The following is a 245,006-nucleotide window of genomic DNA, read 5'->3' on the forward strand; positions in this document are numbered from 1 at the left end:
CGGGGGAACGTGCATTGCGGGCACTTGGTTTGGACTCTCCACCGAGGTCGCCCCCCACGGAAACACCCAGACATAGCCCCACACACTGGGCAGACCACCCCTTAAGAGCCCTCTCTCGCCACGAAATAGTGGGATCATGAGTAATCAACCAGGGAAGCCCCAGCACCACCGGATATGCAGGAGAGTCGATCAGATATAGCTGAATCGTCTCCTCATGACCCCCCTGCGTCTCCATCCTAAGTGGCGCTGTGACCTCCCTAATCAACCCCGATCCCAACGGACGGCTATCGAGGGCATGTACAGGGAAGGGATTTTTAACAGGAAGGAGAGGAATCCCTAACTCTATACAAAATGTTCGATCTACAAAATTCCCAGCTGCGCCTGAATCTACTAGCGCCTTATGCTGGGAACGAGGTGCAACCTGTGAAAAACGAACAGGTATGGTTAGGTGCACGACAGAGAGCTCTGGGTAAGTGGGGCGCCTACTCACCTGGAAGGACTCCCCAGTGCGTGGCCTGCCATCTCGTCCCCCTGGAGACCCTCCCCAGCACCTAGCCGCAGTGTGTCCTCCACGGCCACAGTTGGTGCAGGGGACGGCCCCCCTCGGACTCCTTCTCCTCCGTTCTCTAGCGCCAACCCCCCCAGGCTCCATAGGACTCGGCTCGGAGGTGCTGGAGGGTGGAATGGGCGACCCGCACCCAGGACGTCCGCGGGTGGCCAGCAGGGTGTCTAGACGAATGGCCATGTCAACCAATTGGTCAAACGTGAGAGTGGTGTCCCTGCAAGCCAACTCTCTACGGACGTCCTCCCGGAGGCTGCAGCGGAAGTGGTCTATGAGGGCCCGCTCATTCCACCCTGCATCTGCCGCTAGAGTCCGGAACTCCAGTGCAAACTCTTGGGCGCTCCTCATCCCCTGCCGGAGGTAGAATAGACGCTCCCCCGCCGCTTTCCCCTCCGGTGGATGGTCGAACACAGCCCGGAAGCGGCGGGAGAACTCCGCATATGTGATCGTTGCGGCGTCTATCCTCCTACATTCGGCGTTGGCCCACTCCAACGCCTTGCCAGTGAGACAGGAGATGAGGGCGGAAACGCTCTCGTGTCCCGAGGGCACCAGGTGTACGGTGGCTAGGTAGAGTTCGACTTGTAAAAGGAAACCCTGACACCCGGCAGCGGTGCCATCATACGCCCTCGGGAGCGAGAGCCGAATCCCACTGGGTTCCGGAGGTTGGACAGGTGGACTGACCAATGGTGGTGGTGTGGTAGGTGGAGGCGTGGGTACCCCGCTGGTCTCCCATCTACGGAGGGTATTCATCACTCCATCGAGAGCGTTCCCGATCCGGTTGATTCTGTCCTCCTGTCCACGAAGGTGCTCCTCGATTACCTCGGCGGCAGAGGCTGCTCCTGCTGATTCCATGGAGATCGGTGTGTAATTCTGTCAGGTTCGAGCGTGGATGTGGTGTGGAATCAAGCGCAGGACAAAAGAGGCTTCGTTCAACAGTCTTTAGTGAAGACACGAAAACAAGACACACGGCTAAATCCAAGCCGGAAGGCAAGCGAACTTTACGCACACTGAGTACAGTTCAAAATACAAAACAAAATGCGCACACTGTGCGGACACTCTCTCCAAACAAACACGAGAGAGAGAAGTACTAGCAGCCCTTGCTGACATAAGAAACAATTACACACAACACATGACAAAACCCAAGAGAACTTATAGGACACATAATTAACACTAACAATGAACAGGTGTACAAACAGACCAAACCAAACAAACATCGAAACATAGAACGGTGGCAGCTAGTACTCCGGAGACGACGACCGCCGAAGCCTGCCCGAACAAGGAGGAGGAGCAGCCTCGGCCGAAACCGTGACAGTAAGGGTAGGTAACAACACATCTGCCACACTGATCCTCAACACGGGGGCCCCTCAGGGGTGCGTGCTCAGTCCCCTCCTGTACTCTCTGTTCACCCATGAATGCATGGCCAGGCACGACTCCAACACCATCATTAAGTTTGCCGACGACACAACAGTGGTAGGCCTGATCACCGACAACGATGAGACAGCCTATAGGGAGGAGGTCAGAGACCTGGCCGTGTGGTGCCAGGACAACAACCTCTCCCTCAACGTGACCAAGACAAAGGGAGATGATTGTGGACTACAGGAAAAAAAAAGAGGACTGAGCACGCCCCCATTCTCATCGACAGGGCTGTAGTGGAACAGGTTGAGAGCTTCAAGTTCCTTGGTGTCCACATCACCAACGAACTATCATGGTCCAAACACACCAAGACAGTCGTGAAGAGGGCACGACAAAGCCTATTCCCCCTCAGGAGACTGAAAAGATTTGGCATGGGTCCTCAGATCCTCAAAAAATGATACAGCTGCACCATCGAGAGCATCCTGACTGGTTGCATCACCGCCTGGTATGGCAACTGCTTGGCCTCCGACCGCAAGGCACTACAGAGGGTAGTGCGTACGGCCCAGTACATCACTGGGGCCAAGCTTCCTGCCATCCAGGACCTCTATACCAGGCGGTGTCAGAGGAAGGCCCTCAAAATTGTCAAAGACTCCAGCCACCCTAGTCATAGACTGTTCTCTCTGCTACCGCACGGCAAGCGGTACCGGAGTGCCAAGTCTAGGTCCAAAAGACTTCTCAACAGCTTCTACCCCCAAGCCATAAGACTCCTGAACAGCTAATCATGGCTACCCGGACTATTTGCACTGCCCCCCACCCCATCCTTTTTACGCTGCTGCTACTCTGTTAATTATTTATGCATAGTCACTTTAACTCTACCCACATGTACATATTACCTCAACTACCTCAACTAGCCGGTGCCCCCGCACATTGACTCTGCAACGGTACCCCCCTGTATATATAGCCTCCCTACTGTTTATTTTACTTCTGCTCTTTTTTTTCTCAACACTTTTTTTGTTGTTTTATTTTTACTTTTTTTGTTTAAAATAAATGCACTGTTGGTTAAGGGCTGTAAGTAAGCATTTCACTGTAAATTCTGCACCTGTTGTATTCGGCGCATGTGACCAATAAAATTTGATTTGATTTGATTTGATATTAGGCAGCCAGGAACCAACCACGACGTGCTGTAAGGCACATTCAACTAAACTGTATCCTCTCCTTTAATAAAACACAGAAATAACAAATATATTGCACATTTAACATAATAGGTATAGGCCTTTTATACCACAGTAACTGCTATTGGAATAACATTACCTTGGGACTACTCACTATTACTAGTATACATGCTGACGCAGTTATGTAGAAAGCTGCCAACAAAAAACGATGTACTTCGCTACATACTTGTTTGTCACATTGTAATTAATGTTAAATGTTACCAAATCATTTTTTAAATCATTTTTTAAAAGAACCGTCTGATTGGTGAGATGGTGGAGAGCTTCCTTAAAACAGATCGCAGTTGATTGGTCTGTGCATTAAGGGGCGGTGGTTCATGTTGTTACATTCATTGCCTTCCCAGCGTTTGACGGGGCTGGAAAGTCCCTTTCAAATGGTCTTCAGTCTGAAAATGAGAAATCGTTTTTAGAACATTAATAACTATTAGGTGTTTAGCACTATTACGTTCAACCTGCACATGTGCGTTGTGAGAGTTGTTGTAGTTCGCGAACAACCGCTAAATCACTTCAGCGTGAGGGTGTACATCGGCTAGCTGGCTAGCCAGGCTCTTTGTGTGGTGATGTTTTGTTTTTGTTGAACATAACAGCTCTCGTGGCTTGTTAGATTATTTGCAATGTGTGGAAGCCAATAAGATTGATAGCATACGGTGCGAATTTGGACTGAAAGGCCTGTAGACGTTGCAAAGCGACAAATATATAAGGAGTTTGAAGTCGAGGAGATGGGCAATTGTCTAAAATCTCCAACCTCGGATGATATTTCCTTGCTTCATGAATCACAATCGGATAGAGTTAGTTATGGTGACGGGGCAGATCCAGATCAGGAACCACCACCACCATACCAGGTAGGTCACCCGAATTAGCTAGCTAGCTACTGGTTAGCTTGCTGGCCAGCTATACAGTATTTAAATAACTTTAGGTGTATTTCAAGGTTCGACATGCGAAAGAAATTTACAATTTGGTGCTGGCATTATGTGGCGCTGGCAGCTGGCTAACCGAAGTAAAAACAAACGGCACTCTAGTTTGCCATCCAGTTATGATTTTCAGATGTTAATGTAAACAAACAGTCATAATCAGCTGACTTTTGGAGATATGGCAGGTATACACACAGCCTTACATTGTATATCAATGCTGCACACAACCATCAACTTGCTGTCCTTTTACATTTTCATCTTGTTCTATTTCTACAAGGATTTAGGGTGTAATGGCATGTTTACTGTTGATGCAGTCTTTAGTTTTATCAGACCATCATGTCTTCCTCCATTACAGATCATCACAGAGCACTGACCCAGGGGACTCATGCAATGCAAAATTATCTAGCGATGCATTTTATGAAAACAGCCTAGTATTCATACACTACAGCAAAAAGACACTGGAGATGCTCATCATACTCCTGGAATTAAGTGTATGGCCTGAAGTGTTGAGGGAGAGACACAAGGCAAAGGCTGGCTGTGTTTTTGTGTGTTTTTTTTAGCTCAAGCGAGGATAATTTTTTTAAACCAGATATTGGCCTAGACCGAAGACTACAGAAGCTCCCACCTTTGCTTTTAGCACAACAAAGAAAGATGACTTCAAAAGTAGAATGATCTTCAGAACCTTTAAGCTCCCTGATACAGGCAATGGCAAAAGCCTACATTGGAGAACACAGATTGAACTCTTATGCTGATGAGAAAACGGCAGTCTTTGTGCTCCCTCATTTTTTTATGACCAGGTTATTGCAGGTCGTTGTCATTACAATAATCCAAATATGGATTCCTTTTCTGTAAGTCGGTCATGTTATGTAAGACTAGCCGGGAAGGAATGAGTGTCACCAGGTTAATGCCCTATCTCAAATGTGAAGATAAGCATGTTATGCACAGATCTTGATAACTGGAATCCCCCTACCTGATCCCTTCCAGTAAAGGTCTCCCATGGCTGACACGGGTGTCAGCTTCCACAACTCAGAGCTTTTGCCACTTATGCATGCCAACTCTTTCACCATAGTCTCTGGGTCTCATGTGACACCAGAATGATCCATTAATTAGGTTGAGCCTACTTACCAGACTAGTACAACTAGTAAGACGCATTCAAGAGAAGATTAAGTCTGATCATACACATAGCTTGCATGAAGACACATACCTAACTCATTTCAAAACGTCATTTTCCTTTTAACTTATCTGTTTAGAGTTTCCACTAATCTACATTTAGAATATGGCTTTGTTCTTAAAAAATTGACATTATAAACAATTTACCAACTGGTAGGACTAAAGTTGACTCCATATGTCAACATTAAGGGAGTACAGAACGGAATAAGTCATTTTTATTATACCAAAATGCGAAGACCTATAATGCCCATGAGGCTATTTAAAAGCCAAGGGAAAACACTCTCTTAACCAGTGGCATCTGTCCAGATTAGACCCCATAATACAAAAGTAAACAAACAAAAACATTTGACTCTCATTTTCACAGAAATGCAGATTCACACACCCCGGATCCTGTGTTTTTCTGCTGAAAACCACTAGTCTCTGATTTTCTCAGAATTTCAGTGTTTACTTGAGTCCCTTGGGTCCAGGATCAGGAATTAATAAGAAGGGCAGGACTTCAACAGTCTGGAGCTGATTTTCCAGTAACAGACTGGATGGCAGGACACGTTGTGCAATATCCTGGTTAAACAACCGAGGCGCTTGTTGGATTTTTCAACGCTAAGAGGCTTGCTTGAACAAAGGAAGGCCAGAGATCTACTTTAAGGCCCACATCATTTCAAATTTAGACGCTTGCCTTGGGCGCTCGCCAAGCATTTTCGATAGTGCTTTTAAACAGAGACCTGCCCATGCTTGGTATGTTTGGAGAGCCTTGGCGTGCACGTCTCTTGCCTATTTTCATTAAACTGCTGCACAGTTGCACTAAGTTTTGATTGCAAATGTCTATAATCATCAAACCTCCAGGGTAGAAAACTGGCAACATTCACAAATTAACCTAGGCTATGGTTAGACAAAAATATAGCATTGAATAATCTAAGGCAAGAAATGTAAGAAATCACTTTATATTAGACTAGGATTTATTTTGTGGGAATAAAAACCATTTGATTCCTTGACAGTTCTCAGCCCAGCAGTGAGGCTGTAAACACCAATAATGTTTATTTTTTATGTGTGTTAAATTATACTTTAATAAACAAGACTGACACATCCTCCTTGAATACCAGCTCAAAGGAGATGTTTATTGGGGGATTGTGTTACTGTAATCACCCCCACTGCGTGGTGATCTGAGGAAGAAGGCTCCCCTGTTATTTGCTATATTACTCTGCGGTCTGTTGTGAGAGGAAGGGGTGTACAGAGCTATTGGTAATTTAGAAAGCAGCTGGCAAGAGTGCTGACTGACTGGGCCATAGGAGATAACTGTCTGTGTGAGTGGAGGGGGCCAGGGTAGGAATAGGTCCCATCACTGTAGCTACTGTCACCATGTTCCCTGACATGACTCATCCGAGGGGCTTTTTACCTCCTCACCCAATGACAGAGCAGAGGTCCTGTTTTATTGATCATATTCAGTCCAGCACAATGGCAATTGTCCTGTTGTCAGTGTGTTTTATGGTCTGACCTCATTGGATCGAACACCTTGCAGACATGAAAAGGCTGCCTGCCTGTCCCTGGCAGTGTATGCCAGGGCTGGAGGGGAGAGAATGATCTAACCAGCAGCGTGTGCTGCCCTGGACAAGCATTTTGCTACACCCGCTATAACATCTGCTAAACATGTGTATGTGACAAATAAAATTTGATTTGATTTGGACTGAGAACTAACACTAAATCTCCCCTCAGAGGTATCATGAGGTCTGGAGGAAAGAAGTGGGGGCAAAATGAGGAGAGAACATATATCACAGACACTGCTCTGGTGAATGGAAGTCTTGTCAGCGTTTTGCTTTGAGCTAGTGTGCTCAGTTTGGACTGTGAAGAGAGAAAGTTTGCTTTGGAGGGGCGGTCTAATGAGCTGTCAGACCTGCTGCTGGAGGGAGAGAAAGGTGAGAGAGTGAGGGAAGAGAGAAAAGAAAATAAGGAAAACAAAGCTTCGATTGGAATAGATGCTGACTTCACAATGTTTAAGGCGCTCGCCTTCACACCGCTGTAGCAATAGTGAAAGGAAAATATGGGGATGATTTAAAATGCATAACCAAGGTCATAATTCCTCACCAGTGAATTCCTCAGATGTGACTGAGCGTTTTTGTGAGGAGCTGTTCTGTTACCTGGCTCACCTGCAGATCCTTGGTCTCCCATTCCCACAGCGAACCAGCTGTCTAGCCTCACTGGCCACATTTTGTGGTATGCTTCAAGAGAAACAACCCTCCTCAAATGATACAGTACAAAGACAAAATATTATTATCATGCCTGTATTGTACATTCTTCAAGTATGAACACAATGTGGGACATGTTCCTTCGAAAAGATGTGAGTCAGTCTAACTGTAATCTGCAAGCATTAGAACATTGTGGCATTCCCAAATTATATATTTAACTGTTACGTCGGAACTAACTGACAAAGGACAAACAAACAGGCCTTTGTCAGCCAGGCCAGCCTTGACCAACATGGGGCCAGTCGGCCAGCCAGTGGAGTGTGTTTACTGTTGCTGTTTGAGAGATCCCTAGGTCTCTGTACTGTACTACTGTATGTAGAACAACTCTGCACTGGTTCAGGCTGTTACTACTCTCTGACTGTCTCAGGCTCTGATTGGCTGTTACATCTACACTTGTTTGTTTAACCTTCCCCATTGAGATAACCAACTGTTTCCCCCTTCATACCCCCAGCTCCCGTAAGTGCTAGTGACTGAGGCGACATGTTGGGGGGGCTTGAGGGGGGCCTATGTAAACAAATGTTTCAGTGGCAACATTTGTTCATATTTGGTTTTTGATGTGACGATTAGCTGTACTGAAGACTAAAGGGTTGTTTCTACCATAAAAAGCACAAGAAAGAGGACCCACGATCTCAATTGTTCTGACATTTTCTGTAGTTAGAAATGGGTTAGATTAGCATTCCTGCAACATTATTTTGTTGAAATATCATTTGAAGTCTGAGAAATTAAGCTAATTGATTGCAAATTGGTCATTTTAAAATGATAGGATTCATATAATATTAAATAAATATAGTACATAACATCCAATTTGGACCCAGAAAAATTTGAACAATGAGTAAGACATGAGGATTCCAAAGAAATGGTCAAATGCCACCCACGGACCCCCCCCCTCCACACTCCAATCCCACCCTAACGACAGTATCAGTACTATCATGTCTGACAAGTAGTATGGAGCTGCGGCTCGGAGTATTGTTTCTTCATCCTATGCAATGCATTCTCAGTGAATTTGTTGATGGGTTTTTTTCCCCTGTTTAGAGAAGTTAGTCATTGAAGGTTTATGTCCCATCTTACATCCTGATATTACCAGGTTCTGACCACTAGATGCTGTTTCTGTTATTAGATGATTTTATTTTGAGTCCCCCCCATGTTAAAGTGATATTGTTCTTCCAAATTACACAATTATATTGGTTTCCTTACTTGTCTATGGACAAGGTAAAACAGCAACCCATGCTTTGGTTTTGTTTACTTGGCCACTGTTTCATATGCAATCTTTTTAGCATTATTATTTGTGGCACAAATCCAATGCAAGTCGGTGGTACCTAATATTAGCATTTTAACACTTCATTTTCAAGAATGCATTGCATAGGATGAAGAAACAATTCTCAGAGCCGCAGCTCCATACTACTTTTCAAACATAGAGAACTGATACTGTATACTAGTTGTTGGGTTGGGATTGGCGTGGTTAATCTTACTCATTAACCACGTTTCCATCCACAGTTTTTATGCGAGTAAAGTCATACCATATTTTTAAAAATCACGACAGCTGTGATGGAAACAGGGAGTTTCGGTAAAAAAAAAAAAAATGCAGACAGATAATTTGTTTGTTCAACATGGTGGGATCTTTTTGTGTCTGTAAAATTAATTATGTGAGAAATGGCAGTGGAAAAGCCTTTATGTGCATATATTGATATAATAAACTTGGAGTCACGCGGTATTGTGTGGGGTCCTCCCACTACTAATGGGGAAACCATGCAGTTTATTAGGCTACAGAGGGTAACCAGTGTTCCCCCTATCAGCATTTAGCAGCGGCGGGCTGCCACTCTTAAAAATATGATTATGAAAAAAATATATATTTATTTAAAAGTATATATTTTCGGGATGGTAAATCGTTTTCTGTGTAAACATAAACAACTAAAACCAGATATAACGAATGCAGAAATGATCATGGAGCTATATAATTATAATCTTTGAGAACTAACAATCACCAAAATATAAATAGATAGTCAGGGATACAAGATATACAAGATACTTTAGCTGTAGATAATCTTCAATTCCAAAAATGTAAAGGCATGGGCCCCCATTCTGTTATGTTTCAGTCACTCAGATAGCATAAGAACAAAATAAAATAACATTTTATTGGTCACATACACATACTGTATTTAGCTTAGCAGATGTTATTGCGGGTGTAGCGAAATGCTTGTGTTCCTAGCTCCAACAGTGCAGTAATATCTAACAATACACACAAATCTAAAAGTAAAAGAATGGAATTAAGAAATATAGAAATATTAGGACCAGCAATGTTGGAGTCTGGAATATAAATAAAGTGTGTGTGTGATGGGATGTGTAGACATTATGGACAGTATGTGGATAGAATATGTACAGTGAGGGGATAAAAGTATTTGATCCCCTGCTGATTTTGTACGTTTGCCCACTGACAAAGACATGATCAGTCTATAATTTTAATGGTAGGTTTATTTGAACAGTGAGAGACAGAATAACAACAAAAAAATCCTGAAAAACGCATGTAAAAAAAATTAAAATAAAATGAGTTGATTTGCATTTTAATGAGGGAAATAAGTATTTAACCCCTCTGCAAAACATGACTTAGTACTTGGTGGCAAAACCCTTGTTGGCAATCAGAGGTCAGACGTTTCTTGTAGTTGGCCACCAGGTTTGCACACATCTCAGGAGGGATTTTGTTCCACTCCTCTTTGCAGATCTTCTCCAAGTCCTTAAGGTTTCGAGGCTGACGTTTGGCAACTCGAACCTTCAGCTCCCTCCACAGATTTTCTATGGGATTAAGGTCTGGAGACTGGCTAGGCCACTCCAGGACCTTAATGTGCTTCTTCTTGAGCCACTCCTTTGTTGCCTTGGCCGTGTGTTTTGGGTCATTGTCATGCTGGAATACCCATCCATGACCCATTGTCAATGCCCTGGCTGAGGGAAGGAGGTTCTCACCCAAGATTTGACGGTACATGGCCCCGTCCATCGTCCCTTTGATGCAGTGAAGTTGTCCTGTCCCCTTAGCAGAAAAACACCCCCAAAGCATAATGTTTCCACCTCCATGTTTGACGGTGGGGATTGTGTTCTTGGGGTCATAGGCAGCATTCCTCCTCCTCCAAACACGGCGAGTTGAGTTGATGCCAAAGAGCTCGATTTTGGTCTCATCTGACCACAACACTTTCACCCAGTTCTCCTCTGAATCATTCAGATGTTCATTGGCAGACTTCAGACGGCCCTGTATATGTGCTTTCTTGAGCAGGGGGACCTTGCGGGCGCTGCAGGATTTCAGTCCTTCACGGCGTAGTGTGTTAACAATTGTTTTCTTGGTGACTATGGTCCCAGCTGCCTTGAGATCATTGACAAGATCCTCCCGTGTAGTTCTGGGCTGATTCCTTACCGTTCTCATGATCATTGCAAGTCCACGAGGTGAGATCTTGCATGGAGCCCCAGGCCGAGGGAGATTGACAGTTATTTTGTGTTTCTTCCATTTGCGAATAATCGCACCAACTGTTGTCACCTTCTCACCAAGCTACTTGGCGATGGTCTTGTAGCCCATTCCAGCCTTGTGTAGGTCTACAATCTTGTCCCTGACATCCTTGGAGAGCTCTTTGGTCTTGGCCATGGTGGAGAGTTTGGAATCTGATTGATTGATTGCTTCTGTGGACAGGTGTCTTTTATACAGGTAACAAGCTGAGATTAGGAGCACTCCCTTTAAGAGTGTGCTCCTAATCTCAGCTCGTTACCTGAAATCTTTCTGATTGAGAGGGGGTCAAATACTTATTTCCCTCATTAAAATGCAAAATCAATTTATAACATTTTTGACATGCGTTTTTCTGGATTTTGTTGTTGTTATTCTGTCTCTCACTGTTCAAATAAACATACCATTACAATTATAGACGGATCATTTCTTTGTCAGTGGGCAAACGTACAAAATCAGCAGGGGATCAAATACTTTTTTCCCTCACTGTAGTATATCTGAAGAATACGTGGATAGAATAGTATCTGTACAGCAATAGTTGAATAGGATGGCCTTGACTAAAATACAGTATATACATATGAAATGTAAAAAAACAGTATGTAAACATTATTAAAGTGACCAGTGTTCCATGTCTGTGTACATAGGGCAGCAGCCTCTAAGGTGCAGGGTTGACTAACCAGGTGGTAGCCCGGTTAGTGACAGTGAATAAGGGCAGGGTACTGGGTGGAGACCGGCTAGTGATGGCTATTTAACAGTCTGATGGCCTTGAGATATAATTTTTCAGTCTCTCGGTCCCAGCTTTGATCCACCTGTACTGACCTCGCCTTCTGGATGATAGAGGGGTGAACAGGCCGTGGCTCGGGTGGCTGAGGTCCTTGATGATCTTCTTGGCCTTCCTGTGACACCGGGTGCTGTAGAAGTCCTGGAGGGCAGGCAGTGTGCCCCCGGTGATGCGTTGGGCAGACCGCACCACCCTCTGGAGAGCCCTGTGGTTGCGGACGGTGCAGTTGCCGTACCGGGAGGTGATACAGCCCGACACAGGGCGGGGTTCAGACCCAGTGCCCCAAGCTTTATGATGAGCTTGGAGGGTAATATGGTGTTGAAGGCTGAGCTGTAGTCAATAAACAGCATTCTTACATAAGTATTCATTTTTCCCATATGTGATAGGGCAGTGTGCAGTGCGATTGCATCATCCGTGGATCTATTGAGGTGGTATGCAAATTGCAGTGGGTCTAGGGTGTTGGGTAAGGTGGAGGTGATATGATGCTTAACTAGCTCTCAAAGCACTTCATGATGACAGAAGTGAGTGCTATGGTGCGATAGTCATTTAGTTCAGATACTTTCGCTTTCTTGGGTACAGGAACAATGGCGGACATCTTGAAGCAAGTGGGGACAGCAGACTGGGATAGGGAGAGATTGAATATGTCCGTAAACAGTCCAGCCAGCTGGTCTGCGCATGCTGTGAGGACGCGGCTAGGGATGCCATCTGAGCTGCCAGCCTTGCGAGGGTTAACATGCTTAAATGTCTTACTCACGTCATCCACGGAGAACGAGAACTCACAGTCCTCGGGAGCAGCCCGCTTCGGTGGCACTGTGTTATCCTCAAAGCGGGCGAAGAAGGTGTTTAGCTTGTCCGGGAGCAAGACGTCAGTGTCCGCGATGTGGCTGGTTTTCCCTGTGTAATCCGTGATTGTCTGGAGACAAACTTCTTGTGTCTGAGCCGTTGAATTGCGACTCCACTTTATCTCTGTACTGACGTGTTGCCTGTTTGATTGCCTTATGGAGGGCATAACTGGACCGTTTGTATTCAACCATATTCCTAGTCACCTTGCCGTGATTAAATGCGGTGGTTCACGCTTTCAGTTTTGCGCGAATGCTGCCATCTATCCACAGTTTTTGGTTTGGATAGGTTTTAATCGTCAGAGTGTGAACAACATACCTTATACACTTCCTGATGAACGTAATTGTATACGTCAATGTTATTCTCAGAGGCAACCTGGAACATATCCCAGTCCGTGATCAAAACAATCTTGAAGCATGGATTCCGATTGGTCAGACCAGCGTTGAATAGACCTTAGCACGGGTACTTCCTGTTTGAGTTTCTGACTACAGGAAGGGAGGTGCAGAATGGAGTCGTGATCTGATTTGCCGAAGGGAGGGCGGGGGAGGGCCTTGTAGCCATCCTGGAAGGGAGAGTAACAAGGGATATACGTTTTTGAAGCACAAGTACTACAGGCAATGTGCTGATAGAACTTCGGTAGTGTTTTCCTCAGATTTGCTTTGTTAAAGTCCCCAGCTATAATAAATGCGGCCTCAGGATATGCGGGTTCTAGTTTGCACAAAGTCCAGAGTAGTTCCTTGAGAGCCGTTGTGATATCGGCTTGAGGGGGAATATACACGACGGTGACGATGACCGAAGAGAATTATCTCGGGAGGTAATGCGGTTGGCATTTGATTGTGAGGTATTCTAGGTCAGGTGAATAAAAGGTCTTGAGTTCCTGTACGTTACCACAATCACACCATGAGTAGTTAATCATGAAACATACACCTCCGCCTTTCTTCTTCCTGGAGAGTTCATTAATTCCTATCTGCACGATGTACTGAGAATTCAGCAGGCTGTATGGACAGGGACAGTATATCTGGAGAGAGCCATGATTCTGTGAAACAGAGTATGTTACAGTCCCTGATGTCTCTCTGGAAGGAGATCCTTGCCCTGAGCTTGTCTACTTTATTGTTCAGGGACTGAACATTAGCGAGTAATATGCATGGAAGCGGTGGATGGTGTGCACGCCTCCTGAGTCGGACTAAAAGTCCACTCCGATTACCTTTTCTCCGCCGGCGGCGTCTTGGAGCAGCCTCTGGGATAAGTTAAAATGCCTTGGGGGGTATGAACAAAGGATCCAATTCAGGAAAGTCATATTTCTGATCGAAATGCTGGTTAGTTATCGCCTCTCTGATATCCCCCCCAAAAAAAAAGAAATACTGCAAAGTTGCTTACGAGCTAGAAACAGAGCGGCCATGTCTATCGGCGCCATCTTGAATTCTACACTGTATAAGCCAAGGCAAAATGTGTAGAATTGCAGGAAATTAGCTTTCAAACTGTAAAATGTTCTCTCCGCCCCATGGAAACATTTGTCGAGTTGCAGGAAATTAGCTTTAAAACAGTGCTGTTACTGGGCACAGGGGAGGGTAATGCGTTTTTTCCCAGGTTTACATTCGCCCTTTTGCTGGTTTTACTATATATTTTCTTCCATCCTAGCCAAATTTCCTCATCTGCTAGCATGCCTCCCGTATATCAATGTGTTTTGGTACTTGCCTTATGCACTACGCTTTTCTGTGTGCTAACTATACCACAGGTCAATATAGTCTACCAGTCTGTCTATCCTGCCCTCTATCCACCATTCATAGTGACAATAGTAGCAAGTAGATCGTTTGTACAGCTCTGCAATATGCTAACAAGCAATCATACCACACACAAAATCGTTCAAAGCTGGACCAATTTTCAAAATAAGTGGAGAGGCCATGGGGTGTCATTGCGCATGAAAGAACAGTGAAGACATGACACGCAGCTCAACAATCTCCCATATTGATCTTATTATTATTATTATTATTATTATTATTATTATATTATTGTTTTCAAGTGAGTACAACATTCTACTCTAGGCTGTAAACTGCTGTGAAAATGTCATTTGAATAATGCCGCAAAAGCCCTGAGATCTGAATATTTCATTCCATTTGATCAGTTGTGGTTGTATTATCGACGGTTTCTAGAAAGACACAGTAGCATGCTAATCTGGCTGTATTTTACATTCTGATACTGAGATGTACTGTCTGGAGCCACATATGCTCCCAGCAGGCCCAGTTATTCAGGAAAGCTTAATGCCCTCTCTGCCTCCTCCGATCCGAGTGGCTATTCCTTGCCCACCTAGAACTCATAACGCTTCAATAGCCTAAATATTTGTCTTAACTTTTAAAATGTATTACCTTTTGTTGCATAAACACAACCAGTCACAATGTTTTAATCTGATTAGGCTACTTCAACCGTCTCTTGTAGGCTACCTGCACGCAGGGCCGGCCCGCTCATTAGGCAGGAGAAGGCGGCCGCCAATGGCGCCAGATTGATGAAGGCGACATTTTCTAAGCTGATGCAACCCTGTGATAAGCAGTGCCCACTTTGTCAAAGGCTGGGAACAAAAAATAGTTATCTTGTCCGTTCCCAGCGTGCCTCTCCAGGGTGCTGTTGGAGAGCCGCATCGCTGCGGCGCTCCACCAACGTTCCGTCCAAAAAATTATCGAACATAAATCATGTAGCAGATATAGCATAATCATAGAAAGAGTATGTGGATGTTTCTTTAGCTTACAGGCTGGAAATAAAATGTATGGCGGAAACTTTTTACATCATGCAGGTTTCTCTTATTTAAGTAGCCTAACTTAAATGGCGCCCAATCAAATAAAAAATGCACTGACATGTTAACAAACAACATATTGTAAAAACAGGACAGGTCAAAGTAAAATGGACGGTATGGAATGGACAATCAGGCTACTCACAACTGCTGTCCAGGAATTTCATTCTGTGGGCTAAATTGTCATGATCGGTGGTTTTCCAGTTTGTATCCGTACATTTCTTTATGAGTAGATCATAGTGAATAAAATAAAATATTTCTGCATTTCCCACTGTGTAAACACATTGCAAATAGGCTCAGGATAACTCCTCCTTACAAAGATGGGTAGCTGAGCTTAAATAGCCAAATTGATTAGTCACAGGAATCAGGACTAACAAAGCCAATGCAATTGCCTGTTTTACAAACGGTGGGCCTGCACCCTGGATGGGCATTCATAGAATTCCATTGCAGGCCGACATGGTAGGCTACACCCCAGTAAGTACGGACTGACGCCAACGTCTTTTTTTGCTCATTTGCACCCCAGTATCTCTATTTGCACATCATCTTCTGCACATCTATCACTCCAGTGTTAATACTAAATTGTAATTATTTTGCAATATGGCCTATTTATTGCCTTACCTCCATAACTTACTACATTTGCACACACTGTATATAGATTTTCTATTGTGTTATTGACTGTACGTTTTGTTTATTCCATATGTAACTCTGTTGTTGTTTTTATCGCACTGCTTTGCTTTATCTTGGCCAGGTTGCAGTTGTAAATGAGAACTTGTTCTCAACTGGCTTACCTGGTTAAATAAAGGTGAAATAAAAATAAATCAATAAAAAATATCTCAATAAGTACGGACCGACCCCGACGCCTTTTGGACATCTGGTTTTTGGTCCGGACCAAATCTAAACCAATCATAGACGTCTATATTTTGTCCGGTCTGGACCAGCCTTGATTTGGCCCAAACATAGACGTCTATAAATGAAGTATTTTCAACTTTCATTTATAACTTAAATTGAACCTAACTTCAATGTCCAGAAAATACATATTTTTATCTTTCATTCAGAACTTAAATTGAACCTAACGTCAATGTCATTTTGCTTACTGGGACTATTCTAGTTTTTCGGGGTGCAGCAATTTTTTGGTCTCGCCTAGGGTGGTAGAACAGCCCGGACGGCAAACCATGATGTTGAATATTTTTTATGACTTCTCGAGTTGGACCAGCCCTCCCCCCAGTACATTTTGAACTATCCTTTAGGTAATCGAAGAGTGTCTGTTCTAGAATGACTTTTTTTGAGTTAAATGGGAGAGCAGGGAGAAGGACAGTGTCATGTTCCTGTCCTCCTCGTCACTCTGTGGGTTTCCAGCTGAGAGGAGAGGCCGAGCTGAGCCGTCATGTCCCAGCTGACGCCCACGGGACAGAGAGACTGCTGACTGCTGCACTATGTCCCCTGGCCCCACCGCCACACAGCTAATCACACAGCTGCCACTGCCTCGCACCAGACCTCGTCTGGAAAAGTGATTCTGACACTTTTATTCTCAGTCTGTCTGTTTTTGACTCACAGAAGTGGACAGCGAGAGTATAATTCAGGGCTGAAAATGATGTCCTGGCCATTTTTGTTAGTTAAATGCCGACTCAAAGCTTTTCAAAAAGCACTGAGTGACTGTATAAGGGCATGAGGGACTGTGACTGAAATCCCACAGGAACCTTAATCACCCATGCTTCACTTTTGCTTACACAATACAGTGCCCAGTGCAAAACGCATAACAGATATGAATTGTTTGGCCTTTAGGCCTATTAAAACTACGTTTCAAGTTGAAACATTGACATTTGCATGCTTGGGAGATGTTATGTTTCTGACATTAGTAAATGTGTGTACAAAGAAAAATCACTTTTTTACACCCAGATACCCTTTCATTATACTGAGTGTGTGTGATCCATGTTGAGGTGAGATTGGATGACTACTTTGAGTGAGGTTTCCATGGGAGCATCTTAATTCCAATTTCCTTGATTCTTTGCATCCTCTCACATCGCCTCCTTGTCAAAACCCATTGGATGAGAAGGTCAGAGGTCCCTTCTCTATGACCTCATCCAATGGGTTTTGAGGAGGTGGTGAGGAGCGAGGACATGAGAAATCAAGGAAATGTTATTGAGCTTCTCCCCATGAGACGGCACTAGTGCCTGGAACCCATTGGTCTGCTGTGATGTCATCTCAGTGTGATGGAGGCAGAGTGGAGATGGCTGGCGGGCTCTGACAATAGATGGAGGACTCTAGAACCCAAAAGTCTGTTTTAGCATGGGCAGCACCATTGAGGACTTTATCAATTTTGAAGTTGTCAACTAGGTGGACTTCCTATGGGTTAAGGAAGGATCACATAATTCCATTCAGGTCATCAGGAGAGATCAGCCAATGAATTATACTCGTGAACAAACATTCCATAACTGCAGGTGGCAGTAAATCACCGATCTTAGCTTTATACCTGTTCAAACAACACACTCCAGTTGGCAGTATGCACCCTTTCAGTTTGTTTACCAACTCTGAACATAGGCGGCACGTGACTTTCAAGTTTGGGGAAGCTAATTTTCACCATAAAAATGCACCTTTATAATAAAGCATTCCATGCATCATTGCGTTTGCAGACTTACGTAAGATAGCCTTCTATTCCTAATGTGATGAGTAGATTCGATAGTCATTATTTAGGCTAATAATATAACTCAATTACTGTTCGCAAAAAAAAACTTCAATGCATGGCTAAGCGCATACTGGTGTAGAGTAGGCCTAAGCTATATCAAATGCGTTTCTTCACCTTTGCACAGGATGTTTTTTCCCTTTTTATAAACACATTTCGTGCAATTCTACTACACTTTCTATGACTGGAGACATTAGAAAGAATCTATTTTAATATAACAAAAATGACATATTAGACTACTCTGCTGACACTGACAAACAGATAAATAAAAACGACATTGTCTGATCCATATAATAGGTCTACGGTAAGGGGGGACACAAATACAATATGACGTCCATCTAACCTGGAGGAGGAAATTATTGTCCAAAAGCAAACTGTCAAGTGGCACTGACCCAACCATGATAAAGAGTGAATATGTGCACTCACCGGGGATATGGCTGATGCTCTCCGCTGGTGCCAATAAGATAGGCTATACTGTTCGCTCAATTAAGTTGATTGTTTTGTTAACTAAAAGACAGATTAGTCTTTTAATTGTCTTCTCTTTACAGCAATAGCCAATTGCTTTCCAAACTTTTTTTCCGCAATGGTATTTTGAAATGTTGCAATATGCCTGGCTGGGCCTTTCTACTTTTCACTGACAGTCGCAACTCAACAATCATCTATTTGATATTTGCTGCACACGATGCCCAAATTGCAGGCCCTTCCGACTGTAGGCACTGCGATTTTTAAAGAAGCTAATGATCCTCTCTGGCCAAATCATGCTTTCTGGTAGCCTATTTTGAATGATTTTATTTATTTCTGTATAATATGCCATTTAGCATTACAGTCATGTGTGCATACATTTTAGAAAGGAGTAGGCTAATTAGGCTATATAATTTTGGTAATTTAATTAAATTTACTTTAGGGGAAGCTTAGCTTAAAAAATTGGCTACTTTAAAATGGAGATGGCCTCAATGGAGCTGCCCATGCCCTCACAGACACCATAATGGGACAGATACAATGTTGCATCCTCTAACTCTCTCTATGGCTCTGACTTATACATATGCAGTGTCTCGGCACTGAGGTCACCTGGTGAAAGGGCTTAAGCAGATTCCAAAAGGGTTTCTTTTTGAGGGCTGAACCTGTTTTGTTGTTTTAAGTACAGCTTTCACCCTGCACTCATTTTTTGGCAAAGAAAAATGCTTATTTATTTTCTGTCATCTAGTTCTTGCTATAATCCCACAAAGAGTTATGACTCCCTCCCATCTTTTAGCTAATTGTGCAAAGGTTACATGCACAGTACTATGCATGCCCTCACTACATAATTGCCTCACTACCATTAAGACTCAGTGTTGGTTTTGAGAGGGAAGTTAATCTGTGACCTGGTTGTAGCTTCCTGTAAATAGGCGTGGCAGGCAGCCGTGTGAGCTAAACATCTGACTGAACTGGGCTCTGAGACTGAGACAGTGAACTGGTCTGAACTCCCGTCTCACAGCCAGACTCTGATAGAAATAACCCCAGAGAGGACAGAACGACAGATTGGGAAGCACAGGACGATACAGTCCATGTGCTCTGTTCATGCAGACACACCACAGACAGACCACATGCTGGCAGAACACATATCACATGATGTTGTACATCAAAGCCAATCCCATTGAAAAGATTTCCAGATCATATACTAACTAGGCCTAGACTATAGTTTAGACGGGTTTTTATGAACTTCTGACAAATAGACGCCATAGAAACCCTGAATCAAGGAGATTTGGCGGTGGTTATTACTATTACATAGTACTTTCCTTAAATGCCCCACTTATGTTCAATTAGCGAAACAAACTATACTGAACAAAAATATAAACTCAACATGCAACAATTTCAATGATTTTACTGATTTACAGTTCCTATAAGGAAATCACTCAATTTAAATAAATAAATTAGGCCCTAATCTATGGATTTCACTTGACTGGGCAGGGTGCAGCCATGGGTGGGCCTGGGAGGGCATAGGCCCACCCACTAGGGGAGACTGGCCAACCCACTGGGGAGCAAGGCCCAGCCAATCAGAATGAGTGTTTCCCCACAAATGGGTTTTATTACAGACACAAATACTCCTCAGTTTCATTGGGTGGCTGGTCTCAGACGATCGTGCAGGTGAAGAAGCCGGATGTGGAGGTCCTGGGCTGGCGTGGTTACACGTGGTCTGCAGTTGTGAGGCCGGCTGGACGTACTGCCAAATTCTCTAAAACAACGTTGGAGGTGGCTTATGGTAGAAAAATGAACATGAAATTCTCTGGCAACAGCTCTGGTGGACATTCTTGCAGTCAGCATGCCTATTGCACACTCCCTCAAAACTTGACACATCTGTGGCATTGTGTTGTGTGACAAAACTGCACATTTTAGAGTGGCCTTTTATTGTCCGCAGCAAGTGCTAGTGCACCTGTGTAATGATCATGCTGTTTAATCAGTTTATTGATATGCCACACCTGTCAGGTGGATTATCTTGGCAAAGGAGAAATGCTCACTAACAGGGATGTGCACAAGATTTGAGAGAAATAAGCTTTTTGTGCGTATGGAACATTTCTGGGATATTTTATTTCCGCTCATGAAATCATGGGGCCAACACTTTACATGTTGCGTTTATATTTTTGTTCAGTATAAATGGAATGGTATTTGGTAATTGATATAATCTCTTCCAAATTTGTCTCCCAGTGTCTGTTGGAAAGCAGCAGTTTTCCTCAAGGATTTTGCTTGTGCTTAGCTCTATTCCGTTTCTTTTTATCCTTAACTCCCTTGTCCTTGCCGATGACAAGCATACCCATAACTTGATGCAGTCATGTGTTGTGTTGGATTTGCCACTAACATAACACTTTGTATTCAAGACAATAAGTTAATTTCTTTGCCACAATTGTTTTAAGTATTACTTTAGTGCCTAAATGCAAACAGGATGCATGTTTTGGAATGTTTTTATTATGTACAGGCTTCCTTCTTTTCAGTCTGTCATTTGTTAGTGTTGTGGAGTAACTACAATGTTGTTGATCCATCCTCAGTTATCTCCTATCACAGCCATTAAACTCTGCAACTGTTTTAAAGTCACCATTGGCCTCATGGTGAAATCCCTGAGCGGTTTCCTTCCTCTCCGGCAACTGAGTTAGGAAGGGCGGCTGTATCTTTGTAGTGACTGGGTGTATTAATACACCATCCAAAGAGTAATTAGTAACTTCACCATGCTCAAAGGGATATTCAATGTCTGCTTTTTTTTTACCCATCTAACGATAGGTGCCCTTCTTTGTGAACCATTGCCCTTCTTTGCGAACCATTGGAAAACATCCCTGGTCTTTGTGGTTGAATCTGTGCTTGATATTCACTGCTCGACTGAGAGACCTTACAGATAATTGTACAGTATGTGTGGGGTACAGAGAGATGGGGTAGTCATTTAAAAATCATGTTAAACACTATTATTGCACAGAGTCCATGCAACTTATTTTGTGACTTGTTAAGCACATTTTTACTCCTGAACTTATTTATGCTTGCCATAACAAAAGGGTTGAATACCTATTGACTCAAGACATTTCAGCTTAATTTTAAATTCAGGCTGTAAGACAACAAAAAGTGGAAAAAGTCAAGGGGTGTAAATACTTTCTGAAGGCACTGTAAATAGGGTCATGAACCTTAAAGGGATAGTGCGACATTTTGGCAATTAAGCCCTTTTTTCTTGCTTACCTAGATTCAGATGAACTCATGGGTTTGAATATTATGTCTCTGCATGCAGTTTGAAAGAAGGTTGAAGGTAGTTTCTGGAGCCGTTGCTAACTAGCGTTAGTGCAATGACTGGAAGTGTACAGCAACACTAGCAAGTCTAGCTGGTAAGTATAACAAAGGGCATAATTGCCCCAAAAATGGCACTATCCCTTTTATAAAATAGTCTGCAATCAAATATATCATTAAATGTACACACTCCTAGCTCAGTGGAGCTGGTTTAGTCATGCATGACATGACAACTTTTTAATATCCAGCACATAATGCTCAAACAGAGAAAAATGTTGGACATTTCTATCCATTGACGTTCTCTGGAGAGGCTTGGTAGCCATTGATGTTCTCTAATGAGGCTTGGTATTGGGTGTTACAGTGGGGAGAACAAGTATTTGATACACTGCCGATTTTGCAGGTTTTCCTACTTACAAAGCATGTAGAGGTCTGTAATTTTTATCATAGGTACACTTCAACTGTGAGAGACGGAATCTAAAACAAAAATCCAGAAAATCACATTGTATGATTTTTAAGGAATTAATTTGCATTTTATTGCATGACATAAGTATTTGATACATCAGAAAAGCAGAACTTAATATCTGGTACAGAAACCTTTGTTTGCAATTACAGAGATCATACGTTTCCTGTAGGTCTTGACCAGGTTTGCACACACTGCAGCAGGGATTTTGGCTCACTCCTCCATACAGACCTTCTCCAGATCCTTCAGGTTTCGTGGCTGTCGCTGGGCAATACGGACTTTCAGCTCCCTCAAGATTTTCTATTGGGTTCAGGTCTGGAGACTGGCTAGGCCACTCCAGGACCTTGAGATGTTTCTTATGGAGCCACTCCTTAGTTGCCCTGGCTGTGTGTTTCGGGTCGTTGTCATGCTGGAAGACCCAGCCACGACCCATCTACAATGCTCTTACTGAGGGAAGGAGGTTGTTGGCCAAGATCTCACGATACATGGCCCCATCCATCCTCCCCTCAATACGGTGCAGTCGTCCTGTCCCCTTTGCAGAAAAGCATCCCCAAAGAATGATGTTTCCATCTCCATGCTTCACGGTTGGGATGGTGTTTTTGGGGTTGTACTCATCCTTCTTCTTCCTCCAAACAAGCTCTATTTTTGTCTCATCAGACCACATGACCTTCTCCCATTCCTCCTCTGGATCATCCAGATGGTCATTGGCAAACTTTAGACGGGCCTGGACATGCGCTGGCTTGAGCAGGGGGACCTTGCGTGCGCTGCAGGATTTTAATCCATGACGGCGTAGTGTGTTACTAATGGTTTTCTTTGAGACTGTGGTCCCAGCTCTCTTCAGGTCATTGACCAGGTTCTGCCGTGTAGTTCTGGGCTGATCCCTCACCTTCCTCATGATCATTGATGCCCCACGAGGTGAAATCTTGCATGGAGCCCCAGACCGAGGGTGATTGACCGTTATCTTGAACTTCTTCCATTTTCTAATAATTGCGGCAACAGTTGTTGCGTTCTCACCAAGCTGCTTGCCTATTGTCCTGTAGCCCATCCCAGCCTTGTGCAGGTCTACAATTTTATCCCTGATGTCCTTACACAGCTCTCTGGTCTTGGCCATTGTGGAGAGGTTGGAGTCTGTTTGATTGAGTGTGTGGACAGGTGTCTTTTATACAGGTAACGAGTTCAAACAGGTGCAGTTAATACAGGTAATGAGTGGAGAGCAGGAGGGCTTCTTAAAGAACACCTAACAGGTCTGTGAGAGCCGGAATTCTTACTTGTTGGTAGGTGATCAAATACTTATGTCATGCAATAAAATGCAAATTAATTACTTAAAAATCATACAATGTGATTTTCTGGATTTTTGTTTTAGATTCCGTCTCTCACAGTTGAAGTGTACCTATGATAAAAATTACAGACCTCTACATGCTTTGTAAGTAGGAAAACCTGCAAAATCGGCAGTGTATCAAATACTTGTTCTCCCCACTGTACCTCTGACATATTTTAGACTCCATGTGTAAAACCTCTGACAAGTACGTCTTCGCTTCTCAACCATCATCCAACCACAGCACAATGGTGTAACAGAACAGAGTGAGAAATGACAATGAGATATGCGGTCTGAATTGCTTCTATTCTGTATAAATCATGAAGGCTTTTTTGGTCTGACACAGTGTAGTATCTGACTAAATTAATTTGGTCATGTGTTAGATATGGGACTATATTTTATATCTCTCTCTTTTTTTTGTACTTTTACCACTTTTTCTCCCCAATTGGTAGTTACAATCTTGTCTCATCGCTGCAACTCCCCTACAAATTCGGGAGAGGCGAAGGTCGAGAGCCATGCGTCCGCCGAAACATGACCCTGCCAAGCCGCACTGCTTCTTGACACACTGCTCGCTTAACCCGGAAGCTAGCCACACCAATGTGTCGGAGGAAACACCGTCCAACTGACGACCAAAGTCAGCCCGCCACGAGTCGCTAGAGCACGATGAGACAAGGAAATCCCGGCCGGCCAAACCCTCCCCTAACCCGGACAACGCTGGGCCAATTGTGTGCCGCCCCATGGGTCTCCCGGTCACGGCCGGCTGTGACACAGCCTGGGATCGAACATGAGGCTGTAGTGGCGCCTCAGCACTGCGCTGCAGTGCCTTAGACCGCTGCGCCACTCGGGAGGCTAGATATGGGACTATATTTGAACGCAGAGGTGTACGTACGATTGATTGACTCTGTTAGAGGTTGTAACCCTCACATGGACTTCAGACGTTGACTGCATGCTCTAAAGCCTTGTTCACATTGCAGGCCTTAATGCTCAAATCTGTTTTGTTTTTCAAATCTGTTTGTCCAAACAGCAAGTTACAAGTGACCAAATCAGATTTGTGTGTGTTCTGACAGCAGTTATTTGCTGACATGGTTACAGTAAGTTGTCATAGTAATGACGGGTGTGTGCGCAGTGGTGTAGGCTGATTTGGTGGTGGTGCTCACTCAGAAGTTATGACAACAATGCCTGCCATGGATCTTTCCCAGTTTCTTTGAATGTTCAAAATCACAGTGTAAGAACACTTTTAAAGCCTCAAAGGATAAGATGATCCAACTTTCAAAACAAGTCATTTTTGGCTAGCCACAGCAGTCCACTAGCTAGCTGTAGCTGTTTAGTTTTCTATAAAATTCACTAATTTGTTTGTAAACAATTAAGAAGCTAGTTAGCTACCACATGTTCTTATCAAACTGTCAACAGAGTAGTTAGCAAGCAACAAGACATGCCAAATAACAGTCTAAAAACCACTTGAGGGCAAATAAATCAGATTTGACTGTTCAGACACAAGTCGCATTGCCAGGAATCAGATTTGTATATGACTTCAAACCACCTACGAAGGTGGTTTGAAATGTGGCTTGAAATATCTGATTCCATGTACTTTTTGGCTGTTTAGACTGCAGGAAAAATAACAAATTGGAATCGGATATGCAAAAATAATAGGATTTGAGTCACTTCAAGCGGCCAATGTGAACACGGCTTAATAGCTTACATGCTGCCCTTGCCAATCACTCCTTTCATTGGTAACAGATTTAATTTAGCATTGAGCATTTTCTCAATTACAGCGATTTGAACTGAAAACACCCATGTTCCCCTTTTTGGAGTGAAAGTTGGGAAAGATTGCCACCTGCTGGATCTACCATTTCAAACCACCTCTGATATACTCGTTCTAGTTGCACTACAGTGATACACTTGACTCCAGTCATAACACTTAACTTGGTTGTTTGAATGTAAAACAGTGTAATGGCATTGTACATTATATTCACAATAAACAAGGGTTTTGCAACGTGGGTGTTTTCACTAATCCCCTCTGTGTTACCTAGGCCTATTCTCAGGCCTCTAAGTGCATGTTCCTGTGTGTCGTTGTGACCGTGCAGGAGCAGCCCAATGTGCCAGTGTACCACCCCACACCCAGTCAGGCCCGCCTGGCCAGCCAGCTAACAGAGGAGGAGCAGGTCCGCATTGCCCAACGCATCGGCCTCATACACCACCTCCCCAAGGGAGTGTACGACGCTAGCAGGGACGGCTCCGAGAAGAAAATCAGAGAGTGAGTACCACCGTCAACAGCACTCAAACACAACACATTAAAACACCTATTTTGTAATCGTGTTGGATGAATGTGCCTCGTACTAAATAGAAATGGGCATCTGCGTTACCTCTGTATGCACATGCATATCAGGCATTTCCATCTAAAAGCCCCCATGAGGACCAACATATAAAGTTAATAGGAACATATCAAATTGGGTGTCAAATGAAAGGTAAGAGTTTATATTTTCAGGAAATGAAGGCATAGATACATTTTTCAACAATTTACACACAGTAGTGTAGAGCACACTACTGTAGAGTACAGTATAATGTACTGAACTATACTGTACTGAACTCTACTCTACCCTACTCTACTTTACTCTGCTGTGTTGTACTGTACTGCAGTGTATTCAACGGGGCTCTGCTGTGCTGCACTGTGTTGTCCAAACTTGTGAAACATGAGGAGAATGACATTCATATCCATAATTATGGGGACCCATGATATAATTACGTTACCGTAATTATGTTACCGGGTGTAAATCCACTTCACTTACTGTAGTTCAAAGCCCAAAATATATTTTTTCTAACTCAAGGTGTCATGTCATAGCTGACACCCCATTCTTTCTGCAGACGTCTTTGAATCTTTAATTGGGGGCAGATATTTAAGAGTTTTTGGAAAAACATTGAATAAAAACCTGAGGGAGATTTTACCGTAATTCTGTTACCAAAGTTGGCATCTGTACAGTTCTTCCACAAAATTAGTTTTTGGAAAAAGTAGTCCTTGTGCATAGAGTTGTATGGTTTGTTAAACTTTGAAATAAATGTTTTTTGTTTGGCATACATTTTAAAGTGAAAAAACGGAGTCTCAGCGTAATTCCGTTACCGTGGAATTGCCCGATCACTTACTGGTGCTGAATGTCAATTTGTAATAAATAAAAATACTGCATAAGATAGGTAGGTAGGAAGGTACAGTGAGGGGAAAAAGTATTTGATCCCCCTGCTGATTTTGTACGTTTGCCCACTGACAAAGAAATTATCAGTCTATAATTTTAATGGTAGGTTTATTTGAACAGTGAGAGACAGAATAACAACAACAAAATGCATGTCAAACGCATGTCAAAAATGTTATAAATTGATTTGCATTTTAATGAGGGAAATAAGTATTTGACCCCCTCTCAATCAGAAAGATTTCTGGCTCCCAGGTGTCTTTTATACAGGTAACGAGCTGAGATTAAGAGCACACTCTTAAAGGGAGTGCTCCTAATCTCAGTTTGTTACCTGTATAAAAGACACCTGTCCACAGAAGCAATCAATCAATCAGATTCCAAACTCCCCACCATGGCCAAGACCAAATAGCTCTCCAAGGATGTCAGGGACAAGATTGTAGACCTACACAAGGCTGGAATGGGCTACAAGACCATCGCCAAGCAGCTTGGTGAGAAGGTGACAACAGTTGGTGCGATTATTCGCAAATGGAAGAAACACAAAATAACTGTCAATCTCTCTCGGCCTGGGGCTCCATGCAAGATCTCACCTCGTGGAGTTGCAATGATCATGAGAACGGTGTGGAATCAGCCTAGAACTACACGGGAGGATCTTGTCAATGATCTCAAGGCAGCTGGGACCATAGTCACCAAGAAAACAATTGGTAACACACTACACCGTGAAGGACTGAAATCCTGCAGCGCCCGCAAGGTCCCCCTGCTCAAGAAAGCACATATACAGGACCGTCTGAAGTTTGCCAATGAACATCTGAATGATTCAGAGGAGAACTTGGTGAAAGTGTTGTGGTCAGATGAGACCAAAATGGAGCTCTTTGGCATCAACTCAACTCGCCGTGTTTGGAGGAGGAGGAATGCTGCCTATGACCCCAAGAACACCCCATCCCCACCGTCAAACATGGAGGTGGAAACATTATGCTTTGGGGGTGTTTTTCTGCTAAGGGGACAGGACAACTTCACCGCATCAAAGAGACTATGGACGGGGCCATGTACCGTCAAATCTTGGGTGAGAAGCTCCTTCCCTCAGCCAGGGCATTGAAAATGGGTCGTGGATGGGTATTCCAGCATGACAATGACCCAAAACACACGGCCAAGGCAACAAAGGAGTGGCTCAAGAAGAGAAGCACATTAAGGTCCTGGAGTGGCCTAGCCAGTCTCCAGACCTTAATCCCATAGAAAACCTGTGGAGGGAGCTGAAGGTTTGAGTTGCCAAACGTCATCCGCGAAACCTTAATGACTTGGAGAAGATCTGCAAAGAGGAGTGGAACAAAATCCCTCCTGAGATGTGTGCAAACCTGGTGGCCAACTACAAGAAACGTCTGACCTCTGTGATTGCCAACAAGGGTTTTGCCACCAAGTACTAAGTCATGTTTTGCAGAGGGGTCAAATACTTATTTCCCTCATTAAAATGCAAATCAATTTATAACATTTTTGACATGCGTTTTTCTGGATTTTTTTGTTGTTATTCTGTCTCTCACTGTTCAAATAAACCTACCATTAAAATTATAGACTGATCATGTCTTTGTCAGTGGGCAAATGTACACAATCAGCAGGGGATCAAATACGTTTTTCCCTCACTGTAGATACTTATTTCTAAATCCCACATGATACAAACAATGTCTCCCCATCTGTGCAGGTGTGTGATTTGCATGATGGACTTTGTGTATGGAGACCCCATCCGGTTCCTGCCCTGCATGCACATCTACCACATGGACTGTATAGATGACTGGCTGATGCGCTCCTTCACCTGCCCCTCCTGCATGGAGCCAGTGGATGCTGCACTGCTTTCCTCCTACGAGACCAACTGAGACACAACAGCGCCACCGCTACCACCCCTGATCACTGTTCTGACTTAGTCCTGCATTGCACCTATGCGGCCCCCTCCAGCATCCCCATGACCCACAGACAGCACCTCCAACACCGGGGAGGGCCACAGTCTCTGGGAGTAGGTGAGGGCTGTGTGGTGGTGTTGAAGGGTGCTGTGGAGGACATGGATGGCTAACACAGAGAGGGGGCCGCTACCTTCTGGCCAGGCCTGCTGGACAGGAAAGCCCAGGCTGGGGGAAGACTGTGGATACTGGTGATCAAGACAAGACTCTCTTACTATCACCTTCTGTCCACAGCCAGAATTCTCCTTTCTCTCACTACCACACTGTTGTAGTAAACGGCCACGCTAGAAGGGAGGGGAGGGGAAGGAAAGAAACGCGTTAAAACTCTCTAGAAATACAGATATATGCGTTAAAACTCTCTAGAAATACAGATATATGCAAAGATCTCTTGCAAGGAGCTGATTCACTCACTTTTCTCTCCTTAACATTGTGTTCAAGTCAGAACCTCTGTTCTACCAGTCATCTTAAGGGCTCAGTGGATTCCTTTTACTAGTACAGAGGAGCAAACTATTAATGCACATGTACACAAATCAGAACTTTCACTTATGTTCTAGTCTCAGTGGAAGAGTTCAGCATATGCTTACAAAATGTTTGAATAGAAACACTTAATTTTTCCATATTCAGTATCCGTAACAGGATTGTTTCAACACAATGGTAAGGTCTGTTTTCCCGAAGTTACATTTACATTTTAGTCATTTAGCAGACGCTCTTATCCAGAGCGACTTACAGTTAGTGAATACATATTTTTTTATACTGGCCACCCGTGGGAATCGAACCCACAACCCTGGCGTTGCAAACGCCATGCTCTATCAACAACTGAGCTACATCCCTGCCGGCCATTCCCTCCTCTACCCTGGACGACGCTGGGCCAATTGTGCGCCGCCCATGAGTCTCCCGGTCGCGGCCGGCTGCGACAGAGCCTGGATTCGAACCAGGATCTCTAGTGGCACAGTTAGCACTGCGATGCAGTGCCTTAGACCACTGCGCCACTGTATCCTTAATTGGTGAGTTTCTTAGACTAATGATCAGTTAGAAAGTGATCATATTGGATGCAGAGGTTTGTTGGTCTGCTAGGGGTTGGTCAAAAGGTGTTTTCAATCAAAGTACTCTTGTTTAGCACAGTCTTTCTAGACTGCACATCACGTTTCATAGCAGAGATATTCAACATTAAATTCACCCAATTCAGTGTCTTAGTCATATTACCAAGACCATATGATTTATCATAATTAGGCCCCTGTGTTTTGGTTAATCATGTCACATGACCTGGATTTTAACCTTTTATTTTAAGTATTTTCCAGAAATGAGAATTAATGAAAAATGAAAGCAATTGTCTGAGGATGGTGCTGGACCATCTGACATAAAAAAGAAGGGGACAGTTTGATGAAAAAGCTTGAAATAAAGGTTAAAATCCAGGTTATGTGACATGATTAACCAAAACACAGGGCCCTGTTTCATAATGCATACACACGAGTCATTGAGTTAATTTAAATTAATTTAGTTACATGCCCTAGAGTTTATTTATTAGTTCAACATATGAACCATCATGTTGTGCAAGGGGTTTGGAAATTAGTGTGCTAACCACCCCAAATCCTTTGATTTTTGTGCTGCAAAGTGTTCGTCTGCATCTGTCTGAGCACGTGCGTTTCCTCATCCTACTTGTAAATAATGTTGTTTTTCCAAGAATTTCCTGATTTTCATACTTAAACATAGAAAAAATACCTAATGTATTATGATAACATGCTGGGACCTTTTAACAACTATTCAATCAGCACAGTTCGCTGTAACCAATAGTTAATAAATAATGGGTATGGTTTTGGTCATGTTATGTTGCTGTATTTTGTCTGGCTCCAATTAAATGTAAATGTTGAAAATGTAAATGTTTATTTACATTTTATTTTAAATGGGGGCAAGGTATCTTTCATGTTAAGTGATCATTTTGGGAGATGATTTAATCAAAGTATTTTAGATGTACTTTGTTAATTGAAAACCTCTTCTCTCATAGTTGGGAAAAATATGCCAATTTTCCATAAATTACTATGAAGGCATAAAATCTTGATCTATTTTCTTAGTCCAAAGTTTTTTTATGTGAAGAGCGGTGTATTATCTATATTACAAAGGAAGTAATGTAGTAGTTTGTCACTCTGTTTTCTCCTCATCCCAGACATTTAATTAATCACATTCAGAGGGCTAGTCACCTTTGTAAGGTATGCCCTTTGCACGTGGTGACATAATGATACAGATCTTAGATTTCCTCAGTGGAGGTTGAAAACATGCCTTGAGTGATCATTAGTCCACTGTTGATACGGTCCCAAAATGTTTTCAAGATATTGGACTTTCAAGAAGCAAAGTGTCACTTGCCACATCATTATTTGATGTGAAACGCATAATCATGATGACTGGCAGGTGACACTTTGCTTCTTGAAAATCCTATGCCTTGAAAACTTGACAGCTGACATGCAAAACATTTTGGGACTGTATCAACAGTGGACTAATGAAAAAAATACCAAAAGATAGTGTTTGTGTGGATTTTTCCTTAAATCTTTTTGTTTTATTTTGATCTCCATTCAGTGTGGAGCTCCATTGCCTTCGGTCTTATGAGATGGATGTTGATTAGCTCCCAGGCTGGCATGGGACTCAGATTATCTGAAAGAGATGAGGGGAGTGAACATGGATCCCAGACATGGTTTAGGATTGGCCTGGTCGCTGCCCATGAGTTTTAAGGAAACTAGAGATGGTGGGAATGCTGAAAGATGAAGCAACAATGAGATTGTGTACTTCAAATTATCCACAGCCCCCAACAGCATAAATTACAGGAATGCACTGCAAGACTAGCAGATATATGTAAGGTGTGTTTGTATGGGTGCCTGTGAGAATTGTCTTTGTAATGTATAAATATGCATATGATATGTACTACAGGCAAATAATAAATAGAAACTATGCTATGGAACATGTTTGTTAGTGATTTTTTTTAATGGTGTCTTAGCTAAAACCAGGCAGTTTCTATTCTAACAAATGTACTCTGTTTTGCAAACCCTCGAGACACAAGCAATGTGTGTTGTTTCTACAAAATGTTCTCCTTACATTTCCGGAATTAACCAACCTACCAACAGTTGCACATTTTGAACTTGTAATTGAAAATATGTCCAGTAGAGGGATTTGATATTAATAATAAACTTGCCTCCATTGTCAAAACAAAACCAATATTTCCAACAAGAGTATAAGAAACAATTTGTACTGATAAAAAAAAAAAAACACGAATAGAAAAACAACATTCACAATTGCTTTACACATAAGACATTGACCTATTCGGTGCAGTCTCCAACTCAGAATTGTAGCACACTTTTGTACGTAGACAGAGCCAGGTAGTAATCCTAAAGTAGTATTCTAGTAGAAAAACGATAATACATCTGTGTACGTGGGGATTTATATTTTCTACACAACCTGCTCACTGATCCTCCCTGCAGCCATGTTCCACACTGAGAAAGCCTGCGGGAGGAAGCTGCCTTTGATGAAGGCCCTCCTGTCACTCTCCCTAACCAGAATACACTGCTGAAAGAAATAGGAAGTATATACAGTGGGGAGAACAAGTATTTGATACACTGCCGATTTTGCAGGGTTTCTTACTTACAAAGCATGTAGAGGTCTGTAATTTTTATCATAGGTACACTTCAACTGTGAGAGATGGAATCTAAAACAAAAATACAGAAAATCACATTGTATGATTTTTAAGTAATTAATTTGCATTTTATTGCATGACATAAGTATTTGATCACCTACCAACCAGTAAGAATTCCGGCTCTCACAGACCTGTTAGTTTTTCTTTAAGAAGCCCTCCTGTTCTCCACTCATTACCTGTATTAACTGCACCTGTTTGAACTCGTTACCTGTATAAAAGACACCTGTCCACACACTCAATCAAACAGACTCCAACCTCTCCACAATGGCCAAGACCAGAGAGCTGTGTAAGGACATCAGGGATAAAATTGTAGACCTGCACAAGGCTGGGATGGGCTACAGGACAATAGGCAAGCAGGTTGGTGAGAAGGCAACAACTGTTGGCGCAATTATTAGAAAATGGAAGAAGTTCAAGATGACGGTCAATCACCCTCGGTCTGGGGCTCCATGCAAGATCTCACCTCGTGGGGCATCAATGATCATGAGGAAGGTGAGGGATCAGCCCAGAACTACACGGCAGGACCTGGTCAATGACCTGAAGAGAGCTGGGACCACAGTCTCAAAGAAAACCATTAGTAACACACTACGCCGTCATGGATTAAAATCCTGCAGCGCACGCAAGGTCCCCCTGCTCAAGCCAGCGCATGTCCAGGCCCGTCTGAAGTTTGCCAATGACCATCTGGATGATCCAGAGGAGGAATGGGAGAAGGTCATGTGGTCTGATGAGACAAAAATTTAGCTTTTTGGTCTAAACTCCACTCGCCGTGTTTGGAGGAAGAAGAAGGATGAGTACAACCCCAAGAACACCATCCCAACCGTGAAGCATGGAGGTGGAAACATCATTCTTTGGGTATGCTTTTCTGCAAAGGGGACAGGACGACTGCACCGTATTGAGGGGAGGATGGATGGGGCCATGTATCGCGAGATCTTGGCCAACAACCTCCTTCCCTCAGTAAGAGCATTGAAGATGGGTCATGGCTGGGTCTTCCAGCATGACAATGACCCGAAACACACAGCCAGGGCAACTAAGGAGTGGCTCCGTAAGAAGCATCTCAAGGTCCTGGAGTGGCCTAGCCAGTCTCCAGACCTGAACCCAATAGAAAATCTTTGGAGGGAGCTGAAAGTCTGTATTGCCCAGCGACAGCCCCGAAACCTGAAGGATCTGGAGAAGGTCTGTATGGAGGAGTGGGCCAAAATCCCTGCTGAAGTGTGTGCAAACCTGGTCAAGACCTACAGGAAACGTATGATCTCTGTAATTGCAAACAAAGGTTTCTGTACCAAATATTAAGTTCTGCTTTTCTGATGTATCAAATACTTATGTCATGCAATAAAATGCAAATTAATTACTTAAAAATCATACAATGTGATTTTATGGATTTTTGTTTTAGATTCCGTCTCTCACAGTTGAAGTGTACCTATGATAAAAATTACAGACCTCTACATGCTTTGTAAGTAGGAAAACCTGCAAAATCGGCAGTGAATCAAATACTTGTTCTCCCCACTGTATATATATACACACACACCCTGTTGTGGTTAGGCGTTCTTTAGCTGCAAGCACCATTTTTCTGAATCGTTTCTCGAGAAAAAAAAGGGAAATATCTCTTTGCCATGTCAATGAGAAAGGTAACACATTCAAATTCCAGTGTAGATAGAGGTCATGTTCCAAAAGTTGGGCATGACACAGAGGTCAAAGGCTCTCTGGATTCTCTTTTCATGTCAAAATAGTTTTTAGTCCCCTACTTCCCTGGGTGTAAAGAGACCAGGAGTTACACCAACAGTGTTAGGGGTGTGTAGATGTTGATCAACTCATAATGCAGTGGGCCACAGGGCAACTTAGTGAGACAATCCTGTTATGAAATCAGACAGTAACAGAGGATGAGTTCGTACATTGTCACTCTTTCTCTCTCGTTCTCTCTTTTTTCCCTCCCCCCGGGTCTAGCCGATTGTGAAAAAGATTCTGTGCCAGTTGAAATGTCTTTTGACTTTCGTCACCTTGAACCCTGGATAATGGCTAGACTGCCCACGTCTTACTGGGACTAAATGTCTCCCTTGTAAAGTGACTATGTGTGTCTTAATGTGCCTTTCCTGGTTAAATAAACGTTGTTGTTTTTTAAAATAAAATAAAATATTCCACTGATTTGTTTTTGGATAGAATCGACTGACTCAGCTGCAGAGGCAATGAAACAGCCATAATGGAATGAGACATAAGGGGTGAAACTGGTATGAGGGTGAGTGAGAGAATGGTCAAAATAAGGTACTGATAAGAACAATTAATCATAGTGAGGATGTCTAAAGATATGGGGAAAACAAACATGGATGTATTTATTATTAATCTGCCCATGTGGCGTCTAAATCAGGGTTATCAATGTATTTTCTATTCAAACCATGTTTAGGGTCATCACTTTTAGATGTAACTTCCTTCCAATTCGCACCAGAAGTTCTCAACAGTAATACTGTATCATATTGCAATATTCATCATGGGCCATAACTCCCCCCTCTCGCACGCTCAAGTTGTGGAAAAATGTTTGACAGTGCAGAATTTCCAGAAATCCAGGAGTATCTGAAAAACAGCCTATATAAAATCCATAAACCATCATACACGTTCTGACATCCTTTAATGGACAGGATTCCTACATTTGTAATTTCAAACCATATCAAATCTAACCTACATCTGAATCGGACAATCATGAAGATGCACTGATAATTACATTCAATCGGATACCTACCTGACTACTTGTGCCTTAGTGATTGTATCCCGATTTATTAAAGTAGTCTCTTCGCTTTTCTTGCATTAATTATCAAACTTGTTTGAGCGACAACACGATGAGATGCACACAACCAGGAAGAAGCCAAACACATATTTATAGTAGCTATTACATAGCCATTCACAGTTTGACTACGCTGATATTTATGCAGTGTGTTTTCTTTCTAATAAATATTCACGTTTTCTCGCTTTTCAAATAAAAATAATATTGCCATTCAAAGCGCCAAAATTCGAAAATATGACGGTGGGATTAAAAGGGACATGTTCCTCCTACTCACCTAACGGTTGTAGCCTATGGTTTTGCTTTGCTTCTCTTCAAGTGGCCAGCACAAGCGTGTGATTGTTTGAAGTTCGTATTTTAATGTTCATTGCACTGTCAATTTGCAAAGGAATAACAATATAACAATATATATAAGAATCGCCTATCCAAGTGGTGAGTGGCCTATAATTTCATGCAGATATTATTTGTCTTGGTTATATCAAATAATGTGATCTAACATGTGCCATAATGGCATCTGAACTATCCTATAAGTATTACTGTAATTGTAAGTGAGGCATGCTGAGATGATGTACTGATTCAAAATCTGTTTGAATGTGAAATTAGGGTGGCCTATAGACAGACATGCAATGGTTTGAATAGCCCCATAAAATAAAGAAACTCTATAGCCACCTCAAAACTAACATTACGTGATTTCATAATCACACTGATATTACTAGACACTCAATTCAGAAGTAACGGGGATGTCATCTAGCCCATGTTTGGATATGAGTAACAATATTTTGCTGCATTTTTCATTTCGAACGCTATGTAGGCTATTTGCGCTCCAGCTCAGATATTTCATTCCAATATATAGGTCCACTTTGAATAGCCTATATTTTCCTCGAATGACTGAGTAAAGGAAAGGCTATAGTGTATTACACAATCATTCAAGTAGGTGCATTGATCACAACTGTAGTGCTGAGTAGCCTAGGCTATGATAAAAGCATGGGGATCTAGAAAAAATGTCAAATGCTAAAAAACAACAACAACACAACAATCTAATAATCAGTGGACAACTGAATTTATTCGTCTCACAAATGACAACAGTGCAAAACATCGATTAGCAATATTCAAATAGAAGACAATATAGTAAAATGACGCCGTCTACATTCAATTTAAAACAAATTGTGACCTAAAACGCCAATCAGAAAATTAAACAAACAGGTTAAACAATGCAGACCTGTAGTCGGTTGCTGTCTTTGGTACAAAATAAAACGTCAATATTAGCAAACGCATGGTTTCACAGTTCATTACAAAATGTACTTGTTTCCCTATTTACAAAGTGCAAATAAAATCGAAAAGAATCGCCACATCAGTCAGGCTACCATTAGATTGGTAATTTATTACCAATGGTCTGCAAGGACAAGGAGAAGAAAGGTATAGGCTACAGCTTTTTACTCGAAATAGCATGAGTTTAATTAACCATGACAAATGGGACAAAATAAGACATTTGCTATGGTGCACAAGAGTACAATGGATGAAGAGGGTCATCTATTTAAATTGTTACAGCCTACGGAAGTTAAACGATACAATGTTGTTCCTCATTTCATTTGAAATGGTCGTTATAGCCTACTAAACCCATCTCAAATTCAGTTATTATAATATTCGGATTGAATTGAATTTGAAAGACAAATTCCTCTTAATTTTCACCAGCCATTAGGCTTATGCCACTATAGGCAACATCCAAAAACTCGACATCATGTTGCAGCTCCAGATGTTGTTGAGTTGTTGGGGAAATGTTGTGGGCCTAAAAGTGTTACATTGATTACAATTATTGTTATAGATCCAGTGGCATATAATCTTGTCACATTTTTTTCCGCAATGGAGCAAACTGAAGTCAAAACCTATATGGAATTTTGTGTTCTTATCAGGTTACAAGGAAACGTAACTCCCCTGAGTTCATGATATCCTTTATGGTTGAGGGTTGAGGCTATCATGTCTGAAAACATCCAAACACATTGTAACCAAGGAGAGGTAGATTACATTTTTGCTAATCTCTCCCTCTCTCTCCACCTCTTTATCCCAGTCAGGATTGTCCCATGTATATTCATAAATTCATGTGCGCCTGAATGTATTGCGCAATGGATACTCTATGGTTCATAGTCGCCAAATCATAAGGTGTATGGCCTCTGGAGTTGCGCCTTGCGGCGTCCGTCGTACAACCAACAAGGAGCTGAACCACATCAAGATAGCCTTCTCTTGCCGCTAGATGCAATGGAAGATTGCCGTCGTTGTCCAGGAAGTTGACGTCTGCGCCATAATCCATCAGGACGCGTAGGGTGTCCACATATCCATCCCTTGCAGCATCATGAGTGATAGTGAGACCCCTGACATGGTCGCGCACGTTTGGATTTGCGTTCGCCCTCAGCAGCGCTTCCGCGATGGCTGGGTTACCAAGTTTCATCACCTGTAAAATATAATGAGAAGAGGAATAGAGCAGGATAATTACACATAAATAATAATATAAAGACAAATGTAGGCTATAGGAAGTAAAGGCTACTGTTTTAATAGAAATAATTTAGGGCTATGTTGCAGAGACACACAGGTCTAGATTTACACCTATGTTTTCAAAAGGAATGATCCAAAACAAATCGAACCCACTAAAATATGTATCAGTCCTGGGATATAATCTATTATCTTAACCTTTTTGATTCTTCTTCCACCTAAATGCTGTAGACCAATTACCTTCTGATAAACAGGCATACACTTAATTCAATCACAGAGCCTTAGCTGATCATCATTATATAATTAAGTTTCATGATAGGCCTATATATTTTTCATTTGGAATAGAGGAGTGATACGAATAGCTTATTACAGTTTTGTGACTGAGTTTTTTGTATGACACAGTTTTGTGTCATAGGCCTACTTAGATTATCGTTTTTTTAATTAACAAAGGTCAAGCTTTGAGCGCTTTGAATTTGAGTATGCCAATTTGTAAATTGTAATTATACATTCAACAGGTTAAAGCAACTTGTCCTACATTTCTCAAAAACGTGTGTTATGGTTCAGTCAATGAACCATACTTGAACCACTTTTAGCATTTTCATCTGTGCCCTATGCCCTATGACATGGTAAGAGATTAGCCTATCTGAACATCTATGCAGCATGGTCGTATGAACAGGCTGTCCAAATCAACCAAGTCTTTCACAATCTGCAATTTGTTAGTTTTTCATATGAGTTTGATTGTGTAATTTGACAAAACAATAAACTGTAGTTACATTCCTATAGCAAACATAGCATTTTGGGACTCCCATGTGGTTCAAGGCAGTTATTCAGAGGTATCGGTCAAGGAGGTAACAATTTAAGCAAAGCAATACCGTATAAGTTATCAACCATCATAATTTTAGCATGAGATGAAATTGTTTAACTATAGGCCTATAATTCGAGAAATATTCTTGTTGAAAACAATTACATTTTTCATAGGCCTATTTGAGTGTGCATGCGGGCCCAAAGTGGTGCATGGGGTCATGCAGTGTCTTGAAGTTTCTATATTATCTTCTTTATCACTATTGATCAATGATCTATGGCACAAATTATTCTTTAAAAATACCAAAACGTAATCACATTATTCAACGAGTTTTCATAGTGAACCCATGTGATTCACCATCTTCATTAAGAAATATAAAGCTGCTAAACTTTTAGCCTACAGAATGTGTTAAAAAAAATAAAAAATAAGAAGATATTCTAAAAACAACAACAACAACATTGCATTGCAATTAGAGTGTTGTATTCTGTATTTCACTTCTCTGTTAAATCATATATAAATCATTAATCTACATTGGGGTTTTTTGTGGTTCAGATAGTGCTACTAAAGTACGGCCTATAAGTCACTTTAAAGCCCTCTAATTCCATAAATCATACAATAAAAATATGACATCCAACATAGTAGTCTATGCTATATAAGGCCTTGAAAATCACTTGGATTTTTTCAATTAAGTCCAAGTTACAGAAATTGTATAGCCTCTTAATACTTGTACCACTTTATTTGTCACCAAAGCACACCGTTTAGTGTATTTTACATTATGTCAATGCACACATATGCTAAGATGTTGTAGTTTAAGTTGAAATCGATCATATAACTTCTGAATAGACTGAATCATGAATTTATAGATTTAGGCTTCATAGAAAATGTATCACCAACCTGTAACGGTGTCCTGCCGAATTCATTGTTTGCATTAACATCTGCTCCGTTCTGTAATAACATCTCAACTTCTGCTAAGTCTCCTCTTGCAGATGCACTGCTCAGTCTGTTTGTCTCTCCAGTCATTCTTGGTGGACGAAAACAATAAAGAGAATAAGGTTAAATTATACAGGTTAAAAACGTTGATAGGCCTCCTCTGTATGTGCTTGATTTTGATGGTAAGTCTTGGTTGTGACGCAAGGCACTGCTAAAGTGTAGTAAATAGTCCGTAGCCCTCTAAAAGAAATTGGTAGGCTACACTGCCAGGGTCCGCCTCCCTTTTTAATGCCATCCCACTGTAACAACTCGCTTCGGCACGGAAAACAACAGGGATGTCACGCCATTTCCAACTCAAGTTTATGGTCATCATCACCTTCCTTAAAAAAAATTATTTTCATCACGTTGGATTGGTGTTTGGGATTTCCAGTAGTGGACCAAGATGCACTAAGTTGAAAAACTAAATACTAATTCCAATCGTCCAGCCTGCAGAGTTGAAGTTTAATCTTTATTCTTGAACCCCGTTCACGTGTAGTCGATAACATTTGAGATTCTGAAATAGAGTTCATGGATATTTACCATATTTATTTATAGGCTAAACCGGTGTTATTCCAGATGATTTTATCCAACTCTGCAGGCAGCATAGCCTACCCTCATTATATTTTAACCTATAGCCTAATAATGTCTTCTAAATACAGGGAGGGGGGATATGTACATGAAATGATATCACCAAACAGTTACAACACATTAGGCTACAACTCACATTCAATGTCCAATTCGACCTTGAGTAAAAACCCATATTACGCTATTCTGTTTCATAGATACCCTACGACGTTCGATAGCCTACTTCACTCCGGGCTTGACGACATAGGTTAGCCTACAGGTGCAACTCCTCTGAAACTCCCCAAAATGCTGGTCTGCTCCTCTCAAAAGCGTCGCCTATGTCCTGCAACTGTATCCATGGCTGCCGTTTCGATAAGCGCTTGCAACTTTGTAGCGTCTGATTGCCGACTTGCTCTCACCAGTCCCGGCTGAGAAAGAGATCTTGGAAAGAAATATTTCTGACAACGTTAGGTTATCCAATGACATTTGGAGAGATGCTTGTTCAGACTTTTATGTAAACTTCCCGCCCATTTTCAAATGATGATACATGGTCTGGATATCGTCCTTCTTTTGGTTCATTAATAGGAAAGTGTTTGTTCAGACAGTGCGCGGGAACAGTTTCGTCATTTGATAAGCAAAGTTATCTTCTTCCACTGAGCACATTACTGTAGCAGTATAGGCGACCATCTGTTATACTTAAAATATTTAGGCTACTAAACTTTTGTAAAGGTGGGTAAATAAATTAAATCAACGACACCACGGAGTTTACGGGACTTAGTAGCGTTTCAAGTTCAGCCTGCAATAGGCATATGCCGAGTAGGGACTTAGTAGCGTTTCGAGTTCAGCCTGCAATAGGCATATGCCGAGTAGGTGTAGCCTAGTCGTGTAGGAATATAAAACAGAAAAGCCTACATGATTTTCGACCTATAGCCTAGCCTTCATATAACAATCCCCTACTAGATAAAACACCTCCTTAGCATCATTTGTTGAATGAGTTCACTCATTCGATTGGTTGGCAGTCAATATTTAGAGGGGGGGGAAACGCTGGTCTTGACATCACTTATTTTTGAAATACAGAACCCTACGCCCACATAACAGTCGATGAGAGCAAGAGAAGGAGGGCGGGACTAAAAAAAAAGGCTTCAGTTGTGACGATAGCCTAGGCTTCTTTCCCGGTTGCAAGATCACATTTTCATAACCGAAAAATGCCACGGAGTGTTGTTCTAGAACAGTTAATATTGCTCTCTGGTTAGGCTCGGCAGCGCTCTCTGGCAAAGACAACAATGATAACCTATATGATAAGCATGATTATTTTGCTATAGGTCTGTATGCCTAGATGAGGTATTAAAAGCCCAGTCTTTATCATTTCAACACCCTTTCTTTGGTAAAATGAGGGATGGAAATTATTAATAGACAGAGCTAGATTGCAAGGACTGATAGTGAGATTGATAGTTTTAACATATTTTAAAGATATAGCTTTTAACCTACATTGTTAAAAGACTCAATTGACAATGAAAAAACAACCTTACATTTTGGGTTATGATGGGGGACAGTTGTAGGGCCTATCCCACTAAGTACGGAGCGACGCAGACGTCTTTTGGATGTCTTTCTTTGGTCCTGTCCAGACCGCCCATCTTTTTTTGGTATTTTATTGGTGCGGTCCGAACCCGCCTTGATTTCAACATTAATAGATGTCTATGTTTGGTTCATATTTGGTCCGGTCCGAACCGGCCTATATTTGGCCCAAATATAGATGTCTATAATTGGTTCAGATTTGGTCTGGGCCTTAATTTGGCCCAAACATAGACATCTATGTTTCACAAGTTTGGACAGCACAGCACAGCACAGTACAGTAGATTACACCAGAGTACAGTACATTACAGTACAGTAAAGAAAAGTTGAGTATATTACAGTACAGTACATTAGGGTACAGTACAAAACAATAGAGCACAATAGAGTACTGTAAAGTAAAGAAAAGTATAGTTCAGTACAGTACAGTACAGTACACTAGAGTATAGTACAGTATAATGTACTGTATTGTACCCTACTCTACTTTAATGTACTATACTCTACTGAACTAAGCTGTACTGTACTGTACTGTACTGTACTGAATTAAACTCTACTGTACTGTACTGTACTGAATTAAACTGTACTGTACCCTACTGTACTCTACTGAATTCAACTGTACTGTACTGTACTGTACTGTACTCTACTCTACTGAATAAACTGTACTGTTCTGTACTGTACGTGAAATTTCCTTTTGTAGGATAGCCGGAGGCAAAGTCATTATTATGTGTCGGGTGATTGGTTGAGGCTTCTTGGGTGCTTAACATCACTCCAAGCCCTTACCAAAACACAAAACAATGGCAGACAATTTCTCTTGCCTTGGATCTAAAACCAGTAGTAGCTAACCACCAACTTCAATGACAGTTATCTTAAAATTAAAAGACATATCTAGTATTCCGACACCCCAATAACATTGTTGCCGAGGTGGGCTTGTTAGCTAGCTAAAGGGTTTGAGTCACCTCAGCCATTTTTTATAAAACAGCTCAGCTAGTGACGCTAGCTAGCTAATGTTAGCTAGACTGCGTTACACTCAGGAGCTCATTGGCACATAGACATAGGTTTCAGGAGCCAGCTGGTTAAATAGGATTCTACCATGGGCAACAATAACTGGTGACAAGTTCGTTTTCAGACAAATATGTTCAACTCATAGTTAGTTTATCCACTGACCACCACATTTAGAAGGATAGCTAAATTACCGTAATGTAGCTAGCTAGCTAGTTAAGTGGCCAGGCACTAGCCACTAACGTTACTAGCCAACTAATGGTGATTTCCTATTCTTTGATACATTTGGGTTAACTTGCTCATATCAAGCAACATACAGTTTGTGGAAAGGTAAAAATAACAATAAGTGGACTTGTTTTATGAATCGGACAGTGAAACTAAAATAGATTTGTAGCTAGCTGGTGAGGCGTTCATTTATTCCCCAGTTAATTAAGCTGATGCTGGGTTTCCCAAGTCATTCGGTGCTTACTGCTCATGCCCGCAGAAAGCTAAACAGATGGCTCTGCAACGCATCGGTGTGATGTCACACGCCCTAGAAGGCTCAACCAATCACCCAACGTAAATCATGAATAATAATATTTTTGCAGGAGTATTTTTCTCCGCTCTGCTGACCAGTATTTTTCTCCGCTCACACAGGAGTAATAAAGGCCTAGTGCAGGGTTCTTCAATTCTGGTCCTGGAGGGCCGAAAAAACCTCTGTTTTTCATCCTCTCCTTCTAATCAGGGGCTAATTCAGACCTGGGACACCAGGTGAGTGCAATTAACTACCAGGTAGAAATAAAAAACAGAAGTGTTTCGGCCCTCCAGGACCGGAATTGAAGAACCCTGGCCTAGTGCATTAATTTGGTGGCCCAAAAATGTTTTAAATATATTTTTTAAATATATATTTTATCATTTCGATTTATCAAGGTGCTGCAGCTCCCTCAGCACCGCCTACTTCCCGCGGCTATGCATTGGAAAGGAGGAAATTGCCTTTATTAGCATCCCTATTTGTCAGACTTTTAAGTAAGATGAATAACCTAGGCTACTTAATTCCAGTGGTGGAAAAGTACACGATTGTCATACTTGAGTTAAAGTAAAGATAGGAAAATGACTCAAGTAAAAGTGAAAGTCACCCAGTAAAATACTATTTGAGTAAAAGTCTAAAAGTATCTGGTTTTAAATGTACCTAAGTACAGTGGTGGAAAAGTACTACATTGTCATACTTGAGTAAAAGTAAAAAGTAAAAGTAAATGCTATCGGGTGAATTCGGAAAGAGTGGGACATCATATAAACTGGGACAGCTTAATCCTGACAAGTTTATTTCTTGCAGAGAACCACATGATCAAAATCACATCACTTCATTGGTGTGACATCATAGAGAGCGGCAGAGCAAGCTACAAACAGGAAGCTCACCCAGTGAAGCACACGGTAAGATCAGTGACATAGCTTTTTTTCTGTTTTGATGTTAAGGTTATAAAACGGTCATAAATAATGCACTGTGCCAAATTGTGATGTAAATGTATATACTATGAACTGGTCAATCAAAACACATAAAAAAGTTGCCAATATTATGTTTCAATTTTGTAATTCAGTAATTTTTTAGTTGTCCTGGTTTACCAACCATAGCTAGCTAAAGTAGAACAGCATGGAATAGCTAAAGTGGGACAGTCTTGTAAGCTTTTCCAATGGAGGAAAGAGATCCAGTTTACATTACATTACACTGTACTTAAGTTAGGCAGAGCTCTGGTTCATGTAGTACTATATCCTGTTAATTTTTTTCTTGTAGTACTGTATTTGAGTGAATTCAGAAAAAGTGGGACACTTTTTGCATTTCCTTCTTCTGTAACTTATTCCGACATCTAGCCAACATATTAGCCCAACACATGATACATTTCTGAAATCGTCAGATGTTTCCTAATCACACACAATTGAATTGAATGGTTTATCTAACCTGCTGTCCCAGTCTACCGAATGCGAACTGAAAATAGGATTTTGACTCAGTGTACACAAATCGGTGTGTCATGCCTCCTGTGAATATGATATCAAAATGTATTTTGTGTGTGATTAGGAAACATCTCAAAGATTTCAGAAATGTATCATGTGTTGGGCTAATATGTTGGATAGATGTCAAAGGAGGTTACAGAAGACAGAAATGCATAAAACGTCCCACTTATTTCGTATTCACCCTACATCAAATACATTATATTAAGCAAACCAGACGGCACCATGTTATTGTTATTTTTTAAAATTTACACATAGCCGGTGGCACACTCCAATACTCAGACATTATTTACAAACGCAGTATTTGTGACTGCCAGATCAGAGGCAGTAGGGATGACAACGCGTTATATTGATACATGTGTGAATTGGACCATATTACTGTCCTGCCTGAGCATTCGGGTGTCAAGAAAATGTATGGGAGTAGAAAATACATATTTTCTTAAAGAATGTAGTGGAGTAAAAGTAAAAGTTGTCAAAAATATAAATAGTAATGTAAAGTACAGATACCCGAAAAAACGACTTAAGTAGTACTTTAAAGTATTTTGACTTAAGTACTTTACACCCCTGCTTCATTCATTATGGTGATGATCATTAGGATTACAGATTGCCCTCTTGTGAGACATAAGATACTAAGGCTACAGTACACACAGTGTGGGCCATTGAAGCTGTCCTTCAAGTTTGTGTTCTCTTTCCTCATAGTAGGCCTATTTACACATTTGATGTGCACGCTCAAAGGTAGGCCTAGGCAAATGTTAAAACTAATGACAATCCTACAATCCGTATTGTGGTCTTCTGGTTTTGTGGTACAATACAATATAATATAAGATAGTATAATATAAAGCAATACAGTACTTGCGTTATTGGTCCATTTGCAATTTGCAAATCCTTTATTTTTTTAGTGTCACTCACAGTAGCCATTCCAACCTTACACAACACACGTATCATGCTGGAAGCAGTAGTAGTAGCATATAGGCCTAGTAGAAAAGCAAAATAGCAAACTATTACACAAACAAAAACATTAACTGTACTACATTTTCTGTCTCTTTTGTTTAGCCGACATACCGGCTATTAAATGTATTTATCAAAGAGAATTGTAACTTTAAGAATATCAGATGAGATTCCTCATGATGCCAAACTTTGGGCATACAGTGAAGGCGCAAAGTTACAATGCTGCAGATAGAGCCCTCTTTGGAGACTCGTTTGTGCTTTACACATTGCAGTTCTATCTGCAATGTTCTGAACATTGTGGCAAAATGAACCATATCCATAGAGAATAATAGAGGCCTCTAGTGGCCGAAAGGCAGTTTTAGCATGGGCAGCGCCATTGGGGGCTTCCACCATGCTTCCGCCATTTTAAAGTGGTCAAAGTAGGCCTAGTCAACTTGGTGGGGATTCCTATGGATTATAGCTTCAATGGCACAGCCAATGCTGTCACAGACACTATAGATGGGTTAGCTGACAACGTCACAAAAACGATGTGCACGCTTCAATGGGGAATTGTTGTGATTCTGGATGGCCAGATAGCTACCGACAATGACAAGAAACTGCCATGTGGGGAATCGTAAGTGACTCGTTTCAGCTAGTTTAATCTTAATCTTGATACCATGTCTTGTTTTGAGGTGTATGAAAAAGTATGCACTCACTAACTGTAAGTCGCTCTGGATATCTTTTTACGCTGCTGCTACTCTGTTAATTATTTATGCATAGTCACTTTAACTCTACCCACATGTACATATTAATTAAACTACCTCAACTAGCCGGTGCCCCCGCACATTGACTCTGCACCGGTACCCCCCTGTATATATAGCCTCCCTACTGTTATTTTATTTGACTTCTGCTCTTTTTTTCTCGACACTTTTTTGTTGTTTTATTCTACTTTTTCATTAAAAATAAATGCACTGTTGGTTAAGGGCTGTAAGTAAGCATTTCACTGTAATGTCTGCACCTGTTGTATTCGGCGCATGTGGGCACTAACATTTGATTTGATTTGATTTGATAAGAGCGTCTGCTAAATGACTAAAATGTAAATGTGAATGTGTTTTGGCTGATTTCATGTCAATGCTAATATGGCTCAAATTCGCTAGCTAGCTAACCAACAACTGTAATTATGTATTTGAGAGATAACAAATGCTCATTGTACACATTTATTTATGTTTTCAATAAACATTGGAGACAAAATATAGTTCACATGTTGTCAACAATCTAAGCCAACCCCGTCTGTTTTACCCCAAAGTTGCTCATGCATCAGTTTTGTTGTAAACAACCAACCCGTTTACAATAGAGAAATAATAATGGCGTCTTTTTGTAGGCACTAACTCCGCTATGGTTCATTGAACAAAGCCTATGGAGAAAATGAATGGCGTTTTTGGAGGGTTTTTGGATAAACGCTGAAAATAAGGTCTTTTTTAAATTTATTTTATTTCACCTTTATTTAACCAGGTAAGCCAGTTGAGAACAAGTTCTCATTTACAACTGCGACCTGGCCAAGATAAAGCAAAGCAGTGCGATAAAAACAACAACACAGAGTTACATATGGGGTAAAACAAAACATAAAGTCAAAAATACAACAGAAAATATATATACAGTGTGTTCAAATGTAGCACGTTATGGAGGTAAGGCAATAAATAGGTCATAGTGCAAAATAATTACAATTAGTATTAACACTGGAATGATAGATGTACAAAAGATGATGTGCAAATAGAGATACTGGGGTGCAAATTAGCAAAATAAATAACAATATGGGGATGAGGTAGTTGGGTGGGCTAATTTCAGATGGGCTGTGTACAGGTGCAGTGATCGGTAAGGTGCTCTGACAACTGATGCTTAAAGTTAGTGAGGGAGATAAGAGTCTCCAGCTTCAGAGATTTTTGCAATTCGTTCCAGTCATTGGCAGCAGAGAACTGGAAGGAATGGCGGCCAAAGGAGGTGTTGGCTTTGGGGATGACCAGTGAGATATACCTGCTGGAGCGCATACTACGGGTGGGTGTTGCTATGGTGACCAATGAGCTAAGATAAGGTAGGGATTTGCCTAGCAGTGATTTATAGATGGCCTGGAGCCAGTGGGTTTGGCGACGAATATGTAGTGAGGACCAGCCAACAAGAGCGTACAGGTCACAGTGGTGGGTAGTATATGGGGCTTTGGTGACAAAACGGATGGCACTGTGATAGACTACATCCAATTTGCTGAGTAGAGTGTTGGAGGCTATTTTTTAAATGACATCGCTGAAGTCAAGGATCGGTAGGATAGTCAGTTTTACGAGGGCATGTTTGGCAGCATGAGTGAAGGAGGCTTTGTTGCGAAATTGGAAGCTGATTCTAGATTTAACTTTGGATTGGAGATGCTTAATGTGAGTCTGGACGGAGAGTTTACAGTCTAACCAGACACCTAGGTATTTGTAGTTGTCCACATACTCTAGGTCAGATCCGTCGAGAGTAGTGATTCTAGTCGGGTGGGCTAGTCGGGTGGGCGGGTGCCAGCAGTGTTCGATTGAAGAGCATGCATTTAGTTTTACTAGTGTTTAAGAGCAGTTGGAGGCTACTGAAGGAGTGTTGTATGGCATTTAAGCTCGTTTGGAGGTTTGTTAACACAGTGTCCAATGAAGGGCCAGATGTATACAAAATGGTGTCGTCTGCGTAGAGGTGGATCTGAGAGTCACCAGCAGCAAGAGCGACATCATTGATATACACAGAGAAAAGAGTCGGCCCAAGAATTGAACCCTGTGGCACCCCCATAGAGACTGCCAGAGGTCCAGACAACAGGCCCTCCGATTTGACACATTGAACTCTATCTGAGAAGTAGTTGGTGAACCAGGCGAGGCAGTCATTTGAGAAACCAAGGCTATTTAGCCAATAAGAATGCGGTGGTGGACAGAGTCGAAAGCCTTGGCCAGGTCGATGAAAACGGCTGCTCAGTACTGTCTATTATCGATCGCGGTTATAATATCGTTTAGGACCTTGAGCGTGGCTTAGGTGCACCCATGACCAGCTCGGAAACCGGATTGCATAGCGGGAAAGGTACGGTGGGATTCGAAATGGTCGGTGATCTGTTTGTTAGCTTGGCTTTCAAAAACTTTCGAAAGGCAGGGCAGGATGGATATAGGTCTGTAACAGTTTGGATCTAGAGTGTCACCCCCTTTGAAGAGGGGGATGACCGCGGCAGCTTTCCAATCTCTGGGGATCTCAGACGTTACGAAAGAGAGGTTGAACAGGCTAGTAATAGGAGTTGCGACAATTTTGGCGGCTAGTTTTAGAAAGAAAGGGTCCAGATTGTCTAGCCCAGATGATTTGTAGGGGTTCAGATTTTGCAGCTCTTTCAGAACATCAGCTGTCTGAATTTGTGTGAAGGAGAAGTGGGTGGGGCATGGGCAAGTTGCAGCGGAGGGTGCAGAGCTGGTGGCCGGGGTAGTGGTAGCCAGGTGGAAAGCATGGCCAGCCGTAACAAAATGCTTGTTGAAATTCTCGATTATTGTAGATTTATCGGTGGTGATAGTGTTTCCTAGCCTCAGTGTAGTGGGCAGTTGGGAGGAGGTGCTCTTATTCTCCATGGACTTTACAGTGTCCCAAAACTTTTTGGAGTTAGTGCTACAGGATACAAATTTCTGTTTGAAAAAGCTAGCCTTTGCTTTCCTAACTGCTTGTGTATATTGGTTCCTAACTTCCCTGAAAAGTTTATTGTCTGTGGTAGCCTAAACACTGGCTTAGGAAATGTTATATGTTTTGTTCTATGAGCTCATGTTAATCAGCTAACAATTACTTTTTGTAAATTTTAACGAATGTATGTTATTCAAAAAAAGCACATAAAGGCTTCATAATTCATAGTCATGTTAACTGACTACTATTATCTCATAGAACAAAACGTATAAGATCTCCTAAGCCTGTGTTAACTTCAGACCTTATTTTCTGCGTTTATTGCAAAACCCTATTCTTTCCCCATTAATTTTCCCCATAGGGATGGCTGAAAGAACCAGAGCTAACTATTTTACGGGTTTTAGGACTACAAGCTGGCGAGCTCTATGGCACAGATATAAAGGAAAGTTCTCTATCTATCTCTATGACAATATCCCACTTTGCGATTGCCGTAAAGAGAAGACACAGCCGTGAATACCGACCAGAAAAAAAGTGACGATAACAGAGAATTAAAATTCATTTAAGCCCTAAAACCCAACCCAAAGTGCGGCATTTGCAATTTACATAGCTGCCGCATATTGATGGATTGAGTTTACTGTGTATTTTGTTTACTTAAGAAGATATTTACATGATATCTTACTCACCCTTTGCTTGAGTGAGTGAGTGAGGCGAGAAAGCAAGCGATAGCTAGAAGAAGAATAGCGTTTAGGCAGTCACTGCGATGGCCTCCGATAGCAACATGGACAGAGAAATGATTCTTGCTGACTTTCAGGTTGGTTCCGACTTTCCTCAGGATACAAAGCTATCTAGATAGCTAGTTTAATTATGTTGAATCTTAACATTAAAATAATAGGCAGTGTTAACGTCAACAGCAATGTCTCGTCAGCTGACATGGCAAACACATTAGCTTGCTAGCTAGCAAGCAAGCTAACACGATAGCTAGCGAACATTAGATACATTACTAACTAACGCGTTAAGTCTAGACGCAGGAGCGAGTTTCCTACTGAATAATTACATTGTAGCATTTCTTAAAGCTCTCTGCCCCAAAAGTATCTAACGTCAACAATATGACAGCAATATAATATACCGGTCTGTCTGGTAGTTAGCTAACAGTACTGTTAGACGTCAATTTAGCGAACTGACGTTAGTTGCTAGCTAACAAGCTAGTTAGTTAAAGATGGGCACATAGCTGGGTAGTTAATTATATACGAATTTAAATACGATATAGCTAGGTTGCTTGGTGTAATTTCTTAGCGAAGATATGTTGTATGAATTGTAAATATTCTCAACTGACAGTTGGTTAGCTAGCTAACTTGTGTTGGCTTAGCTCTCTAGCTTGCTAGCTAGACAATAATTATTTCAATGTAGCACTAATACTAGCATGATCATAGTTGTTTGGTGGAATGTAAATAAAACTAGGCCACTGAAACATGTCATTAGACTGATAATAACCTGTCAGTCAAACCACCCAGTGACGTACTGAGTGGAGGACCCTCGTTCATTGAGTACCAGATCAATTTGGGTAGTTGATACCAGGTAATTACAGTATCATTCAGTGTTATGGTATTGATAATGGCAATTTATGCGAGTGGTGTACTTTCAATGCACTGTACATTAGTATATTGGTGAACATTTGGAATGTGGAGCTTTTTGAAAGTTAGCTATATATCTTAATGTCAATCAATCAAATCAAATGTATTTATAAAACCCTTTTTACATCAGCAGATGTCACAAAGTGCTATATAGAAACCCAGCCTAAAACCCCAAACAGCAAGCAATGCAGATGTAGAAGCACGGTGGCTAGGAAAAACTCTATAGAAAGGCAGGCACCTAGAACCAGGTTCTGTGGGGTGGCCAGTCCTCTTCTGGCTGTGCTGTGCTGGGTGGAGATTATAAGAGTAAATGGCCATTAAGGCCAGATTGTTGTTCAAGATGTTCAAACGTTCATAGATGACCAGCAGGGTAAAATAATCACAGTGGTTGTAGAGGGTGCAAGGAGTGCACCGTGCAACAGGTCAGTACCTCAGGAGTAAATGACAGTTGGCTTTTCATAGTCAAGCATGTAGAGGTAGAGAGGTAGAGAGCGAAACCAAACAAACACACAGCTGGTCCGTGACAAGGTAGGGGTTCCATAGCTGCAGGCAGAACAGTTGAAACTGGAGCATCAGCACGACCAGGTGGACTGGGGACAGCCAGGAGTCATCAGGCCATGTAGTCCTGAGGCATGGTCCTAGGGCTCATGTCCTCTGGGAGGGGAGAGAGAATTAGAGGGAGCATACTTAAATTCACACAGGACACCAGATAAGACCGGAGAATTACACCAGAAATAAGACTGATCCTAGCTCCCCGGCACAGACTATTGCAGCATAGATACTAGAGTCTGGGAGGTCGGGGGACACTGTGGCCCCGTCAGACGATACCCCCGGGCAGGGCCAACCAGGCAGGATATAACCCCACCCACTTTGCCAAAGCACTGCTCCCACACCACTAGAGGGATATCAACAGACAACCAACTTACTACCCTAAGACAAGTCTGAGTATAGCCCACAAAGATCTCCTCCACCACACGAGCACAAGGGACAACAAACAAATCTGCTAAAACTTGTCAGTTTGTAAGAAGATGTCAAAGTAGGCCTTATATAGTATTGGTTTATTTAGCAGATGCTTTTATCCAAAGTGACTTAGGCTACAGAACAGGTCATAGTGACACATTCAGTATATGTTGCGAATGCAGGAATCAAACCCTGGTATTTTCAGTCAGCACCATAACTGCTCAATTACACTTTCTATTGGTCTTTGTGTATTATGTACATTACCTCTGTTTCTGTTTTTCTCACAGGCTTGCACTGGCATTGACAACATTGCAGAGGCAATCACGCTCTTAGAACTCAATAATTGGGATTTAGTGGTAAGTTCACACATCAGTAGGTCATATGAACCTGACAACATTTTCTTCTTTTAAATTGCAAGTATATTATATACAGTGGGGGAAAAAAAGTATTCAGTCAGCCACCAATTGTGCAAGTTCTCCCACTTAAAAAGATGAGAGAGGCCTGTAATTTTCATCATAGGTACACGTCAACTATGACAGACAAAATGAGAAGAAAAAAAATCCAGAAAATACATTGTAGGATTTTTAATGAATTTATTTGCAAATTATGGTGGAAAATAAGTATTTGGTCAATAACAAAAGTTTCTCAATACTTTGTTATATACCCTTTGTTGGCAATGACACAGGTCAAACGTTTTCTGTAAGTCTTCACTAGGTTCTCACACACTGTTGCTGGTATTTTGGCCCATTCCTCCATGCAGATCTCCTCTAGAGCAGTGATGTTTTGGGGCTGTCGCTGGGCAACACAGACTTTCAACTCCCTCCAAAGATTTTCTATGGGGTTGAGATCTGGAGACTGGCTAGGCCACTCCAGGACCTTGAAATGCTTCTTACGAAGCCACTCCTTCGTTGCCCAGGCGGTGTGTTTGGGATCATTGTCATGCTGAAAGACCCAGCCACGTTTCATCTTCAATGCCCTTGCTGATGGAAGGAGGTTTTCACTCAAAATCTCACGATACATGGCCCCATTCATTCTTTCCTTTACACGGATCAGTCGTCCTGGTCCCTTTGCAGAAAAACAGCCCCAAAGCATGATGTTTCCACCCCCATGCTTCACAGTAGGTATGGTGTTCTTTGGATGCAACTCAGCATTCTTTGTCCTCCAAACATGACGAGTTGAGTTTTTTACCAAAAAGTTATATTTTGGTTTCATCTGACCATATGACATTCTCCCGATCCTCTTCTGGATCATCCAAATGCACTCTAGCAAACTTCAGACGGGCCTGGACATGTACTGGCTTAAGCAGGGGGACACGTCTGACACTGCAGGATTTGAGTCCCTGGCGGCGTAGTGTGTTACTGATGGTAGGCTTTGTTACTTTGGTCCCAGCTCTCTGCAGGTCATTCACTAGGTCCCCCGTGTGGTTCTGGGATTTTTGCTCACCGTTCTTGTGATCATTTTGACCCCACGGGGTGAGCTCTTGCGTGTAGCCCCAGATCGAGGGAGATTATCAGTGGTCTTGTATGTCTTCCATTTCCTAATAATTGCTCCCACAGTTGATTTCTTCAAACCAAGCTGCTTACCTATTGCAGATTCAGTCTTCCCAGCCTGGTGCAGGTCTACAATTTTGTTTATGGTGTCCTTTGACAGCTCTTTGGTCTTGGCCATAGTGGAGTTTGGAGTGTGACTGTTTGAGGTTGTGGACAGGTGTCTTTTATACTGATACAAGTTCAAACAGGTGCCATTAATACAGGTAACGAGTGGAGGACAGAGGAGCCTCTTAAAGAAGAAGTTACAGGTCTGTGAGAGCCAGAAATCTTGCTTGTTTGTAGGTGACCAAATACTTATTTTCCACCATAATTTACAAATAAATTCATAAAAAATCCTACAATGTGATTTTCTGGATTTTTTTTCCTCAATTTGTCTGTCATAGTTTACGTGTACCTATGATGAAAATTACAGGCCTCTCTCATCTTTTTAAGTGGGAGAACTTGCACAATTGGTGGCTGACTAAATACTTTTTCCCCCCACTGTATATACTTATTTTGCTATTAAAATGATGTTAAACATAACCTGGCCAGCATAGTGACTATAGCCTTTACAGCACTGGTCCCCAATCACAGCCGTGGGCCTAATTTTCCTTGAGCGGATGGTCGGGGGGCCGGAACAGAAGCTAGTTTTCCATCCAATTGGCGACAGATTTTCATGCGACAATTCTAAAATCTGCATAAAAACAATATGCGCATTTTCATGACAAAGTGCACATAAAAATGACACTTGCAGTTAAATTCCCATGTAAAGAATTTAAAAAAAATACTAGTTCAATGGGTTTTCTTTACATTTTCAACTCTACTGATGGTTTTGTCACAGATTTTTTTGGTTTCATTTTAGGCTGTAGCAAATGTGCCCACTCTGGTCTTGGCACAGCTTGCAGATGCAGTGTGGGTATAGCCTACATGATGAGATTATTATGGACAAACGAGAGAGATTATTTTTATTTGTCAAACGGCAGCCAAGCATCGATCATCATGTCACCAGAATAAGACCCTCGATATTTATTGGAAAGGAGCATCAAGCTTATCACTGTGCACTTTCACCACCCTGTGAAGTTCATCATAATTTATTTAATCTGCAGCCTAATAAACTGCATGCTTTCCGGAGTTGTAGTGGGAGGACCACACAACGTATCATCGCGTGACTCCAAGTTTACTTTGATATGATGGTTATTACAGTGCATTCAGAAAGTATTCAGACCCCTTTACTTTTTCCACATTTTGTTACGTTACAGCCTTATTCTAAAATGGATTAAATAAATAAAACATCCTCATCAATCTACACACAATACCCCATTATGACAAAGTGAAAACAGTTTTTTCTGAATTTTTGCACATTTATTTAAACTCCCCGATATTTACATGAGTATGCTTTGCTATGAGACTCGAAATTGAGCTCAGCTGCATTGTTTCCATTGATCATCCTTGATGTTTCTACAACTTGACATGCTTTGGAAAGGCACACACCTGTCTATATAATGTCCCACAGCACGTCAAAGCAAATTCCAAGCCATGAGATCGAAGGAATTGTCCGTCGAGCTCCGAGACAGGATTGTGTCGAGCCATTGATCTGGAGAAGGGTACCAAAAAATGTCTGCTGCATTGAAGGTCCCCAAGAACAAAGTGGCCTCAATTATTCTTAAATGGAAGAAGTTTGGAACCACCAAGACTCTTCGTAGAGCTGGCCGCCCGGCCAAACTGAGCAATCGGGGGAGAAGGGCCTTGGTCAGGGAGGTGACCAAGAACCCGATGGTCACTCTGACAGAGCTCCAGAGTTCCTCTGTGGAGATTGGAGAACCTTCCAGAAGGACAACCATCTCTGCCGCACTCCACCAATCAGGCCTTTATGGTAGAGTGGCCAGACGGAAGCCACTCCTCAGTAAAAGGCACATGACAGCCCGCTTGGGGTTTGCCAAAAGGCACTTAAAGGACTCGGACCATGAGAAACAAGATTCTCTGGTCTGATGAAACCAAGATTGAACTCTTTGATCTGAATGCCAAGCATCACGTCTGGAGGAAACCTAGCGCCATCCCTTCGGTGAAGCATGGTGGTGGCAGCATCGTGCTGTGGGGATGTTTTTCAGCGGCAGGGACTGGGAGACTAGGCAGGATCGAGGGAAAGATGAACGCAGCAAAGTACAGAGAGATCCTTGATGAAAACCTGCTCCAGAGCGCTCAGGACCTCAGACTGGGGAGAAGGTTCACCTTCCAACAGGACAATGACCCTAAGCACACAGCCAACACAACGCAGGAGTGGCTTCGGGACAAGTCTCTGAATGTCCTTGAGTGGCCCAGCCAGAGCCTGGACTTGAACCCGATCGAACATCTCTGGAGAGACCTGAAAATAGCTGTGCAGTGACGCTCCCCATCCAACCTGGCAGAGCTTGAGAGAAGAATGGGAGAACCTCCACAAATACAGGTGTGCGACGCTTGTACCCAAGAAGACTCAAGGCTGTAATTGCTGCCAAAGGTGCTTCAACAAAGTACTGAGTAAAGCGTCTGAATACTTATGTAAATGTGATATTTCAGCTTTTTATTTGTAATAGATTTGCAAAAAGAATTACAAACCAGATTTTTGCTTTGTCATTATGGGATATTGTGTGTAGATTGATGAAGGGAAAAAACAATTTAATCCGTTTTCGAATAAGGCTGTAAAGTCAAGGTCTGAACTTTCCGAATGTGTTGTATATCAATATTGGCGTATAAAGATGTTTCCACCACCATTTCTTGCATAATTAATTTTACAGACCCAAAAAGATCCCACCTTGTGTAGTGTTTTTTGTTGTTGTATTTTACCCCCTTTTTCTCCCCAATTTTGTGGTATCCAATTGGTAGTTAGTCTTGTTCCATCGCTGCAACTCCCGTACGACACGGGTGAGGCGACGGTCGAGAGTCGTGCGTCCTCCGAAACCCAACCCAACCGAGCAGCACTGCTTCTTGACACAGTGGGACGGCGCCCAGTGCCCGCTTAACCCGGAAGCCAGCCGCACCAATGTACCAGAGGAAACCCAGTGCACCTGGCAACCGAGTCAGCGCGCACTGCGCCTGGCCCGCTACAGGAATCGCTAGTGCGCGATGGGACAAGCACATCCCTGCCGGTCAAACCCTCCCCTGCCCTGGGCCAATTGTGCGCCGCCCCATGGGTCACCCGGTCGCGGCCGGCTGCGACAGAGCCTGGACTCGAACCAGGACCTCTAGTGGCACAGCTAGCACTGTGATGCAGTGCCTTAGACCACTGCGCCACTTGGGAGGCCTAGTGTGTTTTTGTAAAGTTTACAGACAAATTTGCTGTTTCCATCAGGCCTGTCGTGACATTCTTTTTATCCAACATGGTTAGAGTTCTAAATAATTTGTACACTGCAAATTGAACGCAACAATCCCAAACAGATATAATATTTGACAAAAACAGAATCAGACCTTGATTACATTGGGATACGATCACGTATGCCTCCTATTTATGCGTTTTAAATACTTGAACAGATTTCCTAAATTAAATGTCCATTAATTAGCAGATTTCCTGGTGACAGTAGTCTTACTCTACTGGTCAAAACCTTTAGAACACCTACCCATTCAAAGGTTTGTCTTTATTTTTACTATTTTTTACATTGTAGAATAATAGTGAAGACATCAAAACTATGGAATATCACACATGGAATCATGTAGTAACCAAAAAAGTGTTCAACAAATGAAAATATATTTGAGATTCTTCAAAGTAGCCACCCTTTGCCTTGATGACAGCTGAGCACTTGTTGGCTGCTTTTCCTTCACTCTGCGGTCTGACTCATCCCAAACATCTCAATTTGGTTCAGGTCTGGGGATTGTGGTGTCCAGGTAATCTGATTCAGCACTCAATCACTCTCCTTCTTGGTAAAATAGCCCTTACACAGCCTGGAGGTGTGTTGGGTCATTGTCCTATTGAAAAACAAATGATAGTCCCACTAAGCCCAAACCAGATGGGATGGCGTATCGCTGCAGAATACTGTGGTAGCCATGCTGGTTAAGTGTGCCTTGAATTCTAAATAAATCACAGTGTCACCAGCAAAGCATCCCCACACCATAACACCACCTCCATGCTTTACTGTGGGAAATACACATGTGGAGATCATCCGTTCACCCACACTGCGTCTCACAAAGACACGGCGGTTGGAACCAAAAATCTCAAATTTGGACTCGAGACCAAAGGGCAAATTTCCACTGGTCTAATATCCATTGCTCGTGTTTCTTGGCCCAAGCAAGTCTCTTCTTCTTATTGGGGTCCTTTAGTAGTGGTTTCTTTGCAGCAATCAACCATGAAGGCCTGATTCACACAGTCTCCTCTGAACAGTTGATGTTGAGATGTGTCTGTTACTTGAACTCTGTGAAGCATTTAATTGGTAACTAATGAACTCATCCTCTGCAGCAGAGGTAACACTGGGTCTTCCATTCCTGTGGTGGTCCTCATGAGAGCCAGTTTCATCATAGCACTTGATGGTTTTTGCGACTGCACTTGAAGAAACTTTCAAAGTTCTTGAAATGTTCCGTATTGACTGACCTTCATGTCTTAAAGTAATGACGGACTGTCGTTTCTCTTTGCTTATTTGAGCTGTTCTTGCCATAATATGGACTTGGTCTTTTACCAAATAGGGCTATCTTCTGTACACCACCCCTATCTTGTCACAACACAACTGATTGGCTCAAACGCATTAAGAAGGAAAGAAGTTCCACAAATTAACTTTTAGTAAGGCATGGCTGTTAATCGAAATGCATTCCAGGTGACTACCTCATGAAGATGATTGAGAGAATGCCAAGAGTGTGTAAAGCTGTCATCAAGGCAAAGGGTGGCTACTTTGAAGAATCTCAAATATAAAATATTTGGATTTGTTTAACAATTTTGGTTACTACATGATTCCAAATGTGTTATTTCATAGTTTCGATGTCTTCGCTATTATTCTACAATGTAGAAAATAGTAAAAATAAAGAAAAATCAGTGAATGAGTAGGTGTTCTAAAACTTTTGACCGGTACTGTATGTCCAACGTCAAATTATACGAAACAAATGATATATTTTGTATAATTTTCTTTGCTCAGAAATAAAATCACCGGACTGCCTGTTGGAGACCCTGCTTTACAGTGTTGCACGTACCCTTGCACAATGTGAGTTATAGATATATTTCAGTATGTGCTTTACGGTGACAGAACTGTTATGTTGTCGTTTCTAGAATATTTACATTTACATTTTAGTTATTTAGCAGACACTCTTATCCAGAGCGACTTACACTTAGTGAGTACATACATTTTCATACTGGCCCCCCTTGGGAATCAAACCTACAACCCTGGCGTTGCAAGCGCCATGCTCTACCAACTGAGCTACATGGGACCTAATATTATGAATATTATGCCTAACCATTTTTAAAAATATGTCATGTCTAGTGATACTCCAATTCCTGTATGCAGAGATACATTTATCAAATGAAGACCTATTTCAAATCAAATCAAAATTGTATTTGTCACTTGCGCTGAATACAACAGGTGTAGACCTTACAGTGAAATGCTTACTTACAAGCCCTTAACCAACAATGCAGTTTTAAGAAAAAATGTGTTAAGTAAACAATAGATAAGTAAAAAATTAAAGCAGTAAAATAACAGTAAAAATAACAGTAGCGAGGCTATATACAGGGGGTACCGGTTAGTTGAGGTAATATGTACATGTAGGTATAGTTAAAGTGACTATGCAGAGATAATAAACAGAGAATAGCAGCAGCGCAAAAGAGGGGGTGAGGGGACGACTACAATGCAAATAGTCCGGGTAGCCATTTGATTAGCTGTTCAGGAGTCTTATGGCTTGGGGGTAGAAGCTGTTAAGAAGCCTTTTGGACCTAGACTTGGCACTCCAGTACCGCTTGCCGTACGGCTGGAGTCTTTGACAATTTTTAGGGCCTTCCTCTGACACTGCCTGGTATAGAGGTCCTGGATGGCAGGAAGCTTGGCCCCAGTGATGTACTGGGCCGTACGCACTACCCTTTGTAGTGCCTTGCGGTCGGAGGCCGAGCAGTTGCCTTACAAGGCAGTGATGCAACCAGTCAGGATGCTCTCGATGGTGCAACTGTAGAACCTTTTGAGGACCTGAGGACCCATGCCAAATCTTTTCAGTCTCCTGAGGGGGAATAGGCTTTGTCGTGCCCTCTTCACGACTGTCTTGGTGTATTTGGACAATGATAGTTTGTTAGTGATGTGGACACCAAGGAACTTGAAGCTCTCAACCTGCTCCACTACAGCCCCGTCGATGAGAATGGGGGCGTGCTCGGTCCTCCTTTTGCTGTAGTCTACAATCATCTCCTTTTGTCTTGATCACGTTGAGGGAAAGGTTGTTATCCTGGCACCACACGTCCAGGTCTCTGACCTCCTCCCTATTGGCTGTCTCATCGTTGTCGGTGATCAGGCCTACGACTGTTGTGTCGTCGGCAAACGTAATGATGGTGTTGGGAGTCGTGCCTGGCCATGCAGTCATGGGTGAACAGGGAGTACAGGAGGGGACTGAGCACGCACCCCTGAGGGGCACCCGTGTTGAGGATCAGCGTGGCAGATGTGTTGTTACCTACCCTTACCACCTGGGGGCGGCCTGTCAGGAAGTCCAGGATCCAGTTGCAGAGGGAGGTGTTTAGTCCCAGGGTCCTTAGCTTTGTGATGAGCTTGGAGGGCACTATGGTGTTGAACGCTGAGCTGTAGTCAATGAATAGCATTCTCACGTAGGTGTTCCTCTTGTCCAGGTGGGAAAGGACAGTGTAGAGTGCAATAGAGATTGCATCATCTGTGGATCTGTTGGGGCGGTATGCAAATTGGAGTGGGTCTAGGGTTTCCGGGATAATGGTCTTGATGGGAGCCATGACCAACCTTTCAAAGCACTTCATGGCTACAGATGTGATTGCTACGGTTCTGTAGTCATTTAGGCAGGTTACCTTAGTGTTCTTGGGCACAGGGAATATGGTGGTCTGCTTGAAAGATGTTGGTATTACAGACTTAGTCAAGGACCGGTTGAAAATGTCAGTGAAGACACTTGCCAGTTGGTCAGCGCATGCTCGAAGTACACGTCCTGGGAATCCGTCTGGCCCTGCGGCCTTGTGAATGTTGACCTGTTTAAAGGTCTTACTCACATCGGCTACAGAGAGAGCGTGATCACACAGTTTTCCGGAACAGCTGATGCTCTCATGCATGCTTCAGTGTTGCTTGCCTCGAAGCGAGTATAGAGGTGATTTAGCTCGTGTGGTAGGCTTGTGTCACTGGGCAGCTCGCAGCTGTGCTTCCCTTTGTAGTCTGTAATAGTTTGCAAGCCCTGCCACATCCGACGAGCGTCGGAGCCAGTGTAGTACGATTCAATCTTAGTCCTGTATTGACGCTTTGCCTGTTTGATGGTTCGTCGGAGGGCATAGCGGGATTTCTTATAAGTGTCCAGGTTAGAGTCCCGCTCCTTAAAAGCGGCAGCTCTACCCTTTAGCTTAGTGTGGATGTTGCCTGTAATCCATGGCTTCTGGTTGGGGTATGTACATACAGTCACTGTGGGGACGATGTCATCGATGCACTTATTGATGAAGCCGGTGACTAATGTGGTGTACTCCTCAATGCCATCGGAAGAAACCTGGAACATATTCCAGTCTGTGCTAGCAAAACAGTCCTGTAGCTTAGCATCTGCGTCATCTGACTGCTTCTTTATTGACCGAGTCACTGTTGCTTCCTGCTTTAGTTTTTCCTTGTAAGCAGGAATCAGTTATGGTCAGATTTGTCAAATGGAGGGCGTCTCTGTGTGTGGAGTAAAGGTGGTCTAGAGTTTCTTTCCCTCTGGTTGCACATTTTAACATGCTGGTAGAAATGAGGTAAAACGGATTGAAGTTTCCCTGCATTAAAGTCCCCGGCCACTAGGAGCGACGCCTCTGGATGAGCATTTATTCTGTTTGCTTATGGCCTTATACAGGTAATTGAGTGCGGTCTTAATGCTAGCATCAGTTTGTGGTAGTAAATAGACTGCTACGAAAAATATAGATGAAAACTCTCTTGGTAAATAGTGTGGTCTACAGCTTATCATGAGATACTCTACCTCAGGCAGCAAAACCTAGAGACTTCCTTAATATTAGATTTTGTGCACCAGCTGTTGTTTACAAATATACACAGACCACCACCCATTGTCTTACCGGAGGCCGTTGTTCTATCTTGCCGATGCAGCGTAAACCCCGCCAGCTGTATGTTATCCATGTCGTTCAGCCACGACTCAGTGAAACATAAGATATTACAGTTTTTAATGTCCCGTTGGTAGGATATTCGTGATCGTAGCTCGTCAATTTTGTTATCCAATGATTGTACGTTGGCTAATAGGACTGATGGAAGAGGCAGATTACCCACTCGCCGTCGGATCCTAACAAGGTACCCCGACCTACGTCCCAGATAGCTCCGTCTCGTTCTCCTGTGATTGACGGGGATTTGAGCCTTGTCGGGTGTCTGATGTAAATTCTTCACGTCCGACTCGTTGAAGTAAAAATCTTTGTCCAGTACGAGGTGAGTAATCGCTGTCCTGATATCCATAAGCTTTTTTCGGTCGTAAGAGACGGTGGCAGAAACATTATGTACAAAATAAGTTACAAATAACACAAAAAAACGACAGCCATCTCCTCCAGCGCCATGATTCAAATGAAGGCCTAGGTAGGTCTAATTCTCAATTCTCTACTCCTGTCATACACAAAGGCTTAGTCTACATGGTGAACCTGACTAAATGAAATCATGCTACAGTACAACTGTGAGCACTTGCTCTGGTGTTTTCTAGTTACTTCAACTTGAGCCAATTAATGACCAAAGAAGCAAAAAGCATAGCCGCTAAAAGCACACAGTATGTGATTTCGTTACCTGTTTCAGTTTGTTTCCTATTTTAACTAAAATGGTTCACTTATTACTGCGATGTATCGGCACCTTGATTGTGACGTTTCAATCAACAATGCACCATCATTGCCATGTCCCCCCGGTAGTTAGTGAGACAACATAATTTGTACTACCTACCACCCCCTCTTTAATGGGCTTATAAATAATGTCTCCTGTCAGTTTGGATTTAAAGTTTGAGGTTCAAAGGAGCGGTATGAAACTGAGCCTTGTGGAATGGTTTTATTTTTTCCACAATGTAACCCTTTATCATAAAGTGTATGTTGGCTGGGGGTGGGCTATATTTAGCTGAGCGCTGTTCTTGTGCTGGCAGCTTTTCAAAGCAAGCAAGCAGGGCCTAAGCAGTGGTTAAATGCACCTGTAAATGTGATGACTTGCAGTTCCTTTTCGGTGCTGTTAGGTTGAGCAAAATGGACAAAAGAACCCTGTGTGTTGGGATAGGACAGCGAACAAGTTAAATACTCGGTGCCCCTTTCTCTTGGATTTGTGGCTTTACTAGTAGACCTACCTACAAAACTTTTTCTTAAAAAAATACTTTTTATGGTACATTTTGTAATGTTTGGAAACACTGCTGGACATTTCCCTGTGTTCTAGAGCACTCATCTCAATAGGTCTCCTAACAATGGGCCAAAATAAACTCATTGCAAGCGTTGTCCTCTTGCTGCTCTCTGTCCTCAACAGTTCCCCATAATCAGTTTCACTGTCAAAATCAGCTCATTTACTCTGAGGCCAACGGTCTGACAGACTTCAACCTCCCTTCTCATCAATTATCTGTTCTCGTGTGATTGTCATCTCTGTTTTCATATCATTGTTCGGGCACCAGTGCCACCTCAGGTGCTTGCATTATATTCCCTTTGCATTGAGTCCAAATATGATAAAAATCTCATTTTTTAAAAAGAAAATAAAGAACAAAGAATAGCCCACCAAAGCATTCCATCAATGCATGCCTATAGCCTAGACCTAATGTGTCCTTGACTATCATCCTAGCACAGTAACATTAATTTCAGAATTATATTTGCTTTAGAGACACTCACAGCCACTCATATGGCTACCAAAGGTTGCCGTTGAAATTCAAATCACTGTAATTCTATTGGCAGGAACTGGCAGTAGATAGTTATGGCAACATTTACTGTTGATTATCAGTGTTTGAACATGCATGCTCTCAAGAGTGTAATACTTTGCAACAAAACATTTTATTCCATGGTCTTTTCTCTCTTTACAGGCAGCCATCAATGGTGTAATGCCACAAGAGAATGGGATCTTGCAAAGGTAATATGACAGAAATGACTGTTGCCTCTTCAGAAGTCAATCCAGTGTTCATATTGCATAAAGTCCTATGTTAACCGAAACAAAAATAGGTAACACAACTTGTACACAGGAGTTAAGCATATGGCATAGTGCCACAGTCAAATCCATATGCAAAAACGCGTCACCGTCAATGTGACTTTCTACCTGCTACACAGAAACAAACCAAAATAGCTGTGGTCTATTGTCTGTGTAGACCTAGATGTCAAGAACTAGTTTTTTTTTTATGTTTTAAAACGGCAATAACCTTGTGTGGCCTGATGACGATTGAGGAGTTCAGATGATTCAGGATATGTAGTAGTCAATGGTTATATCAGTCACTTGACCTCTTGAATATGTAGGTCTCTTTCTTGTACAAAGCCTATTGAGTAGGCACAAACTGTGACATGATGGAAGCAATCGTGATCTTTACATTTTAGCCATTTAGCAGACGCTCTTATCCAGAGCGACTTCCAGTTAGTGAGTGCATACATTTTCATCATCAGTGCAGGAAATTGAGGCTTTGGATCTCATTTCCCCCAGGAAGCTCAGTGTCATGTTGTTATTCAGTCAAGATTTCAACACCAAAGTAGCCGTAAATCAAACAACCAGATTTGTAGCCCATAGCTGGGCAAGATCAGGTGAAAGACTGTGGTGGTGGTTATAGTTTGAGGTGATGTTCAAAGTTGTAGGCTTGACATTGCTTTGAATTACTGAATTTCAATGGTAGGCAGAAAAATGAAACTCTGATAGTATTTGGTATGCTATTTGAGGATACAGTATCAACAGAAGCAAAAGTGTTTTTATGTGGAAGAACATAGAGAGGAATATCTTCCCAAAAGCTGGAATTAAAACAGTTACTAACTGAGAAAAGCCTGTAAGAGGCATTGTGGTTCACGTTTTTGCTCAACGGTCAGTCAGCACTCATGAATACACTGAGCTGAAGAACAAATACATTCAGACTGGGCACATTCTGTTAAACTGTTTATTTTGCGAGTTTCTGAAGACTTTGGGCATGAGAACATGGTTTCTTAAGGGCACACATAATTATGAATGGAGCCTGGCAGCGTGACTTGCAGTCAGCCCGTATACTAAGTGGCTGGCACCGGGCTGCTCTCGTAGGATGGCACTCCTCCTCAGTAAATGGCTCCATTAAGGTGACCAGAGCCAGCTGGAGGCCTGCTCTTAGCCCCGAGCCTGCCTCCTGCTACACATTGAATAGGTGGAGAGTGCCATCTAGATGTATGCCATGGAACAAACGTTTGTATTCTTTTTAACACTCATAATGGTCAACGGTCCTCAGTGTCAATGTGCCAAGTTTCAAGTTGTAGTTTAGAATGCTTACAAAAACCTTCCATCACGTTGCAAGGGAAATGTATAGCCTGCTGTCTAGGGTGAATTCTGACTTTGCTTCTTTCATCCTGTTAAAGAAATTGCATAGCATGTCCTCATTGTTAGACCATGTTATGGGTCATCTTTGGTTGTCTACACCCCTGATGAGGGCACAACTCAACCACACCAACATCTTCTACGATGGATATGAGTGACAATCATTTGTGTATAACAGTTTTGCACCAAGATACTGAAACTGAAATATCAGTGCACTCTAGTTTTCTAATTTGTGTAAATACAGGAAGTGTTCATTTGCGGTATTGGCTGTTATTTCACTCACTGAACCTCCTTTTCACTCGCTGAATTTACTAGCTAATGGTGGATTACCTCAAACTGTCAGTTTGTTTTCTGTGTATATGTAAATGCATACTGCATAGCTGATTTATGACTTTATCAAATTTTCCTGACATCTATACTTGTAGACTTCTTACTCTGTGGTTCTTAGATTATAAGAGGTCAGTATGCACCTGTGCAGATCTCTGTAGGACAGGTGTTTGTCCATGCAGCCTTTGAGTGTTTGACCCTTGTTTATGGCCAATAGCAAGCCTCTGCTCTTGAACACAGTAATTTCCACCTGCCTATGATGGTAGGCCTAATTCTTGCCTGTTGGTGAATCCAAGCCTCACTTGTGGTTTATGTGTACGGTATATGTTGTTTTTATGCCATTATCATGTAACATTGATCTCTCTGTAACATTTTCCTTCGTGCCCTCAGAACCCCCAACTTCTTTAACCTTTTGGTATTGTAATCAGGTGGGATAAATACAGCCTTTGTGCAAGACCCTGGCACCCTGCTCCCTCTCCCAGCGCGATATGTGCTGACCCTCGAGGAAAAGAGAAGCGTCTTTGTCCGGGTTGGGAGAGAGAAAATACATTATTTACTGCCGTGTTGGACAGGGCCTCGGGGGAATTCAGGCCTTAGACATGGAGAGGGAGAGAGGCTGAGAAAAAAGAAGTTTTGTGTGTCTGTCCTCTGCAGCAAAATAAGACTGAATTTGCTCTGTGGCAGACAATTCAGCATCTGTTGGGCCCTGCCCATATTTTCCAGTAAAGCCTGTTTACACTGACTCTGAAACTGTTTGAATTGCTGCTGAGCGGCTCTTGTTGCTGCCTCAGAAGGGGACTGTGGGTATTTTGTGGTTTTTGAATATTTCTGTTCAGTCCTGCTTGTGACCATGTGACAGGGAAGAAGCAACAAGCATGAAAAATTATAGAAAAATCAGTTTGAGCTATTGGTTTTGGTAATTTAAAGTATATTGAGTTAGATTTTTTATTCAAACTACCCGCGGGACATATTGGATCCCTGGTTTAGCCTATTTAGTGGATAATAAATTAGTATTTTTTCTGCAATGGATAAAGTATTGAAATGCTCAGTAAAATCTACATAGTCTAAATGTTTGAGTTTACAAAATATTTTGCTTTGTTTTTGCATTTCAATGGTGTTAAATAGCATGTGAGTTGAGTAGAATTGCACATGTAGGCCTAGTCTGAGAATAACACTGTAGTTTGGTGGTAGACGTTCTACTTTTATAGACACAATTAACTCTGTATACAATTCAATATGATATTGAACTGCACTACATGATGCTCCCTGTGTTGACATTTTATCTGACCCTCTGCTTACTTTCTGAACCCACAGTAACTTCTCCAGCGAGGCGTCCCGGGCCAACATCTATGGGCCTCACAGCCAAGCAGCAACAGCAGAGGCAGCAGTGGCCCCACCAGCCACATCATCGTCTTCCTCCTCCTCTCCCCCATCCTCCTCAGCCTTCTGCCCCGTCCTCCCCTCTCGACACATTGTGGAGTGGCAGCCGCGCATGCTCAACTTCCGGGTGGAGTATCGCCAGCGCGCTGTGGAAGTGGTCGTAGAGGAGGGCAGCACAGTCGGTGAGGAGACGCTCTCACCATACACTACTCATCATACCATGGTTCCTACGCTAATATTCCACTATGGGCCTACACATCATTAATATGTTGTGAAATCTGTTGTGAATGTGTTGTAATGTTTTTTTTTTAAAATGGTATAACTGCCTTAATTTAGCTGGACCCCAGGAAGAGTAACTGCTGCCTTGGCTGCCATTATAAATACAAATACATCACACCCTTACTGCTTGCTTAGAGAAAATGTGGGTGTTACAGATGTGGTGTTACTGAGAACCCAAAATATTGTCCGTTTCTGGTAAAAGGAGCGATGTTAGTCAATACAACACCAAGGTATAGTGCTTTCGTTTTCAGACTTTGAACCATTTCTCAGAATCTATTTACTTGTACCCAGGGTTGAAACAATTTATGTTGTGAATATGTGTAGTGTGTATTAAGTATGTTTTACTCAAATGTAAATTGCTTGTAAGGTGTACAATTTCATAAATACACAATGGAAACACATTTTCTAATCTATTACTGCCATCTTATGGTGGGGATATGTTCAACTGCCATTTCTTAATACTACAACTTGTTTCCTCTTTTCTTTTCTTGTGTTTGTAGGGGAAATCAAACAGATTCTTGAGACAGAGCTTCAGGTCCCCATATCAAAAATGCAGTTAAAGGGTTGGAAAAGTGGAGACGTATCTGACAGTGTGAGTATTGCGCTCAAAATAATTGTTTCGATAATGTAATGCCTCTTGAAATGAGCATGTTTAAACTCTCTTTGCAATCTTTTTTGCTTTATCTTAATTTTATTTTTCACATCGGATGAGGTTTCACAAATGTCACTCACACCCATCTTGTGGGAATGGATAAAGTACAACTATGTGGTATTTATTGGTCTGTCCCTGTGTCCTCAGACGGTTCTGCGTAGTTTACACTTGCCCAAGAACAACAGCCTGTATGTGCTCACCCCAGATATCGCCCCCACTGCCAGCACCAGCCAAAACAGGTAACCAACTTACACTCTTCTTTTGTTTTCTGTTTTGAGTCACATTATCTCCGGCAAACAATTCCCAGCATGTAGCTGACACTGTTTACCCAATACCCTCCAGTACCTCAATATGTAGCAGCATTGATTGTTACAGTGAGCATTGACTGTTAATTGTTGTGGTGCTGCCCACATCAAAAGGACTGGTAAATCAACAGGACTGCACCACTTTGCCACCAAAGCCATTTTCATATGGGTTGAACACTAGGTGGCACTGTACACCTAGTAATGGTAAAAAATAGTTTCTGGAATAAATACCACCCCATGAATATTGTACAATAAATTCCAATTTGATTTGAATATTTACAAAGATATTTGACCCTTGTGCACAGGAGGCTTCTGTCATTTATTTTGACATTTGAAATGAAATCCTACTGCAATATTGTTTGTGTAATGTAAATAATGGTTTTCATTGCGGTATTTGTAGCCATTGCCAAGCTTTATTTTGTTGCTGAAAATGTTATCTTCCTATACAAATAGTAGAGCAGCCTTTCACTCATGTAATATTGAGAGAAATTTGAGATTCAATGGGGGGAGGGATCCATTAAGCCACTCTAGAAGGTCATTCTACCAAGCTTTATGAATCCAAGGAGGCTTTTGCAACCTTTCCTTCTAAAATGTCAAACTACTCATCATTGAGCTATAATCCCATCACGAAGGCTGGTTTTGTGTCTGATCTGATATTTCATCTGTATCAGCCAGATAAAGTTCATACTAATAAGGAAATCCCACCCACTGTAATAATGCTCTCTGGTGCATCTGCTCACCAGCATGGCAACAAACCAAACCAATAAGGCTTGTCAGGATTTGGTACATTGAACACGTATACAATCTTTATCTGAACATACTTTAGCAACATCATTTCACTGAAGGTAGAGTGAGAACGGTGTGAAGGGCACTAAGGCATTGTTCCTGTAATTGTTGATGAGCTGAAGTGCTGTTGGAGTGTGTCTGTGGTTGGTTGTAACTGGAGGGGATGTGTCTGTGTAATTATCTGTGTTGATTAGGGAGGCTGTCAGGCCCAGAGGGGTTGCTGAGGAGATAGACACGTGGCACTGCCATGCATTATGAAGAGTCACTCCGGTTCTACAACAGTCATTGTGCACCGACGTGTGTCGGACAGGAGGACAACGGTCGAAATACAGCTGGTCTCATGTTTCTTCCCCCGTGTTCCTCTCAGAACCCATTGAATCAAGCACAGAGAGACGGGCAGATACCGGCATGGGTGAAATATTGCAATGCCTTGTATGGATAGGGTTCTGTAATATCTCACAGATATGTAGGGGGTTGATATCGAGAAAGAAAGAATGCTGCTGCTGCCGTTGGCTGTGCTGCTTTGACAACCAGTAAGTAGAGGTTTGACTGTGTAGCAGGCAGCTAATGGCCTTTTTCTGGCTATGTCTCTTAGTGGCACAATTTCCAATGTTCTTAGTGCTATAGCTATCATGTTCAGTGTTAGGCACTCATTATCCTCCATAAACTATTTTGGTGGGGGTGTGTGGCGACCCTGTTGTCATCTTTGCTGCTGGAAGAGGGTGACAGATCACACCGCTCAGAGGAGCAGGCCTCCTACAGGGAGGCCAGGCAAGCTGTTAGCACAGCGGCATTAAAAATAACCGTCGCAGCGCATTCACAGAGCTGCTAGTCTGCTGTTGTCAGAGATCTGCCATCCCCAACGCTCTGCCAAACCCTGTACTAATACCTGCTGAAACAGGAGACTGACTGGGCTGACAGGGCACTACTAGCAGGGCTAGCTTGGGTACCACTTTTTTTAATCACGGTGAACAACAGAGATGTACAGTAGCCCTTTTTAGTTGTACTGAAGAGGGTGCATTCAAGCCTGCTTAACTCAAGTAGTAATGTAAATGTGTTAATGAACATAATTGATTTAGGCCTATAATTGATTTAGGCCTACGTGTTATTTCCAACTTGTATTTGATTTCATTGGTTTTTCAGCTTGCTGCCTACTACAAAGTCTAATTTCAATTAAACTATTGCCTTAAGTTATGGAAGGCAATTATATTTGGTGGTAATTTATTTATTCAGAAATAATCATTGACTACTTGCTGGAATAGACCATCAGTATTTAGTACTTCACTTGGATGTTTGTGTGTGTATTACTATGCAAGGAGTACTTATGTCCATATGTAATATACTGATTGCTTAAGTTTAAAATAACATTTTACCTCTGATTTAGTTCCTATTCCTTTGTAATAATTGGGAGCAGTTTCTTAACAAGGGACATAACTTAACAAATAAAAGCCACAGTAGGTCATTACTTCAAAGCACATCTCTGCACACCTAAACCAAACAGACTAATCAAATAGTTATCCATATCACCAGGCCCACTCATTTCAATCCTCTGTTTGATTTTAAATAAATTGGGAGGCTTTGGAGATTTCAGACAAACGCTCCCTCCTCAAAGGTAGTTACAGAGATCCTCTCCTGAGCCAAACAAACGTTTCCCGGTGTCTGTGTTGACTGACGGTGAATACAGGAGGGTATCTAGATGGAGCTAATCTCTTGCATAAATAATGTAAGGTGTTGAATATTTTAATGCGACTCATCTATTTCTGTTGCTTCCAGGAAGTGTGTTTATTGAAGGTTATTTTAATTTGAACTCTGAATGTGAAATACAAATGAATCATTAGACATTTGGTATTCATTTGCAGCGTCCCTCCCTCCCCTGTCTGTTATCCCCTCAGAGATACTGATGCCTCAGATGCTGGTTGGTCTTGAGACAAAATAGCAGACCAAGACATATCAGATCATGGGAGATTGCGTATTCGCCTATTTTGTTGCTGATACAAAATGTGGAGGTAGGATGGTTATGCATGTCTGGCTGTAGTTTGACCTCTTTAGATCATACATCACAAATGAGATGGTTAATGTGTGTATTTTGTTCTAACGTAAAGGGAAAAGTGTGCGTCTCTCTCTGGCAGGGCTATTTTAATGAGGTCTGTGTGTCTGCTCTGTGCCTGGGGACCCTCAGTCAGGCAGGGAGGCTTATCTCAGAATGAAACCAATCTGTTGAGACTGCTCCTCCCCTGCAAAATGGTTTATTTTCTGTCTATAAAGTTAAGTGACATTTTAATCGGAGCACCTCATGCCGTGTCAAGTACTCCTGAGAGGACATGGCCCGGCCCGGTGCCTCCATGTATAGAGGTCACTGACGACTGGAGCAAACACTCAGACGCAGGACAGCCTGATGGGAGTCAAGTGTAGAGAGAACATCATGAGCGGAGCTGAAAGCACTTTGTTGAGTCAGTAGTAGGACCCTGGAAGCAAAGATATTAATTCTCCTCTGTAGATTTGCATAGGTCTTTTATCTCAATACGACCAACTTGCAGGAAGCCAAATCGCTAACTTACAGAGGAGACAAATGCCTCACAGTATGGGCCACATAGTCCGCTCACGTTCAAAGTGTTTACTGTGTAAAGCCATGAGTCTCCATATTATTATTGCTGTCTTCACAATGGCTTATGGTAAAGCTACAACACAGCTACCCACTTTTCCCTTTTGCGGTTTAGTCTGCCAGAATCAGTCGGGACTGTGTCCAAACAAATCATGGCGATGCGATATTAGCTAGGTCCCCTATGAGTCCCCATTCCTCCCTCTCTCCTGCCTGCCTCTCCCTGCTCAACACATTACATATGCATCCAGTCTTTCCACACCACACATTTTCAATCTTCCCGGTTAGCTACAACAAACATTACATTTACATATTGATTTCGTAGTTTTAGTCAATGTAAATATGCTGTCATTACAGTAAATTTGAGCTTCTGTTAACATAAGCTCGTCCAGATCTGTGCAGATTAAGGCAGTGATTGCATAATTAATGTGTGTACTACATATTAATTCCGACTCTCCTCTTCCTCCTCGCTTCAAGTTGAGCTCTGATTAACTGCCTGGCTTGGACTAAGCTTCCGATTCATATTCACGAACACAGACTGAACGTTTGCGCAAACCGCTACTTAACCTCAACGTTTATTATAAGTGAAGCTTCCAAAACTTTAATCTCTCTGTGAAGCACACAGTGTCTCCCTGTACGGCACATATCCTCAGTCATTGCTCATAGCTGCAAGCTAGGACCCAGAAATCTCTACTTGTTTTCCCTTAAAAACCACTCTGGCCCAATGTATAGTAGCAACTCCGAGGAAAAATCTGTCTGACAAATCAATACATCTTCCAGACCAGCCATGTTGAGGGGGCTGTGAACACATTGTGTGTGTGTGATGTCACTGCTGTGGCCCCGTGTCCTGGCCACCCCATGCTGGGTCAGGGAGCAGGCTAGCAGGCTGCTGGGGGCTGCTGAGCAGCAGAGGGACTCAGCACCAGGCCTGTCTGAACAGAGACGGAGGAGTGGGCACGAGCCCCAGTGGAGACGCAGGGAGCCACCTCACTGCAGGGATAAGTGTCTGACTTGTCTCAGCTTGTTCTCCGCTTGACTCTGAAGTTGTATTGTTTTTTTTATTCCTCTTTCTCCAGCGTTCTTCAGGAGTCGTTAAATCAGAACTTCCTGCTCGTCATCAGCCACCGTGAAGCCCAGAGAGACTACAACCTCAACTTCCCTGGTAGCAGAACCATACAAGAGGTGGGTCTCCCTCTCTCTACACATAATGTCCTGTCAGTACTAAAAGGTCTTCAAGATATGGCCCTCTACCAGTAAGATAGTTGTAAGGTTTGATTGATATTACAGTTCTTATAAAACATAACTGCCATCACTGAGTAGGAAAAATATATATATATTGGAACTGCAATCGCAAGGTTTTGCTCAGCCATGTTGCTATAATGGGAATGAATATCAATATTCTACACGAATGCTCAAGTTTACACACAGCTGTGGTGCATTGTTTGCTTATGCGGCACCTCAATAGAGGAGTGGATGGTAGATATAATTTATCTTCTCCAAGATTACCCATCTATCAGGTCCACACAGCCAGAGACTGTCTAAATGGCCGAGAAGCTGTTTGAGGACAAATTGGCATTTGCAGGCAACATTGGGGGGAATGTGTTTGTGTAGTGGGGGCAGGGAACGGGGCATACTCATTTTCTCTATCTGAAACCAAACACTGGATTTGGTAGCAGATTTAAATATTCATACTGGGCCCACCGGCTTCCTATTTGCCCCTTTACTTATTACAGTCTCAGCTGCAGCTCGATTTGAAGGTGGTTGGGTGGGTGGACTGCCATGTAGACAACACCATCATCTATTCAATCAGTGCATCTCAGTTCAGTATTCACTATATTCATTTAGCAGCGGCTGGCTGCCCCTCCAAAATATATATAAAAAAATCTCGCTCTGAATTTTTTATTTTTTTAATGAATTAAAAAACTAAAACCAGATGTAAAGTATGTAGAAAATATAATGGAACTATATATATTTTTTAAGATTTAAAAAAAATTAGCAATCACCAAAATAAGTAGACAGTCGGAGAATCTAAAATTCAAGAAATGTCATGGCATGGGGGCCCCCATTGATCTTGTTATAATGTTTGAGACACTCAGAAAGGATAACAACATGGCATAAGCCATGGCAAAATGTGTAGAATTGTATGAAATTAGCACACAAAAAAAAGTATCTGCAGCCAATAGAATGATAGTGAAAACTTTGGAACACCTTAACCTCTACGGGATCGGTGTCCCGTATACGGGACGGTTGAGCTAACGTGCGCTAATGTGATTAGCATGACTGTTGTAAGTAACAGCAAACTTTCCAGGACATAGACATGTCTTATATGGGCAGAAAGCTTAAATTCTTGCTAAAACTAACTGCACTGTCCAATTTACAGTAGCTATTACAGTGAAAAAATACCATGCTATTGTTTGAGTAGAGTGCGCAACAACAAAAAACTTATCACGACAACTGGTTTGATACGTTCACCTCTGAAAGTAAATAATGTACTTACATTCAGTAATCTTGCTCTGATTTGTCATCCTAAGGATCCCAGAGATAAAATGTAGCATAGTTTTGTATGATAAAAATCCATTTTTATATTCAAATGTAGGAACTGGGTTCTACAGTTTGAACCCCTGCTGTCTCTGGCTCCACACCCACCCCGCCTGGCCATCTATATGTGTGAAAGTTAGTGTATAAGGTAATGATCCATCATGTATGACATTCCTGGCAGTGTGTAAACTTACATTTTGTACTACCATATCATTTTTTTATGTTCTCTATAGTTATGAACTTGAAAATGTATAAATTGACCAATTCGGCACATTTGGCCAGACTTGATACAAAATAGTCCAGTATTGCAATGCTTCACTGGATCAATCTGAAACTTTGCACACACACTGCTGCCATCTAGTGGCCAAAATCTGAATTGCGCCAAAACTGCAATATTATATTGTGGCCTTTCTCTTGCATTTCAACGATGCTAAAAAATAAAATAAAAAATTATGCATGTTTTTTTGGTTTGTATTATCTTTTACCAGATCTAATGTGTTATTTTCTCCTACATTAATTTCACATTTCCACAAACTTCAAAGTGTTTCCTTTCAAATGGTATCAAGAATATGCATATCCTTGCTTCAGGTCCTGAGCTACAGGCAGTTATATTTGGGTATGTCATTTTTGGCGAAAATGGGGAAAAAAACTGTCCGATCCTTAAAAGGTTAAATGAAGTTTTGGGCAAAAAGGCAAACTCAGCTCCATCATTCATTGAATCAGATGGCTCATTCACCACAAAACCCACTGATATTGCGAATTACTTTAATTATTTTTTCAATTTGCAAGATTAGCAAACTTAGACATGCCAGCAACAAATGCTGACAAGACACATCCAAGTATAACTGATCAAATTATGAAAGACAAGCGTTGTAATTTTGTAAAGTGCGTGTGGAAGAGGTGAAAAAATGATTGTTGTCTATCAACAATGACAAGCCACCGGGTCTGACAACTTGGATAGAAAATTACTGAAGATAATGGCGGACGATTGCCACTCCTATTTGCCATATCTTCAATCTAAGCCTACTAGAAAAGTGTGTGCCCTCTGGCCTGGAGGGAAGCAAATGTAATTCCGCTACCCAAGAATAGTAAGGCTTCGTTTACTGGTTCAAATAGCCGACCAATCAGCCTGTTACCAACCCTTAGTAAACGTATGGATATTTTTTTTTGACCATAAACAAATTGACAACAGACATTCATCAAGCTTATAGGGAAGGACATTCAACAAACATGGCACTTACACAAATGACTGATGATTGGTTGAGAGAAATGTATTTTATATATGAGTGTGTATATATATATATATATATATATATATAAACTGATACCTTATTTACATAAGTATTCAGACCCTTTGCTATGAGACTCGAAATTTAGCTCAGGTGCATCCTGTTTCCATTGATCATCCTTGAGATGTTTCTCCAACTTGATTGGAGTCCACCTGTGGTAAATTCAATTGATTGGACATGATTTGGAAAGGCCCACACCTGTCTCTATATATGGTCCCACAGTTGACAGTGCATGTCAGAGCAAAAACCAAACCATGAGGTCAAAGGAATTGTCCGTAGAGCTCCGATACACGATTGTGTCGAGGCACAGATCTGGGGGAAGGGTACCAAAACATTTCTGCAGCATTGAAGGTCCCCATAAACACAGTGGCCTCCATCATTCTTAAATGGAAGAAGTTTGGAACCACCAAGACTCTTCCTAGAGCTGGCCGCCCGGCCAAACTGAGCAATCGGGTGAGAAGGGCCTTGGTCAGGGAGGTGACCAAGAACCCGATGGTCACTCTTGACAGAGCTCCAGAGTTCCTCTGTGGAGATGGGAGAACCTTCCATAAGGACAACCATCTGCAGCACTCCACCAATCAGGCCTTTATGGTAGTGGCCAGATGGAAGTCACTCCTCAGTAAAAGGCACATGACAGCCTGCTTGGAGTTTGCCAAAAGGCACCTAAAGGACTCTCAGACCATGAGAAACAAGATTCTCTGGTCTGATGAAACCAAGATTGATGTCTTTGTCCTGAATGCCAAGCATCATGTCTGGAGGAAACCTGGCACCATCCCTACGGTGGAGCATGGTGGTGGCAGCATCAGGGACTGGGAGACTAGTCAGAATCGAGGAAAAGATGAACGAAAGTAGAGGGAGATCCTTGATGAAAACCTGCTCCAGAGCGCTCAGGACCTCAGATTGGGGAGAAGGTTCACCTTCCAACAGGACAAAGACCCTAAGCACACAGCCAAGAACAACGCAGGAGTGGCTTCAGCACAAGTCTCTGAATGTCCTTGAGTGGCCCAGCCTGAGCCCGGACTTGAACCAGATCGAACATCTCTGAAGAGACCTGAAAATAGCTGTGCAGCGACGCTCCCCATCCAACCTGACAGAGCCTGAGAGGATCTGCAGAGAAGAATGAGAGAAACTCCCCAAATACAGGTGTGCCAAGCTTGTAGCGTCATAGCCAAGAAGACTCGAGGCTGGAATCGCTGCCGAAGGTGCTTCAACAAAGCACTGAGTAAAGGGTCTGAATACCTATATAAACGTAATATTTCATTTTTTAAAATATATATACATTTGTTAAAAAATTTAACCTGTTTTTGCTTTGATATTATGGGGTATTGTGTGTAGATTGAGGGGGAATAAAATAAAATAAAAACGGTTGTAACGTAACAAAGTGGAAAAAGTCAAGGGGTCTGAAAACCTTCCGAATGCACTGTATTTGGTAGTAGAGTAGTGGCCTGAGGGCACACACTCAATGTGTTGTGAAAAGTGTTATGAAAGATAATGTTATGTAATATTTTAGATTGTATGTAACTGCCTTAATGTTGCTGAACCCCAGGAAGAGTAGCTGCTGCCTTGTCAGCTTTAGCCTCTAGTGTTTCTACTTAAAGTTAGCTCAGAGGACTAAAACAAAGTGTTCTATTAAAAGGACACACCTCATCCTCCTCTTTCTCCACTCTTGTTTTAATAGCATATGCAGAGCAATCTGAAATGGCTCCATTAATTATTCACAGCAGGTAGTCTGGTCCACGTTAAGTGTAATAAGCTCCCCATGGACTGACAGTGTCGCTGAAATCCCTCCTCTCTTCAATGAGAGCGACACTGGGGTACGTAACATACTCGGGGAGTAGCCTCCTTTTGAAGGTTGAATCAAAAGTTTGTTGGGACCAAGTAAGAATGTTGAGACTGCAATGACCTCTATGACAGTCCCAAGGCACAAAACAATCTTATTTGATAAAAAGCAAGATGATACTCAAGTACAAATGTATCACCTTTTGTGGTAAAGTTGTTTTCATGCTATTCTGCTCATGTCAATGGCAGCATTTCCACTACTGGTGACTCTAGCGATTCCAAAGCGCCAGTGGTTATTGTTTCCATCTTTCATAATTAGCCAGACTGCAGACAGACTGTATTGTTGTGTGTTGCTGCTGCTGGTGCATCGGTTAGATTGGTTTCCTAGGCCCCAGCGTCCCCTGCTCTTGGTGCTGCTGCCTGTATGGCGCTGGTGACCATTACTGTAATCAGCCTACTTGACGGGTTTGTAATGGTGCTAATTGAAGAGATTAATACAGCAGCAGCGTAGTGGGGGTGGCCTCTCCCCTTCCTCAGGCAGATGGTTTTGATGAGCGCCCACTGTGAACCTTAAGTGTTTCTGCTGGGATTACAAACACTGGGGAGGGGTCCCTGTTGTGAAGAGGGGGTGGGTGAGGGGGAAAATAAAAGAGGAAGAGGGCTGGTAGCTTGGTGGGGGAGCAGGAGAGGGGACAAAGCGGATTCAAACAGGCCTCCGTGTCCTCACACATGCTTGTCTTTAGGCATTCTGTTCCCCCAAAAGAGAAAATGAGGCCCAGCACCTTTACCCCCGTACATAGATCTTTGGTTCACTGCGTGTTGGGCACATATTTACTGTTTGGTCAGTGACATTTTTTTTTTGTTGCTCCAAAAACATGTAGAACATAATGCAGGCCGCAGGTGATGGTTCAAAAAGTAGTGTGATGGCTACAGGTGGAAAACTGCTATTTGTATCGCCAAGTGCCAGGCCTAAAGAACATCAAAGGGTTTTGGAATACTTTATAAAACTCAACGAATTTCTTAGAATAAGTAGTGTGGGGAAATATGTAGTTTTGGCTGTCTATTTATTTACTTGCCAAGTAAAAGTTCTAATGTAAGGGATTGTATTTCGGTCATGATGGAGATCTGAAAGATCAAATAAGAATGCAACAAAGAAGCAACACCATATTCAAAGATGCAGCCCCCTTTCGTCCATTCTGTCCCCAACACCGCCACATATGGAACCCATTGCAAACCATCTTTCTCCCCCTCATCCTCTTTTGTCTTAGTTGAAGACCAGCCGATGGTCTCTGCTTATGCATATCAATGGGGAGAGAGTCCTGTCCTCTTGTTTGTCTTTGCCAAAAGCTCTGGCTTTGCCTTGTGGATCCCAGGGAACAGCTCCCCTCTCTCCTGCTCTCCTCGCTCGCCACAGTTCGGCCTCGGGGGCTCTGATTGGCATTCACAGCCAAAATGTGGGGGTACGCTAAGCTGGAGAGCAAATGTTTGCCAGGAAAGTGGCGGGTAGAATAGGGATGGCCGATGGGTCTGGAGTGTCCGTGACCAGAAGAGTTGTCCGGGGGATTTCTCCAGCCCCTGCCGTTTCTACTCTGCAGCTGGAGAAAGGAACGGAGGACAGAAAAGAAAGGGGAGAGAGAGAGAGAGAGAGAGACTGAATGAAAGGCATCTGGCGCTGGAGAGCTTGTGACTGTTTAACGGCAACCTTTTCTTCTCTTTGATTTCGCTCCAGCCAAGGATTACTAGTACTTGGCATTTAGAATTATTTGATCATTAATGTTTCTGTGTATGTTGCCCAAGCACTGTGATATCGAGTATCACAGTGCTTGGGCAACAAGGTCTCAGCCTTAACAGCAGGGAAGGGGCTTTCTGTATGTTATAACATTCTGTTATGTTATTAAAATGTGTAATTACAGTGGATTATTCATTTTCAATCTATGTCCTAGCGTAAAATAACAGCACCTCAAAGCATTTGTCACAAACAATTGTTTTATTGTCTTCGTCTCTTATACTGCTATTACCTTTGTAGTCACAGCCCTCTTGTAATTAAACTCAGCAAAAAAAGAAACGTCCTCTCACTGTTAATTGCGTTTATTTTCAGCAAATGTAACATGTGTAAATATTTGTAGGAAAATAACAAGATTCAACAACTGAGACATAAACTGAACAAGTTCCACAGACATGTGACTAACAGAAATTGAATAATATGTCCCTGAACAAAGGGGGGGTCAAAAGTAACAGTCAGTATCTGGTGTGGCCACCAGCTGCATTAAGTACTGCAGTGCATCTCCTCCTCATGGACTGCACCAGATTTGCCAGTTCTTGCTGTGAGATGCTACCCCACTCTTCCACCAAGGCACCTGCAAGTTCCCTGACATTTCTGGGGGGAATGGCCCTAGCCATCACCCTCCGATCCAACAGGTCCCAGACGTGCTCAATGGGATTGAGATCCGGGCTCTTCGCTGGCCATGGCAGAACACTGACATTCCTGTTTTGTAGGAAATCACGGACAGAACGAGCAGTATGGCTGGTGGCATTGTCATGCTGGAGGGTCATGTCAGGATGAGCCTGCAGGAAGGGTACCACATGAGGGAGGAGGATGTCTTCCCTGTAACGCACAGCGTTGAGATTGCCTGAAATGATGATGCTGTGACACACCGCCCCAGACTATGACGGACCCTCCACCTCCAAATCGATCCCGCTCCAGAGTATAGGCCTCGGTGTAACGCTCATTCCTTTGACGATAAACACGAATCCGACCATCACCCCTGGTGAGACAAAACCGCGACTCATCAGTGAAGAGCACTTTTTGCCAGTCCTGTCTGGTCCAGCGACGGTGGGTTTGTGCCCATAGGCGACATTGTTGCCGGTGATGTCTGGTGAGGACCTGCCTTACAACAGGCCTACAAGCCCTCAGTCCAGCCTCTCTCAGCCTATTGCGGACAGTCTGAGCACTGATGAAGGGATTGTGCGTTCCTGGTGTAACTCAGGCAGTTGTTGCCATCCTGTACCTGTCCCGCAGGTGTGATGTTCGGATGTACCGATCCTGTGCGGGTGTTGTTACACGTGGTCTGCCACTGCGAGGACGATCAGCTGTCCGTCCTGTCTCCCTGTAGCGCTGTCTTAGGCGTCTCATGGCATGGACATTGCAATTTATTGCCCTGGCCACATCTGCAGTCCTCATGCCTCCTTGCAGCATGCCTAAGGCACGTTCACGCAGATGTGCAGGGACCCTGGGCATCTTTCTTTTGGTGTTTTTCAGAGTCAGTAGAAAGGCCTCTTTAGTGTCCTACGTTTTATTAACTGTGACCTTAATTGCTTACCATCTGTAAGCTGTTAGTGTCTTAACGACCGTTCCACAGGTGCATGTTCATTAATTGTTTATGGTTCATTGAGCAAGCATAGGGAATGGTGTTTAAACCCTTTACATTACATCATTACATTACATTTTAGTCATTTAGCAGACGCTCTTATCCAGAGCGACTTACAGGAGCAATTAGGGTTAAGTGCCTTGCTCAAGGGCACATTTACGTCATTTAGCAGACGCTCTTATCCAGAGCGACTCACCAATTGGTGCGTTCACCCTATAGCCAGTGGGATAACCACTTTACAATTTTTTTTGGGGGGGTAGAAGGATTACTTTATCCTATCCCAGGTATTCCTTAAAGAGGTGGGGTTTCAAATGTCTCCGGAAGGTGGTGAGTGACTCTGCTGTCCTGGCGTCGTGAGGGAGCTTGTTCCACCATTGGGGTGCCAGAGCAGCGAACAGTTTTGACTGGGCTGAGCGGGAACTATGCTTCCGCAGAGGAAGGGAGCCAGCAGGCCAGAGGTGGATGAACGCAATGCCCTCGTTTGGGTGTAGGGACTGATCAGAGCCCGAAGGTACAGAGGTGCCGTTCCCCTCACTGCTCCATAGGCAAGCACCATGGTCTTGTAGCGGATACGAGCTTCAACTGGAAGCCAGTGGAGTGTGCGGAGGAGGGGGTGACGTGAGAGAACTTGGGAAGGTTGAACACCAGACGGGCTGCAGCATTCTGGATGAGTTGTAGGGGTTTAATGGCACAGGCAGGGAGGCCAGCCAACAGCGAGTTGCAGTAGTCCAGACGGGAGATGACAAGTGCCTGGATTAGGACCTGTGCCGCTTCCTGTGTAAGGCAGGGTCGTACTCTCCGAATGTTGTAGAGCATGAACCTGCAGGAGCGGGTCACCGCCTTGATGTTGGCGGAGAACGACAGGGTGTTGTCCAGGGTCACGCCTAGGCTCTTCGCACTCTGGGAGGAGGACACAGCGGAGTTGTCAACCGTGATGGCGAGATCATGGAACGGGCAGTCCTTCCCGGGAGGAAGAGCAGCTCCGTCTTGCCAGGAGTTCAGCTTGAGGTGGTGATCCGTCATCCATACTGATATGTCTGCCAGACATGCAGAGATGCGATTCGCCACCTGGTTATCAGAAGGGGGAAAGGAGAAGATTAGTTGTGTATCGTCAGCGTAGCAATGATAGGAGAGGCCATGTGAGGATATGACAGAGCCAAGTGACTTGGTGTATAGGGAGAAAAGGAGAGGGCCTAGAACTGAGCCCTGGGGGACACCAGTGGTGAGAGCACGTGGTGCGGAGACAGCTTCTCGCCACGCCACTTGGTAGGAGCGACCGGTCAGGTAGGACGCAATCCAGGAGTGAGCCGCGCCGGAGATGCCCAGCTCGGAGAGGGTGGAGAGGAGGATCTGATGGTTCACAGTATCAAAGGCAGCAGACAGGTCTAGAAGGACAATTAATATCTGTGAAGTTATTTTGATTTTTATGAATTATCTTTGAAAGACAGGGTCCTGAAAAAGGGATGTTTCTTTTTTTGCTGAGTTTACTTATACATAAAAATTTTAACAGGGAAATCCCATTAAGATCAAGGCATCTTTTGCATATGGAGCCCTGCATGTACAGAAATTATACAAAATGTACAAATACAATGTAATAAAAACATCCAATATTTGCAAGCAATTTAAGAAAAGCAATCCCATTCCTCAACAAGGAGGTCCTCCATTTAACAACTTGAACTACACTAGAGGCCCCACCCCAGAGCATCACGGTGCAGAGAGCTCTGCAGATCATTCCATCCACGGGTGCAAAAAAAACTAAATGCAGATTTACCTAATTCCGTAGAGATCAGTGGGACCTCTAGAAAGAAGTTGACCGGGGGAATCTGCAGAAGGCGTTTGACACAGTTGAGCATAGTATCATGCTCTACAAGTTAAAAGCCCTTGGTTTTAACAGCAGGATCAAATGTTGAATGTTAATGGAAAACATTCTAGTGGGAAGGGGATTAGCTGTGGAGTCCTGCAGAGGAGCATCCTTGGTCCACTTCTCAAACTACTGTACATTAATGTTAAAATCAGCCTGCTCTCGTAAAACATTTTTTTTTACGCAGGTAACTGCTCTACTGGTGTCCAATAAGAACAATGCTTCAGTAGAAGAGATCCTTAGTGCAGAGTTATCCAATATCAGTAAATGGCTTTAAGATAAACTTTCTCTGCATCTTGGAAAAACAGAATCCATCCTATTTGGTTCCAGAGTAAAGCTTGCAAGGTCCCCTGGTTTTAGTGTCAAAGTGGGCAACTCAGTGGTTACACCAAAAACCTCAGTTAGATACCTTGGGTTTGAATTGATTAAGTACCTGACTGGTGAGACTATGGCCCTAAAGTATAAAAAAATATATAAATATTTTAAAAAATGACCCCCTTTTTCTCCCCAATTTCGATTTTGTCTCATCGCCACAACTCCCCAACGAGCTCGGGAGGGGAAGGTCGAGTCGTGCGTCCTCCGAAACATGACCCGCCAAAACGCGCTTCTTAACACCCACCTGCTTAACCCGGAAGCCAGCCGCACCAATGTGTTGGAGGAAACACCGTTCACCTGACGACTGAGGTCAGCCTGCAGGCACCCAGCCCGCCACAAGGAGTCGCTAGAGCGTGATGAGCCAAGTAAAGCCCCCCCGGCCAAAGAAAACAAAAAATGTCATTCCTAGCTCAGACCTCAAAATATCTTCATAGTGACACCCTAAAGACTCTGGCAGGTGCGCTAGTTCAGTGACACTGATTATGCGTACACATCATGGTTCTACAGTATACATAAACATTTTAAAGAATAAGCTACAGACCAGCCAAAACAAGCTGGTTAGAGTTGTTCTTGAACTCCCCCCTCGTACTCATCTGGAGGTCAAGCATTTTAATCTGTTAGGCTGGCTATCTGTAGAGAAGTGTAATATTAATTAAACTTGGTCTGGTCCATATCATTTTTACTGACTCATCCCCCAGGTACCTATCAAATTATTTTACTTATATTAGAGATGTCCACCAATACAACACTAGAGCCAAAGACTGATATTGCCTGTTTTTTTTTAAAATGTATTTTTTATTTAATTCTCTTATCTGGTAAGAACACCTTTTTTTATATGCTGCCGGTGTTGAGTGGATGAAACTACCACAGCAACTCCAAGCCATGCTGACCATAACTTAATTAAAAAAGAACGTCAAAAGCTGGCTGATGATCTAGCAATAGAACATGTTTCATGTATGTAATGCTCTAGGCTATGACAATGTTTCATGTCCTTTTTGTTTTATGTAACCAAAGTTCGCATAGTTTAGCTTAGGCCTACTAAGTTTGTTTTGTAAATGTTTTAACCGCTTGAGGTCCACAATGGAGATACGTTTTTGTGTCATCCTCGATAATTTGTAAATGCATTATCCACGTATGGTTGTATTGTTTTAAATAGTCAAATAACAAAAATATAAACGCAACATGTAAGGTGTTGGTCCCATGTTTCATGATCTGAAATAAAAAATCCCAGAAATGTTCCATACACACAAGGCTTATTTCTCTCAAATTTTGTGGACAGATAATCCATCCACCTGACAGGTGTGGCATATCAAGAAGCTGATTTAAACAGCATGATCATTACACAGGTGCATCTTGTGCTGGGGACAATAAAAGGCCTCTCTAAAATGTGCAGTTTTGTCACACAACACAATGCCATAGATGTATCAAGTTTTGAGGGAGTGTGCAATTGGCATGCCGAATGCAGGAATGTCCACCAGAGATGTTGCCAGAGAATTGAATGTTAATTTCTCTACCATAAGCTGCCTCCATTGTTGTTTTAGAGAATTTGGCAGTATGTCCAACTGGCTACACAACCGCAGACCACATGTATAGCGTTGTGTGGGCGAGCGGTTTGCTGATGTGAACAGAGTGCCCCATGGTGACGGTGGGGTTATGGTATGGGCAGGCATAAGCTACGGACAACAAACACAATTGCATTTTATCGATGGCAATTTGAATGCACAGAAGTACTGTTCCAAGATCCTGAGGCCCATTGCCATTCACCCGCCGCCATCACCCCATGTTTCAGCATGATAATGCACGGCCCCATGTCGCAAGGATCTGTACACAATTCCTGGAAGCTGAAAATGTCCCAGTTCTTCCATGGCCTGCATACTCACCAGACATGTCACCCGTTGAGCATGTTTGGGATACTCTGGATCAACGTGTACGACAGCGTGTTCTAGTTCCTGACAATATCCAGCAACTTCGCACAGCCATTGAAAAGGAATGGGAGAACATTCCACAGGCCACAATCAACAACTTGATTAAGTCTATGCGAAGGAGATGTGTTGCACTGCATGAGGCAAATGGTCACGCTAGATACTGACTCGTTTTCTGATCCATGCCCCTACCTTTTTTTTAAGGTATCTGTGACCAAAATATGCATATCTGTTTTCCCAGTCATGTGAAATCCATAGATTAGGGCCTAATACATTTATTTCAGCTGACTGATTACCTTATATGAACTGTAACTCAGTAAAGTCTTTGAAATTGTTGCATGTTGAGTTTTATATTTTTGTTCTGTGTGTGTGTATATATGGAGTTAGCCATCCCTGTGATCTGGCCTGGTGACTTGTATGTCTGTAATTTAATGATGGAAGTAAGGTACGGTGAAAGTTTGTGTAAGAGGGCTTTATAAACAAAAAGAGAGCAGTGTATCAATCTACGAGACTTTAAGAGAGGGCCAGCCTACTTTCTGATTATAGGATGAAATGATGTACTCAACCTGTCCCCTGTAATAAAGGGAAATGTGCTGTCGTAAACTGCATCTAATGGTTTCAGTGTAGTGGCAGCTGCATTCATATAAATGGTGTCACTGTAGTCTAGCACTTGCAGGAAAGTTTACTGAGTTATCTGCTTACTCCTGTTCAGGGAGAGGCATGGTCTATTTCTAAAGAAGCCCATTTTTATTCTCAACTTAACTCATTTATCCATATGCTTTTTAAAATAACTTTTCATCAATCCAGATGCCAAGATATTTATTTATAATATAAAAATCTGACAACTTGTACCGTTTCTTAACATGCACCATTTCTAAACATTCTACATAAAGGGGATTGGGCTACATGTTAAGAAATGGTACAGGTTGTGTATGACTTTTCTATAATGTAGTATCTGGTGAAGTGCGACCCGAATCAAGCTGCTCTCAAAGTGAATACAGTTCTCTGGCAGACAGGGGGCAGCAGTAGACAGCACTGTTATCAGATAATGTGTCAATATAACTGGCCTTACTAGTAATGGGATGGGCTTTTTTGAAAAGTTAATTGTAATATAGCCTTGGTCAGCAGTGGTAATGGTAGGTTGCTTTGGTGAAAGCACTACTTTTTTCCCTGAGTTGGGTGATTGGAGTTTTAATGAGATTTCTAATTGGAATGCCCAGCAAAAGGCTGTAGTACATAGAGATTGCATAAAAATCATCATGAATAGTTAATGCTGGTTCTATTTAGCCAGATATTGATACAAAAAGTAATCCTGGTCTCATGTTGATATTGCTTTTAGGGCATCTTCAGAGAGAATTGGTCAAGATGGTCGTTATACGCAAACATAATTAGGCTAATTGCTCATTCAGTTCTTTCCAAACTAGGGATGGGCATGAGTACTCGAGTACTTGAACGGACGTCAAACCAGAGAATATATATATTTTTTTAATACTGTAAAACTGTTTGATGGATGTGCTTTGTGGCTGCCCGAACAAGCAAGTGAAATTTTGTCTTGAAGACCACGTTCATTTGCTTTGACTCTAGTGTTCCATTTGTATATGTGCATTTGCGGGTCACAAAAAAGAAACCAAGCCAAGCATCACACAGTTCTTCTCCCTAAATTCCTTTTCCCCTCAGTGTCTCATTCACTCTATTGCCTTCCGATGGCTCCCTACACACACGTGTGCTGAGTGTGCACACAAGCTCCAGTTAGGCCTACAGAAATAAATGCCTATCAAAACACATGTAACGGATGGGACACACGAGCTACATTCCTTGCCAAATGATGACAGTCTTATCACAAATTCTAAATGGACCGGTTGATTGATGTAGGACAATGTGTTCCAACAACGAGCTGCAGTTTTTGAGTAATTCAGTCCCTTCTATTTTCCGCTACGGCTACTTTGCTAACTGCTAGTGCCATTTGGAATTGGTTAGCCTAGGCTATAACCCCCCTAAACATAGACAGGTTCCACACTGAAAATCTGCCAAAACATTAGTTTGATAAAGACAAAGAACATATTTTCATCAGAATTATTAAGCATAGGCCAAAGAAAATGTCAAAGAACAGGCAGAATTTTCTAAATCGAACATCTGTATTTGAAAATAACTGATTTTGGTTTGTTTCAAATGATCATTCTTTGAGAATAACTGTTCCAGATGTGAGATGCGCATCACTTCGCACTGGCAACTTTTTTCTTTAATTTTGAAAAATATTCTGTTCTATTTATTCTGTTATATTGAGTTGTTTTTTTACTATAGAATAAGTGTCTTGGCTGTGATGAGGGCTCAGGAAATGGTTGTCTTGTCTGCTAAATTAACAAAATAAGGCTATGCCATTGCACAGTCATAGCCTTCTACAAGCAAGCACCACTGCTGAGGTTACTGCCTTTTTGAAGATTGCGTTCCACCATATAATATAACCAGTTGATATTACGGTTTCAATAAATGAATCTTATGGGACTTGCTTTTTTATCTACTAAATATGCAGTACCAGTCAAAAGTTTGGACACACCTACTCATTCAAGGGTTTTTCTTTATTTTTTACTATTTTCTACATTGTAGAATAATAGTGAAGACATAACTATGAAATAACACATATGGAATCATGTAGTAACCAAAAAAGTGTTAAACAAATCAAAATATATTTTAGATTCTTCAAAGTAGCCACCCTTTGCCTTGATGACAGCTTTGCACACTCTTGGCATTCTCTCAACCAGCTTCATGAGGTAGTCACCTGGAATGCATTTCAATTAACAGGTGTGCCTTGTTAAAAGTTAATTTGTGGAATTTCTTTCCTTAATGCGTTTGCGTTAATCAGTTGTGCTGTGACAAGGTAGGGTTGGTATGCAGAAGATAGCCCTATTTGGTAAAATACCAAATATATATTCAGTTGAAGTCGGAAGTTTACATACACCTTAGCCAAATACATTTAAACTCAGTTTTTCACAATTCCTGACATTTAATCCTAGTAAAGATTCCCTGTTTTAGGTCAGTTAGGATCACCACTTTATTTTAAGAATGTGAAATGTCAGAATAATAGTACAGGGAATTATTTATTTAAGCTTTTATTTCTTTCATCACATTCCCAGTGGGTCAGAAGTTTACATACACTCAATTAGTATTTGGTAGCATTGCCTTTAAATTGTTTAACTTGGGTCAAACATTTACATTTACATTTTAGTCATTTAGCAGACGCTCTTATCCAGAGCGACTTACAGTTAGTGAATACATATATATATTTTTTATACTGGCCCCCCGTGGGAATCGAACCCACAACCCTGGCGTTGCAAACGTCATGCTCTATCAACTAAGCTACATCCCTGCCGGCCATTCCCTCCCCTACCCTGGACGACGCTGGGCCAATTGTGCGCCGCCCATGAGTCTCCCGGTCGCGGCCGGCTGCGACAGAGCCTGGATTCGAACCAGGATCTCTAGTGGCACAGCAAACGTTTCGGGTAGCCTTCCACAAGCTTCCCATAATATGTTGGGTGAATTTTGGCCCATTCCTCCTGACAGAGCTGGTGTAACTGAGTCAGGTTTGTAGGCTTCCTTGCTCGCACACGCTTTTTCAGTTCTGCCCACACATTTTCTATAGGATTGAGGTCAGGGCTTTGTGATGGCCACTCCAATACCTTGACTTTGTTGTCCTTAAGCCATTTTGCCACAACTTTGGAAGTATGCTTGGGTCATTGTCCATTTGGAAGACCCATTTGCGACCAAGCTTTAACTTCCTGACTGATGTCTTGAGATGTTGCTTCAATATTTCCACATCATTTTCCTTCGTCATGATGCCATCTATTTTGTGAAGTGCACCAGACCCTCCTGAAGCAAAGCACCCCCACAGCATGATGCTGCCACCCCTGTGCTTCACGGTTAGGATGGTGTTCTTCGGCTTGCAAGCATCCCACTTTTTCCTCCAAACATAACAATGGTCATTATGGCCAAACAGTTCTATTTATGTTTCATCAGACCAGAGGACATTTCTCCAAAATGTACGATCTTTGTCCCCATGTGCAGTTGCAAACCATAGTCTGGCTATTTTATGGCGGTTTTGGAGCAGTGGCTTCTTCCTTGCTGAGTGGCCTTTCAGGTTATGTCGATATAGGACTCGTTTTACTGTGGATATAGATACTTTTGTACCTGTTTCCTCCAGCATCTTCACAAGGTCCTTTGCTGCTGTTCTGGGATTGATTTGCACTTTTCGCACCAAAGTACGTTAATCTCTAGGAGACAGAACGCGTCTCCTTCCTGAGCGGTATGACGGCTGCGTGGTCCCATGGTGTTTATACTTGCGTACTATTCTTTGTACAGATGAACATGGTACCTTCAGGCATTTGGAAATTGCTCCCAAGGATGAACCGGACTTGTGGTCTACACATTTTCTTCTGAGGTCTTGGCAGATTTTTCCCATGATGTCAAGCAAAGAGGCACTGAGTTTGAAGGTAGGCCTTGAAATACATCCACATGTACAGCTCCAATTGACTCAAATGATGTCAATTAGCCTATCAGAACCTTCTAAAGCCATGACATAATTTTCTGGAATTTTCCAAGCTGTTTAAAGGCACAGTCAACTTAGTGTATGTAAACTTCTGACCCACTGGAATTGTGATACAGTGAATTATAACATCTCATTTAAATATCATGGGCATCAATATGGAGTTGGTCCCCCCTTTGCTGCTAGCCTCCACTCTTCTGGGAAGGCTTTCCACTAGATGTTGGAACATTTCTGCAGGGACTTGCTTCCATTTAGCCACAAGCATTAGGGAGGTCGGGCACTAATGTTAGGCGATTAGGCCTTGCTCGCAGTCGGCGTTCCAATTGTCGAGATCGGTGTGGAAGAAATTGAATGGCCTGCACAGAGCCCTGACCTCAACCCCATTGAACACCTTTGGGATGAATTGGAATGGCGACTGCGAGCCAGGCCTAATCGCCCAACATCAGTGCCCGACTTCACTAATTCTCTTGTGATTGAATGGAAGCAAGTCCCCGCAGCAATGCTCCCAATCTAGTGGAAAGCCTTCCCAGAATAGTGGAGGCTGTTATAGCAGCAAAGGTGGCACCAACTCCATATTAATGCCCATGATTTTGGAATGAAATGTTTGATGAGCAGGTGTCCACATACCTTTGGTCATGTGTATCTTACTCATAGAAAGTTTATTGAAACCATTACTTTCTTTGCATGTCACATTTCTGTCAACTCCAAATCATAGAACGATAGGAACGTGGGTTTTTGTTGGTTTTCTGGCTCCCCTTCCTGTTCTGTCTACTATGCACATGTTAGAGGATGTGGATACGTTGTGGTATGGAAAACCTTAATTAAAGCAGGAGATTGTAATGCATCTAGTAAAAGATCTGAGCTAATAAACATATAGCAGTATAGCTCCTCGGATAGATTTGGTTAAGGTGCTGTGGCCAGCTTGCAGCCATCAGGACCTCTGTATGGGCGTTAGTTTGTTGTTTCTCTGAGGCTGCCTTAACCTCTGACTGGAGACTCTTCATTACAGCTGGGCGCTAGTGTTTATGCCTGCCTGTCGGTCAGCGCTCGGAGGAGAAATCCCTGTAGCCCTCTGGTCAAACATAGATATTACACTCTGTAATAACACTGGCCACCTGGCCTGACCCCACTCCACTCCACTTCATAAAGAAAGGCACTGTGCATGTGTGTTTGGGACTGGCATCCTGCTTCAGAGAGGAGAGAATGAGGTTTGAATATCGTGATCCTATGTCAGCCACCCATTATGTCTAAACTTTAACCAAGGCATTTTCAGGCCGGTCTGCTTCTTACCAAGTGACACAGACCTCAACACAGACACTCGTCTGCAGAATTGGACTTTTATTCAACATAAAAAAGCACTCCACTGAGGGATGTTTTCTCCTCAATTATTGCTGAAGTGGTAGTAGATGTTGGGGGGGTGCTGTATTTTACCTCATAAACCAGCCTTTTGGTTGAGATCAACTTGAAATTAGCTGATTTGGTGTGAAAATTGTATGCAGGCTCATTTGAAAGTGAGAAAGTTCACACTCCCCATAGATCAGTGTGAGTTCTGCATGCTTTGCTTGATGTCCTCTGCTTTTGTAACTATCTTAGTTTCCACCTCTATGGGCACGAGACCTCCGTCTCGCCAAGGATACATCTCCCTCTGAGTGTTGGAGGGAGGATTTGGCTGTGTGTGGAGGGAGCTTTCCACCACAATGGCCAGTTTGCTCAGCATCAGTATCTACCCCCGCAGGGTAGTGCATTCTGCAGGGGTAATGCGCTAGAATCCAGTGCCCGATGCGCTCAGACGACACCTGCTTTGATCACCCTCGCCTTCCGCACATCAGGCTGGCATTGGGCTTTAAAACAACAGGGCAGGGATAGCGGAGCATGGTGCTCGTGGGACGCTGCTAACTGTTTAAAAGCACGGAATGTTATTAAGTGCAGATACACCGCGCATGAATGGGACAAGAGAAATACTGTTCTTTTCGGAGTGTGGTTCTGTTGTTCCTGGGCATTAAGCAAGGCATCCGTGGAATGCAAATGACACAGGGCTCTTTCTCTCTCTGTCCAATGCCCTGTGTCCTCCCTCCATCTTTGTTATTCCCTGTGGTGCTATAGTGTGTGGCTGGGTATCTCTCAGTTCCTTTCCACACCTCCTTCACAGGAGACAATCAAAGCTATGCCGACACAATGATGTCTCTTTCATGATGTGTTTACTGTTTTTATAGTTTGATATAGCCTACTTACTGATATTTGCAGTTATTTTCTTCAGGATTTTCATTAATAAATGTGTTCATGTTTTAATCTGAAATGATAGATTTAATAATTATTTGCCATTGTCTTTCTTTCCAGGTGAAGAGGAATGTTTCAGACCTGACAAACATCCCAGTGCGACACCAACAATGGGAGGGCTGGCCTGCTGCGGCATCTGACGATTCGGTAAGGAACAAAAACACACAAACATATCTCTCAGGCTTGGACTTGGGAACACCACTCCATTTCCATGTTGTCTTTGGCCCTTATAGCTGCTGTTCACCAGCAGTCTTTCATAAATGAGGAAAATACGTTACCCATGTTTTCATTACAGAATATATTTTGATTTAAGAAGGTTAATGTTTATTCCATGAAGGCTTGACAAAAGCCTATTGTGTTACAGTATGTAGTGAATCGCAATTTGAGAGAAACTGTTCAATGTTTTCAATGCTGAAACCATCTGTCCAGTCTAAAAGTAAGATGTAGAAACTAATTAAGATGTCAAAGACCGTCCCCCCGTGTCCTTCTATCTGTGGACATTAAAGCTCACATCATTGAGTGTCACTGACCTCTCCCGCCCGGGGTCACGGTCCCAGCCATTCAGCGGAATTTAGTCAAAGTGATCAGAAGCGGTCCTCACACGGAGCCCTGAGGAACTCCGAACCCCCTCCTCTGCTTTTCTTTGAGCGCTTGTATGTTCCCATGCTAATTGTATGGATGATTATGCAACTGGGCTGTTCTGTACACATTCTGTTGGCCCTTCAACTTTTATCTTTGCTGTTGTTGTTGTTTAAAGTATTAGCTCTTATTACAATATTTTGTGGCATTCTCTTTACTACCCTGAACTGGGTTTTCTTGCAGTGATCATGATTGAAATCTACAATGACATTTCTATTTTAGATGTAGTAGTACAGGGTGTGGTCACCTGGTGAGAACCTGTTCTATAAATGTTTTGTGGTTCAGATGGCAACCCTCTCTTTTCCCATCTACATTCAAATATTCACTTTGGCAAATTGAATTAACAATCCCTGCATCTTTTGTTGTTTTGATTTTAAGGGGAGCTTTTACGACTCGCTTGGTTGCTCTCTTGTCAAAGCAAATACGTACATTGCAACCGTTTATTTTCCTGAAAGGCTGAGACAAAAGGTTCTACTTCTTTTTTGTTGTGAATTGTTTGCTCTTTGTGTGCCCTAATGTAAAGCGCAGTGGCCAAAAGCAGCCTCTCAAACCACAAACTCTATACAACACTGATATGGATATATTTCCTTGCTATCCATCTCTTTCCTTAGACAGGCAATCTAGCCAAGAGATCAAGTCCAACCTGAAACCACAGTAAAGTGTACAATATCACTTCTCACCCACAGCCCTTTGAACCCACAATATTCCAGAATATGAGGTGGACTGCTTATCAATGAGTCTTGGCTCGACCAAAGCTCTAAGGTGGCTTGGGGATTAATAGAAAGTGGCTGTAGGTCATAGCCATGTGCCTGGCCATAGCCTGGCTAAAGCGGCTTACTGCTCCCATGTTTCCTGGGAGGAGATATTAAAAGCATTGACTGCAATAATAGCCCTCTCCAGCCCAAACCCTTATTGAAATGACTTTGAGCATTACAAAGAAAGCCCTTGCATGCCAGTCTGGCTGTTCCATTGTATATCTCATTAACCCCGCCTCATCTCCAGGGATTTGTACCAATAAACATGGCAGTCCGGGTTTAAAATTAAATTTTCAAGGAGTCAGAATCGATGACTACTTAGCTCTGCTTTCATTATTCTCAGCCTTGTTTCATTCAATGCATTCACTTAATATTTAGTAGGGGGAAAGTCAGAATTCCCGTTTACAGTGTAATCATTTCACAGTTATTCAATTTAGAGATCAATATTGTTCAAACCTAGACGTTTTATAATTAAAGACCCAATTTAAGCGTTCTGGCCATTCTGATTGACAGGGCAATCCTGCACCTGTGGGAGTGATTGACAGACAGTGAGACATCCTTATTAGACTCTGCTTTTTTCTCTTCCGCCATAATTGCTGACATTTATCCAGTGTTTCATGGTGTTTGCTAATGTATTAATGCAGCCACTCTCTGAGGGCTCTGAGCCCGGCTCCTCGCCTTCCGGTTTTTTAATGGATTCTCTGGTTGACTGCCCCATGCAGGCTTATTGGGGCCTGCTGGTTGCCGTAGCGACAGGGCTCAGTGATAAGCCGAGAAAGAGCCCCCTGTGTGATTGCTGTCTTCAGGTAACATTCACTGGAGGCAGACTCATTGAGGAGGACCTATGCTGTATGGAGGAGAGACTGTGTAGGCTCAGCCTATATCCATCTCCCTCTGATGACCGAATGCATTTGCTAATTTGAGGGCTTTAATGCAGAAGTTCCCCACACCGCATCTCTAGAATGTTCCTCATTAGCTTGGTCACTTCTTGGATCCCCTGCTCTGTGAGCATAGTAGTAAAACACCCCGCTGTTGATTTCAGCAGCAGACAGGCATACCTTTCCCTTCAGCACTATGACTCTATGTGGAGAAACCGGTGATCACAGTTGCCTGTGTGAACCTCAAACACTTGGTGCAAGACCCCTGATCCTAATCAGGAGTGACATACTGTATATGCAGCAGGCAAGGAGGAACCTGAAAGGGACCAACAGGTGTTTAGGGTGGGGCTTCTTTCTTTTCTTCTCTTCTCCTCTGTCTTTATTTTCTCTTTCTCAGGCTCTGTTGTCCCCCTTTATCAAAGAGTTGTTGAACAAGGTGGTATTGGGGCTCTGGGTACCGTCAGTGCAGCTGTCAGTGGTAATTATCTCACACTCACAGCCAGAGACCTAATCCAAACACTGCCCAGACAAAAAAGAAACAGAAAGAGAATGAGGGAGAGCGGGAAAGAGAGAGACGGCAAAGGGGGGCAGAGAGGGAGAATTCTTTCCCTGCATCGCTCCCCAATGCTTAGAAGCTTCAATGCAAGTGTTAATTAAAAGAATCCAAAAAAGAGGAGCTTGTTCTTTGTGTGGGGATGGAGGAGAAGGTCAGTGGGGGGGGGTGTTAACCTCTCCCCTGTGCCCCGCGGCGTTCCACCACAAAGCCGGGAAGCTGCACTTGTCCCGCAGCATCAGTGGAAGGCACAGGGTCAAAGCTTGGCTTGGATGACCGCTAAACTCAATTTTTATTTTTTTCGGCACGTCATCCCTCCCCTCAAGGTTCCCCATTGACAAGGGAAGTGATCAACTTTATTTATATACATATTAGGGCCTTGGAGGAGGAAAACCTCTTATTGTCAAGGGGGTCCACTCAGCATCCATTAAGATTCTCACGTTTGATTGTCCACTCGATTGGAGAGGCGAGAGAAAAGAGCAAGGCATTCCTTCACATCTCAAAGGCCTCGTCTCTGTCCTGCTCAATGGGTCAGCCTCTCAAACCCCTGTGTCGATAAGTTTTTAACAGCACTTGGCTTTCTATGGAGCACTGTTTGGAAATGCTCTTTCAAACCAACAAAGTGTGGCAACCTGACTCAATTTACAGTCAAGGATATTTCCATCCAATTCCATTTGATTTAATAAGATCAACTTGGCTAATGAGAAAATATGAATTGTACCATTATACAATAATACTAAACCCGCTAAACAATTACTGTGGGCAGATTTATGTTACAAGAACAATGTCAGGCAATTCTGCTAAGTGTTCTTCCTAGGTTGTTCCAGTGTTCTTCAGCTATGGCAGCCTAGGCTTGCCTCTTTTTTTCTTGAAAGTACATTTGCTTTAAATTAGTTGTGAAAGACAATAAACACAATCTGTCGTGTCCGTACGTGTGGGCCGTGGAACTCACGAGGCCACATGGGAAGACCATGACGAGAAGATGGTAACATGACTTCACAGACTCTGCTGTTGCCGCTACACGGCTTTCCTGCATCTTCCCCTGGCTCTGTGCTGCACAGCAGGGAAATAGCTATGGGCCACGGCAGGATATTGCTCATGCTTTATTTGTCCAGGGAATACTGTGTTTCTGGTGTTTTTCCTCAACTGTTGAGCAAGTGGGAATTTGACTTACAATGGTCAAGATACAACCTTATTTCTAGCACCAGAAGTAATTAACAGTAGACTCAAATGAGAATGATGGCTCTCTATATTTGGATATGTTCTGTTTTTATCAGCCAGCGAGAAGGACTAGCTGTTACGCTATTCTCTGGCTGAATCACTTTAAAAGAGACGTGGAAAACTCCAGCAGTCACTCTGCTTTTGAAACTCAATTGCCGTAACATGTAATCGGGTCCTGATTCAACAATTACCAGCTGGTCTTTGTTGGCTAGAGCACCTGACAATAGCAAAGATTGCCACCCCCTGCTGTTGACGGCCAGGGACTTTCCCTTTTATCTGACGGTGTGTCAATCACGGCATTAGGTTTAAACCTCCAGTTAATGCCACTATAGCACTTGTTTGCAATGAACATGAGGTTATTTTCTCAAACGATGAACCAGTAGGTAAATTAATTTTTACTGTTATTTGAGCTGTAGTGGATGACTTGGCTTGCTAATGTTGATTATGAACGGACTAAAATACAGTATTGTTGAGTAGAGATTATTTCTGCTAGGTTTGACAATAATGATTTTATTCATTATATTTTTATATTGTCATTGGTGTTTTGCAGCTTGGCTTCAGTGGGCCATGTAGGATGCTGTGGTCAGGTTCATATCATCTGCCCCTAGACTGTCATACTTGAAATGAAAGAATGAAATTCTTTTAACACATGCAGTACTGATTAACACTGAGATTATCCCTTACACTCTCAGGGAGAGCAGGTTAGTGGGTAGCACAGGTAGAAAGATGGGTGCTGGGGCCCCATCACTTTCCATGGCCCCTGCCTCTACCTTTACCCTGTCCCTTGGGGTTCAGCCATATAAACAGTCTTTAATGAGTCCCTCCAGTGCTGCGGTTGGTGACATTTCCAGACATTTCTAGAAGGTTGTCCATAAACCATGGATGTACATTTCTTCTGGGTTTCCTCATAACAGGCTGGATAAATATTGCTTTGTTCTAATCCTATCAGAAAATCTGAATGGTTTATCTGTGAATGCTGAACTTAGATCTATTTCTGCCTTTACGCCTCCTTATAGATATGTTTATTTTACCCTTCTAAGGTTAAAAGAGGAAGTTAATGCATAGAAAGTTTATTCCGATTTTATTGTATTGTTTTTCTGTCCCTAGATGACACTAGCTGCCTCTGGAATCAGCTACCCCTGCCATCACCTCAGTGTGTGTCGAAGGTCCTCACCAGCCAATAACCAGGAGCCCACAGAAGAGGTAGAGCAACACACGCAACACACACAATACATTTGGCCTTGTTTTACATTTTTCATTGTGTTTGATAGGTCAACAATACTGAAGTGAATATGTTTGAACAGTGCGCAGATGTCCACATGGTAAGCGACAGTGAGGGGGATGACTTTGAGGATGCGTCTGAATTTGGTGTGGACGAATCAGAGATGTTCGGTATGGGGTCTTCTACAGGCTGTCGGAAAGCCCCCTTGAGTACGTACCTCACTTTTAGCATGATGCTACCACTCGATTCAAAAAGGTTGATTAGGTATTTAATTGTTATCAATCTGTTATCAAGCTAATACATTTTTCTCTCCAGTGCCAGAGAATAGTGAGAATGAAAGTGATGCCTTACTGCACTTTACTGCTGAATTTTCAACAAGGTACGTTTTTAGTATTGTTTTATCGTTGCAGTCGAAGGGGCCTGTGCTTCTCAAATTATGTGTATCTGATGTGGAAGATCCATGCATTCTTTTTTACGGATCTATCTCCTTTTTGTGTGTGTTGCAGGTATGGAGAATGTCATCCAGTGTTCTTCATTGGGACTTTGGAGGCAGCATCTCAAGAGGCCTTCTATGGCAAAGCCAGAGATGTAAGTAACAGTGGAAGAGCTGGTCTCAGTAGTATAATTGACAGGTTAACAGGACATGATACTACAGTGCCTTCAGAAGGTATTCATACCCCTTGACTTATTCCACATTTTGTTGTTACAGCCTGAATTCAAAATGGATTAAATATACTTTTTTCTCACCCATCTACACACAATACCCCATGATAAAAGTGAAAACATGTTTTTAGACATTTTTGCAAATTTATTGAAAATGAAATACAGAAATATTCATTTACATAAATATTCACACCCCTGAGTCAATACTTTGCAGAAGCACCTTTTGGTGGCGATTACAGCTTTGAGTCGTCTTTTGGTGTGTCTGTATCAGCTTTGGACATCTGGATTTGGGGATTTTCTCCCATTCTTCCTTGCAGATTTTCTCAAATTCTGTTAAGTTAGATGGTGAGTGGCGGTGAACAGCAGTCTTCAAGTCTTCCCACAGATTTTCAATGGGATTCAAGTCTGGGCTTTGGCTGGGACACTCAAGGACTTTCACATCCATGTTCTGAAGCCATTCCAGCGTTGTTTGGGCTGTATGCTTGGGGTCATTGTCCTGTTGAAACGTAAATCTTCGCCCCAGTCTAAGGTGGTTTGCACTCTGAAGCAGGTTCTCATCAAGGATTTGCCTGTATTTGGCTCCATTCATTGTTCCGTCTATCTTTACCAGTCTCGCGGTCTCTGCCGCTGAAAAGCATCCCCATAGCATGATGCTGCCACCACCATGCTTCACGGTAGGGATGTTGTTAGACGGGTGATGAGCTGTGCCTGGTTTTCTCCAGACAGCGCTTTGCGTTCAGGCCAAAGAGTTCAGTTTGACTCATCAGACCACAAAATCTTTTGATCTTATGATCTGAGTCTATCATGTGCATTTTTGCAAACTCCAGGCGTGCTGTCATGTGCCTTTTTCTCAGGAGTGGCTTCCATCTGGCCACTCTCCCATAAAGCCCAGATTGGTGAAGTGCTGTAGAGACTTGTCCTTCTGGCAGGTTCTCCCATCTCAGCCAAGGAACTCTGTAGTTCTGTCAGAGTGGTCATTGGGTTCTTGGTCACCTCCCTGACCAAGGTCCTTCTTGCCCGGTTGCTCAGTTTGGTCGGACGGCCAGCTCTAGGCAGAGTCTGGGTATTCCATATTTGTTTTTTAGTTTTTCACAATGATGGGGACCACTTTCAACACTATAGAAATTGAATAAATATACCGTTCCCCAGATAATATGGCATATTAATAATAATATTAATTAATATACAGTACCAGTCAAAAGTTTGGACGCACCTACTCATTCAAGGGTTTTTCTTTATTTTTAGAAAAATAAAGTAGAATAATAAAATAAAATGATTGTAGAATAATAGTGAAGATATCAAAACTATGAAATAACACATATGGAATCATGTAGTAACCAAAAAAAGTATTAAACAAATCAAAATATATTTTATATTTGAGATTCTTCAAAGTAGCCACCATTTGCCTTGATGACAGCTTTGCACACGCTTGGCATTCTCTCAACCAGCTTCATGAGGTAGTCACCTGGAATCCATTTCAATTAACAGGTGTGCCTTGTTAAAAGTTAATTTGTGGAATTTCTTTCCTTCTTAATGCGTTTGAGCCAATCAGTTATGTTGTGACAAGGTAGGATATAGAATATAGCCCTATTTGGTAAAAGACCAAGTCCATATTATGGCATGAACAGCTCAAATAAGCAAAGAGAAACGACAGTCCATCATTACTTTAAGACAATCCAGAATATTTCAAGAACTTTGAAAGTTTCTTCAAGTGCAGTCGCAAAAACCATCAAGTGATATGATGAAACTGGCTCTAATGAGGACCGCCACAGGAAAGGAAGACCCAGAGTTACCTCTGCTGCAGAGGATGAGTTCATTAGTTACCAGCCTCAGAAATTGCAGCCCAAATAAATGCTTCACAGAGTTCAAGTAACAGACACCTGTTCAGAGGCGACTGCGTGAATCAGGACTTCATGGTCGAATTGCTGCAAAGAAACCACTACTAAAGGACACCAATAATAACAAGAGACTTGCTTGGACCAAGAAACATGAGCAATTTACATTAAACCGGTGGAAATCTGTCCTTTGGTCTGATGAGTCCAAATTTGAGATTTTTGGTTCCAACCGCCGTGTCTTTGTGATACGCAGAGTAGGTGAACGGATGATCTCCACATGTGTGGTTCCCACCGTGAAGCATGGAGGAGGTGGTGTGGGGGTGCTTTGCTGGTGACACTGTCTGTGATTTATTTAGAATTCAAGGCACACTTAACCAGCATGGCTACCACAGCATTCTGCAGCGATATGCCATCCCATCTGGTTTGCGCTTAGTGGGACTATCATTTGTTTTTCAACAGGACAAAGACCCAACACACCTCCAGGCTGTGTAAGGGCTATTTGACCAAGAAGGAGCGTAATGGAGTGCTGCATCAGATGACCTGGCCTCCACAATCCCCCGACCTCAACCCAATTGAGATGGTTTGGGATGAGTTGGACGGCAGAGTGAAGGAAAAGCAGCCAACAAGTGCTCATGAAGCATTCCTCATGAAGCTGGTTGAGAGAATGCCAAGAGTGTGCAAAGCTGTCATCAAGGCAAAGGGTGGCTACTTTGAAGAATCTCAAATATAAAATATATTTTGATTTGTTTAACACTTTTTTGGTTACTATATGATTCCATATATGTTATTTCATAGTTTTGATATCTTCACTATTATTCTACAATGTAGATATTAGTACAAATAAAGAAAAACCCTTGAATGAGTAGGTGTGTCCAAACTTTTGACTGGTACAGTATGCCTCATCACAATTGTATCTCGGAGATCTACAGACAGTTCCTTGGACTTCATAGTATGGTTTCTGCTCTGAAATGCACTGACAACTGTGGGACCTTATATAAACTGGTGTTTCTTTCTAAATCATGTCCAAACAATTGAATTGGCCACAGGTGGACTCCAAACAAGTTGTAGTGACATCTCAAGGACGATCAAGGAAATTGGATGCACCTGTGCACAATTTGGAGTGTCATAGCAAAGGGGTGTGAATACTTATGTAATTGATATATTTCTCTATTTCATTTTCAAGAAATGTACTAACATTTCTAAAAACATGTTTTCACTTTGTCTTTAAAATGTTATCAATGTTGAATTCGGGCTGTAACACAAAAAATAATTCAATTCTTTTTGAAGGCCGATATTTTACATTTACATTTACGTCATTTAGCAGACGCTCTTATCCAGAGCGACTTACAGTTAGTGAATACATATATATATTTTTATATATACTGGCCCCCCGTGGGAATCGAACCCACAACCCTGGCGTTGCAAACGCCATGCTCTATCAACTGAGCTACATCCCTGCCGGCCATTCCCTCCCCTAACCTGGACAACGCTGGGCCAATTGTGCGCCGCCCATGAGTCTCCCGGTCGCGGCCGGCTGCGATAGAGCCTGGATTCGAACCAGGATCTCTAGTGGCACAGTTAGCACTGCGATGCAGTGCCTTAGACCACTGCGCCACTCAGGAGCTTGTTTTTTTATTTTTATTTATTTTTTATTTTTGACATAAAGTTGGAGTGCTTGTTCAAAAAGAGCCACCATTTGATAAACCTCTTTACATTTTCATAATGACAGCTGACGCTTTATTTTTAGCCCACAATTTTTCTTCATTTTTCTGCTTTGTCCTTTTAAGGAGGGTTGTATCAACTGACAGCTTGTGTGGATTACTGTCTTATTAGAATGGGAGAACACAGCAAGATGTTTGGGGGGTTTTAGACCATGAGCCAGAGGCTCGGCTTGCCTCCCAGCTGATATCGTCTTCCCTAAGCCAGCACAATATGGCCCCCTCTCCGTGGATCTCACTGTGGTTCAGCCGGAGACTGTATATTGTGTCAATGAAAATAAACCAATATGAAGGGATACATGCAGCTGACCCTCTACTCTCTCTCTGTAGCCCTGGAGGAGATGAGACTGGAGAAACACACACATATCTGACTCTCACTGATGTGACCATTAGGTGTCAACTATACTGAAACACCTCTCCCCAACCAGCACCACCTCCCTCTTGAAGAAATTGGTCTAAATCTCTCCGTTCTTCTTGTCATCGCAACTAGCTGTTCATTTAGTGGATATTGGTATGGTGCAGGTTTCAGGGGAAGGAGGGACAGGGGAGAGATTTTGCAGAGGAATCTGTCTCACTCAATGTCTGACGGGCTAATCACTAAGTAAAACACTACATTTGATGAAGCGTTTCTGGAGGGGGAGATGCGCCTCAATCCGTCCTTAATGAAAATGCTTTGGCCCCCTGAGCCCTCCAGGGGATCAGCAGTGAGGCCCTTCAGACAGGCCACCCATCACTGCCAAGGCTCCCCTCAAATCCCCTTAACGGTGCGGTTAATCGGAGTAACCCTGCTCTCACTCACACAAAGACACACATCAAAATTCATAGCAGTGCCGGGGTGAGGTTTTTATCACACTCGAGTATCCGCTTAAATCCCCCGTAGTTTAGCAAAAGAGCAATGAGAGGGAGAGAGGAGAAATCGATACCACGGGTAGGGAAATGGATAAACACATTTTCATCCATCCCTCCCTGCTCTGGTGAAAGTGATCTAATTTTGATGTCTTCATATTTGTATTTGTTTCTACTAGAACAGTTCCAGTCAGGTGAACTGAAGCCCAGCTGAATATTTTGACTATTTATTATAGTTTCATGTGTATAAAGACTGAGGTTTATTATTTAAAGGTGCAATATGTATAAATCACTCTGTCATTTCCTGGTTGCTAAAATTCTAATAGTTTGTCTAATTTCAGCTTATGTGACAAAACAATGTATAGTGTAGAGAATCATTGTACCATCTAAACCGCTGTCAAATATCTTTTTAATAACCAAAAATATTGTATTTTCAGCTGTTTGAAGCTGGTGTACAAAACCGAAAGTAATCTACCACTTCTTAGACTCACTTTCAATGAGAATGACATATCTATAACTCACATTTCTATGTGAATTTGGTCGGGTCGCCCAAAATGTTACATATTGCAGCTTTAAATTCAATTTGACAATTGTATGCTATTGTTTTGTATTCACTACATTTTTTGACTAGTTATGGCACCTAAAATAAACTACATCAGAACTGATTACTATTAATATAAAATGTGTTTTCAGTCGGTTCAATCATGTGCCTACCATCTGTTAAAGCATTGATCCGAATGTGTGTTCTCAGTGTGTGGGGCAGGGGAGCAGTAATTTGAGGTCTTCATTTTAAAGTGTTTGCTTTTCTTCGGGCTGCTGTGGATGATCACTTTCACCCGGCTTCTCTGCTCCCCAACACTGGCTATAATTAAAAACGTTCTCCCACAACACAAATACATAAACTGAATGAGACTAATGAAAATGGATGGCTGGTACAAATGACATATGGTAGTGTGTTTATCAGGGGCCACAGTTATCAAGCAGGTGTATTTTCACATTGTCCTCTAATAACCCGTACTATAGAAACTCTTTTGTAGAACAAAACAAATGCCTGTTTTTTTCACTGGTGTCGTGTTGCATTATCATAACAATCCATGTCTGGGTGGTGTGGTTAAAGATGAGTTGGGTTCTACATTTTAGAATCTTTGCGAGTCGTTCTATTCTGACTGGTCTACTGCATCTGTCAGTTGTCACTATTCATCCCCCAGTGGCGCACCTGTGTAGGAGAATTCCTGCTCATGTTGCAGATAATCATATGGTCCAGGCTGGACACAAAGACCATTCGGATGTGAGCTGAGCCCATTCTGCTTCCCCAGCTCCTGGCCAACGGCTACCTGGTTCACATGGCTCTAGTCTACACTAGGAGAGGGACAGACTGAGTGACTGAGAAGTGAACACTGACAGGGTGCTGTGTGAAAATCACTACAGTCTGGCTCACAGAACGGATCAGTTTTCTCTAGTTTCTTTACTCTCTCCTCCTCCCCTCTGTATGGTGAACAGGTGGGAGGATTCACACCAGAAAGAGGGCCTTTTGGGTCACTTTCTAGCCCAGGTTGAACCTAGTAATTTGGTTTTACAGGCGATTTGTCCCTGCTTAGAAAAGCATTACAAAAGATGAAACGTGAAAGAGAAGCAAAGACCGTTTAAGTAAAATGAGGGAGTTGGTGATTGGTTATTATTATAGGAGAGGGCTTGTTTCCTCTCTTTACAAAATGTATGTTTTTGAACCTACTGTTTATGAAAATGTCCTTTGGAGACTTAACACAAGTTGCAGAAGAACGAGTGTGTGTGCGTATCTGTGCGAATACGTGCATGTATGTATAAGATAATGAGCGCGAGGGTGTGTTCTTGTGTCTCATTTAATCTTTTTTGAGAAAAAAACCCTCTCCTCTCAAGACTGCATTTGCTTGTCTTCTCAGCATGAGTGTTTAATCTTTTCAGGGCGTTCAATTGGGCCACTGAATGAGCCCCAAGCTCCTTCCCGCTAGGAACTGAGGAGCTTATTCTAAACCTCTAATCGCTGAGCAAACACAGCAGTGTTCTCCCACTCCTTTTCTACACAGGCCACAATATAGCACAACTTTCTTTTAATGTTCCCTCACTTTTCTGCCCGTACTTATTTTGCTTTTGGTATGTAGCTACAGCTCCTGAGAAATCACACCCTTGAGTGTTGTAATGAACATAGGGGGTCAGAAAGAAATTTGCGAGAATGTTATGTAATTTAGAGGGCTTTAGTTCCTACACCGTCCAAGAGAACCTTTTATGTTTGTGGGTGTGTTTGTTTTTTATTAGTTGTCAGTGAGTCCTGAGAATCTGTCACTCATATGATGATGTCAATATCCTTGGATTTTAGAGCTTCATCAATATTGCCCGCCCCTGCTGCTAACCTGAGCAGGCAGGAGAAGGCCAATGGCATTTGGTGTAAAATAAATTAAGTGATTTGTCTGTTTTGTTTTCTCATTGGCCGCCTCAAAGGAAGTTTTATTTACTCCCTGTTCAATTGATTTTGTGTGTTTGCTATTCACTGGTTTGGCCTTGCTGTCGGTGAAAGCAATCGCTTTACTTGCGGTCTCCTGTCGAGCGACGCGTGAAAGCTGTATAAAACCTCTCCCTTCAATGATTAAATTCTGAGCAAGGACCAGACTGAGCAAGGACACTTTTCTCACCCTGTTTTTCAGGGTCTGGCTGGTCATTAAGTCATTAGCTTCCCAATCCTCACACCTCTGCTAATGAAAAAACCTCTCTGCTGTCCATTTCCACAGAGAAAACTGCTGGCCATCTACCTCCACAATGACGAGAGTGTGCTCAGCAACGTCTTCTGCTCCCAGATGATGTGTGCAGACTCCATAGTGGCCTATCTGAGCCAGAACTTCATCACATGGGCATGGGACGTCACTAAAGAAGCTAACAAAGCCAGGTATGTATGAGTACTCTATGCCCTCATCACGTCTCAGGAATCTACCACTGTAGCCCTGAAAACAGAATGAATATCAGAGATTGTCTGACAAGTGGATGACATCTTAATAGCTGAGATTCAGCCCCCGTCCCCTGCTCCGCACCACACTTTCTCTTTAACTCAAGCCCCTCTTCATCGGGGAGGGGAGGGGGATGTGTGCTAACAAAAGCAGTTGTGTTTGCAGTATGAGGCCCCAATTGGGCAATCTTCACTAATCTGCCTCAATGGAGGGTCAGTTAGAAATGAAGCTCCCATGAAGTCTGCCTTGCCTGGGAGAACATCTCTATTGCCCCAAGGCTGAGGGAGCTCATGACATGGCATCCTTATCAACCCAACTTCATCTTTCCGCCATAACAATTCACAACAGTTAGTTTCACAGCTAATTCACAGCTAATTCCATTATTTCCACCAATGTTCTGCCTGTCCCAGTATGTGACTCCCTGCACTAGCAATACCCAACTACGCTCTCAAGCCTTCAACTCCTGACCCCAAAGCCAGGCTTGCCCCTCCCTGGCCATGCTCTCCTCCCCTAGCCAAGGGCAAGAATGGGGCAGTGGCCCAGGTGTGATTTGTCTGCTGTGGGGAGCATGGAGGAGGAGAGAGGGCCAGTAACCAGATGGAGGTTTGATTGGAGCCCAGCAGCAGCCTCTTGCTCCGGGGCAGGCCCCAGCTTTTCCTTCCACTAGACTTCAGGGCTAAGCCCACCCCCTGGTAGGAGGCGTTTAAGAAAGACTGGGGGGAGAGGCTCAGACACTGACCTTCCCTCATTCCGCACCCTTTCTCCCTTTTGGTTCTTGCTTTTTCCCCCAGCTGAGCCTTTTTATTGCAGATTAAAGGCAGGCAACATCTGGAGCTTTTCATAATGTGCACTGCTACTTGCTCGAACGCACGTACGTACACACACACACACACGTTTTTCCCACATTCTCACGCTCTTAGGTTGATCCTGAGTGACTGGTGATTGGCATGAGTCACAGTGGCTATTAAGAAGGTATTCTACGAGTCACAGTGGCTATTAAGAAGGTATTCTACGAGTCACAGGGGCTTTGAAGAAGGTATTCTAACTCATAGGGCCTCATAGCGGTTCCTCTTTAGTTAAGTGAATAATTATGCATAAAACCATACCTGTTGAATACGTGCCAATGTAATTGTTGCCCATGGGAAAATGTATCTGAAATACTACAGACACTGAACCTCATGCACAGCAAATATTTAACTTATTTATGAATAAATATACTCTACATCTTTCAGATAGTTGTTAGCTTTTGATTCCATGCTTTTGCGTTTGACTACCCACTTTCATACCACGTCTCATCTATTTAAATTTATCATACGGTGCTGTACCGATCAAGAATGGTATTGAACTCCTCATAATTGAACACATTACCAGTGAAAGGGTGTCATGCACTCATCTGACTTGTTCAGAAGCACTGTGTATTCAAAACATGTCTGCACAGAAACGATCTGTGTTTTCTGTGAGTAGCATCCGGTCCCTATTCCACGTGATTGACTAAAGCACACCTGAGAGTTTGTTGTATGCTCACTGGAGTGTATGTAAGGTTGCAGCAGTCTCTCAACATCTCATGCGTGACTTTGATGTAAAGAAGTGAACCTGACAGTCCAGGGAAACATTAACACTTTGCCGTGTGGAGAGGAAGAGAGTGAGCTGAATTAGAAGCTGTCACTCTCATTACCAAACCAACCATGGCCTGATATTCAAGCACCAGGTGTTTCCAGTAGTTAGAAAAAAATAACTCCCTTAAGGATGTTGTGAGAAGCAAAGCTATACATTCTTTAAGATATGTTATGGCTGAAAGAGACTGCAATGAACCGCCCACCTTATTCCTTGGTTAAATTTTTACTTCCTGCGCTTCAGCGACATGATTTTCACCCTTCATTTGTGATGCTGTGTCAGTACTTGTTATTGTGCACCATAAACAGGTTGATGTTTATTGTCATGAATCTTGCCCTGGAGGCAGAACTGAGTGATTTCCGCTAGACGGGCCAGCTGCAAAGTCAAAATTGTCTGTATCGTAAAAATTTGTGCAAACAAAAATGAGATATTTGGTCTTAATTTAAGGTTAGTGTTAGGCATTAGGGTTACTGTAGCAATGTGGTTAGGGTTAGGTTCAAAACCAGATTGTATGACTTTGTAGCTGTGCCAGCTAGTGACCACTCTGCGGAGCTGCCTCCAGTACGAGTCATCCCAATAAATGCCGACCTGCGCGTCATATGTAGAAACATTTCTGCTCTTTAGGGTTACTCCTGAGTTAGTAAAAAGATTAAGCAGAAGGCTATGTATGGTAGGTGTAAGAGAAAGGTGTATTGTGTTGGCTTGGCTGATTTACGTAGTTGGTTCCTTGAAACAGTGTTTCAATGTGTTGGGTTGACTCCTAAGGGACAGGGCTTGGACATCATCTTAACCTCACTGTGTCATGGGGAGAACCCCTCCTTAACCACAGCAGAATGGACAAAAAGACTGGTCAGCCACATTGTCAGAATCCGTGATCAACTACATGAGCTATTTGGTGTTGATTTTGGGTAAGTGTAATGTTGGGTTTAAGGATTGTGGTTGATATTACCTTGTTTCTCCTGGAATGCTGATGGAGATTGGTGCTCATGCTTCCCATGGTTAAGCATTGAGTTGACGCTGTTCCATCTCATAGTTTGAAAAGTAATGCAACTAGCACTCTCAACTTTGAATTCATGATTAATGAGTAGCTGCCCCGCCCAGACCAATCACTCCATCCCTCTCCCCTCTGACCTCATCCTCCACCCATTTCATTACTCCTCTATTTTACCAGCCAGTTATTAAAGTGGATCTTATTAAAAGGCGAGCAAAAAAGCTAATCTATATTTGCATTGTCTATAGCAATTCATTAATATTATGACATTTACAGTGAGCTCTGAGGGCCTGCCTGCTACCCTTTTCCTTCTAGTGAAATGTTAATTTAAAGTTCTGTCTTTGTAATGGAATAAGAAATCCTCTCTGCCCTATCAATTCATCACATGCGGTGGGGAATACTAATTTGTCTACCAGGCCTATTTAGACAGGGACGTTTCCTGGAAGAAAAGGCAGAATTGGTTTTAAAGTCCTTAATGCTATGAGCTGTGTACCTCTCAAGTGCTGTTCATGTGAAAAATGTCCGTCCTGTCTTTTCCTTTCCCAGACTACTCACCATTTGCACGAGGCATTTTGGCAGTGTGGTGGCACAGACGATTCGGACGTACAAGACTGATCAGTTCCCCCTGCTCCTTATTGTCATGGGAAAGAGGACATCAAATGAAGTTTTAAATGTTATTCAAGGTAAAGACTCAACAATATCGATGGGTTGAATATTTGTAATGTTCTGGTTAAAAGGAGGGGTTTATAAAGCTATAGTTAACTATAGCTATAATTTAGCCATTTACTTTGTCATCCTTCTATAATGATAAAATAATAAAGTATTTGTTTCAATGGGGGCAAAAAATCCCAAAAAGTATTTTCTCATTTCTTATGTCTTGTTTTATATTATTCTTTGAAGGCAACACGACAGTGGATGAGTTGATGATGAGGCTAATGGGTGCGATGGAAATCTTCACAGCTCAGCAACAAGAGGACATCAAGGATGAGGTACAGATGAGAGGAACTCTGAAAGCACACAGAGGAACAGAGTCTTTAAGGGGGAGTAGATGTTTGAAATGTAAGCCATGATTAGGCCATGGCCACTGAAATATACCGTGATTTGTTTAATCACAGGAGGCCAAGAGGGAGCCAATTATTGTGCCATTTCAGCCGTTCTCATAGAATTATGCCATAGTTTGTCTGGGAGCTAAATGGGGACATGCGGAGACAAATCGGAATGCATTGTGACTACCACCAGCTCCACTTAGGGCCAAGGCTAGGAACATGCATCTGAGAGGCCCTTTGTCTGGGGCAGGGGGGCGAATCACAATTAATTTCCCTCCCATTTAGTTTTAGTTTACTGTACCTAAGGTCTTCACAATGGGAGCAGGATACAAACTGTTCTCTTTTTCACTCTTCTCTGTCTATTGCCACTTTAATCCAATAGAAACTCGACAAATTCCAAGCTCCACTCTGAGAAGAAAGCAGTGAAACAGAGTAGGTATTCGTTCATGTGAGGACAGGAATCTGGGGACAGTATGGCAGGGGTCCCTCTGTGTCAGACATTTACCTGACCTCATGAACGCTGTCTTTTATGTGTCGAAATGGATGGATTTAACCATTGTCCCTCTTTAGCAGGTATTTACTCAACATCAAATAAACAAAGAACGGCATTCTAGTTTTGTCTGACCCTTTAAACAGGTAGTCCCCCTCAGCTGACTACACTAGACCATGTTGTCTCAGGCATACAGTTCTTGTTGTTAGTGAATACAGATGACTCCATGCCATGTTTCTTTGTACTGTTTAAACCTCTCATTAATCAGCAGTCTGGAAGAGATTAAGTGGGAAGACGACGTGTCATCAGGCTCAGACCAATGTGCTCAATACTTAGCGTCAACTTGTCAGTGGGAGATGACTGACTACCAGGACACATTCTCTCTCACCGACTTATCTTTAGACCTTTCACTCTTGTTGATGGGATAGACATTTAAAGAAAGTAAAAGTCACAAAGTGGTTACTGTCTCTGAGATGAAAGGCATCTGCAGCAGCGTGTTTTAGTAGATTAAAACCTGAGATAGTCTCATTTTCCTCAGCACTAGGCCTTGGTGGTTGCCTGTCTTTCTCAAAGTCGCGTGATATGAGGAATGTGTTAGTTAGGCTCCAACTGTGTTATCGTAACAATACTAGTTTAGTGACCTTTCAGTGGTTGATTAGTTTAGTTACAGCATGTCGTCATGGGAATTGTGAGACATTTAGTGTTATTTTGCTCACAGCCGGAGGGGTAACTGTAGGTGAGCCGATGAGTGTTGACACTTCTCAGTCTGTAACTGGGATTCCCATTAGGTTCTCATTGGATGCCTACCCTTTCAGAAAAAATCATTAAGACCAATAAGCAACAAGAACTGTGTACACTATGGTTACATGTCACCAAGCTGTTGGTCTTGTGTGACCAGGCTGGATGCTACAGCACCAAGCTCAGAGCATTTAGAGAAGTTGAGTGACAGGTTTTCATGGGGAGAAGCTCTGTTGGTTGCCTTGCTATTGTTTTCATAGATGCAAAGCAAATATGACAGCTTTTGCTGTCAACAGAAATACTGTTACTCAGTTAACATACCATGCAATTTGATTCTTAATGACTTTTCAATTTGACATATTTCAAATGTTTCTGTTCATGACAAGAAGTATATTATTTTCTGGCACCTTGACAAGCGATCTGGCTCCATAAAGGTCACTGGTTGTGTTAATTACACAGGCCTGTCGGGATTGATGGAAATGTGAAGTGATAATGTCACAAATCAGGAGAACAAATGATCATGAGTGGGTAATGTACCAGTGATTCATAACCACAGGAATCTGCAACCACATCCTGTAAATGCCAGACCATATACATCTTTGCTGTGAAGTGAAGTGAACTCGTCACTCCTTGTGCTCACCGACCGCCTCTCATTCATTGGAAAGAGTTATCATATTAGCTAAATCACCTCACTACGTGTACAGTCTCATAGATATTTAAATAGAATTGTTTGGCCCCTTGGCCCCCTTATATTAGTCGAATGCCTTGGGTCAGATTTATGTACCGCATGTCAGTAATCAGTCATAATTTGGACTTGAGAGTTCAAGCAGAGGACTCCTAAGGCTAGGGGTGTTGGTGTACTCTGAGTCACCCTTCAGTACAGGTCACTCAGAAGAATTCAGGTTCACCCCAGGAAGACTAGCTGTAGCCATTGGTGTCGGCTAATGGGGATCCCAAAATAAATCTAAACCTCAGCCCCTCTATGCTGACCTGATGTTCCCACATTGCCACAGCCCCCGCTACCCCAGACTGCTCTGAGCTCACACCTACTCACTGTCTGAGGCTGTCCTGCTCTGCTGGCCCATTCGTCTGAGGACAGACCCAGACATCTACCAACATCACACTCGCATTCCTCACTGACTGACTGACATGCCTGGGAGGTGGACAGACTGCAGCAGAACCAAAAAGTTACTTTCACATAGATTTGAACAAACTTGACTGCTCCAGCCACGCCTGGATTGTCTGTTTAGTTAGTTATGGACTGTGCATCATCAGCAGGAAATACCTGGCTGTTAGAATCTGTTCCATACTTTTTAGTTTATTCCTTTGATCTCGTTTAATACCAGATAAAGGCTACATAAGTAGTTGGAAACTGTATTGTATGGTATCACTTCAATACCCAGTAAATGATTGAAGAAAGGTACCTGTCCATAATGTGTGTTATGGATAGTAAAAGCAACGTTTGTTTGTTTCACGATATTTCATCAAAGGGGATGAGCACAATACAGAACATTATACTTTATAGTAACTGTTATTGCGTGACTGCAGGGCAAATGCACTTACGATAAGTGACCCTTTATTCTTTTGTCCTCAACCATGCTACTACAGTGTCTGTTCAGCGACCAATATGATTTAGGATAATGTATCCTTTTCATTCTCAGGCTTCAATGCAAGAATTGACCACTCCCCCTGCCCTGCGCACAAACCCCACATATCACAATAGCTTCACCTTTTCACGTCATTGGCACAAAGTCCAGGGTTCAGAAAAGAAAATGTAGTCTCCCAGGCTCCAAAACAAATGCCATTGATGACACAATGGAAACAGTTCTTTCTCCCTGCTTTAGAAAGCCTCTTACACACAGCACGTAGAAAGGCAGTCGTCTGCCTCTGTACAAACAGAAAAGAGGCTTCAGGTCTGTTAAGGAAGTCAAGGCCCGGATGGATTCCCTTCTCCCACATTATACTCTTTCAAGCCTTGTCTGGCTAAACCACACAAAACATTCAGTTCTCTCATTCTACTCCACTTCCTGCTGCTCAGCTGCCAGGTATCACAACTATTCAGCACAGCACAATATAACATGTGGCAGAGGAAGAAAGCAACTGTTTTTACTTTAACTACTTCTATTGTTATTGGCGTTATAGGTTACATCATAACTTGAGGGTATTTGTCTTCTCTTCTAACGTGGTCTCTTTCTCTATCCAGGATGAACGTGAAGCCAGGGAAATGGTGAAGAGGGAGCAGGATGAGGCTTACCAACTGTCTTTAGAGGCTGACCGTAAAAAGGTTGGTCATCAACTACAACACAATGGCATGGATCCATTCTCATCAGATAGATGTTAGAGGGTTTTTAGCATACGTTTTAGCATCAACCTCAAGTGAAACATTAAACAGAGCACAACTTTAAAGGGGATACCCTTCTATAATCATGTTATGATTGTGGCGATTACTATGTGTTGTAAATGGTTATTGTGAAACCACCCTGTAAACAGTCGCACGGTTGATTGTTTGATCACTGTTCATAATGGTTTGATGTCGAATGGGTGGATGAATAAAAATATATTTCTGTTTCAGAGAGAAGCACAGGAGAGAGAGCAGGCAGAACAGCTTCGCATGCAACAGATCCAGAAAGAAGCAGATGATGAGAAAGAGGTGAGAACATTAACCTCATTATTTCATATCACATAATGTTGTTTAGAGTTACAATCATTTCCTACTTAAATAACTGAAAGCACGTGTTCACTTTGTTAGATTTTAATAACATACAGTATATATACACTACATGACCAAAAGTATGTGGACACCTGCTTGTCGAACATCTCATTCCAAAATCATGGGCATTAATATGGGGTTGGTCCCACCTTTGCTGCTATAACAGCCTCCACTCGACTGGGAAAGCTTTCCACGAGATGTTGGAACATTGTTGCGGGGGCTTCCATTCAGCCACGAGCATTTGTGAGGTCGGGTACTGATGTTGGACAATTAGGCCTGGCTCGCAGTCGGTGTTCCAATTCATCCCAAAGGTGTACGATGGGGTTGAGGTCAGGGCTCTGAGCAGGCCAGTCAAGTTCTTCCACACCGATCTCGACAAATCATTTCTGTATGGACCTCGCTATGTGCATGGGGCATTGTCATGCTGAAACAGTAAAGGGCCTTCCCCAAACTGTTGCCACAAAGTTGAAAGCACAGAATCGTCTAGAATGTCACTGTATGCTGTAGCGTTAAGATTTCCCTTCATTGGAACTAAGGGGCCTAGCCCGAACCATAACAAACAGCCCCAGACCATTATTCCTCCTCCACCAAACTTTACTGTTTGCACTATGCGTTGGGGCAGGTAGCATTCTCCCGGCATCCGCCAAACCTAGATTCGTCCGTCGGACTGCCAGATGGTGAAGCGAACGCCTTTCCACTGCTCCAGAGTCCAATGGTGGTGAGCTTTACACCACTCCAGCCGATGCTTGGCATTACGCATGGTTATCTTAGGCTAGTGTGCGGCTGCTCGGCCATGGATGCCTATTTCATGAAGCTCCCGACAAACAGTTCTTGTGCTGACGTTGCTTCCAGTAGCAGTTTGGAACTCAGTAGTGAGTGTTGCAACCGAGGACAGGCGATTTTTACACGGTACGCGCTTCAGCACTTGTGTGGCCTATCACTTCGAGTCTGAGCCGTTGTTGCACCTAGACATTTCCACTTCACAATAACAGCACTTACAGTTGACCAGGGCAGCTCTAGCAGGGCAGGAATTTGACGAACTGACTTGTTGGAAAGGTGGCATCCTATGACGGTGCCACATTGAAAGTCACTAAGCATTTCAGTAAGACCATTCTACTTTTTTGTCTATGGAGATTGCATGGCAGTGGGCTCAATTTTTATACACCTGTCAGCAATGGGTGTGGCTGAAATAGCCGAATCCACTAATTTGAAGGGGTGTCCACATACTTTTGTATAGTTTATTTGAGTCTGTTTCTTGCTGCATGTCCATATGTTGTTTGTGGAGTGTATGCTAACATGTGATCCCCATGGTGGAGGCAGCGAGACAGAGGAACATGTACTAGTCTCTTGTGTGTACAGTAAGCCCTATCCCTGTTAAGCTTGACATACAGAGATGTTATTGTCCTGTTTAAATGCCATACAACACACAAGCTCATATTGAAACCAAGTGAACAAAAGGGGCAGCACAAAGCACGGTCGGACAAAGAAAAACAATTATGGCAGTGGGAACGCAGTGGTGGATGCTGTAGATATAGCTCCTTTTAGCCAGCTGATTGGCTATTTACTCAGCAGCAAACTCCACAGACAGCAGGGATCAGGTGAACCAGCTAGCTGAGATGATTTGTCACATTAGTTAAACAGCCCCGGACAAAAGCCCTTTCTTTCCGGTCTTAATTATATCACTGTAGTCCTCTAGCCCGTTGCCATGGTTTCCTCTCCGCCAACCGACCCTGCTTGTATGCAACAGTGTAGATATTCAGAAACATGATACCCAACAATGGCCCCTCTGTTGTTTACATCCAGTATATGCCACGTCGTTTTCCTTTACCTCAGACAGGTTTACCTTATTGTGGCCCTAAAGGCTAAAGCAGGGGCAAACACATACATCATCTAGTCATTGACCTGACTTGTGTGTGACTGTATCAGGTGTATTTTCACCTGGTCAACTGTGTTTCACGTGTCTGGTTGTGTGTCTTCCTGGTCAAGTGTGAGGCAGGCAGGAGGCCCTGTGGTGTGTTTAATGATGAGAGTGGAGACTGAGAGAGACTGGTGGATTCAGTAATGAAGCCTCAAGGACAAGAGGGGCCCAACTCCCCACAACAGGAGAGACACACCAACAACCTGGAGGAAGACCACTAGTTATAAACCACAGACGCACATCAACACATATTATACCACAACCATAATCACATACAGGGATGAGGTAAAGGGTGTTTTGTGTGTGTATGACAGGCTTTCACAGGTTGTACATCTTCACAGATTACATCTAGATTTACGTCACGCGTTTTACATACAGTTTGTACCTATATCAGAACTTCATGACTCATCACACAACTGTAACTGGCACTGGAACCTCACTCAGATGTATTTCTAGAGTTCAAACCACAGATCTAGTTCCAGTTCGTTTCGCTCGTTCACCCACTACTACTGCTGTGGGTTGTCAGGTAGAAGGTTGGGAGATAATAAGCGGAGCCGGTGTGTCTTTATGGCGTGTGGAGGAAGGATAACAGCTGTCCCAACCATTCAGAGTTGTGCTGCTTATCCCTGGCTGCTCCAACGCCTCATTTCTCTGACATTGTGTGTGAGTAAACAAGGCAGCATGGTGTCCCACACCTGCAGTCCAGCCAAGCACCCACCCCACCCACCCACTCAGCCGCCCTGGACTACACACTGTCTGTACCCACAGAACAGACCTCAAGTCTGCCTCACGTCTCCGGCTGTCTGCCCTGCACCACCCGTCACAATGCCCAGCAGGCAGCAGGGAAACAAACCGCACAGTAGACCCACGAGTACAAGGGGGAATGCATTCTGTGATTTTGTGTCTTTGTGTGGAGAGGGAGATGAAAGGAAGAGGTAGGCAGAGGGGGGAGTGGTGATGTCATTATTTACCGGTACCAGGGGCCTCATGGTGCTCCTGTCAGGTGCGCACACTGCCCCTCCTCCCTGCCCCCTCCTGTGGTGGTGTTTGTTTTTTGCGGTGAGTGATGATGCTCCTGAGTGTTCTTTGTGCGGAGCAGGCCGTAAGTGAGGCGTGTACTCTGTGGCTTTCGAGACGCCACAGTGCAGTGTGCTGCAGCGGGGCCCTGGGGGGCCCTTTACCAGGCCCCTACCTGGGGAGCGCCTCCGGCACGCGCCCACTCAAAGCCTGGAGCTGCTAATGAGCTACTGTTGTACACTTTTATGAAATATAATTGCATTATGGTTGGTAAATAAAGCTGCCGTGTGTTGTCACAGCATATGCTACCCTCTGTCAAAACAGGAACAACAAGCTGGAGGGAAAGAGCCCTTGTGGGAGCAGCAGGTCCTGCTCTGTAACACTGGAGACCTGATTAATTTCCATGCTGTTGATGAGGCGACCCTATTTGTTCGGGCCGTTATCTAATCTACCCCGGCACGAGTTGGCGCCGTACTGTATGTCTTTATGAATGAGATGCAAAGACTAGTCTACAGTGGCTTGCGAAAGTATTCACCCCCCTTGGCATTTTTCCTATTTTGTTGCCTTACAACCTGGAATTAAAATAGATTTTTGGGGGGTTTGTATTTGATTTACACAACATGCCTACCACTTTGAAGATGCCAAATAATTTTTTGGGTGAAACAAACAATAAATAAGTTAAAAAAACAGAACTTGAGCGTGCATAACTATTCACTATGTCTCTATAACCTCTATAATCTAGCCACTGGGATTTTTGCCCATTCTTCAAGGCAAAACTGCTCCAGCTCCTTCAAGTTGGATGGGTTCCGCTGGTGTACAGCAATCTTTAAGTCATACCACAGATTCTCAATTGGATTGAGGTCTGGCCATTCCAAGACATTTAAATGTTTATCCTTAACCACTCGAGTGTTGCTTTAGCAGTATGCTTAGGGTCATTGTCCTGCTGGAAGGTGAACCGCCGTCCCAGTCTCAAATCTCTGGAAGAATGAAACAGGTTTCCCTCAAGAATTTCCCTGTATTTAGCGCCATCCATCATTCCTTCAATTCTGACCTGTTTCCCAGTCCCTGCAGATGGAAAAACATCCCCACAGCATGATGCTGCCACCACCATTTGCGCCAGACATAGCGTTTTCCTTGATGGCCAAAAAGCTCAATTTTAGAGTACCTTCTTCCATATGTTTTGGGAGTCTCCGACATGCCTTTTGGCGAACACCAAACGTGTTTGCTTATTTTTTTCTTTAAGCAATGGCGCTTTTCTGGCCACTCTTCCATAAAGCCCAGCTCTGTGGAGTGTATGGCTTAAAGTGGTCCTATGGACAGATACTCCAATCTCCGCTGTGGAGCTTTGCAGCTCCTTCAGGGTTATCTTTGGTCTCTTTGTTGCCTCTCTGATTAATGCCCTCCTTGCCTGGTCCGTGAGTTTTGGTGGGCGGCCCTCTCTTGGCAGGTTTGTTGTGGTGCCATATTCTTTCCATTTTTAAATAATGGATTTAATGGTGCTCCGTGGGATGTTCAAAGTTTCTGTTATTTTTTTTTATAACCCAACCCTGATCTGTACTTCTCCACAACTTTGTCCCTGACCTGTTTGGAGAGCTCCTTGGTCTTCATGGTGCCGCTTGCTTGGTGGTGCCCCTTGCTTAGTGGTGTTGCAGACTCTGGGGCCTTTCAGATCAGGTGTTTAAATACTGAGATCATGTGACAGATCATGTGACACTTAGATTGCACACAGGTGGACTTTATTTAACTAATTTTGTGACTTCTGAAGGTAATTGGTTGCACCAGATCTTATTTATGAGTTTCATAGCAAAGGGGGTGAATACATATGCTTTTCCGTTATTTATTTGTTAGAATTTCACTTCACCAATTTGGACTATTTTGTGTATGTCCATTACATGAAATCCAAATAAAAATCCATTTAAATTACAGGTTGTAAAGCAACAAAATAGGAAAATAGCCAAGGGGGATGAATTATTTTGCAAGGCACTGTACATGTTTTGGAAGAAGAGGCCAGAGGAATTGATGCCTTATAAATAGTAGTTTTAAAGTTCCCCTTTCTACCACAGTTTATTGTTCCGTGAAACAAAGTGAATCCATGTCATTAATGTCGGTGTAAGCAAATAAATCACACTAACAAGTAATTGTCCAACTGTGAATTATCAACCCCTTCTCTACCGAACACTATGATATTTTTGTCCCTCCTCTTTGTTCAGGCCATCCGCCTCTCATTGGAGCATGCCCTGCCCCCAGAGCCTGCAGAGGAGGGAGGAGAGCCAATTAGCAAGCTGCGTATCCGAACTCCCAGTGGAGAGTTCCTGGTGCGGCGCTTCCTGGGCAGCACCAAGCTGCAGGTCCTCTTTGACTTTGTGGCCTCCAAGGGCTACCCCTGGGATGACTTCAAACTGCTCACCACCTTCCCCCGCAGAAACGTGAGTATTTAAATTTTTAGGCATATCCAAAGCGACTTACAGTAGTGAGTGCATACATTTTCATACTTTTTTCGTACTGGTCCCACGCGGGAATTGAACCCACAACCCTGGCATTGCAAGCGCCATGCTCTACCAACTGAGCTACACGGGACCACAGTGTGTTACGACTGTTCCTGCTGAGTACAGCCTTCACACACTGCAGTTCACACAGCTCAGACACAAAGCACAGCTCATGCACATACATCAATTCCGAGAGGCTTTTTATTAGGGACGTAACGATTCACCGATATGCATCGGTCCCCGATACAAATGTTTAAGATTACAAGTGCATCGGACCACAAACCAATTGAAATGTAGCATGCATTGATCAGAAAATCTTTTTTTTTTATGTATATACACTACCGTTCAAAAGTTTGGGTTCACTTAGAAATTCCATGTTTTTGAAAGAAAAGCAATTTTTTTGTCCATTAAAATAACATAAAATTGATCAAAAATACAGTGTAGACATTGTTCATGTTGTAAATGGCTATTGTAGCTGGAAACGGCTGATTTTTTTATGGAATATCTACATAGGCGTGCAGAGGCTCATTATCAGCAACCATCAGTACTGTGTTCCAATTGAGTATCTGGAGCATCAGCAATTGTGGGTTCGAATACAGGCTCAAAATGGCCAGAAACAAATAACTTTCTTCTGAAACACGTCAGTCTATTCTTGTTCTGAGAAATTAAGGCTATTCCATGCGAGAAATTGCCAAGAAACTGAAGATCACGTACAATGCTTTGTACTACTCCCTTCACAGAACAGCGCAAACTGGCTCTAACCACAATAGAAAGAGGAGTGGGAGGCCCCGGTGCACAACTGAGCAAGAGGACAAATACATTAGTGTCTAGTTTGAGAAACAGACGCCTCAGGTCCTCAACTAGCAGCTTCATTAAATAGTACCCGCAAAACACCAGTCTCAAGGCGAGGCGAGGCGAGGCGACTCCGAGATGCTGACCTTCTAGGCAGAGTTGCAAAGAAACAGCCATATCTCAGACTGGCCAATAAAAAGAAAAGATTAAGATGGGCAAAAGAACACAGACACTGGATAGAGGATGATTGGGAAAGTGTTATGGACAGACGAATCGAAGTTTGAGGTGTTCGGATCACAAAGAATAACATTTTTTTGGAGACGCTGACCAAATTAAAAGATGCTGGAGGAGTGCTTGATGCCATCTGTCAAGCATGGTGGAGGCAATGTGATGGTCTGGGGGTGCTTTGGTGGTGGTAAAGTGGGAGATTTGTACAGGGTAAAAGGGATCTTGAAGAAGGCTATCACTCCCTTTTGCAATGCCATGCCATACCCTGTGGACAGCGCTTGATTGGAGCCAATTTCCTACTACAACAGGACAATGACCCAAAGCACAGCTACAAACTATGCAAGAACTATTTAGGGAAGAAGCAGTCAGCTGGTATTCTGTCTATAATGGAGTGGCCAGCACAGTCACCGGATCTCAACCCTATTGAGCTGTTGTGGGAACAGCTTGACCGTATGGTACATAAGAAGTGCCCATCAAGCCTATCCAACTTGTGGGATGTGCTTCAGGAAGCATGGGGTGAAATCTCTTCAGATTACCTCAACAAATTGACAACTAGAATGCCAAAGGTCTGCAAGGCTTTAATTGCTGCAAATGGAGGATTATTTGACGAAAGCACAGTTTGAAGGACACAATTATTATTTCAATTAAAAATCATTATTTCTAACCTTGTCAATAACTACATTTCCTATGCACTTTGCTATATTTCCTATTCTAACTCATTTCATGTATGTTTTCATGGAAAACAAGGACATTTCGAAGTGACTCCAAACTTTTGAACGGTAGTGTATATTACGTTCTTTCTAACTTCCGAAAATAACTCATATTTTGTGACAACTGATGCATCCTCTCCTTTCGTGTCAAACTGCATGTAGGCCTAACTGTGTTGACAGTCATTGATCTACAAATCATTTTGCATGCAGAACAACCCCAGGCAATATCAGTAGCCTAGCCTAGTCAAACTGAGCACTGTGCCCAGCTTCGCACACTGACCAACGCGAGGTAGGCGGCCTGTTCTTGATCTTGCACATCTGCGCGTCACCTTCAGCATTCAAATGCTAAAATGGCTTGCGTGATATTAGGCTTTATTAGTTGAGTAACAACCTATGTAATTTGCTAGGTTATCTATGCGCTGTTGAAAATTGTGTTTTTCCAGAATAAAAGTTAGATACCGGAGACAAAAAACAGGCTGCATTGCACCCCCTAATCTGATAGTGGTAGTGGGGTGGTAGATGCCTAGTCTCCCTTATATTATAACAATAATTAGGTGGGTGCTTACATTTGTCCTATTTCACACATATACAAGTGTGTATTATACACGTGTGAATTGGACATTTAGTTTTTTTGCATATCCCACTCCCTGAGACACCCTCGGAGAGTGGGGTAACGGCCAGGGATCAGACATTATTGACGACGATCCTGGAGCAATTAGGGTTAAGTGCCTTGCTGAAGGGCACATGGACAGATTTTTCACCTAGTCGGCTCGGGGATTCGAACCAGCGACCACCACCCAAAGGACATCCAGCCAACTTGACACAACTGTGGGAAGCATTGGAGTCAACATGGACCAGCATCCCTGTGGAATGGTTTTGACACCTTGTAGAGTCATGCTCCGACGAATTGAGGCTGTTTCTGAGGGCAAAATGGGGGGGGGGGGGCAACTCAATATTAGGAAGGTGTTCCTAATATTTCGTATACTCAGTGTACAATCATTTACACACACACACCAAACACAGACAGAAGTCAGCTCAGAGGCCCAGGTCATGAGCTCCATCAGCAGCAACAAATGTTAGTGCATCGTATCGCATTGAACCGAATCGCATTGATTTGTTCTCTAATCACACCGAATCATTTCTAACTAAAACGGATCGTTCCTGTATTGTATCGGAGTCTTTGTATCTAGATATGTATCGAATCATCTTGAACAGGAAAGATGCACATCCCTACTTTTATAAGTCTATAACTAATGACCATTATTTAACTCTACAGTATGTTTAGCTTTCTTTGCTCAGTACCTCTAGTTCGCTAACTATAGATACTAAGCAGTGATCATAAACTCAGCAGCCTGCTCAGTGGTCCTGATTTGTAATGTAACATCTCTGCAGGAGAAATCCACAGTAATAATTGGCTCACCCCTGCAAGTGGCTCGTTTGTTGCTCATCTCAATCCCCAGTGTCCAGAGAGTGTGACTATTCAGATAGTTAGAGGATTGCTGTATAATTAAAAGCCATGGTGGGCTAATGAGAAATGTATTTTTTTTGTGTGGGTGAGTGTGTTTTGACTTCTATCCACAAGTGCATTTATAATTTGGTGAATATTAATTAGGAGCCAGTACGTATGCACAAAAGAGCACTGGCTACTTAGGATACAGTCAACAGTATTCTCCTCGGTCGGTTCCTCTGCAGCCGCGGTGCACGGCGCTGCACCGACTGGAGTTCTCCTCCCAGTAATTAGAGCTGTTGGCCACGCTCTGCTCTGTGCTGTGGCAGGTAGCTAATGAGCACAATTTTAACTACCTGCTTAATTAGAGTGGTGGAAACAAAATGGGATTTCCATTAATCAAGGGGAGTGTGTGTGTGTGTGTGTGTGTGTGCAGGCCTGCCCAGACAGCCTGCCGTCCAGGTCTGTAGGGAACATGGGGGTACAAACACTTCTCTCTTGCTAACTCACACTCGCACACACACACTTATACACATGCGCACACTAGACACATACAGTACACAAACATTCACGCACATACAAATGCACACACACTCAGGTGGGCACACATGCGTTCATCTATTCAAGCATATACATGCCCTATTCACATCTTTTGCACACTTTAAAATCCAAGGATTCACAGTTTTGTCTTCAGAATTAGAGAAAGTAAACAAGTGTTTCAGGCAAAGATAAAAATGTCTTCATCTCCAATGAAATTCCAGTAGAGACGTGCGGCAGAGAGAGGAGAGTTTATGGGACTGTCCCAAATGGCACCCTGTTCTCTATAATATCATGCACTACTTTTGACCAGAGCCCTATGGGCCCTGGTCAAAAGTAGTTCACTACATAGAAAATAGGGTGCCATTTGGGACATCGCCTTGCAGAATGTGCCAGTGTGTTTGTGAATCTGAACAGTGCCCAGTCCGTCTAATCCTCCAGCTCTCCTCTCTAATTAAAAGGAGCCTCAATCTCCCCCCAAGACGCTCCCACTGTTGCTCTGCTCGGATTAGCGGATGCACCACTATTGCATTTGTGATACACCACAAATGTTTAAACTTCATCTCTCCTTCCTTCCCCTGCATGACAATTTAAGATAATTGCCAGCAATAAGAAAGCAATTAAGTGCAAGATGATTAAACAGATATAAAATAAAATGCATTGCTGACTTTATACTTTTGTTTCTTTGGCTGCTTGTTAGTTATTGGGGAAGTTAAATGTTTTGCTCTTTGCTTCAACATTTCTCTTCAAACGCACCAGAACCAGTATGTACTGTGTATGTGGTCTAGATGCTTAGTTGTTCCAGTCGTGAGTTAACTTAGTTCAGTCTACCCAACATGTTTTAGACCCCCAAACATTGTCTGCACAGGATATTTTTCTTCACGTTGTGATACTGTACTTTGTGCCAGGTTTTACCTTACCCTAATTGATGTTCCAGGTTTCTGAAAATGAAATGTTTGAACAGTACCAATGTGTAGAATGATTTAGTTAGAACTCTAGATTTAGGAAAAATAAACAATGAAATGATCCTTGTTTCCAACTGAACTAGACATCACATATGCACCACTTGGTTTATTTCAAGTCTGAAACAGTGAAATGCACAGGAAGAACAATTGCAGTTTATTGATATAGTCCCAAAATTCATACTCTTTCCCCAAAAGTCTTTCCACAATATCCTCTCCCACCTATATGACTACATGTGGGATATAGTTCCAAAGGTTCATGTAGGTTATAGCTCTGATTCCAGTAGCTCTTATCATTTTACATTTTTAGTCATTTAGCAGACGCTCTTATCCAGAGCGACTTACTGGAGCAATTAGGGTTTGGTGCCTTGCTCAAGGGCACATCAACAGATGTTTCACCTAGTTGGCTTGGGGATTCGAAACAGCGACCTTTCGGTTACTGACTCAACGCTCTTAACCGCTAGGCTACCTGCCCCCCACAGTCCTGTACATGCATACTGTACTCGGTCTCACACTGTATGCACTGTTTGTGTGGGACTGGTGTTTGTGTTGGCTCTGCTCTAGACAGCATATAGGGGACTTGTGAGAGCAGATTGCTTCCCTGTTCCAGAGAAGTTAAAAGCTCAGGGCCTGTTCCCCTGGGGAACGGCAGCCCCCCTTTTCTCCCTCTCTCCAGGCCGCGGCGGCCCACTTTGAAGTGGGTTGTTCACGCCCCGGCTCTACGTGTTGTCATCGTTCCTGGAAGCACATAATGATCTCCCACTGCTTTTGTAATTGGCCAAATAAACACTTGACAACACAAGTTTAAAACAGACAAGCTATTTGGTTTGAATTAACATAGAACCTAAATGGCTTCATAAAACAAATTGTTATTTCAGCTGCAGGTTTGATTATGTTGGAAACTGACATCTTGAGACGGGTGTTTATTTTTTCACTCTCCTCAAGTTATCAAATGTGTTTTATTCATACTAATGAAGTGATTTGCAATATTTATTTTTACTTCAACTTAAGTGTTAATTATGTTAAGCACGATAATCATAACACTGAAGACAATGACATGGAGTTAATACATTATTTTGTGAGATATGATAGTAGATTCTCAAACACATATAAAGAAATGTTCCTACTAGTCCTTCACTAGAGATTGGAAGTAGAGATTCAACATTATCTCAAATAAAATCTATAAATTATACTTAGTGGGAGGGTGGAACATCCGATGGTAGGCATGACATTTCTTGTGCATTATATTCTTTATACAACCCACATTGATGTTCACACACTGAAACCTCAGTAGTCCTTGTGTAACTTGCATAAGTAGTGTTCATGAATGAGCTTATTTTAGCCATAGACCAACATTTGCCTTTTCGTTTTAATTTGATGGAAAACATAGATAGTTTTAGATGACATATTGGCAGTAGTAGTGGGTCTCTCAAGCAAGGTGGCATGTCTTTCTACTCCGTTTTTGTTTGGCCACTGTGTGAGGCCTGTCAGGATGAGTGTGTGTGATGGGGTTAGATGATCCAGGTCGCAGTTGTAAATGAGAACTTGTTCTCAACTGGCTTACCTGGTTAAATAAAGGTGAAATAAAAAATAAAAAAATGATTATCCACCATCAACATAATCAAGCACTAGAGAAAACACTGCTGCTACGGATTCAACCATAATCTTCAAAACACTTCAAATGACCTTCCATAGACTGATGCTGGACTTTCATGTTGTGTGCCAAACACCTAGATGGTTTATCTACTACACTAAAATGTAATTGGAAGTCATACAGTACAGTTTAAATGCTTGTGTATTGCCTTTATCATAGAGCTGTTCGTTGATAAGATTGTTTTGTTGGCCATACCATGAATAATGTAGGCCTTTGTATGTTTGTGTGTCTGGCTCTGCCCGGCTGCTGTATGTGTCAGGAAGGGGAGAAGAGAATTCATCGGCTATAGGGAGAGCCAGACAGTGAAAACATAGAGAGGGTATCGCGACGCAGAGTGGAGAGGAAAACAACAGCTTTGTTTGTTGACAGATGCCTCAATGCTTATGGTCTCTTAATTGGATAACAATGTAAACAATCACTGATGGCGCTTGTCTCCTGTGTCAGTGTGGCATCTTGTTTCTCTACTTTCTTTTTGGAGTCAGATGCTCTCCCCTCCCCCCGTCAACACACACACACACACACAGCCACACCTGCTCCTCCCTAAACCCCAATTTACTCATACCTGATGCTGTGGTGTCATAACAGCCTGTCAGGTTCATTAGCATAGCTGGCATTTGTGAAATACTGAGCAAAAGGTGGGGGGAAAAAGGTGTTCGGAATTTTATTTTATATTTTTTAAAAAAAAATTTATATATTTTTTTGTTGTAATTTAGCAGACGCTCTTATCCAGAGCGACTTACAGTTAGTGAGTGCATACATTTTTTCATACTGGTCCCCCGTGGGAATTGAACCCACAACCCTGGCGTTGCAAGCGCCATGCTCTACCAACTGAGCTACACGGGACTACACCAGTCACCCGTTGGGATGTAATCTGTTAGCAGCACACCATCTTGCTTTCCCCTGGCTGCGGTGCATTGTGTAGGTTGACGTGACACCCCCTCCCTGTGGTGCCTTACGAGCTCAGGTCATGCTGGGGAGTGAGGAGCCCTAATGACAGGAGAAATGAGTATGAGGACGTGAAGTCAAAGAGCCTCCATTGGTGTGACATTTCCCCCTTCCTCTGGGAATAGCGGTGTTTGCTGAGTTAATTCTTGCTCCTCTTTGAACTCCCGGCATCATACCTTTGAAATTATGTAGCTCTATTGAAGGTTAGGTTTTGATGACTCAATGATCATTGGAAATATGACTCATTAGGAAAGACGACTCATTATTTATATTGAGGGAAGATTTGTTTATTACCACATCTGTGTGGTAGAACAGAAGAACCATGAGACGTCAAATCAGGGAGTAGGATCAGCCTGCAGCATAACAGGCACACTACATACAAATTCAATGGCGAACCGGGCAGGACAACTGACAACTGCAGGGATTACTTGCCCAGCCAGAGCAGTGATTGAGAGAGATTTGTCAGGATAGTTACAGAGCAAACTCGGACTCCATGGTGAGAGGAGAGGTGGGTGTTTGACTTGGTTTCAGCGATCATGTTTCAGCCTCCTCAAAGGTCTTCCAGCCATCACATCATCCAGCAGTGTTTCTCCACCTAATCCGTCTTTGTGATGATGGTCTCATCAGTGTGAGGTGAACTCAGACCTTCTTGCACTGGTTGTCTGAGGCCTGCTAGTTAATTACCACCCCAGTGATCATAATAGGAGGTCTAATCAGAGGCTGTCACCACAGGCAGCAGATAAGCCCTGGCCTGGCCCCCACGTCACAGTAGACAGAGGGCCCAGGTGTGAGGACAGGGATGACGGGCCTATGTAACAGGACACTCCCGGTGATTAACCCTCGTAAGCTAGTAGGCTGGGTTGTCTCATGTTAAACAACATAGGTTACCCGTGTGTCAACATGGCTAACGAAATTAGCTGCATTATGGGTGGCAATGCATTATTACGATCTTGCTCTGCCGGTGCCCTCAACCTGGATTTGAGTGATGAATATTTTGATGCTTATTGATACTGTATACACTACCGTTCAAAGGTTTGTGGTCACTTAGAAATTTCCTTGTTTTCGAAAAGAAAAGCAATTTTTGGGTCCATTAAAATAACATCAAATTGATCAGAAATACAGTGTATTTTAAAAGGCTAATTGATCATTAGAAAACCCTTTTGCAATTATGTTAGCACAGCTGAAAACTGTTGTGCTGATTAAAGAAGCAATAAAACTGGCCTTCTTGAGACTAGTTGTGTATCTGGAGCATCAGCAATTGTGGGTTCGATTACAGGCTCAAAATGGGCAGAAACAAATAACTTTCTTCTGAAACTCGTCAGTCTATGCTTGTTCTGAGAAATGAAGGCTATTCCATGTGAGAAATTGCCAAGAAACTGAAGATCTCGTACAACGCTGTGTACTACTCCCTTCACAGAACAGCGCAAACTGTCTCTAACCAGAATAGAAAGAGGAGTGGGAGGCCCCGGTGCACAACTGTGCAAGAGGACAAATACATTAGTGTCTAGTTTGAGAAACAGACGCCTCACAGGTCCTCAACTGGCAGCTTCATTAAATAGTACCCGCAAAACACCAGTCTCAACGTCAACAGTGAAGAGGCGACTCCGGGATGCTGACCTTCTCGCCAGAGTTGCAAAGAAAAAGCCATATCTCGGACTGCCCATCTTAATCTTTTCTTTTTATTGGCCAGTCTGAGATATGGCTTTTTCTTTGCAACTCTTCCTAGAAGGTCAGCATCCCGGAGTCGCCTCTTCACTGTTGACGTTGAGACTGGTGTTTTGCGGGTACTATTTAATGAAGCTGCCAGTTGACGACCTGTGAGGCGTCTGTTTCTCAAACTAGACACTCTAATGTATTTGTCCTCTTGCGCAGTTGTGGTCCGGGGTCTCCCACTCCTCTTTCTATTCTGGTTAGAGACAGTTTGAGCCTTTTAAAATGATAAACTTGGATTAGGAAACACAACGTGCCATTGGAACACAGGACTGATGGTTGCTGATAATGGTCCTCTGTACGGCTATGTAGATATCCCATTAAAAATCAGCCGTTTCCAGCTACAATAGCCATTTACAACATGAACAATGTCTACACTGTATTTCTGATCAATTTGATGTTATTTTAATGGACAAGAAAATTGCTTTTCTTTCGAAAACAAGGACATTTCTAAGTGGCCCCAAACCATTGAACGGTAGTGTATGTCTCTTTAATATTACCATCTACCTTATGTCTTTGTGTTTGGTCATTCATTCAGTAGGCAAAGGTGGTTAGTTTATGGTCGTAACACACATCGTTCAAGGCAGGTCCTTGTAGAAACCACAGCAGTTTAGTTTGGATGGAAGCCTTAGAAAAACAGAAATGATCAATCTCTCTGGGAAACGCAACGCTGGCCACCGGAACAGAGATGATCAGATTACTGCCTCACCTTCCCAGCGTTTCCACTTGATGATGTAGCTAAGAGACATACCCCAAGCAGAGGCCATGCTAACACCTTTCCAGTACATCTGTTTGCATGGCGTACATTGGAACGTTCACTTTTGTGGACGTGTCCCAAAGTACACAGAAAGAAGTGTTCAATGATATAAAGATTAAGAATTGGACTAGTTGATCATTTGTACTTTTTACCAGGCACATTGCAACGTAATACTTTCCATGTAAGCACATGCAGTGAAAGGTCACTTCCAACTTGAGCTAGAACAAGGACTTGTGTAATGACTGTGTCATGTATCCTGTATGAATGTGTCCTCTTCTCATGCTTCTCTTGTTCTCTTTCTCTGCAGATCACCCAGCTAGACCCAGCCTCGTCTTTACTGGAGGCCAAGCTTTTCCCGCAGGAGACCCTGTTCCTGGAAGCTAAAGAGTAGGACTGACTGGCCTGGCCATGTGGTGGTGGGATTGGCTGGAAGCGTAGTGAAGAGTTCTAGCATGGTTCCAGTGTGTCTACAGAGACAGACCACCCTCTCACATGGAGGTGAACTCTCAAACACACACAATACACAACATATACAGGACACTATTCACACTCACAAAACCCCCACACACCCACACATAAGCGTGTCTGCTCCTGGCCTGTGCATCGTACATGAGTGCTTAGTGTACACGTATGCACAGAGAAGCTACCACAAGCACACAGCCAAACACTCTCGCCCCTCACTTAATTGCAGTGTCATGTTTTTCTCTGTCCACACTTACAGTATGATAAAGGATATTAATAAGAAACTTTTGAGTAGAAGAACAGCATCACGGACAAGGACTTCCCACTACAGTACGGCTGCTTTTTTAGTCATGTTTTGTTTGAATAAAATAAGCAAAGAGACATTTCTTGGAGAACGCTGGACTATCTAATCTCCACCTGCAATTTGCCCGTACCCCCACCCCATTGCTCCCCCCTGCCCCTCAATGCACCCAACCAGTGATGGACCCCCCCTTCCCCCCTCCCACCCGCAGCCAGAGAGGCTCAATGTTCCTGATCTGCACCCCTCCTGCTCTGCTCCGACCAGTCTGGTTTTAATTTCAAAATGCTCCACAACCAACTGTTCCTTCTTTATTTTTCATGATCCTTTTTAAGTTTGATGCTGTATTAGTTTTAGTTTGATATACATTATATAAAATATATATGAACATGCATCCGTCTGAGCCAGCACTCTCTTGAAACGCGCACACAGACACACACACACACACACACACACACATACGTCATTTGAATTTTGTATTATTATTGTGGCCTTTTTATGTGATTTTTTTCTAATTTAAGTGATATAGTTAATACAGATTTGACAGTGAGTGTTTTGAGGAGCTGTAGTGGAGAGATGGGTAGGCTATTAATTTTGTAAATCTGACTTGGAACATTTAGTATTTTAAGTGGATATTAGTTTTTATTTAAATTTGGTTTATTCCTTAATTGTCACCTTCTGAGTCATTATTTCAGGGTTTCTGTCATTGAGACCTCGGCAAACGTTCTACACAACATTAAAGCTGTTATATTATTTAAGCTATTTATTGTCTATTTGGCCAGTAGGCTATGGGCTGTCCTTGTGTGAAGGATCTGAAAAGGAGTTTTTGTGTTTGACTGTGAAGCCAGGCATGGGAAAAGACAGCAGATCTGATCAGCTATTGGGTTTCTGGAGTAGCTGTGAAGACTACATGTCTCTATGCAGCCTGAGTTTGCTTTAGACATTTGAGAAATGTTTAAAAGCAATACGTTTGGATGAACTTCAGTGTACTGAGTGACTGAATTCCTGATGGACAACCAGTTCAACTATCTAATATAAAAATATAATGTGACTAGTGATGGGTATCGGTGTATGATCATGCGTCAGTATTTGCTTTTTGGTAACAATATACACTATACATACAAATGAATGTGGACTTCATAGGAACAGCAGTTATATCATATTTTTCACTTTAAGAAGTAATCTACATACACTACATATACAAAAGTATGTGGACACCCCTTCAAATTAGTGGATTCGGCTATTTCAGACACACCCGTTGCTGACAGGTGTATAAAATCGAGCACACTGCCATGCAATCTCCATAGACAATCATTGGCAGTAGAATGTCATTGCTGAAGAGCTCAGTGACTTTCAACGTGGCACCATCATAGGGTGCCACCTTTCCAACAAGTCATTTCATCAAATGTATGCCCTGCTAGAGCTTCCCCGGGCAACTGTAAGTGCGGTTGTTGGGAAGTGGAAACGTCTAGTAGCAACAATGGCTCAGCCGCGAAGTGGTAGGCCACACAAGCTCACAGAACTGGACCGGCGAGTGCTGAAGCGTGTAGCGTGTAAAAAGAATGTCCTCAGTTGCAACACTCACTACCGAGTTCCAAACTGCCTCTGGAAGCAACATCAGCACAATAACTGTTCATTGGGAGCTTCATGAAATGGGTTTCCATGGCCGAGCAGCCACACACAAGCCTAAGATCACCATGTGCAATGCCAAGCGTTGGCTGGAGTGGTGTAAAGCTTTACACCACCATTGGACTCTGGAGCAGTGGAAACGCGTTCTCTGGAGGGATGAATCACGCTTTACCATCTGACAGTCCGACGGACGAGTCTGGGTTTGGCGGATGCCAAGAGAACGCTACCTGCCCAAATGCATAGTGGCAACTGTAAAGTTTGGTGAAGGAGGAATAATTGTCTGGGACTGTTTTTCATGGTTCGGGCTAGGCCCCTTAGTTCCAGTGAAGGGAAATCTTAACACTACAGCATACAATGACATTCTAGATGATTCTGTGCTTGCAACAGTTTGGGGAAGGCCCTTTCCTGTTTCAGCATGACAATGCCCCCGTGCACAAAGCGAGGTCCATATAGAAATAATTTGTCGATCAGTGTGGAAGAACTTGACTGGCCTGCACAGAGCCCTGACCACCTTTCGGATGAATTGGAACGCTGACTGCGAGCCAGGCCTAATCGCCCAACCTCAGTGCCCGACCTCACGAATGCTTTTGTGGCTGAATGGAAGCAACTCCCCGCAGCAATGGTGCAATATCTAGTGGAAAGCCTTCTCAGAAGAGTGGAGGCTGTTATAGCAGCGAAGGGGGGACCAACTCCATATTAATGCCCATGATTTTGGAATGAGATGCTCGACGAGCAGGTGTCCACATACTTTGGGTCATGTAGTGTATCATGGTAGATACTATATAAAATGGTACATTCTAGTTTGCTTTTCCTAAAAAAAGTAATTTGCCTCATTGTCTTGGTTTAGAGCAATATTTTCCTGGTATTATCTGCCACAAAGGCTAATTTTTTATCAGTTCAGCGACAAGCTTATAGGCTTAGCTCTCCATCTGAAATGGCGTTCTTTTGACAGCAAAAAGCAAAGTTTGAGCCGGCACAGTGGGCCCAACAGTAGAGCCCTCCTGTTCACTGAGGACTTTTCCTTTTATCAAAGAGGCAGGTTTTGGGAATCAGGATTAGTGCTCTCAATGCATGCCTCTAATGAAATGACCAGAATAGATGTTGTGTTATTTCTGGCATTCTTATTTATTCTTTGGGTGGAGGGTCAGTCATTAAGTTGGAACAGGAGCTCATGCAGTGTGTTTCAGAACAGGATAATGTTCATTGGAGAAAAGGGGTGGTGAGCAAATAAGAAAATCCAGAAATTCTTAATCTTCTTGTCAGATTGTGTGCATATGACCTCTGTTTAAGTGGAGAGAAAATAATCTCTCCATCCTGGAGGCAAATTCATCCCTCTGCAACATACCCGCTGCTTTCTTGGTTCTCACGCAAGGAATTTTAATGTTTAATGTGTTCATTCAGTCAGACTTCCCCAGGCTGCTGTGTGTGTGCCTGGTGAGACAGAGCAGAGTATGCATCAGTCAGTCAGTCAGTCCCCTTCACTACCTGACCTGACACACCCTGTCAGTAACATACTGCTCACAGCGTTTTAGCCCTCATTTGAATTATCCAGGTTTATACATAGATAGTAAAACTGTTCCTGATACCCTTGCGAGACTAATAACTGTCAAAGTGACAAGCTTCCCTCATGCTTTCCCACTTTAAGGTCCCACAACTCTGACTTGTTGAAAAAGGTAAGATGAAGATGTTAAATTTAAGGAGCTTGCTGCATGTCAGAAGTGGGCACATCCAGTTACAGAGCTACCTGTTTTGGCCCAGAGTTGACATCATGGTTGTAAAAGTATGGAATCCTGAACAGAGCTTAAGGCAGAGGAGAGGTCACTGGAAGGTCAGGATTTCGTTGAACATGAACTGGGTGCACTTAATCAAGAGACAGGTGCATAATCCTTGTCAGGCATTCTTCCCCAGGGAACTATGTGGATTGTGCAACTCCTCTGATGTGTGATATTACAGTTTCAATCATTGAATGATTCACTAATGCACTTGGGCATCTCTTTTGTACAGCTGCAACTAATGATGATGATTCAGTCGGAAATGCCTATTGGATATTATGATATTTCTCTCAACTTGAACCAACTTGTCACCTGATTTTTTTTTAGGCCCAGTATATGTTAACTGTGCCATGCTAAAACAACATTTTACTGTACTAGAATTGAAATTTGTCCTGTTAAAGATTTTTCTTCCAGAGGATTGGTCGGTTAATGTATTGATGTGTACATGGTTAATCAAAACCACTTTATCACTAAGTAATTGGTCCGTAAAGGCCTATTTTTACAATATTGTTGAAGTTTGTAGGAGTCATCATATTCCCCAGGACAACCGTTCTCAAGCATAATGTTGCAGTAAACAGTGGGTGAGGTGAGTGGTTGTCTCTTATTGACTTGATCATTCAAAATGGTAAAAACTTGCTTTCTTCCAACAATATTTGACTTCACTGTCCCACTTCCATGTATGGATATGATGTTTAGTATAAACATTTGTTTATGTTGTTGACTGTATGAGATTTTCATCTCTTTTAGACTGGACCATACCATAATTATAACAAGGTAAGTGTCGTATAGGCCTATGTTCATATGGATATTGGAATGCAGATAGCTATTATTGTGCATGTACAAATCAAGTCAATATGGCTTAACCATTTAGTGATGTCAGATTGAACTCCCAGGACACCCATTTTTCTTTGACGTCTTGGTCAATCAGTGTGTCTTAAAAAGACTGTGGCTGTCACTCAGGGTCTGATCTTCTTTAAGTAATGCCACCACCGTTAAATCCCACAATTTGAGAATGTGGCCGTGTGACAATGGACTTATTCTCTGGCTTCCTATGACACAGATTCACTGGTGGCAACATCAGGTGGTGACTTTATTCTTCCCTAACAAAAGGGAAGTGTTCAATAATGTTTAACCAGTCTTCCAGGGTCAAGAATGTTGGCCCCTGGTGAGGGAACAGAATTCCTGATGCAAGTGATCTCTCCTTTGAAGTAAGTTGTGATCCCACAGCATCCAGCTTTTTAAACCCACTCACCCAGCGATGGAGGGATCCCAGACTAAACTAACCTGGAGGGTCACTCAAAGTTTACTTTCTCAGAGACATTGGCACTCAATGAGCGCCAAAGAAACAGAATCTATGCAGCTTAAACTGTTGGGCACAAAAGGGGGCTCATTTCTCTCTGGGTTTCTTGTTCAATAAGAGGGAGTGTGGTTGTGTGTGGGGGGAGGGAGGTAGAGCAAGGGAGAGTCTGGATGTGTGAATGGGTGATGGACAGTGAGTAGGGGAGGTGGAAGAGGAGTCAAATACGTTCATCTGAAGGGACAACTTTTTCCTAATGATGCATATTAATTGTACATCCCTTTACAGCATAGCATTAGAGTATGATTAATAAGGTTTAACTGCTTTATGATGAGCCTATCATTATTGCCTAATAACCCACCCCTAATGCCAAAGCAAAATTATATTCATTTTTAAAGTCAATTTAGCTTTGGCTGATGCAAATATGAAGGTTGTGATATTAAAAGTATTATTTAGTAGAAATAAACAATACATGTATAGTATAGTATATATACTATAGGTAAAGTAGTTATGTAGAACACAAATCACAGTGACATGCATATTTATTATATATGGTAAAAATATATAGGCCTACCTATATACTGTACATTGGACCATTAAATACTCAAAGATATGATTACAGTGAGTCCCACTAGTAATACAATTCAACTCTGTTTTTCGATTGAAATTAGGAGTACTTATAACAAATGGAAAATGTATGATTTCTGTTTTAAGGTCTTTCTCTCATTATTGTTGGTCTGTCTTTGATTTAGTATCAATGTAATTAAGTTCAGACAAGTTATTTAACTAAACCTCTTGACGCCTACGAAAATAAAATAAATGTTGTCCTTTAGGTACATTTAAACAGGGAATGAGAACTATTTTGGATAACGCATAGACTATTTTAAATGCAATTGGTCACAAACATTGGCACAGCTACAGTAAGTTTGAAATAAAATGATTTGGGCTACAGATGTTTTTTTTCATGTAGTTTATAGGGACTGTAGGCCATTATCAATATGTTCAGTTTTTAGGCCACTTTTATTTTGATATAATATAATAATTACAGCCTCCGTAGCCCTACACTTATAAATGATGCCATGTGAACAGTATTTTAATCAATAGCTATTACATGAGGCTAATTAGGGCAGACGCGATGCAGTTACATTTCGCTGCGTGCTTAAAGAGGATCAATTAGCCTACAACATTTAAAAAAAAAAATGTTTTATGAAATTGTCTAACTTTCCCTCAGTCGTTGTCCTACTGAGTTGTAGCTTTTGCGATTATAATGTAAGATTGTGTTATTTATCCCTCACTAAAAGCATGAGATAGTGAAAGGTGATATGCCGACCGCGATTTTTATAAACCTATTTCTGACTGCATGAATAGCCGACCATGCTGCATATTAAAATAAACTAAAGGCGCATACAAAGCAAGCCAATAGGGTTTTGTTTCCCGACCCTCATGTAAATTGCCATCATGACAATCTAAATGTTGTGTGACATAATATAGCCTTTCAGTTATTACAAGAGCTGAAATACTGACACAATTGTGAACTCGTGTCAGTAATTTCAGCTCTTGTAATAACAGATAAGGAATCATTATTATCAATGCCTTCTCACCATCATGCCTATTGGTTGTTTGCTGTTTTGTAATTGTAGTAAATTGGTTAGAGATTGAACTCAAATTGACGCTTAATTGACTGTAGTTGTGATCTTATTATGGGTCTAACATCCGTCTAAACGTTAGGCCTTAATGAAAGGCTATATAATTCAACAGGCTGGTATTGCAAAGACATGGAACATTAATTTATTTAACGAGTCCCACATCTATTTATATGCAAAAAAAAGTTAAACGCGAAAGAAATTAAATGAAACCTGTTGCTTTCGGATTATCATGCCCTGGAATAAAGCATTAAACGGGGCTAAAGGGGTTTGAATGGGAGCAGTGGCGTGCGAAGTGAAGCAGAGTAGCCTAATTATTGCTTCATAATTGTGTTATTTTTCTTTTTGAACACCGTCTTGAGGAGAGCATTGAGGTGGTGACATTTAGGAGGCCAGACTTTGTACTGAACACTTCAAGTTTAAAAAACAAGGCCAATTGAAGCGGCAGAGCTCAAAGCCTAGCCCATTGTAAGAGAACACATTGAGTTTTGATTGGGAACAATGGTGTTTCTCAAATTTCGAGCAAAAACCCATACTCCATCTGTGATCTCAATGAACACCCATTCATGGGCTACCTTTTCTGTGCCATTCGTTTGCAAAGGAGGCAGATGTGGAAGGATAACGTCTGCATTTTAATTGGCTGTGCGGACCTAAGTAACACACACACACACACATTTAGACTACTCTAAAACTGTGTTTAACATTTTTGAATTGGAGGCGTGGAATGGCTGTATATTAATATCTTGATTACTTTTGTTGACATAGTTATATGCACACTGTTGTAATTATTGTATGGGTGGGTATAGGGCTAAGTAGCCTAATACAGTATGAAAAATATCAAATTAATCTCCTCCTTATGGATAAATAATTGTAGCCCCCACTATGTAAAGTGAGGGATGATAACCTCTGCCAACCTGCATTGTGGGCAGAAGAAACGGCCGGGCTTTGGAGATTGTCAGTATCTCCCATTGAGCCTATGGGACTCATTATTTCAAGAGTAATCCATGAGTTGTGGGTAGAGTAAGGTAGGCCTCCTCATCTTCCAAGTTTTGGATATCAAAATTGAAAGTACGCCCGAGCGTAGCATGGTCAATTTGTACTGGGGTAGCCTGTGAGGTTCGATATAGCCAAACTATTTCAGGGCCTATATTGTTGGTCACAGTAACAAAGGGCTATTTTTGTGCAGTTATTTTAAGATTTTGATCTACAATGTTTTTAGGGAAACGCCACCATTCGCTTAAACTCAACATCATCGCCAGAGCCTCATTTGAATTTGAGGTTAACAACCTAATGAGCACTTGAATCTTGTAAATACGCAGTGGTTTTTCCCCCAAACCCGGTGCCGCTTACACCTTATATATAACTGCTACTCTAACCTCTATCTCGTTTAATAGACTATGCGATTTCAGCGGAAGACCCCAGGAGGCAATCCGGGTCCAGCCGTGCTCAGGCAGGGCAGCAGCAGCGAAAGAGGTTGCTCGAATACTTCACCTGGGTGCTGCGGTAGCATAAACATGCTGCTACAGTGGCTTGCGAAAGTATCCCCCTTGGCATTTTTCCTATATTGTTGCCTTACAACCTGGAATTAAAATGGATTTTTTTTTTTTGGGGGGGTTGTATAATTTGATTTACACAACATGCCTACCACTTTGAAGATGCAAAATATGTTTTCTTTTTTTAAACAAACAAGAAATAAGACTCCAAAAAAAGAACTTGAGCATGCATAACTATTCACACCCCCCAAAGTCAATACTTTGTAGAGCCACCTTTTGCAGCAATTACAGCTGCAAGTCTCTTGGGGTATGTCTCTATAAGCTTGCCACATCTAGCCACTGGGATTTTAGCCCATTCTTCAACGCAAAACTGCTCCAGCTCCTTCAAGTTGGATGGGTAAGCGCTGGTATACAGTAATCTTTAAGTCATACCACAGATTCTCAATTGGATTGAGGTCTGGGTTTTGACTAGGCCATTCCAAGACATCTAAATGTTTCCCCTTAAACCACTCGAGTGTTGCTTTAGCAGTATACTTAGGGTCATTGTCCTGCTGGAAGGTGAACCTCTGTCCCGGTCTCAAATCTCTGGAAGACTGAAACAGGTTTCCCTCAAGAATTTCCCTGTATTTAGCGCCATCAATCATTCCTTCAATTCTGACCAGTTTCCCAGTCCCTGCTGATGAAAAACATCCCCACAGCATGATGCTGCCACCACCATGCTTCGCTGTGTGGGCATGGTGTTCTTGGGGTGATGAGAGGTGTTGGGTTTGTGCCAGACATAGCGTTTTCCTTGATGGCCAAAAGGCTCAATTTTAGTCTCATCTGACCAGAGTACCTTCTTCCATATGTTTGGGGGGTCTCCCACATGCCTTTTGGCGAACACCAAACGTGTTTGCTTATTTTTTTCTTTAAGCAATGGCTTTTTTCTGGCCACTCTTCCGTAAAGCCCAGCTCTGTGGAGTGTACAGCTTAAAGTGGTCCTATGGACAGATACTCCAATCTCCACTGTGGAGCTCTCTGATTAATGCCCTCCTTGCCTGGTCCGTGAGTTTTGGTGGGCAGCCCTCTCTTGGCAGGTTTGTTGTGGTGCCATATTCTTTCCATTTTTAAATAATGGATTTAATGGTGCTCCGTGGGATGTTCAAAGTTTCTGTTATTTTTTTTATAACCCAACCCTGATCTGTACTTCTCCACAACTTTGTCCCTGACCTGTTTGGAGAGCTCCTTGGTCTTCATGGTGCCGCTTGCTTGGTGGTGCCCCTTGCTTAGTGGTGTTGCAGACTCTGGGGCCTTTCAGAACAGGTGTATATATACTGAGATCATGTGACAGATCATGTGACACTTAGATTGCACACAGGTGGACTTTATTTAACTAATTATGTGACTTCTGAAGGTAATTGGTTACACCATATCTTATTTAGAGGCTTCATAGCAAAGGGGGTGAATACATATGCACGCACCACTTTTCCGTTTATTTATTTTTTATACTTTTTTGAAACAAATTGTTTTTTTCATTTCACTTCCCCAATTTGGACTATTTTGTGTATGTCCATTACATGAAATCCAAATAAAAATCAATTTAAATTACAGGTTGTAATGCAGCAAAATAGGAAAAACGGCAATGGGGATGAATACTTTTGCAAGGCACTACCGTTCAAAAGTTTGGGGTCATTAGAAATGTCCTTGTTTTCGAAAGAAAAGCAACTGATGGTTGCTGATAATGGGCCTCTGTACGCCTATGTAGATATTCCATTACAAATCAGCAGTTTCCAGCTACAATAGCCATTTACAACATTAAGAATGTCTACACTGTATTTCGGATCAATTTGATGTTATTTTAATGGCCAAAAAAATTGCTTTTCTTTCGAAAACAAGGACATTTCTAATGACCCCAAACTTTTGAACGGTAGTGTATGTTGGGTCAGGCATTCCCTTTGTGGCTGTCTAAGAAGGTGTAAAAACGCAGTCACCTAGCCTTTCTAAATGCACTGTTCAAAGAATGTTGCATTTCTTAAGTGCCCACAGTCACTTTTAATTGCACTGGGGCATTTAATTGGAAACCATGAGAGAACCCAGATAATGTTTTATGGTAAGCCTATTGAATTCTTATGAATTAGATTTTTATTAAACTACCATATTAAAGGAAAATTCCACCCCAAAACTATATTTTGGTATTTGTTTCATTAGTCCATTGCTGATATAGTCCCAAAATGTTTTGCATGTCAGCAATCAAGTTAAGATGTATAACTTTCAAAATACAGAAATACAGCTGTATGATGCATTTTGCATCATAGGATGCTGTGTTTTGCATCATATGATGCAAAATGCATCATACTGGCTTATATATCTTGAAAACTTCATTGCTGACATGCAAAACATTTTGGGACTATATCAGCAATGGACTAATGAAATACCAAAATATCGTTTTTGGGTGGATGTTTTCGGGCTATTATATTTTCAACTTACACCGATATAATTGTCCACACTTGTAGACTTCCTTATTGTTCGACGAATGCTTAGTTCCACACAGCACTCCAACATTGTTATTACCTATAGGATGTATGTGCCTGTGTTTATTAGCATGTTGATGTTTATCTTCAATGTATTAATCAACAAACTGTGTTCAACATTTACTACAGGTGACATAAACTCCACCTCAATTTTTATATAACATCACATATTAACCCACACCGTGAATTATAATGAACGCCATGTGAGATCACTGCCGACATAATTACTTAGAATGTCAAAAATATGTATTTAATAACTGCTCTATTAGGTAGGCTAATTAAAGGTGCAGATGACAGCGGCGTGGGAAACAGATGGCATTTGCTTACTGTGATTTTGTTGGTAAACAATGAGCAGTGAGTGGCAGTTCCTCTTGCTGGGAAACGCAGCGCTCAGAAGCGCGCGGAGCAGAGTGGGGCATGCACCTCCAGTGAAGGCGACCAGAAAAGCCCTAGACCAAATGTGGAAATGTGCTCAGGGTTATAGAGGTACAGGTTATAATCTTTTGGTTTGCTTTTGTGAAGGTACTCATGCAGCCCTATCCAGTCAATATAGCCTAAACCCACATTCATTCGAAAACAGTTATTGCAGTGTCCCATGTAGGCCTACAGGTGAAAGGTTTAGCCGATCTGAATTAGTCAATTATGAGGATTATTACTAAAGGTTACTAGAGAGGGGACATGGGTAATGTTTGTTTTTTTGCAGTCCATTAATATTACTGTGAATTTACAGAATTGTAGGCCCTATGTTAGTTAATTTGGTGCAAATAAAACGTAACATTCAACATTGCATGATCCACCAGGATCAAACATGATGGCCTATAGACCCATTTGCTCTTGATATTTGCATTTGTTTACCAGTAGTATTGTGCCATTTAAAATAGTTATTGGAGTCTACTAAATTATCAATAAATTAATCTTATTGAATTGATCCACTCGAATTAACATTTCCTCTAACCCCTTTATATTGTTTTACATTATTTAATGGATCATTATCGTTAGATATTTGCCTCATTATTTAAATGGGTTGCACAAAATTTAAATGAAGTTCTGCGGTTGATGAGAATTGACCAACTGAAGCATATCGTCGAAGTTATATCCAATTTATCAACCATACCCACATCGTTTTACAATTTGATTGTAGGCATAGGTCAGCGAGGGCAGGGATCATAGGCACCATCAGGATCCCAAGTTCACCCTGGAGTGACATAGAACGACTGCAACATCATCCCCTGGTGTCCATGGCGGGCCAGCAACCTGCAAGTTAGTATCACCTGCAATCTGGTCGTCCAAAAGTACAAATTAGATATCTTGGTATGTTGTGAGACAATTTTCAACAATTCAATGTACACTTAGGCTACAAGTTGAATAATGGTTCATATACAGGCTAAGTTGGAATTGATTTGTCATCGTTTTATATTGAATTATTGCAACCTTTTGAGTAAACGTGTAATAATCATATTATCACTGTTAATTTGTGTAAATAATGACTTATTGATTCTCACATTGGCAGTCTGTGCCTTTTGAAATGATTCAATCTAAAAAGAGGAAATAAATTAGGCTAAACCATAAAAACACTTTAGTTATGAACATCGATTATTAATAGCAAATAATACAATTGGCTTGATTGCAGGTAAATATAGGCATAGGCTATGGACTAATTTAAGCATTTTGCCTATAGTCTTGTCATGGGTGACTTTTTCTTGTTGTGCTGCATACAGGCTTTGACTACTGTTTGCACTTGACTTGAGGTATTGCCTACTGACCAAAGCCAACGTGACAAGCAGCAATTATTTCAAGATGGTTATTCTGAAAAATATTTCCAAGCAAAAGACCAATCTGTCAAGTACGAGGTTGTTGGATTTTCTCAAGACCTCAAACGCTGTTGTTACTGTAATTGCAAAACATGCGGTCTTAAAATTTCGAGCTCACACACTGTAAATTATTTGTTTAGGCTATAGCTTATCAACTCATAAAAGGTTAATCGGTTTTTGCCATTTGATTTATGCATGTTGAAAGTCTTTGGTAGCTATGTGCTTGAATTGAAATATTGTACAAAAGTTTTTTGAATGAAAGGACAATTATGTTGGCTCACTGTTTGCTGACGGGGTAAATAATATGTAGGCTACTTTTCGACAACATGGTCTTCGATATGCCTATTGTATTCCGAAACACAACCGCACTGAAACTTTTATTACTGTCAGTGTATAATAGCCTACATAAGATACGTAGCCTATGTATCTAAGGGTCCGGCTTGCCTCAACCGAATCGCATAATGAATGTCCATGAGCAGCATTAAAATTGTGTAATAATTGGGACTATCATTGTACAATAAAAACACGTAAATTACTATTATTATGATAAAAAGTTGTATTATTTGTATTTATCTTATAGACGTTATTTTCCAACTTGCACAACATTCTACCAGCTCTTGCACTGCATAGGCTAGTCTATTTGAATCAATATGTAAATGTCACTTACCTTGTGATATTACGGAATGAAAGGGGAGTGACGTCAGTGAGCCTTTAATTATTGTCTTTCTAAAAATAAAGCGTAAATGAAAGGATCAATAAAGGCATTTTATACAGGCAAAACACGTGACGATACAACATCAAGAAAAATAATCAAGCAAAGCAATATAGATAAACTTCAGAAATCGAATTATTGCCTGAAAATGTCTCTATTGAGAATTGCATTTAATTTGATCTTGGGAATCTGTTGCCATAATATTTACCCTTATAAATATTACTTGATTTGACACGTAGTCTTCTATTTGCTTTTGAATTCAAGTTTTAAAAAATTATGTATTTGAGCTCTTCAGGATCCCCTTCAGATTCTCAACACTTGTTATTTGAGAAAGAACTCAGGTGGACACAGTTGAAAAAGGGACAAGCCAATCAGATTGCACCTTCCCCCTTTGGCCAATGACAGGCGCCACATTGTTGTCAAATTTGTCTAATGAAAACGTAGGAGCAACAATAGAGAGAGAGGAGGATCTGTATCTAGTGGCAATCTCTTGAGTTAGTTAGTGTCTGACGCTGGTGCGAGTATAGCAACCTCGGCTCCTTTTTGGTGAAATTAGGTTGAACAGGGCACTTTAATTTCTGCAAGTCTCTTGGATTTCTCCTCGTACATAACACGTTTTAAAGTTCGTTTTTCAGTATAGATTGTTGCGGAGTTCATGTCTTGACAGGTTGCATACCTTATTCGCGCAAGTTGACGGCTATTTGACAACAGGTCCTTTATCTTGGTGAAGCTTTAGGTGAGGCTACATATCGTTATCTTCAATGGACAGAACACCAGTAGATTAACCTACTTTAGAAGTTGTGCAGAGATGTTGACAATTGTTCGACTAGTGTGAACGGTTCAACATCTTACTCCTCAGCATCAATACAAACATCGCTGCATCATCAAGTTACTTTTTCCAATTGATAGCAGATATTGATCAGCGACAGGACATGGATCTGAGACCAGAACTCTCCACGGCCCCGTCAGGATCCCAGGTCCTCCACCCTGGAGCCGGAGCATCTGTCAACATCCCCGTCTCCATGGCCAGTAGCCTCCTGCGGGGTCCAATGCTATATCGCGCAACGGAGAAGTATCCTCGCACTCCGAAGTGTGCTCGCTGCAGGAATCATGGCGTGGTATCTGCACTGAAGGGCCATAAACGCTATTGCCGCTGGAAGGACTGTATGTGCGCCAAATGCACCCTAATCGCAGAGAGACAGCGCGTAATGGCCGCACAAGTGGCTCTCCGTCGACAACAAGCTCAGGAGGAGAACGAAGCCCGGGAGCTGCAGCTCCTGTACGGGACAGCAGAAGGGCTAGCTCTGGCGGCCGCCAACGGCATCATACCACCTCGTCAGAATTATGAGGTGTTCGGTTCAGTCAACAACGAAAGTAACTCCGGTAAGTGGATTTATAGATTATCCTGCTCAGAGTAGCCTGCTCATAAACATGGATAGGCCTACATATTGATATTGGCACAATGTAGGTCAGGTTGTTTTGTGCGTAAATCCTGTGCGTAAGCGTGTATTTTCCGGTTTGTTTTTCCTAACTTTGAAGAGTAACGTGAAGGACCCTGATGGAGAAATAATGTTTGAGGTGACGCATATTTCAAGAGGATAAACTGGCATTTAATTACCAAACTGTGAAGTGACAGTGACCATCTTGGTAAAACTATCAAACGTAGCGTATTGGACGCCTTTGTTATTTGACTGACAGCTCATCGATAATTTTTTTATGTATCTATTTCAGATTCAAGCATGCAGAAGTATGAATTGTTTCCGAAGTCCCAAATGTCAGTATCAGTGACCCAGCAGCAGACGGTGGGCAAATCGGTTTCTACTGACAGCGAACCAGGGATCTCATCCCCAGACGGGCGTCATGGCTCGGGCTCCGAGAATGGAGACGGAGAGTCGTTCATTAGCTCTCCTGTCTCCAAGGCACTGAAAGACGGAGAGGACACCCCGGGTTCGATTAGCCCCCTAGGTTCTGACTCGGGTTCGGAGACCGACCAAGAACCTTCACCCTCCTCGGCCGCCTCCAGGCAAATGAACCCCATCGACATCCTGACCAGAGTGTTCCCCAGCCACAAGCGAAGTGTTCTGGAATTGGTTCTACAGGGCTGCGGGAAAGACGTGGTGCAGGCCATCGAGCAAATTCTCAACAACAGTGGACAAGCCAAGGCCCCGGAGCAGGCGTGGACAGCAGAACGCATGCTCCAGAGCGCACAGCCGCCCCTTTCCTCCACTCCAAGGCCCATGTTACCGGGAGCCATGACGCTGAGCAACCGCTCCGCCTTCTCCCCTCTGCAGCCAAACGCGCCACACTTTGGCGCGGATCCCAGCACCTACCCCCTGAGCACCCATCTGGGACTAAACCCCTTGCGGCTGGCCTACTCGGCCCACAGCAGAGGGCTCACCTTCATGACACCCTACTCCACCACGGGGTTGATGCCAACTCTGGGCTTCAGGCCACCAATGGACTACTCATTCAGTGACCTCATACGGGACAGGACACTCTTGCACAAAGACCAGGCGTACACCAATGGCCTGTACGGGCCCCTCGTCAACAACAACCCAGACAAACCGTTAGACTGAGAATGTGCAATGTGTCATTAACTCAGTCGTGTTGGGACTATGATTCAAGTGGACACATTCAGAGAGGGACAATGTATTTGTAGCCATAAGTGTTGAATGTTATGGAGAGATCAGTAATGTTTGCTACTCCACTGCTGTACATAATGCTTTGTTTTTAGTACGTTTACTTGCCCAAAATGGCATGAGAAACCAAGCTCACTTATATAACTTTGTTTTCGCAGAGATAGCCTATTATTCCATAGGCCATTGTTGCTATACATTTCCCGCCAATCATAGTGTGTAACCTGAAAATATCTCGTCAATTAAAGTATTTTGTCTGAAACATTACTAAAGGGGTTGCAATTCCCGAAAAACGGACAGGCAAATTATTCATCACACCATAATGTATGCAGAAGCATAATAATGAAGTGCATATATGAAGCGCATACAAATTATAACTTCGATATGATTCCTGTAAATTGTGGGTTTTGTGAAATAGAAAAAAAAGTGGTGCAACCCAATTTCACTTTTTGAAATATTTGGGTTGTTGTGTTGGGTGATCCTGGTGCAATTGTTACTTTTTCAATTTTAGTTTTAAAAAAAATCTGGAGGGAAATATCCAACCTTACTTAGTAACGAATTATTGCTCACTCTTTTTTTTTTTTAGCACATCCAAGCTTACTGACGTTGGACATTACAATCGAAAGCTTAATTGTAAAAACGAATGATGTATTGGCATTCCTTTTCTGACTTAGTTTTGATTTGTTTTCTCCAACAGTACATTGTATATTGCATTTGATTATATAAGATTGATTATATTATAATTGACTTTACCTGTGTACTTTATCCAGCATTTATCAGCTACACTACAACACTTCTCTATTTTGTGAAATTGCATTTGTTTGCAAGTCTATTGCTCTTCTGTCACAAGCCGTAGTGTCACGTGAAATTACTGGAAATAAATGTTATTTTATACAAAATGATTGCCAATTATTTCTAGACACCACACACTTCCGAAGCAATTTATTGATATTTTTATTATTATTAATCCTCCTATAAGGCTATTATTTGCAGTAATGATCATATAGTGCTTATACAAATATTATGTAGCCTTTCCTAACTTTTATCTTTCAGAAACTTGTCATGTCTCATCAGGGTCCTCATGCACCCCAAAAACCTGATCGGACACAGTATGTGAGGATGGCCTGGTGGTGGTCCGGAGGGGGTATTTTTCAAACACCTGAAACAGCTTTTTCCTGCAATCTACAGCCATAATCTTTATGCTTAATTCTATATAAAGATATGTATTTTTCTGCATATCTAAGCATACATCTTGAGCTGTATGTATACTCCTGGGGTTCTTTTTTTTTTTTTTAAGAAACGAAATATGCATCTCTGCTCAAATCTGGGTAAATAAATTAGTCTTATTCAGTACATTTAGTTATTGCTTGCTTTTCTGAAGTCTATCAGCCTTGCCAACAGGCATGCCAGCTAAAATAGTTTGACAAGCTAGCTACTCTAACTTGATTGATAGACTGAAATGGCTTCTTGATAGCTAGTTATGAAGTTGGGAGATTGGGAACCTAACTGGGCTAGCTAAAGCCAACTTCATAAAATTGCTAGGTGGCTAGTAGTATTACAGACGAACAACATTTTTTATTACATATCTTTTTTTTTTACAGGACAAATCCGGAGGGGGCACGTGCCCGTGTGCCCCCTATGGGCATGACGCCTCTCTGTCTCATGACAATATTTTAATTCCTTTAGTATGCATTTTTTGTAACTTCTAATAATCATATAACATGTCCAGCTATAGGCCTAGTCCCAAAAATGTTGAGAGGGAAAACAGAAACACACTGGGGAAGTGGCAAAGCCCACATTCATTTCGGAATTCAAAGTGCCCTAGAAACCTCATCTCTCTTGCTCGGCTGAATTGAAGTGTTTACGCTCACCCGCCAAATATAACAATGTAAACAAAGTAATTGACAGTGTGCCTTCATAATGACAAACGGAAAACGAAACCCAACACTTATTGAGAGGCCCCTTATTACACCTTTCATAAAGTGTATTTGTTGTAATAACTTCAAAGCCTTACATAAAATGACCTGCCACAAGGAATGATAATAAATATGTTTTTCGATTATCGGATTGAGCAATCCTTGTAGTATCTGGACATATAAACCCTGCAGTATGATTGTGTCTTTGATACTATGATTTCCCTTTGGACCAAGTAATTGTCAGTCAGCAGCATACATCACAAGTTCTTAGTAAGGTGATATTCGATATGAATGGGATAGAGACCATTTGTTGCTTTAATTGAACTGGAAATACATTTTCTCTGTTATTCGATGAATATCTTTAAATTATTATTTGTAAATGTATATGCATAAAATAATACATGTTCAGTAGGCCTATTCCTTTTTTTTTGACAATTTGTTTTTGATTGTTTTTCCACATCACCCCACAAACAACACAACACAAAACAAAACGCCCACTATACAACACATTCCCCACGGTAATCAACATATGGTTTCCAAATTTTGTCAAGCACTTCCTGTTTTTGTTTAACTTTATAATATACAAAATCCAACGGTATGTAGCTAGATAGTTCAGACCTCCAGTTTGTTATTGAGGGTGAATATGAGGCTTTCCAACTGATGGCTATACTTTTTTTTTTTCAGCAGCAATTAGACCTAGATTACAAAACTTTGATATTGATCACCAATATTTACATTTCCCAACAGACATAATCGTGGGTATGGATGGATATAAATTCCTAGACCCAATGAAATGATAGCGCATACATTATCCCAAAATGGTGTCAGTTTATCACAGGACCACAGCATATGTAATAGGGTTCCTTTGTTCTTTTTGCATCTCCAACAGAGATGTGATATTTCTGTGCGCATTACATGCATTCTGGCAGGAGTGCAACTTGGTCAGAGCATTTTGGGTTATTCTGTATGTAAATCCGAGACACTCCATTTATAATGATATATGTTACATTTCGTATGGTATTTATTCATTTGTGGGTGTCCATCACCCATTTCGTATGATATGTTACAAAATACAATTAGTATTATATGTTACCAATTTGCAAAACGTACAATATGTTATGAATTTGCAAAACGTATGATATGTTTGCGAATTCTAGCTAACGTTAGCTAGACTAGGGGTTAGGGTTAAGTTTAGGAGTTAGGTTAAGGTTAGGGGAATGGTTAGCTAAAAGGGTTAGGGGAAGGGTTAGCTAACATGCTAGTAGTTGCAAGGTAGCTAAAAAGTAGTAAGTATTTGAAATGTTGCTAATTAGCTAAAATGTTAAAGTTGTCCATGATGAGATTTGAACTCGCAACCTTTGGGTTGCTATATGTTTGCGTTATATGGCCACACAACCATCCTTCTTTCGTTTTGCCTAAACTAACCATCTGTCTTATGTAACCATACCAAACGTAACATCGCATACTAAATGGAGTGTCTCTGATTTACGTACAGAGTCAAATGAAATGCTCTGAGACCAGGTTGAGGAGTGTAGTAAGTCCTATGAATCATCTTAAATTGCAGTAGTTTATGTCTTAGGTTTTAGGAGCAAGTATGAACATTTTCACATATCTGTGACCAATGGTTCTCCTCAATTTCTTCCTTATAGGTTCTGAACCATCGGGGAGCTTCAATCAACCCTTGATATAACTTCGCAATCAACTTTGGCGTATCAGCTTCTTTCAGTACTTTTTCTATGCAAGATGCCTTAGATTCATCCAGATTCTGTTGAAGCGATTGAATAAGATTTCTGAGTTGTAAAAAATAACTTAAAGAAATCGGCCTTGGATAATCAAAATCTTTCTTGTAATCGATTGAAGGACAGTAGAGAGCCATCATAGTACACATGTTCAAAGTTAATGATGACAGTTTGGAACCAGGACTTAAAGGTGTTGTCATTAAAATGACAAAAAATGTAATTAAACACTGGAGGTAAGGTGGGGTTATTCCAAATAGGGGAGCCTGGTGATATTGGTACTTTCCACCTCATTAAATTATGCACATTTTCCCAAATATGAATGGAATTTGAGAATCATTGGATTGACTTTTTTTCTTCAAAAGCCTTGGACCCGAAGTAATGAATATATTTTAGATCATAAGGGATTACATTTATGGCTTCGATACTCCTCCATGCACATGGATAGTCTGCTGTCCATTGTTTAAGTGAACGCAATTGTGCAGTCCAGTAATACATCTTCATATTAGGTAGTCCAAGACCTCTAGCTTTATAGGGAAAGTGTAAAACTGTCCATTTGACTCTTGAGGTCTTTCCATTCCAAATAAAGTTGGAGAGCAGGCAATTTACTTTATTTAAAAAGATGGAATTGAAACTGGCAGGGCTTGGAATAAATACATAAACCTTTGTAATATACTGAACAAAAATATAAATGCAGCATGCAACAATTTCATATGAAGAAATCAGTAAATTGAAATAAATAAATTAGGCCCTAATCTATGGATTTCACATGACTGGGAATACAGATATGCATATGTTGGTCACAGATACCTTAAAAAAAACGGGCCTCACAATGGGCCTCAGGATCTCCTCACAGTATTTTCGTCCATTAAAATTGCCATATATAAAATGCAATTGTGTTTGTTGTCCGTAGATTATGCCTGCCCATACCATAACCCCACTGGCACCATGGGGCACTTTGTTCACAATGTTGACATCAGCAAACCACTCACCCACACGACGCCATACACGTGGTCTTCGGTTGTGAGGCTGGTTGGATATACTGCCAAATTCTCAAAAACAACGTTGGAGGCGGCTTATGGTAGAGAAATGAACATTCAATCCTCTGGCAACAGCTCTGGTGGACATTCCTGCAGTCAGCACACCAATTGCACGCTCCCTCAAAACATGAGACATCTATGGCATTGTGTTTTGTGACAAAACTGCACATTTTAGAGTGGCCTTTCATTGTCTCCAGTACAAGGTGCACCTGTGTAATGATCATGCTGTTTAATCAGCTTCTTGATATGCCACACCTGTCAGGTGGATGGATTATCTTGGCAAACGAGAAATGCTCACTAACAGGGATGTAAACAAATTTGTGCACAAAATTTGAGAGAAATAAGCTTTTTGTGCATATGGAACATTTCTGGGATCTCAAACATGGGACCAACACCTTACATGTTGCGTTTATGTTTTTGTTCATTTTGATTAAGTTGACCCTACATAACATAGAAATAGGGAGAGATCTCCATCTCTGAACATTGGATTCAATCTTATCTATTATTGATTTATTTTATATGCCTCCAGATTGCATGGCATCAGACACAGGTATTTCATGTGTCTTTGTCCATTTCCACTTACATTTACTTTCTAAGCTTGAGAAGTCATAATTAGAAATGGGCATTATTTAAGTTTTCTCCCAATTCACTTTGAATCCTGATACAGCACCATATGAGTCCAACAATAGGCCTTTTCGATGACAAACAATTCCATGATATACAGTGGGGAAAAAAAGTATTTAGTCAGCCACCAATTGTGCAAGTTCTCCCACTTAAAAAGATGAGAGAGGCCTGTAATTTTCATCATAGGTACACGTCAACTATGACAGACAAATTGACAAAAAAAAATCCAGAAAATCACATTGTAGGATTTTTAATGAATTTATTTGCAAATTATGGTGGAAAATAAGTATTTGGTCACCTACAAACAAGCAAGATTTCTGGCTCTCACTGACCTGTAACTTCTTCTTTAAGAGGCTCCTCTGTCCTCCACTCGTTACCTGTATTAATGGCACCTGTTTGAACTTGTTATCAGTATAAAAGACACCTGTCCACAACCTCAAACAGTCACACTCCAAACTCCACTATGGCCAAGACCAAAGAGCTGTCAAAGGACACCAGAAACAAAATTGTAGACCTGCACCAGGCTGGGAAGACTGAATCTGCAATAGGTAAGCAGCTTGGTTTGAAGAAATCAACTGTGGGAGCAATTATTAGGAAATGGAAGACATACAAGACCACTGATAATCTCCCTCGATCTGGGGCTCCACGCAAGATCTCACCCCGTGGGGTCAAAATGATCACAAGAACGGTGAGCAAAAATCCCAGAACCACACGGGGGGACCTAGTGAATGACCTGCAGAGAGCTGGGACCAAAGTAACAAAGCCTACCATTAGTAACACACTATGCCGCCAGGGACTCAAATCCTGCAGTGCCAGACGTGTCCCCCTGCTTAAGCCAGTACATGTCCAGGCCCGTCTGAAGTTTGCTAAAGTGCATTTGGATGATCCAGAAGAGGATTGGGAGAATGTCATATGGTCAGATGAAACCAAAATAGAACTTTTTGGTAAAAACTCAACTTGTCGTGTTTGGAGGACAAAGAATGCTGAGTTGCATCCAAAGAACACCATACCTACTGTGAAGCATGGGGGTGGAAGCATCATGCTTTGGGGCTGTTTTTCTGCAAAGGGACCAGGACAACTGATCCGTGTAAAGGAAAGAATGAATGGGGCCATGTATCGTGAGATTTTGAGTGAAAACCTCCTTCCATCAGCAAGGGCATTGAAGATGAAACGTGGCTGGGTCTTTCAGCATGACAATGATCCCAAACACACCGCCCGGGCAACGAAGGAGTGGCTTCGTAAGAAGCATTTCAAGGTCCTGGAGTGGCCTAGCCAGTCTCCAGATCTCAACCCCATAGAAAATCTTTGGAGGGAGTTGAAAGTCCGTGTTGCCCAGCAACAGCCCCAACACATCACTGCTCTAGAGGAGATCTGCATGGAGGAATGGGCCAAAATACCAGCAACAGTGTGTGAAAACCTTGTGAAGACTTACAGAAAACCTTTGACCTGTGTCATTGCCATCAAAGGGTATATAACAAAGTATTGAGAAACTTTTGTTATTGACCAAATACTTATTTCCACCATAATTTGCAAATAAATTCATTAAAAATCCTACAATGTGATTTTCTGGATTTCTCATTCTCATTTTGTCTGTCATAGTTGACGTGTACCTATGATGAAAATTACATGCCTCTCTCATCTTTTTAAGTGGGAGAACTTGCACAATTGGTGGCTGACTAAATACTTTTTTTCCCCACTGTACCATAGGCCTACATCTTCACCCAATTGAAGTTTCCTTTTTTATTTGCTATAACCCAGAAATTAGTGGAACTAGCTATCTGTTTCTGTTAATTTAACCACTGCCCTTTTATACAATGTTTAAAGTGCATACAATGACACTCTGTATCAAAGCATAGCCATACCTTAAACAGCAATTACGTAAACATTGTAGACTTTAGTTTTATTATAGACATGGCTTGATTATTTCTGATCATCTTTAGCCAGAGCTGAAAGCATCATAAAACAGCCTAGCAGACTAAGGCCACAACAGTTATGCTACAATGGTTAAACTAAGCCCTGTTTTCATAGGCAGGCTATAGTCCAGAGGTGACACTGGACATGTGAACAGTCAACCACGTTGCATTCCGAAAGTCAGTGGCAGACAGTTGAGTATGTCCGTAGTCAGTTGACAGTAAACAGTGACAGTTTTTTGGTTAATCTCCTATTCCTCAATTATGTAAATATTTTGCCCTGAAAGCGTTTAGGGTGATGGCTAGGCATACCTTACATCGTTTACTAGTGTAAAGGGAAGATATCTCTCAGTTCAAGTTCAAGTATGTGAGAGAACACTTTGTAATTTAGGCAGCTACATGACTCCATATCTGGGCCCATATTCAATAAGGTAACTGCATACCTTTGCCCTGCCGCTGTTGAATCACTCCCTTCGATGGGACAGGATTTGATAGGTTTAAGCTCCAGGTAGGTAGGCCCTATGTCAGACACTCCATCTGACCTTCTAGCAACACATCCAATCCTTTCAGATCAGCAAGGGGTACTCAACAAGGGCAGAGAAAATGGAGCAAGTTATTGAATTGGGATTCATCCCTATATACAGCCTAGATGTCTCTCCTGCTCTCAGCTGTGCAAGTGAGTGTAGAGTAAATCCAGGACTGGGCGGAAAACATCAGATCTGAGAATGCATTTTAGTGCTTATACATACACTGTCTCATTGGGAGTTTATTCTTTATTTGTAGTAATTAAAAAAAATAAATAAAGTCACTCTTAAGGCGCTTTCTCTAAACAACCTTTGCTCTATTCGGTCAGATCCGCTTTTGCCAACATCAGCATAGCAGTTGTTTTTTTGGCGTTGTCGGAGGTGGAACTGTGTTAGAACTGTCAAATCCACAAGCGGCTCCTGGTATTATACATAAAGCAGACATTGCCATTGGCTGCATGGTGTCGCATCAAGAGAAATCCCATGCAGCCTTGTTTACAAATTCGAACACTGGAATGTGAGATGTAATCTACACCTCGAATTAGGATTATAGAAATCCTCATTATTTAGTTGAATGATTTTTCACTTTGAGCGTAATTATTTCTATATAGCCTAAACTTTCTCTTTCTGAACTTCTAACACGAGTGGGGCGGGTGTGGCATCGTGACAATGATCGCAAGAGCAGCTGCTTACTGATTTGACGGCTCCAACTCAGTTCCACCTCAAACACCGACAAAACATCCGCTATGCGGGTGTCTGCTATCGCCGGTTTAACACTTGATCTGATTGAATCTAGGCCCTAGATTTGATCAATGATGTATATACACCCTAGATTGCTGATGTTATGTCAGTGAGAGGCTTTGAAGCCACCGATCGGCCATATTGGCACTCCCGGAAGGAGCTGTCCTCCATATGAATGAATGGAATTCTACAGTATTTCAATTAAATGTTTGAAGGACAAAATTACATGTAGGCCTATTTAAGCATGTGTTTATTGTTGTGGGGACAGTTACATTAGAATTTTCTAAAAATTATACTTTAAGGAAAATGGTTGTATATATTTTTTCATTTTATTATTTGTATGTTTAGCTCACATAATTCAATAATAATTAAAAGTATGCATTAAGGTGTCTGTAAAAACAGCGCCTCCTGTAAGTCATCTAGTGTATATATACATTATTGGTTTTGAAGCGTTCTGTTTGAGTACTCTGTGACCACTCAAACTTTAGTAAAGGAGACTGTGACCTAGTGTAACTGTAAGGGAAGGTCTACATTTCTTACTCCTCGTGTCCTCTCTCCTCGTCTCCTTATCAAAACCCATTGGATGAGAAAGCCAGAGGTCCCGCCCCTCTGACCTTCTCCACCAATAGGTTTTGATAAGGAGGCGAGGAGAGAGGACGCTTGTAGTTAAAATTGCGATTCTCCTCGATGCTGTTTTTTTTAACGCTTTTTTTTGTAGGTCTCGGCCATGATTTCCTATGACCGAAAACACCTTCTGGACATCAGAACATCGATCACTAACCTCGATTTGGATTATCTATCCAGTTGCCTAGTCACTTTACCCCTACCTATATGTACATACTGTATCTACCTCAAGTACCTCGTACCCCTGCACATCGACTCGGTACTGATACCCCGTGTATATTGTCAAGTTATCGTTATCGCTACTCATTGTGTATTCATTCCTCGTGTAATTATTTGACAATTATTTCTCTCTGCGTTGTTGAGAATGGCCCGTAAGTAGTCATTTCATGTGGCAAATAACATTTGATTTGATTATTGGGTATCGGCTTTGGCCTGTAATCCTCCATCTTCATCATCAAGTTGAATGCAGCCAAGGTACACATCTTCTGCTGTCATGATCCCAGAACTTGTCAGACCGCGGCCTCTGCTGTAAATTATTGTTATTACAACTTGGCAGCATCTTAGTGACAACACCACCTGCTGGTGGTCAACTTGATAGCTACTGTTTTAGTACTCGGTTGCATCCCTACCTTTCTCTTCCAGAAGGGCGTCTAGTGTTGCCATTTGGACCTGTTTGAGATGGAGCTCAAGTTGATATATTAATTTATTTATTTATTTATTTGCACCAAAGAAAACAAGTGATAGAACAATACCGATTTAAAAAAAAGTGGTGTGCAGGTGTAACGTTAGTTGAACGCCCCAAGGGCTTATATGAAAACCACACCACAAAAAACAATATCCAATACATAAGTACAAAAATAAAAAAGTTTTGTTGAAACCGAACACAAAACCTACTAACTGAACAAAAATATAAACCCAACATGTAAAGTGTTGGTCCCATGTTTCAAGGACAACAAAGTCAAGGTATTGGAGTGGCCATCACAAAGACCTGACCTCAATCCTATATAAAATGTGTGGGCAGAACTGAAAAAGCGTGTGCGAGCAAGGAGGCCTACAAACCTGACTCAGTTACACCAGCTCTGTCAGGAGGAATGGGCCAAAATTCACCCAACTTATTGTGGGAAGCTTGTGGAAGGCTACCCGAAACGTTTGACCCAAGTTAAACAATTTAAAGGCAATGCTACCAAATACTAATTGAGTGTATGTAAACTTCTGACCCACTGGGAATGTGATGAAAGAAATAAAAGCTGAAATAAATAATTATCTCTGCTATTATTCTGACATTTCACATTCTTAAAATAAAGTGGTGATCCTAACTGACCTAAGACAGATAATTTTTAACTAGGATTAAATGTTAGGAATTGTGAAAAACTGAGTTTAAATGTATTTGACTAAGGTATATGTAAACTTCCGACTTCAACTGAATATGAACTGTAACTCAGTAAAATCGTTGAAATTGTTGCATGTTGCGTTTATATTTTTGTTCAGTATAATTATAAATGTATGAATTAATTTATCAGCAATCACCAAAATAACTAACAATATTTGTTTTAAATTAGTGATTGCCTTTAAAATTACATTTCCATTTTAGTCATTTAGCAGACACTTATCCAGAGCGACTTACAGTTAATGCATTATTGTTGCAGCTTTTAGATTATTTGTTTCTTATGCTTATTATTCTTATCTGATTTATTGATAGTATGTTTAGCAAAATATGCCTTTCTTGATAAAAGCAACTAGATGCACCTGCCAGTTTTGTGCGATGAGGAGGATCATTTGGAAACTACAATACCCATGAACACCTCATCCATGATTTGAGCTTCATGACTTGAGGAATTTAGTGTTGCATGCAAGTCTGATTTAAGACACTAGATGGTAGCCTATCCATACGAATGCCACCTCCATCCGCGATATGCAGCATGGATGTCTGTCATGTAAACAATAATGTCAAACACGACCCTGCATGCCCCATAATAACTGCACTTCATATCACACAGTCAAGTAGTTTGCATCATATGTGGAAATGTTCTAAATTTAAGACAAACCATCCTATTGCTACAATGATTATTTTCTCTCTATGGAGATTGAGTGAACCCCACCAAAACAGTCCTAGGAATTGTAACGTTTCAGAAACGTTTTTGCTTTTAATTTTTATATTTTTTATAGGCCTACTACCTTTATTTTCATGGTTAAGTGACTTGGTGACTGATGGATGTGAATATACTATGTTTTCAGGACATGGTTGCAGAGCCATGGAAATACAGATCGTGGAATACCACCACAGTGTATTCCCTAAGAATAGTTCTAATGCCCACAGAGCTGCATGTGTCTCTACAAGATAATGCTTTAATCCATTTATTTATCTGACTCAGTTCTGACTGCCCTCCGTTCTGTTGCCCTGGCAACAGCAGTCTGCATTGGTGATTGATTAGTTTAGCATGTTGGAGCTTGTCATTGTGTAGTGGCGAGGTTGGAGAAGGGCCAGGTGGGTGAGTGGTTGAGGGGCTGAGGAGCAGCAGTAGGGTGGGAGTTGGGGAACAACAGAGTTAAAGGTTCATTACAGTGGAAGTGTGTTGGCAAACAGAACCACAGTTTGCATAGAGAGAGAGAGCACCATCTTCTGGATGTAAGCTGGTAGAGCACTCATTGAGCTCAAATCATCCAATTCATTCCAAGTACACATTGAGGATACCAAACATTAGGAACACCTTCCTAATATTGAGTTGCACCCCCCTCCTTTTGCCCTCAGAACAACCTCAATTCATCGTGGCATGAACTCTACAAGGTGTCGAAAGTGTTCCACAGGGATGCTGGCCCATGTTGACTCCAATGCTTCTCACAGTTTTGTCAAGTTGGCTGGATGTCCTTTGGGTGGTGAACCATTCTTGATACACACAGGAAACTGTTGAGTGTGAAAAACCCAGCAGCGTTGCAGTTCTGGACACAAACCGGTGCTCCTGGCACCTACTACCATACCCCATTCAAAGGCACTTAAATATTTTGTCTTGCCCATTCACCCTCTGAATGGCACACATACACAATCCATGTCTCAATTGTTTGAAGACTTAAAGATCATTCTTAAACCTGTCTCCTCCCCTTCATCTACACTGATTGAAGTGGATTTAACAAGTGAAATGAATAAGGGATCATAGCTTTCACCTGGATTCACCTGGTCAGTCTGTCATGGAAAGAGCAGATGTTCTTAATATTTTGTATACTCAGTGTACAGTATATGCCTCACACCCATGATATGAAACCAGTGATTAACGCAATCTTTAGGATGTGATAATCAAATGATTAATTCTTAAATGACAGAAACATCCAGTCATGTGTCAGTCAATTATAACATTTTATTTTAAAGTCAAATTTGACATGACATTGTTGCAGGGTAACTATAAAGGGATTACCCATGTATCGATCTTCTAATCTACTCAGCATGTACAGACAGTTACATAGTACTTAAGCCACTGTTGAAGCTATTTTCCAAGAAAGTATTAAAAAGGACTGCATGTACTTATGACAATGTAATTGCATGGGTTAGGCAAGTGATATAAAGTACATGTATTGTCATTAAAGTGTTTCCCAGAAAAGTTGCTGATGGCACCCTTTAAATTATTTTCCGGAATAAGGGCTTTCCAGATGATCTCCTAGGACTGGGGTGCTAAAACGAGAAACAAAATTGATTCTGTGCTGCTCTCTGACTGTATGTTTTCCATGTTTTCCCTCAGTGTGCCATAATGAATAATTAGCCAATAGCAGATAAATAGCCACAGGGCCTCCTAGTGTAGAGAAAATCCATTTAGGTTATTACTCCTTACATAAAACTAATTTTCATTTTAAGAGCCCTGTTTACTGTCTGCATTGAATTAAAAAACAACAACAAAGAAAAGAAAACCATTGCTTTTCTTTATACTGAATAGACTCAACTACACGCAACTAGCAAACATACCAACTTTTACTTACTGTGTTATATGTATTTGGGTGTATTGTGTTATGAGTTATGACCCTGGTGTGGTGATGGGAATGATGGTTGACAGCCATCTGTATTTTTTGGTCCGGTCAAGGTAAGGTGTCTAAACTGGAGATGGGTGAGGGAAGAGTGTCCGAGGTCGCTATTGGACATAGGTCATCTCTGCATGCATTGATAGTGGAGCACCTTGAGCTATATTGATTCAAGAATACAATTTTAAACCATCATTTGAAAGGTCCTTCTATTATTTGGGTCCTGGGACCCACTCCCCCTCCTTCGTCCCTTTGACCCTCACACACAGGGCTCTATTTTTAAAAACCTAACGCAATGGTAAATCTTAGTGCTGGTGGTAGCGCTGAAGGTGTGTCAGAAATATTTTTGCTGTTTTCACAACGGGAATTATGGGCGCAGTGGTGCGAAAGGGCTGGGTTTTGAGGAATAGACAAGATGTAGGTGTGTTGAGGCTTGACCCCTCACTGGCCAATCAGAACGTGCTCCATGGTTAAATATGTGGTTTCTTCAAGTTGTGCATTTATGGTATTTATGTATTGTATTGTCATCAACTCCAATTCGATTGTTAGTCCTTCATAGCCCCAAAACAGGAAATCTCGCCTCCCGAGTGGCACAGCGTTCTAAGGCACTGCATCGCAGTGCTTGAGGTGTCACTACAGACCTGGGTTCGATCCCAGGCTGTGTCACAACCGGCCGTGACTGGGAGTCCCATAGGGCTGTGCACAATTGGCCAAGCGTCGTCCGGGTTAAGGGAGGGTTTGGCCGGGGGGGCTTTACTTGGCTCATCGCGTTCTAGCGACTCCTTGTGGCGGGCCTGGTGCCTGCATGCTGACTTTGGTCGTCGGTTGGACGATGTTTCCTCTGACACGTTGGTGCGGCTGGCTTCCGGATTAAGCGGGCGGGTGTTTCGTAGGATGCATGACTCGACCTTCCCCTCTCCCGAGCCCGTTGGGGAGTTGCAGCGATGAGACAAGATCATTAAAGGTCGACAAGGCAGTAAAATACACATCAACAAAAAAAGGAAGTTTGTAGAGTAGGCTAAACACACTGGGTTTTATGTAATAAAATGTGATGATGTCACCGATTTCCACATGGACATCCACTTCTTTATGGCCTAGTTTGTTAAATAGCCTATAGAAACAAAATATGTGTAGGCTGTGTAGGCCTATCCCATCTTTGCTAAATACTGTATGTTGAACATGTTTGCAGGCCACATTGTAAGAAGCCTAACTGCATGGCTTCAATCAGTGCTTGACTTGGGCCAGATTACTGTTCAAGTTTATTTGCCGTCTGTGAATCTGTGCGTGACAGTAGGCTGTTCGAGTTTGCACAGATTGAAAATGCACCAGCCTGAATGCAAATGAGGGTTTATGAAAAGTCATGGGAATTAGTTTTCTTAATGTAATTAATGAAGTCACACTTTTAAATAGGATCAATCACTTAAAAATCTGCATATCAGCATTTATCGTAATGACCCTTCAGTGCGTGTATGTGTGTGTGCCAGTGCAAGTGGACAATTGCCCGAGGAGAGAGAGCGCGACATTTCAACAGCAGGTATAAAATAATGACAGACAACAGACTAACTAGATAGCTAACTCAAAACATAACTTGTAGCAGTTATCTCGCTAGTTAACCATAGCTAACTAAGCATGAATGTCATTGTCGCCTGTCCACCAGCACTGTAGATATGTAGCAGTTATCTCGCTAGTTTTTCCACATTTTGTTACGTTACAGCCTTATTCTAAAATGGTAATCAGTAATTACATTTAAATTTTAATCATTTAGCAGACACTCTTATTCAGAGCGCATACAGTGAGTGCATACATTTTCCATCAATACACAATACCCCATAATGACAAAGCGAAAACAGGTTTTTAGAGTTTTTTGCAAATGTATTTATTTAAAAAAAAGTGAAACACTTGTCTATATAAGGTCCCACAGTTGACAGTGCATGTCAGAGCAAAAACCAAGCCATGAGGTCGAAGGAATTGTCCGTAGCGCTCCAAGACAGGATTGTGTCGAGGCACAGATCTGGGGAAGGGTACCAAAACATTTCTGCAGCATTGAAGGTCCCCAAGAACACAGTGGCCTCCATTATTCTTAAATGGAAGAAGTTTGGAACCACCAAGACTCTTCCTAGAGCTGGCCGCCCGGCCAAACTGAGCCATCAGGGGAGGAGGGCCTTGGTCAGGGAGGTGACCAAGAACCCGATGGTCACTCTGACAGAGCTCTAGAGTTCCTCTGTAGAGATGGGAGAACCTTCCAGAAGGACAACCATCTCTGCAGAACTCAATCAGGCCTTTATGGTAGAGTGTCCAGACGGAAGCCTCTCCTCAGTAAAAGGCACATGACAGCCCACTTGGAGTTTGCCAAAAGGTACCTAAAGACTCTCAGACCATGAGAAACAAAGCAAAAGTATAGAGAGATCCTTGATGAAAACCTGCTCCAGAGCGCTCAGGACCTCATACTGGGGCGAAGGTTTACCTTCCAACAGGACAACGAGCCTGAGCACACAGCCAAGACAACGCAGGAGTGGCTTCGGGACAAGTTTCTGAATGTCTTTGAGTGGCCCAGCCAGAGCTCGGACTTGAACCCGATCGAACATCTCTGGAGAGACCTGAAAATATCTGTGCAGCGACGCTCCCCATCCATCCAACCTGACAGAGCTTGAGAGGATCTGCAGAGAAGAATGGGAGAAACTCCCCAAATACAGGTGTGCCAAGCTTGTAATGTAATACCCAAGAAGACTCGAGGCTGTAATCGCTGCCAAAGGTGCTTCAGCAAAGTACTGAGTAAATGGTCTGACTACTTATGTAAATGTCATATTTCAGTTTATTTATTTTTTATATACATTTGCAAAAATGTCTGAAACCCTGTTTTTGCTTTGTCATTATGGGGTATTGTGTGTAGATTGAGGGAAAAAAACATTTAAATCAATTTTAGAATAAGGCTGTAATGTAACAAAATGGGGAAAAAGTCAAGGGGTCTGAATACTTTCCGAATGCACTGTATATAAACATGTCTAGTTAGATACTGTACCTTGCTTTTAAGTAGCCTACCTTATCAATTAAATGTATTTATAAAGCCCTTTTTACATCAGCAGATGTCACAAAGTGCTATACAGAAACCCAGCCTAAAACCCCAAACAGCAAGCAATGCAGATGTAGAAGCACAGTTGGTAGGAAAAACTCCCTGGAAAGGAAGGAACCTAGGAAGACGATACCCCCGGACAGGGCCAACCAGGCAGGATATAACCCCACCCACTTTGCCAAGCACAGCCCCCACACCACTAGAGGGATATCAACAGACCACCAACTTACTACCCTGAGACAAGGCTGAGTATAGCCCACAAATATCTCCTCCACCGCACGAGCCCGAGGGGACGCAAAACCGGACAGGAAGATCACGTCTGTGACTCAACCCACTCAAGTGATGCACCACTCATAGTGACAGCATGGAAGAGCACTAGTAAGCCAGTAACTCAGCCCCCGTAATAGGGTCAGAGGCAGAGAATCCCAATGGAGAGAGGGGAGCCGGCCAGGCAGAGACAACAAGGGCGGTTCGTCGCTCCAGTGCCTTGCCGTTCACCTTCGCACCTCTGGGCCAGACTACACTCAATCGTAGGACCTACGGAAGAGATTAGTCTTCAGTAAAGACCTAAAGGTCGAGACCGAGCCTGCATCTCTCACATGGATAGGCAGACCATTCTATAAAAATTTAGCTCTATAGGAGAAAGCCCTGCCTCCAGCTGTTTGCTTAGAAATTCTAGGGACAATAAGGAGGCCTGCGTCTTGTGACCGTAGCGTACGTGTAGGTATGTACGGCAGGACCAAATTGGAGAGATAGGTCAGAGCAAGCCCATGTAATGCTTTGTAGGTTAGCAGTAAAACCTTGAAATCAGCCCTAGCCTTAACAGGAAGCCAGTGTAGAGGCTAGCACTGGAGTAATATGATCAATTATTTTGGTTCTAGTCAAGATTCTAGCAGCTGTGTTTAGCACTAACTGACGTTTATTTAGTGCTTTATCCAGGTAGCCGGAGAGTAGAGCATTGCAGTAGTCTAATCAAGAAGTGATAAAAGCATGGATTAGCTTTTCTGCATAATTTTTGGACAAAACTATTTGATTTTTGCGATGTTACAAAGATGGAAAAAAGCTGTCCTTTAAATATTCTTGATATGTTCGTCAAAAGAGAGATCAGGGTCCAGAGTAACGCCGAGGTACTTCACAGTTTTATTTGAGACGACTATACAACGATCAAGATTAATTGTCAGATCCAACAGCAGATCTTTGTTTCTTGGGACCTAGAACTAGCATCTCTGTTTTGTCCGAGTTTAAAAGTAAAAAGTCTGCCGCCATCCACTTCCTTATGTCTGAAACACAGGCTTCCAGGGTACGCAATTTTGGGGCTTCACCATGTTTCATCGAAATGTACAGCTGTGTGTCGTCCGCATAGCAGTCTAAGTTGACATTGTGCTTCCGAATGACATCAAGAGGTAGAATATATAGTAAAAACAATAGTGGTCCTAAAACGTAACCTTGAGGAACGCCGAAACATACAATTGATTTGTCAGAGGACAACCCATCCACAGAGACGAAATGTTATCTTTGCGACAGATAAGATCTAAACCAGGCAAGAACTTGTCCGTGTAGACCAATTAGGGTTTCCAATCTCTCCAAAATAATGTGGTGATCGATGGTGTCAAAAGCAGCACTAAAGTCTAGGAGCACAAGGACAGATGCAGAGCCTTGGTCTGACGCCATTAAAAGGTAATTTACCACCTTCACAAGTGCAGTCTCAGTGCTATGATGGGGTCTAAAACCAGACTGAAGCATTTCATATACAGTCGTGGTCAAAAGTTGAGAATGACACAAATACACATTTTCACAAAGTCTGCTGCCTCAGTTTTGATGATGGCAATTTGCATATACTCCAGAATGTCATGAAGAGTGATCAGATTAATTGCAATTAATTGCAAAGTCCCTCTTTGCCATGAAAATGAACTTAATCCCAAAAAAACATTTCCACTGCATTTCAGCCCTGCCACAAAAGGACCAGCTGCCATCATGTCAGTGATTCTCTCGTTAACACAAGTGAGAGTGTTGACGAGGACAAGGCTGGAGATCACTCTGTCATGCTGATTGAGTTAGAATAACAGACTGGAAGCTTTAAAAGGAGGTTGGTGCTTGAAATCATTGTTCTTCCTCTGTTAACCATGGTTACCTGCAAGGAAACACGTGCCATCATCATTGCTTTGCACAAAAAGGGCTTCACAGGCAAGGATATTGCTGCTAGTAAGATTGCACCTAAATCAAACATTTATCGGATCATCAAGAACTTCAAGGAGAGAGGTTCAATTGTTGTGAAGAAGGCATCAGGGCGCCCAAGAAAGTCTAGCAAGTGCCAGGTGTCACAAGCTGGGCTAGAACTCCGGTCTCAGATGTGGGGAGCTGGGGGTTCTACCCCTTAGCCACAGAGGAGGTATAGTTGGACCCAAATGAAACACCCAAGGCAATACTCCAGGTAAGTTGATTTAATGTAACAAAAAGGTTCTTTGCACTTCAAAAATAGTCCAACAAAAGTTCTTCTCAGAAAGAGGTATATTAACATAGGTAGAGTAACAAAACAGGAGGCAAAACAAAATAACTCCACGAGGGGAGAAAAACAAACTAAAGATAACTTAGAAAAGCTTACTTGGAAAGACACGGTGGGACAAAGCAGGAGACACATAGCCAGGACTCAAAAACCAAGTGAGGAACAGGGGAAAAAACACAGCTAAAATACTCTAGGGGAAACAAGGCACAGGTGACCTGGATCAAGCTAATAAGGACACACGAGGAAGAACTAAGGCAGAGGGGAACACAGATGACCTCTAGAGGCCCGGAGACAAACAGGAGGCAGGAAGCTGACAGGACCCCTCCTCTAGGAACGACTCCTGACGTTCCTTCCAGAACACCCTGGCCTCAGGGTGCGAAACTCTCGGATCAAACCTGGGTCCAGGATGTCCTTGGCTGGAACCCAGGAGCGCTCCTCTGGCCCGTAGCCCTCCCAGTCCACCAGATACTGCAGAGAGTTCTGGACCCTCCGGGAGTCCAGTATCCGGCGGACTGTGTAGGCTGGCCGGCCGTCAATGATCCTGGGAGGTGGCGGGGTCTGCGTGGGGGGCAAAGGGAGAAGACAAGACAGGTTTAAGTAGTGAAACATGGAAAGTGGGGTTAATTCTAAGAGAGCGAGGGAGAACCAAACGATACGAAACAGGGTTAACCTTTCTTGCTATGCGGAAAGGGCCGATGTATTTCTGGGAAAGCTTCTTGGATTCGACCCGGAGGGGCAGGTTCTTAGTGGCCAACCAAACTCTCTGACCAGCTCGGAAACTAGGGGCCGTCCGGCGGCGGCGATTAGCCTGACTTTGGTATCTCTGGGAGGTCCGAAGGAGGGTACGCCTGGCCTTCTTCCAGGTCCGCCTACAGCGTTGGACAAAGCGCTGGGCCGAGGGAACACCAACTTGCGCCTCTTCCTCTGGAAATAATGGAGGGGTGTAACCGAACTGGCATTCGAAGGGGGACAATCCGGTGGCTGAGGACTGGAGGGTGTTGTGGGCATATTCAGCCCAAATGATATAGGTGGCCCAAGACGTGGGATTACTGGCCGCCATACACCGCAGGATGGTCTCCAGATCCTGATTAATCCGTTCCGTTTGGCCATTAGACTCTGGATGGAACCCCGACGATAGGCTGGCTGTGGCCCCAATAAGCCTGCAGAAGGCCCCCAAAACCGGGACGAGATTGGGGACCTCGGTCGGAGACCACGTCCAGGGGAATTCCAAATATCCGGAAGACATGGTTCATGAGGAGCTCAGCAGTCTCCTTAGCCGAGGGCAGCTTGGGCAGGGGAATAAACCGGGCAGCCTTAGAGAACCGGTCTACCACCACTAGGGATGACGGTGTTGCCCTGGGATGGAGGAAGTCCCGTAACAAAGTCCAGAGAAAGGTGTGACCATGGCCTTCGAGGAACAGGTAAGGGATGGAGCAGTCCCTGGGGTCGCTGGCGTGTCGACTTTCCCTGGTTGCACACAGGGCAGGCCTCAACATAGACCTGCACGTCCTTCTTGATGGACGGCCACCAAAACCGCCGTCGGAGGAATTCCAGTGTGCGAGCACTGCCTGGATGGCATGTCAAGGGGCGACTCATGACCCCACTGCAAGACGCGGGCCCCGAACAGAGAGAGGAACGTACAGGCGACCGGCAGGACCACCGCCTGGATCGGGCTCATGGACAAGGGCCTCTCGTACCCCTCTTTCTAGTTCCCACTGAAGAGGTGCGACGATCCTAGACCTCGGAATAATCGATGCCAAGGGCTTCTCTTGTACCTCGGGAGAATAGGCTCGAGACAGGGCATCCGGCTTGACGTTCTTGGTGCCAGGTCGGTAAGACAGGAGGAACTGGAATCGATTAAAGAAAAGGGACCATCGTGCTTGCCGAGGGTTCATCCGCTTAGCCTGTTGGAGATATTCCAGGTTCTTGTGGTCTGTGAGAACCTGGAAAGGATGCTGAGCCCCCTCAAGCCAATGGCGCCACTCTTCCAAGGCCAGCTTAACCGCAAGCAACTCTCGATCCCCCACGTGGTAGTTGCGCTCGGCCTCAGACAGGCGGCGAGACATGAAGGCACAAGGGTGTAATCTCCCATCCTCACCCCTCTGTGACAGGACGGCTCCCACCCCCACCTCTGAGGCGTCCACCTCCACCACGAAAGGTCTTTCTGGGTCAGGGATCACCAGAATCGGAGCAGAAGTGAAGCGGCGCTTGAGATCCTCGAAGGCCCCTGCTGCTTCCGGACCCCAGTGAATCTTGGTCCCTCCTCCTTTGGTAAGCGTCGTCAAAGGGGCTACCACAGAGCTGAAATTCTTAATGAACTTCCGATAGAAGTTAGAAAAGCCAATGAACCGTTGAACCTCCTTGACCGTGGCAGGTGTGGGCCAGCTGTGGACCGCTTTGACCTTCTTGGGATCCATCTCTAGGTGGCCGGGAGTGACAATAAACCCGAGAAACTGAGTCTGAGAAACATGAAACTCACACTTCTCAGGTTTAACGTAGAGGTGATTGTCAAGGAGCCTCTGGAGAACCCTGCTAACATGCCCCTCATGCTCCTTCAGTGACCTCGAGAAGATGAGGATATCGTCCAGGTACACGAAGACGAACAGATTAAGCATATCCCGGAGAACATCATTAATCAGGGCTTGGAATACTGCGGGGCATTGGTGAGCCCGAACGGCATCACCCGATATTCATAGTGCCCCGTGGGCGTGTTGAACGCCGTCTTCCACTCGTCCCCTTGCCGGATCCGCACAAGATGGTAAGCATTGCGGAGATCCAGCTTAGTAAAAATGGAAGCCCCTTGAAGCAGCTCAAAAGCAGTGGCCATGAGAGGAAGGGGGTATCGATTCCGAACCGTGATCTTGTTGAGTCCCCGGTAATCAACACAAGGCCTAAGACCCCCGTCTTTCTTTTCAACAAAAAGAAGCCCGCCCCAGCCGGGGAAGTAGAGGCACAGATGAGGCCGGCTGCCAAGGACTCCTTAATGTAGGTGTCCATAGCTGCTTGCTCGGGGAGGATAAGGAAAAGATCCGACCTCTAGGAGGGCAGCAACCAGGGAGTAGATCAATGGCACAGTCATACGTGCGATGAGGCGGTAAGGAAGTAGCCAGGGCCTTGCTGAACACTGCCTTGAACCGATGGTAAACACTGGGGACTCGGGAGACGTCAACAGACTCTTGAAACTGGGTACTAGGGGCTGAGGGACTCTGAAGCATGCAGGTGAGTTGGCAAGTGGAACCCCAGCTTAGAATGGTGCCAGTAGGCCAGTCGATCTGGGGATTATGTCTGCATAGCCAAGGGTGACCCAGGATAATGGGATACTCGGGAGAGTCAATGAGATAGAAGGTCTCCTCCTGCTGGTGTTGAGAGATGGTAAGTCGCAGGGACTGAGTCGCCTCAGTAACCTTTCCTGGTTCCAGAGGTCTGCCATCTAAGGCTGTAACTGCCTGGGGTTGAGGAAGTAGTTGGGTAGGGATCTTAAGTTCCTTAGCCAAGGTTACATCCATAAAATCACCTGCGGCACCGGAATCGATCATAGCCTGGACCCGATGCTGGTGGCCCTCCCAGGACAGAGTGGCTGGAATAGCTAGGACAGCGTTAGTAGGAGGAGCTCTAATTTTCCCCATCACAACCCTCCTGTAGCTGGGCGGGGACAGGCGTTTCCCAAGCTCGGGGCAAGTGGAGCGGAAGTGGCCGGCAACCCCGCAGTATAGGCACCGACGCTCCCTCATGCGACGTTCCCTTTCGCTGGGAGAAAGCCTGGAACGGCCTAACTGCATGCTCTCCGGGGAATCCTGGAGCAGTTCAGGAGCCGGGGAAGCTCTGAATGACGGAGTCCAAACAGGAGAAACAGAGCTGCTCAGAGGAACCTGGGACTGAGACACCTGGCGGCGAGCCGTTCTCCGCTCTCTTAGACGATTGTCCAGGCGGATGGCCAAGGCTATGAGGGACTCGAGATCTCCAGCTGGTTCTCGGGTGGCTAACTCATCTTGAAGGGGCTCAGATAACCCTCCCTGAAAACAGACCCTCAGCGCTTCATCATTCCATCCGCTCCTTGCTGCTATGGTCCGGAATTCAATGGCAAAATCTGCCGTGCTTCGGGGACCCTGACGGAGAGACAGTAGGCGCTTGGAAGCCTCCCGCCCACTGACAGGATGATCGAACACCCGCTTGAACTCTTCTACAAATGCAGCGTAGGAGTCACAACAGGCCTCCTGGGACTGCCACACCGCAGAGGCCCAGGCGAGCGCCTTGTCTGAAAGAAGGGTAATGATGTAGGCAATCTTGGAACGGTCTGTGGGAAAACTTGAGGGTTGGAGCTCGAAGGTGAGGGAGCATTGGGTGAGGAAACCCTGGCAAGAGCTTGGATCCCCAGAAAAGGGCTTGGGAGGTGGTAGTCGGGGCTCCGCCACTGGAGAAGGCCTGTCGTCACTGGGGGTTGACCTGGAGGAAGGGAGAGGACCAGGGAGGCGTTCAAAGAGCTGGTGGAGGGAACTCATCATTTCGGCCAGGAGTTGAGAATGACTAGCCATCAGCTCTTCTTGTCGGCTGAGAACGGCTTCATGGCGCTGGAAAGATGCCTCATGTCGAGTGATCACCGCCAACAGGTCCTGGGAACTGAGTGTTTCTGGGTCCATGATTGACTTGGTTTTTCTGTCACAAGCTGGGCTAGAACTCCGGTCTCAGATGTGGGGAGCTGGGGGTTCTACCCCTTAGCCACAGAGGAGGTATAGTTGGACCCAAATGAAACACCCAAGGCAATACTCCAGGTAAGTTGATTTAATGTAACAAAAAGGTTCTTTGCACTTCAAAAATAGTCCAACAAAAGTTCTTCTCAGAAAGAGGTATATTAACATAGGTAGAGTAACAAAACAGGAGGCAAAACAAAATAACTCCACGAGGGAGAAAAAACAAACTAAAGATAACTTAGAAAAGCTTACTTGGAAAGACACGGTGGGACAAAGCAGGAGACACATAGCCAGGACTCAAAAACCAAGTGAGGAACAGGGGAAAAAACACAGCTAAAATACTCTAGGGGAAACAAGGCACAGGTGACCTGGATCAAGCTAATAAGGACACACGAGGAAGAACTAAGGCAGAGGGGAACACAGATGACCTCTAGAGGCCCGGAGACAAACAGGAGGCAGGAAGCTGACACCAGGGCCATCTCCTAAAGTTGATTCAGCTGCGGGATCGGGGCACCACCAGTGCAGAGCTTGCTCAGGAATGGCAGCAGGCAGGTGTGAGGGCATCTGCACACACAGTGAGGCGAATACTTTTGGAGGATGGCCTGGTGTCAAGAAGGGCAGCACAGAAGCCACTTCTCTCCAGGAAAAACATCAGGGACAGACTGATATTCTGCAAAAGGTACAGGGATTGGACTGCTGAGGACTGGGGTAAAGTAATTTTCTCTGAAGAATCCCCTTTCCGATTGTTTGGGGCATCCGGAAAACACCTTGTCCGGAGAAGCCAAGGTGAACGCTACCATCAGTCCTGTGTCATGCCAACAGTAAAGCATCCTGAGACCATTAATGTCTGGGGTTGCTTCTCAGCCAAGGGAGTGGGCTCACTCACAATTTTGCCTAAGAACACAGCCATGAATAAAGAATGGTACCATCACATCCTCCGAGAGCAACTTCTCCCAACCATCCACAAACAGTTTGGTGACGACCAATGCCTTTTCCAGCATGATGGAGCACCTTGCCATAAGGCAAAAGTGATAACTAAGTGGCTCGGGGAACAAAACATTGACATTTTGGGTCCATGGCCAGGAAACTCCCCAGACCTTAATCCCATTGAGAACTTGTGGTCGATCTTCAAGAGGCTGATGGACAAACAAAAACCCACAAATTCGGACAAACTCCAAGCATTGACTATGCAAGAATGGGCTGCCATCAGTCAGGATGTGGCCCAGAAGTTAATTGACAGCATGCCAGGGCGGATTGCAGAGGTCTTGAAAAAGAAGGGTCAACACTGCAAATATTGACTCTTTGCATAAACTTAATGTACTTGTCAATAAAAGCCTTTGACACTTATGGAATGCTTGTAATTATACTTCAGTATACCATAGTAACATCTGACAAAAATATCTCATAACACTGAAGCAGCGAACTTTGTGAAGACCAATACAGTGGGGGAAAAAAGTATTTAGTTAGCCACCAATTGTGCATGTTCTTCCACTTAAAAAGATGAGAGAGGCCTGTAATTTTCATCATAGGTACACGTCAACTATGACAGACAAATTGAGAAAAACATTGTAGGATTTTTAATGAATTTATTTGCAAATTATGGTGGAAAATAAGTATTTGGTCACCTACAAACAAGCAAGATTTCTGGCTCTCACAGACCTGTAACTTCTTATTTAAGAGGCTCCTCTGTCCTCCACTCATTACCTGTATTAATGGCACCTGTTTGAACTTGTTATCAGTATAAAAGACACCTGTCCACAACCTCAAACAGTCACACTCCAAACTCCACTATGGCCAAGACCAAAGAGCTGTCAAAGGACACCAGAAACAAAATTGTAGACCTGCACCAGGCTGGGAAGACTGAATCTGCAATAGGTAAGCAGCTTGGTTTGAAGAAATCAACTGTGGGAGCAATTATTAGGAAATGGAAGACATACAAGACCATTGATAATCTCCCTCGATCTGGGGCTCCACGCAAGATCTCACCCCGTGGGGGTCAAAATGATCACAAGAACGGTGAGCAAAAATCCCAGAACCACACGGGGGGACCTAGTGAATGACCTGCAGAGAGCTGGGACCAAAGTAACAAAGCCTACCTTCAGTAACACACTACGCCGCCAGGGACTCAAATCCTGCAGTGCAAGACGTGTCCCCCTGCTTAAGCCAGTACATGTCCAGGCCCGTCTGAAGTTTGCTAGAGTGCATTTGGATGATCCAGAAGAGGATTGGGAGAATGTCATATGGTCAGATGAAACCAAAATATAACTTTTTGGTAAAAACTCAACTCGTCGTGTTTGGAGGACAAAGAATGTTGAGTTGCATCCAAAGAACACCATACCTACTGTGAAGCATTGTTGCATCTCGTTGTGTTGTTGTCCTCCGGTGGCTAGCTAGCTTGCTAAAACTGGCATTTTCCTAAGTTAGCCATGGATGGAGATAGGGATTTGGACTTGTGGTTTTAGTTAATTCTCCATACTGGCCAATGATTATAATGGCGATAAAAATAAATGAATATATTGTGTCCCTGGCCTAAGATGAAAGTTAATTATGTAGCTAGATGTAGTAGGCTAATGTTAACTAGCTGTCTCATCGTTGCCCTTGAAAGGAAGTAGGCTAGTGAGCAAGCATTTTAGCCAGGTAGCCTAGGACAACAAAAACTTTAAGCGTGTACTGTATGACAGAGTCATAGACCGTTTTGGCAACATGAAAGAAAGGATGGCATTGGCGTTTCTATACAGTGCATTCGTAAAGTATTCAGACCCCTTGACCTTTTCCACATTTTGTTACAGCCTTATTCTAAAATTGATTAAATAAAAAACTGAAATATCACATTTACTGAAGTATTCAGACCTTTTACTCAGTACCTTGTTGAAGCACCTTGGCAGTGATTACAGCCTTGAGTCTTCTTGGGTATGATGCTACAAGCTTGGCACACCTGTATTTGAGGAGTTTCTCCCATTCTTCTCTGCAGATCCGCTCAAGATCTGTCAGGTTGGATGGGGAGCGTCACTGCACAGCTATTTTCAGGTCTCTCCAGAGATCTTCGATCGGGTTCAAGTCCGGGCTCTGGCTGGGCAACTCAAAGACATTCAGAGACTTGTCCCGAAGCCACTCCTGCATTGTCTTAGCTGTGTGCTTAGGGTCGTTGTCCTGTTGGAAGGTGAATCTTTGCCCCAGTCTGAGGTCCTGAGCGCTCTGGAGCAGGTTTTCATCAAGGATCTCTCTGTACTTTAGGTGCCTTTTGGCAAACTCGAAGCGGGCTGTCATGTGCCGTTTACTGAGGAGTGGCTTCCGTCTGGCCACTCTACCATAAAGGCCTGTTTGGTTGAGTGTTGCAGAGATGGTTGTCCTTCTGGAAGGTTCTCCCATCTCCACAGACGAACTCTGGAGCTCTGTCAGAGTGACCATCGGGTTCTTGGTCACCTCCCTGACCAAGGCCCTTCTCCCTCGATTGCTCAGTTTGGCCGGGCGCCCAGCTCTAGGAAGAGTCTTGGTGGTTCCAAACTTCTTCCATTTAAGAATGATTGAGGCCACTGTGTTCTTGGGGACCTTCAATGCTGCAGACATTTTTTGGTACCCTTCCCTAGAGCTGTGCCTCGACACAATCCTGTCTCCGAGCTCTATTGACAACTCCTTCGACCTCATGACTTGGATTTTGCTCTGACATGCACTGTCAACGGTGGGACCTTGTATAGACAGGTGTGTGCCTTTCCAAATCATGTCCAATCAATTGAATTTACCACAGGTGGACTCCAATCAAGTTGTAGAAACATCTCAAGGATAATCAATGGAAACAGGATGCACCTGAGCTCAATTTTGAGTCTCATAAAAAAAGGGTCTGAATACTCATGTAAAATTCATTTAATCAATTTCAGAATAAGGCTGTAATGTTACAAAATGTGGAAAGTGAGTCAACATGTTTTTTCTACTTACACACACACACACACACACACAGTAACTCTCCAGTGTTCTAAATCAATAGTTGTTTAGTAGTCCGAAAATGTCGGAAACATTAACTTGCTTGACCATGCTGTAGGTCATGTAACTGTTTGTTACATGCAATATGCTTTGTGGACTTCACTGGACAGAGGTTGCTTTCAGATTTTGTTATGAAACAAAGGTGTGGTTGAATGTATTCTTCCACTGTATCTTCTTATTGTCTTGGCCTATATATAACAGTGGCAAGGCATGTGAACTAACAGGTTATAGAGCAAACAATGGCATTTTTTTCCTGGCTTGGATTCCCCAGTGATTTTACCCATGCAATGCTACTGGCAACACAGTATTAGTGCGAGACAAAATCTGTGAATCTGGCATTGAACTTCTGCTGTCTCTCTCCACCCCTTTTATCTGCCACATGAATTCCCCCAACTATTCTATGTTGTTGTTTATATCCACACACGTGCTAATGTTGATAAAGCCACAGAGCTCTTAACAAACACCCTGCATAAACTGGATACCATATCACCAGATTCTCCCAAGTTTGTCCTTGGGGATTTTAACCATTGCACCATGGATAAAGCACTAAAAGGCTATCATCAATAAGTGACCTGTGCCACTTGCCAAAATAGGATTCTGGACTCATGCTATGGCCCAGTCCCAGGAGCCTATAGGTCACTCCCTCTGCCCCCCTCGGATCAGCTGATCACCATATCGTTCTACTCGCTCCTGCCTACACTCCAGTGGTGAAGAGAGTAGAGAGGGAGGTGAGAATAGTTAAAACATGGACTGCCCCAAGTATTGATGCACTGCCAGGCTGTTTTGACTGCACCAATTGGGAACTGTTCTATGAGTCATGCTCCAGCTTAAATGAACAAGTACTAACAGTGTCAAAATACATTACTTTTTGTGTTGACTCAATAATCCCAACAAAACAGATTACTACTTTTCCCAACAACAGATCCTGGGTGACCAAAGAGCTCAAGGGCATTCTTAATGAGAAGAAATTGTATTTTTCACAGGTACAGTGGAGCAGAAAAAACTGGTTAACAAGGAAGTCAAGCAAGTCATCAGACAAGCTAAAAATCAATATAAAAAGATTGAGTAGAAGTTTGAGCAGGTGAACTACAGGGCACCCTGGCAGGCTATTAAAAACATGGCCGCTGTAAACGCGCAGTCAGAAACGAGGCTTGTGAGTGTGGAGGGGGTCAGTGACTCCTCTCTGCCCAACGAGCTGAACATATTCTACACTCGCTTCGAGAGGCCCGACCTCACTCCTGACGCGGTGGAATTTAGTAGAGTTTCACACAATGTGCCACGTTCACCCCTCGAGCAATGAAACTGCTCAAATCTACACCAATCAACAAAGCCCCGGGACCGGATGGTATCTGTGGCAGGACCCTCAGGTACTGTGCTGAACAGCTCAGTGGGGTCCTACTCGCTGTACCAAAGCTTTGTGCCGCTGCCATAGAAAACATCCACCATTATCCCCGTTCCCAAGAAAGACAAGCCTCGCTATTTCAACGACCACAGGCCTATTGCATTGAGCTCTCTTGTGATGAAGGCCCTGGAGAAGCTGGTCAGGTTCTACATCACATCTGTGGCAGGTGCTCTGCTGGATCCCCTCCAGTTCGTGTACCGCACCAAGAGAGGTGTGGACGACGCCAAGCTGTTTTTAATGGACACCATCCACAGACATCTGGAGAGCATGGGGGGCTTTGTCAGGCTCCTATTTGTGGACTTCTCATCCGCATTTAACACCATGCAGCCTGCCGTCCTCACCAGAAAACTTGACTCACAGTTCAATCTCGACCATGGCCTTATCTCATGGCTTATGGATCTTTTAACTGACAGGCCACAGAGAGTCTATACTAATGATACCATGTCAGACACCCTACTCACTTGCACAGGGACTGAGCTGGACCACGGCCCAGCCCTTCAGGACTTCATTGACTGTTGTGGCAGTGCACTGCTGGAGTTGAATGTCTCCAAGATGAAGGAAATGGTTGTTGACTTCAAGAGGAAGCCCCCCAGGATGGACCCAGTGATCATCCGTGGTGAGGAGATGGACATTGTGGACCAGTATAAATATCTTGGTACCATCTTTGATAACACCCTGAAGTTTGAACAAAACACAGACTCCATCATCAAAAAAGGCCACCAGATACAATACTTTCTCAGGAAACTGAACTCATTCAGGGTCCACAAATCAATATTGCAAACTTTTTACAGTTCTTTCATCGAGAGCATTCTGTGTTTCTCTTTCAAGTGCTGGTTCACATCACTCTCTGTCAAGAACAGGAACTGCCTCCAAGCCATTGTGAACACCTGCTCTAAGATCACCGGGGTGTCTCTCAGAAGTCTGGCCTCATTCTTTGAGCAGCAGGCCAGGAGGAAGGCCTATGATATCCTGGGGGACAGCACCGATGTCCTCAACCTGCAGTTCCAACTGCTCCCCCTTGGACGCCTCCTGCGCTGTCTCAAGTCCCCACCAATAGGCACAGGGCCTTGTTTGTGCCTGAGACCATCCGCCTGGACCATCAAGGAAGATCTAAGTACTATTCTAGAGATAGTTTAGCCCTGCAATTAATTAAGAACCGTGGCTACCATTAACTTTTAGTTTCTTAAATAGCACCATGCACTTTTAACTGATGCCTTAATAAGCGTTTATATTACATTTTTTATACGGTCTGTCTGTGTGTGTTTGTCCTGTTTGCAGCACCCTGTCAGCCCTGAACAAATTGCCGCTCGGGGATTAATAAAGTTGTATTGTATTGTATAATGCATGGCCAGGATAAAAAACAATCGTTTTTTTGTTTCTAAATACGAGATTCACCGGCACATCTCTTGTTCCATGGGCACTGTGCGTCATGGATGGATAGGCTGCTCTTCTGCTCTCAAAATCCATGGTATTAGGCCAACCAACTGCCTTACTGTTAAGACCAGCTTTTGGTGGCTCTTAAAACTACCCTTTAGCGCTGCATAAAATTGTCACTTTTGCGCTTGTTTTTAAGGACACACCTCAGATATTTTCTATAAGAACAGGAGGCAAAACAGGGATTCTTGTTTGATTTAAACCTGCTTGCTAACCTTGGCTCGATGTAATCATAATCTGAGTGTGTATGTGTGTGTAATTCAAAGTGCACAGAAAATGGCCTTCTTATGCAAGAGTGAGATGTCAGGATCTGGTGATTACTGAGAAGGGAAGAGAGGGAATCTGCCTCCTAATAGTATGGCCATGTAAAGCAGGAGCTCTGTCATGGGGGAACAGTCCTGACAGATGATCCTGTGCCCCGCCTCCACAATGTAGTGTGCAGCATGCACAGAGAGGTTGAGGTGCTCGTTGAAATTGCTCATATGAGTTTAAGGATAAATGTACGTCAAGCTGTGCCGGCACAGCATGAACTAATTGAATCACTTCAAGTGCGGCCTGTCAGTCAACTCTGCTGGTGCAGATAAGGTGTGTGGTGTTTGTGTGAGAAAAGGGAGGGCATCTTGTAATGTAAACAGAAGAGGTCCTACTGAAGTTAAGAAAGAGTTCAAACTTTCTCTCTCTCGTTCACTCACTCACTCACTCACTCACTCACTCACTCACTCTAAGCCAGAAAACTTCATGAGTTGTAAAAGCAGCTGTCTAAATGTAGCAATTTTCTTAGAAAGCGTTGGATCTTCAGGATGTGACTCCCCATGCTTTGATATTTCCGGGATGAAAAACAAGGACTACAGTGTACAGAAACATCCTAACATACCCCCCCTACACTCCACACCCACCAATGTAGTGTGTTCAGGTGGTGGAGTGTTAGGATGGAAGCTTTTGAAGTGTATGACTCAACAGATGAGAGACACCTCCAGTCTGAATGGCAGAAGTAGGTCTGAAATGAAACCTGCCACCTCCCTTCCATGCTACCTCTGGCTCTCTCTCACAAAAAGCATTGATGAGGTACAGTAAGAAGCTGCTACCATTTTAATGTGTGTTCTGAATTCGTTATTAGCATATCATATGGAGAGATGGGAAGGTTGGAATTAATTTTCTTGCATATATTGCTCTCATATATGGCTGCTTCCATTTGTTCTGAAGTTTGCTTAAAGTTAAAGATATTCTCCGGTAATTTTGTAGTCTTTTTAGCCAGTAGTTCTGAAAGTAGCCCACGAGCCAAAAGTGGTCCCCGAAAATTGTGTACTATGTCACAAATGTGCAGATATGTGCACCATTTCATTGCTCTCTCTCTCGCTCTACTGTGTGTGCGTCTTGCTAGCTGTCACTCAAATGGCGAGGGGCTGGAGCTCATTGGCTGAAACTCAAATTGCTAGGGGGCTGGCCCACGTGGAGTTAAATGTAGGGAAAATGGCACTGCACATCTTCCAGAAAACTCTCTTTTAAACTAGGGAGTTTGTGGCTAATTGAGGTAAGACTCATAGATGATGCATTATGCTCATAGATTATGAATGATGTATGAACTACACATTGACACATCCAGCCCAAAGTGGGAGGTTTAAAAAATACTTACTAGTCACCAAAGTACCGGAGCATGTCTTTAATTTATGATTTTCATGTAAAGAAAAATGCTACAGAACCAGGGTTCTCATTATACTGATTATATTTCAGGTACACTATATTACCAAAGGTATGTGGACACCTGCTCGTCGAACATCTCATTTCAAAATCATGGGCATTAATATGGAGTTGGTCTCCCCTTTGCTGCTATAACAGCCTCCACTCGTCTGGGAAGGCTTTCCACTAGATGTTGGAACATTGCTGCGGGGACTTGCTTCCATTCAGCCACAATAGCATTAGTGAGGTTGTGCACTGATGTTGGGCGATTAGGCCTGGGTTGCAGTCGGCGTTCCAATTTTACCCCAAAGGTGTTCGATGGGGTTGAGGTCAGGACTCTATGCAGGCCAGTCAAGTTCTTCCACAACGATCTCGACAAACCATTTCTGTATGGACTTCGCTTTGTGCACGGGGGCATTGTCATGCTGAAACAGGAAAGGGCCTTCCCCAAACTGTTGCCACAAAGTTGGAAGCACATAATCGGCTATGCTGTAGCATTAAGATTTCCCTTCACTGGAACTAAGGGGCCTAGCCCGAACCATGTAAAACAGCCCCAGACCATTATTCCTCCTCCACCAAACTTTACAGTTGGCACTATGTATTGGGGCAGGTAGCATTCTCCTTGCATCCACCAAACCCAGATTTGTCCGTTGGACTGCCAGATTGTGAAGCGTGATTCATCACTCCAGAGAACGCGTTTCCACTGCTCCAGAGTACAATGGCGGCGAGCTTTAAACCACTCCAGCCGACACTTGGCATTGCGCATGGTGATCATGGTGTGCGGCTGCTCGGCCATGGAAACCCATTTTATGAAGCTCCCGACGAACAGTTATTGTGCTGACGTTGCTTCCAGAGGCACTTTGGAACTTGGTAGTGAGTGTTGCAACCGAGGACAGACGATTTCTACGCGCTTCAGCACTTAGTGGTCCCGTTCTGTGAGCTTGTGTGGCCTACCACTTCACGGCTGTGCCGTTGTTGCTCCTAGACGTTTCCACTTCACAATAACAGCACTTACAGTTGACCGGGGCAGCTCTAGCAGGGCAGAAATTTGACAAACTAACTTGTTGGAAAGGTGGCATCCTATGATGGTGCCATGTTGAAAGTATCCAATGTTTGTCTATGGAGATTGCATGGCTGTGTGCTCTGTCAGCAACGGGTGTTGCTGAAATAGCTGAATACACTAATTTAAGGGGGTGTCCGCATACTTTTGTATATATAGAGTATGTAGATGACTGCTTAAAGTGAACAAAAACGGTTCTATAACTGCTGTTCCTATGACGTTTAGGAGATCCTACAGCCAAAGGGATCCCTCTCCAACAGATACATGTTTCCTCTACTAGTGTAAGCAGCAGGAGAGGATGACAGTCCAAACACACGGCAGTAAGAGGAATCCCTGGGGAACTTCCAGAGTTGTTAAGGCCATTAATATTTCAAGGGCCCTTTGTTTCCCCTCGGGGTGATATTTTACAAGCAGCCAATTAGTGGCTGAGGATTCACATGGGCTGGGGCTTTTCTTAATCATTGGCCGTCAATTAGTGCCTATGTGCCTGTGGATTGTACAGCTGTGCATGGACGAATTGTGAGACACACTTGTTTGTCCAGTGCCAAACTGTGGAGATATCCCTCATGGCTTGTATTACTGGTGGCTCGGAAAACACTAGAAAAACGATTCAATGAGAAGATTGCCTAAATGTTCTTGGGCATTAAAATGAGTCTACACCCTGTCCTAATTTCCCACAAAGTAACTTGTCTTGATTTGATAATCATATCACCACCTGACTTGTGTTATGATTATTTTTAAATGTAGAATATCAGTGGTTAACATCAGAAGTTAGCAGAGTCCTGGGATTTATTTTTTTCAAGGTAAATTAATTAACAGCATATCGGTTTGTGGAAACGTTGGATACAGCTGAGTGCTTCACTTACTCTGCAAGCAGCGCAATGATTTGGGCTCCCTTGACAGCTAAAAACACACCCTCTGTGGAGGAACTCACAGAATCAACACCACCAGATCCTCAAGCACACACATTCAGACAGTTACTTTGTAAATAATTCCTATTATCTTTTTCCATTTAAAAAATCAACAAAGGTTAACTAACTTAAAGTATATAAAATTGAGAGACACAAAGGCCTTACAATTTGAGGGTTGTTTGTGTTGGGTTGTGGGTATTTTCTCATGGTCTTGAAGAGAAAGAGGGATTGCGAAAAGTGAGAAGGGAGTGAAGAAGAAGTGGGTCAGGTTGAGAGGTGGGCAGAGTGGTGGCCTGTGATAACATTAATGGCCTCCCTTTCTCTGACCAGCAATTACAGCCCTCCAAATTATGATCTATACTGGCAGAGTGTGCTCAGCTACGCAATGGAGATGGATGGAGAGGGCGCAGGACACTGCAGATTGATTATTGATTGGGAGGACAGTGATGGATCGGGACTTTGAGAGGACCCTGAGAGTACAGAGAGTGGGGGTGGATTTAAAGGAATTTATGTTTTTGGAGTGTGGCTGGCGGGAGGGGGGATGAGAGGGGGTGAGGGGGGGTGTGGGTGTGGGTGTGGGAGGAGTACTGATCAACTGCCCGTTGCAACCTTGAGAGGGAGCTGTTCACTAGAGTTGGCAAGTTTTCATGTTTAGGACAAAGCAGAACATTGTTCATAATATGTAAGATCATGTAAAAGTGTTAATATTTGTATTCGCCAAATAAACTTAATTGAAAGAGAAATGATAAATGTCCTAATTCTGGAATATCAATTCTGTGATTTAACAATTGAAGGTATGTTCAAATCCCAGAAGCCATTTTGTTAATCAAGATCATCTGAGCATAGCACTCCATTAATGAAATGGAACAAATGTGAACTGTATCTGACCTAGAACAGCAGATGATGCACTATAGAATATGTAGGATCTGTTAAAGGAGGTGACTACAGGAAGGATTGCTCATGAAGTCATCAGTCTTTGTATCCAGTCTCTGCATGATTCAGATCTGAGAGGTTGTTTTCCAAACAGTAGAGAGAGCTATATGCCTGAGCCTTTAATCAGTATGGACAGCTCTGTACTTGTGCTTGAGCGTGTGCATAAGTTTGTGCCAGTGAAGGCTAGTGGGAGGAGCTATAGGAGAACGGGCTCATTGTAATGGCTGGAATGGAACTAATGGAATGGTATCAAACACATGGAAACCATGTTTGACTCCATTGCATTGATTCCATTCCAGTCATTCGAATGAGCCCATCCTCCTATAGCTCCTCCCACCAGCCTGCACTGGTGTGTGCGTGTATGTTTGTCGCGCTCTCTATAGCCTTGTTTATACCTGGTACAAACATGTGTCCTTTGTCCTGATTTTATCCACATTCTGATTGTGCCCACATTGTAGCCGTTGCATCTACTCGGCGCCATCTTGTATGTCCACTGTTGTATCTAAATAATAATGCTAATTATGCTGTGAGACCAAGGAGTCCGCTTACACTGTACTTTGATTATAAAGGTTTATTTATATCACAAGATTTCAGCGTAAGTTTACAGACATCTTCAGGCATCTGGAGAACAACGACCCAAAATAATATGTTGTTCTGTCCTCCTTTGTCTCAACCAAGTATTTATAATTTTTAACATGATATGGGTGGTTTTCCCCAGAGACCAATCCCATGACTCCACACAACAGACTTCCTCTGTTTTATGGGGTGCCCCTATAAAACTGCTCCCCAGATGCTTCCCTAAGCTGAATCAACATCCTCCAAGATACAATTTGCAAACGTTAGCAAAGTCATAAATTCCTTAGACACCACATATTTCCCCCCTTCGAGACTAATTAAGTCTCGAAAACAAAAATAATAGGATTATGACAAATAACAATTTCTCTTATTGAGTATCTTTAACAATAAACCAAAAACACATTTTTCTATGAAGTGTAAATACATTTCTATGAAATATGAACAAATCTCTATGGAGTGTGAGAGCGAAAAACCTGTCTGGCAGCTTTCTTTCCAAATATCCATCAATCAATCAAGACAGTAAAATTCTCTCATGGCCCCTCTGCCCCAGGCAACCACCTAAGTACTCCAGATCAATTCATAAATCTTTATCAATGCATTTGAAACTATGATGCAATTTGACTACACATGAAAGCCTCAGCAAACAAAATACAATTAAAAATGTCCACATTCAGGCTGGTCGACCCATCGGACCCTCCTGTGGATTCTCTCTATCCCTGCCTAGACCCAATATCCCTAAGCATCCACAAAATAAACAAAAACATCTGAGATCCCCACATGTACCCAATAACAGCAAATATCATTCTACAAAAATTAATACAGAAAGAATATGACACAAATTATGTATTACACATGCAAATATGTCTATATATCATTGCAGACACTGGAATGTAGTCCACTACATTTCATCTCCTCAGCAGTGTCGACTTCCAATGCAACGTCGATGATGGAATCTGAACATTTCCACACCTTCCTTGTTCCACTTCCTCCAGTCCATTCATATTGTCCTTTCATATTGTCCATGTTTGAGTATTTGAATCCCCTCTACACATTCCCCCATATGCTTCTGGAAGAAAAGAAAATACCAAACAGTATCTTTTGCAAAACAACACATTCAAATTAAAACATCAATATCAACTAAAAATGATATATAAAATGATATATAAAATGAATCATATACCATTTCCCCCCTTTGATTCATCACAAAATACTAAAATCACACTAACATTTAAAAACATTTGAAAAATGATCAGATATTCAAAATGGATATCCATCCATCAATACTCCATCCAGTCCCACTTGTTAATCTTCATCTAGATCAGTAACAGTTAACAACGGCATCTGAGTGTTTTCTCCAGGCATCACAACTCCAACCCATCTCAATATCATAGCCTTCGCAAAAGTCAATAACAAAGTACAAAAGCAAAACATCACACACAGCGCTATCAGAGCTGCTACTAAAATCTGAACTATCACTGCTCCCACTGGGCCTAACTGATCTTGCAACCAAGCCTTCGCTGACCAACCAGCTCCTTCAGATCTACCAAACGCATCCCTTATATTCTTCAATGCATCTATAACACTAGTGATATTATCGGAACTATCTGGGATCAAAGTATAACAATCATCCCCCGTCAATTCATAGCCAAACATAAGCCACCTTGTTTGGCTAAAATATAGTCAAGAGCCATGTCATGTTTCAACAGCGTCAGTCTGTGACTTCTTTGAGTATTCGACAGAAGGTTAAACCCTCTTATCGTTTCATTTGCAAAACCCTGTAAAGTATAGGTAATATTATCAATGTGATCTGCCAAAAATGTTACACCATACCATGGAAAAAGTCCCAGTCCCCACTTCTCTCCTAGACTTATCCCCCAATGGTAGGCTTCCAGACTATGAAATTCCGCCATGTCCTTTTTCACCCTATTTCCAAACCTAGACTCAGATTTATCTGTGTCCGGTGCTTCCCCTCTTTTAATGGTAAAAACCTCATATGGAAGCTTCAACGTCGACATGTAACAACATCCTGTCCATCCATAGGGTAAGAATATATACGCTTTATCACCACAAACCCACCAAATATCTCTAAAATTCCCAATAGTCACATTACCAGGCAAAAGCTGATCTTTCACCATCAAAGTCCTGCTCTTCTTACTAACTGGAACATAAAAAGTTACATTATATTTCTCATTACTAACCTCATGTTCATGCTTACCCAAAGTCATCATATAATCATCACAATCTGATATTCCCATAAACATACCCTTTCCATCATATGTTTTATTAGAACAAAAACAGCTTTTAGCCCTCACTGGTTTCACCTCCAATGCTTCAGGAATCGCTGTTAACTGATTTTCCTTCCCATCTAACAAATTCACATAGGGTAATTCATTCAACCAGGTTGGAGTCTGTTTGATTGAGTGTGTGGACAGGTCTCTTTTATACAGGTAATGAGTTCAAAAAGGTGCAGTTAATGTAGGTAATGAGTGGAGAACAGGAGGGCTTCTTAAAGAAAAACTAACAGGTCTGTGAGAGCCGGAATTCTTACTGGTTGGTAGGTGATCAAATACTTATGTCATGCAATAAAATGCAAATTAATTACTTAAAAATCATACAATGTGATTTCCTGGATTTTTGTTTTAGATTCCGTCTCTCACAGTTGAAGTGTACCTATGATAGAAATGACAGACCTCTACATGCTTTGTAAGTAGGAAAACCTGCAAAATCGGCAGTGTCACGGTTCAGACAGACGACAAGAGGACCACAATTGCGTCACACCAGAAAGTTTATTTAAACTTAAGGGGAAAGGGATGTAGGGAGTGAGTGAAGGCTCCAGGGGTTATCCCGTCCGATGTGCTGGGTCTGTGCCTCCCCCCAGTGGCAGCGATGCGTCCCGATGACGCCGGTGGTTGGTGGTCCAGAAGTCCTGGGGGGAGGAAACACAGACACAACGGGGGCGGAATGAAACCAGGCAGCAGTACAGTTCAAGGGAAATCCAAAATACGTAGTAGCAAGGCAGAAGGCTGGTCAGAGTTACCGGGATTGAAGAGTAGTCAGGAGTCGTAATGGCAGAAGCAGGTCTGGATCTCCTGAGGCAGAAGAGTATCCAAAAACCAGGCAGGTCCGGGGTCACAAAACCAGGGTGAGCCAGAAGCGCGAGCAAACAGGTTCCGGGTGTGAGCTTTGCAGACGATCTGACACCGGAGAGCTGAAAGACAGGGCCTAAAATACTGGGAGAGGTTAGTGGGTAATGCAGCGCAGCTGGCAGAGTAATTAGAGCCGAGCAGAGCAGGGACAGGTGGAGCTAGTTAGGCTGAGTAGAGAGAGGGAGGTGAGCAGAGTGGAAGATAGTGGAAACCAATTAAGGTGGTAACCCGGGTGGAGTGAGAGGGCTCATGACAGAACCCCCCAAGGGACGGCCCCAGAAGTCCCAAGAGCAACACCACGCCGGGCGGGAGGAGGGGAGCCGGAGGAGGGCTAGAACTCCTCCGAACGGTCCGAGTGAACGTCCTCATCCTCGGAGGAAGCCGGAGGGCCGTGGTCGGGAGATGGGACAGGTCCCGAGACAGGGTCAGGCACAGGACAGGAAGCCGAGCGGGCCGGACGGTTAGGGACCCCTCTGGGGCGGCCCCTACGGATTGCAGGTTGATCCGGATGCCGTTGGTGGAAAGCGGTGATGAGAGTCCTATCCACAATCCGACTAGCTGGCACCCAGGTCCTTTCCTCAGGTCCATAGCCCTCCCAGTCAATGAGGTACTGGAGACCCCTACCCCTTCGTCTGGACCGAAGCAGGCGGCGGACGGTGTAAACCAGACCACCTTCGACGAGCCGTGGAGGAGGAGGACAAGGCGCAGCAGGGACCAGCGGACTCCTGGGCACAGGCAGGGGCTGCAGCAATCCGGCTGGGGGGCTGGCAGGACGACTTGTGTTGGTTGCAGATGGGGCAGGCTTGGACGAATTCCCGTACATCCCTCCTCAGAGAGGGCCACCAGAACCTCTGGGCGAGCAGGTTGTAAGTGCGGGTGGAGCCAGGGTGACAAGCTAGGCGGGAGTCATGTCCCCACTGAACGACCTGGGACCTCAGGTCTTCGGGGACAAAAAGGCGGTCAGCTGGGCAAGTGCTGGGACCTGGCTGGTTACGGAGAGCCTCCAGCACCTGTTCCTCAACAGCCCAGGTCAGAGCTGCAACGATGCAGGGACTTGGCAGAATCGACACAGGGTCCTTGGAGGGGTCAGGAGCGGAGTTAGTAGGTACTGGCCGAGGGGGTAGTGCGGCGGCAAGCAGGCAGGTTCGGTGGCAGTCCTCTCCCCACTCCCTGATCACCCCGGTCACCCAGTCGAGCTGAGGGTTGTGCCGGGCGGAGCCATGGGTAACCCAGGATGAGGGGTTGGCCTGGAGAGGGGAGCAGGTGAAACTGGATAGTTTCTTGATGGTTTCCCGGACAGACCCATCGAGACCGGGGCCGTGACATGAGTGACCGATCCGAGTAAGTGTCCGTCCAGTGCCCGGGCAGGAATAGGAGGTGTCAAACGGAGGTTCTCCAGTCCCAGTTGGCGTGCCAGCTTGATGTCCATTATGTTGGCTTCGGCGCCAGAATCCACCAGAGCAGCCAGGGTGTGAGTTGAGTCAGGGAGGCGGAGGTGAACTTGCAGCAGGGGTTTGCGGTCGGAGGACTGGATGGTCATTGAACTCAACCGGACTCCCCCTATGCCCGGTGAGCTTCGCCCTTTAAAGGGCAGGTTACCACACGATGTCCATCACCTCCACAATAGAGGCAGAGGTTTGAGGTGAGCGTCGCTGGCGCTCTGCAGGAGTGAGAGAGGCTCGCCCAATCTCCATAGGCTCAGACTGATCAAGCTGACCTGGGTGAGTGGCAGTAGATGACAGGAACCCAGTCGGATCTCTCCGAATGCCGGTAGTAGGTGGACCTTGGCGCCCCCTCTCACGCACGACGGGTCTGTATCCCTCTGTCGATCCTGACAGTCAGTGCGATGGCTTCATCAAGAGTGGAAGGCAGTTCATGGGAGACCAACTCGTCCTTGATATAGTCAGCCAAACTATGGAAGAACGCGTCCACCAACGATGGTGTGTTCCAAGAACTTCGTCTAGCCAGGGTTCGGAAGTCGATGGAATGGTCTGCGACTGTACGTCTGCCTTGTCGAATACTGAACAGTTCACGAGACGCCTCTGCGGTTGGTGAATCCAGGTCAAACACCTTCAGCATCTCCTCAGCAAACAGGTCGAAGGTTGCACATGCGGGGGTTTGACGTTCGAACTCTGCTGTTCCCCAGAGTCGAGCTCGGCCCGTCAGGTGAGTGATGGCATACCCAACTCTAGCCCCCTCCGTGGCGAAGGTCCTTGGCTGCAAGGAGAACTGAAGTCGGCAGCTAGTCAGGAATGGCCGGACCTGGGTTGAATCGCCGTTGAACCGCTCGGGGTTTCCAATCTTGGGTTCCGGAGCAGCGGCTGCAATGACCGGGGCAGGTAACTCGGGGGCAGGGCTGGTGGGCAGACTGGCTGGGGTCAGGTTGGTGAGGAGTTGAATGATCATGGCGAGTTGTTGTTGCTGCTGCTGGGACTGCTGCTGGTGCTGCTGGAACTGCTGATGCTGTTGGTGGCCGACCTGAAGCAGAGAGGAGATGACGCCGCTCATGCGGCCTAGCTCTCTCTCAGTGTGTTCCAGGCGTAGCATGGCGGTGGGTTGCTCAGGCTCTTCGGTTTCCATGTCGGGGGAAGTGTGCGCTGAGTCCATGATGGTCAGATCGTACTGTCACGGTTCAGACAGACGACAAGAGGACCACAATTGCGTCACACCAGAAAGTTTATTTAAACTTAAGGGGAAAGGGATGTAGGGAGTGAGTGAAGGCTCCAGGGGTTATCCCGTCCGATGTGCTGGGTCTGTGCCTCCCCCCAGTGGCAGCGATGCGTCCGATGACGCCGGTGGTTGGTGGTCCAGAAGTCCTGGGGGGGGGAGGAAACACAGACACAACGGGGCGGAATGAAACCAGGCAGCAGTACAGTTCAAGGGAAATCCAAAATACGTAGTAGCAAGGCAGAAGGCTGGTCAGAGTTACCGGGATTGAAGAGTAGTCAGGAGTCGTAATGGCAGAAGCAGGTCTGGATCTCCTGAGGCAGAAGAGTATCCAAAAACCAGGCAGGTCCGGGGTCACAAAACCAGGGTGAGCCAGAAGCGCGAGCAAACAGGTTCCGGGTGTGAGCTTTGCAGACGATCTGACACCGGAGAGCTGAAAGACAGGGCCTAAAATACTGGGAGAGGTTAGTGGGTAATGCAGCGCAGCTGGCAGAGTAATTAGAGCCGAGCAGAGCAGGGACAGGTGGAGCTAGTTAGGCTGAGTAGAGAGAGGGAGGTGAGCAGAGTGGAAGATAGTGGAAACCAATTAAGGTGGTAACCCGGTGGAGTGAGAGGGCTCATGACAGGCAGTGTATCAAATACTTGTTCTCCCCACTGTATGTAACGTACGCTCTCATTTCATCTTCCAAAAGAGCCAAGCTTGGACCCTTTCCGCTTGTTCGCAAACAAGACGTAGGCATCCTTCTTCCTGTTACCAATTCATGGGGTTTCATACGTAGATCACGCAACTCACTTGAGCGACACACCATTAATGCTAAAGGAAGCGCCGCCATCCAGTTTAGACCCGTATGCTGACAAATTTTGACAATGCGATTTTTCAAGACACCGTTCATTTTTTCACAAATCCCTTGACTTTGTGGGTGATAAACTGCTCCAAGACGTTGCTTAATTCCCATCTTTTGCAACATCAATTTCACTGATTTATCCACAAATTCCTTCCCATTATCTGAGGATATTCGATCGGGTAATCCCCACCTGCTTATGACTTCTTTACACAAGAACTTGGCAACCGATTGAGCATCTTTTCGCTTAGTTTGACATCTTATTCACCTCTTGGTGTAGGGATGTAACCAAGAATAACAGTCACCCCTGTAAACATTACTTTTCAGACAGATTGTCCTCCTGCCTATGACATAATCAATCTATTCAAGCAAATATGATTCCCAAAAACCCTACTCCTTTATAATCTTTCTCCTAATTTCCCCCCTTGCAACATTAGCTAACCCCTAGCTTCCTAAATCATCAGACCTAATAGGTCCAGAGGCGCTACTATCAACCCCTCATGGTTTCTCCCAAAACAACAATTGATTGTTACTCTAAGGATTTTTTCATTGTCTTCAAAACACCTGCTTTTGAAAGTCCTTCAATTTATAGTTCAATCCCTTGGATTGCTTCATCTTTCAATGGATACTGATTCTTCCAAGGAGGTCTGGCTCCTGGTCGAAGTTCAACTTTCACAGGTTGGGCTGATTTCACAAGTCCAATATCGGTACTGTGTTGAGACCACAAACATTCTTGAACTTTTTGCAACATCTCCTCTTTAATAGATTCTCAATCCATCTTCACACTGCAAATAGATTTATGTGTCATCCGTACAGCTTGTGGCTCTCCTTGTCCTTGAGCCGAAATCATCATTTTCAGAAATCGCTGACCTTCACTCCTCCAAATCGCCAAATTCTCATTCATCGGTATGAAAACAGCTTTCTCTGCTTCTGTCATCATTTCTCCTATTTGCTTCTGCTCATAGCCTTCCGAAACCAACAAGGTCACATGTGGCACACTCTTCTCAATCTCAAATTCTTTATTCAGATAATCGTTTGTGTTTATCTTCATAGCTGCTCCTTGTGGTCCTAAAATAATGCAACATGAGCTGAGTTGAACATTCTTTGGTTGAAGACTCAACCATTCCCCTGAGTTCGATTGGGCAGCATTCTTGAAATACTTGAGCGTACAATGAAATGGATATTCCGGAAGCCTCGCATCTGGCATATTTGCCACAATACATTTCTCCCATATCTTAGCCTGCTTCAAAAAATCTTCACTGAGATTTCCAATCCAGAATACTGAAGACGAATCCATCTCTGTCATCATCAACAATTGGTAAACCTTTTCATTTGGCACTTCTACCAGACAGCCGTCTGGTGTACATCTTATTGTACAGTTCAACTTACACAATGCATCTCTTCCCAACAATGCAATAGGTGTATGTTCTGATACCAGTATGGGTATTGTAATTTTTTCATTTTCATAGCAGAGCTCAATTGGTTCCTTAAGAGTAATCAACTGTTTCACTCCCTCAAATCCCTGTCCTAATTAGTTGATTTGACATAGTGAGATGTGTAACCTCTTCAGGCTGAACACAGATAAAAGCCGGTCCGCTATCCATCATCACTTCCAATGGTCGGTTGTTTATTTTCACCTCAATTGTTGGATCTTTTCCCCTAACTGGTGCTACCAGCTGACACCCCCCTTTCGGATCTTCTAGGCACCCCTAGAATCCTTGCTCCTTGCCCCTATAGGGGTTCACCGGTCCTCCAGATGATCTTGACTGACCCCTGTATCTTCCTCTGAAATTCCCTCTGATGTTTCCTCCTGGCCCATTGCACTCACAGCAAAGTCACCAACCTGTCCACAATTATAACACACTTCTGAAGGTTGCTGGAAGTATGGCTTAAATCTTCCTCCTCTTCCTCTTTCTAAGCCTTCTCGTCCTCTTCCTCTCCAATTCTGTGTCTGTCCAGAAACTGGCTGTGGATATGAAACAACTGGTACCGCCATTGGTGGCTGGTACAATTGCGGTTGGAACTGGTCCGGTTGAAGCTGTGGCAGTGATTGTTGATTTGGTGCACACTGATTCTGCATAACCAAAGCTTGTTTCTTCTCCTTCTTATTCTCCACCAGTTGTATTTGATTGAGTTTTCTGAGAGTTTCTTGGTCCTGTTCTTTCTGGTTGTGTTCCTTTTTCCTGTACTGATCCACTTGATGGGCTATATGATCTGTATAGACGCCTTTTGTCATGCTTCCAAGTCCAACCACCTCTGCCAGTTTGCTCCTTACTGGTGAGGGCAGTCCCATCTGCAGTTTAGCTCTCAAAATTGACTGCTCAATTTGACTCACATCTGGATCATTTCCAGTAATATTTCTCCACACTTGATGAACTCTTGACACATAGGCTCTCTGATTTTCTTGTTGTCCTAGTGGATCAATCAGAATGTTATCAGGATGCACATTTGTTGGAAACGTATCTTTCAGTGCTCTCCACAGCCTATTTCCACTTGCAGCCAACAATTCAGGGTCGTTCACTGCAGTCCCCACATATCTATTGAGTCGCGGTCTCTGAAATATTTCTTCCATATCTGGAATCCCAAGGAGATTAGCCAAAAGTCTCTTAATGTCTCCTATGGCTGACTGTGTTCCCACCGTAATTTCTTCCAATTTTGAAATCCAAGGATAGGCTCCATCTTGAAGAGTAGGCAGCTTCTCAAGTATATCTGACATATCGGTATTTTGCAAAGGCTTATATTCTAGGTTTTGTCCTCGAATGATCACTGGCATCATCTTCTTACTGGTGCCCTCTTTCCTTGGCCTCAATGTATACTTTTACTCCAATTCTTGGGGTCCTTTTCTCAGCAGTTTTTTCTTCTGTATCTTCAGCTTCTTGAGTTGTTGTTCCAGTTCTCTTACTTCTTCTAAATTATTCCCCTTATAGACAAACAGTAACACTTAACAGAACTCACAAACCAACATAAAACACAAATCCTACTTTGAAGTTTCTTAACTTCCCTTTATCCTAATCTGCAGATTTATAGTGATTTTCTTATCCATTACAAAACATCTCTATACACTGTTAAAACTACTCCCTGTAGGCTCATGATATTCTAATAGTTAGTAAACGTTCTCTTTTTACAGAGAGTCATGACATTTTTAACCTTAACGTCCTTCCAGGGGGCTCACATATAGTTAACAACCACCAACGTTCTCACCCACGGAGACTCACAAGATCTCCAACACAAATCCCATCCCAACATGGGTCGACACACAGCTCAGACACAACAGAGACGTCTCCACTCCACCATTTTTCTCTCTCCCACACACACACATACACATACATACACAGTTTAAGAGGCTTTTCCCATTCCTATGGACCTCTAAGGTAGTATTCTACCTCCATTGCGCCGTATATTTCCATTGTTCCTAAATTTCTGCTACCACGAGTTCGCGGACATTCGATGAGCGGTCACATCAAACATATAATTCGTCAACCATAAGTTGAGCGGTAACTTGCAACCGAATATATATACCACAACCCAAAGTCCCCGGGACTTACCTAAATTCACCTAACGTGCTTTTAGGATTTTTCGGCCCATCCTAATGATCGCCTCGTTTGAGGGCTTTCATAGATTCGCAATGTCCTAATTTGTATAACTTTCCTTGGCCTTTTTCCTTCATTCTATTCTTCAATAGTTATAGACACTCCCCCCCTGTTTGCGTTGTTTACCAGCGCAAACAAATTTAGAATTTTAGAACGGACTCCTATCCCACAGCAAATAACAGCAAAATTTGCACACATAAGTCTTTTAAACGGTACATTTCTCCAGCGCACACACCCATAAGCAAGCGAGCCAACCAGCGCACAAAATTGTGAGAAATCTCACCTTATGAGCCAGCGTCTTGAGCGGGAGTCACTTCGCAGCACATGAATGGAACACTGGAGAGACGCATCACGTCCCAAACGTTCCTCGTCGCCATTTCTGTTGTATCTAAATAATAATGCTAATTATGCTGTGAGACCAAGGAGTCCGCTTACACTGTACTTTGATTATAAAGGTTTATTTATATCACAAGATTTCAGCGTAAGTTTACAGACATCTGCAGGCATCTGGAGAACAACGACCCAAAATAATATGTTGTTCTGTCCTCCTTTGTCTCAACCAAGTATTTATAATTTTTAACATGATATGGGTGGTTTTCCCCAGAGACCAATCCCATGACTCCACACAACAGACTTCCTCTGTTTTATGGGGTGCCCCTATAAAACTGCTCCCCAGATGCTTCCCTAAGCTGAATCAACATCCTCCAAGATACCATTTGCAAACGTTAGCAAAGTCATAAATTCCTTAGACACCACACCACCATTGTTCCTGTACCCAAGAAAGCAAAGGTAACTGAACTAAATGACTATCGCCCTGTAGCACTCACTTCTGTCATCATGAATTGCTTTGAGAGGCAGCCTCATCTTTAATCTTACCCGACACCCTAGACCAACTACAATTTGCTTACCGCCCCAACAGATCCACGGATGACGCAATCACCATCCAATTGCACACTGCCATATCCCATCTGGACAAGAGGAATGCCTACAGTGCATTCGGAAAGTATTCAGACCACATACACAATACACAAAGTATTTTCCACATTTTGTTACGGTACAGCCTTAAAAATAATGGATTCAATAAAAAGATGTCCTCATTAATCTACACACTACCCCATAATGACAAAGCGAAAACAAGATTTTAGAAATTTTTGCAAATGTATTACAAATAAAAAACAGAAATACCTTATTTACATAAGTATTCAGACCCCTTGCTATGAGACTCGAAATTGAGCTCAGCTGCATCCTGTTTCCATTGATCATCCTTGAGATGTTTCTACAACTTGATTGGAGTCCTCCTTTGGTAAATTCAATTGGTGGACATGATTTGGAATGGCACACACCTGTCTATATAAGGTCCCACAGTTGACAGTGCATGTCAGAGCAAAAACTAAGCCATGAGGTCAAAGGAATTCTCTGTAGAGCTCAGAGAAAGGATTGTGTCGAGGCACAGATCTGGGGAAGGGTACCAAAAAATTTCTGCAGCATTGAAGGTCCCCAAGAACACAGTGGCCTCAATCATTCTTAAATGGAAGAAGTTTGGAACCACCAAGACTCTTCCTAGAGCTAGCCACCCGGCCAAACTGAGCAATCGGAGGAGAAGGGCCTTGGTCAGGGAGGTGACCAAGAACTCCAGAGTTCCTCTGTGGAGATGGGAGAACCTTCCAGAAGGACAACCATCTCTGCAGCACTCAACCAATCAGGCCTTTATGGTAGAGTGGCCAGACGGAAGCCACTCCATAGTAAAAGGCATATGACAGCCCGCTTGGAGTTTGCCAAAAGGCACCTAAAGGAATCTCAGACCATGAGAAACAAGATTCTCTGGTCTGATGAAACCAAGATTGAACTCTTTGACCTGAATGCCAAGTGTCACATCTGGAGGAAACCTGGCACCATCGCTACGGTGAAGCATTGTCGTGGCAGCATCATGCTGTGGGGATGTTTTTCAGCGGCAGGGACTAGGAGACTAGTCAGGATCGAGGGAAAGATGAACGGAGCAAAGTACAGAGAGATCCTTGATGAAAACCTGCTCCAGAGCGCTCAGGACCTTTGACTGGGGCGAAGGTTCACCTTCCAACAGGACAACGACCCTAAGCACACATCCAAGACAACAAAGGAGTGGCTTCGGGACAAGTCTCTGAATGTCCTTGAGACCTGAAAATAGCTGTGCAGCGACGCTCCCCATCCAACCTGACAGAGTTTGAGAGGCTCTGCAGAGAAGAATGGGAGAAACTCCCCAAATACAGGTCTGCCAAGCTTGTAGCGTCATACCCAAAAATACTTGAGGCTGTAATCTCTGCCAAAGGTGCTTCAACAAAGTACTGAGTAAAGGTCTGAATACTTATGTAAATGTATTATTTCAGTTTTTTTTAAAATATATATATACATTTGCAACAATGTCAAAAAAACTGTTTTTGTTTTGTCATTATGGGGTATTGTGTGTGGATTGATGAAGAAAACAAACAATGTAATCCATTTTAGAATAAGGCTGTAACATAACAAAATGTGGAAAAGGTCAAGGGGTCTGAATACTTTCTGAATGCAATGTTCATCGACTACAGCTCAGCTTTCAAAACCATAGTGCCCTCCAAGTTCATCACTAAGCCCGGGGCCGTGGGTCTGAACCCTGCCCTGTGCAACTGGGTCCTTGACTTCCTGACGGGCCGACCCCAGGTGGTGAGGGTAGGCAACAACACCTCCGCTACGCTGATCCTCCTGTACTCCCTATTCACCGATGACTGCGTGGCCACGCACGTCTCCAACTCAATCATCAAGTTGGCAGACGTCACAACAGTGGTAGGCCTGATTACTAATCACCAGTAATTAATTTCTGGCCGTGAGCAGCACCTTAATGCAATACAAATACTCTCACTTACATCTGCTGTGGAAATTTGCAAACCATTTTCCTCTTCACACAACAGGATGTCAAGGTCAGCGCATATGAATGTAAGTGAGAGTATTTGTACTGCATTAAGGTGCTGCTCACGGACAGAAATTAATTATTTGGAAATGGGCAGTAAATTAATGGACCAAATATTTACCCACCTTCTATTGGCTCAGTGTTCTGGGCAAACACATTCACTAGTCATACCTCTGTTCTGGTCCATTCTTTTTTTTTTGAGAACTCTGTTTATTAAGTTTTACACACACACAGACAAGACAAAGCAATATAAATAATATACTCAACTAGACAAAAATACAAATAATACATATAAAAAAAAAAAACTTTAAAGATACCATACTTTAGACAAGTTAAACACACCAGGCAGAAGGCTACAAAAGGTTAAAGGGCAATCTATAGTATAGGGACAGAGCAAACACCTCACCATTGTTCCTGTGAACAGTTAAGGGATGGGGTGGAGAAATGCAACCACTCACAGACAGTCAAGGCCACAGACCAATCATCCACTGGACCAAAAATAAAAAGTTTACAATGCTTTAAAATAAAAAATGAATATTGATAATTTTATGTAGGCGTGAACAGAATTAAAAAATAAAAATAACTGGGAAAAACAAGCTCACACCTTAGTCTCTGCCCCGGCGAGATGAACAAGGCATCCGCAGGTCACAATCAATAAGCACATCAACCTTAATGCCCCCCACCCCCACCCCAGAAAAAAACACAGAGAAATGCTCATCCAACCCCTAAGTCACAGGGGGGTCAAATACAGACTTATTTTGGTTTTAATAGGAATGCCATCAGAGGATGGACTGTTTAAAGTAAGACCGGAATGGAGCCCAAGCCTCATTAAACAGTTTGGGGTTCCCACGTGAATTGAATTTAATTTTTCTAGTTTCAGAGAGCACAACACATCTCTCACCCAATATTTATAAGATGGGGGAGCTGCCATCTTCCAGTTCTGTAGTATTAGCCGTCTAGCTAAAAGAGTTGTATAAGCAACAGTGTCCGACTGGATTCTTGACAGGGGGGTGCTTATGGGCAGTACTCCAAAAAGGGCTGTAAGGGGAGAGGGATCTATAACAGTGTTATATATATCAGAGAAACATTTAAATATTAATTCCCAGAAACCTGACAGTTTATGACAGCCCCAGAACATATGCAACAGTGTGGCCGGTTCAATTTTACATCTGACACAGGTAGGATCAAAATCAGAGAATATTCTTCCAAGTCTGGCCCCAGACCAGTGGATACGGTGAACCACCTTGAATTGAATGAGGCTGTGTCTAGTGCTAAAAGAGGACGAATGCACCCTGCGCAGCACAGATTCCCAGGTGTCTTCCCCAAGTTCCTCCCCAAATCCTTTTCCCATCGAGTCTTTAAAGGCACCAAAGAAGGGTTCTGTAAGTCATGAATGATTGCATATACATCTGAAATTGCGCCCTAGGAAGCTTGTTCAGCTCCAGGATGCTCTCTATAGCTGTATTCACAGGCCTATGGGGAAATTCAGGTGTGTTAGCTCTGACAAAGTTCCTAGTCTGGAGATAGCGGAAAAAGTGGGATTGGGGGAGGTTGAACCTTTCCTGTAACTGAGCAAAAGAGGCAAATGTATCATCAAAGAATAATTGGGCTAGTGAGGAGAGGCCTAGTGAGTGCCAGATGTCAAAAGCCCCATCATTCAAAGATGGAGGAAATAAAATGTTCTGATTGATTGGGCCTGATAGAGAAAAGCCTCGGAGGCCAAAGGCTAAGCGGAACTGATTCCAAATTTTAAGAGACTGCCTTACAATTGGGTTGACACACCTTTTGCCTAGGGACACTGGGAGAGACGAGCACAACACAGAAGAAAGTGCAGCAGTTTTACACGATTCAGACTCCATCTGGACCCAGATTGGTCTAGGGCCAGTAGGATCAGTCTGCAGCCAGTACAGAAGGGCTCTGAAATTTGCAGCCCAATAGTATGTCTGAAAATTTGGTAGAGCTAAACCCCCCAATGACTTAGGCTTCTGTAAATGTTTTCTACCAATCCGTGGTACCTTGCCATCCCAAATAAAATGCATGAATGTTTGATCCAGTGAAATAAAAAAAGATTTTGGAATAAAAATGGGTAGACATTGAAATAAATATAGAAATTTGGGCAACACACTCATTTTAATGACATTAATCCTTCCGATAAGAGAAAGAGGTAGCGCATTCCAAAAAAGCAAAAGATTGTTTCAAACTGTCTGCTAGAGCAACCAAGTTTTCCTGAAACAGATTTGAATATTTCCTTGTCACTTTAACTCCCAAGTAGGTGAATTGATCCCGGACAATCCTAAACTGAGAACTTGTAAAAGAGCACTTTAAAGCAGCCTTGTTTACAGGAAAAAGCTCACTCTTGCCTAGATTCAGCTTGTACCCTGAGATTGATCCAAACCTTTTAAGAACAGATAAGGCGCGTGGCAATGAGGTATCAGGGTTAGAGATAAACAAAAGGAGGTCATCCGCATATAGCGAGACTTTCTGCTCTGAGCCCGTCCGGATTATTCCTTGAATGGCATCATTAGAGCGTAATGCAATGGCGAGAGGTTCGATTGCCAAAGCAAACAACAAAGGGGAGAGTGGACAGCCCTGTCTGGATCCAGCGGTGCAAGGGAAAATAGTCAGAGGACAAGTTGTTAGTCCGTATCGAAGCCATGGGGGGAAAAATAAAGAATCTTTATCCACGCAATGAATTTGGGGCCAAAGCCAAATCTATAAAGGGTGGCTGTTAGGTAATCCCACTCAACGCGGTCAAACGCTTTTTCTGCATCAAGTGAGACCACCACCTCTGGGTCCTCCGACGCAGGGGAGTACAGTATATTCATAAGGCGCCTAATATTGAAAAACAAATGCCTATTTCTCACAAAGCCAGTCTGGTCAGAGTGTATTACTTGATGCAGCGAGCCTTCCATACGGATGGCTAAAAAGCTTGGCTAGGATTTTGTAATCACAGTTTAAAAGCGAGATTGGGCGAAAGGATCCACATTCCAGGGGGTCTTTGTTTTTCTTTAATAGTAATGAAATTGAAGCTTGATAAAGACTAGGCGGTAGCTTTGAGGTATTAAGGCACTCTGCAAATAGTCGAGACAAGAATGGGCAAAGCAGACCAGAAAACGTCCTGTAAAATTCGGTTGGAAAACCATCCGGACCCGGTGATTTACCGCTTTTCATTGCGGACACTGCTGTTGCAATCTCCTCAGGTGTAAATTCTTCTTCTAGATAGTCATGGGTGTCTGTATCAATTGAAGGCATATTCAGGCCATTAAAGAAGGAATCAATCAGCAAAGGGTCTTGAGGGGATTCAGAGGTGTATAGCGCAGAATAAAATTGTTTGAATTGATCATTGATCTCTTTATGTATAACTGTGGTGGCACCAGACGGGGTCCTTATTTGTGGGATTAAACGTGAGGCCTCAGATTTACGGATCTGATGTGCAAGGAGTTTACTGGCCTTGTCGCCTTGTTCATACACTCTGTACCGAGCTCGCAAGAGTAGCTGTTCAGCTTGCCTGGTAGAAAGCTCATCAAATTCAGATTGGAGTAGTTGGCGCTCTTTATGCAGATCAGAGGAAGGAACCGTGGCATACTTCTCATCCAATGTGGCTATGGATTCGCTCAGGTCCCGGGAAGTCGCTGAGAGCGAACTCTGTTTTGGTTGGCTGTATAAGAAATAATTTGGCCACGTAGGTATGCTTTGAGAGACTCCCATATGGTAGAGCAGGACATACCTGGTGTTGAATTAGTTTCTAGGAATAAGGTGATTTCAGAAGAAATGAAATTGACAAACTCCTTATCTGAGAGTAAAATGGGGTTAAGACGCCATTGATAACACATAGGAGGTCGCTGGGGAAACTCTAGTTCAAGCACTAATGGTGAATGGTCCGAAATAACAATACTCTTGTAAGTACACTGCCGAAGGTTAGGCAAAAGTTTTTGTCCAAAAAGAAGTAATCAATCCGGGAGTATGTTTGATGAACATGAGAATAAAAGGAATACTGTCTATCTGTAGGATGTAGGAAACGCCAGGCCTCAAACATGGCATATTTCTGAAGAAAGGCTTGAATAAGTAGGGCACATTTAGATGGGCCTGTAGTTGTTCGTGAGGACTTGTCAAGAACTGGGGACATTTTGCAGTTGAAATCCCCCCCTAAAATCAATAAATGAGAATCTAAATTGGGTATAGCAGACAAAAAGGAAGAAATGAAACTTGTGTCATCCCAATTGGGAGCATAAACACTAGCCAAAACAAGAGGGGTAGAAAACAGTTTACCGGTTACTATGACGTATCGTCCCTTAGGATCAGCGATAACCTCAGAAGCTACAAAGGGAGTGACTTTATCAACCAAAATGGCAGCCCCTCTTGATTTACTATGAAAGTTAGAGTGGAACACTTGACCAACCCAGTCCCTACGCATCCTAAAGTGCTCACCAGTCCTCAAGTGAGTCTCTTGTAGAAATGCAACATTTGCATTCAAACCCTTTAAGTGTGTCAACACCCTCTTACGTTTCACTGGGTTATTAACCCTTTGGTGTTCCACGAAATGTATTTGATCGCATTGTTTCGGCCCCTCTGGGCATTCCCGTTATACAACCCCGTCATTAGAGCATAGAATGGAAAAGCAATGAGCGCCCAGAAACCCCAGAATAACTTGTCTCAGAGTAATAATGTACGGTGGTAGATGTTGAGAAAAAGTACCGAAAAAAAAACAAAAAAGACAGAATGACAACATTAGAACTGAACAATTCAACCCCTCCCCCCACCCCCCCCCCCCATCCCAGACAGTACCTCCCCAAACGAGGTACAAGCCTAAATAGAGCATGTTCTCTTCGCACAGTATGTCTGTGAGAGTGCGGTCTTAAACCTAAACCCACAGTCCCGCTCTTTAAAGTCGTGTTTTGTTAGTGGATCAAACAGCAAAAAGAGATAATCATTTTTTAAATAAAAGAAATTAAGGTGAATCCCTTGTGCAGACGAAATTACAAAAGCACCACTTGTAGATGTATATAATTATATTCCCAGTCTTATAACAGGCATTTGAGAGAGAAAATAAAGAAAATAAATAGAATGTGTAACGGCTCTCAGCCGAAAACCTAATTTGAAGTAAGGAAATCGTAGTAAGACAATCAAAAATGATAATAATTATTATTATTATAATAGTTGTCTAGTTGAATGCTGAGACAGCTTACAACCAAGACCAAAACTACGTGTGCGCAACGTTTAACGCTTGCTGGGCATAAATGACGCTCAGAGCCTTAAAATTTAAGTGAAGACCCCAAAAAAACGTGTCGCCTCGGGAAGCATTTACTGTTTACTGGGTCAATGCAAACGGATGCAGTAAGCAAATAACCAAGAATATTTTGAGTCACTGAGACACTATGTAAACAAACTGAATAGGTGAGCAAGACAGCCTAGAAAACACAGGAGTATAGTAAAACCGCAATACAATGAAATTAAACTGACTGAATGCTTGTAAGGCAAGCACACTAGATGATCAAAACATTAGATCACATCAAATAAGCCTGAATGGGTACGCCAACCCCCAACTATACAAAATTAGCCTGTTGTAGCTAAACATAGTTGTACCACAGGTGGGTTACTTACTATCCACAGTTCGCTAGCAAAAGTTGCTGAACTATGAGCAAGTTCAAGACTTCTTGATGTGACGTTGAATGTGAGAGAGAGCCTCATCCGGAGATTCAAATGTGTAGTCTTTACCATCATGAGATAGCCATAAACGGGCCGGGAATCGCAGTCCGTACTTCACACCTGGATGGTCCCGAAGTAGTCGTTTGGCCTGTCCGAGCTGCGCGCTGCCTGGAAACAGTGGGGGGAGTAGTCCTGGTAGATGGAGAAGCTCTGTCCTTGAAAGCTCAGAGTGGTATTGCGGGCTCGTCGGAGAATCTCCATCTTCTCATGGAAAAAGTGCACTCGAAGAATTATGTCACGGGGCCTCTCCCCATCCCGGGGCTTTGGGCGCAGCGACCGGTGGGCACGATCAATCAGGGGCTTTTCATCTAAGGCTAGAACATCTTTCAGCAGCCCAGAAACGAAATCCGTGGCGCGAGGCATTTCCGCTGACTCTGGGACTGATACAAGTCTCAGGTTATTGCGGCGAGAGAATCCCTCCAAACTTACACAGCTCTCCTTCACCTTTTTCAAGTCCGCAGCTAGGCGTTTCACGTCAGCCTCCAGGGATGTAGTTAAGTCGGAGACATTTGTAGCGAAGGTCTCCAGTGCTGCAATCGTTGTAGTGTGCGACTCCATTGTTGTTTTGAGTGATGCGATTGCCGGCACCGTCTCGTTCCGCAGGATGGTTAGATCTGCTTTTAAAGTATCAGAAACCTCCTTTATTCGGGCCTCAATCGTAGCAACCACCTCCGTTTTCATTTCAACTATCTCAGAGCGTAGTAGTTTGATGGCCTCGAGAATGTTCACTTCAGCGCCGCCAGGCAAGCCGCCCCCGGGTAGAGTATCAGTCCCCGGGTCGTCAGGCTCAGGGGAGGGCGGTGATGAGAGTGTGTCTTGTAGGCCGGGTTTTCTCAAAGTCATGCTTTTGGCCTTATGTTTCGTCGACATGCTGATATTTGGAAGTAAAGTAGTCTTGGTTTTTACGAGAAGGGATCACCAAAATAATATATGAAAATAAATACGGTTTTGCTGCAAAATTCACATAAACTTTAAAAATACCACGGGAGCAAACGGAAAACACGTCAGTCGCACATGGCGTCCCTCTCCCCCTTCCTCTCTGGTCCATTCTTATGCCTACTTTCTTCCATTGTTTAATTTGCAGTATTAATTTGTGTATCACAGAACAGTGTACAGCCTACATTCGGTTTGTTGTTTTTATGAAATAGTTTTCATTAAATAGTTTTTAAACATAGCTAAAGTTTGTATTGCTACTGATTCCGCGACGTGATAAGCCTTGATGGCTGGGACCGCAAGTTTGTGTCCTGGATTCCTGTTAAGTAGCAGTTAGCTGCTAGCCATCATGAAAATGGAGCAGGCTAACGCTAGGAGTGCTAACCCACCTGTGTTTTTATCCACGGCTGGGCACAAATGCTTCAGGTGTGAGTTGATTTCAACACAATCACAAGGTGGAACTAGAAAATGGACAGGGATTTGTCTGCCCTAAATGCACCACCATCAAGCATCTTAGGGAAGAGATCCTCCAGCTGTTAGCTCTGCTGCGAGAAAAGAAATACCTGCTTTCTATGTACCCCGATCTTGCTGTAACCCCGTCAAACTGAATCTCAGTTTTAAATGCCTCCTTTAGCAAAGCTATTGATGAGTTGGGTGGCGTTGATCTGTCCCAATCCAACGAACAGATGTTAAGCTCAACTCCGCTGCCCATGAGAGACTGGACACACGCAAGGCGTAGGCGATCCGGGAGGCAGTCTGGCCACCCATCTATCTGAGAAGATCCGATCCAGCTATCAAACAGCTTGAGACGGACCTACCGTCCTGGGAGTCAGCACGGATCCTGGGTGTATACCAACAGCCAGCGGCCGCCCAGTGGCACCCTCCCCCACGGCCACCACAGTTCAGCAGGTCGTTTCTCCATCGGCCTTCGTTTTAGGCAATCTGAGGAACTGAGGGAGGACTAAATTTTTTTTAAAGACCCTCGCTAGCACAGGGAAGTTAATATTTTTTTCTGGGATATAGACAGGATTCACCCTAGCCGCAGGGGTTCCAGGATTATTTCCAGCAACATCGCAAACTGTTTTAGAGACTGACAGACAGGGTCTGGTATTGCTCCAGTTCTCCCTGTCAGAATAAGCAACAGAGGACTTGGAAACCATATCAACTCCTATAGAAATAGCACTATGGTTATTGTGAGTAACCTAGTTTATGTTCCTTTAACTCCGCCTTCTAGTGAGTTTATACAAACTGTCTGTCCGACTTCAACCTCCTGATGTCTGCCTTCGATTAATTTCTTTCCAACTCTCTCTTTCCCCTCCTTGCCTCTTTTGACCTCCCCCTCCCCCAATCCCCTCCAACTCACAAGGCAGGCAATACGCTTGACATCCTCTTTACTAGAGGCTGCTCACCTACTAATCTCACTACAACCCCCCTCCAGGTCTCTGATCACTACTTTGTTTCCTTTTCTGTCTCCCTTTCCTCCAACCCTAACCACTCAGCCCCTACCCAGATGGTCATGCGCCGTCGCAATCTTCGCTCTCTCTCACCCACTACTCTCTCCTCTTCTATCCTATCACCTCTCCCTTCTGCAAAATCCTTCTACCTCCTGTCTCCTAATTCTGCCCCTTCGTCCCTACTCTCCTCCCTATCCTATGACTTTTACTGTCCCCTTTCCTCCCGGCCTGGTCGGCCCTGTCCTGCTCCATGGCTGAATGACTCATTGCGAGCTTACAGAACAGGCCTGCAGGCAGCTGAGCGGAAATGGAGAAAAACTAAACTTTCGGAGGACCTATCATCCTTTCACTCCCTCCTCTCTACCTTCTCTTCCTCTGTATCCACTGCTAAATCCACTTTCTACCACTCTAAATGTCAAGCTTCTGCCTCTAACCCTAGGAATAGGAAACTATTTTCCACCTTCTCCTCCCTCCGTAATCCTCCACCCCCTCCCCCTCCCTCCTCCCTCTCTGCGGATTACTTTGTCAACCACTTTGAAAAAAAGGTTGACGACATCCGCTACTCATTCACTCAGCCTATTGAGTCCACTGGTCTCATTCACACAGAACTACCCTTTACCTTTTTCTCCCCTCTCTCTTCAGATGACATCCTGCAACAAGTGAGGTCCTGTCGCCCGACAACCTGCCCGCTCGACCCCATCCCCTCCTCCCTTCTCCAGACCATCTTTGGAGACCTTCTCCCTGACCCTAACCAGTCAAGCTTCAAGACGGGTCACTCAACCGAGACTGCTCTTCTCTGTGTCATGGAGGCTCTCCACACTGCCAAAGCTGACTCTCTCTCCTCTGTTCTCATCCTCCTAGATCTATCCGCTGCCTTCAACACGTGAACAATCAGATCCTCCTCTCCACCCTCTCAGGGCTGGGGGTCTCAGGCTCTGCACACTCTTGGATTGCATCCTACCTGGCAGGCCGCTCCTACCAGGTGACCTGGAGAGGATCAGTTTCTGCACCACGTACTCTCACTACTGGTGTCCCCCAGGGCTCGGTTCTAGGCCCTCTTCTCTCTATACACCAAGTCACTCGGCTCCGTCATATCCTCACATGGTCTCTCCTATCATTGCTATGCGGATGACACTCAACTACTTTTCTCCTTCCCCCTTCTGACACCCAGGTGGCGACACGCTTCTCTGCGTGCCTATCAGATATCTCAACTTGGATGTTGGCCCACCACCTCAAGCTCAACCTCGACAAGACGGAACTGCTCTTCCTCCCGGTGAAGGCCTGCCCACTCAAAGACCTCTCCATCACAGTTAACAACTCCACAGCCCTGGACCTTGGCGTGACCCTGGACAACACCCTGTCGTTCTCTGTAAACATCAAAGCAGTGACCCACTCCTGCAGGTTCATGCTCTACAACATCCGTAGAGTACGACCCTACCTCACACAGGCACTTGTCCTCTCCCGCCTGGACTACTGCAACTCGCTGTAAGCTGGGCTCCCCGTTTGTGCCATCAAACCTATGCAACTTATCCAGAACGCTGCAGCCCGCCTGGTTTTCAACCTTCCCAAGTTCTCTGTCACCCTACTCCTCCGCACACTCCACTGGCTTCCAGTCGAAGCTCGCATCATCCACTACAAGACCATGGTGCTTACTTACGGAACAGCAAGAGGTACTGCCCCTGCCTACCTTCAGGCTATGCTCAAATCCTTCACCCCAACCCAAGCACTCTGTTCTGCCACCTCAGGTCTCTTGGCCCTCCCAGCTCCCGGTCAGCCCAGTCCAAGCTCTTCTCTGTCCTGGCACCCCAATGGTGGAAACAGCTTCACCCTGAAGCTAGGACAACAGAGTCTCTGCCCATCTTCCGAAAACATCTGAAACCCTACCTCTTCAAACAGCATCTTAAATAATACTCCTCCCCCCGTATCTTAAGTCCCTCTGGATAAATGACTAAAATGTAAATGTAATGATTTAGTTGATAACTTTAATAGCAAATTAAGGGCAACCATTGATGCCATAGCGCCAGTAAAGTTGAAAAAGGCCACATCCAAAACGGAGAGCCCCTTGGATGAGTGAGGAAACTAATCAATTAAAGAGAAACTGCAGAAAGGCAGAGCGAAGTGGAAAAAGTCAAAGTTGCAGGTCCATCATGACATTCTGAGAGAGCAACTTGGCATATATAACAAGGCAATTAGAAATGCCAAACGGGCTAATTTTTCTAACTTCATCACTAATAATCAGAATAATTCAAGAGTGCTCTTCTCGACCATTGATGGCCTGATAAATCTTACCCCTGCAAACCTATGTGAACTTTCCTCTACATCTAAATGTGATGAGTTTGCGGCATATTTCAGAGGTAAGATAACAAACATTAGGCTGGGTATCAGTTAAGCAAGACCTGATGAGAAGTTTGATCATACGTGCCCTAGCCTGCCACACAAAGGCACTATGGATTTATTTTCCCTGGTTGATACAGACATGCTCAGGAAAGTGATATCACAACTTAAGCCTTCTGCCTGCCATCTCGATCCTATCCCCACCACCTTCTTCAAACAGTTTTTAATTGCATATCTGAAGAAGTGCAAACTATTGTTAATCACTCCCTGTTCACAGGCACTTTCCCCACTGCACTAAAACTGTTATGGTGAAACCCCTTTTAAAGAAGTCATCTAGATTCTTCAGCTCTTAGCAATTTTAAGCTGATCTCCAACCTTCCATTCTTAAGCAATATTCTGGAGAAATTGGCTTTCAAACAGCTAAAGTGCCAACTGTATTTTTGAAAAATTCCTATCTGGTTTTTGCCACAGCACAGAGACAGCCTTAGTTCAAGTGGTAAGTGATCTTAGAGCCAACACAGATGCCAAACAGCTCTCTGTCCTTATACTCTTGGATTTAAGTGCTGCAGAGGTGGGTTGGCCTCTCCGGTCCAGTTCTAAATTGGTTTAGGACCTATTTAACCGGCCAATAGTTTTTTGTCACCCTTGGTGAACATAACTCAGAGAAAATACATATCACATGTGGCATTCCACAAGGTTCAATTTTGGGTCGGGTACTGTTCGGTTTACATACGTTACCCCTCGGCAGCGTTATCAGAAAGCACAGCATTCATTTTCACTGCTACACAGACGATACACAACTTTACATTTCTGTGTCACCAGAGGATGTTAGCTCCACGGATACATTATTAGACTGTATTAGTGATTTAAATACTTAGATGGCTCACAACTTCCTCCAGCTAAATCAAGACACGGCAAAGGTACTTATTGTTGGAGCCAAAGCACAGAGAAAGAATCTGGCCGCACATTTTATTCACAGGCAATAAAGACAAAACACCAGGTAAAAAACCTAGGTGTTATTTTAGATTCTGAACTCAATTTCAAATCACACATTAGGAATTTGACCAAAATAGCTTTTTACCACGGTGTGACTGTTTCTCTCTCAGGCTGATACAGAGAGACTCATCAATGCTTTAATTACAAGCAGGCTTGACTACTGTAATGCTCTCCTGTCTGGTCTACCCAAGAAAGCCATTGGTCAACTGCAAAACATACAGATTGCTGCAGCACGGGTACTGGCCAAGACCAGACAGAGAGCACACATTACACCGGTTTTAAGGTCTCTGCACTGGCTGTCTGTGAGTTTTATAATTAATTTGAAGATTCTTCCATTGGTTTTTAAATCAATCCACAATTGTGCACCCCAATACATGTCAGACATGCTTTTAAATTATGTACCCAGTAAGGCCCTCAGGTCCTCTTAACTATCCCAAAGCCTAGGACCAAGAGGCAGCCTTTAGTTACTATGCCCCCAACCTCTGGAATAGCCTGCCAGAGAACCTGTGGGGGGCAGAAACTGTGGACATTTTTAAAAGAGATCTTAAAACACACCTTTTTAGCTTTCCTTTTTATTAGGATGCTATTTAGTCGTTCAGTTTTTATTGTTATTCTTTAGCTTTTTATCCTCTTATGTTTGTTGTGTAGTAAATATTTTATTTTCATTGTTTTTATTTGTTTTTTCCTGTGAAGCACATGTTGCATTCCATGTCTGAAATGTGCTGTATAAATAAAGCTTTATTTTATTTGAAATAGAAAAGCACAACTTGCTGGCAAAAAGGCTGATGCATCATGTGTTGACAGTTGGTACAATGATTGAAATGGTTCTCCTGGAACATTGATTTCAGTGTATCCAATGGTCATATCCAAGTTTGGTTGCAGTCTATATATTCATGCCATTTCAGACCTAAATACTGTTTGATATCTACTATTTCAGGGTTCTATTACTTGTAAAAAAAAAACATACTTTCCTCTTACACTTCTATTTTTGATAACAGAATATGGTCCATATCTCAGAGTAATTGAGTCTTTGACCACACAGGTCATGCTTACACAGTGAGCATCTTTTTGCTGGCCTGGTCAACTTCCAAAATGCAGCAAGGTGAACAGCTCTCCTGAGATATTTTTGTTCTACAGTGGCTTGCGAAAGTATTCACCCCCCTTGGCATTTTTCCTATTTTGTTGCCTTACAACCTGGAATTAAAATTGATTTTTTTGGGGTTTGTATCATTTGATTTACACAACATGCCTACCACTTTGAAGATGCAACATATTTTTTCTTGTGAAACAAACAAGAAATAAGACAGAAAAAATTACAGCTGCAAGTCTCTTGGGGTATGTCTCTATAAGCTCGGCACATCTAGCCACTGGGATTTTTGCCCATTCTTCAAGGCAAAACTGCTCCAGCTCCTTCAAGTTGGATGGGTTCCGCTGGTGTACAGCAATCTTTTAGTCATACCACAGATTCATAATTGGATTGAGGTCTTGGGCTTTGACTAGGCCATTCCAAGACATTTAAATGTTTCCCCTTAAACCACTCGAGTGGTGCTTTAGCAGTATGCTTAGAGTCATTGTCCTGCTGGAAGGTGAACCTCCGTCCCAGTCTCAAATCTCTGGAAGACTGAAACAGGTTTCCCTCAAGAATTTCCCTGTATTTAGCGCCATCCATTCATTCCTTCAATTCTGACCAGTTTCCCAGTCCCTGGGATGGTGTTCTCAGGGTGATGAGAGGTGTTGGGTTTGCACCAGACATAGTGTTTTCCTTGATGGCCAAAAAGCTCAATTTTAGTCTCATCTGACCAGAGTACCTTCTTCCATATGTTTGGGGAGTCTCCCACATGCCTTTTGGCGAACACCAACGTGTTTGCTTATTTCTTTCTTTAAGCAATGGCTTTTTTCTGGCCACTCTTCCTGTCACGCGACGTGTATGCGGTAGCGAAGTCAAAAGCAGGACACAGAGTGGCTGGCAACGTTATTTACTGAACACAGTAAAATCAACGTACACAACAACAAACCTCCAAAACAGGGAGGAAAGCGCAAAGACCCGTCCATACACGAACTGCCGGAATGACAACAAACAATAACACACAAAATACCAAATGAGAGACAGGGGTAAATATAGGGAATACAATCAAACATAATGGGGAACAGGTGTAAACAATAAAGACTAAATAAGACAAACACCGAAACATCGATCAGCAACAGCTAGTACTCCGGGGACGACGAACGCCGAAGCCTGCCCGAGCAAGGAGGAGGAGCAGCCTCGGCTGAATCCGTGACACTTCCGTAAAGCCCAGCTCTGTGGAGTGTACGGCTTAAAGTGGTCCTATGGACAGATACTCCAATCTCCGCTGTGGAGCTTTGCAGCTCCTTCAGGGTTATCTTTGGTCTCTTTGTTGCCTCTCTGATTAATGCCCTACTTGCCTGGTCCGTGAGTTTTAGTGGGCGGCCCTCTCTTGGCAGGTTTGTTGTGGTGCCATATTCTTTCCATTTTTTAATAATGGATTTAATGGTGCTCCGTGGGATGTTCAAAGTTTCTGATATTTTTTTATAACCCAACCCTGATCTGTACTTCGCCACAACTTTGTCCCTGACCTGTTTGGAGAGCTCCTTGGTCTTCATGGTGCCGCTTGCTTGGTGGTGCCCTTGCTTAGTGGTGTTGCAGACTCTGGGGCCTTTCAGAACAGGTGTATATATACTGAGATCATGTGACAGATCATGTGACACTTAGATTGCACACAGGTGGACTTTATTTAACTAATTATGTGACTTCTGAAGGTAATTGGTTGCACCAGCTCTTATTTAGGGGCTTCATAGCAAAGGGGGTGAATACATATGCACGCACCACTTTTCTTTTTTTTCTTTTTTTATATATATTTTTTTCATTTCACTTCACCAATTTGGACTATTTTGTGTCTGTCCATTACATGAAATCCAAATAAAAATCAATTTAAATTACAGGTTGTAATGCAACGAAATAGGAAAAACGCCAAGGGGGATGAATACTTTTGCAAGGCACTGTATTTAAAATTATTTTCGTTTTTAGCTGTGCAATGAGCTCCACTTTAGATTAATCACTTGCAAAAGACTGATGAGGGCTAAATTAATGCCAGTGATGAGGGCTAAATTAATGCCAGTAATGAAGCCATTAGTGTAATTACAAGCGTGGCAATCTTCCCGTTTTTTGACCAACATTTTTTGCGTGTAGCTGGCAGAAAACACCTCACCAACGTGTGTAGGGGGGCTCTTAAAACTCCAACCTTCCATCAGTCACCCCCTCTCCCTCTCCCGGTGCACCCACACACCCCCACACACACATGCTCCAGCAGCCTCCCTGGCTGAGTGGGAGTTTTGTCTCCAGGCCACAGCATCCCCAGTGGGGACTGCTGAGTGGGTGGAATGGGTATGATGGGTGCTGGATGGTCACTGTGGACCCTGGGGTGGTTGTTTAGTCCCTAGGGAGGCCTACTGAGTGGGGGGGGACCAGGGTAAGGAGCTACGGAGTGATGTGGGGCAATCGTGTTCAAATAAGACCATCTCTTAACGAGTTAGCTGGTGTGTGTGATGCGTTGCGCAGCTTATATTCCTGCCAATTAGCCACTGTTTACAGCTTTAAAAAGCTCCTTTAAGCCACATTAAACATGCACATCTCAAGAAATGGTTGTGTGGCAGGGAGGTTAATGAATTTTCTCTCCACCAAGGCATAGGAAATTATCAAGTGGATCAGGAAGAGATGGCCGCTTCTGAGTGTCAACAAACACTGTGTAAATCCTCTGTCCACTACACACATCTACCTGCCGCTTCCTAACACACGCACGCATACACATACACACGTACACACACACACACGTACATACTCACACGCTCATGCATGCGCACACACCAATAACTAGTCTATGTGAAAAGCTATCTCCCTCAGATCACAGGTGGGGGTGTGTGGATTCTCCCTGACTCGTACAAATCAATGAGGGCGAGGGGTAATTGTGCAAATTAAGAAATGGAAAAAGAGGGGATGAGAAAGACCTGTGCAGAATTGGGAATGAAAGAGGTGTGAAATATCTTGAGGCCTCCTGGTTTATCAAAGAGCATGCAGGACTACTGCATGTTTACAGGCGTACCATGGGGCTCCTTCAACCCAAAGTCCACGAATATAGTATATAACCCATGTAAAACCAAAAGGTGTTTTTCTGCTTTTATTTCAGAGCCATATAAATATGACTGATGTATGCTTGGGTTTGGGGGATATCACAATTTTGGGGGGGTAAAAAGTCAGCCTGGTCTCAGAGCAAAATGTATTATATTTGACTAAAATCTGTGCTACTATTTAGTATGAATAGTTACTTTACATTAGGTGACATTACATTGACTACATGTAACATAGTAAATGTAAATCTGGGACACTCAAATTAGTATGATATGTTACATTTGGTATGGACAGTAGGTTACTTAAGGCAAAAACGAAAGGGGGTGGATGGGTGGGCATTAAACGTGAACGTCTAGCAACCTAAAGGTTGCGTTTTCAAATCTCATGACAAACAACTTTAGCATTTTAGCTAATTTGCTAATTTGCAACTACTTACTACATTTGAGCTACTCTGCAACTACGTAGCATGTTAGCTAACCTTTCCCCTAACTCTAACCTTAACCCTTTAACCTAACTCCTATCCTTAACCTAAATTAGCATATCATACTAAAGCAGTCGAATGTAGCATATCATACTAAATGGGTCAAATGTGATCAAGACGTAGGATACTATTCGTCCTGCAATTTATATTATATTGTGTGACCACTATTACATTGGTAGGCCAATGTAATGTAACCTAAAGAAAAGTAACATATCATACTAAATGGAGTGGCACAGATTTTTGTAAAATATTATATGTTTTGCTCTGACCAGGTTGAAAAAGTGTATCTTATTGGAAAGGTTTGTTCTATACTGCGTGATATGTTTTATTCACTGACTCCCCCCACTGGTGTGTTCCACTCTGAGAAACGGTTTGGTGTTTACAGAGAGAAAACAAACCTGACCTGAATAAGCCCACTGTAGCTAGTTCTCAGACGGAGAGGCTGGTAGAGAGTAGTGAGAGACAACAAGGGAGAGCAGAGGGGGAGTCAAACGGTTCCTCTGGATCAGAAGAGGCAGCTCCCTTTAAAGTCTTAGCAGAGGTAGGTGGGGGAGGCTGCCTATATGTTCCACTGAGGAGGAACAGAGTTTTGGGTAGTGGCTGATGTGTGATGTGTTATTTATGACATTAGGCAGGTATCATTTGTTGCCATTGGAGATTATGCTTTTTTGAAAATAATGTTTTTCTTTTCAAGAAAACGGGAAGGAAAACAATCTCACACATGCTCTCTCTCACACACTTGCATACTAATATGATTCTTCAGAACATCAATGAAGAATCATTCTGGTTACTCTAAATCTTTGAAGGCATCCTAATATTGTATTTACTGGTTCATACTGCTATTTTGTATAACACTTCTATACTGAACTTCTATTGTTTTCTTTGGTGGCTCATCACATAATGCTAAAAATGGCTGCCTTGGGTGTTGCCAATTGGCATCTATTCAAGTTATAATGTCACATGCACAAGTACAGTGAAATGCCTTTCATGCAAGCTCTAACCCCAACAATGCAGTAATCATTAACAATGTAATATTAAAATAACAAGGTAGAAGATAAACATACGAGATATAAAAATAAGAAATAAGAAGCACACTTACGTAAGCATACTATATACAGGGTCTGTTCCAATACCATATTTACAATGTGCAGGGATACTGGATCGATAGAGGTAGATATGTATAGGGGTAAGTTGACTAAGCATTAGGATAGTATATGATAAACAGAGCAGCAGCAGCGTATATAATGATTGTAGGTGAGTGGCTGTGTGTAGAGTCAGTATAAATGTATGTGCATATTATGTGTGTGTGAGCAAATGATGGAGTGAGTGTTTGTATGTGTGTTGGAGTGTCAGTGTACGTAAGTGTGTAGGGTCCTGTGAGTGTGCATAAAGACAGTGCAAAAATAAGGGTCAACTCAGAGAGTCCATGTAGCCATTTTGTTAGCTATTTAGTCAGCTATTTAGCAGGATGGGTTACTACTGAAGATGCAAGCTCAGAGGACCAGAGAGGTTGGGGTGAAATGGGAGAGCACCAAGCGGAGGGGAAGGTTGCTGCCCCTGAATAGGTATTAAGAAATAGTTCAATATGGCATTCGTTATGAGCTTAATGGGAAGGGAAGAAAGGGCTGAAATAATTCGGAATAATGTATCACTGGCCTCTAACGCCTTCTGTTTAGGACTCGCCTAAATCCCTCAACTTCTCGTAAAACTTCAACAATTTCGCAGTCGAGTAATCTTCAGATTTAATAACCTTAAGCTTCCCTAGCTCCATAAATCTGACGTTCCTACGCCCCCTCCCTTCCTCCTCCTTCCCTTGTTCAGAGCGTCTGTGCATTTTATCTCCATAATAACACAAAGCCTCGTTCACAGCCTCGGTGGGCGAGATAACGGAAATTCCTGCCCATATTTTAATAGCTTCTCTCAGCTATCTCTGGCTCCCAACTCCTCAGGACCGAGCGCACTCACCTTGGAAGCGGTGCCTGGAGGAGATTCCCTGAGAAAGGCGTGACTAGCGTGTGTGAGCACACAGGGAGAATCTTAATGTCATGGCTACTCTCTCTCTGTCTGTCTCCTCTCTGTTACCGCTCACTGACCGCTCCCTATTGGTAGTCACTGCCTCAGCAGAGAAAAACACAAAGACGGTTGGAAAGGAGACCACTTCTGTTGTTCTAAAACACACACTGGCAAAAATGAAAGAATGCCAAGGCTCCATTGACCAGCAAAGTGTCGGTATGAAACTGTGATAGGCTACTCTGTCTTCAAGATGGATAATGTGGATGTCATATACACTACCTGACCAAAAGTATGTGGACACCTGCTTGTCGAACATCTCATTCCAAAATCATGGGCATTAATATGGAGTTGGTTCCCCCTTTGCTGCTATAACAGCCTCCACTCTTCTGGGAAGGCTTTCCACTAGATGTTGGAACATTGCTGCTGGGACTTGCTTCCATTCAGCCACAAGAGCATTAGTGAGGTCGGTCACTGATGTTGGGCGATTAGGCCTGGCTCGCAGTCGGCATTCCAATTCATCCCAAAGGTGTTAGATGGGATTGAGGTCAGGGCTCTGTGCAGGCCAGTCAAGTTCTTCCACACCAATCTTGACTAACCATATCTGCATGGACCTCGCTTTGTGCATGGGGGCAATGTCATGCTGAAACAGGAAAGGGCCTTCCCCAAACTGTTATCACAAAGTTGAAAGCACAGAGTCGTCTAGTATGTCATTGTATGCTGTAGCGTTAAGATTTCCCTTCACCTTAACTAAGGGGCCTAGCCCGAACCATAAATACAGCCCCAGACCATTATTCCTCCTCCACCAAACTTTACAGTTGGCACTATGCATTGGGGCAGGTAGCGTTCTCCTGGAATCCGCCAAACCCAGATTCGTCCGTCGGACTGCCAGATGGTGAAGCGTGATTCAGCATTCCCAGTGGTGGAAAAAGTACCCAACCGTCATACTTGAGTAAAAGTAAAGATACCTTATTAGAAAGTGAAAGTCACCCAGTAACATATTACTTGAGTAAAAGTCTAAAAGTATTTGGTTTTAAATATACTTAAGTATCAAAAGTAAATGTAATTGCTAAAATGTACTTAAGTACCAAAAGTAAAAGTAAAATTATAAATAATTTCAAATTCCTTATATTAGGCAAACCAGACGGCACCATTCTCTTTTTTTTTATTGACAGATAGCCAGGGCACACTCCAACACTCAGACATAATTTACAAATAAAGCTGTTTAGTGAATCCGCCAGATCAGGTAGTAGGGATGACTAGGGATGTTCTCTTGATAAGTACGTGAATTGAACCATTTTCCTGACCTGCTAAGCATTCAAAATGTAACAAGTACTTTTGGGTGTCAGGGAAACTGTATGGAGTAAAAAGTACATCATTTTCTTTAGGAATGTAGTGAAGTAAAAGTAGTCCAAAATATAAATAGTAAAGTAAAGTACAGATACCCCAAAAATGACTTAAGTAGTACTTTAAAGTATTTTTACTTAAGTATTTTACACCACTGATCACTCCAGAGAACGCGTTTCCACTGCTCCAGACTCCAATGGAAGCGAGCTTTACACCACTCTAGCCGACGCTTGACATTGCGCATGGTGATCTTAGGCTTGTGTGCGGCTTCTCGGCCATGGAAACCCATTTCATGAAGCTCCAGACGAACAGCCATTGTGCTGACGTTGCTTCCAGAGGCAGTTTGGAACTCAGTAGTGAGTGTTGCAACCGAGGACAGACGATTTTTACGTGCTACGCGCTTCAAGACTCAGTGGTCCCGTTCTGTGAGCTTGTGTGGCCTACCACTTCGCGGCTGAGACGTTGTTGCTCCTAAATGTTTCCACTTCACAATAACAGCACTTACAGTTGACCGGGGAAGCTCTAGCAGTGTAGAAATTTGACGAACTGACTTGTTGGAAAGTCGGCATCCTATGACGGTGCCACATTGAAAGTCACTGAGCTCTTCAGTAAGGCCATTCTACAGCCAATGTTTGTCTATGAAGATCGCATGGCTGTGTGCTTAATTTTACACACCTGTCATCAACGGGTGTGGCTGAAATAGCCAATCCACTCATTTGAAGGGCTGTCCACATACTTTTGTATATATATAGTGTATATAGAATGATTATTAAGATGACAATATCCCCTGAACCTGATGAGTAGCCTTGAACAATGTGACTGTATGAGCATGAATTTAGGAGGGATGTTCTCACAGTGAAACCAGGGCATGTAGAATTAATCATACAACTGAGTCTGGCCTCAGACTGTGAACTCCTGCTTTGCTAAATAATAACCCTAAATAATAATACATTATCTGGCAAACCTATCCTACTGGTGTATAAATAATATTTTCAGCGTATGCCATGTGTTTATTCTTTATATTCATACTGATGTTGTTTGGCCATAGTTGTGCATGCTTGAGGAGGTCCAATGAACCTGGTAAATACTGTATGCATGGCTTCATTTCATCCACTGAACCCTTCACCAACCCAACTAGGACAGTTCCCTGATGACGCTGCATTTCATTGTCTCAAATCTCAATATAATTTATTGGTCTACGTCCTCCAGAAATTAGCTCAACAAGTAAATAAACATGTTCTGATGCCTTTTAATCCATCTGAGTCAATGCTGAGGTATTTATTAACCTGCTGCCATCAATTCCTGACGGATATATAGATTCAGCTGTGTAAAAAAAGGAAAGTACAATTCCATCACACCAGGAAGGAGGCTGCAGAGGCCTGATAGGATGTGTGCCAGCTGGGCAGTGCATGGTGCTACACATATCATGGGGCTACACATACTGTATCATGGTGTTACTAACTACACACATCGTGGTGTTACTAACTACACACATCATGCTGCTACTAACTACACACATCATGGTGTTACTAACTACACACATCATGCTGCTACTGACTACACACATCATGCTGCGACTAACTACACACATCACGGTTCTATAACACTCTTAGAAAAAAAGGGTTCCAAATGGGTTCTGCGGCTGTCCCCTTTTTGGCTCCAGGTAGACCCCTTTTTGGCTCCAGGTAGACCCCTTTTTGGCTCCAGATAGACCCCTTTTTGGCTCCAGGTAGAACTCTTTTGGGTTCCATGTAGATAGAACCCTCTGTGGAAAGGGTTCTAAATGGAACCCAAAAGGGTTCTACCTGGAACCAAAAGGGGTTCTTCAAAGGGTTATCCTATATTGGTTCTAGATAGCACTTTTTTTTAAGAGTGTACACACATACAGGTACTACTTCACACATCATGGTGGGGTCATGTGTGGCTCAGTTGGTAGAGCATGGCGCTTGCAACGCCAGGGCTGTGGGTTCAACTCCTGCTGGGGCCAACCATACAATAATGTATGCACGTATTACTGTAAGTTGTTTTGGATATAAGCGTCTGCTAAATGGCATATATGTGGGTGGCAGTTAGCCTAGCGGTTAAAATGTTGGACCAGTAACCGAAAGGTCGCTAGTTCAAATCCCGAGCCGACAAGGGAAAACATCTGCCAATGTGCCCTTGAGCAAGGCACTTAACCCTAATTGCTCCAGGGTCACTGTTGATAATGGCTGACCCTGGCTGTGACCCCACTCTCCAAGGTTGTCTCAGGGGGAGTTTGGATATGCAAAAAACACATTTCCAATTCACACGTGTATAATGCACATGTGAAATAGGACAAATATAAGCACTCACATTATTATTATATATCATGGTGCTCATCTCTGTCACGTATCAGCACTGCAGACCTGTGAGAAGGACTGAGAGATCGTTGACATTCTGATCTGTGACACCCAGTGTGTGTGTGTTTGCTTGGTGAAGACAAGAGGTATCTGTTCATGGTCAGGCTCATTCTGACACTTATGAGACAGACAGGATCCCATCATGGAAGGGTTTCACTAACAAATGAGCACCCTTTCCAACTCATAGACTTAGTTAGACTTCTCCCATTATGGCGTCTGGGACAGCATGGGCAGCGCCATTGAGGCTATCTCCCTTCTAAAGTAGTACATTTCTTATTTTACTACTTCTATGAGTTGGTAAACAAACTGAAAGGGTGCATACTCACCTCAATGGCGCTGCCAATGCTAAAATGGGCTTTGGGGCACTAGAGTCAAAGATAAAACTCTGTGCTAGAGTTGTCTATGTTAACTCTGCTTCATTAGCATAAATGTACCACTTGAGCTGGTCTGGAATTGGAGAGAAAATTGGAGTATGATACAAAGGAAGAGTGAATCTGAGACTGGAAATGTTGTTGTACAATACGCTAAGAGACAGTTTTGCAAACAGGCAAGTCTTCAGAGCTTGTTGTTTTATTTCTTTGAGAGAGAGAGAGCGTGAAGCTAGGAAGCGGCTCTGTAGAGGAAGCGGTATGTAGTGAGTCGGGAGAAAGGGGCAGCTGGGATAGGATTAAATGCTGACATTCTGCATTTCTCATTTCTCCTACCCAAAAATACACCCCTCCTTCAGGGAAAGCCTGCCCTGCGGTTTGGCAGCAGGCTCTCGCAGTTCTGGGCAGAAAGGATTTGCTTCTAAGTCACTCAGCTTTATGTAATAGCCTCCCGTATGCTTCATTCTAGGGAGGCATCTGTGGAGAAGTGACAGCGTTTAGCTGTCGTGGCATTGCTGGTTGCCAACGCTAATGTCAGAGAAAGGTCCCTCTGAAGGGATGAGAGAGAGAGAGAGGGAGAGAGATGGGGATAGAGAGAGAGGGGAAGGAAGGAAGAGAGATAGATAGAGAGAGAGAGCATATAGAGGAAGATAGTTGTTTGATCATCACAATGCCATATGTGGCTGGAAGAAGGACACTGGAATCTCACCATTATGTCCAATGCCATACAGTAAGTCTGATCTGAGGATGGGAGACGTGTCCCACAGCTTGAGGAACGAAACCTCACTGTCAGAGTTGTACATCCAGAGGAGATCAGTGCAGGGAGATCCACAAAGAGGCGTTCTGGTTGTATGAACAACATCATTGAAAGTCTCCCTTTTTCCTAGCGGACATCTTTGAAATTAAACAGTATTAGCAGTGCATGTCCATTTCGATTCCTCCCCTCAATTCAGAGGTTGAACATAATATGTATAGAATTTGTATAGCATGTGTAGGACAGAGTTTACATACATTAGTTTAGGTTTCAACCTTAAGTGTGGATGGGAGAACTCTCAACTTTAGATTCCCTCTGACTTATAAACTGTTCATGAACTCAATCAGTGGGTTGTCTGACTGTCTGTCTGCCTGGTTAATTACTGGTTAATTACTTCTTTAGACACAGGTCGCCATGGCAAGTATTAGCTGTAACTTCCTTAGCTGACAGGGACTGAACCCCTGGAGAATTTGTTTCCTTGCTGAACTTTTTCAAAGTGGAAATTTCAACAGACTAGCCTCTGACTGAGAGTTTCCCACAGTGGGTTTGTGGGGAGCGGTTGTGAGAGAGTAAGAAAGAGGAGGTGACTTTCCCATTTAAAGGACTCATCCAAAGGACACTTCAGTGTGACACATCTGCTTGTATTGACAGCTATCTGTCCTGTCAGCATAAATAAGATGAATAGCACCAAATAAAAGGAAAATAATACATATAAAAGCTCAGTGTGCGCATATGGTCCATTAAGCATTTTCCTGTTGTTTTTATTGCTGGTTTAATCTTTTTAATCTGTCAGAAAATCAATTTGTTCATGTTGCTGCCAAGTTGTTGAGTAGGACACTCCATCATATTTCCAGTCTGTCTGAGGCTGACTGGACGAGGCCTTATACTTTGCTTACCACTCATCGGACGTGCCATAGACCCACCACTACAAAGACTGATGATGTGGGAAATACTGCATGATTTATTGTTCTTCTTCACAGTTTTGAAGCCATCAGTTTAATCAATGATACGTTAACACAACATCAATTCCATCATGGATTGTTTTCCTTTGTCATCAATGTGTTGCACTTTGTATCTCTTCGCAGTGGAGGACTGCATGATTTTGCATTAATATGTGCAGTCGGATTGTCCTGTACAAATATACTAGTCTTGTTAGTGTATGAAAATTTACATTGATGTCCTTTGGGGCTCCTGATGATACCTTTCAAATAAAGTGGTATTATATTGTATTATATATGTTCCTCTGGATGACATGACACTGCACATGTTCCATCTGGTGCTGGATAATCTTTTATAGCTAATATACCCTTCACGTCAACGTGTGTTGATTTCTATTGAGGGTTGTCTCTGGGGTCTAGAGAGAGACAGATGGGGGTTACGTGTTTTCAATGTATAATACGTGTTTTCAATGTATAATATGTGTTTTCAATGTGTCAAACCTGAGATGCAAGTTGAATGGTAAGCTAATTCCCTTGCATATTCATTCATATCCTTATTTCAATCAATGATATATTGCTATGAATCTGATCCAAACCAGACCTGGCATATGTTCACAGAGAATCCTACATGTAAAGTTTCCTGGTACTTACTAGCTGTAATCTGTGTAAGACTTCAGGGGAATTCATCACATTCTGAGGCTCAAAGACAGGGTGAGAATTTCCTCTGACATTAGATCAGTCAGTGTGGGGGAACAGAACTCTCTGGGTTTTCCTTCTAAACCCACAGTGAAACCATGATTATCTGCGTTCAGCAAAAAATGAAATGTCTGTAATTACAGTGGGGCAGGATGCTAAAATACCTAATTTGACAGAACAAGTATAACTATAACATTTATTTATATAATCATCAAGGGATTTAGCTGAGAACCTAGGCTGCCTGGAATAAAGTGGGTTTACTGAATCCATTACTGCTGTAGGGATTATTAACATCGCCACCAGTTGCAACAACTGATATATTCTACATGAAGACATTGCAGGGCATTGAAATATGTCATTTTTATTCACAGCGGCAGTGCCTCCGAAGCAAAAACTATTAATATTGTAAGCAATTTATTTGTCAGCTTAAAAATAAAAGCTGTGTATAGTAGAAACCTTTTTCACAAGGCTATTTCTCTGTTGAGCTCACTGGCTTATTAGAGAGACACAGAGCGTTATTTGCTTATGCAGTGAAGCCTAAAACAGTGGAGCAGCAGTATTTAAAGCCCATTCGTCCCCCCATTTCAGTGAATGATTACCTCCGTCAAGGCTCCAGCAGACCCCAGAGCCCCCGACCACAGATACTGTATATCACTGTGGGAGCCGTACAACACCTGTCTCTTAAAATCCTCCAGAAAACCTGACAGGCCTTTTTGACACACCTCAGTGTGCATTAACTCTAGCAGAAGGCCTCTTTAAATGCCTGCTGATAAAACCAGTAAGGGTCTGAACCATTAGATGACTACTATTGGCACCGGGATGTAGCTGCACACCAGCTAGAAACCATTATCCAACCATTACTCTCACATCCTTAGACAGTGTACATTTCAAGAATCTTCCAAAGAGTGTGTGTTCTCCAAATTGTACTGTACATGTCAGGGTATGGGTGTTGAGTGGCCTAGGACTGCACCATGGAGATATCAGATCAATCAAGGCTAATGCAGAGTGGGCAGTGTTGGCTCCCCATGACCTTACAGCGAGAGGATGGGGTGTTGAAAAAGGGTAAGGTTAAGGGAGGGGTCATGTGTTGCACTGCCCAATGCCCAAATGTAAGGCCCTCAGTGCAATGTTCAGGGCCAGCGAAGTGTTAAGCCCTGTGATGGGTTAGGGCTAAATGAGAGTGCTTACTGGATGCTGTCACGCTTGGAATATTTCTACCTCTCACTCCCAGACACAGGAGGAAGAGAGAGAGAGATGGAGTATGTCTCATTTTCTCTCTCCTATATGTTAATGGGCTCAGGGGCGGAAAACCAACTGTCCTTAAAGAAAGGTGGAATGAAATGTGCTGTAAATGCCAGTGAATGACAGATCAGAGAGATAGCGCAGACGAGAGAGCGGGGGATGAGGCAAGCGCTTTCTCCACCCAGTCCTTCTCTCCCCGCCGCAGACCTCCCCTCACCCTTCCATATCCATCTCCCTTCTCACCTACCTGTAACCAGGCATAAAACACAATTTTTACTGCTTAATAATGGAGGAAATATAAAACCTCCATGAATATGAGTAGGTGAGGGCATTCTGCAGTACATCTTCTTTAATTAAAAAGAAGATGGAATGACAAAAGGGGAGAGAACCTTGGGACATGTTCCTTATTTTCTCTCTCTTCGTTTTAGGACTCTACAAAATATTTTATTCCTTTGCAATTACATGTACGGGTGCTTTAACAGCAGAGGCCATAACGACCTGGTCCCTGGGCAGTCGTGTCACGGTAGAGGCCTCAGTGTTGGAGTAGGAGTCATTTATCTCCATGGCTGATGGGCTTTTACCACAGACATAGATTGAGATATCATCTTTATATATGTCCCATTATGGCATCTGTGAGTGCACAGGCAGCGCCATTGAGGCAATCTCCATTTTGAAGTAGTCCATTTTCTTCTTCTACTACTTCTACGAGTTGGCAGACAAACTGAAAGGGTGCATACTTCCACCTAGTGTTTGCTTATGAGTATAATTCATTGGCTGAATCAAGTGATCCTTCCTTAACCCATAGGAAGTGCCACCCAGTTAACTACTTTAAAATGGTGGAAGCCCTCAATGGCAATGTCCATGCCAAAAGTGGGTTTATCCATATAGCGTCCTCTATCTAACTCTATGGCTTTTACACACTGTTATTAGGGTAACTATCAAACAAAATGCAATGGTTGTGGCCTTTCTTAAATAAATGTAAAAAAGTAAAGTGTTTGGGCAGGTTGAAATAAAAAACACTCCCACTCTTTTATGTAATCATACATTGTTCATATACCCATTTGATATTTAAACTCATGAGTTATGGAAACAAAATATGGATAGGCTTTTCAAATGTCGGACCATTTCATGTGTGTTATTTCTTCCTCCATTAATTCATGTGTTGTTTGCTTTGTTTTGCAGGGCATGTTTAATAAATGTACTGATTTCTCTTGAAGTCGACTATGCCATATGCAAGAAAATATATCAAAGGCCTTTTTGGTGAAAGAAAGGAAATCAAATGCTTGCAGGATTCTGAAGGCCAAAATAGCCAATCAATATCCGTCAAACGGAATTAGCTTTTTCTCCAGGAGTGGGCAGGCCTTTCTAGATGACTCATCCGTGCTTCCCCCTCACTCAATTATGGAGATGTTTCCTCCTCACCATAGCAGTCATGTTGTTCCACTGTTCTCTACCCGCCACAAATCTATTCAAGAATGTACAATGTGATTCGCGCTCATCCCTGGCTTGTACAAACCCTTCATTCAAAGGGAGGTGTACAAGAGAATCCTATTGAGAATGTATCAAACCAAAGTGCTCTTCTGAATCAAGCAGCTCTCCTAAGACATTACCTTTGCTCTGATACTAAGCATGACCTGTCAGCTAAGGGGCAAACCAAGAGAGGTTTGTGAGATATAAAAGGTGCAGGCAAATCATTGAACATGTTAAGTTACTGCCCACTTCATACTTCCTACTTAATTAACTGTTCTGGTCACAGAGGTACAGCGCATTCGGAAAGTTTTCAGACCCCATGACTTTTTCCACATTTTGTTACGTTACAGCCTTATTCTAAAATTGATTAAATAAAACATTTTCCTCATCAATCTACACACAATACCCCATAATGACAAAGCGAAAACAGAAATACCTTATTTACATAAGTATTCAGACCCTTAGCTATTAGACTCGAAATTGAGCTCAGGTGCATCCTGTTTCCATTGATCATCCTTGAGATGTTTCTATAACTTGATTGGAGTCCACCTGTGGTAAATTCAATTGATTGGACATAATTTGGAAAGGCACACACTTGTCTATGTAAGGTCCCACAGTTGACAAAGCATGTCAGAGCAAAAACCAAGCCATGAGGTCGAAGGAATTGTCCGTAGAGCTCCGAGATAGGATTGTGTCGTGGCACAGATCTGGGGAAGGGTTCCAAAGAATTTCTGCAGCATTGAAGATCCCCAAGAACACAGTGGCATCCATCAATCTTAAATGGAAGAAGTTTGGAACCACTAAGACTCTTCCTAGGGCTGGCCGCCTGGCCAAACTGAGCAATCGGGGGAGAAGAACCTTGGTCAGGGAGGTGACCAAGAACCCGATGGTCACTGACAGAGCTCCAGAGTTCCTCTGTGGAGATGGGAGAACCTTCCAGTAGGACAACCATCTCTGCAGCACTACACCAATCAGGCCTTTATGGTAGAGTGGCCAGACGGAAGACACTCCTCAGTAATAGACACATGACAGCCCGCTTGGAGTTTGCCAAAAGGCACCTAGAGGACTCTCAGACCATGAGAAACAACAGATTCTCTGGTCTGATGAAACCGAGATTGATCTCTTTGACCTGAATGCCAAGCGTCACGTCTGGAGGAAACCTGGCACCATCCCTACGGTGAAGCATGGTGGTGGCAGCATCATGCTGTGGGGATGTATTTCAGAGGCAGGGACTGGAAGACTTATCAGGATCGAGGGAAAGATGAACGGAGCAAACTACAGAGAGATCCTTGATGAAAACCTGCTCCAAAGCGCTCAGGACCTCAGCATGGGGCGAAGGTTCACCTTCCAACAGGACAACGACCCTAAGCACACAGCCAAGACAACGCAGGATTGGCTTTGGGACAAGTCTCTGAATGTCCTTGAGTGGCCCAGCCAGAGCCCGGACTTGAACCCGATCGAACATCTCTGGAGAGACAGTGTCCAATGAAGGCCAGATGTATACAAAATGGTGTCAAGCTTGTAGCGTCATATCCAAGAAGACTCAAGGCTGTAATCGCTGCCAAAGGTGCTTCAACAAAGGACTGAGTAAGGGTCTGAATACTTATGTAAATGTGATGTTTTATTTATTTTAAATACATTTACAAACATTTCTAAAAACCTGATTTATTATGGGGTATTGTGTGTAGATTGATGATGAAAAAAAACTATGTAATCCATTTTAGAATAAGGCTGTAACGTAACTTCACAAAATGGGACAAACACCAAATTGAGACTGCATGCAAAATTCTGCAAAAACATCCTCCGCGTGCAACGTAAAACACCAAATAATGCATGCAGAGCAGAATTAGGATGATCCCCGCTAATTAGCAAAATCTAGAAAAGAGCAATTCAATTATAAAACCACCTAAAAATAAGCGATTCTTAAACCTTCCATAACAAAGCCCTCACCTACAGAGAGATGAACCTGGAGAAGAGTCCCCTCAGCCAGCTGGGACTCTGTTCACAAACGCAAACAGACCCCACAGAGCCCCAGGACACAATACAACCAAATCATGAGAAAACAAAAAGATAATTACTTGACAAATTGAATAGAATCAACAACAAACAACGGTGCAAACTGGAATGTTATTTGGCCCCAAACAGAGAATACACAGTAGCAGAATACCTGACCACTGTGACTGACCCAAAATTAAGAAGAGCTTTGACTATGTACAGACTCCGTGAGCGTGGCCTTGCTATCGAGAGAGGCCGAAATAGGCAGACATGGCTCTACAGAGAAGACAAAATGCCCACAAAATGAGGTGGAAACCGAGCTGCACTTCCTAACGTTCTGTATGACCACCTCAGATTACACAAACCCAATTTTAAAACAAATCCAATCTGGATAAACTCCCATATCTATTAGGGGAAATACCACTGTGTGCCACCACATCAGCAAGATTTGTGACCTGTTGCCACAAGGGCAACCAGTGGAGCACAAACATCATTGTATATATAACCTATATTTATCTGTTTATTTAGTTTCCCTTTCGTACTTCAATTACAGTATTTGCACATTGTTACAACACTGCCAATAATATAACATTTGAAATATCTATATATTATTTTTTACTTTTGTGATTGTAATGTTTACTGTTAATTTAAGATTGTTTATTTCCCTTGTTTATTTAGCTTTTGTTTCCCTTTTGTTATTGTCTACTTCACTTGCTTTCTAAACATATGTTTCCTATACCAATAAAGCCCTTTCAATTGATTTGAGAGAGAGAGAGAGAGACAAAGACAGAGACAGAGAGAGAGCGAGAGAGAGTGAGAGAGAGAGAGAATATTGTGCTGACAAACTTGTTTAATCCGCTGAAACGTGTTATTGTTAATCAGTGTTATCATAGCAACAGCAATAAAGGCTTTATTTGTTTTTATATAAATCAGCTCTACTTGTTCTGAGTAGTTTTCAAACTCATGTACTGTCTGTTGTAGTGAAACCTAGTTAGGGAAAGATTGTGATGAAACTACACTATAATTTATATGTTTTTCCTAAGACATCAAGGAGAGCCATTATCAGGGAGAAAATGGGGGAATGGGACAATTAAGAGGGAAAGATAGACAGAACATATCAGCTCTTTTCCTGAGATGGCCTCCCTTGGGAGGATTCACCATTTCTGTTGCCGTTGTGATGTGAGATCTTTTTAAAGGTAGAAGTGTGAGTGAAAGTAACATTAGTGGGAGTATAATGATGGAATAAAAATAATCTGTTTTAATTAGAAAACTAAAATCTATTATCTGCTCCTGTTTGTTCCAACTGCTATTAGGAGTACAGGGGTGTTAGGTTGGAAATGTCGTTACCTAGAAAGGCTGACTCTAATATAATTAGCTAGAGTTCTAACAATCAGGAAATGGGATGCTCAGTTTTTTATGGTATTCATCTTAAACGTTCCCCCGTCAAAAATAAAAGAACAATATTTGAATAGGGAAAGAGACTTCCTCAAATATAGCTATTTTATTTGAGTCAGATTACCAAGTAATTAGAAAGGATTTATAATTTTTTTTGTAAGGAAAGCATTGTATTGTGAGTTGAGAGTAATGAAGACAATTTGCAAGGGAACAGATGGTGGGTGTTGATGTTCTCGTTGACAGGTAGCATGTTGTCAGTGCTTGGTGTTGTTATCATACAGAGAACAGCAGCTTTGAGTCCTAATTGGGACCCAGAAGGATTTTGCTTCAGAGCTGGGAGTGGAGGAAGAGAGAGGAGCAGAGACAGGAGAGAGCAGCCAGAGCTTGGTATTAAAGAGAAACTCACATCAAAAAACACACCAGCTGGCCCATCATTTTCCTGAAAAGAGAAGAGGGTTGAAATGGTGGAATTTTTTTATAAGTGGCATATGCATACATAAAGAGCCAGATCTGTTTTCAGTCAGTGTGTTGATAAAAATAGATTGTGTTTGTTTATTTATTTATTTACTGTTTGGTGCAGTGCATGGCTAATGTAACAAATTCTTTCTAGTCGATATCCAAAACCTACTTTTATAATTTTAAGCGCATATCCACTGTTTTCCAACCATGTGACAATACCATGTTGTAGAGCAGGGGTATTCATCTCTTACCCTATGAGGTCTGGAGCCTGCTGGTTTTCTGTTCTACCTGATAATTAATTTCACCCACCTGGTGTCCCATGTCTACAGTCAATCAGTCCCTGAATAGAAGGCAACAATGAAGAAAACACAGTGGAACTGGCTTCGTGGTCCAGAGTTGAGTTTGAGGGTTGTAGAGGTAGATACTTGAGAGTGAAAGGTTAGGGTTAGGGCTTGGGTTATAGCTAGGGTAAGGGTTGAGCAGGGGTGTGGACATGAATTTAGGGATAGGGTTAGGTTTTGAATAGAATTAGGGTTTGGGTTAAGGACCAAGGATAGAATTAACCCTAACCTTAACACTAACCTTAACACTATCTTTGGATCTTGAACCTTGGTTCTAAATGGAATATAACACAAGTATATCCCCTCCGAAACACAGAATTTTCATAAGCTTAACCTTCAGTTTCTCAAGTACATACCTCTACAACATGTTGCTTGTCAGATGGTTGAAAAATAGTGGATAAAGTGCATTTGGAAAGTATTCAGACCCCTTCCCTTTTTCCACATTTTGTTACGTTACATCCTTATTCTAAAATGGATTCAATATTATAATTTTTAATCAATCTACACACAATACCCCATAATGACAAAGCGAAAACAGTCAATCACCGCATTCTTATTGGCAGACTAAATAGCCTTGGTTTCTCAACTGACTGCCTCGCCTGGTTTACCTCCAAATCGGAGGGCCTTTTGTCTGGACCTATGGCAGTCTCTATGGGGGTGCCACAGGGTTCAATTCTCGGGCCGACTCTATTCTCTGTGTATATCAATGATGTCGCTCCTGCTGCTGGTGACTCTCAGATCCACCTCTACGCAGACGACACCATTTTGTATACATCTGGCCTTCATTGGACACTGTGTTAACAAACCTCCAAACGAGCTTCAATGCTTCAACACTCCTTCTGTGGCCTCCAACTGCTCTTAAACGCTAGTAAAACTAAAAGCATGCTCTTCAATCGAACGCTGCTTTTACCCGCCCGCCCGACTAGAATCACTACTCTCGGTGGGTCTGACTTAGAATATGTGGACAACTACAAATACCTAGGTGTCTGGTTAGACCGTAAACTCTCCTTCCAGACTCACATTAAGCATCTCCAATCCAAAGTGAAATCTAGAATCGGCTTCCTGTTTCACAACAAAGCCTCCTTCACTCATGGTGCCAAACATGCCTTCGTAAAACTGACTATCCTACCGATCCTTGACTTTGGCGATGTCATTTACAAAATAGCTTCCAACACTCAACTCAGCAAATTGGATGCAGTCTATCACAGTGCCATCCGTTTTGTCACCAAAGCCCCATATACTACCCACCATTGTGACCTGTACGCTCTTGTTGGCTGGCTCTCACTACATAGTCGTTGCCAAACCAACTGGCTCCAGGTCATCTATAAATCACTTCTAGGCAAATCCCCGCCTTATCTTAGCTCATTGGTCACCATAGCAACACCCACCCGTAGTATGCGCTCCAGCAGGTATATCTCACTGGTCATCCCCAAAGCCAACACCTCCTTTGGCCACTATTCCTTCCAGTTCTCTGCTGCAAATGACTGGAACGAACTACAAAAATCTCTGAAGCTGGAGACATTTATCTCCCTCATTAACTTTAAGCATCAGTTGTCAGAGCAGCTTACCGATCACTGTACCTGTACACAGCCCATCTGTAATTAGCCCACCCAACTACCTCATCCCCATATTATTATTTACATTGTTATTTATTTTGCTCATTTGCACCCCAGTATCTATATTTGCACATCATCTTCTGCACATCTATCACTCCAGTGTTAATACTAAATTGTTATTATTTTGCACTATGGCCTATTTATTGCCTTACCTCCATAACTTACTACATTCGCACACACTGTATATAGATTTTCTATTTTCTATTGTGTTATTGACTGTACGTTTTTGTTTATTCCATATGTAACTCTGTGTTGCTGTTGTTTTTATCGCACTGCTTTGCTTTATCTTGGCCAGGTCGCAGTTGTAAATGAGAACTTGTTCTCAACTGGCTTACCTGGTTAAATAAAGGTTAAATAAAATTTAATAAAAAAAAAAAAACTTGATTGGAGTCCACCTGTGGTAAATTCAATTGATTGGACATGATTTGGAAAGGCACACACCTGTCTATATACAGTGTATTCGGAATGTATTCAGACCCCTTGACTTTTTCCCCAATTTGTTACGTTACAGCCTTATTCTAAAATGGATTAAAAATTGTTTTTCCCTCATCAATCTACACCCAATACCCCATAATGACAAAGCAAAACCTGAATTTTTGAAATTCATGCACATTTATAAAAAATAAAACATCACATTTACATAAGTATTCAGACCCTTTACTCAGTACTTTGTTGAAGCATCTTTGGCAGCGATTACAGCCTCGAGTCTTCTTGGATATGACGCTACAAGCTTGGCACACCTGTATTTGGGGAGTTTCTCCCATTATTCTCTGCAGATCCTCTCAAGCTCTGTCAGGTTGGATGGGGAGCGTTGCTGCACAGCCATTTTCAGGTCTCTACAGAGATGTTCGATCGGGTTCAAGTCCGGGCTCTGGCTGGGCCATTCAAGGACATTCAGAGACTTGTCCCAAAGCCATTCCTGCGTTGTCTTGGCTATGTGCTTAGGGCCGTTGTCCTGTTGGAAGGTGAACCTTCGCCCCAGTCTGAGGTCCTGAGCACTCTGGAGCAGGTTTTCATCAAGGATCTCTCTGTACTTTGCTCCGTTCATCTTTCTCTTGATCCTGACTAGTCTCCCAGTCCTTGCCACTGAAAAACACCTCCACAGCATGATGCTGCCACAATGCTCCACCGTAGGGATGGTGTCAGGTTTCCTCCAGACATGACGCTTGGCATTCAGGGCAAATAGTTCAATCTTGGTTTCATCAGACCAGAGAATCTTGTTTCTCATGGTCTGAGAGTCTTTAGGTGCCTTTTGGCAAACTCCAAGAGGGTTGTCATGTGCCTTTTACTGAGGAGTGGCTTCCGTCTGGCCACTCTACCATAAAGGCCTGATTGGTGGAGTGCTACTTGTAGCGTCATACCCAAGAAGAATCGAGGCTGTAATCGCTGCCAAAGGTGCTTCAACAAAGTACTAAGTAAAGGGTCAGAATTTTTATGTAAATGTGATATTTCAGTTTTTTATTTTCTTATACATTTGCAAACATTTCTAAAAATCTGTTTTTTATTTGTCATTATGTGGTATTGTGTGTAGATTGATGAGGGGAAAAAAAACTATTAAATACATTTTAGAATAAGGCTGGAACGTAACAAAATGTGGAAAGGAGTCTGAATACTTTCCGAATGCACTGTATGGGCTTAAAATTATAAAAGCAGGTTTTAGATATGGACTAGAAAGAACTTTGATGTTACATGAGAATTGCATTGCACCAACAAGTAAATAAATTAATAAACTAATTGGTAAGATTAAGGCCGGGATTCAAGGTAATATACGCTTGAGCAGACATATGCAGCATTTACCATGAACGTGATCTCCACGAAAGTCGAAGAGAATTCCTTTAAAATGCGCATTGTTGGCTGAATACTACCCTGCGCTATAACACCCCTTCAATAGAATCTCGGCCCAAGTTCAAAACCCTCAAGTCAACTTTCATGCGTTCACAAAAGAGGATGAAAGCACAAGTTATTGACCTACAGCTGTAATCACGGATACTTCATCTGTTTTTCTTCAACTCAAAGAGAAAGCATCCCATGACCTTATCATAGGGAGAAATTTAGCAGTTTTTGTTTGTTTTCTGACCATATGGCTCCATTAGTGGTGTAATGACCTCCGAGCCCCCCAGGACGTTTAACACGGCCTCCAGTGGACATTCAGATTGAATAGTCTTTATCATGCACCAGTTGGCATGTGCCAGTTTGCATGCATGCGTGTGTGTGTGTGTGTGTGTTTAGCATAGGCTTGCGAGTATGTGCAAGAATATGAAATTGAAGTTCATGTATTTGAAAACCTTGTGACGATGACAATGGTTGGTGAATGAGAGTACCTAAAAGCTTTTGAAACAAAGTACAGCAGAGTGCAATAAACAGATGACATTACTGTACATTACATCCTTACATTTCTCCAGCCCCATCCCTTAGCTTTTTACCAAAACGTTGGCAAGGTGTCCACTTTGTTATTCTTTGAACTGCAGATTGCTGCTTCAAAGAAAAGGCAAAATAGTGAGAATTTGCATAGTCACAAGGTACATTTTTCTTGAATCCCAGTATTTTCAATATAGAGTTATTAGCAATGCTATTTAGCGGATTTGCTTGATTTTAAATCTCAAACCAGTGAGCTTAACATTCTTCGTCAAGAATATGGGCAAAATGAAATTATCGACAATGAAAAAGGTGGCACTGTTCTCCCCTTGTCATATAATTGGTACATTTACTATCATTATTGGATCGTGACTGAGACAACCTGGTTCAATTTGGGTCCCGAGGCAAAACATGTTGAGAACCACTGCTACAGTGGGCTCCAAAGTTACTGGCACCCCTGACTGGCAATGAACAAACAATACTTAAACAAATATAAACAATATAATTATAGAGATAAACTCAAAATACCAACATGTGAGAAATACTGTACTATATTAATGTTCCAATGGAACCCACCAAAATCATTTATTGATTTAATTAAAAATCAATGTCTTCCAAATCAAGGTTTCACAATTAATGGCACATTTGAAGATTATTGTAAATAACATCTACCAAAATTAAACCAGGAATTAAATTCCACTTATTTAAGTGTATCTAAGTCTTAAGGAACTATATTGAACCATTACATCACTTTCTGTTTCACTAGGTTATAAAAATGAGGTAACACGCATGCAATATCCCTTTGTCATCCAACACCATGAAGAAAACAACAGAACTGGCAGTTCAAAAGAGACAGATGGTTGTAGACCTTCATAAATCTGGTAATGGCTACAAGAAGATCCACAAACGATTGAATACACCACTGAGCACTGTCACTGCAATTATATAAAACTAAATAAGATATGGAGCAGTTGAAAACCTCACGGGTAGAGGACACAAATGCATTTTGCCCCCCAGGATAGGGAGGAGGATGGTGAGAGAAGCAACAAAATCCCCAATAATCACTGTGAAAGAATTGCAGGCCTTGGTGGCGTCTTGGGGTCACCAGGTTTCAAAAAGCACCATCAGACGCCACCTCCACAACCACATGCTCTTTGGAAGGGTTGCCAGAAGAAAGCCCTTTCTGACACCAAGACACAGATGCAAGCGCTTGGAGTTTGCCAAACGTCATTTAAATTATGACTGGAAGAAGGTGCTCTGGTCAGATGAGACTAAAATTGAATGTTTTGGTCAGATACAGCATCGGCATGTTTGGCGTCGAAACAGAGATGCATACAAGGAGAGGCACCTCATACCCACGGTGAAATATGGTGGTGGGTCAGTGATGTTTTGGGGCTGTTTTAATTCCAGAGGTCCAGGGGCACTGGTTAAGATTGATGGCATAATGAATTCCACCAAGTATCAGGCAATTTTGGCTGACAATCTGGTTGCCTCTGCCAGAAGGCTGGGACTTGGCTGTAGGTGAACTTTCCAACAAGACAATGACCCAAAACAGACTTCAAGATCCACACAGAAATGGTTCTGTGACAACAAAATCAATGTTCTGCCATGGCCATCTCAGTCGCAATCGAAAATCTGTGGGCTGAGTTGAAGAGGGCTGTTGATAAGCGCAAACCCAAGAATGTGAAGGATCTTGAAAGGCTCTGCATAGAGGAATGGTCCAAAATCCCTCCAAATTAGTTCCTTAACCTTGTCAAACATAACAGGAAAAGACTCCACGCTGTTATCCTTTTTCTTTTTTTTCCTTTTTTTTTTGATTGGTAGATCAGCTTTAATATTGCAGATAGATTGTAACTTCCATCAATATAATTGTCTGCATCACTTCCAATCCCCCATGTTTTTTCTCTCGCAAATATATATATATATACATACAGTGAGGGGAAAAAAGTATTTGATCCCCTGCTGATTTTGTACGTTTGCCCACTGACAAAGAAATGATCAGTCTATAATTGTAATGGTAGGTTTATTTGAACAGTGAGAGACAGAATAACAACAACAAAATCCAGAGAAATGCATGTCAAAAATTTTATAAATTGATTTGCATTTTAATGAGGGAAATAAGTATTTGACCCCTTCTCAGTCAGAAAGATTTCTGGCTCCCAGGTGTCTTTTATACAGGTAACGAGCTGAGATTAGGAGCACACTCTTAAAGGGAGTAATCCTAATCTCAGTTTGTTACCTGTATAAAAGACACCTGTCCACAGAAGCAATCAATCAATCAGATTCCAAACTCTCCACCATGGCCAAGACCAAAGAGCTCTCCAAGGATGTCAGGGACAAGATTGTAGACCTACACAAGGCTGGAATGGGCTACAAGACCATCGCCAAGCAGCTTGGTGAGAAGGTGACAACAGTTGGTGTGGGGTGAGACAATTTTACTAATTTGCTAGAGAACCAGTTTGGATTTAAGTATAACTTTTGTATGACTGAAGCTTTTAGTGATAGGTCTAATGCTTTAATATTTAATAATTTCTGTCCCCAAATTCATATTCATTATATAAATAGGCACGTTTAATTTTGTCTGGCTTGCCGTTCCAAATAAAATTGAATATTTTTTTCTCATATAATTTTAAAAACTGTTCGCTAGGCATAGGCAAGACCATAAGCAAATAGGTAAACTGGGATAATACTAAAGAGTTAATCAGGGTGATTTTTCCACAAATAGACAGGTATTTACCTTTCCATGGTAGCAAGATCTTATCTATTTTTGCTAACTTTCTATTAAAATGTATTGGAGTGAGATCATCTATTTAATTTGGGATATGTATTCCGAGTATATCCACATCACCATCAGACCATTGTATTGGTAAACTACATGGTAATGTAAAATTTGTATTTTTTAGTGATCCAATATGTAATATAGTACATTTATCATAATTTGGTTGTAATCCAGAGAGGTTAGAAAATGTATCCTCTATGAGGCTGTGGAGGGATTCAAGTTGTGGATTTAAAATAAAATAATCATCAGCGTACAATGACACCTTTGTTTTTAAGCCCTGGATTTCTAATCCCTTGATATTATTGTTGGATCTGATTTTAATAGCTAACATTTCGATGGCCATAATAAATAGATATGCCGATAGTGGACAACCTTGTTTTACTCCTCTTGACAGTTTGAAACTTTCTGACAAATAGCCATTATTTACTATTTTACACCTAGGGTTACTATACATGATTTTAACCCATTTTATAAGAGATTCTCCAAAATTGAAATGCTCCAGGCATTTATATATAAACTCCAGTCGTACTTTATCAAATGCCTTTTTAAAGTCTGCTATGAATAGCAGGCCTGGTTTCCCAGATTTTTCATAGTGTTCTATTGTTTCCAGTACTTGCCTTATATTATCTCTAATGTATCGTCCATGTAAAAAACCTGTCTGATTAGAATTAATAATGTCCGACAATACCTTATTAATTCTAAGCGCTATACAAGTTTTGCATCACAACACTGAAGTGTAAGGGGCCTCCAATTATTTTGATGGACTGGATCTTTATATTCCCACTTGTATCCTGTTTCAGTAATAATGAAATCAGATCTTTTTCTTGAGTGTCTGATAATCTACCATTTACATAGGAGTGGTTAAAACATGCTAATAACGGTCCTCTGAGTTTATCAAAAGAAGGTTTGGTATACCTCAACTGGTATGCCATCCAACCCTGGAGTTTTTCTGGACTTAAAGTCTTTAATTGCAACCAGAAGTTCCTCATCTGTAATTTCACCTTCACATGAGTCTTTCTGTATGGCTGTTAATTTTACATTATCAATAGAAAAAAATCCCTACAATTAGCTTCAGTTAGAGGACATGGAGGCGACTGAAACGAAAACATATGCTTAAAGTACTTTGCTTCCTCCTTCAAAATATCATTTGGTGAATCATGGATGACTCCATCATTTGTAACCAGTTTCAGTCAATTATTTTTGGTAGCATTTCTATGTTGAAGATTAAAAAATAATTTGGTGCATTTCTCCCCATATTCCATCCAGTTTGCTTTATTTTTATAATATATTAAACTTGATCTTTCTTGAATAAGTTTCTCCATTTCTTTTTGTTTTCCTATAATTTATTCTGAGCCTCCATGTTACAGTTTTTATTGCTATCTATCTGTTCTGTTAGATATTTTATTTCCTTTGTTAGTATGGACTCTTTTGACCTAAATTGCTTTTGTTTTCGAGATGAGTACTGAATTGCATGGCCTCTAAAGGCACATTTGTCCCATACAATAAGGGGGATTTGCTGTACCTATGTTAAGTCGGAAAAAATCAGTTATAAATTCCTCTGTCCTAGTTCAAAACAAGTTATCATCCAATAGGCTTTGATAAAATTTCCAATATCCTCGCCCACGTGGAAATTCAGTAAGAGTAATGTATATGCCAATTTTATGATGGTCCGACCGCATTCTGTCCCTATCAACACTTTTTAAACTTTTGGTGCCAACGAGAATGACATAAGAAAGAAGTGAAGACGACTAGCTTGATTGAGTCTCTGCCATGTATATCTCACTAGGTCAGGATATTTAAGCCTCCATATATCTACTAATTCTAATGTATCCATGACATTCATGATTTCCTTAAGAGCATGAGGGTGATAGTTTGTAGTGAGATTTCCTTTACGGTCCATTGAGCCATTTAAAACAGTATTATAATCTCCCATCATAATAATAGAGTCTTGTATTGCTTGCAGGATTGATCATTTATTATATACAGCTCTGGAAAAAATTAAGAGACCACTGCAAAATTATCAGTTTCTCTGGTTTTACTATTTATAGGTATTTGTTTGGGTAAAAATAACATTTTTGCTTTATTCTATAAACTACTGACAACATTTCTCCCAAATTCCAAATAAAAATATTCATTTAGAGCATTTATTTGCAGAAAATGACAGCTGGTCAAAATAACAAAAACGATGCAGTGTTGTCAGACCTCGAATAATGCAAAGAAAATAAGTTCATGTTCATTTTTAAACAATACAATACTAATGTTTTAACTTAGGAAGAGTTCAGAAATCAATATTTGGTGGAATAACCCTGATTTTCAATCACAGCTTTCATGCGTCTAGGCATGCTCTCCACCAGTCTTTCACATTGATGTTGGGTGACTTTATGCCACTCCTGGTGCAAAAATTCAAGCAGCTCGGCTTTGTTTGATGGCTTGTGACCATCCATCTTCCTCTTGATCACATTCCAGAAGTTTTCAATGGGGTTCAGGTCTGGAGATTGGGCTGGCCATGAAAGGGTCTTGATCTGGTGGTCATCCATCCACACCTTGATTGACCTGGCTGTGTGGCATGGCACATTGTCCTGCTGGAAAAACCAATCCTCAGAGTTGGGGAAAAATGTCAGAGCAAAAGGAAGCAAGTTTTCTTCCAGGACAACCTTGTACGTGGCTTGATTCATGCGTCCTTCACAAAGACAAATCTGCCCGATTCCAGCCTTGCTGAAGCACCCTCAGATCATCACCGATCCTCCACCAAATTTCACAGTGGGTGCGAGACACTGTGGCTTGTAGGCCTCTCCAGGTCTCCGTCTAACCATTAGACGACCAGGTGTTGGGCAAAGCTGAAAATTGGACTCATCAGAGAAGATGACCTTACTCCAGTCCTCTACGGTCCAATCCTTATGGTCTTTTGCAAACCTCAGCCTGGCTCTTCTTTGCTTATCATTGATGAAGGGCTTTTTTCTAGCTTTGCACGACTTCAGCCCTGCCCCTAGGAGCCTGTTTCAAACCGTCCTCGCCGTGCACTTCACCCCAGCTGCCGTTTGCCATTCTTTTTGTAGGTCACTTTATGTCATCCTACAGTTGTTGAGTGACATTAGAATAAGTTGGCGGTCATCCCGGTCAGTAGAGAGTCATTTTCGCCCTCTGCCGGTCTGTAGCTTTGTTGTCCCCAATGTCTGCTGCTTGACCTTGTTCTTATGAACCGCCGTCTTTGAAATTTGAAGGATGGAAGCAACCTGACGCTCACTGTATCCCTCTGCCAGTAAAGCCAGAATTGACCCCTTCTTTTCCTCACAAAATGTTCCTTTTCAACTCTTTTGGCATGGTCAATGGTTATTGTTTGATTAATATGACTTTTGAGGTACTATTAGCACTGTTTTTGCCATCCAGCTGGTCCTATTGCAAGAGGATAGTGATGACCACAGCAGTGGTTTTTATACTTTTCCTCATTAAATAAGATTTGGTTCAGGTGATCACCTAATCAGTACCTAATTCATTAGAATGAGGTGTGCCTGTGTTGGAATTCTACAGACACTGGATTGGAATGGCTGTCATACATGTAGAGATGCTGATTTAAGAAATATTTGCAGTGGTCTCTTAATTTTTTCCACAACTGTATATTGTCAAAGAAGTGTGGATCATCATTATTTGGTCCATAAAGGTTAATGAGCCATATCTGTTCATGGTCCAATAACATATTTAAAATCATCCATCTACCTTGCGGATCTGTTTGGGCAATTTGCACATTTGGATCGAAATTACTGTTAATTAATATCATCACCCCTTTTGAGTTTCTTTGCCCATGGGAGAAGTATATTTCGCCTTTTTCCACACAACTTCATCTAGAATTGTTGAAAGAGTTTCCGGTAAACAATAGATATTATATTCCTTCTCTTTTAGCCATGTAAATATTGTTCTTCTTTTGTTATTATCTGCTAACCCAGTACAATTATAACTGACTATACTTATTTCACCACTTACCATAATGAGATACAGGTTTCAAATCTATTTATCATAATATATGTTTGTAAATTTACCAATAAAAAATACCATAGTGGTATTCCATGATATTTGCATTGCTACTAAGTAACCCTCCAATTGTTCTCCACTATCCCCCCCCGCTACAGCCCTTCCCCATCCCAAGTTGGGTTGTCATCCCAGTGATCGGCATACCACCCCCGTCCCCCCGGATCCCTAGGCCCCCCGAGAGGCCAGGACCCATCCTTCAAAAACAGCACACAGTGCCACCCACAAAACAGAAGCAGGTCAACCGCCAAAAGCATTTCCAATGATCTCACCTCAATATATACAGTGGGGAGAACAAGTATTTGATACATTTACATTTACATTTACGTCATTTAGCAGACGCTCTTATCCAGAGCGACTTACAAATTGGTGCATTCACCCTATAGCCAGTGGGATAACCACTTCACAATTATTATTATTATTATTATTATTATTATTATTATTTTATTTATTTTTTTTAAATTTTAAAAAAAAATTTTTAGGGGGGGGGGTAGAACAGGTTTTCCTACTTACAAAGCATGTAGAGGTCTGTAATTTTTATCATAGGTACATTTCAACTGTGAGAGACGGAATCTAAAACAAAAATCCAGAAAATCACATTGTATGATTTTTAAGTAATTAATTAAAATGTTATTGCATGACATAAGTATTTGATCACCTACCAACCAGTAAGAATTCCGGCTCTCACAGACCTGTTAGTTTTTCTTTAAGAAGCCCTCCTGTTCTCCACTCATTACCTGTATTAACTGCACCTGTTTGAACTCGTTACCTGTATAAAAGACACCTGTCCACACACTCAATCAAACAGACTCCAACCTCTCCACAATGGCCAAGACCAGAGAGCTGTGTAAGAACATCAGGGATAAAATTGTAGACCTGCACAAGGCTGGGATGGGCTACAGGACAATAGGCAAGCAGGTTGGTGAGAAGGCAACAACTGTTGGCGCAATTATTAGAAAATGGAAGAAGTTCAAGATGACGGTCAATCACCCTCGGTCTGGGGCTCCATGCAAGATCTCACCTCGTGGGGCATCAATGATCATGAGGAAGGTGAGGGATCAGCCCAGAACTACACGGCAGGACCTGGAGAGAGCTGGGACCACAGTCTCAAAGAAAACCATTAGTAACACACTACGCCGTCATGGATTAAAATCCTGCAGCGCACGCAAGTACCCCCTGCTCAAGCCAGCGCATGTCCAGGCCCATCTGAAGTTTGCCAATGACCATCTGGATGAGGTCATGTGGTCTAATGAGACAAAAATATAGCTTTTTGGTCTAAACTCCACTCGCCGTGTTTGGAGGAAGAAGAAGGATGAGTACAACCCCAAGAACACCATCCCAACCGTGAAGCATGGAGGTGGAAACATCATTCTTTGGGGATGCTTTTCTGCAAAGGGGACAGGACGACTGCACCGTATTGAGGGGAGGATGGATGGGGCCATGTATCGCGAGATCTTGGCCAACAACCTCCTTACCTCAGTAAGAGCATTGAAGATGGGGTCGTGGCTGGGTCTTCCAGCATGACAACGACCCGAAACACACAGCCAGGGCAACTAAGGAGTGGCTCCGTAAGAAGCATCTCAAGGTCCTGGAGTGGCCTAGCCAGTCTCCAGACCTGAACCCAATAGAAAATCTTTGGAGGGAGCTGAAAGTCCATATTGCCCAGCGACAGCCCCGAAACCTGAAGGATCTGGAGAAGGTCTGTATGGAGGAGTGGGCAAAAATCCCTGCTGCAGTGTGTGCAAACCTGGTCAAGACCTACAGGAAACGTATGATCTCTGTAATTGCAAACAAAGGTTTCTGTACCAAATATTAAGTTCTGCTTTTCTGATGTATCAAATACTTATGTCATGCAACAAAATGCAAATTAATTACTTAAAAATCATACAATGTGATTTTCTGGATTTTTGTTTTAGATTCCGTCTCTCACAGTTGAAGTGTACCTATGATAAAAATTACAGACCTCTACATGCTTTGTAAGTAGGAAAACCTGCAAAATACTTGTTCTCCCCACTGTATATATAGCTATTAAAAATACATATCTATTCAAATATCTTGCATATCTTAATTTCCATCATTATCAATTAATATGCATAATAATGTTGGTAGTTCATGCGAAGGATTGTTACCTATAACCTGGATTGCCATTGTATTACATTACATTTTTGTCAAGCAATTCTTATTTTAGCAAACAATTATTGTGGTTCATCCTATATTCTCCCTAACATCCTTACCCCCTTGCAACAGATGTGGGATACACACACACACGGACATACTCTAACACACTCAACCCCTTTCCTCCACGCTGTTATCCTTGCCAGAGGAAGTACTAAATGAGCAGTGCCAATATTATGAAACCTTGATTTTGGTGACATTTATTTTGTTTTAAATAATTGTATGATTTTGGTTGGTTCCATTGAAACATTAATAAAGTACAGTATTTCTCACATGTTGGTATTTTGAGTTTATCTCTATAATTATATTGTTTATATTTTTTTAAAGTATTGTTTGTGCATTGCCAATCAGGGGTGCTAGTAATTTTGGATCCCACTGTATATATGACTTAGTGGTGCAGCTGCATGGTAAAGGGGAATGAGAATGAGAATCTATCTGACTTCCGGTAACCTCCCCACTGTGTTGATAAACGGAGGACCACGGACTTCAGGATATACAGTTACTTCAGAAAGTATTCATACCCCTTGACTTCTTCAACATTTAGTTGTGTTACAGTCTGAATTCAAAATTGAATTCTGAGTTCTGTAGTAATTCCTATGTTGTTGATGTGAAGAATATTTGTTGGTCTGTGGTGTGTAATGATGAGCAACCAGATGCTGCACTTGACACATTTATGGAATTGCTTATCCCAGTTATTAATAAGCATGCACCCATTAAAAACTGTTAAATCCCTGTGGATTGATGAGGAATTGAAAAATTGTATGGTTGAGTGGGATGAGGCAAAAGAGATGGCAAAAAGGTCTGGCTGTACAACCGATTACTGCAAATGTAGAAATCATGTGACTAAACTGAATAAAAAGAAGAAGAAACTACAATATGAAACAAAGATAAATGACATAAAGAATGATAGTAAAAAGCTTTGGAGCACCTTAAATGAAATTTTGGGCAAAAAGGCAAACTCCGCTCCATCATTCATTGAAACCCACTGATATTGCCAACTACTTTCATGATTTTTTCATTGGCAAGATTATCAAACTTAGGCATGACATGCCAGCAACAAACGCATCCAAGTGTCTCTGACCAAATTATGAAAGACAGGCATTGTAATTTTGAATTCCGTAAAGTAAGTGTGGAAGAGGAGAAAAAATGATTATTGTCGATCAACAATGACAAGCCACCGGGGTCTGACAACTTGGATGGAAAATTACTGAGGATAATAGCGGACGATATTGCCACTCCTATTTGCCATATCTTCAATTTAAGCCTACTAGAAAGTGTGTGCCCTCAGGCCTGGAGTGAAGCAAAAGTTATTCCCCTACCTCAGAATAGTAAAGCCCCCTTAACTGGCTCAAATAACGGAAACAAACAGCCTGTTACCAACCCTTAGTAAACTTTTGGAAAAAATTGTGCTTGACCAGATAAAATGATATTTTACAGTAAACAACAGACTTTCAGCATGCTTATAGGGAAGGACATTCAACAAGCACAGCACTTACACAAATGACTGATGATTGGCTGAGAGAAATTGATGATAAAAAGATTGTGGGGGCTGTTTTATTAGACTTCAGTGCGGCTTTTGACATTATCGATAATAGTCTGTTGTTGGAAAAACGTATGTGTTATGGCTTTACACCCCCTGCTATATTGTGGATAAAGAGCTACCACAGCGACTGAAATAACAGCAACACTTAACAAAGAGCTGCAGTTAGTTTCAGAATGGGTGGCAAGGAATAAGTTAGTCCTAAATATTTCAAAAACAAAAAGCATTGTATTTGGGACATTTACTAAACCCTAAACCTCAACTAAATCTTGTAATGAATAATGTGGAAATTGAGCAAGTTGAGGAGACTAAATTGCTTGGAGTAACCCTGGATTGTAAACTGTCATGGTCAAAATATATTGATACAACAGTAGCTAGGATGGGGAGAAGTCTGTCTATAATAATGCGCTGCTCTGCAAACTTAACAGCACAATCAACAAGGCAGGTCCTACAGGCCCTAGTTTTGTCGCACCTGAACTACTGTTCAGTCGTGTGGTCAGGTGCCACAAAGAGGGACTTAGGAATTGGCTCAGAACAGGGCAGCACGGCTGGCCCTTGGATGTACACAGAGAGCTAACATTAATATGCTTGTCAATCTCTCCTGGCTCAAAGTGGAGGAGAGATTGACTTCATCACTACTTGTATTTGTGAGAGGTATTGACATGTTGAATGAACAGAGCTGTCTGTTTGAACTACTGGCACACAGCTCGGACACCCATGCATACCCCACAAGACATGCCACCAGAGGTCTCTTTACAGTCCCCAAGTCAAGAACAGACTATGGGAGGAGCACAGTACTACATAAAGCATGACTACATGGAACTCTATTCCACATCAAGTTACTCATGCCAGCAGTAAAATTAGATTTAAAAAACAGATAAGAATACACCTTATGGAACAGTGGGGACTGAGAAGCAACACAAACATAGACACATGCATACAAATACACGATAACATACGCACTATACACACATGTACACATGGATTTTGTGTTATAGATATGTGGTAGTAGAGTAGAGGCCTGAAGGCACACACTTAATATGTTGTGAAATCTGTTATGAATGTATTGTAATGTTTTTAAAATATATAACTGCCTTAATTTTGCTGGACCCCAGGAAGAGTAGCTGCTGCCTTGGCAGCAGCTAATGGAGACCCATAATAAATACAAAATACAAATTCATCAAGGACCTCTCTGTACTTTGCTCCGTTCATCTTTCCCTCGATCCTGACTAGTCTCCCAGTCCCTGCCGCTGAAAAACATTTTAGAATAACGCTGTAATGTAACAAAATGTGGAAAAAGTCAAGGGGTCTGAATACTTTCTGAATGCACTGTATATTGACTACGTCCGTCCTAGCTCGCTCATTAATGTTACGGATGACCTCTTATCCTCTCGTTGTCCCCTTATGCTATCGTTTGTACATCTCAATTGTCAGTAGAAACCACATTTGTTTACGCAAGTCAGCCATATCAGCTATGTTTTTTTTAAAGGCAGTAAATGAGGCTGAATGAACTGTTTTGCTGCCAGACAAGGCTCCGCTGATAGCCAGGTGTAGCAGTGGTAAGGATTCACTCCATGGTGCTGAAAAGAAAGCTCTGCTGTTGGGACAGCTTTATGTAGGCCCTAACAGTTTGTGGGCACCATTTGTCACCATTATAGTGCAATTAATGTATTGTTTAGTGTTGTGTAGTGGCTTTGCTGGCATGCATCTAAAAACATTTGGGGAGTTTGCCCCACCAAGATTTACATGCTAAAATCGCCACTGGGAGTTGGTGAAAAACAACCCCAGACCATTATCCCTCCTCCACCGAACTTAACAGTTGGCATTATGCTTTGGGGCAGGTAGCGTTCTCCTGGCATCCGCCAAACCCAGATTTGTCCGTTGGACTGCCAGATGGTGAAGCGTGATTCATCACTCAAGAGAACGCGTTTCCACTACTCCAGAGTCCAATGGCAGCGAGCTTTACAGCACTCCAGCCGACGCTTGGCATTGCGCATGGTGATCTTAGGCTTGTGTGCGGCTGCTCAGCCATGGAAACCCATTTCATCAAGCTCCCGACGAACAGTTATTGTGCTGACATTGCTTCCAGAGGCAGTTTGGAACTCGGTAGTGAGTGTTGCAACCGAAGACAGATGATTTGTACGCGCTACGCACTTCAGCACTTGGCAGTCCTGTTCGGTAGCTTGTGTGGCATACCACTTCACGGCTGAGCCGTTGTTGCTTCTAGACGTTTCCACTTCACAATAACAGCACTTACAGTTGTTCGTCACTGACTTGTGACGAACATCCTATGACGGTGCCACGTTGAAAGTCACTGAGCTCTTCAGTAAGGCCATTCTACTGCCAATGTTTGTCTATGGAGATTGCATGGCGGTGTGCTCGATTTTATTCACCTGTCAGCAACGGGTGTGGCTGAAATAGCTGAATCCACTAATTTGAAGTGGTGTCCACATACCTTTGTATGTATAGTGTAGAATACACAACAAATAGAATACAAATAGAATACAATCCAATGCAAAATACAATACAAAACACATACAAATGTATCTGTGTCTCTTTTATGGTATAATTGACGTTTCTCATTCCTGATTAATTTAGGATTTTAGACAGATCTGGTGGAGTTGACCAACGTTTTGAGAGAAATCACAGAGGGCTATTGCAAGAAACTACATAAGATCCTTTTCCAGTTCATATCCATTATTGCCTTTTTTTCTTTTAATTATTTTACACTTTTTTGGAGAGAATGAAATTGGGAGAGTTTTGAAATTGCTCCGGACAAGGGCCTGTAAATGCAAATTTTAAGCTCAAATAATGCCATTTATTTTGTTATTTTTTAACTATAAAAATAACGTTTCCCTGCCGGACAAGGATTGTCCCGACTTTCAAGAATTCCTGAGCTAATTTCCTGCAATTACACACATTTTGCCATGAGACTGTGAGAAATGTTTTCAGTTTTAAATCGAATTTCCTGTCATTCTAAAAAATTATAATTAATGGCTTAGGACAAGGGGGGTGGCAAAGTACGGCCCGCCGGGCACTTCAATCCGTTCTGCGAGACATTTTTTTAATTTATAAAATATTATTATATTTGATTTACGATTTTTGGCATAAAATTACTCATTCCATTATATACAAACAACCTCCAATAGATGGCGCTGTAGCCTGGCAGCGCGCGCTGTATTTGGGCCTACAGTCAGATTCAGAATGCGCTCAGTCATCATAGCCACTTCATTGCTTAACGACTTTTGACCAGAAAAAATGGTGCTGCGAAAATGAGAAAAGTGGACTCTGAATGCCATGTGTTTCAAGAAGAATGCACAGCAAAATACTTTTTTAAAAACTAATATTGGAAATAAGTGTACCAAGTAAGTGTTGCCGTTTTTAAGGAATATAATCTCAATCGTAATTTTTCGAGAAAGCACGCTAAAAGTGTGTTAAAGCTGGAAAATGTTGTCAAAGTGGTTGTAAAACTTTATATGGGCAAGGCGGCTTAACCATCATCAGTTCATTCAGCTGCTCAATGACACAGAGGCAGAGCACCAGGACTTGTTGTACCATTCAAATGTGCGCTGGCTAAGCCTGGGAAAGGTATTTCGCTGTGTGTGGGAACTGAGAGGGGAGATAGGTATGTTCCTTGATATGGTTGATAAAGCTGACGACTTCTCAGAGTTGAAAGACACAGACTGGCTGGGTGACTTTGCTTTCGGTGTGGGGCATCTGAACGATCTAAATATGAAACTGCAGGGAAATTGTGTTTTTGTGCATGAACTTTATTCCAACGTGAAAGCATTCAAGGCCAAACTTATGTTGTTCACCAGACAAATTAGCAGCTGGTCTCGCGCTCATTTCCCGACACTGGCCGCACTGAACGCGCCCACATCGCAGTGCCTCACTGAGACATACAGTAGAACTTTGATAGACCTGCATGCTGAGTTTTCCCGCCGCTTCTCAGACTTCACCAAGATTGACTGAGCTGGAGCTTGTATCATGCCCCCTGACTTCCGACTGTGAGAAAGCACCACCATACACACAATTGGAGCTCATCGACATCCAATGTGACAGTGCTTTGAAGGAGAAGTACAAAACAGCAACAATAGACCAGTTCTATGGCTCACTGAATGAAACAAAGTTTCCAAACATTAAAAAGCACGCCCAAAGGATGCTTGTTTTTATTCAGGTCCACATATGCGTGTGAACAAACGTTCTCAGTCATGAATTACAACAAATCCTGTCACAGGTCAAATTTAACAAATTGCCACTTGTCAGCTGTTCTGAGAATCTCTACATCAAAGATGACACCAGACTTTGATGCCCTTGCCATGAGAGGTGACCAGACCCATTGTTCACATTAAGACTTGAATAACGGTGACTGGGGTAGGCAAGGATTATGCTTTTTCATGGTGATGGTTACAGCAATGCACATGGATACAGGTAGTAACTAATCAGTCAGATTTGGGCTGAGGTGATTGGATAACTGTAAATATGGCTCACAATGGAGATGATAATTGTTTCTTAATATGCTTTCAAAAACAGACCGTTCCAAATGAAACAGATGCTCTTAGCATGTTTCACTCAAATTTTAGAATCGTTTTTTTTTTACACATCTGCTGTTACATTTTGCATGTCTCCAGTCATATAATATATATCTATTTTTAAGTTTGCATATTGTGACCAAGTTTGATTGTACTTTACAAGGGTAGAGATGCAGGATCTGTGTTTGACTGTGTCTGTGAAGTTATAAATTATATCAATTTTGTGAAAAATGTGTGAAAAATGTGTTCACAAAAAACAAGGGTAGAGATGGTACAAGGGTAGAATTGTTCTGCAAGCATATGTACACCTACAGTACACTAGTAGTTGCGTGTCAATGTGAAAATGAATAAAGGCTTCACATGTTTTGTCACGCATATAGTATGTGGCCCTTCACTTGGTTTCAAAAACTCAATGTGGCCCTTGAGCCAAAAGGTTTGCCCACCCCTGGCTTAGGACGTGTTTATATGCTATTTGGGGGGCCCGACCTCCAGGGGGACTATGCTATGCTAGTGCCCTGTATTCTATCTTCTGCTAATTAGCTGGTAAGATGCAGTGCAGGGTCTGCTGCTGGGGAGAATAATGTGGATGGATTTATCTCGTTATCGTTTGATAGTTAGTAATTAAAAAAAAGAGTACAACTCTGATAGATGAATACATCAAAGATGAACTTAGGTGACTCCACCTCCAAGTCAGTATGGCTGTAATGTCACTGATGACAAAATCAATGTATAAAAGAAACAGATATACTGTACTACTACATCAAACAGTACAGGGGTTCAGATGAAGCCACCATGTTTTACAGCTATGTTTCTTGGTTGTAGACATCCATCTGACTTTCCATCCCAAGTTATTTCTCTGCAGTTGATGTTAAGTTAATAAGGAAGGCTTGGAATTAAAAAGGGAGATAATTCCTTGGCTGATGGCTACATGGAGCGAATGGGAGGTTGATGAGGGCGGTTTGTTGGCCCATTGTCTACTAGTGGGGTTGCCCTATGATTAGTCAGACAGTGTTCTGACTAGAGGGAGACCCCCCGCCTGCCTGCTTTGACTCAGGGAAGCACATCTCAGGAAAGCCCATCACATCATTACGCTCAGTTGTTGTGTTACTGAGGTAGACTCACCCTCTCGTCACAGCCCTGCATTCACACACACAACCCACTCCAGGAGACCCTATTAGTCTGTCTGTCTTTCTGTCTGATTTTGACTACTAGTCTGGAGGTAAAGAGCTGTCCACACAGAAACATTTTGCATTTTGATGTCACCTTTCTTTGTTACGGTTACAGACTTTCTGACAGCATCCATGTCCATCTCCTGATGTTTCAAGCTTTTTTGCATTTACTTAGGAACTAATGCCCCTGTTATAGGCTTCATTTCCTGAAAGTTTTATATAGGTGGTTGTCAGTTTGTGATCTGTCACTGTTTTCATCCCCTATCATTTCTGCTTCAATTATCTCAGCACTCTGGCTGTCTTCTCCAGCACTTCTTTCACTTGAGTTCCTTCACCGAGGATGTATGCCCTTGAATAAACATTAGACTGACGGGCTGATATTCATTAGCTGCCACTCCTCAGCCGTCTGTTTCTCTGCTCTGCACTCTGTCCCATGGAGCAGCATCTAGACACCAGACACTCAACATCAACACAGATGCCTGCCTCGGACATCATTACACACCCACCACTGTCATCTCTGAGCTCTACAGGCATATAAGCCCTGAGCTAATTTGAGCTCCAACATGGATCACATAGCAGGAGTCCTTCTGCCTGCTGCAGCCTGCGGGGGCCCTGGCACACTGGGCACGCTGGCCCATGGGGAGGCCTGTCCCTGGACCTTGACAGTGTCTGCTGCTGCCTGGCCCTGCTGATGGAGTATGCCTGGCCAGCTGTTGTTTCACGCCGGATTAGCCCTCCTGTGGTCAATTTGCTTTTCCTAATGTCAGGTCCCCTCTGCTGCTGGATCGCCTGTCGCCTAGCAACACCAGCTGCAGCCAAGAAGCTCAGCTATGCATGTGAAATTCCACCTGCACGGTAGAGGGCGGGAGGTCCTGTGTGAACTGCCTCCAAATGATGTGTTGTGTGCACGCATTCTACTGCAGGAACACAGAGGTGGTCAGGAAATCACTGGCAACCAGGTATCTCGCTCTCCAAAGCTCTTCCACTGGACCCACTGGTCCCGCCTCCAGACTAGCAGAGCTGATTTAGTGGCTGTAGGGCCGGTAGTGTTTCTCTCTAGCTGGTGCAGCAACACTGTCTGTATCTCCCCCAGTCTCTGGGCTCTGAGCTGTAGGCTCTGACTCAGTCTCTCTTATAGAGTGTACTTCTGGGGAGGTTTGATGGGGTGGTGGGTTATACATCTTCCCTGGATGTACAGTACATCCCAGAATAGTTTTGCCGTGGAATGGCAGCGAGAGCTGCACTTGATTACATTTGCAAGGCATGAGCTCACAGAAGGTCAGTGAATCAGATACCAGCTCAATATTGCACACTTTAATGCAGGACCTATGTGGTAGTCGGCCTGTACGAATGCAGAGGAAGCGTTTTCTTTGTGAATGTGTTAAGAAATTTGACCATGCCAATGCATAAGAGCTGACTCTGAGAACTGGCAACAGTCCCACTCATTTCCTAAAGAGGAAACTTTGTTGCTGAGCAGATGTCAAAGCAGGGAGGGACCA

General features: G+C 42.8%; 4 protein-coding genes and 2 long non-coding RNA genes across 9 annotated transcripts; 3 read left to right on the forward strand and 3 right to left on the reverse strand.

The window, feature by feature from the left end:
• Window positions 1–3,458: 3,458 nt before the first annotated feature.
• rnf11b (ring finger protein 11b) lies at window positions 3,459–29,400 on the forward strand. The gene is made up of 3 exons (XM_041839321.2): window positions 3,459–3,986; window positions 25,618–25,787; window positions 28,403–29,400. The coding sequence occupies exons 1-3, from the start codon at window positions 3,864–3,866 to the stop codon at window positions 28,572–28,574; spliced, it is 465 nt and encodes a 154-aa protein (XP_041695255.2). The 5' UTR covers window positions 3,459–3,863; the 3' UTR covers window positions 28,575–29,400.
• Window positions 29,401–29,573: 173 nt separating this feature from the next.
• On the reverse strand, window positions 29,574–35,237 carry LOC121533407. Its single transcript, XR_005994449.2, has 3 exons — window positions 35,057–35,237; window positions 32,097–32,204; window positions 29,574–31,298 (listed from the first exon to the last, which is right to left on the reverse strand). It is a non-coding gene; the product is annotated as an uncharacterized LOC121533407 (long non-coding RNA).
• Window positions 35,238–36,133: 896 nt separating this feature from the next.
• Window positions 36,134–40,857, reverse strand: cdkn2c (cyclin-dependent kinase inhibitor 2C (p18, inhibits CDK4)). Of its 2 annotated transcripts, none has more exons than XM_041839324.2 (3): window positions 40,137–40,857; window positions 39,276–39,402; window positions 36,134–37,541 (listed from the first exon to the last, which is right to left on the reverse strand). In XM_041839324.2, exons 2-3 carry the CDS (start codon window positions 39,399–39,401, stop codon window positions 37,182–37,184), a joined length of 486 nt encoding a protein of 161 aa, XP_041695258.1. In that variant the 5' UTR covers window position 39,402; window positions 40,137–40,857; the 3' UTR covers window positions 36,134–37,181. The 2 variants fall into 2 exon arrangements, with proteins under 2 accessions (XP_041695258.1, XP_041695257.1); XM_041839323.1 differs by having other exon boundaries at window positions 40,075–40,855.
• Window positions 40,858–49,552: 8,695 nt separating this feature from the next.
• Window positions 49,553–128,615, forward strand: faf1 (Fas (TNFRSF6) associated factor 1). 3 transcript variants are annotated; one of them, XM_041839327.2, is made up of 19 exons: window positions 49,553–49,863; window positions 51,931–51,999; window positions 63,316–63,362; window positions 66,408–66,655; window positions 67,253–67,344; window positions 67,552–67,643; window positions 72,171–72,276; window positions 91,101–91,187; window positions 96,194–96,289; window positions 96,358–96,517; window positions 96,624–96,687; window positions 96,815–96,896; window positions 104,133–104,287; window positions 107,497–107,633; window positions 107,851–107,939; window positions 111,428–111,508; window positions 111,797–111,874; window positions 117,080–117,295; window positions 127,405–128,615. In XM_041839327.2, exons 1-19 carry the CDS (start codon window positions 49,813–49,815, stop codon window positions 127,486–127,488), a joined length of 2,034 nt encoding a protein of 677 aa, XP_041695261.1. In that variant the 5' UTR covers window positions 49,553–49,812; the 3' UTR covers window positions 127,489–128,615. The 3 variants fall into 3 exon arrangements, with proteins under 3 accessions (XP_041695261.1, XP_041695262.1, XP_041695263.1); XM_041839328.2 differs by having other exon boundaries at window positions 96,391–96,517; XM_041839329.2 differs by lacking the exon at window positions 49,553–49,863 and adding an exon at window positions 58,263–58,328 and having other exon boundaries at window positions 51,940–51,999.
• A 9,938-nt stretch (window positions 128,616–138,553) lies between these two features.
• Window positions 138,554–141,031, reverse strand: LOC121532690. Its single transcript, XR_005994365.1, has 4 exons — window positions 140,933–141,031; window positions 140,680–140,738; window positions 139,320–139,479; window positions 138,554–138,650 (listed from the first exon to the last, which is right to left on the reverse strand). It is a non-coding gene; the product is annotated as an uncharacterized LOC121532690 (long non-coding RNA).
• Window positions 141,032–141,195: 164 nt separating this feature from the next.
• Window positions 141,196–144,231, forward strand: LOC121533410 (doublesex- and mab-3-related transcription factor A2). Its single transcript, XM_041839330.2, has 2 exons — window positions 141,196–142,107; window positions 142,456–144,231. Exons 1-2 carry the CDS (start codon window positions 141,657–141,659, stop codon window positions 143,298–143,300), a joined length of 1,296 nt encoding a protein of 431 aa, XP_041695264.1. The 5' UTR covers window positions 141,196–141,656; the 3' UTR covers window positions 143,301–144,231.
• The last annotated feature ends 100,775 nt before the right edge of the window (window positions 144,232–245,006 follow it).

The sequence above is a fragment of the Coregonus clupeaformis genome, chromosome 20 (genome assembly GCF_020615455.1).
Source record: "Coregonus clupeaformis isolate EN_2021a chromosome 20, ASM2061545v1, whole genome shotgun sequence".
Lineage (NCBI taxonomy): Eukaryota > Metazoa > Chordata > Actinopteri > Salmoniformes > Salmonidae > Coregonus > Coregonus clupeaformis.

Excerpts from the sequence above, each read along its gene's own strand:
- rnf11b (XM_041839321.2), top strand. The coding sequence starts at position 3,864 with ATGGGCAATTGTCTAAAATCTCCAACCTCGGATGATATTTCCTTGCTT. Across the intron at positions 3,987-25,617 it reads AACCACCACCACCATACCAG|GAGCAGCCCAATGTGCCAGT; the intron begins GTAGGTCACCCG and ends GTGACCGTGCAG. Across the intron at positions 25,788-28,402 it reads TCCGAGAAGAAAATCAGAGA|GTGTGTGATTTGCATGATGG; the intron begins GTGAGTACCACC and ends CCATCTGTGCAG.
- cdkn2c (XM_041839324.2), bottom strand. The coding sequence starts at position 39,401 with ATGACTGGAGAGACAAACAGACTGAGCAGTGCATCTGCAAGAGGAGAC. Across the intron at positions 37,542-39,275 it reads TCGGCAGGACACCGTTACAG|GTGATGAAACTTGGTAACCC; the intron begins GTTGGTGATACA and ends TATATTTTACAG.
- faf1 (XM_041839327.2), top strand. The coding sequence starts at position 49,813 with ATGGCCTCCGATAGCAACATGGACAGAGAAATGATTCTTGCTGACTTT. Across the intron at positions 96,290-96,357 it reads ACCAGGAGCCCACAGAAGAG|GTCAACAATACTGAAGTGAA; the intron begins GTAGAGCAACAC and ends TGTGTTTGATAG. Across the intron at positions 104,288-107,496 it reads AAAGAAGCTAACAAAGCCAG|ACTACTCACCATTTGCACGA; the intron begins GTATGTATGAGT and ends TTCCTTTCCCAG.
- LOC121533410 (XM_041839330.2), top strand. The coding sequence starts at position 141,657 with ATGGATCTGAGACCAGAACTCTCCACGGCCCCGTCAGGATCCCAGGTC. Across the intron at positions 142,108-142,455 it reads CAACAACGAAAGTAACTCCG|ATTCAAGCATGCAGAAGTAT; the intron begins GTAAGTGGATTT and ends TATCTATTTCAG.